Below are 288,358 nucleotides of genomic sequence, written 5' to 3' on the forward strand. Positions count from 1 at the left end.
TTTTTCAATTTTATGGCTTTTATCTTCTAAAGAGTATAGTACTTGTTGTCAGTAAGTAATTAACCTTAAAGTATAGGTGGTTTCACTCAAGAGAGATAAAACTGACCTTTTCTACTTTAAAGCCCTAAACACTATTCCAAATACAGAAAGAATCCACTCTTTCATGATTTCATCCCAAGTAAAAATATCATAAAAACTTTTAATTTTTTTAACTGAATCATTTATTCTGATTAAGTTATGTTTAGGAAAACAAAAAAAAGAAATGTAGAGTTAAAGATTCTCAATGTAAATGTTATCAAAGTAAGAAAATGATTAAATGATGCCTTTGACGAGCTAACGAGTTTTAAAAATCACTGCTATTACAAAGTCATCTGTAAAAAAGAAATATTTGGACATTTACGAGAGTTTTTGTAAAATGTTAGTAGAAAATAATCATGGAATTAATAGAAAATAATTGACAAGCTTTTTTCATTCTTACAGTTGTAGCCATGAGACAATTATCATCAATATATAAGGCAAAATGTATAAAATATTAGAAGAAATTTTATCATTTTTAGAATCAGATTTCTCAAACCCCAATTAAAACTGTGAATTCTCTTTCCCAGAATATATGTGTACATCCCCACATTTCCAGGGAAGAACCTCATTTATTGTTTTATTTCTGTGATTTCAATATAAGGAACATGTAATTTTAATAGTCAAGAAAACTTGAGTTCCAAGCTATATTTATTTATCATAGTAAATCAGTAACTACTTAATATTATCTGTACCATCTCTCAGCTGGAACGTTATAAATATGCTTTCCGATCAGACTGCATTTAGCATATCTGTCATTTTATGCCACTGTGGAGGCTTGACAGATAAATCGTTTTGTTTTTCTTCCCATTTTGCTTCTTCAAAATTACTCAAGTATATTTTATAAGTCAACCTATTTCAAAGGGCACTTGCTTTTAGGACTGGTATTAGATATTTTTTAATTGTAGAGATAATATAATGACTACTGATTTTAAATGATTTATAAAATATGGAACAATGTTTTGTCAGTGAAACTGCCTCTCACTATTATAGGTTATTTTGCCTTATCAATTTCAGGTCTGAACCCAGCAGGGGAATTCAACCAGAATCCTGAGCAAAGGGATAGGGATTGAGTCATTTTTATGTTTTTTTTAAGATTTCAAGATGAACAACTTGTGAGTGAGTTTGGTGATTGTTCACATGGCTGTTGACATAGTTGACTGGAAGGAGATGAGGCATTGGTGGGAGTTGCATGTGAAGACACACGTCTCCATCCATTTTGTTTTTCTGTTTATCTCAGAATTACCCTCAACTGGTTTTGGAAACAGAACTGATTGATCAAAGGTTGTCCATTGCAAACTACTTTCCATTTGATTTGGGCTGATATTTTTAATGCATGGATTAAGTCAAAGAAGGAAAATGCAGAGACAAGGGAGAACAGATTTCAAATACAAGCAAAGTTCACATGGTGGATGTGGTAGAAATATGAGACCACATTCAGGTAAGAGCCACAGGCATACTGAAGTAAGGTCATTGGGTTCTGATGGAATCCCACTGAACAAAGTATATTCATGTTATTACCATTTTATGTTTACTTGGATTCCTACTTGTTTTCCTTAAAAAGGAAGCTATGTCAATGAAGGTCTTAAATTATTTAAATTAGATCAGGTGAGTTATTATTTTACTACTATTTAACATGCCCTTAAATTTTTAAAAATCATACTCATGTTCATACAATTATCTATAGAAGAGTATTTATGTTCAAGACCTCAATATTAGTCCATTCTCAATTTACACAGTACGATAGGTTCTCTGGCTAATTTATTTTAGCTATGAATACAACATTTTGGCTTTTTTTCTGTTCTACATTGAAACTTGAACCCTACTCATAAAGCCAGTTTACTTTTTAATTCTTTAATTCTCATTTTTTTCTCTTGTAAAATGAACATTGATCCATACACTGACAAGAGTATGAATTGGTCCTGAGATGAGAAACATTTTGTTTGTTGATATTCTTTTATTTCAACAATTTAATTCAAATATCAGAATAATTATCCCTGGCTCATCTCTGCACTTTCCAGTTATTGTGATGCCTAGCATATTTTCCTGACCTTTTCCTACTGTTGGAATCTGTAAGGGCTTTGACCTAAGATAAATAAGATAAAAAGGTAACATACCAAGAGCCTCCATAGAATTCATTGCTACAGTATGTCAAAATAGGAAAAATACAGAATCATAGCACTGAGAAGTATGTTGGTTTAATAATATAAGCACAATGATATGTTCCTTGCTTTCATGAATTATTGATAAACATATATATATATATATATGTATTTAAAACTTTGTATCTGAATAGAAATAATCATAGTTATAAATCTTTAACTTTTATAATTCTAAGGAATGCCTTTTTGTTATGATAGAGAGGACTTCAAATAATGCTTTTTCATTTAATTGTGATTATTTTCAAGAGTAGAAAAAAATATATATATATACATTTTATAATTATGCCTATATCTTTGAGTATTCAATTTATTTTTATAATAAAAGGTAGATTTCTTAAACTAATATGTATTTTTCCTTAAATTATTTTAATCACCTGGATTCTATAGGTACGTGTGTGTGTGTGTGTGTGTGTGTGTGTGTGTGTGTGTGTGTGTGTTAGTGACAGTTGAATCCAAGGGCATTATATCGATAAACTACATCCCCAGCACTTTTTTTTTCTTTTTTTGCAGTACTGGGGATGGAATCCAGGGGTATTCTACCTCCGAGCTAGACCCTCAGCCCTATTTTTTATTTATTTTGAAATAGGGTCTCACTGGGTTGCAAAGGACCTCACTAAGTAGCTGAGCCTGGCCAAGAACCATGATCCTCCTGTCTCAGCCTCCTGAATGCTGGGATTACAAGTGTTTGACACCATGCCCAGCTCCTAGTACTTTTTAATTTGTGTTTTGCACCTGAGTCTCACTAACTTGCTGAGTTTTGCTAAATTGCTGATGCTGGTCTTGAACCTGTGATCCTACTGTCTCAGCCTCTCAAGTACTCGTATTACAGGTATAAGCCACCATGCCCAGCTTGTAGACACAAGTTTTGAAGGAAATATAGATGTACATAAACTTAAATGATGGCATTAATGACTTTTCTACTGTATTCTCTTAGAATGGGCTTTTTCGTCTTTTGTCCTTGATCTTTTAATTCATATATTATTAAACACCTGTAGAAGGCGTGTGCTTGTCTACCTCACACTCTTTTCATTAACTCATGGGTTTAAAATGGATATACTTTGGTTGGTTTTATTAGTTGAACTTCCCCTTGTCTTGATTACTGAGCCCTTATCCGTGCAATCTATATACAATTTAACTTTTTTATTTCACCATTGCCTCTCATACTGCCAAAACTACTTTTGTTTTTGCTTACTTTATGCCAGGATTGTCCCTTTTCTGAAATACTGGGTGTTTGGTGAGTTCCTCTATTTGTTTTTGACACATTAGCAAGCTTTCTTTACAGGACCACCCCTGTTTTTGATAATTCACCATCAGCATAGACAACTCATAAAATCCCTAACAAAACTTTGGCTCTTTTAGTTTGCATAATCCCTCATACTATCTCTCTTCAATGACCTATTCTCAAGGTTATCTTCCTTTTACTGATATAGTAAACATTTTTAACATCTACATTTTAAGTATCCAGAATTCTCATGACCAACTTCTCACCTTTCTGTTCAGTCCATGAAATTCTACCCTTGAAACTACAACAGAACGTCCCTATTAAAACACAGGCATGTTTTTAATGTTCTAACCTGCAGTTCATTGTCTTTTACCCCATCCTCGCGTATATAGCTGAGTTTATGACTACACTTATTTCCTGCAAAATATTTATCTCTTTTGAAAATATTTATACTGGATGACCCTACTTGTTCTGCTGCTATACAGAGATAGTGTTCTTGGCTTCAGAAAAATTACTGTGCTCCAAGTTCCACCTGTAACTTATGGCCATAAAATTCAAAAGGCATTTCAGTGCTATCTGGCAATTCTACTACGTTAGTAAGTAAACTTAGTTACTAGTAAATAATATTTCAAAATTTCACTCTATTTTTACAATACAAATAATTTCCATTCGCATATCACTGGCAAAGTTATCTCCAATTCCATTTAAAATGTAAAAATAGCCGGGCGTGGTGGCGCACGCTTGTAATCCCCGCGCTTGGGAGGCAGAGACAGGAGGATCGCGCAGGTTTGAAGCCAGCTGCTTGCGCTGTCTTAAGAGACCCTCTTTCCAAATAAAAATGTAAAAATAGGTCTGGGAGTGTAGCCCGGAGGTAGAAGGGCTTCCAGAAACCCCAGTACCACCAACAAATAAAAAAATAAAAATAAATAAAAATAAAATGTAAAATAAATATATAAATAAAAGTATTTCAGCATGGTCACAGAACACAAGATCAATACATAAATATCCGTTTATTTACATAAACTAGTAATAGCCAATAAATAATAAAATTAAAACAATTTTATAAAATTGATTGTAATGATGATGGCACAATTCTTTTTTTTTTTTTTTTTTTGAAACAGGGTCTCTTAAGCCAGCGAGGCTGGCTCTGAACCAGCGCGATCCTCCTGTCTCTGCCTCCCAACCGCAGGGATTACAAGCGTGCGCCACCATGCCCGGCATGATGGCACAATTTTATGAACAAACTAGAATTGACTGAACTGAATACTTTAGAAGGGTGAATTGTAAATTACATCTTAATAAACCCCTAATAAAAGAAAAATATAAAAATATGAAAACTATGCCTTAATATGTCAGTATTATCCAAATTGGTCTTCAAGTAAAATTCAAATCCCATAAAAAAATTGAGATGCTTCTCTGGAGAAACTGATAAGCTTATCTTAAAATTCAAACTAGAGATAAAAAAAAAAGCAAAACAATCTTGGAAAACAAGAAAGTTAGAGAATTATATTTTTTACTTTTTAAACTTCCATAATTTTAGTCATAAAGACAGTGTGGTACCAGCCTAGTGATGGATATATAGGTGAAATTTATGTACTATAATATTAGCATTAGAACAATGGAACAAAACTGAGAATCTAGAAGCAGAGTTTACCTTTACAGATAATTGATTGTCTGAAGGGAAGACTTTTATTTTTTATTTTTATTTTTTTCTCTGAGCATTGTATTTATTTATTTATTTTTTTTTCATATTTATTTTTAATTGGTGCACTGTATTCATACATCATAGTGGGATACATACTTTTGTAGACATACATGCACACATTGCCCAGTCAGCCCCCACCCGATCCCCACCCCGTTCTCTCCCTATCCCCCCCTCCTATGCTTGTCTTAGTAGTTGACATCTAGTATTATAGCAATTTATCCAAAATTAAAAATGATAATCTCACATAACAGTTTCATTTGTCTGATACCAAGCTTTTGATGACTTAAAGATAACATTTCAATATTTCTTTTTGCTTTCTTTCTTACCAGAGAATCTATTTTTTTCTATTTTTTAGGTGAAACTATCATATATTTATATATTTATTTTTCAGAAAAAAAATCTATCCTAATATGGAATATGGACTCTAGGTACCCACATCGATCTTGAAAAAGAACAAAGCTAGAAGACATATATTTTCTGATTTCAAACCATATAAAGCTACAATAATTGAAACAGTGTAGTACTATTCTAAAGTCAGATATATAAACTTTTAATTAGAAAAAGAAGACTTTTTCCATAAATTATGATAGGATAACTGGTAACATGAAAAATAAAATGAAATGGGACATCTACAGAGAGTATACATAAAAATAACTCAAAAATCAGTTAACAGCCTTAATGTTTGAGGTAAACCTATGAAATTAAAGGAAGAACATATAGGAGTAAATCTTTGTCACTTTTGGTTAAATAATGGCACATATATTTTTTTACCCAAAGCACACAAGCTAGAAAAAAAAAAAGATATGTCAGAATTCCCCAAATTGAAAATGTCTGTGTTTCAAGCTGGGTATAATGGTACACGCTTATAATCCCAGTACTTGGGAGACTGAGACAGGGGCGATCACAGGCTCAAAGCTATTCTCAGCAATTTAGAGAGACCCTCAGAAACCTAGTGAGATCCTGTTTTAAAACAAAAAATGGCTGAGTTTTATTAATGAAAATGCTACCTGCGACTATTTATACACATGTGAATATAGCATTGTTAATCTGGACACTTGGTATCGGGAGGGAGAAAAAGGGGATATAAGGGGGTACCAAGTATTGTGTGAATGTATGCCATTGTCAGTGTGATCTACATTATTATGTGAAACTATAATTCACCAATAAAAAAAGACTAGAATATTGTTTAGAGGTCAAATGAATGCTTAGATGCAGAATAATATACCAATTGTATCTTTATATATCTGTTACTAAATATACAGAGAAATAATCAGCTAATAATAGCCCACCAAGTCTGATTTTTGTTCATACTGTCTTTTATATTCTGCCTATCTTACTCTTAATATGAATCACATCTATTGGTTTGTGTGTGTGAGTGTGTGTGTGTGTGTGTGTGTGTGTGAGAGAGAGAGAGAGAGAGAGAGAGAGAGAGAGAGAGAGAGAGAGAGAGAGAGAGGGAGAGAGAGAGGCTGGGAATTGAAATAAGAGAAAAAAAGAGGAAAGAGGAAAGAGGAAGAAGAAGAAGAAGAAGAAGAAGAAGAAGAAGAAGAAGAAGAAGAAGAAGAAGAAGAAGAAGAAGAAGAAGAAGAAGAAGAAGAAGAAGAAGAAGAAGAGGAAGAAGAAGAAGAAGAAGAGGGGGAGGAGGAGGAGGGGGGGAGGAGGAGGAGGAGGAGGAGGAGAGGAGAGGAGAGGAGAGGAGAGGAGAGGAGAGGAGAGGAGAGGAGAGGAGAGAGAAAAAGAAAGAAAGAGAAGGGAAAGGAGAAAGAAGGAGAAGGAGAAGGAGAAGGAGAAGGAAGAGAAGGAGAAGGAGAAGGAGAAGGAGAAGGAGAAGGAGAAGGAGAAAGAAAATTACTGGGAATTAAAACCAGTGATATTCTACCTCCGATCTACATCCCCAACCCTTTTTATTTTTTATTTTGAAGTGGTATCTCCCTAAGTTATCTGCCCCAGCCTCCAACCTATGATCCTTCTGTCTCAACTTCTCAAGTACTAGACTTATTGGCAGAAGCCAGCACACCCAAATCTTGTCACTATTCTAAAGCAAGTACATCTACATGCATCAGGAATCACACTGTAATGACCAAAAAAATAATTTGCTTGATTAATTATGCTTTCTTCTCTTCTGCAACATTACTTTGTCCCACTTTAAAATATTATTCCCATTAGGTAAAAAAAATATGCTATCAAATTCTTCTACATAAAGTACCATACAATAAATTTACCAATCAATGAAAAAACAAAATTAGGTTGCATCCCTTTCTCTAAACAACCTTAATTATTTGCTCAGTTTCATAGAAAAGTTCCTTGAAAAGGCTACTTTTTACTGTGATTATTATTTTCTTAATGCCCTTCTACTAAGCAAATTCAAATAAGATTTTTTTCCTTAATTCCAGAAAAATGGTTCATGTTAATTCCTCTGACCTCTTCTTTCCCCAAACTTAACTATTTGTTCTTAGTTTTCATTTGAATTGAAATGAATCTCAGTATCATTTAAACCTATTTCTTTCCTCATAGAATCACACTATACTATAGCACCATGCATTCTTTCTTACTTGGTTGACTTCTCTTTTTTATTGTCTTTTAATCCTCTTTCTATTAACAATGTCTAATTGTTGGGGTTTCTACAAAATTCAGCCACTTTCATTCCAGACAGTATTTATTGCTCATTTTTCCTTTCCCAGACTACCCATTTATATTTATTAAATTTATAAATTTATAATTTATACTTATAGTTTTTTATACCTTTAAGCTAAAAAAAGTCAGTGATTTTAAGATGTACTTGTATGCAATCTCTAAGCAATGAATTTTGTCAAAATAAGTTGCTGCTTTCTCTCACTGAGACTGTGGTATATATATGAACGTGAACTGGATATATTCTCTATTATTATGCTGTAGGAATCTGGATGAATCTTAGATTGGTATAAATTATAGTATATTATAATCTCTAGTATATATGTATACATATATGCTAAAGATTAATTTGTCATACTAATTATATTAGGCATAGAAAAATAGTAGCATTATATTTGTAGTAAATGAAAAAAATTAGGTTAAATTGGAAATGAAATTATGGCTAGCTAACTTTTACTTTTACATTATTTTTAAGTTACAAATAAAAATATAAGTTCCACACATTAATGAGGTACTATGTAATGTTCAATACATGTATATTTTATATGTTATTTAAACCAGATTAAATACATTTATCTTTTCTAACATTTATGGTACAACCTTTCAAAATTCTTTTATTTTGTTTGTGTATTACATCTTTATTATCTTGTTATAACTCTTAAATATATATATATATATATATATATATATACATATATTTTTTGATTAATGGAGAATAAGCATGCCTTTAAGAAAGTCTCATATAAGCCATAGCTCACACATTATTTTACTAAACTGATAGCATAGTTATTAATATGAAATTACATATTTATATTTTTATTTGGAAACAGGGTCTCCTAAGCCAGCGCGCACAGCTGGCTTCGAACCTGCTCGATCCTCCTGTCTCTGCCTCCCAAGCACGGGGATTACAAGCGTGTGCCACCACGCCCAGCTGTATTTACTATTAATAACTAATCATTTAAAAGTTTAAAATGAACATATGGAATTCACAAATATATTTTGGATTTAATAAATCATTTAATAGAAGTCCAATACATTGTTGTTCACATAGTGGAGGAATTTATAATAAATAAATAGTTGTTTTAGGATAGATATGTTAGTGAACTCTGAGTTCAAATACTATTGAAAATTTGTTAATATTTTAGTTAAAGACTATTAAGAGTTTTTAATAATGGCATACATATTTTATTTTTACTATTCAGAAATTCATAGGTTATAAATAATAGGAAAATTGAACTTGATGAGATTTTGTATGATGTTAAAATTGAAACAAGTTGATTTGTAATAATTATTGCAGTGTAAAAAATTAGATGCCTGCCATGCTGAAATTCTAAGTATCAGACATCATATACAAAGAGTACATACTTGTATTTATATTATCAATAATAATAGACATTGAATTTTAAAAGTGATACGAAGAAATAGAATGGAACCAGATTATATTCAATATTTGGGGTAAAAAAAAAACTGTGCATGGAGAAAAAAAAGAAAGTATGGAAACCAAAAATTATGTGTTGAGCTCTACTGATAAATTAACTCCAGGGAGCTACATTTACTTATGATTTGTATTTAAATGATAAAAGATTAGAACTCAAATCAATATTGTAATTGAGTAAGACTGGAACTTGAGGAAAAAATTGGTTTATTTTATAAAAAGGAAGAATCAGAATTACTGAAGTTTAAAGATTATGAGAAATAGAAAAAATGAAATGACTTAGTGATTATATTAAATGTAAATTTTTCATTTATGGTGATAGACTATTGTCCAAAAGAGATTGCATAAAATTAAAACAAGAGCTAGAAGGTTATAATTTAAAATAAAGTTAAGTTTATATTATCTCAAATTTTAATAAATCTACATATGGCTAAATAAGATAAAATACAAAGTGAGAAATGGTTCACTGATGGAGTGAAGATTTAAGATATAATATGAACTAGTAAGTGAAATACAGAAGAGGAATTAGCCTGTTTTTGAAAAGAGCATTTTTTATTTTTAATACAGTTGAAAAAGTTATCAATGCTATAGAAAAAAAATGCATTGTCATAAAACCAAGATATTTTCCAAAGAAAAAAGTGATGGTCTTAGTATTTTATATGATGAAGGTTTGGAAAAAAATTTGTTTGAAAATTAGAGAAAAAAATAATCTCAAATGATATCACAGAACTGGCAAGAGGCAGGTAGGAGACAAGTCAATAGAACACCTTTCATTTTGTTTGCAAAATTATTTTAGAAAATGCAAAGCACGGGAATTGGGTAAGAGGTGATTGAGTGATGTTTGCATGTATGCCTCTACCTTCTTACACTCCATTAAGATGTATGACAACAATGCACCAATAAAAATTTTTAAAAAGGAAATGCAAAGAAGTCTAGATTGAAAAGGGAAGGTAGATAATTAGATTAATCCACTGTGGTATCTTTCTGCACAAACTATATTTTGTAATATGTAAAAAACTAGTGACAAAAGCCTACATGCTAATAGGGAAAATAAAGCATCACTATTTAAATAAGTAACATAAAATTTGAAAGAGATTGTATAAATTGACCCATTTTTCTGGCTAGAGTAGTAAGAAATTTACAGAGGAGGTAAACTATGTTGCCTTTAAAGACAGATTTACATTTGAATAAACTGGGTGTGATGGGGGACTCCTTGGGAAACTGAGGCAAGACGATTGCAGTTTACAGAGCAGCCTACCAAGATAGAGTCATTGGACAGCCTGAGGAGACCCTGTTACAAAAGAAAAAAACAATTTAAAGTGCTGGGGTGTAGTTCAGAGGTAGAACGCCCCTGGGTTTAACCCCCAGTTGTACATAAACACACACACACACACACACACACACACACACACACACACACACACACTTACTTGAATAAATAATCAAATGATTGATGAGAGACATGAAATAACACGAGTTTCTCTGACAGTGGTGTTTGGATAGACTTGATTAAGACAATACACCCCAGTGAGGCCAAGCATGAAGAACTATTCTTAATCCAGGTGGCGACAAAGGCAATTCTTTTCATTCATGTTTAATATTTTGTTTTAGCTGAAATGTTTTACCTTTTTAATTGCGAGAAGCTTCAGATTTACTTTTTGTTTTTGTGGTACCTGGATTGAACTCGGGAATTTTCTACTTCTGAACTGCACCCTGAGCCATTTTAATTTTTTTATTTTAAAACAAGATCTCACTAAGTTGTGTAGGGCCTCACTAAATTGCTGAGGCTGGCCTCAAACCTGAAATCCTCCTGTCTAGGTATTGGGATTACAGGAGTGCATCATCACGCTTGGCTAAAATTTTTCTTTAATAATAAAATTAATAAATAGCATATTGTTCTGCATTTTATTCACCTTTTAAGTCAACTAACTAGTTGACTAATTTCAAACTAAAATCGAGGACAGCCATCTTTATTAAATTAATAAAATAGTGCCTCAAAGTAAAAATCCAAAACCCAGTTTCATTTGTCTTTGAAGTTTCTCAGGACTCTTCTGGGGTGATTAATTTAAGAGAAAATAAACTTAGCTTTTAAAAAGAAAGGGAACTGAGCCATTTAATCTTCTTATATTGATAATTGCAAGCTATGATAATTCTTTACAGTCTGTGCACTTAGTACTTTCTCCTGACTAGGCTTAGACATCCTTGACTATTTCAGTGAAAATGAAGTTTATATTGTAATAAGTGTCTGGTTTGTGGCTGAGATCGCACTTTTATTTTACCTTTCAGCGTATATGATGTATCTTTCCTATTTCAATGATGAGATGGCCATTTTAGCCAAATCCACAGTTAGGCTACTCACATATTCATATTTTAGACCTCATGTATAGATTATGTTCAAAGTCAAATGCTTTAATATTAGTTGTTAAAAAGATTTTTTTCCGTTCGTGGATTTTAATGAATAAGAATAAAAAATCAAAGTTATTTTAAGGATTAGGCAAAGGATAGGATAAGTATTGTATTAGAAAACCTTACTTATTTGAATAAAAAATGTAGGCAGCAGCTCGGTATGAATAATATATATTTTAAAAAGAATATCAAGACATGTCTATGCTTTCAAATGCAAAAATGAAGAGAGCACATCTGGAAGTGAAATTATATCTATCTTTATTTACATTTTAATATCCACATTAAAGGGAGGTTTTTATTTTCAAAAATGTTATTGCGGTCACAAAAAAAAAAAAAAACAATTGCAAGAGACAGGAATAATAGAGCAAGCAAATAAGTAGACTTTAGGAAGTGAATTTTATTGCCACCCTTCAAGGACTTGAAGGACAACTTTTGTCATTTACCACAGACCTTATGGAGGAACAGGAAGCTTAAGTTCCTGCTTCTGCAGCTCTCCTTTTTTTACCTGTGATAGGACAACTGTCTATCTGTTATGCTAGCATCAAATTCAAGACCTGTTTCACTGAAAACTTGCATAATTCTTGCTCTGTATCTCTTTCATATAAGTAAAAAAGACAAGAAGAGCTAATATACTAAAACTTTGTGACAGAAATGTGTGAGTTTAAAATGTTGCTGTTCTTCCAGGGATGGTAGCACGTGCCTATAATCCCAGTACTTGGGAGGCTGAGACAGGAAAATTGCAGGTTCAAGGCCAGCCTCAGCAATTTAGCAAAATCTTATTTCAAAAAAAAGAAGAGGAGTGGGGGGTATGGCCCTGAGATTGAGTGAACCTGGATCCAACTCCCAGGATAAAAAACTGAAACAAACCCATATTGTTGTTCTTTCTTCAATAAGATATCAACACTTATCTTCAATAAGATACTAAAAAAGTCTAGTATCCAATGCTCTTAACATTCCCAGTGACTCAATAATAACTAGATCTGAAGACAATTTCAACACCTGCCAAATCAAGGTACCCTCATTATTGACACTTTTTGTAGATAATTTTTAGGATACCTAGATCCACATGAATATACTAAAATATATCCCAGAATGGTTACATCTAGGGGATTTATTTTTATCATATCATATTTTATCATATTTTATCATAAACTCATATGTTTTCACTTATTTATTTTCTCAAGCAAAAGTGATCTCTGTAATTTATGCAGTGTATCTTAAGAAAACATCTACTAAAGAGGGATTGATTTCTAATACTCAAAAACAAGTTAAATTTAGGTATAAACTAAAAATAAATGGGAATTTACTTATTTAAATGTTGATATTGAGGAATATCTATAGGTCTATTTAAATTGTCTTACTTTTTTTTTTTTTGGTGGTACTGGGGTTTCTGGAAACCCTTCTACCTCCGGGCAACACTCCCAGATGCATATATATATATATATATATATATATATATATATAATATATATTTATATTATATATTATATATTATATATTATATATTATATATTATATATTATATATATAATATATTATATATATTATATATATACTCCCAGATGCATATATATATGCATATATTATATATATATATATATATATATATTTTTTTTTTTTTTTTCTCTCCCTTTGGAAACAGGGTCTCTTAAGCCAGTGAGGCTGGCTTCAAATCTGCATGATCCTCCTGTCTCCACCTCCCAAGTGCGGGAATTACAAGCATGTGCCACCACACCCACCATAAATTTTCTTACATTCTTATACCACATTCTTAAGCTATATATTCACTAGAATACTAGACTACATTTCATGTAGAAGTTTTTGCAAGTCAGGTGAATAGAATACTTAAAAAAACATGTTCTTGAAGCCAGAGGTGGTGGCACATGCTTGTAATTGATGTATCTGGGGGGCTGAGACAGGAGGATTGGGGTTTGTAGATGGCCTCAACTACTTAGAGAGGCCTTTTGCAACTCAGTGAGATCCTATTTAAAAATAAAAAATAAAAAAACTGGGTGTGGTGGTGCACGCCTGTAATTCCAGTGCTTAAGAGGGTCAGAAAGGAGCACCCCACAGGTTCAAAACCAATCTTAGGTACTTACTGAGGCTCTCAGCAACTTAGAGAGACCCTGTTTCCAAAAAAAGTATAAAATAGGTTTGAGAGTATAGCCTGGAGGTAGAAAAGCCCCTGGGTTCCACTCCCAGTACCACCATAAATAAATAAATAAATAAATAAATAAATAAATAAATAAATAATAAAATAAATAAATAAAGAATACAAAATTGGACTGGGGTGCACATGGATGTAGATTGCCCCTGGGTTCCATCCCCAGTACTGAAAAAAAAAAACCTGTTCTTGTACACATGGAACAAATAATTTGGAAAAAAAATATCTTTCTGTCTCAGTCTTCCAAGTACTGAGATTATAGGCATGCACCACTATGCCTAACTAACATCCATGTTTTGATAACGGGTGTATTAGTTCTGAATTTTTCACCAAAAGATTAAATATAGAGTCAGAGGGATATATACTTAGTAGGCTTAGTGTGAATTAATTAAATCCCATGGATGAATGAGAAAAACTAAAAATGAAATGATTATTTCAATAAAATATAATTTACTTATTATTTCATCTATAATGTATAATAACTTAAGAGTGTGTTACTGAAATATACTTTATAATTTTTTGTAAAAATAAAATGTCAATTCTACCTTTGGCAGTACATAAAGTAAAATTGGAACATAGAAAAAATTAGCATGCTCCTGTCCAAGGATGATACACACATTCATGAAACATTCTTATTCTTATTATCATGAAACAAAGCTTTTTAGAAGAAACAAAGAAGGTCATTTTTCACTGATATAAGTTACAGTTCACAAGAGGAAATAATGATAGTCAACATTTATGCACCAAACATAGGTGCAGCTATCTTCATAAAACAAACTCTTTATGACATTAAGTCACACATAAATCCCAATACAATAATGCTGGGATAATTCAACACTCCTTCCACACCATTAGACTGATCTTCAAGATGAAAAGTCAGTAAGATTTTTCAGATCTAAAGAATACCATCAACCAAATGGACCTGTTTGACACATATAGAATATTCCAACCATCTACAGAAGAGTTCACATTATTCTCAGCTGCTCATGGAACCTTCTCCAAAACAGATCACAATCTGGGACACAAAATGAGCACTAGCAAATTAAAAAACTATGACATACTTCTCTGTGTCTTTTCAGACTAGAAATCAACTATAAGAAGACCCAGAGAAACCACATAAACACGTGGAGACTGAACACCACACTGCTAAATGAAGAATAAGTCATAGAGGACATAAGGAGTACAATTAAGAAATTTCTAGCAACAATCAAAAATAAAGATACAACATATTAAAACCTCTGGGACACTCTGAAGGCAATATTAAGAGGAAAATTCATTGTACTTGGAACTCACATAAGAATAAAAAATATCACCAAATAAATAACCTAATGACATACCTTAAAGCCCTTGAAAAACAAGAACAACCTAACACCAAAGCCAGTAAAAGATAGGAAATTATTAAAATCAGAGAAGAAATCAACAGAGAATAAAAAATTCAGAAAATCAACAAAACCAAAAACTGGCTTCTCAAAAAAAAATTAACAAAATAGATAAACCACTGGCCAATCTAACAAAAGAAAAATAGAATCAACTCAAATTACTAATATAAATGATGAAAAAGTATATATAACTACTGAAAGTGTAGAAATCCAGAGGATTATCAGAAATTACTTTGAAAAACTATACTCTAACAAGATGGAAAATCTGGAAGAAATTGACAACTTTCTTGATAAATACAACCTGCCTAAACTTAGTCAAGAAGATATAGAAATTTTAAACCAATCAGTACCAATCAAAGAAATTGAAACAGCAATATAGCGTCTATTATCAAAGAAAAGCCCAGGACCAGGTTTCCCAAGTGAATTTTATGAAAGCTTATAGAAGAGCTAATCCCAATTCCCCTCAATCTATTTCCTGAAATAGAAAAAAAAGGGACTCTTGCAAATACATTATATGATGCCAACATCATATTAACACCAAAACAAAATAAAGATAGCTCAAGGAAGAAAAACTACAGGCCTATATCTTTGATGAAGTTGAATGCAAAACTGCTAAAAAACAAACAAGAACAACAACAACAACAAAAAAACCCTAGCAACACACATTCAAAATCACATCAAGAAAATCATACACCATGACCAGGTAGAGTTCATCCTAGGGATGCAAGGCTGACTCAACATATGAAAATCAATTTATGTTACTCATCATATAAACAGAACCAAAGACAAAAATCAAATGATCATTTCAATAGATACTGAAAAAGCATTTGGCAAAATCCAACTTTCATTTATGCTAAAAGCATTTCAGAGAATCGGAATAGAAGGAACATATTTCAATATCATAAAGACAATCTACAATAGGTCCACAGCCAATGTCATATTAAATGGGGAAAATCTGTGAAAATTACCCCTAAGAACAGGAAAAATACAAGGATGGCCATTATCACCATTTCTTTCCAATATAGTACTTGAGATTCTAGTGAGAGCAATAAAGCAAGAAAAGGAAATCAAAGAAGTATAAATGGGAAAAGGAGAACTCAAACTTTCATTATTTGCAGTTGATAAGATACTATACTTACAAGACTCAACAAAACCTACCAAAACACTTATAGAACTCATCAAAAAATTCAGCAAAGTATCTGGATACAAAATCAATCTTAATAATTGGAGGCTTTTCTGTATAGCAACCATAAATCTAATGAAAAAGAAATAAAGAAAACTTTCACTCAGGATTTTCCACAAGAAAATAAAATAATTAGGAACAAACAAAATGAAGGGGGTAAAAGACCTCTACAAAGAAAATTATAACACATTGAAAAAAGAAATAAAAGAACTTAGAAGATAGATTTTCCATGTTCATGGATAGGCAGAATATATATCAAAATGTCCATACTTTCAAAAGTGATCTACAGATTCAATGCAATACTCATTAAACTACCAAGATCATTAAACTACCAAGATCATTACTGACAGACATAGAAAAATCAGTCCTTAAATTCATTTGGAACAACAAAATACCCAGAATAGGCAAAGTAGTTCTCAGCAACAAAAAACATGCAGGAAGAATTACAATTCCTGACTTTAAACTATACTACAAAGCCATAGTAATAAAAACAGCTTCATACTGGCACAAAAACAGATACATAGACCAATGAAGCAGAAAAAAATTTACATGCTTATAGCCAATTGATTTCTGACAAAGTGGCCAGAAACACACACTGAAAAAAAAGATACCCTGTTCAACAAATAGTGTTGGCAAAACTGGCTAATCATATGCAGAAAAATGGAAATAAATCCCATTTTTTTCAACCTGCATAAGAGTCAATTCAAGACGAGTCAAAAACTTGGAAATTAGACAAGAGACCTTGAGGCTCCTTGAGGAGGGCATAGGTCTAACACTGAAACACATAGGCACAGATAAAAAAAAAAAAAAAAAAAAAAAAAAAAAAACTTTCTCAACAAGACCCCAAAGGCACAAGAAACTAAAAGGCAAATCAATACATGCTGTTGCATTACACTAAAGAGTTTCTATACAGCAAAGGAAACTACCAAGAACCTCCACAAAGAACCAACAGAATAAGAAAAGGGTTTTTTTGGCAACTACTCCTCTGATAGAGGACTAATATCTAGAATATACAGTGAACTCAAGAAACACACCACTAAGAAAACAAATAACCCAATAAAAATGGGCAAGTGAACTAAATAGATACTTCACAAAGGAATAAATTCAAATGGCCAATAAATGCAAGAAAAATGCTCAATATCATTAGCAATCAGAGAGATGCAAGTCAAAACTACCCTGAGATTCCACCTAACTCCAACTAGAATGGCAATCATTCAAAACACAAACAATATAAAATGCTGGAGAGGATGTGGAGAAGCGGGAACTCTAAAACATTGTTGGTGGGATTGCAAATTTTAGTGCAACCACTTTGGAAAGGAGTATAGAGGATGCTCAGAAGAATGGGAATGAACTTAACATATGATTCAGCAATACCACTTTGGGGTATCTACCCAAAAGAAAGGAAGCCAAACTACCAAACCATTGCATGTGTATATATGTTCATAGCTGCACGATTCACCATAGCCAAACTATGGAACCAACCAATATGTCCATCAACATATGAATAAATTACAAAACTATGGGATATGTACACAATGGCATTTTACTCAGCCATGAAGAAACACACAATTTTTTCATTTATAGAGAAATGGATGGAATTGAAAGACATTATTCTAAGTGAGATTAGTCAGTCACAAAACAGTAAGAAATCAGATGCTCTCCCTAATATGCTAAAGATAGAGAGAAAATGGGTCATAGGAGGAATTCCAGATAATTAAGAAGATACTATACATGAGCAAATAAGGCAACCTAACTGTGGGGTGGAGGGGGGAAGTGGGAAATTCTCTAATAAACATGATGTACTTTAACAATGTACTAAGGCAAACATGAGAAGGAGAAAGGGGGAGGGAATGGAATGGGAACTGGGTAAAGACTAAATGGGTGATAGATGCATGTAAATCTCCACCATCTTGCATCCCATTAAGACGTATGAATATAATGCACTGATAAAATTAAATAAAATACAATGTAATAAATTTTACCAAAAAAATAAAAATTAAAAATAAAAATATAAAAAGTTCAATGGAGATATCACAACCAAATAATTTGTAACAATTATAATTTTTATAAAAATGTTTATTGTGTTGTAGTTCAAATATATCAACTGTGGATTTAGGTTCTTCCTTTATCACAGTTGAAAAAGATGTTAAATTTCAAGTTTACATAGATGTGTTAGTTGGATGACTTAAATTTTTCCTCATTTCTAATATAGCATACTAGGATTTAAAAATACATAGATTAAATACTTTCACACAGGAGAGATTCTGACCCCACAATGTTTTGAGGTGGCTTTTCAAATGCTTTTGCCTAAAATGAACACTGTTAGATAAAGCGTTAATGATTCAATAGATAATATCCACCTACCGGCTACACGTTCACCAAGCCTCCTGGTAGGTTTTCTAAGTGTAATGATGATTGTAATTTCCTCAGAAACCACGTACATGTGGTACTTAGTTTGGAAATTCCTTATCCAGGCAATCATGGGTAATTGGAGATCAGCATGCAATAAAGAGCCAGCCTAAATTCTAAAATAAAAACCAAATATACCTATGAAATTGGCCAAACACCTAAGACGAATCCATGTTACTGAATACCAACTCCAGAAGACTCGAAAAAAAAAAGTCTCAACAAATATGTGACCTTCCAGAAAAACACAAATTCATAAAACCCTATGGGAATTGTCTGTGAATCAAATAACCAATGGGGTTTCATTATTCTAAAACCTCTCCACTAAATGTGCTTATTTTTTTTCTCCTTAGTGTATTTCCTCTTAGTTCTGTGTTGCAAAAATCTCATACTGATTATTTGCTTTCACAGTGAAATATTGAACTGGAAACATTCTCGCAATCTACTCTTGCTCTCAATTGCTGTTGACATTTATCTACTTGGCATACATAATTGCCCTAATCTCCATCTAGACCTCCTAAATATCCTGCTGGACTAAACTGAATTTAAAATACAATGAATCCAAACACTGCTGCTATTCTTAACAGGATTACATTGATACCATTAGTATTGGACATACTATTTCTGATAGGCTATTTATTTCATTGGAGATATTTGACAGTTTTATTTTCTGACAAATAAAACTATGCCAATAAAAAGTAGGCACAATGATATATATTTGATAACAAAATATATTGATATATGTGCGCTTTAGTTTTTATTTATTTTCTATACTAATGCTCCAGTAACAGTTACATCTATGTTTTTTTTTTTTCTTTCCTTTTTTCGGCACTGAGGATTGAACCCAGGGACATTCTAACTCTCAGCAGCTACACTCCCAGTCATTTTTATTTATATTTTAGAACAAGGTCTTGCAAAGTTGCCTAGGCTAGTCTCGAATCATTGATTCTCCTGTCTCACTCTCCCAGGTTCTGGGATTGCAGGTATGTGTCAACATGCCTGGCCTAATATAATTTTTTATTGAATTAATGGTGGAAGAAATCCACAATGAATTGCAAATTCCTTGTGGGAATGTATTTAATAGTTTTTCCCTAGTGGATAATTTTGTGTTTCTAAATTCTTTTATGTGATCAATTTTCATTTATGCTTTATGTTGGTCATCATTTTCAATACCATTCTTAAATGCAGATCATAAACTTCTAACTATTTCAAGAACAGAGAATCTATGATTTCATATACAATCTAAAACATAATTAACAAGAAGATATTTTTAAAAATCAAAATACAAGCCCTGCATGGTGGTGCATGCTTGTAATCCCAGTTCTTGGGAGGCTGAGACAGGAGGATCACAGATTGGCAGCCAGCCTTAGCAATTTAGTGAGACCCTGTTTCAAAATTTAAAATAAAGCTGGGCATGGTAGCACACGTTTGCAATTCCGGAACTTGGGAGGCAGAGACAGGAGGATCATGCAGGTTCGAAGCCAGCCGTGCTGGCTTAAGAGACCCTGTTTCCAAATAAAAGTATAAAAAATAGGTCTGGGAGTGTAGCCCGGGGGTAGAACGTTTTCCAGAAACCCCAGTACCACCCCCCCAAAAAATTAAAAATATTTAAAATAAAATAGGACTGGGGGTATATCTCAAAGGTAAAATTCTCCTGGGTTTCATCCCCTAGACCAAAAAATAAAAATAAAAATAAAATGCATAAGTTAACCTTAGATAGCCAGAAATAGTTACATACAGCAGAGAATGCATGGTGACTTTGAATAGTCTGGTAACTGAACAGAGTGTTTTAGAGAAGAAAGTTCTTGAGAAGCTTTTCAGTTTTCTTTGGTACAAAGTGTGATTCTCTTTACAGAATCTACTAGTTAGACTGCCACCTGCTTTTGTATAATGCATATATATGGTTATATGAATTTTTGCTTTAGCTTACATTTTAACAATTAGAAAAATCAGTAAAATACTATTTTATGATTAAACAGAAATTATATAAAAATAATGTTAGTATCTGTAAATTAAATTTTACTGGAATATAGCAACACACATTTGTTTAAGCTTCCTCTCTGGCTACATATGTCGATGTTCTATAATGAGCATCTGTGAGAGAGTATATATGGTCTGCAATGTCTAAAGTGTTTACTACTTCTATATTTCCATAAAATGTTTATCAACTCCTAGGCTGGAATATAAGGAATACTTAAATAGAATCAATTTTGAAGAAGTTAAAGTTGGAATTCAAGAATATGACTGGGGATGTAGCTCAGTGTTAACGTGTCTGTTACTTGGCCTTTGATTCAATCCACAGCAAATGAGAGGGGGAAATAAAAGAAAAAGAAACAGAAGAGAAAAAAAGAGACAAGACACAGAAGAGAAGAGAAGAGAAGAGAAGAGAAGAGAAGAGAAGAGAAGAGAAGAGAAGAGAAGAGGATAAAGGCAGACAACGAAGAGTCATAAAACAAAAGAAAAAGAATAGGTCTATACTAGAAAAAGAATCTTAGGCTTAAATAAATATTTTAATTCTTTCCTTGCACATTCCAGTTCATCTACTTCATTTTATTTACCCTACTTTGTAAAAATTCTTCTGCTTCATCAGGTATCATAAAATTTTTACTTATAAATACACTTCACATATTCTATACCACACATATACTATAATCAAATTACAAAGCTTATTTCTGGTCAAGCCATTCAAAAATAAGCTGACTTTTTCAGGATCCCAATTAAAAATTATCAGAAATTATTGATTAAACCAAATTTACTAGGGAGTCCTTCTATAGGCCAAGAAACAAAAAAAAACCAACAAAAAATACACCTATGCTGAAGAATGTCTCCATAGCTACATCACCATGCATATGGAAGGTTACATCTCTAGATTAACATTATTCACTAAAAATTCCAATATATTAATATGATAATAAATTAATATTGTAAAAATAATTATATACCCCAAACACACACACACAACACATATACACACATATATAATGATTAAAAACAGGAAACTATTTTGCTTTTCCTTCATATTTTTCTCTTTTCTGAAATTAGACAATATTATGAATGGCCAACTATACCTGATCAAACTAGATCGACATCATATTAAAAATACAAGTACAGATAACACACAAAATAAATCCATGGCAGATATGGTGTGTAGCACTTATTGGTATTTTGTATAATTCAACTATTTTGAGACATTTCTCAACACTATCTTATCCAACATTTGTAATAACCTATGTCATAAATACTATTAGGGCATTATTGTTTAATATACTTTTATTAGTACATTATAGTCTCAAATCATAATGCAGTTCAGAGTGATAGGGACACACACATGCATGAAGTGGGTAGAGAGCTTTACGCCTGTCTCCTTCCACTCTCTTCCCTTCCCCAATCTCCATATGAGATTGGAAATATTAATTTCACATATGTACATAACTTCAGTTAACGTTTTTCCTTCGTTGATTCTTCCCCTCACCACAACCACTGGCATCCTCCCTCAAACTCCCTGCATACCCTGCTGGGGCTTCTCCTCTGTTATTTAAAGTCTCCCTTGTATCCCAATTACTCCTTAGGTTTCATATATGAGAGAAAACATATGGCCCTTCACTTTCTGTGACTGGGTTATATCCTTTAACATAATACTCTTCAACATAATGTTCTTTTATTGCAAATAATACAATTTTGTTCTTCATAGATGAGTAGAATTTCATCATGTGTATATATTGAATGGGGGAAAAACTGCAAGAATTTCCTCTAAAATCAGGAACGAGACGATGATGCCCACTATCACTTCTTTTCTGTATAGTTCTCGAGACTCTTGCCACAGCAATAAGAGAAGGAAACCAAAGAAATTCAAATAGGAAGAGAGGAATGAAAACTATCTTTATTTGCAGATGACATGATCCTTTACTTAGAAGATCCAAAGAACTCAATCAAAAGACTATTGGATCTGATTAACCAATTCAGCAAAGTTGCAGGATACAAACCTAAAGAAATCAGTTGTTTTTCTGAATGCTAAAATCAGATTTTATTTTAAATAAATGATTTGAAAATGTCTGGATAATATTTAAATTTATTTCTAATATTTATAATAGTCCAAACTTTTCCTAAAACACAGCCTACTTAAAGCTCAGAAAATTTAATATTGCATATTAGAAAAAGGTATACTTTAAGATAAAATATTTTTGAATCATGTTCTTTTAATCTCAGTTACTTATGATTCTAAATACTTTATTTCATCTTTGAATAGAACTTAGATTTCCTTCATATTTACACTTGCTTGAATGATTTTCTTCAATTAAAGAATTGCATGCTGCTTTCTCATTTTCATTACAGTGGATTTAATATCTCCCTTAACAAATTTCATCACAGCAATAGTTCAGGGTTTAGACATATTTTGGCACAAAAATATATGAGTTTGTTAAAGAAATCAACTGCTTTTTGGTGAAGTACAGTATAATTAACCATTCAGATGTAGATAGATCAAAAGATTGTTATAACTTAACTGGAGTGATGTTTACTCTTAGTAATTTAAGCATGTGTGTTTTAAGCACATAATATTATTGTGAAATTTTCCATACTATGGTTCAATATTGTTATTTTAAGTTTCTTTATCAGATAGTTTCTTGTGCAGGAAGTAGGAAGAGAAATAATTCCATAAGCAATTTAGATACTCAAATTCAGAAAGATGCTTACTTTAATGGAATAATGAAGCAAAACTTGCTGTATAATATATTGTTACATATATTGCTATAATATATTGTATAATATATTTTTATAATATATTGTAATGATTTTAGTATGCAAAATCTCCCCAAAGCTCATGTGTTGAGGTTTAGTCCCCAGCTGGTTGGACTCCTGGGAGATGGTAGAAACATTTGGAAGTAAGTCCTCGTTGGAGGTGGCCGATCAGCTTGGCTGTGTCATAGAAGAATATATCTTGTCCCTGGAAACTTTTTACACATTCTCTCTCTCTACTTTCTGGCCACCATGAGATAAACAGCTTCATCCCACCACACATTCCCTGACTTGATATTCTGTTTTATCAGGGCCCAGAAACAGTGCAGCCACAGGTGTTTGGCTCATAAGACCATGAGCCAAAATAAAATTTCTCTTTAACATGATTTTCCCAGTTTTTGTCACAGCAGCAAAAGCTGACTTACATATGTCATGGTATTCACACATAAAGTCTATCATATTAGTATTTAATAGACCATAGATAGTATGCGTGTATTATCATTTTGAAAACTATCTTCACTTCTTCTACTCTGTTACAAAAATACAAGTCCCCCAAAGATATAAAATTGATGAAGAATTTTTTGGTTATAGAGATTGAACAAGGGCACATTCTACCTCTGAGTGACAACCTGTCATTTATTTATTTATTTGCTTATTTATATATATATATATATATATATATATATATATATATATATTTATTTATTTACTTTGAAACAGGGTCTTGCTAAGTTTCTGAGGGTCTAAGTTGCAAAAGGCCTCACTAAGTTGCTGACATTGCCCATGAACCTGTGATACTTCTATCTCAGCCTCCCAAGTACTGAGATTACAGGTGTGGGACACTACACCAGCTAGATGAAGATTTATTTTGGAGCAAAGGCTAGAGCTATAGGAGAGAGAGAGAGAGAGAGAGAGAGAGAGAGAGAGAGAGAGAGAGAGAGAGAGAGAGAGCAAAGCTTTTAAACATTTTTGTCAGCAACTCACAATAAGAAATATATTTTGCATAGTGAGCCAGGCTACACACCATTGTCAATATGTATGCATATGTAAACCAATAAAAACAATTTTAAAAGGCATTATAAAATGTAATACTCTCTGAATTCTATTCTATTCTATGCAGTTCATTTCTAATGCCTATCGAGGCCCACCAGACTTTTTGCTACATAGTTTAAAAAAAAAAAAAAACTACTCAAAACCCATTGTTCTATAGCTTTGATACTGATACATCTCTGCTCCTAGCATGAATTAACTTTATCTTAGTTTAGTTTATCCTCCATGCTGAACACTCCATATTTTAAAAACACGAAAAGAAAGAAGCATATAAATTGTATTACTTGTAGAGAATATTTACAATCATACAGTGGTCTAGATCTTACTGACTCTGTCATTTGAAAGGCTTTTAGTCATGAGATATTTTATTTATTTTATTTGGGGGGTTATTGAGGATGGAACCCAGGGGCATTCTACCTCCAAGTTATACTCCAGGGCTATTTTTTATTTTGAAACAGGGTCTCAGTGAGTTGCAAAGTGCCTCCCTAAGTAGCTGAGTCTTTGCACAAACCATGATCCTCCTATCTCAGCCTCCCAAATACTGGGATTACAAGCATGGGCCACCACGCCCAATTTAGCCATTAGCTATTTTAAAAAGCTGGGCATGGTGGTACATGCTTGTACTCCCCACGCTTGTGAGGCTGAGACAGGAGGATCACACAGGTTCAAAGCCAGCCTTAGCTACTTAGTGAGGCTCTCAGCAACTTAGTGAGACCCTGTTTCCAAATTAAATATAAAATAGGCCTGGGAGTATAGCCCGGAGGTAGAAAGCCCCTGGGTTTCACCCCCAGTACCACAAAAAAAGAAAAAAGATATTTTAGAAACTTGAATCAACCTCCCTGAAATTCTGACAAGCTCTGTGGTATGTCTAACAAAAGGCTAGTGGCATTTTTCAGCTGTAAAATTTTAGACATAATTCACCCATAAACAATAAGATAAAACTCGAAAAAAAAGTCCCTTACTCCCATTCAACTTTGAAGAATCCGAACTTTAATAAGAAGTGAAATTTCACAGCCCAAAATGAGTGGGAGTAGACCGAGAAGGATATTGCTAATTTATTAGACCTGTCACTTACATTTCTACTCCTACTATGACATCGTTTTAAGTCTCAGGAAATCTTGAGGATGAAAGACGTTTGAAGCACTATCAAAGAAAAGTGAGCTCTTTGACACAGAATACAGGTATCCAAATTCAATATTTTCACAACTTTCACTTTGAATGCTCATCCATGATGTACCGCAGTTCATTAATTATGCTAGCATTTTGGAGAAAATAAGTTTAATTAGTGGACCATTTCTGACCCAGCTATTATTCATCCAGTTATTTCCAATCCGGAAAAGACATCCTCTGCAACAAATGAAACAATTTTATCATTAAGCATGATTCAAATAATTGAAAGGTCCACATTAAACTAAAAATTAAAAATTTCTATATTAACATTCAGGGAAGACATTTAAATGTATAAAATTTTGACTATTTAACTTCAATCACATCATATACTACTTATAACTTTGTTTAGCATATGTAGTTCTTCCTTTGCAGTAATATAGATGCATTTTATGTACAATTCTCTGAGTTTTATTTTTCTCAAAAAAGAATTAAATATACTCAGGCATTCTTTTTCTACTTGATAATTTTATATTGATACACTTATGAACCAGAAATTATTAAATTACTCATCTAATGATGAACGCTCATTTTATAAATATACTTTGGCTATGAAGCTATGAATGCTTACTTTATTAATTATCTTTATACAGATATACTTACATAGTTGCCTTCGTTTTATGGAATAGATTTTGAGGATTGGTATTGAGTATTATAAGTGTCTCATGCATTTAATTAAATATTACCAAACTGTTTTTTAAAAAGTCTTGAAAATTTATAAACCTAGAAACATTTTAGAATAATACTATTTACCTTAACATTTTTAACAAAAAGCATTGCCTGGTTTTATTAATTTTATAGATATAAGTTGATTTGTGATTGATATTTTGATTTACATTTCTATGAATGTTGACAACATGTGGTTTAATTTTATTTTAATCTTAAAAAACAGGTTGTAGAGAATTTTTCTGCACAATATATATACTTAGGCTCTGTTTTCATATAAAATTACATATTCTACTAATGATTTAGAAAATTTGAATTTAATGTAATCTCACGTATTGATCCTACTTTTAATTACTTGTTCCTTTGGGGTTTGTTGAGAAAGTTTTTACCTGTGCCTATGTATTGAAGTGTTGGTTTTATGCCTCTTGGAGGAGTAGCAAGTTCTCTGGTCTGACTTTGAAGCCTTTGATCCATCTTGAATTGACCCTTCTGCAGGGTAAGAAGTTGGGGTTTATTATTTTTCTGCATATGGTTAACCAGTTTTGCCAACACCATTTGTTGAAGAGACTTTTTTTTCAGTATATGTTTTTGTCCTCTTTGTTAAAAATTAATTGGCTGTAATTGTGTAGTATAGAGGATCCCCAGAAAAATGGGAAAAAACCTACTCTATGATCCAGCAATTCCACTTTTGGGTATCTATAAAAAAATGGAAACAAAACTACCAAACAAAAGCATGTATATTTTATGTTCACAAAAACACAAATCACAATTGCCAAACTATGGAATTAGACAAGATGTCCATCAACAGATGAATGAATTACAAAACTATGGGATATGTACAAAATGGAATTTTACTCAGCTATAAAGAACAAAATTACATCATTTCCAGAGAAATGAATGGCACTGGAGAAGATTATGCTAAGTGAGATTAGTCAGTCACAAAAAGTAAGAAATCAGATGCTCTCCCTAATATGCAGAAAGCAGAAAGAAAAAGAGTCATAGGAGGAACTCTAAACAAAGGAGAAACCATAGATGAGTAAATAAGGTTACCTGAGGGGGATGAGAAATCAGAAGAGGAAAATTCTATCTTGTATATGACCTACATTCACAAACAAATCAAAGTCAATCACTAACCCAGACATGAGAGGGAGGGAGGGGAAGGAAATGAGGTGGGATTTGGTGAAGGGCTAAATGAGTGATGTGTGCACGCATGCCTCTACCATCTTGTACCCCACTAAGAAGATATAAGAAGCTGGGCGTGGTGGCACACGCTTGTAATCCCTGCACTTGGGAGGCTGAGACAGGAGGGTCACACAGGTTCGAAGCCAGCCTCAGCTACTTAGTGAGGCTCTCAGCTACTTAGTGAGACCCTGTTTCCAAATAAAAATATAAAATAGGTCTGGGAGTATAACCTGGAGGTAGAAAAGCCCATAGATTCCACCTCCAGTACCACCAAAAAAAAAAAAAAGATATATGAAAACAATGTACCAAAAAATTAAAAGATTTTTGAGTTACTTATATACTAATACTATAGATTTTAGAAATGATATATTTCTCTATACTAAAATTTCTCTCTCACTTTTATTTTATATATAGTACATGTATTCAAAAAGTTCCAAAATTTATGTATAAAATGTATAATGATTTCCCTATAGCTTTGGGAATACCATCATGATGAAAATAACCTTTCAAACCTACATATTTTTAATCTATTTTCATTTTTAATATTACTGCATATAATATGAGGCAAGTATATAATTGTGCATTTAAAAAAAATATGGCCCACTTCTCAAATTTGCATATCATCCTTGCGCAGGGGCCATACAAATTTTCTCCATATCATTCCAATTTTAGCATATGTGCTGCCAAATCAAGCACTAATTATACCTTCTTAAAGGTTGGTATTATCTTTGCAGATACCGTGTATGCAAATGTTTACTTATGGTTAAGTAACTATTTTGCCAAATAACAAATTTTATTGTATAATGATCTTAATTTTGTGCTATATTTTGTTTCACTGATCAATGAGGCTATTTCAATGACCATGTTACAAACTTTGTAACTTCAGAGAATATTTTTCTATTCAAAGAGAAATATTTTTTTATCCTCATTGGTTTTTAGTGGTATTTTGAAGATTTTTAAAGGCAGTAAAAGTAGTGTGTATACTAAATTGGCAGATAAAAATCATTATAAATTTGTCCAAACTCATTGAATATACAACAGTGGCTGTAAACACTAATATAAACTATGAACTTTGGGTAATAATAATTAGCAACACAGATGAACAAATATACCACTGGGGTAAGAGATATTAATAATGGAGGATGCTGTACAGCTGTCAGGGCACGAAATACATGGAAACTCTATTTTTACTATTCAGTATTTCTGGGAGAGCAAAAGTGCTCTAAAAATCATATTTTAAGATTTTAAAGTGTTTTTCTTCTGTGATGTAGTTATGCTTCTCTCTCTCTTGCTTTATCTCAACTCTTACACCATACCCTATTGCCATATTTTTTTGATGTCCCAGTCCTTGTTCATTTTGTTTCCATTGTTGAAGATATAAGAAGACTGGTTGGCTTTTAGTAAGAAGAATTATTTCTTCCTCGACTATGATAAAATGGTACAAAGACTTGTCTCTGAAATTGCAGGTCATTGCTATGTGTAAATATATCGGCATATTTCAGAGCAATTATTCATCCTATTTTCTAGAGGAAGAGAAATGTCTTCTCTAGATTTTTAACAAGGGACCTTAATGTGGTTCTTTGGAGGGAAATTTAAAACATTGCCAAGTGGGAGTTTCTTTTTCTCATGCTAGTGTGAACTCAGCCTTAACAAGATTGTCAAAGCTGCCACTTAATTCTTCATACTAATCCACAGCTCCAGTGGCCTTTGCTCTAGCTGAGACTAACTCAGTTCTGACTTTCAGAGTGGTAATGTGTCTGCAATCTGTTTTGTAAAAGATCCAAGAAAAGCCATTAATTGTTAGTTTGCAATCTTTCCGTGTGTGTGTGTGTGTGTGTGTGTGTGTGTGTGTGTGTGTGCGCGCGCACGCGCGTGTATGTGTTTTACTGGAGATTGAACCAAGGGACTATACTATCAGACATTTTTTTTTGTTGTTGTTGTTTTTGAAACAGGATCTTGCTAGACTGCTGAGCAGCTCACCAAGTTTCTGAGGCTGGACTCTGCTCTGTGCCCTTCCTATCTTAGCCCCACAAGTACCGAGCTTGTAGGTGTGTGCCACCATGCCCAGCTCCGTGTTTCCCCTGGTGCAAGGTTGCAAGTGAAAGATTCTAAGCTCTCAATATATTGCAACGGAAATCATACATCTCCACTTCTGTAGAGTATGTAGAAAAGTAGTAATGATAATCATCCTCTTAGAAAAAGTGTCTTTTGAGAACTACAGCTTTTTTTCTCTTTCAGTTCTCCACTCTTAACTCCACTGAGAATTTATTTTATTTTATTTTATTTTTTGGTGGTTCTGGGGTTCCTGGAAGCCCTTCTACCTCCGGGCTACACTCCCAGACCTATTTTTACATTTTTATTTGGAAACAGGGTCTCCTAAGCCAGCACGTGCGGCTGGCTTCGAACCTGCGCGATCCTCCTGTCTCCGTCTCCCAAGCGCGGGGATTACAAGCGTGCGCCACCATGCCCGGCTCCACTGAGAATTGATACACAATGAATATTCAAAAGGTGCTGTATCACGCAGAACCTCGCTATGATGTATAATTGCGATGCGCTAATAAATTTTTTTCAATAATGGAAACTGAGCCCATGGGCATTCTAACCTCTGAGCTACACCTCCAGCCCTAGTTTTTATTCTTTATTATGAAACAATGTCTCACTAAGTTGTGGAGGGCCTCAATAAGTAGCTGAGGCTGGCCTCAAACATGGGATACTCCTGTCTCAGCTTCCCAAGTACTGGGATTACAGGAGTGTGCCACCATACCTGGCTTAAAATATCTTTTTAAATAAATTTATTTCAACTCTCTGTTCTTAAACCAAACAACAAAATATTTCCTACCTAAACTGAGGGTAGTGGCACACGCTTATAATCCCAGTACTTGGGAGGCTGAGATAGGAGGATCTCAGTTCTTAGCTGGCCTCAGCTCCTTAGTGAGGCCCTCCACAATTTAGTGATACCGTTTCAAAATAAAGAAGAAAGAGTGGAGCTGGAGGTGTAGCTCATAGGCAGAATGCCCCTGGGTTCAGTCTCCAGTGCCACACACACACACACACACACACACACACACACACACACACACTATATATATATATATATATATATATTCTTCTTAATAAACATTAAGTCACCTGTGAAACCATATAAGTATGAACTACAGGAAATAATATTTTTTGCCTAATTCCTCAAGGGAATTCACACAAAATATTCTGTGAGTTATCTGGGAACAGAAAAGCAGCCATGGTTTGGATAAATTAAGGTAATCCTAACATAGGAAGACTTACTTTTTTTTTTTTTTGGTGCTACTAGGGGTGGAACCCAGAGGCTTTCTACCTCCGGGCTATACTCCAAGACCTATTTTATATTTTATTTGGAAACCGGGTCTCACTAAGTTGCTCAGAGCCTCACTAAGTAGCTGAGGTTGGCTTTTAACCTGTGTGAGCCTCCTGTCTCAGCCTCCCAAGCGCGGGGATTACAACCTACTTTTGAATGATAGCTTCTACTCTTATTTAACTTTTTCCTAGGCTTCAAAAAATCATTTGGAATTATTGAAGTTCTATGTATGGAATATTTACATTTATTCTTATTTCGGTACCAGGTATTCATTCCAGTGGGGTTTCGACCTCCTAACTCCACCCCAGGCCCTTTAGTTACTAGAAACACACACACACACACACACACACACACACACACACACACACACACACGTTCCAGATTTTCTGACTGTTGCACTTCAATTTAAATTAATTTAATTAAAAACATATATAACCATAATATATGTGATTTTCAGTATACCTTTTCTTATTTACCAATCAGTTCCTTTTCATTATCTTTATACTCTTTGTGACTATTTGATTTATGTGTGTGTATATATGTGTGTGAATGTATATATATATACATACACAATTGTGTGTATATATAGATATATAATATATATAATATGTCAATATTGTTTGTATATATACATACATATCTTCACACAAATCAGTTGTTTGCACTGCTACAGTAACTCCTATCCCCCCAAAATTATCTTTAGTGAAAAAAAATGCAAAGTTATTGACGGCTTTGGTTTTCATAACATTTTTTCTTTTTAGTGTATGCCACTAAAGGAGATACTGACCTATCTACCTCAACAAGCACATTTTTTTTTCAAGGCAAAGGGAAAAATGTAGTCAAACATATTAATATTTGGAGTCGGAACCTAGTCTTTTGAACATGTTTTTTAATGTCCCTAGGGATTCCAATATGTTATGATAATAAGGCAGGTCTCCAAAGAACATTTACTTCAATGACATGAAAACATTTAAAAAAAGGAAAAGAGCCCCAAGTAGGTGTCAGAGATCAGAGGAAACTTGTAGCCAAAAAGTAAATAATTCAGTTAGTACTCCTTACTGAAGATTCTAATTTTCAACACTGTTGTCCTTGACCTGAGAGCATGTAGCTAAAAATGTATGAAAAGCTTTGCTCTAATGCCGACCAGCGCAGAATAATGCCTCTAAAGTAATTTCAAAGTGAAAAGAAAAAAGCAATAAGCACAGTGGTTGGTAGATTGGAGACTGTGGGGATAGACGCTCAGAGGAAAACCTTCTTATCCAAATGAAGAGAAATGAGGGCGCAGCGCTGCAGACAGGTTGGCCCTGGTGTCGCCAGCTCCATTTTGACTCAGCTTATTTTCCCCATCACTGAGAAGGGGCAGCTGTGCCATCAATCATAGTCAGATCATTTTTTCCTCTGTTAAACAGACAACCTGTCAGGTAGGTAACTAAATGTATGTTATGCTCCAACAATGTCACTTAGGAGCGGATTCGACACTCTGAGCATGACTTTCACAATAAGACATTTTATTATGAAGCCGGCAGCAGTCCCCAATAAGGCTCCGAGGGCAATTTCCCAACAGCCCGTTCAGGAAAGTCAACGTCGGCTGAAATTTTGCAGAAAGGAAAATGTTGCTGCAACAAAAAGTCAACCCTGATTGAAATAGTTTTCCTAGAAGCTCATTTATTTACCCAGAACACTTAGGAGAGGTTTCTTTGCATTGTTTAAGAATCTAGAATTCAACCTAAACTGAAAATATTCAATGAGAAAATTAAACCTGAAGTCGAATGGATTTTCAAATTCATATTAAAGCATAAGCTGTACCATAATGACAATTAGGAAAAAGGTTTTCACTAAAGAAGATTTTGCTGCCTGGAAATGTCTGGAGAAATGGTTATGTGAATTTATCACCAATTGTAGACATAGAATCTCTTCAGTGTTATAGGTTTTCATGAGGTAGTTCAAAGCCTTCAGATAGCCTTTCTCAAATGAATGGATGGTAGCCTATCTCTCCTGACTGTACTTTGCAGATTTTGGAAACTAAACTCTTCAAGAATTTCTTGATTTCTATAGGAACAAAGTGACCCTGAAGTACTGAATATTTCATCAAAATATAATTTTCTGTTTCGAAGAAAGATACTATGCAGAGGAGCTAAAAGTCTCTGAAGGAAAATATGTGATACATACAAGGCATCCACCAACTTTCAAAAATGATGGATTAACAGGCCTACCACATCAGCTAATTAAATAATAATAACAACCTAAGATATTCAATAACCAGGTGCTCCATCAACTGGTACGGCAAATGAATCTGACAGTGTTATTCAAATGCGTTATCCAAGCAGCAAATTTAAATCTATTTTAGATAAGGCTCATCTCGGTATCAATTTTTCCCTGTGTCCCTCTCTTTAACTCTTTCTTTCTAACACACACACACTCTCCCCCGATCCTGCACTCTTTATAAAGAGGAAAAAAGGAATGTGTAGACAAGGACATAATTAATGCACGCTCTAAAAGAATTTATAATTTTTCTACCTATATATCTATTTTATATCTACTTATTTATCATATATCTAATAGCATGTGTTTTCTATCTTCTATCATTTGATTTGCAGGTGATTTTTACCAACCACTGTTTTGATTAAAAATATACTGCTACTTTGGTTTATGTTTTTGTGCTTGATACAATAAGCTGGTTTTTGATTCATCTGCAATATGATCGGAATGTTTATGTGCCACCAAATTCTATCTTGGAATCCTCATTTCCCAGATGATTAGGAGGTGGCGGCCTTGGAAGGTGATTAGGTCATGAGGGCAGAAGCCCCATTAGTGTCCTTGCAGAAGAAGCCTAAGGGAGCTTCTTTCCTTCCTCCACGTGAGGACAGAGAGAGTGCCATTGACAAGAAAGTGAATCCTCACCAACCATGAATCTGCTGCCACCTGACCCTGGACTTCCCAGTCTTCAATTCATCAAGAAAAAACATGATTTATAAACTGCCCAGTTTATAGTATCTTATTGTAGCAGCTTGGCTAAACTAAGAGAAAAGCAGTGTGTCCTATAATCATGTACATATAATTATATACTACAAAGAAAAAGAGATCTTACCATTAAAACAAACTTCTATAAAATCAGAATACTTAAGCCTTTGTCTTTAATATTTACTTATTTAATTTATAACAACTGATTTACAGTTTCTTGTTATTTAATGAATTAAAGTCAAAGTCATGAGCCTCCTAATGACTTGTCAGTCAAAAATGGGACACATATATGACAGCAACCTCATATAGTTATACTAAGTGATGACATCATAGCCATCTTAGTTGGTATAAGTACTTTTTATGATGTTTATGACAAAACCACCTTCGGAAACAATTTTCAAAACATATTTCCATCCTTATGTGATACAAGACTGCATATTTGAACTTCTGATGCTAAAAAATTAAAATACTTGAGAGAAACAATATAATTCTATATAGATAAAAACATATATTAATATACCACAATATAATAATAATTATGTATGTATATGTATCACTATCCTTGAGTTTGTAATACAACTATTAAGGATAAAAATATTTGCAAGAATTTATATTAAGTCCATTTTAAGTTTATATACTTTTAATAATCATCTAGACCTTTATTTCCTTCTCTTTCCCTGTATTTCCCTTTATTTTTCCTTATATTTTGTTACAAATATAGAAAAATATTCATTGCCTAAGATATCTATTATTTACTATACTACTTAAAGCTTTTTGCACACTTGATTTTTTAATCAATTTATTTATTTATTTATTTATTTATTTATTTATTTATTTATTGGTGGTACTGTGGTTCCTAGAAACCCTTCTACCTCCGGGCTACACTCCCAGACCTATTTTATATTTTTATTTGTAAACAGGGTCTCTTAAGCCAGTGAGGTTGGCTTCGAACCTGCATAATCCTCCTGTCTCTGCCTTCCAAGCGCAGGGATTACAAGCGTGCGCCACTACGCCCAGCATGTATTTTTAATTTTTATTCTCATCTTTAAAGAGATGAGATAAAGCACTTTTAGTTTCAATTAAATAATGTCTTTGGAAGTGTCCCTGATTTTAAATATTATATGTGTATTCTTCTTTCTTATTCTCACATTAACCTCTTTGCAGAGAAAGTTTCCTGACTTCCCCAGGCAAATCTAAAGACTTCTCAGTGATTTTTCTGCCTCTTTTACATCCTTTCTACATTATAAAATTATGGTGTTATTTGCATCTCTAGCCAAGAGAGTGAAAATTTCTTGATGGCAAAGATGATGTCTAGTTTATCAGTGCTCTTTTATTAACCTCACACCTCATATGTAGCATACCTTTAATAAATGTTTGTTACTGAATGAATTACTGCAAAAGCCATTATGGGTTAGTATAATGACAAATGCAAGGAAATTTCATATTTTTCTATATTTCCATACGTACTGGTGTATGAAAATGCACAAGGCACAATTCGTAATGCAGAGAGCTGGTGCCGTGAAAAGCTAAATTGGTCATTTCCACAGAGTTTATGCAAGGAACATTATCCCTGTGCCACCACCATTATGCCACCACTAATGCTCAATATGACTTAGCATAAGAGAGGACCTGTTTTTTTACAAGGGCTCTCATTTCATGCAAGCTCAGAATACTGATGTGCAAAATTCTCATCTCAATTTATTTCTTTGTCTTGAGAAAACTTAGCAGTATGATTTGCATATTCTTTGAAAGTCACAAACTACAGAAAGAAAATAATAAGCAAATGGTGGCTTGATGAGTGTGGGATCATTACACACTTGAATGTGGAATTGTGTTAGGCTTGGCCGTGCTATTCTGATCTCCATAATAAAATTAGAAATGCCAATGTAATTGGCAGTATCCAACCATTGGTTGAAATTGCTTCTGACTTAGCTTATGTTTTCATGATCAGTGTGTAGATTTGTCTCTAAGCATTTATAGTTAATAAACCTTTCTTCTGATTATCTAATCTTTCTTTAGTTAAGAATAATCAGATTTTAATTCACCTGATAAACTTGTTAAGATCAATACAGTACATGCTCTACTCTCTCCAGGGATAGGTCACCCTGGAAGTTCAAAACCTGTCTTGCTTTTGTGACTTGTCTACTATCAAAAATTATTTCTCAGTGATAGAAATTTAAAGGAAAGTAATGCAGAAATAAAATAATCACATATAAGGCTATTCTAAACACACATACTTATATAATATTATCTCCTATTTGTTTTCTTCACATAAATAGAACAGAATAGAGAGCCTGTGATTAAACTCATGCATATATAGTGAACTTAGTATACCAAGAATATGTAATGGGGAAAGAATAGTCTCATAAATAGATAAGAAAAAAACAATATTCATATGCAAATAAAAGAAATCAATCAATCAGTCAGAACCCTACCTTATATCATACACAAAACCAGCAAATAAAACAAATTAACAAAATAAAAAGGGAATAAATATTTGCAAACTATATATCTGGACAGCTGTTAATTAAAAAAATTACAAAGGACTCTAACAGCTCAATAGCAAAACTGGCAAACAGAACTAGAAAGAATGAAAAATGTCAATGGACTTGAATAAACATTTCTCCAGAGAAAACATAAAAATACTCAAAATGTATATGGAAAAAATGCTCAAAATCATTAAGTATCAAGGAAATACACATTGAAACTATCCCCTCACACCAGTAAGGATAGCCATTATCTAAAGAGAAAAAGATAAATGTTGTTGAGGATGTTAAGAAGATATAACCCTGTGCAGTGTTAGTGAGAAAATACAGACATGTGGCCACTATTGAAAGCACAGTGGATTGCCTGACAGTATTGCAGGTGAACTACCACATGACCCAGCAATCCCACTTCTATGTATATATGATCAGGAATTGGAAGCAGAATCTTCAGTTGATACCTGCACTGTTGTGTTCATTGCAATACCATTTACAGTAATACAATAGTCAAAATATAGATGAAACTTTAAGTGTTCAAAAACAAATAAATAGACAAAGAAAATGTAGTATAAATTTTGATCAATATTCTAATGGATATAATCCAAAATAACTGGCCACACAATTTAGAAGAAGGAAGATTTATTTGCTCACAGTTTTCCATATCTCAGGGTTCATTCCAGGTTAGGATGGGTCTGTGGAGTGCAGGGCATGGCAGCAGGATGAAGAGAGATGGAGGGCCCAAGACTTTGCCCTCACATCATGGAGGCCAGAAGCAGAGGGAGAACTACTTTATATAATCCCTAAGGTCACACCCCCCAGGGACCACTCTAAACCAACCCCACTTCCAACATTGTTACCTTGCGTCTGTGAGATTAGGGGGGCATTTTATTTTATTTTTATTTATTTTTTATTTTCTTTGGTGGTACTGGGGTTTCTGGAAGCCCTTCTACCTCTGAGCTACATTCCCAGACCTATTTTATATATTTTTTTAAATTTGGAAACAGGGTCTCTTAAGCCAGTGAGGCTGGTTCCGAAACAGCGCAATCCTCCTGTCTCTGCCTCCCAAGCACAGGGATTACAAGCCTGCACCACCACGCCCGGCTAGGGGGCATTTTAAATCTAAAGAATACAGTATATGTATACTATGAGAATGTATAATGGAATGGCATTCTTATTAATTAATTAATTAATTAATTATTGGGGCTAAGGGGTGAACCCAGTGGAAATATGCCTCTGATCTATACCCCCAGTCCTATTTTATTTTTTTATTTTGAAACAGGGTCTCACTAAGTTGCAGAGGGCCTCATTAAGTTGCTGAGGCTGGCCACGAACCTGAGATACTTCTGTCACAGCCTCCGGAATGCTGGGATTACAAGCGTGAGCCACCACGCTCACCTGTATTCACCCTTTAAAAAGGAGAAAATTATTCCATGTTTTGTCAAAAGAGATGAAACTACAAGACATTATCCTAAGTGAAATAAGCTGGTCACAGGAGTACCAATGCTATATTATTTTATCTTACATAGAGATATAATTATTCACATTTATAAAAAAAAGAGAAAAGTAGAGAAATTTTCAGGGGTTATGAGGTGGGAGAAAGGGCAAATGATTGTTAAATATATACATTTATAGTTACTCTAGATGAAATAGTTCTAGAGGTGTTTTGTACATCTTAATGCCTACGGATAAAAATACAATACTGTGCACCTCAAAATTGTTAATAGGCTTGATACTGTGTTAGATATTATTCCCATACTCAGACACATAAATTTAAAAAAATAATAAAAAGTGGAGCTGGGGATGCGGCTTAGAGGTAGAATTCCCCTGGGTTCAACCCCTAGTACCACAGAAAACAGACAAAAAAGGAATTGTAACTTAGATTATTATAAAATGGGTGATATGGAATTGCTTTAGTGTAACTTGTATATAGGGAAAATATTTAATAAAAGACAATTTTAAGATCTATCTTTGTATTTAAAAATATCTAGATCTAATTGAATCATCAAGAATTGAGCATCTTTCTTGTATAGCCACACCATTCATTTCTATTATATGAAAAATATGATAATATTTAGAAGAATATTTAGAATGTCTTTGCAATGTTTTGTCATAGAAATTCCAGATTTCTAAGGTAGTACAAGTAAAATTTTACAGAAGATAAGGAAAAATAAGTTAAAAACATGATTAATACCCAGAGCCTGATGGGACTATTCTTTACTCCTATGCTGCTCATTCTTTGGTTCATTCCATATTTCCAGTTTTTATATATAAATTTTAAAAATATTATCAGTAGGCTGATTTACTTTTGTAATGTGCATTAAAAACATTTTTAAATCACAGAATATCTTTATGAATATACAACAAAAATATTTTAGTTACAAATGTGTATAATTTTATAATTAAGAAATTTTAATACTTGTATGAGATCTATCCTATTAGAAATTTTTAAAATGTGCAGTAAAAAATCATTGAAAACAGGTACAATGTTACCATGCTTAAATACAATTTTATGTCTTTAAATAGTAACATACAAATTCCCACTTTATTTTAGTACTGGGATTGAACCCATGGAGATTCTACCTCCAAGCTATAATCCTCAACATGTGGTTTTTTTTTAATAGGGTAAATAGGGTCTTTTTGAATTGCTGAGGGCCTAAGTTACTGAGGTTGGCCTCCAAGCTGTGATCCTCTTGCCTCAGCCTCCCAATTATTCAGATAACAGGTATGTGCCACTATGCACAGTTCTAATTCCCACTTCTTACAGCTTCTGAAAACCACTGGTCTATTCTTTGATTCAATTAATTTGACTACTTTAGGTATATTATATAAGCAGGAACATACAGTGTCTCTCCGTGACTAGTTTATTACACTGGGCATAATGACCTTACATTTCATCCATATTGTCACATGTCATATTTGTATTAATTGAAGTCATTTGGCATTTTTCTTTGGTTTCTTTTTTGATACTTTGTTGAAAGAATCCCAGTAAGGTACTGCCATAAAGATAGTCATAAAAATCAATCAATGAAACAGAAAACTAAAATCCAAGAAATTAATCCATGTATATGAAATCAAGTGCATTTTGACAAACACATCCACAGTACACAATGAGATAAGGATAATCTTATAAACAAGCAATATTGGAAAACTGGATTTATACATGGAAAAGAATGAAATTGGACTGTTATCTTACACTATACAGTAAAACCAACATTAAGTACAGTAACTATTTTAACATAAGATGTAAAATGATAAAATATAGGTACTAAGCCTTTTGTCATTACCACGGGGAAAATTTCTTTTTGGAGTCTGACATCAAAAACACCGAAAAGAAATACAAAAACAGAGAAATGGGATTACATCCAACTAAACATCTTCTGTACTGAAAAAAAAAAAAGCAATCAACAAATTAAAAAGCAACCTATGAAATGGGAGAAAATGTTGGCATCCTCTTCATGGCTCCAAATTACTCTTTAGTATATGCAGAATTTCAAATAAAAAGAGTAAAAATCATTACATAGCATGATACTTAACTAAAGCCAAAAGAAATAGTATATGCTAAAACTACCAGCCCCAGAAAAACTACATATATACACGTTCGCCCACTTGCTCATGCAGATGTAAGCAAGCACAAATATCTCTAGCTTTCAACGCTGATGTCATTAAAAGTCTGAAAAGTCATGTGTCCCCATAGTGAATCTGTAGAGATGCCTAGAAGCCTGAAGTCCTGGCTACAGGGCTACCTTGCCAAAAATTAACATCACCAGTTGAAGGAGAGGAGACTGCCTGTCCATCATTCCTTTCAGTTTGTTTTCATAAATTTTAAATGACTCTTTCTCAAAGAATCATTAAGTTTTGTTTGTCAATTATTCAAACTTATGTTAGAGAAAGCTGGTCTGCACCCAAATCTTTCTCTCCAAGTGTAGAATGTTGTGCTTAGCAGATGGGATAAAACACTTTACAAATAATTCCAAATTACACAGTGTTTGCATGGTACTTAACTGAGACATTTCACAAAAACACAATGCCGCATTTTTATCAGAACCTCCCATAGTCAAGCCATCTTATGAATAGCTATAGAGAAAACCAGTGTATTTATTTTGGGAAAATACAAGCTCTTATTAGAGAAATTTTCACTTTAATAGCAATGAAAACCTGTATTTTATGTTAGGGATATGAACATCAGTCATCAATATAATTTGATTATTTTGAGCGTTTTCCTAGAAGGGAAACATTCTTTTCTTACTTTTAATTTTTTTATGTTAACATTTAAGCAATCGAAACAGGGATTCAAGTATAGTGTGATACTGGCATGCCCCCATGACAGAATCCTTTAAAACTGTTTCAATTATTGTAGCTTTATAAGGTTTGAAATCAGAAAATGTACATCTTCTAGCTTTGTTCTTTTTTGAGATTGTTTTGGGTGTTTAGAGTTCATATTTCATGTTCGGATAGATTTTTTTCTGAAAATAAATAAATACATGTATGATAGTTTCACCTTTAAAAAAATATATCCTCTGGTAAGAAAGAAAGCATAAAGAAATATTGAAATGTTATCTCTAAGTCATCAAAAGCTTGGTATCAGACAAATGAATCTGTTATGTGAGATTATCACTGTTAATTTTGGATAAATTGATAGAATACTAGATGTCGACCACTAAGCCAAGCATGGGAAGGAGGAATGGGGAGGGAATGGGGTAGGGATTGGGTAGGGGCTAACTGGGCGATGTATGCATGTATGTCTACAAAAGGTTTTTTTCTTTATCCCATTATGATGTATGAATACAGTGCATCAATAAAAAAAATTAAAAAATGCCTTATGAGCCCTTCTTAAGTATTTTTTCCTTCTTAAGTATTTTTTCCTTATTGCATTTCATTAAAGACTGTTACTGGCTTTAATACTTATTTAGAATTTAAGCCATATAAAATGCATACATGAGACATCAGTCAAAAAAGCGCCAATATCATTTTACTGGTTAATATAAACTAAAATGTGCTTTACTCACTAAATGTCTTCAAAGCAAGACTCCTATTAAATTTTATATGTTTTCTTCATCTCCTAGAACAATCATTTTACTAGAATAGTTTTCATGAAAACATCCGAAGGAGGCGACTGGCCACAGAAAATGATAATGGCAACAATGATTTTAATTCATTAGTTATGCCTTTATGACTTAGTAATAAATAGCAGTAAGCACTAATTCTCCTCAAGGCATCTCCTATGCATGGCCTTGTTGAATTCTCCAAGCTCTATGCAGCTGTTCTTAATTATTAGTTAATAATTAAATAACTGCAGAAAATATTTTATCAGTTTTGAGAGATGGTGACAATTTAAACACACAATAAAAGACTGTAAAGCTGCAAAGAACTTAAGCAGCCTCCCCTCCTGATCCCTCATTCATATATTTCTGTGTGTGTGTGTGTGTGTGTGTGTGTGTGTGTGCGCGCGTGTGCGCGCGCACTCGCACATGCGCGCACATGTACGCATACTGCTGGGTGTTGAACCAGAAGACTTTACCCCTGAGTTACACTCCCAGCCATATTTTATTTTTTATTTCCATACAGGGTCTCACTAAGCTGCTGAGAGCCTCTCTAAGTTGTTGAAGCTGGCTCCAGACCTGTGATTCTCTTGTCTCAGTCTCCCAAGTACTGATTGAGGGCGTGTGCCACCACGCCCAGTTCATATAACTCTTTGGGACTCTTTTTCTTTTCTCTGATTTTTTTCTACAAAATAACATTTGTCTCTAGTTGCCAAAAAAAAAAAATACAGTTAATTCTTTTTTATTTTAATTTTATTTTTGTACTAGGTGATTAAATTCAGAAACGTTCTACATCTGAGTTAGATCCCCAAACATTTTTTAAATATTGAAATAATAATAATTTTTAAATAGAGTCTTGCTAAGAAAGTTGCTGAGGCTGGCTTTGAACCTGAAATCCTTCTATCTCAGCCTCTGAAGTAGGAGAATTACAGCTGTGCCCCACAGGGCCCAGTTTACAGTGAATTGTTACAGAAAATTTTCACATTATAGTCCAGTATGTAGGCAAACTCATACTTTAGCCACATACGTGCAAGGGTGAGGTCGGCTTGGCCTATTTCCGTGTTTTAGTGTGTGGTAGTGAGGATTAAGCCTAGGGGACGTTCGAGCCAGCCGTGGTGGCGCACGCTTGTAATCCCCGCGCTTGGGAGCCTGAGACAGGAGGCTAGCTCAGGTTCAAAGCCTGCCGCGCTGGCTTAACAGACCCTGTTTCCAAATAAAGAAAATAGGTCTGGGAGTGTAGTCCGGAGGTAGAAGGGTTTCCAGGAACCCCAGTACCACAACAAAACAAAAACTGGGGGATATTCTACCTTTGAGCTATAACTCCACCTCTATTTTATTTTTATTTTGAAATAGAGTCTCACCAAGTTGCCAAGACTTGCCTCAAACTTGTGATCCCCCTGCCCCAGCCTCCCAGGTACTAGGATACTTGGCCTATTATTATAATTGCACTACTGAGAGAAAATAGTGTATATACGTGCGCGCGTGTGTATGTGTGTGGGGGGGCATAGGGAATTAATAAAGCTATTAAGAGCCTGCTCTTGTTCATTTGTTAATATGATGGTGTTAAGTTAAAATGTCAAAAAAATGTTATAGTTGTAAAAAGAGAATAATGTATATAATTACAATGTTAGAGCTTTTAAAACATTTTATTTTTTATTGAGAAGTAACTTACATATAATAAAATGTTATAATCCGAGGTACTTGTTTTGATAAGGTTTAACAGCAGGATACACTCAATGCATCCACAGCCCAAGTAAAGATATTTTCAACATTTTCACCCCAAAATATTTTTTTTCTCCTTCCAGTCATTTCCCAGTTCCTGACTAAAGCATTTTCTTGGTTCTATTACTATAGACTCACCATTTTTAGACTTTATGTAAACAGAACCATACACATGTACTTCTGCCTCCACCTGGTATTGTTCAACATATTTTTGAGATTCATTACTGGTATTTTATTAATGAAGCATTCATTTGTTTTTATTGATGAGTAGTATTCCACTGTATGATATATGAATATTATATGGATTGTTTATTCATATATTGTTTGTGAACATTTGGGTTGTTTTCAGGATTTATCTATTATTAATAAAGTTACCATGGACATTCTTGTATTATTTCTTTTGTGAACATGGGTTTTTATCACAACCAGGACAGTTTGCATAATTCTCTAGCAATCTATGAGCAATGAGAAGAAGAGAAAGGTTTTTTATTCCTGTTAAATATAAGAAAGGTCTTGTGGATTAACTACAGTTATTTAGAAATAATAAAATATGGTCCAGTTATTTCTATATCCATTAAAAGGGTCAAATAGAGGATAAAAATGTATCTAAAAGTGTTGGGAGATATTTTTGCATTTGTGAAAATCAGGCTAATTATCTTCATCGTATCGTTTTAACTCTTAGATTCTAAAATGAGAGGAATATGTTATACTACATTTAGCCCATTTACTTGGTACTACCAACAGGCAATTACTCTAATACAAATCTTATATTTTATAGGCAGGTTAATTTAAACATAAAAGTAGTTAAAGACTGTAAGTCAAATGTTAACCACACTGAAGAAATATATGGTTTCTTCCTGGTGCTGGGGAAAACAAAGAGATAAATAAAGTATACATGATTTTGCCCCAAATGTTCAAATTCATTTTTCATAAGGAAATACAATATTCTGAATATCATGATACTCCAAACTGTAAATAATGCAGTCTAAATTTTTTAGTTTGTCAAACATTTAGCCTTGAAGAATTCCTTATATGCGGTTCACATTTTTTGCACACATGCATTCCTCAGGGACTCTCTTGTTCATCATTTCCAGTGTGCATATACAATACCAAGATCATATATTTTTTATCTTCCACTTGTGCTTCATGTTAAGGTAAGAATAAATGGTGTTACCAAATGACCCTCTGAACCATATAAATAAAAACGGAAATCTATAAAGGCGATGTACTATGATTTACTAAACTCGAAAGTTTTCCTTTTTTTTTTTCCTCTTGTACCACCAAATTGTACAGAGTGTTATTTAACAAAGTGACTTTGGTCTGTGTGACTGTCCTTTGAAAATGTTCTGGTAATGTGCCTTAGCAGCAGGGTTTTGCCACTGACTCTAACGACAGCAAAGAACTCTAAAAAGTGCAATTGTTCTGTGAGAGTCCTCCGTGGGAAGTAGAAATGAACAATGTGTTGAAATGTAAATTTCCTTCAGATTCTTACAAATCCTGCTCTACAGGGATTGCACTTTTCAAAGGAATCTTCTATATTTACTACTCCACTTGTTAAATTGTAACTCCCTGGGCCAAGATTTGTCAAATGATGAGAACTGTCACCACAGGGCTAATTCAGCGCGTTCCACCGGTGTTACATGGGACCCCTTTCAACCTTCCAGTAAAAGGCTGTTTCTAGAAAGTGGTGTTTAAGACCTGTAAAATTGAAGCTTTAAAAATATGTCTCATGTCTTTTTATCTTAAAAAAAAGTGTCATTCTTAGAGAAGATAGAAAGCAATGATCTATGACAATGTATGTTTTTCTTCTTTGACTCCATAACCAAATCCAATATCCTAAATAATAATATAATAAAAATAATAATAATAATAATAATAATAATAATAAGAATAAGAAGAAGAAGAAGAAGAAGAAGAAGAAGAAGAAGAAGGAGGAGGAGGAGGAGAAGGAGAAGGAGGAGGAGGAGGAGGAGGAGGAGGAAGAGAAGAAGAAGCCAAGCATGGTGATACATACCTGTAGTCCTAGTACTTGGAAGGCTGAGAGAGGAAAATCTCAGGTTCAAGGAGAGCTTCGGCAACTTAGAAAGTTTTCCGGTAACTTAAGCCCCTTTTCAAAACAAAATATAAAATAGGGCTGAGGGTGTTGCTCAGAGATAGAATGCTACAGGTTTAATTTCTAGTACCAAATAAATATATAAACATGTGAAGCAATTTAGAATTTAAAAATTATGTAAATGGCAAATTATATAGAATTTTTATTTTCTCATCATGAAAATGAAGCAGTGGTATCCATAGACTAGTAGTAAGATTTGTATGAGCCTGAGAAATATTCAATGCATCAGACACTGTAGACAAATTTATCCCTACTGGATATATTCACCATATGTTATGTATATTCATTGCAGATTAGATTAATGAACTTCCAGAAGTGTTTTTTAGAACCCTGAAGGCTCCATTGATTTGCATGAGAAGCTTCTATTAGATAAGAGGACAGGGAATACTTTGCCCATCCAGTAAGATTCCGTCTTATCAACCAGAACATCTGGTTGATCTGCTTTTATCTGATTTACTTATATCATTTTCAAACAAAAAAATATTTAATAGTGAATATATGCATATTTAGTATGCATATACAAACATACACACATACACCAATTGTATGTTTGCCACTGAGATCCCAACTACAATATAATTGAAGTAGCCTATCACTCTGGTAAGATATTATAAACAAAGTTCTACAAGTATAGGGGAAAATATCTATGTCAATACTTATATCTCTATCTGTGCATCTGGCTACAAAAGTAGTTTAAATTCAGCTTACTAATTACAGAGCTATCAATTTCTTTTCTGTTGCTTCTATAGTTATCTGAAATTTGTATCTGCTATACAGAATAAGATAGATCATGAAAACAGGTGTGATAGTGCATGCCTATAATTCTACTACCTGAGAGGTTGAAGCAGGAGGCTTACAAGTTCAAAGCCGGACTCAGTAACTCAGGGAGGCTCTCAGCAACTTAGCAACACTCTATTTCCAAATAAAAATAAAATAGGGTGAGGGTGTAGCTCAGAGGTAGAATGCCTCTAGGTTTAATCTCCAGCACCACAAAAAAGATAAATCATGAAACATTTTGAAATATCATTTTAGCTACTGTACTATGAGTAGAATACAAAATACCAATTGTAGGTGCATAAAAAAACTATTGACAAACTATCTCAGGAGAGAAATGTCAGTGGCTTGAATAGTGTGGTAGTATTGAGAATTCTAAACACTAAGGTTATATATATTTATTTTTGAATAAGAAATGACTATATTTCCAATCAATTAAATATGGCAGAGGGGAACATTACTGAGATTATAAAAACTTGGAAAACAAGGTTTATGCTTATTTGTTTGTTTTACAATGTTAGGGATCTAACGCAGGGTCTTAGTCATGCTAAGCAAACACACTATTATGGAGCTAAACTGTCAGTTCCCCAAAGAAAACAAGCTTAAAGGGAAAAGTTGGTCTATAATAAAATTTTCAGCTATAAATCTTAGTTATTAAGTTTAATAAGTTAGTTAGTGACTACATTTTTTTAATTCTAAATTTAGAGCCTTTAATGTTTTCCAAAATTACTATCCTGAGGTAGGAGTCCTATTGAGGTAAGATAAAGAAATAAAAGAAATATATAGAATGGAGAAATACAGAGAGAAGAAAAAAGTATAACTTTAATATGAAAGCCTGTGGCAACATTTCCCAATAACCTTACTCCAAAACCAGACTTATTATTCTCTTCCTTCCAACCATGGCAATTAGTCCCAAAGTTCTGAGCAATTTATAAGTCCTTAATAATTACCTTGAGCACTACTGAACTAATCTCAAAGAGTTATCTTTGAATCAGAGTGAGACAGGAGAGGATAAATAAAAGTGATAGGTAGAAAGGAGACAAACAGGGAAGAAAAGGAAGACTGTATCTTTGAGTCTAAGAGATCCATGATGGCCCTCACCTTGCACCCTGAAGGTCTGTTTTCCTTGAGAACTAAATCTGTAAAAGGGTCAGTAAATATTAGAACACTATACATCTAGTGAGTTGGTATATATAATATAACAATTATATATAGTACATATATATGTACTATATATAATTATATATAGTACATATATATAACAAATATATATATATATAATTAGCTCACAGAATGTATGTTAGACTGATAAGAGAAGTCTAGGCATAAGTTCTTACAAGGTCCAATAAATCGGGGGAAGCAAACTCACCCCTCACATGCTTACCATCTGCCCCCACCCCTCATGAGGGGCCCCTATAAAAGAAGAGCCCTGTACTCCTAAAGCGTCTCTCTTGCTCACTCTAGAGGTCGCCTACATTATCCCTTGAACATGTATTTCTTCCTTTCCTAAATAAACTTCTATATATGACTTTTTTTTTTTTTTTTTTTTTTTTGCGGGTGTGGGGATTCGGACTCTGAGCTACAACCCCTGCCCTATTTTTTATTCTTTATTTTGAAGCAGGGTCTCACTGATTTGCATAGGGCTTCACTAAGTAGCTGAGACTGCCCACGAACTGCAATCCTCCAGTCTCAGCCTCCCGAATGCTGGGATTACAAGCGTGTGCCACCACACCTGGCTTTTGTCTATGTCTCTTACTGGCACATGCTGAAATTCTTTTCCATCACAAAAGCCAAGTATTGCACAGAGACTGAGTTGAGGAATCAACTCTTCTCCCATGACAAGACAACAGAGACACAAGAAAGAATCCAGAAAGGTGGCCAACACCGTTCTGATAGCTCACTTATGAAATACCTTGAACTATTAATTATTCAACCTAGGATAGTTAAGCAGGATAAATATATATTGGTTAAAGACAGATCAAATAAAAAAGCAATCTCTAGGGCACCATTAGACATACATGAGTAGTTTAAATTAAAGATACCTATTGAGCCTGGCGTGGTGGCGCACGTTTGTAATCCCTGCGCTTGGGAGGCGAGACAGGAGGATCGTGCAGGTTCGAAGCCAGCCGTGCTGGCGTAAGAGAACCTGTTTCAAAAATATAAAATAGGTCTGGGAGTCTAGCCCGGAGGTAGAACGACTTCCAGGAACCCCAGTACCACCAAAAAAAAAAAAAAAAAACCTATTGAGAAGATAGCAAAAACAGCACCCAGAAGCTGAGAAAAAAGTATTGCAACTACTGGAATGATATCTTCCTCATGTACCCCTCCTACCCACCCCTCACCAAAGTCCCCTATAGAATAAGAGCCATAAATCCCCAAATAACTTTCTCTCACACTGGAGATGGTGCATATTCTCTCTTAAATGTGTGTCTTGCTTTCCTAAATAAATATTAGTTTATGTCCCTGGCTGATTTGTGCTAAAATCCTTTTCTGTCATGGAAGTCAAGGACACCACAGATCCTGAGTTGTGTTTGCCCCTCTCCTTCACTGTAAACTTCATAGAGCCAAATCTTCTCCAATGACAATATAATGCTACCTAGGCTCAGGTCAGCTGAGTTCACTCAGATGTGTGTGGTGTGCTTGGTGGTATTTTAAAACCAGCACCTTCTCTTCAGTAGTGGAGAAGGCGCAAGGTAAAAGGGATGTTTCACCATGAGAATAACAAGTAAAGAAAAGAGAAAAGCTAGTGGCAGCATGCAGAACAATATATATATTTTTCATAATTACATAAATTTTGGACTTAAGTAATTAAAATATGAGACTATTTTTAATAAAAATAGCATTATTTAAAGTTTGCATGTTCAGTATTCGAAAATATCTCCCTTGTTTAAAATATAGCTTTTGGGAAATAAACTAAATAAAAATTACATTACATGAAATCCTCAGAAGACTGAAATTTTATATGATAGTCTTATCTTTATCCCTAGCTATATTTAATTTAAAATATCTTGTATCTTTCTTAAGTAAGTCATGCATGCTCAGTACTCTCTATTGAGTACACACACATACACATACTGAAACCATTCCAAAAAAATTATATCTTCTTACAGATATTGCACAAATTCAAAAAGAAGATCACACTATTTTAAAAATAAAATAATTAATAGAGATAAAGACTTAAAATTATGACCATTTCTTAAAATAATAGATCAACTGCAGATCATTTGTTAGTAGATCAATTAAGTTGTAATATTTTCCTCTTCAATTTATAACCTCCCAACTAATTCTTCAAAGTGGGTGACTTTAAATAATTATCTATCTAATAATTCTCAGGCTGGTAATTTAGGCAGAACTCTACTAGACTATTCACCTACATTTTTGACCCAGGACCCACTCATATATTTATGCATTCAGCTGTGGGACATGAGCTAGACAACTCTGCTACTCAGAGCAGGCTGGTTGCTTGTTAAGAGCCTTTGACTTCTCCTTCTGGTCTTTAGTGCTCCAGTGTGCTAGTGCATACATTTTCTCATGACAGAGGCAAAAGTATTGTGCAAGACAAGTAACAATATAAATCGAAGAACCTGAATATCTTGAGATCTAGGCTAAACACTAGCACACCATTACACATGTAGAAAACTGCCAGCCAAATTAAGTTGCAAAATTATCCCATCGTTCGAATTTGACAGAGGCTACATACTTTTGTACAGGGTCTATGAATATAGTGACTTTTTTTTTCAGTCAGTACTGGCAATGGAACCTAGGGGCATTCTACCTCCAAGCTAAATAAAACCTTAGCCTTATTTTTATTATTTACTTGAAACAAGGTGTCACTAAGTTGTGGAGGGCCTCACTAAATAGCTAAGGCTGGTCATGAACCTCCATTCTCCTGTTTCAACCTCCCAAGTACTGGAATTACAAGTGTGCACCACCATGCCCAACTAACACAATGACTTTTTGATAGAAACTATAATGTAAGCATTTGAACAGAGTTTTCATAATATAAATTAGATCCTCTTTATGAAATTGTTTTTTTTCTTTTCTTTAAAGAAAATAAAACAAATATAAATTCTGTATCAGGCAGAACCTCCGGAGAACCAGTTAATAGAGAGGACATATGGACTGACTTACACATTCAGAAGCTGAGTTGTACCAAAATGGCATCTGTAAGATGAGAGTGGGCAAAAACATGGAATTGCCTTAGTCTAAGAAGCTGGAAGTCTCAAAATAAAGTGCCCAAGGATACAATATTATTCCAAGACTGAAGACTTGGAAGCTCCATGGAGAGTCATTTATGGAAGTATATGATCAAAGTCTGAAGACTCTGGAAGCTGAGGTTCACATGTATGATAGCAACAACAACAACAACAAAATGCACGTCTACAAGAAGAATTGAGCAAGTACATGCACGTGCTTTTCTGCTCTGTTCCTTGTATCTAGATCCCCTATTCCAAAAAATTAGTGCTGCCACTCAGGGTGGGATTTCCCATTTAATTTTCTGCCCACATGCCAATATGCTCAGCAAATAACTTCAACTACACATTCATAAGTATATTTTAACAGCATTCCAGGCATCTCTCACTCTAATGAGGTTGACAACCATGATTAGCCATCAGTACCTCTGTTATCTTTTATAATTGAGGAATATTTAGTAGCTGAAAATTATCTTACTAAAAGTATGCATATCTAAACCAGATCTTGGTTTTGAATCTCTACCTGTGCTTAGTTGGACATAGTAATTTGCCTTTGAGACAATTTTTATTTCTGCAAATTATAATATATTATAAAAGATTTTCAAAAGGTTTATACTGTGATGAATGATGTTTTAATTGTACTTTATTTAGGTATTCAACAAATTTGAGTCATTTTTATGCTATATTTAATTTTATTTACCTATAATGAGGTAATTTGGTACAGTCACATAACCCTGTAATTTCAGCCACTTTGGAGGCTAAGGCAGATAAAAAATACAAGGCCAGCCTGAGTAGCTTATCATGACACTGTCTCAAAATTCAAAATAAATAAATAGAGAAAAGAGGAGAGAAAATGGCAACTGTGAGATGCAGCACATCTCAGTAGCTGTAACAAACAAATATCAACTACCGAGAAGGTAGCCAGCCCCTTGCCAAGAAAAACAAAGCAGTGAAGATACAAATGATCAAAAACACACAAAATGAAACCACTGAGAAATAAAATCCATTAGTAAGACCATGATATTGTTAGCAAAGAGCCTGAGCATGTGACTGACCTGGTGTGGTTGCAGGTGCCATCTCCGGCCACTAACCTGAACCATGACTGCTGGCACTGCCACACCAAGAAGTACCAACAAGAAAAACTAAGGACTTGAGATAAAGTGAGTAGCAGCAGAACTTCAACATCTTAATTGACCAGCACCATGCTTCAGAAACAGAGGGGAATAAAAAATCCAAAAGCCTGTGCACTCACCAGAATTTGGCACCTGAGCAGTGAACTGTGCCCTCCAGAGACCTCCAGGACATTAAGCAAAGATTGAATCACAGAGAGGGGATTCATTGGAAAGGATTACCAGACAATAAACTAACCTCAGCCAATAGAAGGAAATAATCAACAAACAGACTACACAGCTAAATTCTTCTTCTTTTTTATTTTTTATTTTTTTGGTGTTTCTGGAGTTCCTGGAAGCCCTTCTACCTCCAGGCTACACTCTCAGACCTATTTTATATTTTTATTTGGAAATTGGGTCTCTTAAGCCAGCACAGCTGGCTTCAAACTTTTGTGATCCTCCTGTCTCTGCCTCCCAAGCATGGAGATTACAAGTGTGTGCCACCATGCCCGACACAGCTAAATCTTTATACAGGTTGTGGCAGATGAAATACCTGACCATAACAACTGGAAACCATCAACACCGCCAGAGCAACAAGCAGAAGAAAACTCAGAGAAACTCAGTATTAATTATCTATAGGTAGAACAACAGTAAAGTGATAGTAGACACAGTCTTCACTGTTAATATCAATCAGCATAGCAACTAAGCAAAGAAGAAACAACACTACATCAAACAGAATATAGAACACAAAATGACAGGAAACAAAAATCATATCTGAATAATAATATTAAATGTCAAAGAACTTAACTCACCAACTTATTTATTTATTTATTTATTTATTTATTTATTGGTGGTACTGGGGTTCCTGGAAGCCCTTCTACCTCCAGACTACACTCCCAGATCTATTTTTATATTTTTTTACTTGGAAACAGGGTCTCTGAAGCCAGTGAGGCTGGCTCCAAACCAGTGCAATCCTCCTATGTCCACCTCCCAAGTGCAGGGATTACAAGCATGTGCCACCACACCTGCCTTAACTCACCAATTTAAAGACACAAACTGAGGCTGGGCATGGTGGCACATGCTTGTAATCCCTGTACTTGGGAGGCAGAGACAGGAGGATCGCGCAGGTTTGAAGCCAACCATGTGCACTGGCTTAGGAGACCCCGTTTCCAAATAAAAAAATGTAAAAATAGGTCTGGGAGTGTAGACCGGAGGTAGAAGGGCTTCCAGGAACCCTAGTACCACCAAAAGAAGACATAGACTGGCAATGTCGATTAAAAAACAGTCCAAATATATGATGCTTGCAAGAAAATCACTTTACAACCAAAGATACTCATAGGATAAAAGTGAAAGAATGAAAGAAATATATATCATGTGAATGGAAACCAACAATGAGTAGGGGTAGCAACACTGATATTTAATAAAACAGACTTTAAGCTATAACACATCAGAAGAGACACAGCAGGTTACTTTATAATATTAAAGGGAATAATTCAGCAAGAAGATATAATGATAGTACTGCAACATACCACTCATGCCACTAGATTGATTTCCAAGGAAAAAGATGAGTAGAGACTCCTGAGAACTAAAAAATACTATGAACCAAATGGTCCTACTAGACATATACAGAATATTTCAACCAGTAACAGCAGTGTCTTACTTTCAAGACACTCCACTGTGTCCCTCTCTGACAGAGTGATTTACTATTGTTTCCTTTTTTTTTTCTACTTTTGTAATAATAAAAGTTGCTTAAGATTGAATATATGTATGTATATATATATATATATATATATATATATACATATACATACATATATATATATATATATACATATATATACACACGATCATGTCAATAGATGCTGACAAAGCACTTGACAAAATACCCATTCATGTTAAAAATACTGCAGAAAACTGGAACAAAAGAAATGTGTCTTAGCATCTTTAAAGTAATGTACAATGAACCCCAAGCCAACATCATATTGAATAGAAAAAACTTCAAGTATTTTCTGTAAAATCAGAAACAAGACAAGAATGCCACCTATCACTACTCATTTTCAATATAGTTTTTGAGACTCTTGCCAGAGCAATAAGACAAGAGAAGGACATCTAAAGAATTAAAGTAGAAAAAGAGGAATTTAAATTATCCTCATTTTCACACTACATGATTCTATATCTATAAGAATCAAAAATATCAATCAAAAGACTACTGGAACTTTTTAACCAATTCAGCAGAGTGGCAGGATATGAAATTAACCTACAAAAATTGGTAGCTTTTTTATATGCCAACAATGAATCCTGGAAGAAAGAAATAAAGAAAATGATGCAATTCACAATAACCTCAAAACTAAAAAAAAATACATAAGAATAAACCTAACCAAAGATGTAAAAGAACTCTACAATAGAATATGTAAACATTAAAAAAAAAATTGAAGAAGACCTTGGAAGTTGGAAAGATCTCCCTTGCTCATGGATAGGCAGAATAAATATCATAAAAATTGCCATTCTGCCAAAAATGATCAATGCAATTACTATCAATTTCAACAACATTCTTTACAGACCTGAAGAAGTCAGTCATGAATTTCATATGGAGAAACAAAAAATCCAGAATATGCAAAGCAATTTTCACCAATAAGAACCATGCAGGAGGCATCATAATTTCTGACTTTAAATTACAGAACAGAGCAACAGTAGTGAAAACAGCATGGTATTGGCACAAAAACAGGCACAGAGACCAATGGAATAGAATAGAAGATACAGAAACAAACCCACACACTTGTAGTCAATTGATCTTTGACAAAGGGGCCAAATTCATATGCTGGAGAAAAGACAGCTTTTTCAACAAATGGTACTGGGAGAACTGCCTATCCATTTGTAGAAAAATTAAAGTAAATTCTTACCTCTCATAATATACATGAATCAACTTGAGATATATCAAATATCTGGAAATCAGACCGGAGACTGAGAAGCTATTAGAGGAAGACATAGGTTTAACACTCCAACATTTAGGCACAGGTAGTAACTTCATCAACAAGACCTCCAAAGTGCAGAAAACTTAAACAAGAATTAACAAGTGGGATGGTATCAAACTAAAACATTTCTGCTCATCAAAGAAAATCAAGAAAAAAGAGAAGCCAGGTGTGGTGACACACATTTGTAATCCCAGCATTTGGGAGGCTGAGACCAGAGGATCAGGGTTTGCGGACAGCCTCAGCTACTTACTGAGGCCCTTCACAACTCAGTGAGACACTGTTTCAACAAATTTTTAAAAAGACTAAAAAATAAGGTAGCTCGGAGGTAGAATGCCCTTGGGTTCCATCCCCAGTACAGAAAAAAAAAAAAAAATCTAAAGAGAAAGCCTATAGAATGAAAGATCTTTACAAGCTACCACTCTGATAGAGGGCCAATATCTAAAATTTACAAAGAGCTCAAAAGACTTAACACTAGCAAAACAAATACCCAATCAAGAAACAGGCAACTGAATTGAAGAGACACTTCAAAAAAAAAGAGATACAAATGGCCAATAGATACATGGAAAAATGTTCAACATCATTAGCCATCAGAAAGATGCAAATCAAAACTATACTGAGATTCCATCTAACCCCAGAGTGGCAAACATAAAGAAGGCAAATAACAACTAATGTTGGTGAGGATGTGGAGAAATAGTAAATCTTATACACCGATGGTGGGAATGCAAACTTGTTTAATCCCTATGGAGAACACTGTGGAGATTCCTTAGAAAACTGGGAATAGATCCACCATATGATATGGCTATACCACTACTAAGTATTTTTCCAAAGGGATTGAAACCAGAGAACTACAGTAACACATGCATACCCATGTTAATAGAAGCACATTTCACAATAGTCAAAATATGGAACCAACCTAGGTGTCCAACAACAGATGAATGAATTACAAAATTATGGGAAATAGAAACAGTGGAATTCTACTCAGCAATAAAAACAAAATCATGTCATTTTTCAAGGCCGGTGCTGAGGCCTCCGAAGCCGGGATCGGAGCCTGCTGAGGGGTTAGGCCGGTGCCGGGACCAGCGGCCTGCATTGGAGCCTGCCGTGGGGCAAGGCCGGTGCTGGGACCTCCGAGGCCGGAATTGGAGTCTGCCAAGGGGTTAGGCTGGTGCCGGGACCAGCAGCCAGCATTGGAGCCTTCCATGAGGCAAGGCCGCTATTGAGGCCTCCGAGGCCAGGATCAGAGCCTGCCGAGGGGTTAGGCCGGTGCTGGGGCCTCCAAGGCCGGGGTAAGAGCCTGCTGAGGGGTTAGGCCGGTGCCAGGGCCACTGGCCGGCATCGGAGTCTTCCGCGAGGCAAGGCTGCTATTGAGGCCCCTGAGGCCAGGATCAGAGCCTGCTGAGGGGTTAGGCCGGTGCCGGGGCCACTGGCCGGCATTGGAATCTTCTGTGAGGCAAGGCTGCTACTGAGGCCTCTGAGGCCGGGATCGGAGCCTGCCGAAGGGTTAGGCCAGTGCTGGGGCCAGCGGCCGGCATCGGAGCCTTCTGTGAAGCAAGGCCACTACTAAGGCCTCTGAGGCCTGGATTGGAGCCTGCCGAGGGGTTAGGCCGATGCCAGGGCCATCGGCTAGCATCGGAGCCTGCCATGAGGAAGGCTGGTGCTGGGGCCTCCAAGGCCGGGATCGGAGCCAGCTGAGGGGTTAGGCCAGTGTCAGGACCAGCGAGACCAGAATAGGGGCCTCCTATGAGGCAAGGCCGCTGCTTGAGCCAGCGAGGTCTGGATCAGTCCACCGGGTAGCCAAGCCACAACTGGGGCAGTCAAGAGTGGGATCGGTATTTGCAACGCGGCATGCACAGAGAAATATCACAGAAAATTAAAACCAGATGCTTCCCCTAATCAGCAATAACTAGGAGGAAAGGGGCAACAGGAAGTGGTCGAGCTATAGAAAGGGCCCTATAGTGAAGCAATTAAGGTGACCAATCAGCGGGTATGGAATAAGGGAGGATGAAGCCTCTTTAAAAAGCAGGAGGTACATAAACATATGTATCAAAGTTAATCACCAAACAAGCATGGGATCGAGGGAGGGGGAGGGAATGGGATGGGGACTGGATGAGGGCTAATTGGATGATGTGTGCTTGTATATCCTCTCAAGTCTTGTATTCCAATGGGATGTATGATTACAATGCACCAATAAAAATAAATTTAAAAAATCATGTCATTTTTAAAGAAGACCTGGAGAACATTATAATAAATGAGATTAGCCAAGCACAGAATTAGAAGGGACATATGTTTTCTTTAATAAGCTCAAGTTAGGGAGTATTAGAGATACCAGAGGGACTCCAGACAATGGAGGGTAAACCTCAGAGAAGTCAGGAAGGAAGAGTAGAGGAGGAGAAAAGCTTCAGTTCATTAATCAGAAAACTACATGTGACTATTTGAAATGAATATAACATTGTTAACTTGGACACTCAGTATTGGGAGGGAGGAAAATGGGGAATTAGGGGAGGGGACAGCACCAAGTGAATACTTTGTGAATATCTGCCATTGTCGACATGATCCACATTATGATGTGAGACTATGGTGTACCAATAAAAATAAATAAATAAATAAATAAATAAATAAATAAATTGCTGTAGATATAGCACAGTGGTGGAATACTTGCTAAGCATGCATGAAGCTCTAGGTTCCAACCCTAGAACTAAAAATAAGTGATGGCAAGGAAGTATTTTTAGTCAGCAGAAACTAATCATATTGTAAAATTATAATATTAAAAACTCAGAAAATGCTATGCCATATTATGTCATAGTACACTGCTTGCTTTTTACTTTGTAAGTATGTAATTTATGTCTACTTGATCTAGTTTTAATAGATCTGGTTTTAATGAACTATTTTTTGCATTAGAAATATGTTTTCTCTAGGGACAATGAAAGTGAGACCTTTCAGGAATAAAGAATGATTCTTCAGACAGCACCCACTCAAAGTATCTACATTAAATTTTTTTTTTTGTGCCAGGCATGGTGGCCCTCACTTGTAATCCCAGTACATGAGAAGCTAAGACGGGGTACCACAGGTTCGAAAGTAGCCTCAGTTACTTAGTGAGGCCCTCTGCCTCTTAATGAGAACCTGTTTTAAAAATAAAGAATAAAAATAGTTCCGAGAGTGTAGCTTGATGTAGAATTTTCCTGGATTCAGTCCCTACTATTATACACTCATGAAATTATATTTTGCTAATATTAAATTATGTATCATTTTCTGTGGCAGGTTATTCAAGTAGCTGTTATCATCTTTCTTACTATCATGATCAAAATTATTATTTACTTAGTTTTTGTTTTGTGTCTGTGGTATGGGGATTGAACCCAGAGGCATTCTACCTCTGAAGCTATATTCCTCAGTATTTTCTTGTTTTGAAACAAGGTATCATCAAGTTGCTGAGGGCATCACTATGTTGTTGAGGGGACTGGGATTCTCCTGTCTCAGTCTCCTAAAAACTGGAATTATAGGTGTGTGCCACCACACTTGATTGTCTAATAATTTTTCTATGTCAGGCATTAATACTTCTAATATGCTTCCAATATATTCCCTACCTTCTGAAAGGTAAAACATTAAATAAAATTAAAAAGAAAAAATAAATAACTGTACTGAATTAGATAGCACTATAGTACATATTATTTTTGTACTATAGTACACATTATTTTTAAACTCAGGGGCATCCTATCTCATAGCTATACCATCAGTCCTGTTTTGTTTTTAATTCTTTATTTTAAAACAGAGTCTCACTAAGTTGCAGAAGACCTCACTAAATAGCTGAGGCTGGTTTTGAACCTGCAATCCTCCTCTTTCAGCCTCCCAAGTACTGGGATTACAAATTTGTGCTATGATTCCCAGCTGTACAAATGATTTTTAATGGATAAAATGTAAAAATGTTATCAAAATGAGTTTTCAGACAAAAATGTGCTTTTCAACAAATATACATCAGTGATATAAATTTTAATAGGTTCCCAGTATATTAGTAAGGTTTTTTTGAAATAATATATGTCAAAATCTCCAAACATAGTTGTATCCATTCATCTATGTATTGTTTATAATTGCTTATTGCTTTTGTGCCACAACAATACATTATACTTGTGATAATCAGGTACCAACGAACCTGAAATGATTACTATCTGGCATGTCAGAAAAAAAGAACAAATAGGTTTTGGATCTCTACTCTAGTGAAATGCTTGCTGTGATGGTAAATTTCTTGTGACACCTTGATCAGGCTGAGAGGTGTCAAAATAGTTGGCAAAACATTGTTTCTAGGTGTGTCTGAGTAGATGTTTGGGCATGATACTAATATCTGAATCAGTAGACTAATGAAGATTTAACTCACTGTCTCTAAGGAGAGTGGACAATATCCAATCTATACATGGCCTAAGAAGAAACAAAGGGCAAATTTGTTTTATTGGCATGAACTAGAATATTCATTTTTTCTGACATTTAAACATCAGTCTTCCCTAATTTCTTAGAACCCAAGCCAGGCCTTCTACCTCTACTTCCCTAATTTTCAGTGTTTTGGGTTTGAACAACAACTATACCACCAGTTTTCCTGGGCCTCTAGTCTGGCAGACTATGAACTTATTTGCTTTTATCAGATGAGGCAATCCTTTATAGTGGACCTTTTCTTATATGTATATGTATACCTTACTAATTCTGTTTGTTTGTTTTTTCTGGAGAACCCTGACTAATGCAAGTTTCAATTATACTTTCTGTCTTTGTATATGCATTGTGTATTCCCTTCCAAGAAGGAGATTGACATAATTTAAAAAAAAACTGATTTTGACTTTGAAGGTTGGCTACGAGCAGGGTATTAGAAGGAAGTGAGAAGACTGGTAGAGAAAGCTGGAAATGTGGAGAGATAATTATTTCTTGAGTTTAAAGGAAAGTGACTGCTTTTAGATAGTATTTCCATAGGTCTGTATCTCCATATCTGCTAAGACACTTCTAAATATTCTTTGAGAGTTTTTCAATGCAAATAAGCTGTATAAATATTTTTTTGTCCTTAGTTCTCTTGCATTTCTGGAATGCTCATTTCAAAATTAATCAAATTAAAGAGATGTTAGTCTGCAGAGATGAGTTTAAGAATTGATGGTGATTTTTCTTTATTTCCCTAGCTGTCCTATTTAGTTATGCTAGAATAGGTCTCTTCATATTTGGAATGAAATTCAGGCCAATCAGCTTTTAAAATATCACAGTTCTGTGCTGTGAGATAACAGCATTATGAAATATTTTATATTACCTTCTGTTTAGTATAACATTTGAATGTAGGGCTACTTCTATTCATATTTAAAAATTTTTACCTAACTTGATATGATCATATAATTATTGATCTTATTGTGAGATAGTAAAAAATGATTTAAAAAAGCCTTACTTGATGAGTGTGGGAGATGTTAGTGAGGCTTACTCTGTCTGCTATTTATTATTTTCTTCCTGAGGGTACTGATTTTTCTGTCTAGAAGCCTCTCAGGGGAGTGGCTTTCAAATGTTACTGCTCTGCTTTCATTTAGGGATTCCAATATAAGTGTTCTCCAAATGTCCAATATGGTTTAAACTTCTTCTTCAAAAAAGAATCACTGCTATGCTTGCATTAGGACCTGTCATATTTATTTGTAGTATTAAGGTAGGATAAGAGAAATAGAAGTTAGGTATAAAGAAAGGACAAGGAAAATGAAACTTGAATTTGGAAGCCTGTGCTAAAATTCCCCAAAGCTAGGCTAGTAGCCCCCTCAGCCAGGTGTATCAGTCCCAGACTCCTGAAAGAATGTGCAGATCTTTGCTCACTCACTTATGTTAATTACCCTAACCACTCTTAGCTTTCCTCAAAGGAGTATCTATTGATCAGGCAATAGAAGGCACACAAAAAGTCTGGAAAGATAACTGGGCCACCCAAACAGGAAACCCATTCATATGCAATAATTTCCATTGGTGCTATGAGCCATCTCACCTATGAATAGTTTAAGAAAAGAAATACGTATTGATTAGACAAGGAAGGATCCATCAGGACCTGAGAGATGACCCTACCAGTCCAAATGGAAGATGACCAGATTAAAGCCATCATCACCTACCTTTCCATACCCAACCCTCACCAGAATTCTGTTAAAAAAAATGAAAGAGCCATGAGCCAACCAGGAACATCTCTCACTCTAGAGATGGTCCACATTTTCCCTTAAATGTGTATTTCTTGCTTTCTGATTCAGTTAGCATTCTCACAGCTGTGACCAAAAATATAACTTAGAGGAAGAAAGATTTATTTCCTCACAGTTCTGGAGATTTCAGGGGTCCAGTCCCTGTTAGACTGGGTGAAGTCTGTGGAGCTCAGGGCACGGTGGGGAGCAGAGAGAACAGAGCATAAGGGCTCTGCCCTCACATCATGGAGGCCTGAAGTAGAGAGAAAACATGGGGGGGAGGGAGTCTAATAATCCCAAGGTCACACACCCAGGGATACCTCTTGAGCAACTAAGCCCCACCTGTGTAAATAAGCCTAGAGAAAATGTAAATCCAAATAATAATATTTTCCTAAAATAAATTTCTATGTCCACGACTGGATTGTGCTAAAATTCTTTTTCTGTCACATAAGGCAAGGACCCTAATGGTCCTAAGTGAGATTCCTGTTACAAGCAATAGGCTGCAACTTCCTAAGACCAATAAATAACATCATACGCAATTTTTTATTTCTACAATGTCATTAGACTTACTCAACACCCCAAGGTTATAGCATGCATGATATTATTAGGAAATTTTCTAAGTAGTTAAGCTAGTTTAGGCTCCTAGCTGGCTGTTTTGCCAAAGCCAAGTAGCTATGAATAAACAGCAAATGATATACTTCACACTGATACTTCTAACAATTCTAATATGTTTATTTGGCTAACAATTTATGTTGAACAAGGCTATTAGATAATATAATAAGTTCTATCATTCAAATATTTCAATTATTAGCATATAACAAGCTACAAACAAGAAAGGAGATGGGGATAATGAATCAAGTCCAGGAATGGAAGAGGAGATTCTGAAGTGGGTCCAAGCACCAAGACATCTGAAGAGTTTCACTGATCCTCATTCAATGAATTTCAGTGCCTAAGTGAAGTCACTGGATTGGAGTCGCATGCATTGTAGACCTCTGATATAAACTATAGCTAGGCACACTGTATACTAAAAAGGCTGTTCTTTTATAGGGTTTCAGTAAGTGTTGTCAAGGATCCTTGGTGGTCCTTATCTAAAATTACCAGGCACCTGTCAGTAACCACAAATCTATTGATGATGTAACTCCATCAGACAAAGAAATAAATTTATGGTCAGTAGGTTCATAATCAATTCAGCACAGGTATGATGGTCTGAGTCATATGCTGGCATATTCAAACATGGTGCTTTATGAGTTTCTGAAATTAATTCTGTTTCATGCTGTACACAATTGGAATGTCTTCTAAAGTTTCATGCTCTACACAATTTGCTTCTTTCCCATATTGGGAACTCCTTGGATGCTTCATGGAGTCTTCTCTTCCTCCAAGACAATATAATGAAATATAACAGACAAAGGGAAAGAAAGTATTGGTTGTGTTTTCAAGGTGTGTGTAAGATGCCCAGCAATTGTGATTTCCAAATTTTGTTGCAGACCTTATGGCTTACTGTAAAGGCAACAGCTGGCTCCTAGGCACTCCTGCCTCTCACTAGATCTCCTGCTTCAATTTTCTAAGTCCTAAGTGACTCTGCATAGGCCCACTCCAGTGGTTTTTCAGGAGACTGATTCTGTCTTGCAACTCTTAACAGGATAAGATATGTACAAAGGGCTCAAACCCTATACTGTTTTACAGGGAATTCTCCAAATTTCATTGCTTATGCCCTCCAAACTGGCAACCAATGGTCTGTGCCATATGCGAGCATACTAGAGCTGAACCTCAGGTGAAAGAGAAACACAGCTTCTGAATACAAGTAGTGAATCCTGCAGTGCAGTGCTCAGCTTGGACCCTCTGGCATGGCTGGTCCCTCCTTGTCATTCTGACATTTTCTTGAACTACGTATGCTTTTGAGTTTTGTTTTTTTTAGATGTCTGATCCATACCAATCTAAAGGCAAGGCCACCAATGAGAAGGCTGGCTCTTGTCAAATAATCTTCTAGCTGTACCCTCTGTGTTCTTTCTCAAACAAACTTTTTAAATTTTTACAACATGGATAGGCCGAGAACTTTTCAAATCTTTAGCGTCTGCTTACTTTCTGATTAGAATTCCATCTTTAAATAATTTCTCTTTTTATGCATTTCTTACAAGCAGCATAAAAATTAAGCAACTCTCTCCATACTTTGCTTGAAAATTTTCTCAGTTAAATATCCGATTTAATCATTGAAAGTTCTACCTTCCACAAAACACTAGAATATAAACATAATTAGTCGAAGGTCGTTACCACTTTATAACAAAACTGGCCTCGCCTTTAGTTTCTATTCCACCTACTGCCCAGTGGTACTAGTGTTTCAGAGCAGAAGAAGATAAAGGAAACTTTCTTGTTTTAAATTTCTATTTTCAGAGAGTTAAAGGGCAAGCAAAGCTTTTATAAGAGAAGAGATGGCAAAAGGACAAAGAAAAAAATATGCATATGTAGATTCAGATGGCCAGAGAATGTAGAGAGTCTCAGTCTTTTGGTGCCTGGGTGATGATGGCCATCATCCTCGCCAGGAAGAAATCATCAATTTTAGAGGCAGTCAGTCAAGTTTAGGTGGAGTTTGCTTCACTAGGGCAATGGGACACATTGCCAAGAGATCAAGGCAGACACCACAGGATGAGATACAGATTTACTAAGAAACGTTTGGGTGGAGAGGGAAGTTATGCTAGATAGTTAAAAAGAGGAGCAAGAAGCCTAAAATAAGATAAAGCTGAAGCACTGGAGTAAATAGGTTAAGCCTGTCCTTTTAAATGTAAACAGCTATGGTTAGAAAACTGGAGGAATATCAGAAGGTTAAGCCTCCTTCAGGGCATCTCCATTATGTGGGGAGGAGCAAAGGCAATCCAAACTCACTAAGGTGGACTAAGAACAGTACTAAGGTGCATCTTGAAAAGAGACAGTGAGCTCCCCAAATGTATATGCATTAGGGGGAGGGGCTTCCTGTCTGAATAAAACACACCCCATGGAAGACTCCACCCTTTTTTCTACTCTGAACAAGTGAACACTTCACATCCTTTCTCTGGACCATAACTCCTTTGTCTTATGGCATTTCTCACCCCAGGGAAGTAGCACTTCCTAGAACATACTGTCTTATTTTCTCTTTCTCTCAATCTGACTTTCACTGAAATATGATGTCCTTTATCACATCTTTTCTTTATTATTGAACTTTCACTTCCTTAATAAACCTCTTATGTTCTCTCCATTTTTACTTTCTGCATGAATTCTTTCTTTGCAAAAAAGCAAGGACTGATATTTGTAATGCCAGCCATATAATATTTATACTAAAGAAAAATCACCACCTAGTAACAGGTCCAGTGACATCAAGCTGAACAGACACTTTGCCACAAAGTCCAGGGGTGATGGGTTGACCAGGTGTATCTCTGTTGCTCAAGACCCTCTGATAGTGATATGAAATGTCTCCTTTTCCTGGCTTCTTGTACAGTGGATTTCAGTGAATGAAGTTCAAGGACTAATGAAGGAAATAGAAATATCTAAGTTTCTTTAAAGTCACGGAAAGCTAGAAAAGAGAAACAGCTCCCTCTGAAATGTGAGGAGAGGTCTCTGAAAAGGAATAACCACTGAAGTTCATAGGAGGTAAGTATCTCATTTTGTAGTTCCCCATCTGTTCTCTTGTGATTGGTCAGAATTGAATCTTGGCTGACCAATGACTTTTGCCCAATTTCAATCCTTAATTTCAATTATTTGAATTATTATCTCCTGGGACTGGTGGGCTCCAATCTCCTAGTTACATATGTAGCCTATAGAAGGGGCTACATTTTTGTTTTGATTTCCATAGTCCTTGTCTGGTAATTATTACCCTTATTTCTTATAAACCTTCCCTGTTTGTGTTCTTTTTTCAGGTGATATTTTTTTAATTTTTCTTGCTTCCAGGTCCTCTGCCCTGTCTCAGTACCTTCTCAGAAGCCTATTGCTTCTGAGATACAGGTATCTTTCTAGTGCATGCAGTGCCTCCATTAATTCATCAGAAAACCTCTCCTGTTTCTGTCCATATTTTTTTCCAGATGTGGCCACCTGGATGAACATTTTTCTCTCCATGTTTCTTTGGTCCACAGTAGTTTCTGCAGGGAGAGGGGTTTTATAAGTTAGGCTACAGACACAGAGATACAATCAGCATTAGCTTGCTTTTCTCCTTGTATGACCAGTATCTCATGTAGCATTTGTCCACACATATTTACAAAAAAATCCATAAAACTTTCCATAAGCACACTAACTTTCCCTAGTTCCCAGCATCCATGGGAAAAACTTGGTGTTTTTCAAGATACCTGCATCTGGACATTATAGCCCAGGCTTGTTCTCATCATTTCTTTTAATTGGTTGGGTTTTATAGAACAGAAAGAGGACATGTGTTTTAATGCCCACCACCACTTTTTGAAAGATAATACAGTTTTTAATTATATATTCCATGATTAGGGTTCATCAGAATGGCCTTTACAAACATCCATATTTTTTTTACCAAAATTACATTTATTAAATGATGGAGGTTTTCTTTGTAATTCTCCTTTATCTGTTCTACACCTTCAACAGAATCATACATATCAGTTCATTTGTGTAAATATAGGTTTTCTGTGGCATAAATCCAAAACTCATAGCTTACAGTCATTGAATGTTCCAAAACTTTATTCACATCCTCAGGTATCTGTTAAGGCAGCATCACAATTTCTCAGAACCCTTCTCCACTGACAGTATATAGGTTTGGATTTGAGCCAAATTAAATTTTTCTGTTCTTTCTCAAGTGATTAAATCTTATTAGCTTAGTTCTGATCAAAGAAGAAGTCTAAAATGCTTAACCCAGATTACTACTGACAACATTGTTTGTTCCAGTTTAACCCAGTGAGACTGAGGCAACTCATATGTGTATGTTAGTGGGTTGGGAATTGTGAGAGCACATTTCACTTTTCTTTGTTTGTTTTTTTTTTTTTTTCCAACGAGGAAGAAAATACATTTGGATATAATGCTTTTTTTTTTTCACATTATAAAGTAAAATGCAAAAAATCATCTGTACAAAGAGTTCCCACTGTGAGCTGGGTGGGCTGCCCACATTTGAAATCCTTATATTCAGGAGGCTGGAACAGAAAGATCAATGATTTAACACTAAGCTCAGTAACTTAGCAAGACCTCATTTCATAATTAAAAGGGCCAGGTGTATAGCTCAAAGGTAGAATGTTTCTGGGGCCAATCTCCATCCCCACGCCCCCAAAAAAAGGCTTCCACTCCAGTGACATAACTGATCTCTGAATCATTTAGTCTGAATTCAGTCTTCATTTCTACCCAATAAGATTAAAAAGTTTCTTTTCGAATCTTGGTGTATTTGAAAATTTTTAGTATGTCAGCTCTTGATTATTAATTAATATATTATGTTTTTAGGTACTATTTTAGGGAGAATATTTTCCCTTCACAGTTATAATACCCTAAGCTTTAGAATCTGTTAATATTACCTAATAAGGAATTTTTAAAAGTATATTTAAATTTAAGATTTCAAAATAATTTGTTTTATCTCATTCAGATGGAACTTAAATACAGTCAAAAGTGTCTCTTAGATTAGATAGAGGGAGAGTAACAGACAACCATGAAAATACAATTTAGAGACAAAGAGAGGTTGACATGATGTAGCTAGAAGCCAAACACTGCTAGAAGCCAACAGAAACTGAAAGAGGCAAGGGTTTAATATAGAGACTTCAGAGGGAAGATAGCTAGACATCTTGATTTGGGGCCAATGATTATATTATTATACTTCTGACCTCCAAAATATTGAGACAATAAATTTTTGTTGGTGCTGACCTGTTAAAAAATTTTGTGGTAATTTTTCATGGAAGCCACAGAAATCCAATGCCTTGAAAATAAGATATTTCTATTTTAATAGTGTCAAACCAGGTGTAGTGTCACATGCCTGTAATCCCAGTACTTGGGAGACAGAAACAGGAAGACTGCAGGTTCAAGACCAGCATTAGAAACTAAATGAGACCCTGTTTAAAATAAAAACATAAAATAGTGCTGGAGTGTAACTAGGAAGTAGGAATGTCCCTGGGTACAATCCACATAATAATAATAATAATAATAATAATAATAATAATAATAATATAGTCAATAATTAAATACAGGTCTAATGCCACAGGATATATATATATATATATATATATATAAGCAATATATTTGTTTTTTTACTCTCTTGTCTGTAGATAATTAGATGAAATATTTTTATGCATTTTTAGAAATTATACTTCTGACAAGGAGCTCTATCTAGTTCTGATTTATTTGATTTATTATTGGATAGGAAGAAAATATGTGTGGTTATATTTTTCATATTAGCCTCAGAGTAATTTGGCTTTATCAGTAAGACATTTTGATCCTATCCTATTGTTATTGTTTAGTGCTTTCATTATATTCTGTCCCAATTTTGTTTCTTAATGTTTAAATTATAGTTTCTACTTGCCTCCAAAGCTGAAGCTCTTTGAATCCTTAAGAGATCTAAAGAATACAGTGTTTGTTTACGTCTCAATATCAGCCTCTCCTGTACACCATTCCTGATACCTCTGCATGCACTTGACACACACTTTATATTCTGCAGCACAAGCATGAATTAGAATACATTTACATGGGAAATAGAGTCAAATTCAGCATCACTTCATTTCATTAAAATACATGCACAAAAACTAATATCTGATGAATTTTCATTAGAGTTTTCAGCATGCATTAATTATATTTTTATAAAAATTTTGGATGGACATCTAGCACTAAATTTAAAGAGTAAAAATTTTTTTGTAGATAGTGCCAAGTTATACATTACTCAAAAATATGGTGAAAACATAGTGAAAATCTTATTACTTTTGATTGGAGAAAATAAAATACCTAATTATTTCCCAAAACAAAAGTACTTATGGCTAAAATAAGGTATATATATGCATTTTACATTTCTTATATTTACTTTTTGCAGAATTTAAAACGTCCTTGTATTGTCTATTGATAATGATATTTTCATCTTTTGGATATAATTTCTAAGATATGGCATGCCATCATTCAAACCACACTGGTCTCTTTTGAGTTTCCAAACTTATTCCTGTAGGACCATTCTCTTTATCCTAAGTGAATAGTTAGGATAAAGAGAATGGTCCTACAGGAATAAGTTTATCCCTCTCAGCGATATTTTCATGTATTCAAATGTCATCATAAATCCCTCCTTTGAACACTCTGTTTTTAATATTCTTTACTGTGCACTATATACTTATTGCAGAATTTGTTTTCTTGTGACTGATTACATAGAATAGTATAGATTTCTTATGTTTGACATTTTGTCACATCAACTCCTCCACCCAGTTTTCTACTCTTCTGAACCATAATAAGAGAAAACAGTGGCTACTTGATCCACTCTTTTTAAAATTTTTATTGGTGCTTTGTAGTCATACATCTTAATGGAGTACAAGATGGTAGAGGCATACATGCACACATCACTCATTTAGCCCTTCCCCAATTCTCACTCCATTCCCTCCCTCCTTTCTCCTTCTCATGCTTGGCTAAGTGATTGATTTTGACATGTTTCTGAATGTTCACTCTTCTATCTTTACAACCTCAAACATAAGTAGGAAAAATGAAGGGTTCAACATTTTTGTTAGTAAAATAGCCAGTAAAATAATGGCTGTCTTTTAAAATGTGTTTATATTTAACAAATATTTGGAAATGAATGTATGAATAAGTACAAGATAATTACATTTTATTTACTTAACTGCCACAGACTTTAGACAATCTTTTTATCATGTATTACACATTGTTCTGAAATCTATTGGGTAACCCTGCCTAAGACCATGACCTACCATTCCTCTTCAATCAGAACATCAATATCAGTTTTATGTATATCTTTTGGCATATTTTCATAAGCTTAATATATATTATGCATTTATAGTACTATGTTTCTTGTTTTCAGTATTGCAGAATTAATATCCTAGTACATAGAACTCTTTCTCAAAGTGACTTTCCATTTAATAGTCTTAGAGTTTACCTGATCCTTTTTTTAAATGATTTTATCAGTTTATAGTCCTATAAGCTTGTGTTTTTATCTTTATATTACTGTTAGATTTTAATTTTGTCTACATAATAGATGTTAAATGTCAATGATTGCCCTTTGAAATTACATTTCCCTAATTGCTAAAAGAAAATACCTTTCTGTTTATGTTTAATTTGCATTACATTTTTCCCTGAATTAACCATATGCTTTGATTTTTTTTCTTATTTATAAGAAATTACTAATGGGTTAGATTTCTTTGTTGGTAGTAATCATTTGCAAACATCTGCTCCAAAATTATGTCATTCCTTTCAATTTCACTTATGCTAACTTTTGCTTTGCAAAATAATTTATAAACATATCCATACCTTTTTAAATTTGAATTCTTTATGATATCCCCAAGGAAACCTTATCTATTCCAGAATTAGAAAGATATTCTCATGTATTTTGTTCTAATTTTAACTTTTTGTATATACTTTCTAAAATCTACCTGTAATTTATAGTAAAAGTTTGTATCAAGTGGGAGGCTCACTTACATGTTTTTTTAAATGTGGAAACCAGTTACCTCAATATGATTGACTGATTTAATGTACAATCAGAACACAATAATTTGTAATGCTGTTTTGGAAATATTTTTTTTCTATGTGTAAATTTGTTTCAGGACAATTAATTTTGTTCTAAGAGTTAAAGTAGCTATCCTTGTGTTAGTACTAATTGACTTAAATGCTATAAGCTTATTGTATTCTTTTATACATTCAGTTTTATTGTCTTTTCTTCTACCTTAACATTTATCTTAGCTGTTTTGATTCACAGTTCTTTCATGTGACTTGGGAGGACTTTCCTTTTGTGTGTGTGATTATTTCTTTTTCCATTTCTTTCATTAATGTTTCATAATTTCTATTGTGAAGATGTTTCAGTTACTGATTAAATTTGCCCGTAGGTATTTTATTGTTTTTTGGGGGAGGGAAGATTATTATGAATCAGATTGCACAAATTATTTTAGTGTCATCAAATTCAGTATTGGTGAATAGAAACATCGCTAAGTTTTGTATTGATTTTGTATCTTGCCATTTTAGTAGAACCATTTATCAATTCTTTAGTCTTTTGTTGGAGTTTTTAGGTTTTACTATGTATAAAATTATATAACCTGTAAACAAGGGGAATTTGAATTCCTATTTTCTACTTGTGTTCCTTTTATTCCTTTCTTCTGCTTATGTGTAGTAGTTAAAATGTTTAGTACGATAGTGAATAAAAGTAATGAGAATAGAAATACTTGACTTGGTCCTTGTCTTAGAGTAACTATTTCTAGCTTTCTCCCATTCATTATGATGTGAAGTATGGGTACTACTGGCATAAAAAACAAGCAAATTGACCAAAGGAATACAATAAAAATATGATAAATAAATCCATATATATACAGTCAACTGATTATTGATGAAAGCATAAGCATAAAATGTATACATTAGAGAGATGACAGGTTTTTCAACAAATAGTTATTAAAAAACTTGATATCTACATGCAGAAGACTACAAGCATACTTTTGTTTCTCACTATAAATAAAAGTTAACCCAAGTTGATCAAAGACATAAATATAACTCTTTAAAACTTGAAATAAAATATAGGAAAAACACTTTGTGGCTTTGATGCAGGCAATAATTTTTATCAGGGTAAGACTTCAAAAGCTCAAAAAACAAAAGTAAAAATTTATAAATGAGATGACATCAAAATAAAAAGATTTGCAGAGCAAATTGAAGAATCAAAGAGTTAACAAGCCAATCAATAGGGTGAAAAAAAAGATTCACTAACTGAAAAAAAAGACAATAAAATATTATTTGTCAGGCATGATGGTGCAAGCTTATAATCCCAGCATTTGGGAGACTGAGACAGAAGGATCATGGCTTCATGACAGCCTAAGCTACTTACTGAGGCACTTTGCAACTCAGTGAGACCTACTTTTAAAATAAAAATAATAAATAATTTGGCTGGGGGTGTAGCTTGGAGGTAGAATATCCTGGGTTTCATCTCAAGTACCTCAAAAAAAAAGTAACCTAAATTAAAAATGGACAAATGAACTGAATATATACTTCTCAAAAGAAATACAAATGGCCAATAAATATATGATAAAAGGCTTACTATCACTATCCATAAGGTAAATGCAAATTAAAACTTCAATGAAATAGCATTTTACCCCAGCTGGAGAGGTCATCATAAAAGCAAAAACAATAACATATGCTACAGGGAATGTGAAAAAAGGAACTCTTATGTTTTTGTTGGTAATGTAAATTATTAGAGCCATTATAGAGAAGAGTTTAGAAGTACCTCAAAAACAAAAACAAAGCAAAAAATTTACAATAAAATTAGAACTATCAAATGATCCATCTATTCCACTCCTGATTATCTATCTCAAAATAAAATAATCAAGAAAGTTTTTATCTGTCTCAGAGTGTTGAAGGAACTGCAAAGCTTATAGTCTGACTTCCAAGGCTTTGATTCATCTAGAATTGACTCTTGTGCAGGGTGAGAAAGTGGCATTTACTTTTATCTTTCTGCATATGATAAACCGATTTTGCCAGCACCATTTATTGAAGAAGCTATCTTTTTTTCCAGTGTCTTTTTGGCCCCTTTGTAAAAAAAATTGGCCACAAGTGTGTAAATTTGTTTCTGAGTTTTCTATTCTGTTCCATTGGTTTATGCGTTTGCTTATGTGCCAATATCATGCTGTTTTTTATTACTATGGCTTTGAAGTGTAGTTTGAAGTCAGGCATTGTGATGCCTGATGCATGGTTCTTATTGCTGATAACTACTTTGGCTATTCTGGCCTTTTTGTTGTTCTAAATGAATTTAAGAACTGATTTTTCTGTCTTTGAAAAATGACTTTGGTAATTTAATGGGTATTGCATAAAATCAGTAGATCACTATTGGAAAAATATCCATTTTCATATTTAATTTGCTCATCCAAGAACATGAAAGATGTTTTCCTAAGGTCTTCTTCAATTTTTTTCAATGTTTTATAATTTGTTTTGTGAGTGTTTTTTGCCTCCTTGGTTAAGTTTATTCTTAGTATGTGGGATATCATGGATTTATTTTTTAGTAGATTTATGGTTGGCATACAGGAAAGCTTCTGATTTCTTTTTCTTTTATTTTTTTTGTGGCACCCAGGGGCATTCTACCTCCGAGCTAAACCCTGGCCCTATTTTTTATTCTTTATTTTGAAAGAGGGTCTCACTGAGTTGCAAAGGGCCTCACTAAGTAGAAGCTGAGGCTGTATTTGAACTGTGATCCTCATGTCTCAGCCTCCCAAATTCTGGGATTACAAGCGTGTGCCACCACGCCTGGCTGAAAGTTTCTGATTTTTTAAGATTGATTTTATATCCATTCACTTTGCTGAATTTGTTGATCAGTTCTCTAAGGATGATCAATATGTGGGATTGCATGAAACTGAAGAGCTTCTGTACAGCAAAGGAAACTATCAAGGACCTCAAAAGAGTCAACAGAATGGGGGAAAACTTTTGCCAGCTACTTTTCTACTAGAGAATTAATATCTAGAATGTACCGAGAACTCAAGAAACTCACCACTAAGAAAAAAAAATAATCCAATAAAAAATGGGCAAGTGAACTAAGTAGATACTTCACAAAATAAGAAATTCAAATGGCCAGTAAGTGTATGAAAATATGTTCAGCATCATAAACAATTAGAAAAATGCAAATAATAATGACCCTGAGATCTCTCCTAACTCCAATTAGAATGGCAATCATTAAAAACACAAACAACAACAAATTCTGGTGAGGGTGTGGAGAAGTGGGAACTCTAATACATTGTTGGTGAGCTTACAAATTAGTGCAACCACTTTGAAAAACAGTATGTAGGATCCTCAGAATAGGAATGAACCTACCATATGATCCAGAAATACCACTTTTGGGTACCTACCCAAGAGAATGAACCAAACTACCAAACTAATATATGTGTATCTCTGTTTATAGCCTCATAGTTCACAATTGCCAAACTATGGAACCAGCCAAGATGTCCATCAACAGATGAATGGATTACAAAACAATAGAATATGTACACAATGGAATTTTAGTCAGCCCTAAAGATCAAAATTAGGTCATTTACTGGGAAATGGATGGAACTGGAGGACATTTTGCTAGGTGAGATTAGTCCCTAAAAGTAAAAAAAATTGGATGCTCCCTGTTATATGCAAAAGCTATGAATAAAAATGGTCATAGGAGGAACTACAGATGAAGAAGGAAAAATCATAGATGAGCAAATAAGGCGATCTAACTCAGAAATATTGGAGAAAGGAAGAGGAAAATTCCCTAATGTGCATGATGTATATTAATAAGCATATTTAAGTCAATCACTAAGACAAACATGAGAAGAAGGGAGGGAAGAGGGAACTGGGGGAGGGCTAAATGAGTAATGTGTACATTTATGCTGCTAACATCTTGTACCACAATAAGATGTATGACAACAATGCACTTCCCCAAGAAAAGGAGATAAAATAATTGTACCAAAGTGATACTAGCATGCTTATGTCCATTGTCACAATATTCACCATAGTGAAGATAGGTGCTTATGAAATAATGAAATAATAAATAAAAGTAGCATATATACATAATGGATTATTAGTTGTCTATAAAAGAAAACAACAAAGACGTAACAAGTACTACATGTTTTCTCTCATATGTAGAATCTAAAGAAAGTCAACCTGAAAGCAGAAGAGTGATTACCAGGGACTGAACTGAGGATGGGGGGTGGGGATGGGTGTGAAAAATGGGTGATTACATTTGAAAAATGCACATTTTACGTGTATGGTAATATTTACTAAATACTAATTTTATCAACAAATAGTATGTGTCAAATAAAAAAACAAAAATGGCAGCCAGGCGTGGTGGCACACTCTTGTAATCCCAGCATTCGGAAGGCTGAGACCTGAGGATCGCTGTTCGCGGACTGAGACCTGAGGATCGCTGTTCGCGGACAGCCTCAGCTACTTAGAACCGGTTTCAAAATAAAGAATAATAAAAAAAAAAAAATAGGGCAGGAGGTGTAGCTCAGAGGTAGAATGCCCCTGGGTTCCATCCACAGACCTGCAAAAAAAAAATTAAATTAAAAAAATAAAAATGGAACATGTAGTGGTAAAAATAAACACAAAAATACAATTTTAGCAGAGTTAAAATGTTTATCTTAATGCTATTTTTGACATTGAGGACTTATCAATCAAAGCTACAAAGCTAATGCGGGACTTCCTGAGGTTTATCAATACTGGCTTACATAAATTATTTTCTTTTCAAGCCATAAAAGCCAGTGAAATATCTAAATAGTCATCAGTACCAACACAAATTTAAAAAAATATTTTATCTACGGTAGTAAATGTCTCTCATCTATGCTATGGCATATGTGTATCTCTGTGTATATAATAAATATGCTGTGGCATATTCATTATTTCAGGGCCTTATGCTTTCTTAAACACAGGTGTTTATTTTCTTTTACGATGGTGCATATTTACATTAAATATTCTGAGTGTGTGTGTTTGTGTGTGTGTGTGTGTGTGTGTGTGTGTGTGTGTGTGTATGGTACTATGGATTGAATCCAGGGACTTTCTAACTCTAAGCTATACCTCTAGACCTATGTTATTTTCCATTTTGAAGAAAAGTTTCACTGCGTTGCTGAGGCTCCCACTAAATTGCTGAGGCTATCCTGTGATCTTTCTGTCTCAGCCTATCAAATTCTGGGATTAAAGACATGTGCCACCACATCTGGCTGCTTAATTCTTATAAAATAAGAATTTCTATGTTATGTTGTTTTATATTTAGAAAAGAAAAAAGAGAAAAAGAAAAAAACTATTAAGTATAAAGTGATAGTAAATGAAAATGGTGATTATGAGCGGGGAGAAATGGGGAGGTACAAGTCAAATGATACAAAACACTTGACATGTAGGATAAACAAATCTAAAAATCCAAGGCATGACAAAAATATAGTTAATAACAGTGGACCGCATTTAGATTTATTGCTGGGTAGATTATAGCTGCTCTTGTTATGGGGGGAAATGGGTAAGTTAATGATAATTGAAATTTTTTTCACTATAACAATAATTTTACTATATATATGTGTATATATATGTTTATATATATACCTCATAACATCATGTTATATGACTTAAATATACACAACACATTTATTTTAAAATACACAAAATGTATTAATATACATCATTGATTTACATATGCACATAGGCATAGACACACATAATCTTAGGTATTTATGATTTAATTTTTTCATGTTTTTTTGCCCTCAAATTTTTATAGATTAAGTAGTGTTTTAACTAAATTGTAAAAATTATTTATCATAGACTTTTTACTTTTCAGTGATAAAAAATACAGAATAATTATATCTATTGTATTAATAACTTGCAAATTCCTATTTTTGTCTTGAAATACAAAAGCTAAATATTTTATGTAATCTTACATTCTGAACATAATTGATTCACCTCACAATATTTACATAGATACATTAAGAAAATATTCACTAATTCAACAAATATTTTTCAGTACTTCCTTTGTGTTGGGCTGTTTTATGTGTTTGAGATATGTTAATAAGAAAAATAAAAAAAGCTTTCTCTCCTGGAGTGTATATGTGAACATGGGATGGACAGTTAGAAAATAAGATCAGATAAATTATAGAAAATCAGAAAGTTTAAGTGAATGTTATACATTTAAAAAGAAAAAATAAAATCAAAAGAGGTGTTTTTTTTTATTTACCCAAGAAAAAATTATTTTTCCATCATTTGGAAGTGGTACTATTCAAGGTGTGCTCCACAAACTAAACCCAGTTCATGAATCACTTGATAGTAATTAGTAATCATTTTTTAATCCCACTATTAATGCTGTGTAGATCATTACAAAGGAAAGGCCTGAGGATCATAATCAGTCATTTAGAGTCTTTACTCTGACCCAGGTTTGGTTTATTCTACCTGGACCTGCTAATACATCTATTACTAGTTGGAAGGTTGGCTAGGTCTAGCTGATCTAGGGCAGCCTCAACTGAAACAGTCCCATGGTTCTCATGTTCCCCATCAGACTAGCCTGAGAAGTTCTCCACATTGCGGAAAACAAGGGGGAGGTCAAAGTGTGCAAGTGTTCCTTAAGCGTCTACTGGAGTTAATTTTACTATTATCCTATTGACCAAAGCTGTCGGAGATTCCTCTCCAGGACTTGGACTTGGGAGGGAGAGACCTAAATTAATGACCCCGACGATTGCCTCCTCTCATGCAACTGACAAAATGTATTGTCTTAAATTAAGTTCTCTTAAACTAAGGTTTTTATACCCTTCTCCAGTTAGGTTAATTATCAAATCCACATAGGAAAGAGTAAATACCAAAATACAATGAGGGATAAATTGCTAAGATACAATCATAAGCAAGACAAAAAGACCTCCTGAGACATTATAGGTCTTGTGATTAAGATCAGCCCCCTGCTCTCACTGGTCGGCCTTACAGGGCAAATTCTGGAGAGGACAGGAGTCACACCCAGAGTTTCTGGAGGATTCTACCTTTCCTAGAATCTCCTTTAACTCTTTCAGAACCTTTCATTCCTCAGGCTTCGTCCATGTCCTCTATCACAAAGCAAGTCACCTGGCCAATCCCCCATTTGGTAAAGAAAGAAAGTCTGCCAAAAGACATAAATCAGGTTGTGGTAATTTTGTTAGAAACTACACCTTTTTTACAGTAAAAATGTGGGGCATAAATCATCTGAACACAGGGTCATGGTCAGAATGCTGTAGCTCTTATGAAAGTTAATTCAGAGTAAATGAGATACTGATGTTATTAGTTTAATATTTAATTTTATTCCATACCTATTTATAAATATTTATTAGATGATATATTATACTACATGGCATGTGAATTAAAATATTTATTTTAGTAAGATGGCTTTCCTTAGAAGAAAACTAGAAAATGCTTTTGTAAAATTAAAATTTTTGTGTTGTAATAATCTCAGAAGTGAAGAAGTAATAGAAAATTAATTCCAGTGGGGTGGCCTTGGTAAGAAAGTATGAATCGAGAATGAACTTTAGCGAGGGAGGTGGTCTAGGGGAAGTGGGGGGAAGAGAGAGAATGAATAAAGAAATCACTGCTTTAGTATTATGTGAATATATGAGACTATCAGTGTCAACCTCAATATCCAGAATGGGGAAAGGAGGGAGTGGGGAAGGAGTGGCTGGGGTGAGTAATTTCTAGCTATTTTTGATAATAAATATTTCCTGACTCATGGGCTCATGAGAAGAAAAAGAAGAAGAAGAAGAAGAAGAAGAAGAAGAAGAAGAAGAAGAAGAAGAAGAAGAAGAAGAAGAAGAAGAAGAAGAGAAGGAGGAGGAGGAGGAGGAGGAGGAGGAGGAGGAGGAGGAGGAGGAGGAGGAGGAGGAGGAGGAGACGACGGAGGAGGAGGAGGAGGAAGAAGAGGAAGAAGACGAAGAAGAAGGAGAAGCAGGAGAAGAAGGGGAAGAAGAAGAGGAGGAGGAGGAGAAAGAGGAGGAGGAGGAGGAGGAGGAGGAGGAGGAGGAGGAGGAGGAGGAGGAGGAGGAGGAGGAGAATTAGGGTATCACAGCTTGAACTTCATCTTTCTAGTAAGTATATTTCTTAGGAAAATAAATTACATCTTGGTTCAGAGCAAGCATGTTCTGGAAAACATTTTGTAATATTCCTGTCTCTACAGTGATGATATGTGACAGTCTTACCAATGAAGTGGTAGTAGACATGTCCAGTGGGGGCTCAAGTAAGCTGTTATTTGTCAGTTTAAAAGGAACCAGGCAGGCATGGTGATGCCCAGTACTTGGGAGGCTGAGATAGGAGGATTGTGACCTCAGCAACTTAGCATAACTCTCAGCAACATAATGAGAGAATGCTTCAAAGTAATAAATGAAAGAGGCCTGAAGTGTTGCTCCCAGCTAGAATGTCCCTGGGTTCAATCACCAATACAAAAAATAAATCAATTTATGTTTGTACAAAACTCCTTGGTATTAAACTTAAAAACATGCACAACTTCTTTACTGAACTCTAGACAAGTTTGTTTAGAGAAATTAAATTATTTCTAATTAGATTGAAGTATGCCAAGTTAATGGATTGGTAAAATGAAATTGTCACAATTTCAATTCTGCCAAAAATGACCTATAAACTCAATGTAATATCTCCCAACAAGCTTTTCCTTGACATATATTACAAGTACATTCTAATATTTATAAGCTATAGAAAAACTTAGTATAGTGAATTGGAAAACATAAAAAATGTAATTATTTTTTAGTTTCACAGAAAGTTTCAATAATGTAAATACTGTATTATTGGTGAATTATTGAAAAAAGTAAATGAAAGAAAATAAACTGTGGGGCATAGTGGTACATACCTATAATCCCAGTACTTGGGAGGCTGAGAGATCCTGGAGGATCACAGGTTCAAGGCCAGTTTCAGCAATTTAGCAAGGCTCTTAGTAACTTAGTGAGGCCTTGTTTCAAAGAAAAATTAAAATAGAGTTTTGAGTTTAGCTCAGAGTTAGAATGCACCTGGGTTTAATACTATTCTCTGTCTCTGTCTCTCTCTGTCTCTGTCTCTCTCTTTCTCTCTCTCTCAACACACACACACACACACAAACAGAAAAGAAAAGAGAGAGAGAGAGAGAGAGAGAGAGAGAGAGAGAGAGCTAGTGCACGAGCAAAAGAGAATAGAATGTCCAAAATAAAAGTTTACATATCATTTTGGACAAAAATGCAAAAAGAGTCTTTGAAGTAAATGTGGCTAAAATAATTTGATGAGTATATGAAAAATGTACTATAACCTCTAAAATTAAAATTAATTAATTTTAATTAATTGAATATTATATTTCAGGTAGAAAATATAGGATAATATTTTTATGAAAAAAATACTGAATTATTAACCATAAAATTTTAATAATTTTAAATGATAAATTAAAATTTTCCTAAACCCCCCAATATTTTTATTGTGTGTATGTGTGTGTGCATGTGTGAGATAAAAGAAAGAGAGAGAGAGAGACACAGACAGACAGACAGACAGACAGACAGACACAAGGACATGGAAATGAAGAGAGACATATGTTACAATCATATATCTAGAATATATAATTAACCTTTCTAAATCAGTAGAATAGTAATGATTAAAATAATATGATACATGGCATATAAACACTTCAAACGGCCAACATAGAAATATGCTCAACCCCATTTGTCATCAGGGAAATGTGCAAACAAACCATAATGGCACACAATTATTTTCACAAAAAATGACAAAAATTAAATATCAAATATTAGTTAAAGACATAAAACAATTGAAATCTATACATTCCTTATGGAACTTAAGAGAGTATTTTATTACTTAAAAGCCACAATAATGAAAGATTTCATAGTGGCCATTATGGACCATTAAGCCCTTAGATCATTGTTTTAGATAATTGTATTCAGAATTGTCCAAGTTAAATTACTTATTAAATTTAGGTTAATATTCTAGAGTCATACTAGTTCTTAGTTGAAATAAATTTATTCATAAAAATTATGTCTCATTCTGGCACTTTAAAAATATAAAAAGTCCTTAGACTATACAATAGCCAAAATAAAATTCAAAATCTTCCCCTTAACCCTCACAGTGTAGGCGCGTGAATTCCCTCTTATTACCCTCATCTGCCCCCACTTGAACCTTCTTCATTCATTGTATTCTAGACACAGGGATCACCATTTTCTCTCGTACACTAACCATACCCCTTATTCCTGAATCTTTGAGCATCTGTTTTTCTCTGCTTATTTTTTGTCTTTTCCCAGCTCTCAGAAGACTCATCCTCTGATTTCATTGATCTTGCTCTTTAATTTTCACATTAAAAGAAGCATTTCTCCTGGGATAGGCAAAATTCTACTACTTGGGAGGGTGAGACAGGAAAATCAAAGTCTAGTCTAGCTCTAGTTGCTAGAGCTAGACTCTCAGCAACCCAGGAAGACCCTGTTTCAAAACAAAATATAAAAAGGGCTGAGGTTGTAGCTCACAGGTATAATACCCCTGGGTCCAATATCCACTACCACAAAAATAAGTAAATAAATAAATAAATAAATAAAAATAACACTTACTTTTTGCCATTTCATAGATCATACATGGTAATATACACTGCTAGCATATAAATTATTTTGTACTATTTGCTTCAATATAAGATGACCTTTGTGAGATATTTTAAGCTTTTCTCCCTTAATTACCAATAACTAGATGGTATTTTCCACACAGTAGTTAATCATGTGATTTTGAATAAAGAAGTGATGATTCTGAGTATGGCATCTGGGAAAGTTCGTCTTCTAAGACAAATGGTTAAGGTTTTGATATCATCAATATCTGTGTTTGTATTATTATTTTACCTTTGATTTAATGACAAGGTTTGTTTTGCTATGCAATCTACAACATGGCCAAAACAAATTATTATGAGGTGGCAGCTGCGCCATTTGTTATATTAACATTATCATGAATATGCACATATCTTACCAAAGTCCAAAGTCATACTTCACAGGTGTTTGCTACACAAAGATTAATTCTTTTTTATCACATATTTGGAATCTTATGATTACCTATATACTATGAAACATTTGAAGAATATTAAATACCAAAGGGCACATGTATATTTTTAGAATATTATTTAAGATAATTCTATTAAGAATGTCAAAGTTAGATTATTGATAAAATTTTAGGCTAATATTTTAGAGACATAACTTCTTAGTTAAAAAGTAATTATTAACAAGAATTACATTCTGCTTGCACAGTGAAATTTGTAATATTTCTAACTACAGAGTATTTTATATAACACTATAAATTTGGCATTTGTAACAATCAAATTCATAAAAATATTATTTATTATTATTATTATATATATATATATATTTTTTTGGTGGTGGTACTGGGGTTCCTGGAAACCCTTCTACCTCTGGGCTACACTCCCAGACCTTTTTTTATATTTTTATTTGGAAACAAGGTCTCTTAAGCCAGTGAGGCTGGCTTCGAACCTGCGCAATCCTCCTGTCTCCACCTCCCAAGCGCGGGGAATACAAGTGTGCAACACCATGCCTTGCATAAAAATCTTATTTTAAATAATATACCTTAACCAGGCATGGTGGCACATATTTGTAATTCCAGCATTTGGGAGGCAGAGACAGTAGGATCACTGTTCACAGACAGCCTTAGCTACTTAGTGAGTCCTTTTGCAACTCAGCGAGACCTTGTTTCGAAATTAAAAAATAGTGCTGGGGGTATAGTTCAAAGGTAGAATTCCCCTGGGTTCCACCCCCAGTGCAACAACAACAACAACAACAACAACAAATAAAGAATAGAAGTTGTTGCACTGCAAGAATCAACTTGAGATGAATCAAAGACTTGAAAATTAGACCAGAGACTGTGAAGCTATTAAGCTAGTAGATGAGGGCATAGGATCAACGCTCCAACATACAGGCACAGGCAGTAACTTTCACAACATAATCTCCAAAGTGCAGAAAACTAAAAAAAATTTAAAAAAAGAATTAACAAGTGGGATAGCATCAAACTAAAAAGTTTCTGCTCATGAAAGGAAATCATCAAGAACCTAAAGAGAAAGCTTGATGATGGTGATGGTTTTTATGAGCTTCTGTTTACCTTCAAACTCATAGTTTATTAAATACATATAGCTTTTAACATATCCTCCATACTTCAATAAACTGCTCAGTGGGAGGAAAGAAGAAAGGAAGGAAAAGAAAAGAAGAAAGAAAGGGAGGAAATCACAATTTCTGCCATAGAGAAAAGTTCTATTTCAACCCTACTCTTGTTCTCCAAAGCTTCTACCAGGAAATTCTATCATTTCTAAAAGCTAGATACTTGTACTCCGACCTCTGTCAGTAGAATGGATTGTCAGTCAAATAGCATACCTCTAATAAATCCTAGCATAGGTAAATCTTGGTGGAACCAGATTCCCAACAGGTGACATGAATAGTAAAACGGTTGGGGAACCATGTTGTCTGGATTCTGTGCTGAAAAGAGAGCTCATATGGTACTAGAAATTACTTCAAAGAGAAGCAAGAGTAATGGCGTGGTAGAAATCCATACTACTATGGCTGTAACATTTTCTCATTTTGGTATTTGTAGAAGGTCTTTACAATACTTCCATGTCAGAAAAAGGTCACATGCCCTTCTAATGAATTCTTATTAATAGTGAATTAATAAGGTTAATATTATTAATAGTTAATTCAAGTTTTTGATCATCACAGTTGGATAGTCACTCTGCTTGAAACAAATGGTGAAATGATAAATTTTACACTGTGGTTTTACTGAGAAAGTAATCCAAGTAGAGAAATCACAAATAAATGAATAAAGCAGAATTCAGCAGAAAGGGAACCTGTGCCTCAAAGTGATAGCCGTTGAAGACTCTACTGACCTTAGCGGAAACAGGGAAGCTTTAACCAACTTTGAGATTGTTCCCAATTGACCACGGAAGACCTGGCATTCATATCCATGCATTATCCAGTAATTGACAGCCACCTGCTTCCTAAAGATGGCACGCTTTTGTGGGAGGCAATTCCCAACATCAGAGGGCAATCTGCTGGGAGAGACACAGCTGTGAACCTTGGGCCAGCAGTGATCTGGGCCCCACCACCAGGATTTCTTACATTCATTAATAATGAATTTTGTTCAAATACATGTTTATAAACTCTTATGTCAAACATGGACAAACATTGCCCTAACATTTAAATGATCTAATCACACTACCTTTATTTACTGATCCATATTAATGCTAAGATTTTTGCCACCATGAGACTGGATGCAGAATCCCACCTAATGCCATGTTTCAATTTCAACACAATGATGTAGAATTAGTATGCAGAAAATATGTGGATGGCTAGTAGAGAGTATCTATCTGTGTAGCTGGACCAGACAACCCTAAAAGAGTAGCAATTCAATGTATGTTCTCTGGTGAACAATGAATCTGTTCTCCAGATGGATGCTGTAGTTGGTCTCCAGGTGCTTAAACATTTCACTAGCTTTAGGGCAGCACAACAGTGCAACATTCTAGCCATACATAGTGCACTTGAGGTTTACAGCCAGACCCTGCCTCATGACAGTCATTGTGCATGGAACCCAGGATAATCCTGGATACACCTCATCCTTTGGATTTTCTTTACTGAAGCACTGAGGAGGTTGTATCAATATTATAAAAGTAAATCTTTTTTTTTTTTTTTGGTGGTACTGGGTTCCTGGAAGCCCTTCTACCTCCAGGCTACACTCCCAGACCTTTTTATTTATTTATTTGCAAACAGGGTCTCTTAAGCCAGCGAGGCTGACTATGAACTTGTGTGATCCTCCTGTCTCCGCCTCCCAAGCACAGGGATTACAAATGTGTGCCACCACGCCCAGCTAAAAGTAAATCTTAGAGCTAACCAATATTCTCTCTTCTAGGCTCACACCATGACTTGATGTCAAATTACAAAACCTCATGGTATACCATTTAACTTTACTTTCAAAGAGAAAATTATATGAAATTGCTTGCCCATTTAAATATATTCTGTATTTAATAGGACTTGTTCAAAAGAAATTAATTACTAAGGTATCCTTCCTCTCAAAAACTTTGTTAGTTTCATACCACTCATAGAAGATATAAGTTCATTAAAGCCATAGTGGGTCAAGCATGGTGGCGCACAAATGGAATGCAGGTATTTAGGAGGCCAAGACAGGAGGACCACAGGTTTGAAGCCAACCGCAGCAACTTAGGGAGACCCTCACAACTTAGTGAAACCCTATTTCAAAATAAAAATAATAAAAGAGCTGAGGTATATAGCTCAATAGGCTCCTGTGGGTTCAATCCTTTAGAAATTTACCAATAATTTTAATATATTATCTTATCACTAAATTTGGATGCTATTAATCACTGCTTTGAAATGCTTGTTTAATGGACCCTAACTGATGTATGGGCAATAACAGTATTTAGAGAAAACTTTGCTAGAGGAAGGAAGCTGAGAATTACCCAGATGAAAAGCGAAGGCAGCTGCAGAGCTGTGTAGCGTCAGTAACTGGATTTAATAAAGTGCATTAGAAGTTATTAGGTATAAGAAACAGTGACCCAGTCACCTCCTCACCTCAAACAGTTCTACCTCTGTCCAAAAGCTTTCCAGGAAAGCATGCTTAAAGCTAATATTTATCTGAGTGAAAGGTAGCTTTATTTCCTGATGCTCAAGGAACTTTCTTAGTACTTTCAGAGATAAAGATTTAGATGACAGAGGGCCTACTACCAGAACAGACTTTGGATAAAGTATAGGCTTTTGAAGGTTGTCTCACTCAAGTAAAACATTTATATAAGGAAAAAATATTGTGCGTTTTATAAACGCAAAAATGTCGCGTTAGTGTACCATATTTTCTTCTTATTTAGTCATTAGAACGATGCTTTCAGTTAAAATTTTGCAAAATAAATCTGGTTTGTGAACATCTTAGAAAACCATCCTGCAGATAAAATCTAATAGGAAGATGGATCGATTCTTTTTAATAGTACTTCTTACATTCAATGAGAGTATTTATTAGGTTGTATAAATTTTATTAAAATAATCATTTAGAAACATATAATTTTAAAATTTTTAAATATTATGTTATACTTTCTTATAATTTGTTTACTTGATTCTAATGAAATACAACTAAAATAAAACTACTAATCATATTGGATACACACAGTCCCAGTACTTAAGAGGCTGAGACAGGAGAATTATAGATTTGAGGACAGCCTCAGCAATACAGGGACATATGCAGCAACCTACAGAGACCTTGTTTCCAAAAGATAAAATGAGGGTTGTAGGTCTAGCTCAGAGGTAGAATTTCAGTACCAAATAAAAGAAAAGAAGGAAAGAAAGAAAGAAAGAAAGAGAAAGAAAGAAAGAAGGAATAAAAAGAGAGTTCAGCAAGAGAAATCAGCTATATTTGCTGAAATATAAAATTAATCAACTAAAGTGTTTCCCTTTATTTGTAAACATATTTTTGTTTAAAATTGTGTTTAATTTTTATTTATAGAAATTCTTGCAATTAATTTTGACACAAACTACAAATAGAATGATTTTATAGTTTCTAAAGTGCTAGCATTAAGGAATCAGTAGAAATTGACTAATTGGGCATGGAGGTGCACTCCTGTAACCCAAGCACTAGGAGGCTGAGACAGGAGGATCATGGGTACAGTAGAGCTGGGGTTGTAGCTTGGAGGTAGATTGCCTTTGGGTTCTGCCTCCACTACCAAAAATGGGGGGGATTAAAAATTAAATTTGATCAGCTCTTTTATTCACTTTTGTTTGAAGGAAGATACTGAGTATTACCTCTGAGCTATTCCCCTACCCCTATTTTGATTTTTATTTAGAAACAGAATCTTGCTAAGTTGCTGAGAACATCACTAAGTTGCTGAAGGTGGCTTCGAACCTATAATCCTCTTTTCTTAACCTTCCAAGTATTAGGATTACAGGAGTGCATTACCATGCTCGGCTCATTTAACTTTTACTAATTATTTTTATCCATAAGTTAGATATTATTTTTCATTCTATAATTAAGTAGAAATAAAGTATGCTTTAGATCTATAAATATGAAAAATGTTTGCATTATGTATAAGAAGATGTACATAAAAACAAACTGTATATGTATCATCTAAGACATAAAGGCCTTTTTTTAAAAAAAAAAAAAAAACAAAACAAAACAAAAAAAAACCTTGCAGTACTGGGGATAAAACCCAGGGGCATCCTACCTCTGAGCTATCCCATTTCTGTTTTTTATTCTTTATTTTGAAATAGTCTTACTAAATTGTGGGGGGCATCACTAAATAGTTGGGGCTGGCCATGAACTTGCACTCCTCCTGTCTCAGCCTCCCAGGTACTGGGATTACAAGCATGCTCCACCATGTTCATCTGCTTATTTGTTTTATCTGACAATCTGTGCTTTTTACTTTATGTGTTCTGATACAAATTCACATATGCTAAAAAGCATACAAATATACAAATGATAATACAGTGACATCTGCACAAATAAAACTATTTGACTATATTTCAATCTATATGTTTACAAGGATCTAATTTAATCTTCCCATGGTGTTCTTCTAAATAAAATTTAGATTAAACTCATTTAGTATCTTGGCAATTTTCTTTGGTGACTTTTGTTAGAAGTAAAATTTCATTTGCAAGCATAAACATTTTTATATTTTCTTCCTAATCATGAAAGTGCTACATCTTTTTCATTTCAAAATTCTAGCAGGCACCTCTTCAAATATCAAGTATTAAATTAATTATAATATTATAATTGGTTCTTTTGTCTTTCCTTTTTTCTAAAGTGATTGTATAATAGCGCTTTATTTTAATTGGCATTTCTCCTGATTTCAAATAGACATGCTTTATCACAGTAAAGCATTAACCTTTATCCCTGGTTTATTAACACCATTTATTGAGAGATATGAACAGATTATATTTCTACAACATAATTACTGACTTTATAAAGTAGTTCAATTAACTATATTTAAGGCAGTGCAGGTGGTCTATAACAATCTAGGTATAATGACAATACTTTTTCAAAATATACTTAGGATAATTTGAAAGGCATGATTTTTAAAATGTATTACTGCTGCTCTGCATAGACATTTGTGTATTTGGAAACACTCAATGTGGTATATTTTTAGAATTTTTTTGTGGTACTGGATATTGAATTTAGGGGTGTTCTACCTCTGAGCTACACATCATTTATTTGTTTTGTTTTAAAGCAGGGGTGTTACTGATTTTCTGAAGGAATTGCTAAATGGTTAAGGCTGGCTTTGATCAAATGATCCTCCTGGATCCTTCTGTCTCAGCCTCCTAAGTATTAGGATTATAGACATGGACCACCATGCCTGGCTAGAATTTTATATTTAGTTTAACAATACTATTGCTCTCCCAGGCATTATTTCATTGCGGATTTGGACATACCAGGGTAACTACTCCCATGTTGAGTGACCAGATACAGTCCTCTCCCTTAACTCAGTTCTATTTGCTCTCCTGAATTTAAAAACCTCAGCGCCTCCTACTAATTCACAAAAATTATATGCTCAAGTCAAAAAGCCATCTGGAATTTTTTTCTTTTCTCTTGGCATCATTTGGCTGGATCCATCCTTTAAATAAATATGCCTCCAACTCATTGCTTTATTTTTAACCTTGATGCTACTCTGTCTCGATTTTTGTTCTTGGCTTATGTTATTTTCATCAGTTCCTATTTTTCATTATTATTTTGAACATATACTAGGACTCCCGAGGCTTAGTTTTGCTTATCTCATATCTGACCTCCAATCTTTGACCCAAATGAAATATGCACAAAAGAAATGATGAGATCCACACACGATGGAAATTTACTCAGCCCCAAAGGAAAGTAAAATTGTTATCTACATAAAAATGGATGGAACTAGAAAATGTTATGCTAAGTGAGATAAGCAAGTCACAAAAAATGAAGGAGGGTATGTTTTCCTTCCTATAAGGAAGCTAGGGAGAAGTTGGGAAATAAAGGGGATTCCAGAAAACGAAGGGTAAACCCCGGTGGAGTGATGGAGAGTGCTGGCAGATAGGGGAAGGGAGACATGATGAAGGAAATACTTCAATGGACAGGATGTACATATTCAAAATGAACAATGCCAATCTCAGTGTCCCTTATAAGGGGCGAGGAGGGACTTCGTAGCTCCGGGGAAGCTCAACACACACTGTGTGCATGCATGTCTCTATCACTCTGAACTTCATTATGATATATGATTAGAATGCAGCAATAAAAATTATAACAAAAGATATCTACATTTATGAAATCTGCAAAGTACACGACTCAGGTTCCTAGTAGGGCTTACCAAGTACCCATCTTCTCTCTCCACTATCAGCTCACATCTGCTCCACACATTTTGACTCCCACACTGGCAAATTAGACAAGTTTTCTGCACACACATAATTTCTTTTTGTTCCTGTGCTTTGCTTTCCAAAGAACTTTTAATCTCCACTGTGCTTTCTCAGAATCTTCGTCCTTCAAATCTAAGCTCAGGAGTTTCCTTTTCTAAGGAGAGTTTCTTTGGCTCCCTGCTCTACTCAGCCAAGCCCGTAGAAGTGACTCCTCTACTTTCACAGTGCTGCAGGCACACGCCTCCTTCTCATACTTGGAAGTCAGAGAGAAAATGGGAAACAAAGAGGACTGTAGATAAATGAGGAGAGGGACCAGTAGAATAATGGAAGGGGACTAGGGGAGGGAGGCAGGAAGCAGAAAAAGGAGGATTGAGGAAGGACAAGAATGTTACTTGTATATATGAATGTATTACTACCGGTCTCACTAATGTGTACAGGGAGGGAGGCGGCGGGAGCTGGATAGGATGGAGAAGAAAAATTGCCGACTGCTGTGTGCATGTATTAGCATCACTTTGAACCTGACTATGATGTATGATTACAATGCACCAATGAAAGTATAATCAAATAAATAAATAGTACATGTATGACTGTGTTGTTTTTTTATTCATTCCATAGTATATTCTAAGCTCACATGGAAAAGCCAGTGTAATATCTCTCTATATCTATATCTATCTATCTATCTATGCAGAATTGATTGAAGCAAAATCAGATGTCACAATTTCATAATAAGTTCAAATGAGCTTTCCCATGCTTTCTTTCTTCATTCTACTCCTTGCCTTCTGCTATACCACAGTATGTTAGTAACATCCCTAGGCCTTTCTCAATCCATAATATCTGACTGAATTTTTTTTATTTTATTTTTGAAAGATACTACCAATATGTCCAACTACACTATGTGTATAAAATCAAAGGAGACCACACATATATTTGATCCCCTAAAAAAGTAATAGTAAATATTTACCTTGTAATTATATATAGGTATAAATTTTGTCCAAGATCAAAATCATTTATAAAATAATATCTTACAGTTGTGTCTAAAATGACAGTAACTGACTGCTATTATATGCTGTTAAAATATATTAATGCATTGGTATTTAGAGAGTTAATGTGGTAGTAATATGGTATTTGGTGTCAAATATGGTATTTGTTTAATCAAATGAAGAAAATTCTTTCACTTATAACAACTATAGTAGTATATTATATTTCTGTACATAGCCAAATGCTTTCTTCTGTTAGAATATGTATAATAAATTCTTGAAATAATGATCATGAAAGAAAATTAGCTTCCTTTACTCAGATAATAATTTAAGACTACCTATTAATTTAAAAATATAGTTTTTCCTTTTTAAAACTGTATTTTTGAGGTTTATCCAAAAGAAACAAACTCAAATATCAATATAGAGATGTTTAAAACAGCTGTATTTGTAACATAAAAAACCAAGAGCATTGTGATGTCCTTCAATGCGCATGGTTAAAAAGAGAATAGCTGTATATTCTAACCGTGTAGTACTACTGAGAAAAATTATTTATTCCCAATTATATCTTCAATAATTATAATAAAGTATTTGGATATATTATGTGGTTGTGTGCTTATTTGTTTTGGTGGTGGTAATTGAACCCAGGAGTATTTTACTTCTATATTATACCCACAATTCTACTTTATTTCGAAATAAGAGTCTAGCTAACTTGCTAAGGTTCTTGCTAAGTTGCTGAGGCTTAACTAGAACCTCCTGTCTCAGCCTCCCAAATACAAAATTATAAGCGTACACCATCATGCCTGGCTATACTATGTTCTTTTAATTTTAAAGTCAGACACAGATAAAGCTATAATATGTGCTTTTAATCGTAAAGTCAGATACAGATAAATTAGAGGCACTAGTTTTAATCTTGTCATTTAATTTTAGATGTATTAAGAATATATAACAAACTATCCTAAATATCAATTACCAAATTTTAAAATAAAACAATGATAACCAGATAATAAACGATTTATCCCATTACATATTATTTTAAAGCTTAAGCATTAACTTATTTTAAAGTGTTTATAACTCTTTCAAAATCAATTGCAAGGGTAGCATTTCTTAGTATTCTTGCCTTCTCCTTGAAATGAAAGTACAGAATACCATGATATTAAATCAGTTATTGGTGTTCACTATAAAATTCTAACGAAATGATGTGACAAATCCTTATCAATTTTTTTTTTTTTTTTGGTGGTACTGGGGTTCCTGGAAACCCTTCTACCTCTGGGCTATACTCCCGGACCTATTTTATATTTTTATTTGGAAACAGGGTCTCTTAAGCCAGCGAGGCTGGCTTCCAACCTGCGCGATTGTCCTGTCTTCACCTCCTAAGCGCAGGGATTACAAGCATGCGCCACCATGCCTGGCAATTTTTTTAAAAGTTAAAAATATGTATGAAAAACATTGTGTTAGACGCTTTACTAGTCAGAAATAAGAGAACACTAAGAAATATGTCTTTTTTTTTCTTACCTCTGAGGACTGATACCTGGAATAGTAAGTGCTCAAATAACTATGAGAAGAAATAAATGTAACATTACCTGGTCTTAACAGTCTGCTAGTGAAATGACTAAACGGTGGTCCAAATTCCAACACAAATACATAAGGTAAGAAATAACTATTAAAATCTCTGACATGAGTTAAATAAGGTATTGCTCCAATTCAACCCAAATTGATATTCTATCACATTAATTGTTCTTTATTTTTTTCTTAAGCCATGGAGAATGATTAATTGTTCTTTAGAACTCATACTTGAAGTTAAACATTGTAATGAATTTCTACTCTCTTAGCTTAATTATCATACTGAATTACTTGAGAAGGAACTTTTCATGTTGAACGACTACGACTGGGTCAAGAAACTTTAAATTTCCTCATTTATTTCTGGTGTTCCTTTACATGAAAAATGTATTACTTGAGATACTTATACTTTCATTATTTTCCTACACATATTCACCCAATAATACCATATTTGTGATAATAATCACTGTTAGAATCCATTTAACAAGTATTTATGACATTTTAAACCTGATCAAATCTGCTAAATTATATACATTATATCTCTTGCTTTCACTTCTCTTGGTAGATTTTATCCTTATATTGCAAATGAGAAACTGGTAATTTTGAGTCAGAATGGTGCCTCTAACAAGGAACAGAGCTAAAGAAATCTAATCTTACATTATTTTCTCTTTTTATCCTACCACAACATATACTTGAGAAGATGAAGTGGTATGTGATTTATGTCTGTTAAATATTATTCATGATATTTTAGCCAATAAAAGTTTGTTATATTTAAAGTGGAGATAAGCAACATAAGAGTTTTAGGAAAATACATTTTCTACTCCATCAAATTTTATATTTATTAATTTTTTAAATTTTATTACCTCACCCATAATAGCAGATACAATTTTTAAGTGACAAAATATAGTGACATTGTGAGGAACTCTACTAATCAGTTTCTCAGATTATTAAAGTTAAAAGGTTGCTTTTTTGTATTTTGTTAACATTCCAATAGAATGTGTATTATATTGTGTGTGTGGTGTTAGGTATTAAAACCAGATGTATTTTACCTATGAATTATACCCCTAGCCTTTTTCTTCTTCTTTATCTTTTTTTTAAAATTTTGTTCTGTAACAGGGTCCTGCTAGGTTGCAGAGTCTTGCTAAGTTACTGAGGCTAGTTCTGAATCTGTGATCTTTCTGTCGCAGCCTCCCAAGTTTGGGGATTACAGGTATACATCACCACACCCACGAGAGTAGAGGGTCATAGGAGGAACTTTAGATGAAGAAGGGGAAACCATAGATAAGTAAATGAGGCATTCCAACTGAGGGGGATGGGAAGGGAGAAGAGGGAAATTTCCTAATGTACATGATATACATTCAAAAACATATCAAAGTCAATCATTAAGCCAAACATGAAAAGGAGGGAAGGGGGTGGGAATGAGGTAAGAATTGGGGAAGGGCTAAATGAATGATGTGTGAATGTACGTATGCCTTTACCATCTTGTACCCCCATTAAGATGGATGATTACAATTAACCAATAAAATTATTTTAAAAAGAAAATGAAACTATTAGTTAAAAGGAAAGTAGCTGAGCATGGTGGCTCATCTATGTAATCCCAGGATGTAGAGGACTGAGACAGGAGCATCACAGGTTCCAGGTCAGCCTCGGGAATGTAACGTAACTTTTAGTAATTCAGTGAGAACCTGTTCAAAAACAAAAATAACCGGGCATGGTGACACATATGTTGTTCTACATGTCTTTCAACTCTTGGTTTTATCAGATTTGAAACTCTAGGTACTCTAGGGATTATATTGCTGTATTTTATCGTGGATTAAATTAAACTTTCCTAATAACTACATCTTTTGTTTTCTGCATCTTTTCATTTTTTTTATTTTTATTTTTTGGTATAATGATAATTTTAAAAGCCCAATGAGTTATAGACTAGCAAGCACAAATATGTATTTTTACTAAGTTAAAGTGAAAACCATAAAATTCCACTCCATAAGAGAGGGCTTAGAAAAATATCACCTATAAAGTTTGACTTCTCAATAAATGTGTTCAAGGAAAGTGTAAGGGGAGTAGTAGGCAACTCTGATCGGTCCCTGTCTCTGAGGTGGGTTTAGTAAAAGCAGAGATTAACTGGAGATTGGGTCCCATCCTGAGAGCAGGGCAGTTTAGTGATTAGGTATCACCAGTAATAGATGGGACTGGCAAATGGCTCTAGGGTGTCATTGATAAAAGTGATAGTCATTAAAAAAGGGGTCATTATGGTATGTCACAGCTGTTGTATGACCTTCGGACAAATGGCACTTACAATTAATTTTGTAGCTGGCTTTATCTGAGCCTATTCTCCCATTGTGATTAATGGCAGAGCTACTTTTTCTCTTTTTCACTTTAAATTCATGCTCACTCTTAGTTCTACTCAGGATTTTACTGTTCATTATATATTCTAAATACTAGTTTGTGTTGTTTTATGCATTTAGACAATAATTTCCATTCTATAGGTTTTACTTTAATAATGCCTTGTATTAAACAGAGGTCTTTAATTTTAATAAAGTAAAACAAATTTGTCATATTTTTAAATCCAACTTTTTTTCAATTTACAATATTCATGCACACTCAAATACACAAATCACAAAACACCTCGCACTAGAATAATGGCTGGGATTGCAATGAATCTATATAATAATTCAGAGATATCACCAATTTAAAATTGATCAGTTTTCCAAACTTGATGCCTGTTTTACTTCTTTTGTTTGCCAATTTAAAATTTCTACTGGTAATGACTTGTCATTTTATCTAGAAGTTGTACATATATTTTAAGCTTATTTCTAGTTAACTATATTTAATTTATACCCTAGTTATATACTCCTTTGTATTTTTCTTTGCCTTGATAAAAAAATAGAGATATTCTACTAGAGATAGAGTCGTTCATGTGCATCTTTGTAAATATAAGAAACATTTCTAATATTAATCAAGAGTAATATTTTCATCTTCTATTTTATTTATTTATTCATTTATTTTATTATTATTATTATTATTATTATTATTATTATTATTATTATTATTATTTTTGGTGGCACTGGGGTTCCTGGAAGCCCTTCTACCTCTGGGCTACACTCCCAGACCTATTTTATATTTTTGAAACAGGGTCTCTTACGCCAGCGCAGCTGGCTTTGAACCTGCGCGATCCTCCTGTCTCCGCCTCCCAAGCACAGGGATTACAAGCGTGCGCCACCAGGCCTGGCTCCTCTTCTATTTTAATTTAAGAAAAATCTCTCCTGGTATAACAAAAATGCTAAAACTTAAATTATTGTATACATTTTCTAATAATTTCTAATATTCTAATTTTTATCAAATTAATTTTCTAATTTGATCAAATTTTTATGTAATTTTATCAAATAGCACTTTTTAACTAAGTTCTATTTTTTTAATTTTTTATTGCTGCATTGTAGTCATACATCTTAATGAAGTAAAAGATGGTGGAGGCATAAATGCACACATCACCCAGTTAGCCCTTATCCTATTCCCTTTTCATTCCCTCACCCTTCTTTCTCATGTTTGGCTCAGCGACTGACATTGATATGTTTGTTAAAGTGCATCATGTGCATTAGAAAATTCTCCTCTTCCCCCTTCCCATCCCCTAAGTTAAGTTGCCTTATTTGCTCCATAGTATCTCCTTCTTTATTAGAGTTCCTCCTATGACCCATTTTCTCCCTAGCTTCCTCATATTCAGAAGAACATCTGATTTCTATTTTGTGTGTGTGTGTGTGCCTGACTATTCTCACTTAGCATAATGTTCTCCAGTTCCATCCATTTTCTTGTAAGTGATGTAATTGTATTTTTCTTTATGGTTGAGTAAAATTCCATTGTGTACATATCTTACAGTTTTGTAATCCATTCATCTGTTGATTGACATCTTGGCTGGTTCCATAGTTTGGCAATAATAAATTGTGCAGCTATTGACATAGATATGCATGCATGAGTTTGGTAGTTTGGTTTCTTTTCTTTTGGGGAGATTCCCAGAGTGGTATTGCAGGATCATATGCTAAGTTTTTTTTTTTTCCCCCATAGGATCCTCCATACAGATTTCCAAAGTGGTTGCACTAATATGCAGTCCCACCAGTGATGTATTAGAGTTCTCACTTCTCCACATCCTAGCCAGCATTTGTTGTTTTTCTTTTGAATGATTGCCATTCTCGTTGGATTTAGGTGAAATCTCAGCATAGTTTTGATTTGCATTTCTCTGATTCCAATGATGTTGAGCATTTTTATGCATTTATTGGCCATTTGAATTTCTTCTTTTGTGAAGAGTCTAGTTCCCTTTCCCATTTTTTGATTGGGTTGTTTTTTTGTACTGAGTTTCTTGAGTTCTCTGTATAGTCTAGATATTTGTCCAACAGCAGACTCCATCATCACTTCGGCAGCTTGAACCACAGAGTCTCAGACCCGGGGAGTTATCACAGCTGTGTGAGTCCCTGTGGGCACTGTGCTGAGTGTTCTCTTGCGGGGATGGCAGCTTCACTTAGGATGTTGTTGAGTACCGCTCTGGATCTGGAGGGCTTGGAGAGCTTGGCCACCACTGCTGGAAGTTGTAGGTAGCCAGTATTTGCACGGGAGGAACTGATGTCTTAGAGTTCCAATGACCTGCAGCTGTTTACTTCAGACTTGTGGGGGGTTTTTTTGTTTTGTTTTGTTTTTTTCTGTTCACATCTAGAGTTGGGTGCAGTGAGGCGAGATGGTGCCACTGTGGTGCCCATGGCCACAAGCTGGATAGGTTTCTTTTCTGCTCTCTGATCAGTCTTCTAGCCTTTTTTCCTGCTGTCTTCTATTTATCATGTTCTTTTTATAGTTATGGTATTTTCTGGCTTTTGTAGAATGCTGTTTTTAAGGCAATGGGGATTGGGTGTCAGCAGGACAGGTATGTGCTGCTTCCCAAGGTTGCCATCTTCCCAGGAGTCCAACCCAGTACTTTTAATTATTGTTTCTTAAAATCATCTTAGATATTATAAACTGTCCCCTCTGCACATATGTAATCAATATTGGTGCAAACATTCAAATTCCTTTCTTCTAGCTTTTTGAAATATAGAATGTAATATATCTACCAGTACCCTACTATAAAGTGGCACAGAAATTCTTAGTCTTATGTAATTATAACCCAGTACCCATTGGTCAACCTCTTTTTTTACTCACCCCCCCCCATTCTTGCTAGCATCTGGTTACTGCCATACTACTTTCACTTTTTTATATTACAATTATGAATAAGAGCATTTGGTACTTGCCTTTCTGTGCCCGGTTCATTTCATTTAATATAAGTATCTCCATTTTCTTCCATGCTTTCATGAATGGCAGAATTTCATTATTTTCTATGATGGCGTAGCATGTTACCATCTATATGTTCCACAATGTATCATTTACTAGTTGCTAGATGCTTACATTCTTTCCATTTGGGGTTATTATGACTAATGCTACAATAGAAATGGAATAAGAGATGTCTCTTCAAAATACTAATTTTATTTCCTTTGTGTATATAACCAGTAGTGGGATTTCTGGATCATGTATTGTTCGAGTGTGTGTGTGTGTGTGTGTGTGTGTGCATGTATGTGTCACTGTATTAAAACTAAGGACATTGAACCTCTGAGCTATACCCACAGCCCTATTTTGTTTTTTATTTTAAAACAAGGTATTATTAGGTTGCTGAGAGCCTTACTAAGCTGCTGAGGCTGGCCATAAACCTAAGATTCTCCTGTCTCAGCCTCCCACCTACTGGGATTATGGGATTATAAACATGTGCCAGCATGCCAGACTCTGTTTTTAATTTTCAAGGAACCTCCATACTATTTTCCACATAGTTGCACAAATTTAAATTTCCACCAGTAGTGTGAAAGAGGTTCTCAAGTATATCTTTAAAAATCTATTTTGCTAGGTAAAACCAGCTGCTGTTATTTTTATCTAAAATAATAATGAGTTATCTTCACTGTACTTTGGACTTTTCTTTACACCACTAAATTATGTCTTCATCCACAGTCCCAGTACTTCACAACTGCATGTATCTTGCACAGATCACTATAGGTATTTGGGGAAAAACAATGCTCAGCACCAAGATCAATGCTAAATGCTCTATGTTGTGGAATTGTTTCATCTTTAAATATTCAACTATATATAAGTCTATTGTTATGTGAAAAATTGGAGTAAGCATTTTGTATGAGCTATCTTCCCCTCCCAAACAATTTCTCTTGAAACTTTGGCTACATTCTTTAATGTAGAATCATAAGATTATGTGTTCACTTTTTTATTGCAAACCAAAGAGGTGAGGAAGTGATGATCTTAAAAGAATCATATGAGAATTGACAATGCCATAGTCTCTTCACAATAGTTTTAAGTACTCTACATTTGCTTAAAGAATTCATATACATCAAAACAAAAGAAAAACAAGAGTATTCAAGGAACTCGGACCATTTTTATTCCTCACAATACTCTTAGAACTTATATCTCTAAATGGAATTTGCTTACTGGACTTTCCAAAGTCATATTCTGCTATGTCTAATACAGTGATCTTAAACGAGAATAGACAGGAAAAAAAGATCTTGGTTATTTTCTATGCTGTACTATCTTTCTTTTTATACCTTACTCCTTTGGGATATTTATTCCAAGCTTTTTTGAGGTATAAATGAGAAATAAAAATTAAATATCTGTAAAATGTACATTGTGATTTTTTTTACATATGCGTATATTTTTAAATAATTATTACCGAGGAATTACCATATCTTATTTCATATAATTATTATTTGTGTATATGTGGTAAAATTCTTAAAATGTTTTAGCAAGAATAAAATGCAATATTGTTAATTATAGTCACTATACTCCATCATAGACCTCTAGAACTTACTCATCTTGCAAAACGGAAGCCTTATATCCTTTGACAAGCATTCCCAACTTTACTCAACCCCTTACACCTTAACACATATAATTCAAGTTCTCTCTAATGAATTTGGAGTTTTTAGATCCCACATATAAGTTGATGGGGTGTGTCCATACAACGCCTAAGGAGATGCAGCCTTCCTCAGCCTGAGCGGCCTACAGCCTAAGGCAAAACTTTAAGTAAAGTGATTCAGCAGAAAAAGGGCAAAGATGGAGCCTGGAGGAAGCTAGGAAGGCGTGGTTTCCCCATTCATTATGTGTGGGGAGACTGAGCGGTTTTTCCCTTTCTACCTTTAAAGGAGCTTTCTGCACACATGAATGGCTCATGTACTGGCCTGGGATTGGCTGTAAACTACGTACTAGTGATCTTTATCCCAGATAGGCTAGGCTATTTCTCATAGGAATTCCCCTCGTGGCTTGGTACTATATATATGATTGTTTGGAGAGAAATAAATGAGATCTTGCTTGACTTGACTCCCGGCTCATGGGTTTGTGTTCGAGTCATCGGTACTCATCATCCTGAAAGCCCTGCCAGCTGTCGGGCTGGATCCCGACAATAAGTGAGTTCATGCTGCATTTGTCTTTCTGTGTCTGACTTATTTTTTTCTTAGAATAAAGTCATCTGCATTCATTGATGTTGTTTGAAAACAGCATGATTTATTTTTTTCAATATTCTGGTGTGTATGCATACTATATTTTCCCCCATTTATATATACCACAATTTTTATTTTTTATTTTTATTTTTTGGTGATAGTGGGGTTCCTGGAAACCCTTCTACCTCAGGGCTACACTTCCAGACCTATTTTATATTTTTATTTGGAAACAGAGTCTCTTAAACCAGCGAGGCTGGCTTCGAACCAGCGTCCTCCCCCGTCTCTGCCTCCCAAATACAGGGATTACAAACGTGTGCCACCATTCCCGGCTAAATATATATACCACATTTTAAAAATCCATTATTTTCACTGAATTTTTAACCATAATATTTTTTTTTATTTTTCTGTGTGGTTGAATTCACTTTGGTAATGATTGGTATTTTCCAGAAATAACTTTAAATTCTCTTCCTGAAATGACTACATGTATCCACAGTGCAGTCATTTCTGAATCAGTTTTACTTGTTCTTGGGATTAATTGGTGAAAAGGCCAAGTTTTTAAAATTTTAATATGCAATTATGTTACATATTATATTGAACATTTTTCACATTATTATTTTTATTAAATTATTGAAGTATTTATTGAAAGTAAAATATTGAAGTTTTTACTTATTAAAGTAGTTATTTTTAAAAATTTGGTGGAAATTTGGGACTTAAATCAAGGGCCTCACTAATATTAAGTAATCATTCCACCACTGAGCTATGTCCCATCCCTAATTATAGTTAATTTTGAGACTCTGTCTCATTACGTGTCCCAGGCTGACCTTGTACTTATAATCTTCCTGCTCAGTCCTGATCAGCTAAAATTATAGATGTGTACCACCATTTCCAGCACAAATCTATTAAAAATATTCTGCTGGAAATGGTGATTTATACCTGTGATTCCAGATATTCTAGAGTCTAAAGCTGGAGAATCAGAATCTTGAGACCAGCCTGAGCAATTTAGGGAAACTATCTCCCTAAATTAAAAATAAAATTTAAAAAGGGCTGATGATGTAACTCAGTAATATAGCAACCCAAGTTTCCATGCCAGTTCTGAAAAATATATCCAAGGTATCAGGTATATAAAATCACATCTATTATCTCTAGAAATTTATACCTTCATGAAAATTAATGTTTGTTTAAAAAGAAGGTAAGTATACAATTTTGTGAATGACAAAAGTATAGGATTTTGTACATCACATTTTCCAAAATGCTTAATTTTAATCAAAGTTTAAAAATAAAATTTAGACATCATATTATAAATGAAGTGTAATTTAGAATTGACAAGAGTTATTTTAAATAGAACTACTCATTCTTTATACTCCAAAGGCCAGGCCATCTAATTATAGCAATATTTTATTATTTCTGGCAAAAAAAAAAAAACAAGTAGTTAACATTTGTGTTCTAAAATCACTGACCTGGTTATTTTACATAACCAAGTCAATTAAGTCACTAATTTACTATTTTGTAAATAAAGTATAAATGATTAGAAGTATTTGTAGTCTTTTAGTGATATTTTATTTGCTGATATAGTGAAAAATATAAAATTCTTTACTAATAACTACAGATAATGATATTATGCTGTACATTATCTTAAAAGCTAGATGATTTTAAATGTTTTTACCGCAAAGAAATGTTAATGTTTAAAGTGACAGATATGTTTACTTTGATTTGAAAATCACATAATGTGTACATGTGTCAAAACATTATATAACACCTCATAAATATATAGTTTTACATGTCACTTTTAAAATATATAATAATTAATATATTAATATTATATTAATAATATTTAAATGTCCATACCTGACTTTTAACATGTAAAGTCCATTAACTCTATCTGTTGCACATATGGTTTCTATAAATATAAGCAAATTAAAAATAATAACACATTTTTAATTGTGAGACCCAAATATTAAAGGAACATTCTGCCCAAAGTTTTTAAGGACTTGCTTTATGAGGCACTTTAAAAGTTTCTATGTCTTTTAAAAGTGAACCAGCAATAATGTAATCATTTTCACATTTAAAGCCTACATAGGCTTTTTGCCTGTTCCTTTACTTCAGAAAGTCAAAGGTGCAGGAAGGGTGGCCCACACTTCCTGCTGTTGCTCTTCAGCCAATGGCAATTATTTTCATTCTGGGTTAATAGGGCACCAACATCTCAGTTTGTATTTTGACAACTGAAACTCTGCCATTTAAAGGTTAGAATCTGTTTTGAGAGGAAAACAGAGAAGCACTTCCATCTTACAAGACATTTTCTAACTTTCCAAAATAGCGTTATATCATAAAACCCTTCAGCTTATGGTAACACACTTCAATTATTTTATTTCATGATGAACACAGTAACCTATGCTTATTATCAAATCTAAATATTAGAGAAATAAGCAAAAGAGATTTGAATCTTAGGAAACTCAAAATATTAAACATGACATAAGTTCATCAAAGTCATTAGTAATCAGGAAAGAAATGGAAGTAAATACAGAAGCATAATTCCTGTTGAATTGTCAACAGTTCAAAAGCTGAAGAGCACTCAGTATTTCTAGTAATCAGTGTGATGTGTAAAATTATTCATGCACATCAAATAAGTAGAGATTTTTACAGATTAGTAGCAATAATGTACTTTGAACTAACAGTACCATTACTATAACTCTTGATAGTTGATATCCAGAAAAAATAATACAAAACAAAAAAGATAAAAATGTGTTAGTGAATTCTAATAAAGAATGTGTCACCAAGTATACATAATCATACAACTCAGAGAAGTTTAAAAGCAGCAAAAACTAATTATATGTAAATTTTTTCCAACCTGCAATTTTGGCATTTTTTTATACCTATGTTTTAATCCATACCTTATATGTATCATCTATTTATTGATCACTACATTTTTTACAGCTTCTGATATAAATTAGCAATATTTTCATGACTAGACATGTATACATGATTAACAACATATACAATCTCCCATATTGAATTTGACTTAGTAAAGTTATTTTCTTGATCAATGAATTACTCTGATAATAGTTGAAAAATAAATGGTCAAAAATTTTTATGTTTCCTGGAAGATCCAATAAAAATGATGACAACAACATTGCTCTCACTCAGTGTCTCAGTCAGTATTCTCACTACTGTGGCCCCCAAAATACTGAGGAAAACAACTTAGAGGAAGCAAGATTTATTTGCTCACAGTTCTGGATATTTCAGGGGTTCAGTCCATGTCAGAATAAGTGAAGTCTCCAGAGCTTACAGCATGGCACAGAAAGAAGAAAAGATTTCAGGGGTTCCCCTTAACATTACGGAGGCCAGAAGCACAGGTCAAGGAAAAATGAGGTTGGGCTATATCTAATCTTAATGCCATACAACCAGGAGTCCCTACTCAGCAACGAGGCCATGCCTCCAACATGACTGCCTTGTCTTCATGAGGTCTAGGTGGAGGTCTAGGCTTTTAAATCTAAGCCATAATACTCAGAAACAAATTAATCACCAGAGGAGCCCTGACCCAATCATTAGCAATTCCTTGATCCCAGTGTTCAGTCTCAATCAATATACCTAAGCCCTAATTTATTTTCATCAAGCTTTTAAATGATGGATTGTTTTTGTTTCCTCTAAATTATAAATCTCTTTTAGGAATTACTTATTGACTGATTACATTTGGAAAGATACATTCTCATCAAAACAAAATTTCTCTATTATTAAAATTATTACCATAAACATTTTTATACTTTTATTTTCAAATTTTTAAAATTGGTTCATTGTAGTCATAGATCTTAATGGGGTACAAGATGGTAGAGGCATAGGTGCACACATCACTCATTTAGCCCTTTCCCAATTCCTGCCCATTCCGTTCTTCCTCCTTCTTCATTTTTGGCCTACTTATTGACTTTGATATATTTATGAATATATATCATGTACATTAGAGAATTTGTTAGATCATCTTATTTGCTCATCTATGGTCTCTCATTCTTCATCTACAATTCCTCCTATGACCCTGTTTCTCCCTAGCTTTTCATATCAGAGAGCCTACAATGTGTGACTGACTAACCTCACTTAGCATAATGTTCTTAAGTTCCATCAATTTTCCCACAAATGTCATAATTTTGTTCTGAGTAAAATTCCATTGTGTACATATCCTGTAGTTTTGTAATCCATTCATTTGCTGATAGACATTTTGGTTGGTTTCATAGTTTGGCAATTGTGACTTGTGCTGCTGGGAACATAGATATGCATGCATTACTTTGGTAGCTTGGTTTCCATTCTTTTAGGTATTTGTATTGCTTGATAATTTGGTAGGTTCATTCCCATTCTTTTGAGGATTCTCCATATTGAATTGAATGATTGTAATTCTAGTTGGAGTTAGGAGAAATCTCAGGGTAGTTTTGATTTGCATCTCTCTGATTGGTAATGATGTTGAGTATATTTTTGTACATTTATTGGCCACTTGAATTTCTTCTTTTGTTAAGTGTCTATTTAGTTTACTTGCCTATTTTTGATTGGGTTATTTGTTTTCTTAGCAGTGTGTTTATAGTTCTCTGTATATTCTAGATATTTGTCCTCTATCAGAGAAATAATTGGCAAATTTTTTCTCCCATTCTGTTGGTTCTCTTTTGAGCTTCTTGAACATAAACATTCTATCATGACAGTGTGATAAAATTTTGGTCAAAGTTTTGTGCTTGAAGATGACATGCAAATGATGAGGTTCTGGAAGAATTATGACTTACGTTCTTTCTAGGGAGAACAGGTCAAGTCTCCCAAGCTGATCCAAAAATTTCTTGAGAGAGTAGAGAAAGAAGATTAACTTAGTATTTGATTCTGGTCTGAATGTAGGGTAGAGGTAATGGTTCCTATTTTTGGACAAGAGCTTGTATTTTTAAATCTTCCACAGCTGCCAAATGACAGGGACACACTTGGGGAGAGGGGTAAGGCTTAGATAATGCCAACAGTCAAACATAAAATATACATAGACAAGCTGGATATCCTGGTGAATTCCTATAATAGAGGCTACTTGGGAAGCTGAAGCTTAGGATCACAAGGAAAACAGAAATAATTTTAAAAATGACTCCCAATTTAAATAAAATGTCTTTATACATCATGTAAACAATTTAGGTTATACAACTTCATCTACATCTAGAATACTCTTCACATTATATGAAAAGTCTGTTCTAGAGGACCAGGATAAAACCTCTCTGGTCTATCTTAAATAGCTTCATAGTTTAAATGAAACTTGTTACACACACACATACACACATGCATGCACACACACATATATATATACACACATATGTATGTGTGTGTACATATATATACAAGATTACAAACCTTTAGGACTTGTTGAACTTTCTAAGACTGATGATACATGTAGATGATATTCTTAAAAATAAAAACATAATTTAAGAAACAGAAATATATATGACAATCATCAGGTACTGGTCTAAAGTCTGTGATGTTGGGAACTAGAAGTGTTACTAACCAAAAAACTTTTATTTATTTATTTTTTTGTAGTACTTTAATCATTCTACCTCTAGGTTACAACCAAATCCTATTTATTTATTTATTTATTTATTTATTCTCCATTTATTTGTTTATTATTTATGCATTATTTTAAAGAGGGTCTCCCTAAATTGCTGAGTCTAGCCTTGAACATTCTATGCTTCTGACTGAGGCTCAGAGTCCAGATATTACAGGCCTGCACCTCCAAACCTGGCTCCAATCAACTTTTACCTAGAGTGGTTCCATCAAAATCTTTTTGAAATTAAAAAAGAGGTCATGTTACCTTTATATTTTGCCCCTGTCTTTTCTTATTCACTTAGAACTATATTCATAAAGTATATTATTTTTAATTGTTCCTTGATTTTTTTAAATTTATTTCAGTTACTATTGGTGCTCACTCTCAAATTCTCACTCGATTCATCTTTTTGGTGAGAGAAAAGCCCAAGCTTTCCTTGGCTTCTTCACCATTAAGCCCCTTTTAAGTGATAACCGTTACCTTCTAACTAGGCTGCCTGGGTATAAATTGCACTTAGGGCCCACAACCAAATTTTGCCCCTCACATGTTAAAATGTGACAGTAATAAAGTGGCTCAGGAGAAAGTATAGAACTCAAGTGCAAGCCTTGTGAGCAGATGCGTGAAACACTGACTCCAGTGGCTTTTTCTTTATATCATTCTATCAATAACCTTTTGGCAGGGAGAAATATTTTTCCCTACAGCTAAAGAAACTAAAAAATAAAATGACCCAAAGTTCAACCATCTAACATTTAGATTTTGTTCATTTTGTCAGTTAATAATATGCTACTCTGGCCCAATCTAAATAACTTACCCAGTGATTTTCAGATAACCTTTAAGGAGCTGATCTCTGTATGCGGAGAAATAATAGCAAAAGGCCTAATTTATTTTGTTTCTTCTCTCCTATTCTAGTTTTGATAGAAATTGATTATAATAAAAAAAACAATTCTTTAAATTTGTAGAATTGAAAGGTTCTCTTGCAAATAGCCTCCAGGAATATGTTTTAGCCTGATAAAAGTTCTTTTTTTTTTTTTTTTGAGGGGCTGGGGATGGAACCCAGGGGCATTTGACCATGAGCTACATCCTTTGCCCTATGTTTTTATTATTTATTTTGAGACAGGGTCTTACTAAGTTGCAGAGGGCCTCAATAAATAGCTGAGCCTGTCCACGAACCACGATCCTCCGGTCTCTGGTCTCAGCCTCTCAAATGCTGGGATTGCAAGCATCTGCCACCACGCACGGCTCTGATAGAAGTTCTTAAACTCAGTCTATAAAAACTGAGTAGGCACACAGAAAAATGAAAGAGCTCAGGAGTTATGACCTTATAAAATACAGAAAATTTGGTATTTCTTGAAAATATTTTTGTGTGTGTAAAAATGTAGAGTTATTCCAGGTATGGCGATACACACTTATACTCTCACTACTTGGGATGCTAAGACAGGAAGATGACAAGTTCGCAGCCAGCCTCAGTAACTTAGGCCCTCTGGAACTTAGTGGGATACTGTTCCAAAATAAACAATACAATAGGGGTGATGGTATAACTTAATTTGGACTCTGTTTCCAAATTAAAAAAAAAATATATATATATATATATATAAAGGTCTGGGAGTGTAGACCAGAGGTAGGAAGGTTTTCAGGAACCCCAGTACTACAAAAGAAAAAAAAGTTTGTAATTCTGCTAAAACCTCAATGCACTAAAAGATCGCACTGACATCCCAGTACTTGGGAAGCTGAGATAGGAAGATCACAGATTTGTGACCAGCTATGAGGACTTAGTGAGGCCCTCCACAGCTTATTGAGACTTTGTTTCCAAATAAAATATAAAATAGGTCTGAGAGTGTAGCCCAGAAATAGAAGGCCCCTGGGTTCCATCCCCAGTACCACACACACACACACACACACATACCAAGAAGGAAGAAAGGAAGGAAGGAAGGAAGGAAGGAAGGAAGGAAGGAAGGAAGGAAGGAAGGAGAAAGGAAGGATATTAATGATAAATACATGAGTCTAGAAGTGTCAGGTGTTCATGATGTGTATGAATACCTTATTAATGGCTGTTCAACATTGTAAAAGGATTGCTTTGTTTTTTCACTGTATCTAAACTGCAAGGAGTTGATGTTAATGATAATACCTAAAACATTATACATATTACTTTTCATTGTTTAAAGCTGTATCTCACATATGGGTATTGGTGTTTTCAGATCAGTTGTTTTACATCTTAGTTTGTGCCGTGACTAATTTCAACATATTCAGTCTACAACACAGCTTTTCTCCAGCTTATACAGTTGGAAGAAAATTAAAATAAAATTTTATGGGTTCATTTTGTGTTTAAACAGATTTGAAGACTCAGTAGGAAGCATATTATTTTATTTCTCATATCTCATATCCTCCAGGTTTTTTATATTACATCCAAATTGTGATACCACTATGTAACCCAATTGCCTTTTTTTGCAGTAAAGTTCATGAACTGGGTATTAGTAAAGCATTTCTTTTCCAATGCTCACTCAAGAAGTCTCTGAAAAGTATTCTGAAAGTCTGCTTGGCAATAATATTTTATTGTCATTTTTAATGCCAAGCTCATGCACATTTTTCACTACATTGCTAAACTCTATATTCCAGTTCAGTCACAGGTTTGAACATTATATATTCCAGATTGCGATCCACACTGTGCTGCAAATAGCATTATGCTTAGTGCAGCTGTCATAATGGAAGGATTATAAAGTGCTGTGTGGATATAAAATGTAAACTTAAACTCTGCAAAATTCATGGAAATTAAGGACAAGCAAGGAGAAAATTAGCATTAAAAGTCTTGTTTTAAGATAGACTTTTTACATACATTTTAGATATATTATAGTACCATACACTTATAGAAATTCCATATACATTCATCAGCATATTACAGGCTTTATCATTCATTTACTGGATGTCAGCTACAGACAAGACACTCCTTGAACTCTGGGTATACTTACAGCCATGAATAAAGTTTTGAGGTCTCTCTATGCATGCTGATTATAAGCTAGTAGAAGAAGACAGACCTTAAATACATAAATTTATACACATATAAGATGTCAAATACTGATACATTTTATGAAGAATGGTAAGACTAAGCAAGAATGGTAGGTTAGAATAAAAGAAAACATTTTACATATAATGATCACAAAAACTTTTTTCATATGGGGAATTTTTTTTCTTTCTTTTTTTTGTTTTTCAAAGAAGAGACCTGTGTAGAAAGATTGTTCAGGTAGAAATTACAATGAGTGCTGAGGTGACGGGTCCAGCCCGTCAGCAGTGGGACTGAGAGGAAGGTGAGTGCCAACAGCCCAAACAGAAGCACACGAGCCAGGAGTTGAGTCAAGCAGGATCACGTTTATTTTTCTCAGGCAACCCAATTTGAAGCAAATAACCACAAGGGGCATTTCCAACAGGAAACTATTCTAACCTATCAAGCTAAAGGTCACTCTTGCATGTTCTAAGCACATAACTTGTAGCCAACATTATCCAATGCATGAGGGGTTCACGAGCACGGAAGCATTATATGAGCCAATAAGGCTCAACATTACCAAATTGGGCTAGCAGGGCGAGGAGAGTAGTTACGCTCTCCATATCCACTCGGCGCTACATGTTGCAGATTCATCGGAAGTTTTTGTGGTTTTGTCAGGTGGTTCTGCAGACCCCAACACGCTCGGCACTACATGTTGCTGATTCATCGGAAGTTTTGTCAGGCGGTTGAGGGTTGAGCAGACCCCAACACTGAGGCTGAGAAAATTACGTTCCTTAAGGACAAGTGTGGAAGCTCTCTGGTTAGAGCAGAGGGCATTAAGTCAGTATCTTGGAGAACTTTTTGGACAATCTAAAGGACACTGATATTTTTTGAAAGGTATTAAAATTCTATAACAATTGAGAAGATATTATTAGAAAGTTTCTGTATGTGTGTGTATATATATATATATATATATATATATATATATATATGTACTATCCACTCATATTAGTCTCTTACATTAGTAGAGAAGAGTTATGGCAATTATTAAACAGATAGTTGCACAATATTTTTAAAGTTTATGGTTTACACAGATTTCCTTAGTTTCTACTTAATGCCATTTTATTATAGGACTCCATCTGGCATCCCATATTCTGTTTAGTTGCTGTTTCTTTAAGCTTGAGTTGTTTCAATTTCTCAGACATTTTTGATGATGTGGAGAGTTTTGAGGCACATTGGCCAGGTCTTTCGTAAGATGAATACCTATTGAAATTAATAACATGCTTTTCTCATGATTACACTAAAGTTATCTGTTTGATTGAAGAAAGGCCACATGGGTGAAATGCTATTTTCATGATCAGAGAAGGGAATCATACAATAACCATGATTAATGACCATTGATGTTGGTCTTAATGTTCTGACTCAAATGCTATTTGTCAGTTTTCACAACTCTAAAGTTACTCTTTTCTCCTTTTTTTTCTACCTCCAAGCTACAATATCAGCCCTTTTTTATTTTTTTGTTTTGAAATCGGGTCTTGCTTGGTTGCTGAGAATCTAGCTAACTTTTACATTCAGAAGGAAGTAACTATGCACACACCATCCTTGAGAAGCAAGGATGGTTGCTGCCCCTCCTTGATAATGGAGAAGCAATATAAATCCTTTGAAATTCTTCTGCATGGAAGATTTAAATATTCTTCTTTACCTAGTTATTTATTTATTGAATTATTCGTTTGTGGTGTGTATATTAGTCATCTTTCTATCACTATAAAAATACCTGAGACAATCAACTTATAAGAAGGAAAGATTTATTTTGGCTCAAGGTTTTAAAAGTTACAGTCCACCAATAATCCATTGCTTTTGGTACTTTGGATAAACAGTCCATTGTAGTAGAACCACATTGCATTGGAAACTGCTTACCTTTTGATGACCAAGAAACAAAGAGTAGAGAGAAGAGGCCAAGCCCCAATACCTTCTTCAATGACATGCTCCCATGTGATAGAGTTCCCTTGAGGCTTCACCTCTTAAAGGCTCCACTATCTCCCAAGAGTGTCATGGATTAGAGACCATGCCTTTAACATAAGGGTCTTTGGAAGACATTTATCTATCTAAACCATAGGAATAAAAATGTTCTTGTGAATAAATATTTTGTCTTACAATCTAATACTATTTTAATAGAAATAATCATGGCATTAAATTAAATCACAAGATATAAAATAAAAATTCACATTGTTATTATTAAATAAATGATAGAAAAAGGACAAGTATTCCTTGTTGCAGGTAATGAATGTAGATAAATGAAGAAAATGGAGTTATCACTAGTACACAATAGCAATACTTGATGCAAATTAGATCATTGATAGATACTAAATTTAGTGGTAAAAGTTTTAAGGAGGATAAAGAACTTTGGATGGTTATCATCAAATCCTCTCATTCATAGTAGATATTAATTTTGGTGATGATTTTATCACATAACCACAGCTGTAAGTACCCCTCTCCATGCTATCCTTGAGGAAGAACTTAGTTACTTCTTTTCTTGAAAGTGATTTAACTTAGTAACTAACAATAAAAAAAAAAGTGGAAAAGGAATGGCAATATTTCACAGGGGAATCTCATCAGCCACCACCACTTTAACCAAGTAACCAAAGTTAATATCCCCAATAATGAATCATGGTAATATTGCTTATTTATTTTATGATATGCAAAAATGGATACTTTATCTCTGTAGTATTCTTTATAAAAATAAATAACAAATAACTCCAATATCTAATTTTTTCAGCTGAAGTCATTGGAATTCTTGTCTTTGTGTCAGTCATGTGCACATTTTTTTTTATGCCTCTTTTTTTGGACTACAGGACATTCTAGGCTTATCTGTGTGTGTGTGTGTGTGTGTGTGTGTGTGTGTGTGTGTGTGTGTGTGTGGTTTGGGGATAGAACCCAGAGGCATTTGACCTTCGAGCTATACCCTCTACCCAACTTTTTCAGTATTTATTTTGAAACAGGGTCTCACTGAGTTGCAGAGGGCCTCACTAAGTAGCTGAGGTTGTCCATGAACCGTGATCCTCCGATCTCAGCCTCCCAAATGCTGGGATTACAAGTGTGTGCCACCACACCCTGCTTGGCTTATCTTATATTGCTTCTACCCCAGCTCAAGTTCCAAACACTTCTCCAAAGAGTAATAGTCCCTCTTACTACAAAATGATACTTATGAACCAAGATTTAGGCATTCAATGTTTGCATTGCTAATGGTCTAAGCCTACATAGGGTCTCAATAGAACGCAAGACAGAAAATGTGTGCATAAGCACCAATCTATGCAATCTATGTAAAACACATACCTAAAATTATTTCTGAAGGTACCTATTTATAATAAACACATAGAAAATTTTATATATGCATGTATATTGCATGCATATACTTAATATGCATAAATATTAATATATATTATATACATATTTAATAAACCAAACTTTTATAATTATTTTATTATAACCTATATTGAAAAAGGGTAATATTAGTCTTCCAACTTTGTTCTTCTAAGAATTGTTTTAGCTAATCTAGTTCCTTTTTATTTTACATATATTTTTAAAATAAAGTTAAAAGTATCTATATGAATTCTTTATAAAATTTATTTGGAATTTGACTGAAATTATAACACATATTAATAATAATTAACATCTTTATGATACTGATTCTTCTAAAGCAATAATATAACATATTCCTCTACTTTCTTACATTCTATTATTGATTTCTTCAGTGATTTCAGTTTTCAGCATATTATTTCCTGTACTTATTTCAATGGATTCATACCTAAGAACTCTGAATTTTCTGGTGGTACTGTGAATTACATTTTTGATATATAGTTCTAATTATTTTTTACCAGTGTAAAATAATACAAATGACTTTTATATGGTGAACTTTTATTCTATAAGCTTGCTATATTTACTCATTAACTCTAGGAATTTTTGTTTGTTCTGCACAGGTTTAGGTCTCCCACTGAATATCACACTAAATAAAGTAAGTCAGTCATAGATTGACAAATATTGTATGATTTCATTTATATGAAGTATAAAGTAATCAAACTCATAAAAAAGAGAAAAGAAAGATGGGCGTGGTGTTGCACAATTGTAATCCCTGTGCTTGGGAGACAGAGACAGGAGGATCACACAGGTTTGAAGCCAGCCTCAGCTACTTAGTGAAGCTCTCAGCAACTTAATGAGACCTTGTTTCCAAATAAAATATAAAATAGGTTTGAGAGTATAGTCCAGAGGTAGAAAGCCCCTGGTTCTATCCCCAGTACCACAAAAAATATAAAATAAAATAAAATAAAAAGAAATGGTACATCAAGGATCTCAGAAGAAGAGAAAATGAGAAGTTGTCACTGAATGAGTATAAAATTTTAGTTATACAGTACAAATAAATTATAGAAATTTTCTAGTACAACATTGCATTTACAATCAGCAATATTGTATTTTATGTTTAAAAAATTGTAAAGAGGACAGATCTCTTGTTAAGAGTTGTTTCCATAAACACACATATGCACTTAAATTCATAAAGAGACCCAAGAAAATGATGTTGAGAGATGATAGGTATATTTATTATCCTGATTATGGCAATAATGTCATAGGTATATGTATATTTTCATACTCTTCAAACTATATGCCTACTTTATACACGTATTCCAGCTGGAATTATCACTGCTATAATCTAAAACATCTGACCACAACTTAAAAGAAGAAAGATTTATATTGCTCACAGTTCTGGAGATTTCAGTCATTCAGCCAATGTTATTTCAGGTTACATCTGTGAAGCTCACAGGATGGAGGAGGGAGGCAGAGAGACAGAAAACTGCTCTGTTCTAACATCACAAATGCTATCTGTAAATCTATCTTTTGTATCTATCTTTAATTATCTAAATAACTCCTAAAATCACTAAACAAAAAATATGAACTCACAAAAATAAAATAGAATTTTCAGAGTTATTTATGCAAAATAAAAGAAATATGAATATGTCATAGAGTTTATCTTCTAGGTAGAAATTTTTAATTGTGTCCACTTTCTACCCCAACCTATATCTACCTCTATCTTATACTTTTACATGTTTAAAGAAAACTACAGAGCTCGGGTTCTTAACAGAATTATGGTTACTTATCTGAAGTCACCTGGCACACACGCGCGCACACACACACACACACTCATGAAATTGAGACTTCTTGACAAAGGATGTGAGTAAAAATAACAGTGCAAGTTATAAGACAATTTCCAACAACAGAAGCTCCATATATTTTTTAATTAACTTCTTCCTAGAACCAAAAAACAGATAGCATGCTGAAGATGTACCTTCTATTATGTCCAAGAGAAATCTCTATGAAATAATAGACTGGCCAAAGAAAAACAGAACACAAAGCAGGTCCAAGATCTATGAAGAATCTGATGAGTAGAGAAACATTCCTTCCCTGGGCCAGTAATCTATATGGTGGAAGTTCTGGCAGAAATACTAGATGCCTACTTTGTCTGAATCACTGAACACCTTTGTTACATCATAACTTAACTAGTCACTGGAATTGGCATTTGGAATGAACTGAAAAATTTTGGCATATATTTTGCTGGTGTAACACATCACTTTCACTGAGATATCAGGGGAGGTATACAATATACTTATAAAGCCTACAGAGTGTCCACATATTGGTATTACTTTTCAACTCCTTCTTGTTTTAGCAAGGCAATATAGGCCAGATTAATAAACTTGAGCAGAGATAGAGAATATACCACTCTACTAAAGAGATTTTCTCTGACTGCAGCTGCAATCTAAATTGACTAAGAATTCACTAACTTGGATCCTTGCAGAGTTATAAAAGCTGACTACTTCTGTCCACTGAAAAAGTCAATAAGATTATGGAGCCTAAACATCAATATGCTCCGACATAAAATGCTAGCCAACCCAGCTGCCCAGATCAGATTATGTACATTGCCTGTTAACCCAGCCTGTTGTTTAAGATAGCCTTGAGGTAGCTGCCATTAAATGAGTATAGATGTCAATAAGTAAGAGAGTCATCCAGACCTCAGAACTAGTCCATATGTTAGATTGTGTTACAGTTTCTTTCACATGAAATTGAATAAAAGCAAATAAATAAGAAACACGCTGAGCTTTTGAGGAAATGGTATTGACCAAAAACTTTAGCTTCCAAGACCATGGTATTTAATTCTCACATGAATCTAAATTTAAAATCCTGTAGCAGTGGGAGGTGGACACTAAAATGCTATCACACAGAGGAAGGTACACACTTCTTTATTTAATTTAAACGTGGATACAGTGCACAAGAAAAATGCTGTCACTATAATAGATTAGAGCCATGTTGCTGTAACGTTATTTCAACATTGAGAAGGAGAGGGTTCATAATGTCTGTCTACGTTGATGTAAGTGACCCATGACTTCATGATCTGCCTTCATAATCTCTATCTAGGTTGATCTAGTAAGTGACCCATGACTTATTACAAGTCATCATAATATCTATCTAGGTTGGTTTTCTAAGTGACTTATGATCTCATTAGATGCCCCTTCCTCTGCTGTCACAGTTCTTATTTGTGGTTATCTTATATGTGAAGGAGGATTGTCAGTGTAAATATCTTTGCCTATTGATCTCTTAATTACCACACCATAGAGTCTTATATCCAGTGTTTTGATTAATACTGTATATGAGTAGAGTACATTAGGTATAGAGTAATAGCAAAGAAGATTATAAAGGAGTAAAGAATGTGTGAGGTCTATCTCACAAGGTCCCACTCAAGGGATAGTGAATGCATGCATACCTACTATATCAATTTCCCAAGGGCAGGGATAAATTAATTGTAAAGGGTTGAAGGCATAGAAGTGATTTTTTTAAAAAATCAGAAGTTTAGAATCAGTAGCAATCTTGCTATGATAGCTAAGCTGAGCTTCAGCAGTCACCACTACTATAGCTCTATTTAAAACACCACCCAAGCCGAGCATGGTGGCGCACACTTGTAATCCCCGCGCTTCGGAGGTGGAGACAGGAGGATTGCGCAGGTTCGAAGCCAGCCGTGCTGACTTAAGAGACCCTGTTTCCAAATAAAAAAGTATAAAAATAGGTCTGGGAGTGTAGCCTGGAGGTAGAAGGGCCTCCAGGAACCCCAGTACCACCAAAATAAATAAATAAATAAATAAATAAATAAATAAATAAATAAATAATAAATACCACCCAAACAACCTGATGATAAGACAGAGTTTATCATTTACCATAGTTCAATAGTGCAATAGTACTATTCCAATGAGATATAGCTGATTAAGGGAGAAAGCCAAATACTATACATACACATATATATACATTTGTGACTGAATCTTAATATAATGAACTATAATGCACCATCTTTCCATTACTCTCATCATCTTGCACATTAGATCCTGAAATAGTTGGAAAACTCAATGACCAGACACATATTTCTTTGTACGGAGAATTGTAGAATCTTTACTATATTCTAAAACAGAATGTGGATTCTATTTTGGCTGGTATAGCTCTGTATTACAGAAAATGCATGCATGAAAAAAACATCTTGATTCTAATTGTGTAAAAGTAGCATTCTCAATCCATTATTACTTTGTCCCTTTTAATCTTTTTGAACTTTTTTGTTTTGTTTTTTGGTGTGTGTATGTTATTGAGGGTGAAACCCAGGGACCTTCCACCTCCAAGCTATACCTCCAAACCTATTTTATCTTTTACTTGTGAACAAAGTCTCAATAAGTTGCTGAGAGCCTCACTAAGTTGCTGAGGCTGACTGTGAACCTGTTATCCTCTTGTCTCAGCCTCCCAAATACTGGGATTACAGGCAAGAGCCATCAGGCTTGGAGAACTTTTTTTTCCCCCTACGATACTGGATATTGAATCCAGAGGCATTCTATCTCCAAGCTACACCCTCAGCCATATTCTTTATTCTTTATTTTGAAACAGGGTCTCACTAAGATAGTGTGCCTTACTAAGTAACCGAAGCTGACTTTGAATATGCAATCTTCCTATCTCAGTCTCCTAAGAACTAGGATTACAAGGGTGCACCACTATGCCCAACCCACCCTTAGGCCCTTTTGATTTTTGTATTTTGAAACAGAGTCTAAGTTGCTGAGGATAACTTCAAACCTGCAATCCTCCTGTCTCAGCATCTCAAATATAGAAATTACAGACAAGTGCCAAAGTGGCTGGCTTAAATACTACTTAAAATTTTTAAAAAACCAAAGCATTAAAGCAAATTAAAATAAAATATCAGAAGATTCTATTTTGTAGCAAATATAGAATTCTGAATAATGTTTTCACATACCCCTCAAACTAATGAAAAAAACTGTAGGTGCTATATACATGGTATTGAACGACAATGACAAAAGCCTTGCACTCTGCAGAATAAAGATGGTCTTCCATGCAGTACAGGCAGAGGGCTGAGCTAGTGTAGTTGACGCACTTCAAGTTCCGGTGACCACTCTTCACCGAGTTTTCCAAAGACAGTGTCTGAACCACCTCATCAATCATCCACACCACTTACTTTCCTTTCTCTTACATGTCCAACTTATTTTGTGGGATCATTGTTAAAAAGCCTTTTATCTCACCTGTTTCAGTAAAAAAACCTTCTAGAACAGCCATTGGGATTTTTAATGAATATGTTACTTTCCATTAAGTCAGTCTATACCCCACCTGACACCTGGTTGAAGTGGCTGACTGCTCCTCTCACTGCTGAGAACTAAAATGCCAAGGTCAAGGTAAGTGCCAGGAGGCCTCACGGTGCATTGGTACTTCCTGTCACCCCCAGGCTCTATCACTCTAGAAGGTTGGCAGAGCGTTACTAGAGAATTCTGCTCCTATAGTTTCACAGAAATAGATTTTTATCATTAGCCAAGAGTGACTGGATTTTATAGAATAGAATCTCAATTATTGTGACTGCTAAAAGCTTTGGATTTTGTGCATTTTTATCAAGATGTGTTTACTTTGCCTTTTTAAAATAATTTCTTATTTTGTATTTCTCTGAAGAAGAAATTATTATAAAAATTGAAAAACCTTTCTACTGCATGTAAATAAATGTCCTAGAATTGGAAAAATGTCACATTCTATTTTTCAATACTTTTATTGGTGAATTATAATTATATATCATGGTGAGATTTAAAGTGATACAATCATACCTGCACATAATACTTGGTGTGTTTCCCTATGCATTTTTTAAAGATAAATTATCTAATTCACTTCCAATCAACTTTTTTTTTTGCAACTAGGGATTGAATCCAGAGACATTCTACCTTTGGGCTACACTCCAGCTCTTTCTATTTTTATTTTGAAACAGGATCATACTAAGTTGCTGATACTGGCTTTAAACTTGTGATCCTTGTGTCTCAGCATCCTAAGTACTAGGATTACAGACTTGTGCCACTGAACCCATACACTTCTAATGTTTAAAGCATAATTTTGGTTTCATCTCTTGACAAAATGCTATATATTTTAAAATTCAAAACTGATATCATATAAAAGGATATCATAGCCTTAAAGCACTATAGTCACTATGCATGTGAATGATTAATAATTATGACTGATAATTAATTGCTTATTGGTCATTTAGTAGCAGTATTTATTAGAAAAGATAATAATAAAATGCAAAATATTATAAGTTGACATTTTAATATTCTTAAATTATTTGAAAACTATCTTTGATTTTTTTATGAAGATTCTGACACATAAAATTCAAGTGCTAGTAAACATCTAAGATTTTAGAAATCTTGATATAGCAAATATAATAATATATAAATTGATAAGGTATATTATTTGAACATGCCATATGAAAGAAGTAGAGAATAGAATAAATTAAATAGAAATTAAGTTCAGTATGTAATAGAAAATAATATTTACCTTGGGATTCCTTTAAATAAAACATAGCATCCTGACATTCATTAAGTCAAAAAATAAGAATAAAATTGAACCTACAATTAAGGTGCCATGATTTCTAACAGAACACAGAATTATCAATGAAGTGTGTAATTTGAAATACTTATTGATCAGGGTGCCTATATCAAAACAAAATAATATATTTTATAGGCCTTCAAAAAGAAAATGCATAGGAATTAATGAAACAAAACAAAACAAAGCACCCTCTCCAAAACACAGCTGTGCAAATAGGTTGACCACAACTTACTTTAGAGAAAAAGTGGAAGTTTTGATACAAAGAGATTGATCCTACAGTTCCTCTTTGATGATGAATTGATTTTGATGAGAAAGACAAGGGAACGATATCATGAAAGTGGTAATGTCTGGAGAATGTTATTTATGAATGCCTATCCATCCCATTTTCAAATGGCATGTACACACAATTCCAGTACAGAATAGATGGATCAAAAACAAATAATTTATGAACTTCTGGGAAGATGGCCACTGAAAAAAGCAGCGTTTAGGAGTCCTGCTAACACTCAATCTCTATTGCCACAAAATCAGCGCTTTTCATAGCTAGAAAACTCTATCAGCAGAGAAATAAAAACTGTAAATACAAGAGACAGAGAAAAAAGACTACAAAACAACCAGAGACCAGAAAACAAACCTTCCCACTTTGAGGTGGCAGACACCACACCGGCACCATCTTGCCTCACAGCACCAGGCTCCAGAGAGGAAAGGTAAATAAGAAGCTAAAGTGAGCAGCTGCAGATCTTTTGGGTTAAATTCAGCAGTTCTTTCAGTGCAAAGATCATCTAAAATTCCCAGTGGCCAAGCTCATCACGCCCTCCAGGGACTCAGAATGGAGCTCAACAGCAGAAAAGAAATACGCCAGTCTCATGGCTGAGGGCTTGTTAGCAGCACGTTCTCCACTTCTGCAATAGCTCCAGATCAGTGTGCACAACAACGTAAGTGAAGTTGCAGCCACTAAAGAAGAAATGCCAGTAGTGCACCCCCAAAGACTTGCACAGCTTAGATAATCTCCCTGGGTCTGAGGTTTTACAGTCCAACCAGTGAAGGAAAATCAGTGGCATAGATACCACACCCTAGTCACAGCTCCTTGTGGGAAAATGCCCAGCCCAGCTCCCCCATCATCTCGTGAATCCTTGATTATCTCCCTGGGTATGAGACTTTGCAATACAACCCAGTAAAGGAGTATTGGCGGCTGAGATTACCACAAACTCAAGATCAAGAACACTCTAAGTAAAAGTGATGGTGACCCAGGGAACAACCCAGAGAAGGCACAAACTTCTGAAATAATGGAAAAGAGGAACAAAAATGGAGCAATGAATGCCCACAACTTCATAATACCAGAACTTGATAACACAGAAAATCAGAGATCTCCAGAAGATTAAATCAGGAATATAACTGTAGAAATAATACAGGACCTTTGAAAGAATTTAGAGAGAGTCTAAAAGAAATAAAGGATGCAATCATTGAAGTAAAGGCATCAATTTAAACTATAAACAATTGATTAGACCACATGGAGAATAGAATCTTGTTCCTAGAAAATGATCACTCCAAAAACGAACACATAATTTAAAACTTTGAAAAAAAAATCAGACAGCAGGAATTTGACATTGAAGAAATATGGGCCCATTTTAAGAGAGATAACCTAAGAATAATTGGAATAGAGGAGGGAAAAGAAGGTGAAACCAAACGGATAAATAATCTCTTCAAAGAAATAATAACAGAAAAATTTCCAAACATAGAGCAAGAGGCCAATACACATTTCCAGAAAACCTATAGCACTCTCTTTAGACAGGATCAGAGAAAAGGTTCCCCATGGCACATAATTGTCAAAATGACCAATGTAAAAGCCAAGGAAAGAATCTTGAAGGCAACAAAAACAAAAGGCCAAGTGACATTCAAAGGCGAACCAATTAGAATCACTCCAGACTTCCCAAACCAAGTCATAAAAGCCAGAAGGGCTTGAAGTAACATATTTCAAACTCTGAAAGAAAATAACTTCCAGCCAAAAATTTCCTACCCAGTAAACTATCAAATTAGATGGGGAAATAAGACAAACAGAAACTGGAGGAATTTATGTCTTCAAAACCAGCACTAGAGAAAATACTCAAATAGGTTAAGTACAATGAAGAAATAGGTAATAAACACCAGAACCAGAGAAACAATATTTTCCATCCAGCAGACAACTAAGCAAAAATGAATAAACAGTATTTAAAACAGAAATAAAGCTGGGTGTGGTGGTGCACACTTGTAATCCCTGAGCTTGGGAGCAGAGACAGGAGGATCACGTAGGTTCGAAGCCAGCCATGCTGGCTTAAGAGATCCTGTTTCCAAATAAAAATATAAAAAATAGGTGTCTGGGAGTGTATCCCAGAGGTAGAAGGGTTTCCAGGAACCCCAGTACCACCAAGAAAGAAAAAAAAAAACAGAAATAAAATCTTAACATTTTAGGAATTATAAATTATCTCTCAATAATCACACTGAATGTAAATGGCCTTAATTCCCCAATAAAAAGATATAAAGTGGCAAAATGGATTAAAAACCAGAATCCATCCATGTGCTGCTTACAAGAAACACACGTTACAAGTAAAGATAGGAACAAACTCAAGGTAAAGGGCTGGAGCAAGGTAATTCATACTAATGGAATTTAAAGACAAGCAGGAGTAGCAACTATGATATCAGACAAGTTAGACCTCAAAACCAAACTTATTAGAAGAAACAAAGAAGATCATAATTTACTGGTAAAAGGAATAATCCAGAAAGAGGAAATAACAATAATCAACATCTATGCCCCAAACATAGATACAGCCACTTTCATAAAACAAACTCTTTGTGACGTGATGTCACACATAAATCCCAATACAATAATACTGGGAGAGACTCCAACACACCTCTCACAACATTAGACCAATCTTCCAGACAAAAAGTCAGTAAAGATGCCTCAGAAATAAAGAACACCATTAATCAAATGGACCTGTTGGACACATATAGAATATTTCACCCAACTACAGCAGAGTTTACATTTTTCTTAGCTGTTCATGGAAACTTCTCCAAAGTAGATCACATCTGGGACATAAAATGAGAACTAACAAATTCAGAAAATGTTACATACTTCCCTGTGTTGTTTCAGACCATAATGGAATGAAACTAGAAATCAACTATAAGAAGACCAAGAGAAACAATATAAACATGTGAAGACTGAACACCACACTTCTGAATGAAGAATGGGTCATAGAAGACATAAGAGGTGAAATCAAGAAATTTCTAGAAACAAAAAAAAAATACATATACAACATATCAAAAGCTCTGGGACACTTTGAAGGCAGTATTAAGAGGAAAATTTATAGCACTGAGTGTTCACATAAGAAAAACAGAAAACCTTCAAATAAATAACCTAACGACACACCTCAAAGCCCTTGAAAAGCAGGAACAATCTAACACCAAAGCAAGTAGAATACAGGAAATTATCAAAATTAGAGCAGAAATTAACAAAGTAGAGAATAAAAAAACAATATAGAAAAATCAACAAAACAAAAAGCTGGTTTCTTGAAATAATTAACAAGATAGATAAACCACTAGCCAACTTAACTAAAAAAAAGATAATCAACCCAAATTATGAAGATAAGAGATGAAAAAGGAGACATTACTACTGAAAGTGTAGCAATCCAGAGGATTATCAAAAACTACTTTGAAAAACTATACTTCAACAAAATAGAAAATCTAGAGGAAATTGACTACTTTCTAGATAAATACAACCTTTCTAAACTGAGTCAAGAAGATATAGAAAATGTAAACCAAACAATACCAAAGAAATTGTAACAGTAATAAAAAGCTTACCATCAAAGAAAACCCCAGGACCAGATGGTTTTCCAAGTGAATTCTATAAAACCTTTATAGAAGACCTAACCCCAATACTCCTCAAACTATTTTATGAAGTAGAAAAAAAAAAAACAGCACTTTCCCCAAAACAATCTCTGAAACCAATACCAAAACCACATAATGACAGTTCAAGGAAGGAAAACTACAAACCTATATCTTTGACGAACTTGGATGCAAAAATACTAAACAAAATACTAGCAAAATTCATTCCAAACCATATAAGGAAAACCATACACCATGACCAGGTAGGATTCATGCTAGGAATGCAAGGTTCAACATACAAAAATCAATCCATGTAATTCATTATATAAACATAATCAAAGACAAATATAACATGATCATTTCAGTAGATACTGAAAAAGCATTTGTTAAAATCCAACATCCATTTATGATAAAAAGCACTATAGAGAATTGGAATAGAAGGAACATATATCAACATAAATGCAATCTACACTAAGTCCACCTCCAACATCATATTAAATGGGGAAAAACTTCAAGAATTCCCCCTAAAAACAAAAACAAGACAAAGATGTCCATTATCACCACTTCTCTTCAATATAGTACTTGGGACCCTAGCCAGAGCAATAAGGTAAGAAAAGGAAATCAAAGAAGTACAAATAGGAAAAGAAGAACTCAAACTTTCACTATTTGCAGATGACATGATACTATATTTAGAAAACCCAACAAACTCAACCAAAAGGCTTATAGAACTAATCAACAATTTCAGCAAAGTGCCTGGATACAAAATCAATCTTAAAAATCAGAAGCTTTTCTGTACACCAACCATAAATCCACTGAAAAAGAAATTCAGAAAACATTTCCACTCAGGATCACCCACAAAAAATAAAATACTTAGGAATAAACTTAACCAAGGAGGTAAAATATCTTTACAAAGAAAATTATAAAAATTTACAAAAAAATCAAAGAAGATCTTAGAAGATGGAAAGATCTTTCATATTCATGGATAGGCAGAATAAATATCATTAAAATGGCCATCCTTCCAAAAGTGATCCACAGATTTGACATAATGCCCATTAAACTACCAAGACCATTCCTCACAGACATAGAAAAATCAGTCCTTAAATTTATTTGGAATAACAAAAAGCCCAGAATAGCCAAAGTAGATCTCAGCAACAAAAACCATGCAGGAGGAATCAAAATACCTGACTTTAACCTATACTACAAAGCTATTGTAATAAAAACAGCATGGTACTGGCACATAAATAGATACATAGACCAATGGAGCAGAATAGAAGACCCAGAAACAAGTTCACACACTTTCAGCCAATTGATTTTTGACAAATGGGCCAAAAACATACACTGGAAAAAAGATAGCCTGTTCAACAAATGTGTTGGTAAAACTGGTTAACCATATGCAGAAAATTGGAAATTAATCTTACTTTCGCACCCTGCACAAGAGTCAATTCAGAATGATTCAAAGATTTGGAAATTAAACCAGAGACCTTGAAGCTCCTTGAAGAGGGCATAGGTCTAACAATGAAACACACAGGCACAGATAAACACTTTCTCAACAAGACTCCAAAGGCACAACAAATTAAAAGGCAAATCAATGCATGGGATTGCATGAAACTGAAGAGCTTCTGTTCAGGAAGGGAAACTGTCAAGAACATCAACCAAGAGCCAGAATGGGAGAAGATTTTTGCCACCTATACCTCTGATAGAGGACTAATATCTAGAATATACAGAGAACTCAAGAAACTCAGTACTAAAAAAAAGAAATGATCCAATCAAAAAATGGGCAAGTGAACTAGACACTTCACAAAAGAAGAAATTCAAATGGCCAATAAATGCATGAAAAATTGCTCAACATCATTGGCTATCAGGGATTCAAATCAAAACTACCCTGAGATTTCACCTAACTCCAACTAGAATGGAAATCATTCAAAACACAAACAACAACAAATGCTGGTGAGGATGTGAAGTAAGAACTCTAAAACATTGTTGGTGGGATTGAAAATCAGGGCAACCATTTTGGAAAACAGTATGGAGAATCCTCAAAAGAATGGGATCAAATCTACCATTTGATCCAGCAATACTACCTCTGGGTATTTACCCAAAAGAAAGGAAACCAAACTACCAAGCTAATGTGTGTGTATCTATGTTCATAGCTGCACAATTCACCATAGCCAAACTATGGAACCAGCCAAGATATCCAACAACACATGAACGGATTATAAAACTGTGAGATATGTACAAATGGAATTTTACTCAGCCATTAAAAAAAACTCAACTACATCGTTTTCAGAGAAATTGGTGGATCTTGAGGACATTATACTAAGCGAGATTAGTCAGTCACAAAAAATGAGAAATTGGATGCTTTCCCTAATATGTGAAAGTTAAGGAGAAATAGGTCATAGAAAGAACTTTTGATGAAAAAGGATAACCTATAGAGGAGCAAAGAAAACAACCTAAATGAGGGGATGGAAAGGGGGAAGAAGGAAATTCTCTAAAACACACAATGTACTTAAATATATCAAAGTCAACCACAAAGCCAAGCATGGGAAGGAGGGATGGGGAGGGAATGAGGTGGGAATTGGGTAGGGTCTAAATGGGTGATGTGTACATGTATGTCCACACAAGTGTTTTACACCAATATGATGTATGAATATAATGCAAAAAAATATTATGCTAAATGAGATCAGCCAATCACAGAAAGTGAAGGGTTGTATGTTTTCCCTCATTTGTAGAAAATAGGGAGAAATTGGGATATAAAGGGAATCTAGATAAAGGAGGACAAACCCCAGTGGAACAGTGGCAGGGTCTAGGGGGAAGAGGGAGAATAATTAAGGAAGGAAACACTCCATTGATGCTATGTACATAAAGGAGATTATCAATGCCGATCTCAATATAGGAGGAGGGAGCCGGGGAAGCTCACCAACTGCGCTGTGCATGTGCACTCTGGACTTCATTATGATGTGAGACACAATGCATTAATACAATATTTTTTCTTAAAAAGCAAAAAAAGAAGTCATCGTACCTTCTTAGAGAGAAGAGACTTCAAGTTTGTATCAGAAGTTATCACATTAGTGTTATGATTTGAAAGTAAATGTCCCTTGGGCCTCCAGCTGTGGAGGCAGCCTGCTTGGAGGTGGCTGCCTGGAGATGTGGCTGGGGCTGTACAGGTCCCCTGCCTCTCCCCTGGCTCTCTGTGCTGCCCGTCATCACCCTAGGGACCTGCAGCCCTAGCTCCTGCTCTGCAGCAGTGTGAATGCTCTCTATCTATGGACTGAAGTCTCCAGACATGTAAGCAAATAAAACTTCCTTCCTCTAAAAAAAAAAAAAAAAAAAAAAAAAAGAATTAAAAGAGTGGAATGTGTGCCCAGAATAGATCTATGCTTGTAATATAAAATAGGAGTGTGATTTATGTCTTATACGTGGTTATTTTCCTCCCACTACAGATTGAACACAGGAACATTCCACCCCTGATCTATACCCTCAGCCCTTTTCTTTTTCTATTTTGAAACAGGGTCTCACTAAGTTGCTGAGGATGGCCTTGAACCCATCATCTTCCAGTCTCAGCCTTCCAAGTTAGGGGATTACTGGCATGTGCCACTATGCCAGACTAAAAATATTTTTTTATCGCTTTGCTACAATATCTTCTATATAATATAATATATCTTCTATATAATATATCTTCTATATATAATATATCTTCTATATAATAATATCTATTCTATATATATCTTCTATATAATATAATAGTATCTATTATATTCTCTTAAATTTCTTAATATCCTAGTTCACATTTTATAAACTATGAAATATATGTTTACACATAATCTTATATTTATATATATATATATATATTCTGTTTCATATATATATATATATAATTCCTTTACTCTTTCAAAAGTCTCAATTTTACTTGCTCAATAGGAGATATACAATATGTGATTATATAATAGAATTTTCAGTCATGATTTTTTATGAATAATAGAAAATGAGGCCTTTATGTTAAAACAAACATATAGATAAATGTAGTCAACACTTTTCTCTGGTGTGCAGAAAAGAGGCAATAATTTTTAGACATACGGAAAATGGTTGCCTAGGGAAAAATCTTTTAAACTTGAGCAAAGCAGGAAGGACCCAAATAAATCTCTGATGCTCTAACTTAGCTGCTTCTGTGATATAGTAAGAAAGCCTGTCATAGGAATAAATTCAAATCCTGGTCGTATGTTCAGGACAACTGAAAATAAGGGTTTAGTGAATAGATTTAAACTTATTAATACCTTCATTGTAGGGCAGTAAAAATACTTCAGAAACCATTTTGTTTTTGTTTTTAATCTGATTATCTTATCTAATTTATATTTTAAATATTGAATATCTATTTATATAAATTAAAAATTCCAGTCCTATGTTAACATAATAGAAACCTGACAAGTTACATGACATATGATTCTTAAAACATATCATTTCGCTCAATAAAAGAAAATATTTGTTGTTGAAAGGAAGAACTTTAAGTGTTTTTTAACCTTCATAAATTTATAGTTAGTTCATATGTCTGAAACAAAAGTCAGTATAACAAGAGATACTTAAGCAATTTATTAATACATTCAATAGACATTAATAAAAAAAACTGTTAAGTAACAGTGGCACACATATTTGTAATTCAAGTTTTTCAGAGACTTGAGACAGGAAGACCTCAGGTTCGAGACCAGCAACTTAGGGAGACCCTCAGTAATAGCCTACTTGAAAACAAAAAATAAGAAAAAGGATTGGGGTTTTGAATTTGAATCAGAGGTATAGAATGGAATGCCCCTGGGTTAGATTCCCAGAGAGGGAGGAGGAGGGAGGGAGAGGAGGGAGGGAGGGAGGGAGGGAGGGAGGGAGAGAGAGAGAGAGAGAGAGAGAGAGAGAGAGAGAGAGAGAGAGAGAGAGAAACCTTAGTGTGGAATTCTAGCTTATGTAAGATCTTCAACAAAAAGCAATACATTTTAGAGAAGTAATAGACTTAGGAGGAAAGTAGTCCCAGCTTCAAAGGCGGGAAAATTTGAGGAAGGGATAAGAGATAAAGCCTGCTTCCTGATTCCCCTGGTGTCTGCATCTCTGAGCTGATAAAGCAAACACTGTAAGAGAGAATTTCTGGTCTGTCTGTAGGCAGCAAGGGGCTGGGGTGGCATATGGAGACCTTTTGTCTTTATAGATCTCTGTTCTGCTTTTAGGCAAACAGACAGGAAAAGCAGAGATCCCCTCTGCATTTTGATTGTCTTTAGCTCAAACATCATTTATAGCTTAGGGGGAAAAATTTGGTTCCCTTCATTGTGGAAATAAGAAATTCTAGGAAATAGTAAGAGGTTGCTTTTTAGTATTGTATTGCTCAAATAAAATGGGACTGTGTACTTTAGAGAGAACCATTCATTAAGTCATATATTAGGATAATCTTTATTTATTATTATTATTATTATTATTATTATTATTATTATTATTTTGGTGATACTGGGATTCCTGGAAACCCTTCTACCTCTGAGCTACACTCCCAGGCCTATTTTTATACATTTTTACTTGGAAACAGGTTCTGGTAAGCCAGCGCAGCTGTCTTCGAACCTGCGCGATCCTCCTGTCTCTGCCTCCCAAGCACGGGGATTACAAGTGTGCGCCACCACGCCCGGCAAATAATATTTTTTTTTAAATAACTGTGTTTTGTTTTCAAGTTAAGAAAGAGCAGCTCTTTTCAGGCTGTTATTATATGTAGGCAAAGTTAAATGGAAAACAATGCATTAATGTTCTATCGTTTAGAAACTGAAGAAAAGATAGTTTACAGTTAAATTGTAAGTCTGTTAGTGCATGCTGACTCACTTAAGCTTTTATTTTCTTAAGGATGTCCTTAAAACTTGTGTATCCATTAAAACTCTCATTTGTATCAAGTGTTTCAACAAATACAGTGAGTTTACTGAAAGTCTATTGCCTTCCTCCCTGTAAATATATTTAGTTTAAAGTATGCATATTTTAAATTAGGAGTACCCATAAGATATTTGTGTTAAATTTCATAAAATAAAGTGTTAATTCTTTTTTTGTGTGTATGGTACTGGGGTTCCTGGAAACCCTTCTACCTCTGGGCTACACTCCCAGACCTATTTTATATTTTTATGTAGAAACAGGGTCTCTTAAGCCAGTGCGGCTGTTTAAATGTATATGAAATGTCTCCTTGGTTTGTTCTCAGAATATTAACTCTTTAGGGTTTTTTTTTAACAAAAGAAGATCAAGCCAGATGAAATGACCTCTCCAAATCTTGTTCACTGCCCGATGCTGTGGCTCTTTGCCCGATTTCTGATTGTGCTCTGTCAAATCACTGTATTATCCTTTACTTTGGAATTTGCTTTGGACTCATGAATGTATGTGGGAAACATACATTCTCATGAGAACAACAGCTTCTTACAGATTCCCCGAGCCAGAAAAGAGGTACAAGAATAAATGTCCTCCTTTTATGATCCCCCTTTTCTTCTTCATTATTTATTTATTTATTGCTTGTTGTTTAATGTGATGCATGTTTCAATCTCTGAAGCACAAAAACCTTCCAGCCTTATAACCCATGGCTAGAACATTCTCAGCTGAACATATGTGGCTGCAAAGGAGGCTGGGAAAGTTATCAGGATAACAAAAGCGATAAACACCATGATTGGTGTTTAGAATAAGGAATAAGGCCTTGGACCACAGAGCTCCTATAACAAAGAAGGAAGAAGAAATAACGTATAGATGCAATAATCCTACGATCTTAGTACTTGGGAGGCTGGGAGAGGAGGATCATAGGTTCAAAGCCAGCATCAGCAACTTAGGGAGATCCTGCTTTAAAATAACAAAGGTGAGGCATAGTGTGGCTCTGAGCTAGAAAAGAAAAAATATATTGACCATACACACATACTTCTTTTGTTCACCTAATAGATATCTAAAAATTAATTTCTTGGTGTATTTGGGTCCTTTGTAACACATGTTAAAATCACACTGAAAATGTTTGACATCCTATCTAAATAATGTTTACATTGCTGTTAACATTACATTAGTAAATATAATAATTCACAGCCAGGTGTGGTGGCACACGCTTGTAATCACAGTCCTTGGGAGGCTGTGACTGGAGGATCACAGGTTTGCAGCTAGCCTCAGCTACTTAGGCCCTGTTTCAAAATAAAGAACAAAAATAGGGCTGGAGGTGTAGCTCAGAGGTAGAATACCCCAGCTTCAATCCCCAGAATCTCAATTTCTACTTGTAAAAAATAACTTTTCACAAGTTATTGTTCATGATTTCTTGAATTGATATTCTTAGTTACTCAGCTTTTGAGGAATGTTACATATATTGCATAGCAAATTTTAATTTAATTTAATTTATTTACTGTGGTACTGAGGATTAAACTCAGGGATATTCTCTTAGCTACACCTCCAGTCTTGTTTTATTTTTTGTTTTTGAACAGAATCTTGCTCAACTTATCTAGGACTGGGATTATAAGTATGCACCATCATGCCCAGCCCTTGCACAACAAATTTAATGAGTGAACCCTTTAGCAATAGCCAATTAAATTGAGAACATATACATAGCTAATACTAGCACAGTAGTCTAATTCAATGCTAGTTAAATTTATCTGTCTAATATGGCACAGAAACATGTACATTTAAATCTGCCACCTTGGAAAAAGTTTTATGTCAAAGTGTCAGCATTTATTAAACTGAGTAGAAAAACCAACTATGCCTATAGGAGTCTTAAAGAAATAACATCAGGTGCTTCTGATGTACATTAGAAAAGAGATAATTATTAGCATCATAAATTTATATGATGTGTTTCTAAGTAAGCATTTAATTATATCAGCTCAAGGACAATTTTAGGTTCCATATAATCTGTGGGTTATAGAGGCAATAAATAGATTGCCTCCATAGACAAAGTGACATTTTAACCAATGAAGAATTGGATGCTGAGCAGCATGACATTTCTCCCTCCTGTTAAGATCAAAGTGACAAGTCTGTACTTTCATCAGGATTTTCAGACTGTACACAGGTGATGATCTTTAACATCCATGCATTATTAACACCGAGAAGAGCCCATAAATACATTAAAATCATTGTCTGTTGTTAAATGTTGCTCTACCTGAATTCACTCTGAATCTCCTTAGGATCACTTAACATTCAATTATTGGAAAACATTTTACAGCAACGGATAACACAGTATTCTTCCAAGTGATGAAACATCTTTCATGATTGTATGTTTTCTCTTAAAAAAAATAGGCCCACACACTTGATAAATAGATTTGATAAAAACCTAACAATTAGAATGTGATTTGTATCTACATGCTAGCATTATATGGCTCTGTGAGCTTGGGGGTTTAATTATTCTCCATGAAAAACTTACTTTAAAAAATCGTTTAAGTGCTATGTGTATGTATGTCACTGTCAACATGATTTACATTATGATGTGAGACTATAATGTACCGATAAAAGCATAAAAAATGTGGTAAAATATATATACTGTAGAATTTACTGCTCAGTTAACTTTTGTGTGTGTGTGTGTGTGGTACTAGGGGTAGAACCCAGGGACTTTCTACCTCTGGACTATATTCCCAGACCTATTTTATATTTTATTTGGAAACAGGGTCTCACTAAGTTGCTGAGAATCTCACTAAGTAGCTGAGGCTGGCTTGGAACCTGCGCGATCCTCCTGTCTCAGCCTCCCAAACACGGGGATTACAAGCGTGCGCCACCATGCCCGGCTGCTTAGTTCATTTTTAAGCCCGCATACAATTCACTGACCTTAAGTTCTCTATGTTGTACCGCTGTCTTTACCATTTCTTAAAATTATTTTTGGAAAACAGAAACTCTGAACTCATCGATTCCTCTCTAACAACATTCTACTTGTGTGGTTGTTATTTTTGTGGACTTGACACTAGGCAGTGCATATAAACAGAATTATATAATCACGTCCTTTTCTGAATGGCTTATTTTACTTAACACAATGTCTTTAAGGGTCACCAAAGATGTGGCATGTGTTTGACTTTTGTCTCCTTTTAAGGATGACAATTATTTCATTGCATGTATATAGCATGCTTCATTTACCTGTTTTTCTACTGGTGCATGTGGAATTGCTTCAGCCCTTTGGCTATAATGAGTGATGCTTCTATGAACATGGGTGTACAACCATTTCCTCAAGTTACCATTTCCAATGTATTTAGGAATATACACAGAAATGGAATCGCTGGATCATATGGTAATTCAGATTATCATATTATGGAATCACGATACTGTTTGCCATAGAGGCTATACCGTATTACATTTTCAGTAATGATATACAAGGTTTTATTTTCTCCACATCTTTACCAACACTTGTCACTTTGCTTTTTTTTATAGTAGTCATCCTAACGAGTGTGAGAGAAACTCATTTTTAAAGTGCGAGTAATAGCTGGGTGTGTTAATCCGAGAATGTAAGAGGTTGAGATAGGAGGATCATTGGTTTGAGGCCAGCCTCAGCAACTTAGTGAGAGACCTTCAACATCTTAATAAGACCCTGTTTAAAAATAAAAGAGGAAAAAAATGTGGACTCACGGTGTAGCTTGAAGGTAGTATAGCCCTGGGTTCAACCCCCAGAACAGCACAACACAAAATTAAAAAAAATAAATTCTAAAAGTGGAATTAGTATCTCCATCACAGTATGATTTTACATAATAGTTTATTAATATCTAGTGTGGTTTATTTTCTAAATTCATTTCCATGTTTTCACAATACTTATCAGAACAATAGAGACCATGATCCCTCTAACTAAAGGGTATTCTGTGTCATAATTCCACACATTGTTTAATATTTACCCAGTCAGGCCATTTAGAGCAGTGGGTTTTAATAAATTAAAAAGATAGACATCTGAAATTATGTATATATTTTACAATGGTCATCCAGCTACCTTGTTTGATAACTACAACAGATGAAGGACTAGCAGCATTCTTCTCAGATATAAAGACCAGATCTTAGTCAGTAGAACATCTCATTGTCTCTTAAGCAGTAGAATTCTGTTGACCTACTATAATTATGTTTTAAATCTCTCATTTCAGCCGGGCGTGGTGGCGCACGCTTGTAATCCCCGCGCTTGGGAGGCTGAGACAGGAGGATCGCATAGGTTTGAAGGCAGCCTCATCTACTTAGTGAGGCTCTCAGCAACCTAGTGAGACCCTGTTTTCAAATAAAATTTAAAATAGGTCTGGGAGTATAGCCTGGAGGTAGAAAGCCTCTGGGTTCCACCCCCAGAACCACCAAAAAAAACCCAAAAATTCTTATTTCAATATTTTCCCCTCTTTCTTTCTTCCTCTTTTTTCCTTGTTTCTCCTCTTCCTTCTCCTCCTTTTGTTCTTTTATAAGCACTGGCCACTTCTATTTTCTATAGACTTTTTGTTCTATGGCTTTAAGTTACCTTTTAAAGCTTAATTGTTCATAATTGTCCTTTATGTATTGCCCCTCTAACTACTATCCCTTATGGCCTATTCCAGAGCACCTCTTTAAATTAAAATATTCCTATAAATTGACATAATCTATTATCATTTCCAAGTTCCAATTACCAAGAAGCCAATGATGATCCAGTTTTTGTGGCAACCTCACTGCCTAATTGACCCAATGGTTAGGGGGTATTGGTGGAAAGCATGGCCAGGAAGTACAAGTTCTATTGATTAGAAAATATATGTGTGGTTTTAACTTTTTAACTTTGATATATTACAAGTTTTTATTTATTTATTTGTGTGTTTGAGTGTGTGTGTGTGTGTGTGTGTGTGTGTGTGTGTGTTTGTATTGTTCTAGAATGGTGGATAGATGGATATCAGAGGCAACTTTTCTCCTAACTGCTGTTATGCCCTTGGTATTACCATGGTATAATAAACCATCTGTGTTTATTTTCCTAGGCTGCCATAACAAAGCACTGCAGATGAAGTGACTTAGAAATTTATTTACTCACAGTTACAGAGGCTAGAAATCAAGGATCAAGATGTTGGAAGGGTTAGTTTCACTCTTAGACCTAACTCTGTGGATTATACATAGCTGCCTTCGTAATGTCTTTGCATGTCTTTCTTCTATATGCACATATATATGTGTCTGAATTTTTTCTTATAAGAACACAAGTCATATTAGATTAGAGGTGAGACTAATGTCTTCATTTAACTTTAATTACCTCTTTAGATGTTCCATTTCTCAAATAGTCCTATCCTGTTGTATTGGTGGTTAGGAGTTCAACTTAGAAACTTTGAGAGCTACAGAATCAGAATCAGCATATATAATTATTAAAATAAAAATTTAAAGTAAATATAAAATAATTTCATTTGCTATATACATAAAAATAAGCATGTTCAACCAAATAAAATATAATGCTAAGGAAAGTTTGATGATCTTTCACAACTTTTCTTAACACACACACATACACACATAGTTGTATTGAAAAAAATAAATTTCTCTTAAATACTTAGTTTTGCTTTATACTCAAAACTGTTGTAGACGTTGACAAATATGAATAGCTTTATGTATACTAATAAAGTATAATTAACACTGAATTTAGAGACAATAATAATGAGATGTAAGTAATAGTAAAGACAGAAGAGTCTTCGAGGAATAGTGTGCTCTGATTCAATGACTGAATTTACAAACTTCCCTCAGGAGAAGGCTTACCCATGTGCTGTACCTTATGCATAAAAATAAAAAATTTGGAATGCAGCCTGCAGCACACTGGGATTTAGGTGGGTTTAGAGAATCTTCCATAATTAATGAAAAACAAACACAGGCATACGAGAGCATCATAAATATAGTCTTATGCAAATATTCTATGCCACCTAATTCATAAAGATTAGAGATAAGCATGGTTTCAAAAGGCTTCAATTGTAGCTACTTTTCTTCAATGCGAAGTAAAAATGCCCTTTGAATTTTTAATTTTATAAAATAATCTAAAGCAGAAGTAACCTAAAACAATGTGTCAATAGAATAGCAGTGAATTATTTCTTATGTGTACTAATGATAAAACTAAAGCAGAATCCACAGATATTTCTTAATCAAGTGCTTCTCCAGCCTCCTCAAATTATACTAATCCTTCTCTGACATTATAAATGTCCAGCTCACCTCTCTACTATGTAAACCTTTCACAGCAACTATCCTAGAGCCTGCCTAATTTCACTCCATGCTTTTTTTTTACAGTGTGAGGCATGAATTTTGCCTTCCTTTATACATTATTTTATTTTCCTTTGATGATGGCTTTTTATTTTTTATTTTTATTTATTTAATTTATTTTAATTTAATTTTATTTTTTTGCGAGTCTGGGGATGGAACCCAGAGACATTTGACCTCCGAGCTACACCCCCTGCCCTATTTTTTATTCTTTATTTTGAAACCAGGTCTCACTGAGTTGCAGAGGGCCTCACTAAGTAGCTGAGGCTGTCTGTGAACCACAATCCTCTGGTCTCAGCTTCCCGAGTGCTGGGATTACAAGCGTGCGCCACCATGACCGGCTGATGATGACTTTTTTAAGTTTGCCCATGCGTGATTCATATTTTGTGATAAATTGCAGTAGTTGTCCCAATTTATTCTGCTCTGAACTGAAACTCATCCTATCCTCTCATTACAAATGTAGTATATTTTCTTATCCCTTGTCTTTGTGGTAAGTCATGTGACTGTTTGGCTAAGATACAGAAGTGGCAGTATTCCATTTCTGATCCTAAGTTAAAGGAAGTCTCATGTTTTATTACTAAATTCCTTGTGTGCTTTCCACAAGCAAAAGATAATTTTCCATCTAGAATCATTTCCCCAAAAAGAGAATGAGTGAAATATAAAACCAGACTGTTATCAGATGCTGCACTCTGAAGCAGAGTTGCCTACATACTTCCAGTGAGAAATGACTGCTAGATAAACCCCATCCTTAGCCAACCAAATTGAGGTACTTGTATGCTGGTGTTTGTTTCTTTATGATGCCTCTAATTCTGCAATAGCTAACTGACATGGGTTGTTTTAGAGGCAGGATTGTGTCTTCTTGAAATTCATATGTTAAAGTCCTAATACCTAGAACCACAGCATATGGACATCTTTGTATGTAGCATCTTTAAAAATATGCTGAGCATAACATGAAGTTTTTGGGGTAGGCCATCATCTCATATGACTGTTGTCTTTATAAGGAAAGTTTATTAAGACACAGGTATTCACAAAAGGAAGACAATGTAAAAACACAGGAAGAAGACAACTATCTGAAAGTCAATGGGAAAGACCTCAGAACAAATCAAACCTGCCAAAATCTTGGTTTGGACTTCCAGCCTCAAGATCTGTGAGAAAATACATTTCTATTATTTAGTTTTGAGCTTTTATTGGTGCACTATATTCTCACATCATAATGTAAATCATATTGACAATGGGATACATACACACGCTCTTGAGACCCCCCTCCCCATTTCCCTTCTTCCCAATACAAAATACCCAGATTGATGTTGGTATATATTTTTCTATTATTTAAGTCACTCACTTTATGGTATTTTGTAAGCAAAAAAAGTATAGGTTGCATTATTTGTTTTTAACTTTATAGATATTTGAATCCTTACCACCTAGATCTCATGTGTAGACCCATTCAGGTTAAATTATGTGACTAATATCTAGATTCTCCAGTGTACTTTAGGTCTATATCTGAGGAAACTAATACTCCAACTTTACCAGTTAACTGAGATAGCCACTAGCCACATTTGGATACTTTAATATAAATTTAGAATAATTAACATTAAATTAAAGCATCAGTTACTCAATCACACTAGACCATTCCAGTTACTTACTAGTTAAATATTGCCAGTGCCTATTATTTGGACAGAATAAATTTATAGACATTTTTCTCTTCAGAAATGTATTGGGTAGGATTGAGCTATAATCAATAGGCATACAAATTAATTTAAATTATGACCTTAGATTTTATAACTTCAATTATAGAACAATTTAGGACATTTGTAGAAGATAATATAATCACATCTCTCTTTGAGCATCAGTAAGATGGAAGAAGAGGTTGCAGGCTGTTGTCCCGTTCTCACCCTCAAAGTTCTACTAATAGCTATTAGTAGATCAAAGACACCTTTGTTAAAGCCCCAGAACTTGTGAATGAGACCAAAATATTCACATGGACCACAACTGGAAAAAAATGTGTTAGAATGATAAAAATAATGGTATCACTTTGACACCATCACCTTTCTCCCAAGTTCACAAAGCACCACACAGAGAAGATTTTCCTGTGTTTCTACAGTGGCCCATAGTTTCTACAGTGAAAAATGAGAGGCCATAAGGGCAGACATCAGATTTCCCAGATGCCAGGACACTTTCCATGAGGCCCAAGTTGTCTCACTTTATGGGGAACTCAAGAGATGTAAAATATAATAGAGGAAATTTTTAAAAACTCAAAAGAAAGCTTTAATAGCCAAGCAGATTAAGGGGAAGAATGAATTGGTGTATTCTCATAGAGCATTTAAACTTATTTTGTCAGAATAGAAAAAAAAGTCTGTAGGAATTATGGTAAGCCTTCAAGGGAACTTTTAAGTATGATTTTTAGAAGAAGAAGGAAGAAGAGAAAGAAGAGAAAAATGCCAGAGAGTATAATTTTTAGCCCTAAATTCAGTATATATTATGCATGATGACTATTTATTGTTTGATAAACTCAGATCAATGTTCCCAGATTTGTAATCTACTGACTTCAGTGTGTGGTAGAATGTTATAATATCTATGTAGGTTCACAACTTTGAGGTCAGGATACTTATATAAATGAAGAAAGCCTTAGGTAAGTGAAATAATAACATGAAGAGACTACATGGAAGACAACTGAGAATCCCATAGGTCACACCAAATCCTTGTTTCCAGCTGAGATTGCTGGAGGAACTCTCAAATCTAGGAGCACTATATTATCAGCAATGTGATCATCCTGTCTTAGAAACAGACATGAATTACTTTTTATTCAAATCACTGTAGCTGACATACCAGATACATAAATAACTAAATTCTTTTAGAATCTTATTATATTTCATAGGAAGTATTTGTCTCCACAGTGTTTAATCTAATGTCTTAACCAAAGAAGCATGTGTATATAAGATATATAAGACAGTTGTTTGGACCCATTAAGCTTTGAGGAGGTATATATATATATATATATATATATATATATATATATATATATATATATATGTGTGTGTGTATGTATGTATTAGTTTGCTAATACTACCATGAGCAAATATCATAGATTTGAAAACTTAGACAACATACCAACAGATGTAGATAGAGTAAAAGTCAACACCTAGGTTAAGGGAATTGCCTTCTTTGCACAAGGCTCTGAGTTTGATCTCTAGAAACAACTAAAACAAAAAGACAAAAAACCTAGAAGTTGAGTGTTATTATTACAAAAATCTAAATGTGATTATACTCAGCCATATGAAGAATAAAATTATGTCATCTGTAGAAAAATGGATGGAACTGGAGAACATCCTGCTAAGGGAGACTAAGCCAGGCTCAGAAAATAAAAGGCCACACATTTTTTTCTTGCATGTGGAAGCCAGAGAGAAAAGGGGAAAGAAAACGGACATCATGAAAATAGAAGCAAGACCAATAGAATAGTAGAAATGGATTGGAAAGAAGAAGGGGAGAGAAAGAGAATGGACCAGGAAGGAAATTATAGCATGTGCATAATAAATAAATTACTCAGAATTTTACTATTATGTATAATTATAATGAACCATTCAAATATTTTTTAAATACATAAAACTGTTGGCATTGATCTAGATCAGTAGAGGCAAAGAGAAACCAGAAAAATCTAAAGAAACTATTAGAAAGTACAAAAAGATAATGATGAAGTTACTATTGGAGGCAGAAGACAAGATCTATGTTTGTATTTACAGAAAAATAAGCAAAACTCTCACTTTTAGTAACTTGGAAGAGTATGCACATATATAAATTTATAGATTTGCCTAAAATAATTGCAATGTAGATCAAAAAAATGCTTTATGTTTTTATTTTTTGTTTTGTTTTTAATTTGATTTACATGTGACAAAGGAAAGATTAAAAGAATGAGACTAAGGAAATAACCGATCACTTTCAAGCAGAATCTGAAGAAAATGTTTGCAAACCAGGATCTATTTTTGAAAAATAAAACTGTTCCTCAGTTTCAATTTCTTGAACTGTTTCTCAAAATAAAAAACCATCTCAACACAAAGTAAAGTTCAGAAAAGTGCCCCAAAATGTCATCCTCACTACTGAGTTCCTACAGGACATTTTGTCAAAGACTCAAAAAGATTGAAGATGGCAAGCACAGACTCTCTAAACTAGATAATAAAACCCATAAAAATTTAAACATGCTGACTTTCAGCCTTTATAATGAGAGCCTGCTTCAAGATGTGTGTGTGTGTGTGTGTGTGTGTGTGTGTGTGTGTGTGTATTTTGCCAATTGGAGAGAATTATAACTTAATACATAGGAAACCTACATATTTGTAAAGAAAAATATGTTAGTCTGGAACAAAAAATAATGGCACTTTGTATTAAAAAAGAGGTGTCTAGGTCTTCCATTTCCTGCATGCAGAAAGCAAAGTGAGAAAGCCATTCAGCTGCAAGCCTGGGGCAATTTGAAGAAAGAGGAATAAGTGTTACTCAGAGGGGAGAGGCAAGAATCATACAGGGCCATCCAAGAATCTCATAAAACAACTCAGAATAAAATTGGGCCCAATAATGGTTGGTTTCATGAATTCAGTTAGATTTGAGAACAACGATGGGCCAAGGGTTTCTATCTGATTCATCAACCACTCTTCACTATGAATGCAGATAGTGAATTTATACAACTCTTCTTACGTGGAGGGGGCGGGGGTACTAGAATCTGAAGCCAGGTGCTTTCTACCACTGTGTAAAACCGCCAGCCTTTTTATTTTTTATTTTGTTTTGTTTTATTTTGAGTCTTACTAGGTCGCTGAGGCTGACCACAAACCTGCGATAGTCCTGTTTCAGTCTTCCAAATCCTAGGCAAATGTAATGTACCACCACATCTGGCTAAGTATTCAATTCTTGCCTTGAATATGTTGGATATCTGTAGAAGAGTTATTCTTCTACTTAAACAATGTCTTATCAGATTAAAAATAACCACAAAACTTTCATCCATAACTGATTTAAAGGACAAAATCTCCAGAACTTCAACCTGAGCATAAATAAGAGGAGATTTGAAATGCCTTTCCTGAGTAGTGGAATCTATTTTGCATAGGACAGATTACAAATTAGATAGGCTAGCAAGTAGTATATTGTAAAAGATGATATTAGTGCCCCAAATGAATTATGTTTTCTACTATTTACAGACTTGTAGTACTTCAATTGTTCTTCTTCCTACCTAGACACTCCCATGATCTGCTTTAACTAAATGGTGGCATTTCTGGGCCAAGGACTTAGGAAATTCTGGCAGTTTCTGCCTTTGAATTTTTAGAAACAAGCAACTACATCTGTGCAGAGCCTGACCTGTGAGGAAGCCAAAGATGACCAAATGCAGAAAACTTGGAACACATGGCAGTGATGGAAATCTTAGTAGTCATAATACTCACCTGAATCCAGTACCTGTGTGTGTGTGTGTGTGTGTGTGTGTGTGTGTGTGTGTGTGTGTGCATGTATTATTGGGAACTAAATTCAATGGCATTTTACTTCTGAGCTACGCCCACCCCTTTTTATTTTTATTTTTTTCTTTTCCAAACAGAGTTTCTCTGGGTTGTTGAGAGTCTCACTGTGTTGCTGAGGCTGACCTAGAACCTAAGATCCTCCTCTCTCAGCCTCTCAAAAACTAGGATTATAGGCATGCATCACCATGCCCAGAAGAAGAGACATATCTTGAAAATAAGTCACCCAAATTCAGCTTATAAATTCTAGCTATTCAGTGGCCACACAAGCAATCTTAGCTGAGTACTACACATGGGAGATAGGAAATAATATTGGGAATTCAGCGCCAGCAGGCATTACTCAAAGCAAAGAAAATCTGCTCCTGATATGTTCTGCCAATGGCCCTGATCTGTAGGATAAGTAACACAGAAAAGTTTGTTGTAGAAATCCATTTGGTCCTAAGGTACAGTGTAGTATTGAAATAGATAATCAAAATATTCTAGTTATGTTTTAAGAATAGTAACTCATATAATTTTCCTATTTGTAAGGACCAAATTATCTGGGTGTGGTGGTGCATACCTGTAATCGCAGTACCTGGGAGACTAAGACAGGAGAATAACAGGTTCATGACCAGCCTTAGAAACTTAGCGAGACTCTTGTTTCAATGAATGAAAGAATGAATGAATGAATGAATGAATCAATCAATCAATCAATCACTAATAGGGCTGGGCATATAATTAAGTGATAGATACCCCTGGGCTCAATCCGCAGTAACACAGATAAACACACGCATATGCGCGCGCACACACACACACACACACATGCCAGATTAAGAAAACTGGTGAATAAAATTTTTCATGATGATAAATCTTTGTGTAGACCTTCTAATAAAGGGGAATCCACTATTTTAAATTGCCTTCTTACTTTTCAGGTATACTCTCACCTGAAATGATTCAGAATGTATTTATGTGATATTTTGTGTTTTAAATAACTCTCTATTGAAACTAATACATGCATCCACCAGCTTTTTTTTCTTTTCTTTTCTTTTCTTTTCTTTTTTCTTTTCTTTTCTTTTCTTTTTGTTGCTTTTCTCTTCGTTTCTCTCTCTCTCTCTCTCTCTCTCTCTCTCTCTCTCTCTCTCTCTAGTTTGAAACTGGGTCTCACTGAGTTGCAGAGGGTCTCAGTCAGTAGCTAAGGCTGTCTCCTCCTGCAATCCTCCTGTCTCAGTCTTCCAAATATTGGAATGACAAGCGTGTGCCACCACACCTGGTTCACCCATCGGCTTTTATTTTACTCTTTCTAGAATGTATACCAGTAGCCTTCTGGGTTAACTAAATTGAACTACTTGGCAAGTAGCATCCTCAGAAATGTCTATTCTACTATTGCAGAAAATTGTTCTCTTCAGCACCTTCTGAATGATTCTATTAAGGACACCTACAATTGTTTGCAGCATTGATTTTTTTCTTTATCTTTATATTCTTTTATTTGAAATTGCACTTTTCTTTTAGATGTAGAACTCCAATGATATAGAATTTAAAGCATGATGTTATTTCCTTTTCTATAAAATCAACATTTTGTAATTAGAAAACCATCAACTAGCTGGGCGTGGTGGCGCATGCTTGTAATCCCCGCACTTGGGAGGCAGAGACAGGAGGATAGCGCAGGTTCGAAGCCAGCCTCACTGGCTTAAGAGACCCTGTTTCAAAAAATAAAAAAAAAAATAAGTCTGGGAGTGTATCCCAGGGATATAAGGGCTTCCAGGAACCCCCAGAAAAGAGAAAGAAAGAGAGAAAGAAAGAAAGAAAGAGAAAGAAAGAAAACCATCAACTAGTCAGCATATATCAGCCTATCACACTGAGGACCAGAAATATACTTTAATAAGGCTTTAAGTATCTATGATTGGGAAGCATTTCTATTGATATCATAAAATCTTTTTCTCAAGATATACTTTGCTGGGCATGATAACACATGGCTATAATTCTAGTACTTGAGAGGGTGAGACAGGAGGATGACAAGTTTAAGGCCAGTCTCAGTATCTTAGTGAGACCTTCATAAGCTTAGCAAGACTACTTCAAAATAAAAAATAAAAAGGCCTGCAGAAATAGCTCAGAGGTACAATGCCCCTGGGTTCAATTCCTAGTAACAAAAACCAAAAAAAAAGTGTTACTTAAGGCATGTATATTCATAGTAATTCTCAGCAGTCACTCATATTACCAGTTGATGATAAACATAAATATATCAGCTATAATACTGCATTAAATATATAATATTTATATGTATTATAAAATGCCTAAGAATAATTCTAAAAAAACATAGATATTAGAAATAATTTAGCTTAAATTTTAGAAGTTTATAGTCTAGTAGAGAGTAAGAAAATGATAAAATGTATAAACAAATAATTTTAGTACAATATAAGATAGTTCCATTTATATGGATAATATATAAAGCTATATTTTTAGAGATTTAAACAAGATAAAGAGAAAAGAATAAGACAGATGTTTTATGTAAAAATAGGAGTATAATAAGCTGCTTTGTGTGAATTAAGTAGAAAATATAGATTTCATATTGAATAACATTTAAGAATTATAGTCATTGAATTAATGCATACGTAAAATGATTTAAAATTTATAATAGCCAAAACAATTCTCAGCAACAAGAACCATGCAGAGAACATCACAATTCCTGACTTCATTTATACTACAGAGCTATAGTAATGTGTGGTATTGGCACAAAAACAGGCACATAGACCAATGCAACAGAACAGAAGATACAGAAACAAATCCACACACTTGTAGTCAATTGATCTTCAACAAAGAGGCAAAATACCTATGCTGGAGAAAGGATAGTCCTTTCAAAAAATGATGCTAGGAAAATTGGCTATCCATTTAGAGAAAAATGGAACTAAATTCTTATCTCTGACCCTACATAGTAAATCAACTCAAGATGGACCAAATACCTGGAAGTTAGACCAGAGACTGTGAAGCTATTAAAGGAGGGCATAGGTTCACCTTCCTCAACAAGACTTCCAATGCTCAGAAAATTAAAACAAAAACTAATAAGTGGTATAGCATCAAACTAAAAAGTTTCTGTCTATCAAAGAAAATCAAGTCTAAAAAGAAAGTCTATGGAATGGGAGAAGATTTTTACCACTATCCTCTGATAGAGGACTAATACCTTGAATATACAAAGAACTGAAAGACTTTACTCTAGCAAAACAAGTAACCCAAACAAGAAATGGGCAACTGAATTGAATAGACACTTAACAAAAGAAGAAATACAAATGGACAATAGATACATGAAAAAAATGTTTATTATCATTAGCAATCAAGGAGATGCAAATCAAAACTACACTGAGATTTCATCTAGCTCCAATCACAATGGCAATCATAAAGAAGTCAAATAACAATAAATGTTGGTGAGGATGTGCATAAATAGGAACTCTTCTACACTGTTGGTGGGAGTGAAAACTAGTTTAGCTGATGTGGAGATCACTGTGGAGATTCCTTAGAAAACTGGGAATGAATCCACATGATCTGGCTATACCACTATTGCATGTCTTTCCAAAAGAGTTGAAACCAGAAAATGACAGTAATATATGTATATTAATAATCATAGCACCACAATTCACAATAGAAAAATTATGGAAACAACCTAGGTGTCCATCAACAGATGAATGAATTACAAAATTATGGAAAATACACACAATGGAATTATATTCAGCAAGAGCAATGAAGAATAAAATTACATCATTTGAAAAAAAATGGAAGGACCTGGAGAACATTATGTTAAATGAGATTATACAGTCACAGAAAGAAGAGGGTCATATGTTTTCTCTAATCTGTGCAAGAGAGAGAGTAATTGGGATACCAGAGGGTCTTCAGAAAATGGAGAAGCATGAGTGGAGGATAGAGGAGGAGAAAGACTGAGGTTCATTAATGGAAATACTACTATCAACTATGTGTATACATGTGAATAAGTCATTGTCAATCTAAATATTTGGAATTAAAAGAGAGGGAAATAGGGAGGCAGAGGGGTACCACGTGTTGTGTACATGTATGTCACTGTCAACATGATTAACATTGTGATGTGATACTATAATGAACCAATAAAAGCATTAAAATACTTTATAGTAGGAGCTTCAGGAACTTATTTTCTCTATTATGGTTTATTTCACTGAGCATCATATTCTTCAGTTCTGTTCATTTTGCTGCAAGTGAAGGGATTTTAATTTCTAATGCTAAATATTATTCCATGGTGTATACATACCATACTTAATCCATTCACCTATTAATGAGCACTTGATTCCACAACTTGGCTTCTGTGAATAGTGTTGTGCTGAACATGGAAGTTAAGATGTCTCTTTGACAAACTGATTTTTAATCTTTTGGATAAGTACCTGAAGATGGACTGTCTGGACCATATGATCATTTTGTTTTATATTTTTTGAAAAACCTTCATAGTTTTCCTTGGTTGTACTAATTTCCAATCCACCTAGAATGTACAAAGGTTCCATTTTATCTATAATTATTTTTAAAAGTTTTAAAATTTGTATTATAATGAAGTTCGGGTAACAGTTTTATGCTTCTCTAATTCTTCTTCAAAAATGCATTGTTGAAGAAGTCAACACAAAAATGTATCATCTATTCTAAAATTGTTGCATTGTTAATTTGATCATTTTTTCTTTTTGTTAGCAAAAAGCAATTCAATGATGAGAAAAATTGTCTTATTTTGTGGAATACTATTTAAAGAAACTTTGAAATTCAGTATACAGTACTGTTTAAACAGAAACTTGAAATTTGGCATATGTTTTCAGGTATGTTTCATTTGCTTTTTGAGGATGGTTGATTCTTTTAAAAAAGATAAGCATTAAAAAAAAATTGAACAATTGTTGGCTAAGAGCAAAGTTCTTGACAATTGGAGAGGTATTATCTGCCCCGTCTCTGGGGTACTATTATTAACAACTTAATTTAGTATGGTTCGTTTAATTATTGATATGTTTTTTTCTTAATTAAAATGTTTATATATAATCAGATTTATTTATTTCTCCCCTTTTAGTTTTAACCCAATGTTCTTCCTCTGTTTCATGAACCTATACAAGATGACACATTAAATCTATCATAGCTCCTTGGGTTCCCCTGGGCTATGACAGTTTTTCTGATTTTTCTTGTTGCTGATGGCTTTGACAGTTTTGAGGAATGCAAGACATGTATTTTGTAGACATTCCAGTAACTTATTATTGTTGATGTTAACTTTGATCACCATGTAGCGGAAGTGCTTGTCAGGTTTTTCCACTAGAGAGCTACTTTTTCTTTCCTTCTCTCCATACTGTACTGTTGAGAAGGAAGACTACGCATAGCACACACTTTAGTACAATACAATTATGCTCCACATTCCTGAGGGTAAAATTTCTATAGCTAATTGGGGATTCTTTTGTATCTTCTCTACTTATTTATATATTTAATCACTGAAGTTAGTTTGGATTCACAGACTCATTTATTTACTTATGGATTAATTTATTTTATGCTTTGCATTATAATCTAGTACTATATTATTTTTGCTGTTCTTTTGCTCAACCTTGTCATTAATTCCATTGGTTTTTGTGTCTTTTTTAATGTACACTAATCATTATGATTATTTTTATTACTTTCCTAATTTCTGGTACTGAGAGTTGTTCTATTCTTATTTTATATATTTTCAACCTAGCCCTAGAATCAGCACTTTTTAAAGGAATCTTATTTCTTTTTTCTGAAAAAGTTATAGAAGCTAAAAAATGAGCATTCGTATATTCATTGTTACTGTAGTTTTTATCTTGATACTGGAAATTGAAGCCAGTGGCATTCTCCTTCTGAGCTATACCTCCAAGTTTATTTACCTTTTTGATTTGAAACCAAGTCTTGATAAGATTCTGAGAGTCTCCCTAATTTGCTGAGGATGGCCCTCGAACCTCCAGTCCTCCTACACAGACCTCCCAAGTTCTGATTACAGGTATGCACCACCTTTTCCATCTTGTGCTGTTGTAGTATTTTTCTATTTAAACCTCCTTGGCTTACAGAGCGAGGTATTACATGTGTGTATAATAACCAAGGCATTTACACATGACAGTCAATATTTCTTTAAGAAACCACTAGTATCCGTATTAAATTAAACATGAGTTCATTTTATTGTCACCAACTAATCCATTACTCTATGGGTTATTTTAGCTCCTTCACTCTTTATCTATAAGCTTAATAGACATCTGATTTCTATCTTTTACCATACATTTCTATTCATTTCCAGTATACATGGCTAGCAGTATCACAATTGTTAACTCAAATTCTCATGGAAAACAGAACTATCAAATAAAACAGAATACTGCTGTACCTTTTTTTAATTCTTAAGTTTTGCAACTCCTCTGGTTTCCAAAGATACTTGGATCAGCATTTTTATACATCTGTAATATGCTTACCTTATCTTGTCATAGTCTGCATTCCTTCTTGGAAATGACTTCAAAATTTGCATACACTAAGACTCAACATTTGTACTATAATATTCTATACATTTAAAAAAAATTCAGAGTGTCTTGTGTCCACCATTAAAGTATTGTAAAAATAGCTTTGTGCCTTTATAACATTTTCCCACATTTTAATCTATTCAACCTCCTCTTTGCCATCAAACCTCTGGCCATCACTGATATTTTTACTATTGCTATAGTTTGTCTATTCTGGAATGTAATATCATGGAACTAATATAATCTGTAGCCTTTTCAAAGTGGAGTTTTTCATTTAGATTTCATTCGTTTAAGATTCATCCGTGCCTCTTTATGGTTTGAGGCTCATTAATTTTTATTGTAAAATAAAAATTCATTGTATGGATATACCATAATTTTTTCTGTTAAGCTATCAAAGGTCATCTTTGTTGTATCCAGATTTGGAGGTTATCCACAAAATTGCTATAAAATTATAGGCAGGTTTAGTATGGATATAATTCTTCAAATCAGTTTTTTAAACCCTTGAAAACATCAATACTGGTTTCTAGAGTAATACTATATTTCACAATGAATGAAACTGCCAAATTGTTGTCTAAAGTTGTCGCACCATTTTTCTATCTTACCAGCAATGAATGAGTGATCCTATAGTGCTGCGTGCTTGCCAACAATCAATATTATCTCTGTGTTTTTCTTTTAATTGTTCCTACAGATGTGCAATAGACTCCCACTTAAGCAAAATGTGCAATTTTCTAATAACACATGGCATTAAATATCACTTTACATACTTTGGGGAAGTGTCTATTTGCATCATTAACATTTAATTTTTAACTGCTTTATTTTCTGTGTTTATTCATCAATATTATTTTATTTAATTTTTGCTCTTATTGGTGTATTATAGTCTCACATCCTAATGTAGATCATGTTGACAATGATATACACGCACACAGTACTTGGTGCCCCCCGCTTCCCCATTTATCTCTCTTTTCCAATGCAAAGTACACAGATGGACATTGGTATATTCACAAGTATACAAGTATACAAGTAGTTGCTTGTATTGGTGAACCTCAGTCTTCCTCGTCACTGGCTCCACAGAAGCTTCTCCTCTATTATCTGGAGTCTAATGTGTATCCATATTACTCCCTATCCTAAACAGATTAGAGAAAATATATGACCCTTCACTTGCTGTGATTGGCTAATCTCACTTAACATAATGTTCTCCAGGTCCTTCCATTTTTTTTTTTTTTTGCAAATGACATAATTTTTTTCTTCTCTATTGCTGAGTAGAATCTCATTGTGTGTATTTTCCATTTTTTTTTTTTTTTTTTTTTTTTTTTTGCGGTACTAGGCATGGAACCCAGGGGCATTCTACCTTTGAGCTGCAACCCCAGCCCTATTTTTTTTTTTATTCTTTATTTTGAAACAGGGTCTCACTGAGTTGCAAAGGGCCTCACTAAGTAGCTAAGACTGTCTGCAAACCACAGTTCCCCATCTCAGCCTCCAGAATGCTGAGATTACAAGCTTGTGCCTCCATGCCCAGCTATTTTCCATAATTTTGTAATCCATTCATCTGTTGATGGACACCTAGGTTGTTTCCATAATTTGGCTATTGTGCGTCATGCTGCCGTGATCATGGGTATGCACATATTAAAGGAGTTCTCTGGTTTCAACCCCTTTGGAAAGATATCAAGTAGTGGTATAGCCAGATCATATGGTAGATCCATTCCTAGTTTTCTAAGGAATCTCCACATTGATCTTTATAGTGGCTAAATCAGTTTACACTCCCATCAACAGTGTAGAAGAGTTCCTATTTACCCACATTCTCACCAACATTTATTGTTCTTCTTTATAATTGCCATTGTGATTGGTGTTAGATGGAATGTCAGTCTAGTTCTGATTTGCATCTCCCTAATTGGTAATGATGCTGAACATTTTTTCATGTATCTATTGGCCATTTGTACTTTTTCCTTTGTGAAGTATTTATAATTGTTGATATTAAAGACTTCTTAGTATATTTAGAATGTAAGTTTTTTCCTGAATTTTGCTTTGTTTGATGCTGGGATTGAAACCAAAACCACTATATATTTGAGCTAAACTCCCATCTCTATTTTAATTTTTATTTGGAAACAGGATCTCACCAAGTGTTCAAGAGCCTCACTAAGTTGCTGAGGCTGAGTTTGAACTCCAATTCTCTCTCAGCCTAGCAAGTACTGTAATTACAAGTGTGCACCACCATGTCGGTCTTACAATTCTTTCTTGAGGTATTGGTTTGAAAAAAATTTGGAGTATGTACTTTTTGGTTTTGTTTTTCTTTTAATGATCTTTGTATGATTTTTTTTTTTTATGGTACTGAGGTTCCTGGAAACCCTTCTACCTCAGGGTTACACGCCCAGACCTATTTTTATATTTTCATTTGGAAACAGGGTCTCTTAAGCCAGCACAGCTGGTTCGAACCTGCATTATCCTCCTGTCTCTGCCTCCCAAGCGCTGGGATTACAAGCATGGGCCATCATGCCTGGCAGTATGAGAGGGATTTTTAACTTAGTAAAATCCAGCTTACCAATTTTATTTCTGTAATGTATCTTTCTCTTAGAGATATATTTAAAAATATATTCTAATATATGGCCACTTGTATTTTATTTGAACAATTTAAAAATTTGTACTTTATATTCAGTCTGACAACCAATTTCTGACAACCAATTTGGAGTTGATTTTAGTGAAAGCCATCAAGCTTTTTTCTCGGTGTTTTTGTTTCTTATATTTTGTTTTGTTGGCTTCTAGGTAGTTTTTTTTTTTTTTCTTCAATACACTTGTTGAAATGACTGTCATTTCTCAAATAAAATGCTTAAATTTCTTTATCAGATGTATCAGATGTCATCTGACTAAGTTTCTTTTCTTTTCTTTTCTTTTTGGTGGTACTGGGGTTCCTGGAAACCCTTCTATCTCCAGGCTACAATCCCAGACCTATTTTTAATATTTTTTTTATTAGGAAGCAGGGTCTCTTAAGCCAGCGTGGCTGGCTCCAAACCTGCATAATCCTCCTGTCTCCGTCTCCCAAGCACGGGAATTACAAGCATGTGCCACCACGCCTGGCATCTGACTATATTTCTAAGTGTCCATTTTCTGAACAATTTATTTAGTTGTTTTACATATTTGTCTTTTGACCATAACCATGCGGTCTTAGAGTTTTGTAGTAAGTTTTAAAATTGGGTAGGGTGTGTTCTTGAACTTTGTGTTTTTTAAATGTTATGTTGACTATACAGTTCTCTTTAACATCTCTTTGGAATTTAAATATGTATTTTCAAAACAAAATTTTATGAAATTTAGAGATTTAGATTTGTGCTGAATGTGTACATAAAGTTTGAAAGAACTGACAATTTCACAATATTATCTTTATTCATGAATAAAATAATTTTTCTTCTGTTTAGGTCTTATTTCTTTTGTGAGGGCTGTAAAAAATCAATTGGCTGTAAGTGTGTGGATTTGTCCTGAGTCATTTATTCTGCTCCTTGGCCTATCTGCCTGTTTTGTGCCAATACCATGTTGTTTTTATTATTATGGCTTTGTAGGCATTATTACCACTTTTTTTTTCAATATAGTATGTGAGAATCTAGCTAGAGAAATAAGGCAAGAAAAGGAAATCAAAACAGAACTATAACTTCTGCTATTTAAAGATGACTATACTAGAAGACCTGACAAACTCAACATAAAGGCTGATACAACTAATAAACAAACTCAGCAAAGTGTATGGATACAAAATCAATCTTTAAAAACAGAAGCTTTTTCTGTATACCAACCATAAATCCACTGAAACATAAATTTATAAAACACTTCCAGTGTAAGCCCTTAATATATATTAATAAAATTCATTCCGGAAAAGCCAAACCTTTTTCTATGTTCAACTACAGTGTTCAAGTTATCTCAGTTGTCACAAAACATTTAGTATTTGTTTTTCTGTACTTTTTTCTTTTATCCTTACTTTCTTTCTACTTGTTTGTTTTTTCTTTTATACCAGATAAGACAATGTACCTCCTTGTTTACATGTACCTCCTGTTACTTTAATCCTTATCCTGATTATATATTTCTATGCATGAGTTTTGTGTTTTTGCATTTATGCAATGTTATGGTTTGTAAGTATCTCCAAAAGGCCCATATGTTAAAGGTTTGGTTGCTTTGCCTGCCATGCCAAAGAGAGGTAGTGGGACCATTGAAGAGGTGGGGCCAAGCTGAAGAAAGTTAGGTCATTGGGGGTGCGTCCTTAAAGTGGATCCTGATATCTCAGCCCTTTCTTTCTCCTTCCTTCTCTGCTGTCATAAGGTGAACAGATGACCTCCATTTTGGCAGTAATGTACTGGCTGCCAAGCACCCAAAACATAGCCAAGTAGCTATGGGCTGATCAACTTTTGAAATCTTATCTAAAATATTTTTTCTCTTTTAAAGATGATTATCTCAGTTTTTCTCTTATTATACACATTTTCACATGCTTTTATTGGTGCAATGTAATCTCACATCATAACAAAGCTCAAAGTGATAGGGACATACATGCACACAGTACTTGGTGAGCTTTCTCCTGGATTCCATTCCACTCCTTCCCCTTCACCAGTACATGATATTGTATCTCAAATTTTCAACAGAAAGTTGACTAACACATATACTCTTGATTACTTTAGCAACTCAGTTTGTTGATAATCTGTACTCCTTCCGCTTTTCTAACTAAACTGCAAAAAGTGAGATCTTGGCTTTATATGTTGGTACATTATCCCCATCAAACTACAATATATTTCATAGTCACATTTTGCCACCTGGATATTGATGTATATACAGATGTGAGAACTTGAGACCCCTACAAAATAAGTAATTAGCTTTGGAAATGGGAGGTAGGGTGTAATCAAAAAGTTTGTACATCAGAGGCATGAGATGTGAGTGATTTTTACATTTTTAGCATGACTTGTGATCCAGTTTTGGAAGTTTAAACAGCTACAGAGTCTCAGCACAAGCCTGCCTGCACACCTGGGAAGCCTTAATTGAAGCTAATTGCTGATTGGAGAGTGGCAATTACTAATGACTCTCACCTGTACCAATTGGCCTATAGAAACATTTCAGTAAAGTTGAGTAGAAGGATCCAATTTAGTAGCCTCTTACAGTGAATCATAGAGCAGGCTAGCAAGTGTTTGAAGCTTTGGGATGAAAGAAGAGAGAATAGTAAAGGATCACGGTTATAGGACTGCATGTTAGCTGAGTCTATGGTTAGAGCTGCCAGCAGGAGAGACCTTTGTTTTAGTGTACAAACTGGTTCCAGTATGTGCTTATTAAAAGAAAATTACTCTCTCAACTTGAGAAAGCACACTTTAGAAAAGAAAGCTTTTTAAATGTGTTGAAGAAAATACCGTTTAAAAATAAGAAAGTTTGTGTTAGAGAAAATACAGAAAGTGAATAAAAACCTGATTTGAGACAGAATATACATATAATCTGTATATATGAGTATAGATGCGCATATTAGTTTAAACTATTTTGGTCACAGTTTCTTAACTTATACAAGCTTAAAATTAAACTTTCCCCTGTATTTATAACTAAATTTTCTATTTTTAATTGTCAAAAATTAAAAGACCAAGGTAACCAAAAGTGCAAAACTATATTATAATTATAATGAAATTATATGAAGTAATATTATTTTGGTAATTAGACTGACATATGATAATGATAAAATAATAAAAGAATGACATCCAATTGAAAATAAACCAAGAATCTAAAAAAACCTAAAAAGTGTATAATGTAAATATCTAAAAAGAGGCATATGCATGGAAAAGAAATAAGGATTTTTTAACTTTATAAATATGTATCAAAAATATAAAGATATATAAACAAATTAGATTTTTTGCTGAGACCATAATTTTAGAAAATCGTATAATAATGTTTTGCTTAAGTGTTAGATTTCATGAAAGCCTCAAATAAAATCTCATGAAATCAAGTAATTTTGCATTCCATTCATTTGTTGATGGACACCTAGGTTGGTTCCACAATTTGCCTATTAAATTGTGGATTGTGTTATGTACACAAAATGTGCTATGTACATGAATATGCATAAATTTATATGATATTCTGATTTTAGTTTCTTCGGAAAGATATCCAGGAGTGGTATAGCTGGATCATATGGTGGATACATTCTCAATTTCCTAAGAAGTCTCCACACTGGTCCCCATAGTGGCTGTACTAATTTGCAATCCTACCAACAGTGTAGAAGAGCTCCTATTTTCCCACATCCTCACCAGAATTAATTTTTGTTTGACTTCATGAAATTGCCATTCTGACTGGTGTTATATGAAATCTCAGTGTAGTCTTAGCTTTAATTTCTCTGATTGCTAATGATGTTGAACACTTTTTCACATACTTATTGGCCATTTGTATTTCTTCTTTTGTGAAGTGTCTATTTAGTTCAATTGGCGATTTCTTGATTAATTTATTGTTTTTTTAATGTGAATTTTAAAAGTACTTTGTCTATTCTAGATATTAGTCCTCTATCAGAGAAAGAGCTGGCAATGTTTGGATATACACATAATATCATTCTACTCAGCAATAAAGAACCAAATTATGTCATTTCCAGAAAAATGCATGGACCTGGAGAACATTATGTTAAGTGAGATTATTCAGTCACAAAAAGTGAAGGGTCATATGCTTTCTCAAATATGTTTTAGCTAGGCAGTAATCAGGATAACAGAAAGGCTCCGTATAATGGAGAAAAATACCGCAGTGGATCCAGGAAGGTAGTCTAAGGGAAGTGGAGGATGGTGGAGAGGGAAAATCATGAAGGAACCACTTCCATTGACATGTATATCCATGAGAATATCAATGTCAATCTCAATATCCTGTTTGGGGAAGGGAGGGATTGGAAGGGAGCCCGGAGAAAGCCTGTCAAGTGCTGTGTGCATCTATGTCCCTATCACTATGAGGTATACTATGATGTGAGACTATAATGCTCCAATAAATATATTTTTAAAATCATGAAGTCAAATGTAACTCGGCAAGGCAATTTACTTCTGTGCAGAAGGGTGTAAGCACACTGAATGGGAAGTCTGTTCAACCTTTAATCCCCCAACCCAAAGGCTACTATGTCATTCTCCATTGGCTGAAGTATGAGTTTTACAATATAATTCAATTGGCTAGTTTTCACTGAGAATATTTTACAAAAGGAGAAACAAGAAACCAGTACTTCTTGGGGTAGAATTTATAGACACATGTATGAAGGTTACAACATGAATGCTTAGGCTATGGTTAAAAAAAAAATTGGTTAAAAAATAGAAGCCTGACAGCTTCACTGTGGTCTTGTAATTTGATAGAAAATACTCTTTTTCTTTCTTACACTAAGAAAGAAGTTGATTTTATTTTGGTCTACTGGAATATCTCTAGTACAAACTGTGTACATATTCAATGAAAAACAGTACTTATTAGTCTGAGGATGATAGGACAAGATGATTGGATAATATTATAAATTATAAAAGATGTAGGATTTCACAGACAAATAACACTGTCATGACATGTGTGTAGTAATATACAGAAGAGAAATATTGAAAAAAGTGTGTTCCCAACAATATTAGATCATTCTTCATAAAATATTGTGCTGTAAAAAAACATTATGATGATTACTGTTTTAAAATTAAAGACAATTATTTAATATATCTCCCAAGTGTCTGGATAAATAGTCTACAGTTCTGGAGAAGTTTACCTTATGGTATATAGTTCTACTTAAACAGAGTAAGAGTTCTCTTTAAAAATTTAAAAGACACCAGAATTAGATGAAAATAATGAACATTCATGTTGATGAACATTTAGTTAAGAATAAATGCTGAAAGACAGAACTGAAATCTCTGCAGTATATATTGAAAATCATTTGACAAATTTGCAGAAAATGGATAACATGATTTTATTCTACTCACAAGTAACTAGAGAAGCAAAATGATAGTAATGATGGTCATTTTCGCTATTAATTTTCATCCTGCTAATAGTACTTCCTCCATCTAATTGTAATCCAGAGTTCATCATGTACTTCAGAGTTCTATTAAATTGGTTGGGCATAGGAAGAACTGAGTCCCTCTCCCGATATTTAATTTGACCCACAATACTCTGAAGATGATGTACAATAGAATGGAGGTTAAATTTTAGTAGAGAAATTGAGTCCCCTTAACAGCAGAATTTATCTCATTTTGTTTTGTTTACTGTTACTCATTTTTTTTAAATCACATGGCTTCAACCTTCTAAGCCTTTGCTCTTCTCTCTTCTTTAGTAATTTCTATTTTATTTCTACTTTTTTGCACTCTGTCCTCAGTTTTGCTTCTTCAATTATAATACTGCCTTCTGTTATGTAACTTAGCAAGGCCATCAATAAATTAGTGAAATCCTGCTTCAAAACAAAATAAAGCATGCCAGGCGAGGTGGCGCACACTTGTAATCCCCCCGTTTGGGAGGCGGAGACAGGAGGATCTCACAGATTTGAAGCCAGCTGCGCTGGCTTAAAAGACCCAGTTTCTAAATAAAAAAAAGAAGTATAAAATATGTCTGGGAACGTAGCCCGGAGGTAGAAGGGCTTCCAGGAACCCCAGTACCACAAATTAATTAATTAATTAATTAATTTTAAAAAATAAAATAAAACAAAACAAAGGACTGAGGGTATAGCGCAGAAGTAGACAGGTAGATAAGGAGGGAACTAAAGCAAATGACACAAAGTTACCCAACATTGAAAGACTTTTTCCTTTCTTTAACAATCTCTTCTCAAAAACAGAAAGACGGAATTATTTGTTAACTCAGTATGTTCATGGTACAAGGCCACCTATTTCAAAGATATCTTGAAATTCCATTAAATCAGTAAAATTAAGGAAGTTTAGATGTTTGCTTTCCATTTTTACATCCAGTATTCAAATTATTAAAAGTGTGGTTTAACTCATTCTAGCCTTTTGAGACCCAAATATATGAAATTTATGAAACAGAGTTAACCTATGAATGACTATAGGCAAACAAATGCAAAAAAGTGTTAGATTTGAAGAATAAAAAACAGTTATTTAGGTTTTAAAATTTTACATTTATAAAAATTAATATTTTACTTACTAAAGTAAAAATTAGATCTTATTAAAAAGTTAAGAACTTAACTCATCTTATTAATTTGTGAAAATATGACTTGGAATACAAACTAAGTTTTAAAAACATTTAAATAAATATAAAACTATTGATCTGAATCCTTACCTCTCGACATGCACAGGAATTAACTCGAGATGGATCAAAGACTTAGAAATTAGACCAGAGACTGTGAAGTTATTAGAGAAAGTCATAGGATCTACACTCCAACATATAGGTACAGGGAGTAACTTTCTCAATAAGACTTCCAAAGCGCAGGAAATTAAAGTAAGAATTAATAAGTGGGATCTCTTCAAACTAAAAAGTTTCTTCTCATCAAAGGAAACCATCAGGAACCTAAAGAGGAAGCCTACAGAATGGGAGAAGATCTTTACTAGCCACCACTCAAATAGGGGGCTGATATCCAGAGTATACAAAGAGCTCAAAAGACTCTACACTAGCAAAACAAACAACCCAATCAAGAAATGGGCAACTGAAATAAATAGACATTTCATAAAAGAAGAGATACAAATGGCCAATAGATACATGAAAAGATGTTCAATATCACTAGCCATCAGGGAGACGCAAATCAAAACTACGCTGAGATTCCATCTAACCCCAATCAGAGTGTCAAACATGAAGAAATCAAAGAACAACAATTGCTGGCGAGGATGTGGGGAAAGAGGAACTCTTTTACACTGTTGGTGGGAGTGCAAAGTAGTTCACCCACTATGGAGATCAGTATGGAGATTCCTTAGAAAACTAGGAATAGATCCACCATTTGGTCCATATATACCACTCCTGGGTATCTTTCCAAAAGGTTTGAAATCAGAGAACTACGTTAACATATGTATGCATACCCATGTTCATAGCAGCACAGTTTATAATAGCCAAAATATGGAACCAACCTAGATCTCTATCAACAGATGAATGGATTGCACAATTATGGGAATTACATACAATGGAATTCTATTTAGCTATAAAGAAAAATAAAATAATAGCATTTGCAAGAAGATGGAGGGAGCTGGAGAACATTATGTTAAGTGAGATTAGTCAAGAACAGAAAGAGAAAGAAGATATGTTTTCTCTAATATGTCCAAGCTAGGGACTAGTGGTAATACCAGAGGGATTCCAGATGATAGACAGGAAATCTCGTAAAGCTTGAATGGAAGGATAGGAGAGGAAGAAAACTGAGGTTGTTCAATGGAGGAGCTACATACAAATATGTGTAATAGCATAAATACAACATGATTAACCTGGACACTCTATTTGGGGAGGAATGGAGTGGAAGGGCATGAAGCACAATGTAAATGTACACCACTCTCAATATGTTCCACTTATAAAAATAAAAATTAAAAAAATATATAAAACTATTTTGTAATGTTATTAAATTAATATAGTAGATTATGTAAAGAATTTACTTTTCCTTTTTTTCTCAAATCATGACAAGATGATTAACAAAATATTTATATGTAATTAAGTAAAATACTTACAAATGGGTTAGTAAGATAAAATTGGACAAGGGTAACCTAAATGTTTGAATCATTCAATTTTGAAAAGAATCAAACCTATTTAGAATACAGAAAGAGCTAAAAGTTATCAACAGATGACAAACTCTTAAGAACAAAACCAGTAAGCTCTTAAAATCATTGTTTGACACATTAATGGAAAAAGGGAAGGCTTTCAGTCTCAATTATACAGTGAAAAACTATCTTTAAAAACAACCCCCCCCCCCCAAAAGACAACAGCAAAAGATATGTCAAGAAGCCCAAATACTGCTTTTTGGTAGAAAAATTCCTGAGAATTGCATGTGTGTGCCACCATACCTGGCTCATTTGTTACTTTTATGAAAAAAATACAATATATTATTTTAGTTGGTATACAAAATAACATGTGTTAGAGTTTATTTTAAAAAAATGAGTTCAACGTAGGTCAATACCTTGAATAAGGTAAAAGTCAGAATATTTGTTTTTTTATCAGAAAAAATATACAAACACACAGACATATGCATTTTGGTAAAGTGTTGCTCAAATAATTGTAATGTTTTAAAAATCAGGCTGGTTATCATTGAATTACAAAAATTATTTTCATATTGGATGCCGATCTTTTTCAGATACATGCTTTGCAAATATATTTTTCTTCTATTCTACTTCTTGTCTTTCTGTTGTTTTTTATTAACAATGAATGAAAGCAGTGCAGATGTGTTTGTTTAGCTTTGATGATGCCAAGTATTATTATTGGAATTCTAGGGTGAGGACCACAGCTCTGAGGGTACTAACAGATCAGGCTGGGTCAACAATTCCAATTCAAAGAGACATGCAGTGGTATGGAAGAGAAAAAGAGCCCCCTTAGTATGGCTTCTGAAAAGAACAGAGACAGGGCATCAATAGCCAAAGATCTGACTTTAAGGGGCTGGCAGGAATTTGGGGGTTTTACAAAGACTGTAAACAAAGGCTGGAGTTGTGGGTTTGAATGACTTTTGTTGGGGGATTGCATAGCCTGAACAGAGGCAGACTTGATTTCACCACGGGGGTAACCGGTCCCACTCAGGGTGCTCACTATGACTTAGAAGTAGTTTTATCCTTGTGTCATAAAGATGTTTATCAATTAGACCTGTTACTTTCTGGAATCCAAGCTAAATGCAGAAGAGAGTGGCTCAGAAAATTAGTTCAAGGGACTCATAGAATCAGAAAGACAAAATGGAGTTGGTTAAGTTAAAGAAAAAAAATATCTAAAATAGCCTACCTCAAAGCAAAGGTTTACAAAATTCATCTTCAAAAAAATTTTAGTTTAGCTTTTATATTTAGATCTTTTATCCATTTTAGTTTTTTTTTTTTAGTTTGGTTAATGATTAAAAGAAAGAATTATGGTTCACATTTTCTATATTTTTATATTATTTTCTAGTATTATTCATGCACATTTGGGGATTTAAATTTTGTTTTTATTGTTCATACTAGTCTGAGTGGATGTGATTCTCTTCAAGTTGGAAGATAGCCCAATACAAGTAGTTTATTGAGAAAAGTAAAGAGATGAGACAAGAGAAGAAGATAAAGCATTCAGGTCAGAAGCCTTTACTAAGAGGCTTTAACTTCATCCCGAAGAACAGAAAGCCAAAATAGAATTTTAAGACAAAAAGTGGCATAGTCACATTTACACTTTAAAACACATTCTTGGCTTCAATGAATAGGGACAATATATATGGTTTGCTACTATCTCATTTATGGTACTAAATATTTGCCCCATGATCTCAACCAAAAAATATAAAAGTATTGGAAGAGTAGTCAAAGAACTCAGGATTATAAATGTATCCTCTTATTCTGAGTATTAATCACGGTCCTGTTACTATGTTAAATACTCAGTAACTTAATTCCACATGCTTAACTTTCACATTTTCTGACAGATGAAGCTGAAGAGAGTAAATGAAGACTGCTTTACCAGAGAAAGCAAGAGATAACCTTTATGTATTTGTTATGGGTAAGATTTTACTTTAACAAAGGATAAAGTGCTGAATATAGAGCTTGTAAGGTAAAAACATGTGATTATAAATGTGTACAAGTAAAATAAATATGCATCGCGAGATTTTGGTATATGTACATGAACACAATTTAGAATCAGGGCCAGAAAGACAACGACATTGCTGAGCACAGTCGGAAATGTTCCCTTGTGTTTCTATAATGGATAATGTATATAGATCCCCAGAAGTAGTCAGTAACATGATAAGGAAGAAAAGACAGAGATAAAAGGAGAGAAAGATAGGAACCTTTGCAGAAGGTTGCTTACGTTTGTTTTTCTTAACCCAAAAGGGAAAACTAACTTTAAAAAAAAATGTGGTAGATCCCAATGTTTCCAATTTACATCCTGAGAATCATTGACACTTGTAAAAAGAAGAACCAATTATTTAATTTTCCACAAATGGATAAGTAGATGAAATATAGTACTGTTCAAATATAAAAATCACTAATTGTTATAGAACATTTTGAAGATGTTTTACATAGTGTAAGTTGATTATCATGAATTAGGATGTGTGCTCATCAGGCAAGGATAAGAGCTAAAATATTATTTGATCCATCAGAAGATTATAGGGAAAGCTTTGAAGACATTACATTAATCATATTCTCATATGATAATCACACTAAATTTGAGTCTATACTTTCTTATGTTTTTTAATTCATCAAGTTAACTCAGCAGTTTTAACAGAAATGCCAACTCTGTAGATTTCGAGTTTTCAAAACTGAATGTCATTACGACACAAAGAATATAGCTTCAAAAATTCATACTTAGAAAAGTTTGAAATGCTACTTGCATTGAAGAGTACATCAAAAAGAAAAGAACTGTATGTAGTTTATAAAATCAAAGGCTTATTTTTTTTCAGAATGACATATAATTCTAAAGCATCATCTTAATAACTTTATCTTAAATCTTGTCCATTTTTTCTTTTTTTCGTTGGAATTATTTTGTAGAATTTGTTAAGGGGACTTTATTTACTTCTCTATTGATTTTACATATCTCTTACAAATTTTTTCACTCACCAGTTTGTCTAATTTTTAAAGTTTAAGTCTATGTCATTTTGACTGGCCAACCATCTTCATAACAATATTTGTTGACCAAATTTCTGAATTTTCTGCAAAAGCTTCATTCATTTTCACTACTCCAAAATGATTCAGAAGAGAGTTCACACTTCCCAATGCACCAAACTCATTTTGCTTATTCAATTTGGAAAATTGTTTGTCAACTCTTAATTTCTGGGCAGACTACAATAAACATATCCCAAAGCTTCCTGTGCAAAATTTCAGATTTTTCCCTTTGCAATATCATCTTCTGTTGTTATCCATTCATTTTTACCAGTGGACTTATGGTGCCAAGGTTTGGTGTGAGCAGGGCAGAAGGGACTGGAGAGAGCCCAGGTGCCATTCTTTTCCATCTTCTGAACACAGAGTTACCTTAACAGTCTTTGATGATAAATGGAATTTAATAAGACTTCATAATTTTCAAGCTATGCATGATGATGTATGCCTGTAATCCCACTGGTTGGTAAACTGAAACAGGAGGCCTGAGACAAGCCTCAGCAACTTACTGAGACCCTGTTTCAAAATGAAAAATAAAATAGGGCTGGGGTATAACTCAGAGGTAAAATGTTTCTGGGTTCATTCCCCAGACCAAAAAAAAAAAAAAAATTAAACATTACAAATATATTGAAAGTACTAGAAAATCAAAATTTCAGAAATCCATCACTACCATTTCAAGAAGTTTAGCAAGAGCTTAGTAGTAGGTGCTCCTCTAGCACAGGAAGGCCACTGCAATTCTAAAGTCTCAGAGAGAAATTTCAGTGGTCATTTAAATAATGTGTGTGGATGGATCTCCATGGTGCTCCAGCACAGGGGTCTAGTGACAACTACCTCAAAAAATTAATCTTTTATCCACATTTTCCCACCTTTCTGACTTTGCATTAGTGCCTTTCACTGGCAAATCCCACCTTCTCCTTAGTTATAAAAATTCGAAAGGTGTGGATTAAAACAAATAAAAAGACAATGACTGAAAATTGACTATCTGGATATTAAGTTGCCTAACTGACTCTAAATAGTAAAAATTTGAGCTCAAGTATAATATGGTTGAAAATATCATGTAATATAAATAAATAACAAAACTCTCAATAGAATAATTAAATGATTAAATGATAAATATAATAGAAAGTTATTAGGCTTTAATATGTGAACTCAATGATTTATACATTAAGTTATGCATTTCCACTTGATATTCAAGCCATTCTAAAAAGCATTTTAGCCGACTCTCTTGTGCTAATCTTTCTTTTCTAAACTCCACCACACTGCCAGTCCCTGGCTTCCTTGTTCATGTTATTCTTCCACTTTAATTAGCCTTGCCTCCTAATCTCCAAATTTCAAAGTACCACAATTCCTTGTTCTTGGCTGGCTTGAGACTGGGGAAATCCTACTTCTGTGCTGATATGGAGGCTACTAAAGGCCACAGTGGGGAGGTGGGAGTTTTGCACCGCAAATATAAATTAGGTTCTTTCCAAACATGTCTATTTCTTTATCCTCAGTGCACAACCCCCAATCAGTATTTATCAAATATTTGCATCCCAAGCACTTTTAGTGACACTAAACATCCTTGGCACTTGAATAAAACAGTTGAAAGACAGTAAATAAGTGATCAAATAAAAAATGATCCTTGTGAATGCTCTACTGTAGACAATGCAGGTTCCTTCATTATCTTATGATTCTCCATTTATGAGTAAGAATTACTAAAGACTATTTGCTCACATGTGGATTTTATATTTTGTTTTTTTCTGGACTGGATATAGTGGAAAACAGTTCTCTGATAATTTCAGTCTGGCAGTCCACAAAATCCTACCATGTAGACCTGGAGAGCGGCCGATTGGTTGGAAGGGTAGCAGGCCCATTTTGATCTCCTTCCCCAATTGTGCTTATATACGAGAGAGTTCTGTATACAATTACATAATCAAACAACTACATTGTGTTTTGCTTATGCAAACATCAGTGGCTCCCAACAGGCCTTTTTAGTTGATTGAATATTTGGATACATCACTTGAGAAGTATAGTTAATTATCAATAAATGGTTACTCAGCTAGTCTTAGAGGAACTTGTTTATCTAACGGAGAGTTTAATTTTGCTGAATATAATTCACACATTTTATTTGCTTAAGAAAACACAGACCTACCAGTAAATGAAAAGAGAATGGGAAAGGAGAGATAATGTGATTAGAAGACAGACCCCAAATCATTTTATTTTCTGAATATGGTAAAAAATAAATCTCTAAAATGTTTGATGCATATTTTATTAATTGTAAATAAATGATGAAGATTTATAAAGCCAGTCAACCTGCCTTCTTTTTTTCTTCCTTCCTTCCTTCCATCTTCTTTCCACCCTTTCTCCCTCCCTTCTTCCCTCTTTCCTTCCTTCATGTTCTATAGTGGTCATTGGTGTAAGATTATTCTAGTGATAATGCTAACATTTATATAAATGCTTCTATTTGCTTAAACATTTTTTGGCTTTTTATGTTGTTCTCACTTCAGTTTGGTTTTATGAATTATTGTTATCACATTTGTTGTATTTAATTGTCACAACTATTTTTCCTATTTATTTTCTGAACTATTGCATGGAAACGCCCTAGTTAGATAAGGAACTTCTTCATAAGAACTTACAGAATTATGCCGTTAAGTCAGAAAAAGAAAAAAAAAACTCTGGAAATAAAAGTAGAATGTTATTTTAAGAAATATTCAACTCCTGGCATGAGAAAATATATAAAATCTTTCTCTTTCTCTGCCATACTTTTCCTTAAATACATGTGGAAGTGAAACTGAAAACATATAATAAATTGATGTATAAAATATAAAAAGTTTCTAGATTAGCCATACTTAATGCAGAGATCATTTTATAGTTTATAAGATACCCATTTACAATTAAACTCATGTATGATAAGCAAGAAAATATATGTAACAATTTTCCTCTTTACACATTTTATGGCAAGCATGTTAATATTTTCTCTGTCAAACAATTTTTGTTCCTGTGTCGTAATTTGCAAGACCCAAGACAGAAGGATGACTGAAAGTATTAGTGAAGTAAGGGGGCAGTATTTAATTTAATTGATGGCTAATGAATGTGATGTAGTATAGAGGAAATAAAAAGGTAAAAAGGAGACAGAAAGAAAGGAAAAGAAAAATATAACTTTAGTGTAAAACCTGGGGGTAAAGTTCCTCAAACATGTTTAATCCCCTAGCCAATCCTCTGTTCCAGGGCTGTCTTGACCAAATTCTTGGGAAACCTGTAGATCCTAGATTTAACCTTAGATAATCTATATTTGAAATCTGTAATTTAGGGGACTATCCGGCTTATATATTGATCAGATAGTGGAGAACCTAATCAGTCCGAGGATTCTAAGGATAAGCAGACCATCAGATCATCAAAAACTGCCTTGAGACCACCAGACTGGGATCCTCCTTACATACTTTCCTGTCCCTACCCTTTACCATGTTTCTTTTAAAAGAAGAGCTAAAAACACACCAAATGCCTCTCCTCTCGTGAGAGAGCCTGCATTTCTCATCTAATGCGTATGTTCTATTTTCCTAAATAAACCCTTGCTTATGTCTCTGACTGGTATGTGCTGAAATCCTTCTCCATCATGTAAGCCAAGGACCCTGCCAGTCATGCGGTGACTTTTCCTCTTTGGGAAGTTCTTGCATCTCTCTCACAGAATCAGCCTTCTGTAGCAAAGACACCACTGAGAAGTAGACATTGAAGCTGAAATCAAAAGTAGCCATTTAAGATATTCCAAACAAACTGGAGAGTCCTGGTTTCTTTAAGTAGAAATGTATTTGATGAGTTTGAATAAAGAGCCTATGGATTTGGGTATAGGCTGAGTTGGGAAAAAGAGTAGCAGGAAATAACATCAGAGTAATAAAAGGTAGAGACCATGTAGGGTGAACAGCTCTTCCAATTTGCCTGTTACTGTTCTTTTTTCAGTACTTAAAGACCTTTTCTGAGGAAAACTTTCAATCCCAGGAAAACCACAACATTTGGTTACTCAGGATTTTTTTTTAACTTCCATTAAGGATTTTAAGTAGATCAGTCTGTCAAGATAGCTAACTAGAGGACCAGGTTATCCCTCCTTCACAAAAATAAACGAGCAAAACAAAGGAGAAGAGCTACTATTTTGCAAGAGTATTTAGAAGAATGTGCTAAAATGGAGTGTGGACAAATATAAGAAATTGTGGAATATCAAGATCCTACATAGTCTGATAAAGATGGTACCAGTGTACCTGTTGCCCCATTGAAGACTTGAGCCAACCCCGCCAAGATGAGGATATTATAAGTGTGAGACCTCCAAGAGCCCGCATTGGCATCATGAATACCTGATATTTTTGTTGCTTGTAAATCCTGTGACCCTTGTAGGCACCTTCAGCCCCCCTGGGCAGCTATTGATAAATATGTGGTGCTTTCTGTCACCCACGCTGCTTCTGTACAGCATGATTCTGAGACCACACTCAACTATGTTCTGCTCTTGCTGTATAGCACAGCTGATCCGCAGTTCACCTTATCAGGTTGCTTAAGTGAGGTCACTTCTGCAGAGCTAAAAAGACTGGTAGGAAACACATCGCCCATCATGCTGACCAAGGCATCTTACCTTCAAAATGAATTATTTATTTTATTAAAATAAATAACTAAAAACATTGGCAGGGCATGGTGGTGCATGCCTGTAATCCCAGTACTTGGGAGGTTGAGAGAGAAGTATTGCAGGTTTGAGACTAGCCTCAGCAACATAGAAAGGCTCTCAGCAATGTAAAGCCATCTTGTTTCAAAATAAAACAACAAAAAAAAAGGGGGCTGGTGGTGGAGCTCAGAGTTTGAATGCTACTGCGTTCAATCTCCAGCAACATAAATAAGGTAAAATAAAATACAATAGTAAAAGTCTATTGGAAATTTAGTATAATACATTTTCTTCAGTATTATCTCTCTACTGTTAATTTTTTATAGAATAAAACCAGGTTATGAAAGCATTTAAAACATGCACACTGAAATGTTTTTGTTTATAGAATTAATACAATGCCATGTAATTTACTTTTTCTAAAATATCTCAGCTATGCCTTTGCCTGAATTCATCAAATTACATAATATGCAATTCAATCAGATGGGTATAGGATTTGCTCATTGATGTATAGATTGAAGAACACAAGGTTAATTTTTTTCTTACATATATTACAATAGATAATCAACATGACTGATGTACAAAAATAAGAAAATGGAACTGGAAAAGTTTACTTCTGAACAAAATGTTACTAAGAAGAAAGTGAGAAAAATTTTACTATCCTAGAAAAGGTCTTTGGCTTTATCAGGCACATTTACTAATACACACTAGAGTTGGTTAGAAAATGAAAAACACAACCATCAATAACGATTTCATTGAAAATTTATAAACTCTTTTCCACCAAAGCAAAAATAAAATGCAAACTATTGTAGTTTTAGATTAAGACAGACTATGTTTAAAAAAATTAAATATTATTGAGACAAATTAAGCAAGAAAAGTGGTTATCCGGGTGTTATGTGGAATAATAGAAAAGCCTGAACTGAGAAGTTTATACTTGGTCTGTACTTGAAATACAATGCCCTAGATGGAAGGAGAAAGAAAGGCAAGTATAAAGATCCTACAAGGTTGTCTGGCAACTCAAAATAGGAAAATATGATCAGGATACCCAGAAGAGACAGGGCACATAGATAACAGTCAACAGCAGTGAGGTCAAAGAAATAGAGCAAGGCCAGATCACTTTGGCTCTATTGTTAAGGGATTGGCTGCATTTATGGAGAATTTGCATGAAATCAGAATATTTTGAGAGGAGGAGAGGCAATATTTATCTTTATGTAAACAGAGTAATCTGCAAGTCATAACCCAGGTGAATGAGAGGGTCAAGAGCTGAGACTTCGATCAGGATGGTGGTATGGGAGATAAATAGATATAAAGGGTCATTCAAGAGATTTTGAAGGAATAACTAGCAAAGTTTTCCGATGAACTGCACTTGGTGCATTTGTGGTATACCAAGAAGAAAGTCCTGACTCAGACCACTAATAGAATCCTTCCTTCCTCTTTATTTTGTTTTGTTTTTGTTTTTTATTGATTTTGCTTTTGTTTCTTGTTTTGTTTTCTTAACTAAAAAAAGAGACGGATGCACAAGGAGCAGATCTGGGGGGTTTGGAGGAAAGCAAATCTCAGAACTGAGGAACAGAATATATTATATTTCATAAGTAATATTTTAAGAGGGCCTGATCATAATCAATAAAATTATGCATAAGATTTGTTTAATGAGCCACATGTTTGCAGTGACTTAATTTTAATGCTGCTTTAAATATATACAATTCAGCCAGGCGTGGTGGCGCACGCTTGTAATCCCCGCGCTTGGGAGGTGGAGACAGGAGGATCACGCAGGTTCGAAGCCAGCCGCGCTGGTTTAAGAGACCCTGTTTCAAAAATATAAAATAGGTTTGGGAGTGTAGCCCGGAGGTAGAAGGGCTTCCAGGAACCCCAGTACCACCAAAAAATAAATAAATAAATAAATATATACAATTCAGATTTTTATATCAAAGATTACACTTTTACAGTATGTAGTTTATCACTTGATGACATAAATATATTTTCCTGATACTTAGTGCAACACCTATGTTTTCTGTACTAGTTGCATACAAATTATCATAAACATAGAGGCTTATAACCATATCCATTAATTATACTGCAGTTTTCATAGATCAAGAGTCTAGACATGGAATAAAAGAATCCTCTGTCAGAATCTCATAGGACTGCAATAGAGACCTTAGCCACATAGTACTTCTCATATGCAGTCTCAACTTCCTGGCACGTTCAGTTTATTGGCAAGATGAACTCCTTGTGCTTGTGTTATGGTTTGGATTTAGAATGTCCACCTGATTTCATGTGTTTGACAAGGCAGCATTTTGAAAGCAGGGCTTGGTTTCTGGGAAGGGGCTTCTGGGAGCATGGCTAAGGACAACGTTTCTGGGGCAGGCTAGTGCAGGATTCTGTTCCTCCATTCTCTCTCTTCTGACCTCATGAGTTGACATCAGTTATCATTTCTGTTCTTTTCCATAAAGCTGAGAGGATGTCCAGATCACTCCTGTTTGGAAGCCAGTCTAAAATGGACTGAAATCTCCAAAATTGTGAGCAAAGAAGTCTTCCTTTCTCTAAATTATGATAGGTATTAAGATCACACCAGTAAGAATGATGACTGAAACAGGTTGTATAATACAGATCCCTCTTTTCTTTCTAACATTAAGTCAACAGGAAACCACTTTCAGCTCCTAAGGGGTGTTCAGTTTCTCATTGCCCTCACTGTTTTCCCAAAGAGGAGTTTCTGTCCTTTTTTTTTTTAATTTAATTTTATTTATTTTTTTTATTAATTTATTTTTTAAATTGGTGCATTGTAGTCATATATCAATCACATTGGAGTACAAGACTTGAGAGGATACACAAGCACACATCATCCAATTAGCCCTCCTTCAGCCCCCATCCCATTCCCTCCCCCTCCTTCCATCGCAGGCTTCCTTGGTGATTTACTTTGATACATTTGTTTATGTACCTCCTGCGTTTTAAAGAGGCTCCGTCCTCCAGTATTACATACCCTCTGATTGGTCACATTAGTTGCTTCACTATAGGGCCCTTTCTATAGCTCAACCTCTTCCTGTTGCCATTTTCCTCCTAGTTATTGCTGATTAAGAGAAGCGTCTGATTCGGAGTTTCTGTCCTTTAAGGTTGCTGTTTTCAAGCCAGCAGGAGTGCATTCAATGCTTCCTTTTTTTTTTTTTTTTTTTTTTTTTCTGAAGACATCTTTGTTAAAGCCAGATCCAAGATAATCCCCATTCGGATCAACTCAAAGTAAGTTAATTAGTAACCTAATCACAAAAGTGAGCCCCTCATCTTCCCAAGTTATACTCTCACTGGAGGGAAAGTAATCACATAGCACTTTTACATGACGGAATTGTAATCTCAGGGCCATCTTAAATCTTAAACTACATATTACATTTTTCTAAAATGTCTCTCTGTATCTCTCTCTTATACCCCCTCCCCCGTAGTATCCCCAGCCCTTGTTCTTTTTTTCTTTATTTGTTTTGAAACAGGATCTCACTAAATTGCTAAAAGTCTCATTAAAATGGCAAGGCTAGCCTTAAAACTGAGATCCTCCTTTCTCAACCTCCCAAGTACCTCAAATTATTAATGGGAATTTATAATAATGCTTCTGGTAACAACAATACATATACAAAGATATGGCTAATGATATATTTCTTAATTTTATTCAACCTATCTGCAATATTTCAGAAAAATTAACCAAACTTCATTAAGTATATTTAGTTATAATAAATTAATAAATTAGGTACTTAGAATTCAGAAAAAAATTTTGACCCTTTTTATAATTTTCAGCGCCAAATAACATTAAGTAGCATATAGGATATAAATACATCACTGGCTCAATCTTCTGTCTAAAAGAAAGTTAAAAGAAAGCAAAATTTCTGTATTGAAATTCAATATGCCCTTTTCATTTTCCTATAATCAGAGATTAATGAGTACATGAGAATTTGATAAATGTGTTATTGACACATAAAAAAGTACATGGAAAGAGTGAAAGACAGCCATAACCATGAAGTAGCAGATGTTTTCTTTTCATAGGATACTGCAAGCTTTCATTAGACACTCCTAATTACAGCCTGTGCATTGGTATTCTTGCAATTCAAACCATTAACCTTCATCTGAAGCATTAGTCTTTGCATAAGGTACACTGTCATTGTGATGCTCTTTTTCTGCGAAACTCTGTGCTTGCTTGCAGAATGAAAAGTCTATTAAATGGACTTGGGGTTTATTTGCTACTTCAACACATGTACACACACACACACACACACACACACACACACACACACAAATTCAATTCTCCCAACAGCTCATAAAAAGGCATAAGCTATTTAGCCATGTTCAAGGAGAAACAAAAATATTTTAATTACAGAATCAGTAATAATGTATTGTTGGAAATTAGTTTGGCTAAAAATAAAGAGAAATACAAAGGGAATTAGAGGAATAATTTAGCAGTTCCAAAAGGAATGATGGGCAATTATAATGTACAATTAAATTCAAGGCTATTTTTCACAAAAGGAAAGGGAAAACAGCATGCCGAAATAACAGATGCTTTGTTTAAAATGTAGTTTTGGTTTTCTTAATCACTACTTAAGATTCAGATTTTTCTTTTAGAGTTATAAGAGCAAATAATCACTAGTTCTACTTATTTCTATAACATAAGCTTAATAAGATGTAGAATATTGCATGTTGTACTTTATTTTCCCTAGATGAATCTAAATAACAGCTTTAGCAGAAAAATTGCTTTATTCATATCCTCTCTCAATTAACCCTTTAAATGCCATAGGGAAAACATGATGTCAATGAAACCAAAACATATTTATTTTATTCCTAGAAAAAAGTATGTGTGTACAACACATGTACACACACACACACACACACACACATTTCACACAGAAAAAATAGCTGTAATATATGTAAATGGCATAATAGGTTATGTTGCTTAAATACTATAACATATGTAAATGACACAGTATCTTTTATATTATAGAGCTGATACACTTCTTTTTTGCAAGATAAATGTATTTTTACTAAATTCCTATAAATGTATAAAAAATGAAATGCTTTTAAAAAAATTACCTTAAATATCATTTTCTAAATTCTCAGATAAGTAAGCATATTTCAAAACTAAAACCTAAATAGAATTTTAGAGCCAAATGGATCATCAGAAACCAGCTAGAACCATAGTTTCATTTGAAAATTTGGAAGCAATCACAATGTCTTCAGTAGGTGAAAGGATAAATATACTGTGAAACAAACAAACAGTAGAATATTTTTGGCACTAAGAAGAAATGAACTATTGAGCCATGAAAAGTCATGAAGGAACTTTAAAAGCATAGTTTTGAGTGAAATAAGACAATTTGGAAAAGCTACATACAGTATGACTCCCACCATATGACACTGTGGAAAAAACAAAACTATGTAAATAGTAATTTGTTAAAATAGTTATCAGAAAAGTTAAAAAAACCTACTGAATGTACCTATTTTTAGTAGAGATTTCAAAATGACGTACTGAGTCCAAAAGTTTAAATGTTAAATAGCTAACTTTCTTTAAAAAAAAACTGACTTCATGATAACTTTCTATAAAACTAGACTTGGATTACTGTGTGTGTGTGTGTGTGTGTGTGTGTGTGTGTGTGTGTGTGTTGCTAGGAATTGAATCTCTGGCCTCCTACATTCTTGAAAAGTTTTCTACTACTGAGCTACATCTCCTGCCCAACATCCATAATTTCAATTCATTTTGTCCCATTTCCTAACATGTAGGACACCTATAAAAACTTAAAATGAGTAACTAATATACCATTCCTGGTAGATTTGAAATAATATTTGAATATCATATTTATAGAAGTAAAAACTTAGGATTTAATGGGTTGAATGTATTTTTCAATGTAAATTTGCAATGGTAGTTTTTTTTAAATAAAAATTTATATGTATAGACTTTTATCTTAGTAAGAATATAGAAATGGAGATAATGATATTTTAGCAGTTTCTAAGGAGAAACTCTTAACCTATATTGGAGTAAGTAATTATTGTACACTTGTAATAAAATTGCTTCTATGTTATCTTTAATTTCTACATACTAAAAAGATATTTAAATTTAATGAGATTATATTTTTTAAAAGTTTAATAGTTTACTTGCTAAGTGAGATTAGTCAGTTACAGAAAGTAGAGGGTTAGATAATTTCTATCATATGTGGAATCTAGGGAGAAATTGGGACACAAGAGGGACTCCAGATAAAGAAGAAATCCCAGTGGCTTGCTGGAGGGAATATTGGGAGGAAATTGATGTAGGGAACTTAAGAAACCAAATAGTTCAAATAATACTGCAAACATATACAAAATTATCAATGCTAATTTTAATGTTAGGTACGAGGAAGAGGAAGACGGTGGATGGTGTCTGGGGGGAAGCTCATTAAGTGCTCACCAAGCATGTCAGTCCCTATCACTCCGAATCTCAGTATGCTGTGTGATGACAATGCACCAATAAAAGTATGTTATAAAAGTTTAATAGGTGAATAGCTGTCACGTGATTAAAGAATGCATAGTTTTAAAGAAGCTTGGAGTACAAAAATATTTGGTTTTATCCGTTAAAAAGCAAAGGATTTATATTAATTTCTTTTATTTTATGGCATTTAGTATACAACCCTAAACTTCTAATTAATAATTTTATTTAGAACTCATTCTTAAATTTATCATTTCTGGTGATATGTAATTGCTAATGATTTACTGGTTGCTTGCACTATGTAAGGCAAATGGTAATTGTAGTTTTAGATCTGGATCTCAACTTTAAAATACATAGTAAGCAAGCCGGGCATGGCGGCCCATGCTTGTAATCCCAGCATTGGGGAGGCTGAGACAGGAGGATTGCGGTTCATGGACAGCCTCAGCTACTACTTAGTGAGGCCCTTTGCAATTCAGTGAGACCCTCTTTTATTTATTTATTTATTTATTTATTTATTTTAATTTTTAATTTTTTTTTTTTTTTGTGTGTGTGTGTGTGGATGAAACCCTTCTACCTCCGGACTATGCTCTCAGAACTATTTTATATTTTACTTGGAAACAGAGACTGGCTTCAAATCTGCGCAATCTTTCTGTCTCCGCCTCCCGAGCTCCAGGATTACAAGCATGTGCCACCATGCCTGGCAAGAGAGCCTATTTTAAAATAAAGAATAAAAAACAGGGCTGGGTGTGTATCTTGGAGGTAGAATACCCCTGGGTTCCACCCCCAGTATCGCAAAAAAAAAAAAAATATTGTAACCAAAATAAATGTGGGGAAAATATATACCTTAAAGATATTGTGTTTATTTATTTATTTATTTATTTATTTATATTTTTATTTATTTTTGTGGTACTAGACATCAAACCTAGGATAATTCTACCTCTGAACTATATCCCCAGTCTTATTTTATTTTATTTTAATTTTGAAATGATCTCATTAAGTTACTAAGGGCTTCCTTAAATTGCTGAGGCTGGCTTTGAACTGGCAATCCTCCTGTCTCAGCTTTCCAAGTACTGGGATTACAAATTAATGCCACCATGCCTGGCTGAAATTTTATGATTTAAATTAAGTCAATAGAAGAGTTCAACTCAAAAGTTACTAGGAATGATTAAGTAACTAATATGAGATAGTTTACCTCAATGTTTGTACATACAACAATAAATTATATCTATGAAGTCTGATTATATGGAAAGTGATAATGATGGAATATTTAGTACTCTGGATCTTTGTGAACTCCTTTGTTAGTCTCTCAAACATGAAATTTACAGATTATATGTTAAAAGTCAAATGAATTTTTTTAAGCTAGTAGACTAAATTTAATTTAGGTTTTTTTAATCTGTTCTTTTCTGAAATCAAAGACTAAAGCTGTCAATAAATCCTGTCACCTTTAAAGCAATATGTTGATAAACACAAAATAACAATGCTTTAGTATAATTCTGACAAAAGTCTAATTTCTTCAGAATGATGGAATCTTCTCACCTTAATGAGTTAGGGACATTTCATGGATCTTGTATTTACTGTTTTGAGCAATGGTTGCATCTCTAAGCTGTAGTTTCAGCACTTGAGAGTCTGAGGCAAGAGGGTCATAGGTTCGAGACCAGTGTGTGATAACTTAATGAGAGCCTGACTCAAAATAAAATAGGGCTGGGAGTGTAGCTCAAAGATAGAATGTCCTTGGGTCATAAATCTCCAGTACAAAACCAAATCAATGCAACAACAACAACATATTGTACGAGTCTTCTCGTACAATTTACTTCAGTCTAGGTAGTAGCAGTGTTACTAACACTTGGATTCAATTCTTTAACATGTCTGCATTTACTTCAGTCTAGGTAGTAGCAGTGTTACTAACACTTGGATTCAATTCTTTAACATGTCTGCATACATGAATAAATATTGATAGTAAATATATAAATAAACATATGTCAGGCATGGTGGTGCAAGCTCGTAATCCCAGTACTTGGGAGGCTGAGACAGGAGAATCGCACAGGTTCAAAGCCAGCCTCAGCTATTTAGTGAGGCTCTCTTCTAGTGTACAAGTGGTGAAAATATGCAAATACCAAACAATGATGCTCACTTTTTAAGAAGGTTTTTATGAATTAATTTTAATGTTTGTCAAATTTTAACTTGTAATATGTTATTTATAAACATGGAACACCTTGTTTTTGTATGCCCATGTTTAAACACAAAGACCTAGTTTATTTCTGAGAAAAAAATTGCTTAATCGAGAAAAAAATTTACAAAAAAATTAATGTTTATGTATTTGAAATAATTCTAATGTCATAGCATAATTTCTGTTTACAGCACACAATCTGCAAGGGAGGACAGGGAGTAATAGCAATTAAGAAAAAGTAATAATTTAAAAATTATTCTTACTAAGAATTATTAACTAATATTTTTATTATTTAAATATATTCAAATATTTCTTACTCTAATTTTAATAATGATAATTAATAAAAATATTTCTTATACTATTTATCTTTCTGGACACAAGCAGTATATTTTTTAATGTTATTCCTGTTGGTGTTGAGTATAATACATTAACTTCCTAAATATTTTTCCTTTAGTTAAATTTAGCTCACAAACAAAAAATTTACATTACATGAAGCATGTAACTTTTAAATTTTTGTAAGAAAACTTCCATTATAGGAACAATACACAGAGCCTTTTAACATATTATCTAATTTTGCTAAAATGAGGATATAGATAATTAGATGACAATTTTAAAATAAATGTTTTTCAACTCTAGTATTTAAGATTTTCCCTTACTACAGATAAAAATGTCCCACCCAGAAAATTATAAAAATTAGGAAAATATGATATGTCATATGCTCTAGAAATTAGGAACAAAACAAAGATTACAATATTTATGTGTGTAATAGAAATGACATTTTCAAGCAAACAAAAGAGACTTAACATAAATATATAATATAACTCATGGTATATTTCTTCTGAAAGAGTATCTCCCTTTGAATAAATATTCCCATTTATTCACTCTATTTCTGGGATCACTTATGTGGCAAAACTTCTTAAAAGAATTATACTATCTCCAGCCCCTCTCAACTTTTCTCATTCTGTCTCTTGAGCAAATTCTTGATTCTAAAATCTTCAATAAAATTATTCTTATCAAAATTATTAATGAAATATACACTGCTAAAATTAATGGGTAATTCTTTGTCTTTACCATACTAACTTCTTTGCACCATAAAGTACCAGGTTTTATACCATTACTCAAGATGTGTATATTGAGTTCAGAGATGGAAGGCCAGAGTAATACCACATTGGATTTCCTAGACGTTTGTAAAATTCTAACACTGCTATTTCTTCTGTATTGAAAAGTCATTTAAACATGCTTTGTTAGTTCTTTCTGTTGTTCTTGGTCTGCCTTGGGCCCTCAGTCTAACATTCTTATTCACTGCTCTAAATATTCTTATTCTATGGATGATCTCATTCATACCAATTGCTTAAAAGGCCCTCTTCATGCTGTGTTTTCCATATATACATCATAAATCCTGAGCTTTGCTCTGAAATTAAAATCAACTTATGCTATCCATCTTCCTGGACTTAAGTATTTTTTTTCAATATACCTTTCATAGGAAATAGAGGTTTTTCAGTGACACACTAAAATACAAATAGTAGAAGTTCTACAATGCTGAAGTAATAAATATTGAAGCAGCTATAAAATCCTATGTAAATCTTGTTACTTTTAATTTACTGTGGAAATAACACTCAAAAAGAAATGAAAGCGAAGAAAAAGAGTTGGTAAAACACAGATGTGTCCTTTAATATAATGCAAAAATATTATAAATATAATGGTTTAAATTCCCAATTAACCTACTGCCTTATTTTTTTTTTAAATAGCACTCTGTTTCAGCCAATATTCTTACTGCTATAATTAAAAATACTTGATCAAGATCTCTGAGGAAAAAGAAGAATTATTTGCTCACAGTTCTGGTGTTTCAGGAGTTCATTCCATGTCAGGCCAGTAACAACTTCAGAGCTTAGGTCAGGTCAGCAGGAGGCAGAGACCAGAAGAAGCCCGGGACTCTGCTCTCATATCCTGGAGGCTGGAAGCAAGAGAGAGAGCTGAGAGAGAAAAGACCATAATTCCCAAGGTCACACACCCGGCAACTAAGCCCAATCTCCAACATGTCTGCCCAATCTCCAACATGGCTACTTTCTCTCCACAGGGTATGAAGGTCATTCTAAATTCAAACCATAATAAGCTACAATATTAAAATTGCTTCTAAAATATTCAAAAGTTCATTTTATTTATTATTTCTAGACGATATAGTTAAGGTTGATTATACACACACACACACATACACGCCAATAGTTTGAGGATAAGTCATCTATTTTATAAACTTTTGGTTTATTCAAATAGAAGAATATGATTTGTTAAGAATTTTTCTTTATTTTGTCTACAAAAAATTCTTCCATATCAATATTAATTTGCACAAGTACACTGAGATTCATTTATGAAAAATTTTAATGGTGCAATGACACAAGAATCTTCACTCTTCTACCTATATAAAGTACTCAGGATTCCTGTGAATTTTAGAAAAATCTTACTTATTACATTTAATTTTCCATATTAACTTGTTTTGAATTCTATTTCAATGAAGTTAGCTTTGTTATGTTTTATCTAAGTATTCATAGACAAAATTTGAATCAAATGCCTTTGTTCTTTTAAGAAATAGGTACTATGCTTGTTCTTCATATTTCAAATATATAGTATATTCTTATTAATATTGATAGAAATAGTCTTCAATTTCCCATGTTTTTTTATGAGCAAAATTCAATGTTTCTTCTTCTAAATCTAATTTTCTATATAGAACTTCCAAAAATAAACTGTATTACTTACAACATAGGTGCTATTAGTTGGGAATGAAAAAAAATGAAGTTATTCTAAACTACCATTTTAGTCCTTGCTCTTATTAAAACTACAAAACAAAAAATAAATAAAAAGATAAAAACACAACAAATTCTCTTTGTAAAAAAATAGTGAATAGAAAGTATCAAAGTTAACCTTTTTTTACCATTAGGTCTGAACTTTACTGTGTGATTTAACAAGAGCTTCCCTACAATAGTTTTATTTTTTCCTTGGAACAACATGTTGTTCTCTTAAGGCATTAAAATGTTGTATAATGATTTATCTTTCAGAAACCCCAGAAGGGAAAACTGAGCTGAAGTGCATTCAGAGCCTGGGAACTTGCTTTAGGCAGAGGAAAGTCAACTTCTTTGTATGAGTTCAATTTATTCTGCACTATACAGTTGTATTCCACTTTAGAGCATAAATACAAAATCACTGCAGGACCATGATGGAAAAAGTTAAGTTTTTCTGCATTACAATTGTGAAGATATAAAATATAGATAATTTCTAAAGGAGTAAAAGCAATTCTTTTGAATTCTATGAATAAAATAATGTATATAAAGCTTAGCTACACCCTCTCTAAATAAATGTACATGAACATAAGCTTTTGTAATTTGACAAAACAGCAATATTTCCACCAGAACAAAGATGTATCAAGAACTGACTTTTTTCAGTAATCAAGAACTTTTAATAAGGCTTTCTAAAAGTTCAAGGTTGTAACACTGTACTACTGTATTGAAATTAAGTATTATTGTCAAGTAATTAAAGCAAAACTCTGTTAAGTTTAATTCACTAACAGTATGTTTTATTTCTTCTTCCTTTCCCCTGTTAGAAATCTGTGTGTGTGAGTTGTGTGTGTGTGTGTGTGTGTGTGTGTGTGTGTGTGTACTTATTTGGTTTTATATACACCATATTTACTTGTTATAAGCTTGCACATTATTTACCTTTGAACAATATCTGGACTCAATAGAAAGGCATTTAAAACACCTTGGGGCTCTAGACTTGGACCTGGATTGAATAAGGGTATGAAATCTTTGGGGAAAAAAATCCAAATGAATGTAAACTTCTGCATGTGTGTGATCACTGAGTTAGGAAAACAGGAATATTTTAACAAGTGTATATAAGTAAATGTGTGTGAACTTGAGGATCTGTTGCCTTACCTCCCAATAATGGCAACTGGTGCATAGATACATCCTTATTTTTGCTCCAGTGTTTGGGTAAGGAGCCACCATGTTGATTTCAGGTGTTAAGGATGTTTTAGATCAAAGCCAGGTAAGTGTACAGCGTTTCAAGTCATACTGGTTTCTTTAGTCAGCATAGCGAAAGGACTCTTAAGGTGTTTTGTGGGAATTCTAATTCAGAGGGTTCTCTCCTCCCTACTAAACTTAATGCTGAGCATGCGCAAAATCTGGGGCTCATGCTACCACCATAACACAACAAGAGACTTTAAAATATAATCAAACCAAATGGAGAGAAGCTGAAGAGACATAGGACAAGAATATTATTTGAACACTGAATCAAGGTATACTAAAATCTATATGATATATTCATGAACTTTCAGTATCATAGGTCAATATATCTTTTTCCTTCCCCTGTACACTTCCCTTATTTTTCTTGAGCAATTTTGTTGTTGTTGAAGTTCCTGTCATTTGGATCTTGAAAAAGGCTTATGTGGTCACAAAACAATATGACAGCCTAGAATTATTTTATTCTTTGGAGAACTGCACCTTATGTTTTTCTGACCACTTGTTTCACATTTGGTTGCTATGCACATCTAAACATTGCTGATTTGTCTGGATATAATAGCTTTTACCTGTGATCTTTTAACTTATAACTAAGGAAAACAAGTCGTAATGGTAGGAAGAGCAGTCAATTTTAAGGTTTAAAAGCTACAATCAATACTGTTTTTCAATTTGAGTTTGAAGTCTACTCCCAATGAGATTAGGGTCCTTGCTATTATAAAATAAAATTTATGGGACTTCTGGGAAGATGGCAACCAAGAGAAGCAGCACATACCAGGCCTGCTGAACCCGATCTCCATTGCCTCAAAAATAGCATTCTACAAAGCCAGAAAATACTATCAGTAGAAGAATAAAAATGATAGCTACAAAGGACAGAGGGAAAAAAAGTTTAGAATACCAACCAGAAAGCAGTAAAGATACCCACCCGCCTTGCTGTGGTGGGTGCCGTGATGGTGCTATCTTGCCTCAGAGCAATCAAGGACCTGAAGTGTGTAGACCATCGGAGTTGTAAGCCATCAGTTCTTTTTGAGCAAATAACAGCTACAACCTCCAACAGTGACAGCCGAGCTCACCACACCCTCCAGAGATCCAGAGTGGAGTTCAACACCAGAAAAGAATCCTCCCCACCGTGCAGCCCAGGACTCCATAGTGGCGCCATCTTGCCTCACTGCACCTGAATACAGGGACAATCAGGAAAACATCCAAGGACCTGGAGTAAGCAGCTGCAGATAATCAAAATTATAAGTCATCAGTTCCTCCTGTGCAAGCACCAGCTACAACTTGCAGTAGTGGCAGCCAAGCCCACCATACCCTCCAGAGATTCAGACCAGTGTGCACTAAAACTGTAAATGAAGCCATGATCTGCATAGGAGAACACCCACTGCAGCACCCCCAGGAATTCGCACAGCCGTGATAAATTCCCTATGTTAAACACTTTATAATTCAACCCAGCAAAGGAGGGGATAGAGCCTACAGCTTGCAGCAGTGGCAGATGAGCTTACTATGCCCTTCAGATATCCAGAGCTATGCTCAATAACACCATGTGTAAAGTCACAGTTTCCACAGGAGAATGCCCTGCGCAGCAACCCCAAGGATATACAGAGCCATGATAAACTCCCTGAGCATGAGACTTTGTGATTCAACACAAAGAAAGTGGACATAGAATCTGCTTTGGACATAGCAGAGGCTCAGGCAGACTCAGGCTCTGATCAGTGGAAAGTGTGGAGGGAGACCTATGCTTTACACTAGACCCAACTAGTGGGAACTCTAATACATTGTTGGTGGGATTGCAAATTAGTGTGACCACTTTGGAAAACAGTATGGAGAATCCTCAGAAGAATGGGAATGAACTTACCATATGATCCAGCAATGCCACTTTGGGGTATATACCCCCCCACACACACACACAAAAGGAAACCAAACTACCAATCTAGTGAATGCATATCTTTGTTTATAGCTGCTCAATTCACCATTGCCAAACTATGACACTAGCCAAGATGTCCATCAACAGATGAATGCATTACAGGACTGTTGGATATATACACAGTAGAATTTTACTCAGCCATAAAGAAGAACACAATTACATCATTTACAGGGAAATGGATGGAACTAGAGGACATTATGTTAAATGAGATTAGTCAGTCACAAAAAATAAGAAATTGGATGCTCTCTCTAATATATGAAAGCTAGGGAGAAATAACTCATAGAAGGAACTCGAGATAAAGGAGATTCTATAGACAAGCAAATACGATAACTTGAGGAAATGGGACGAGGGAAGAGGGAAATTCTCTAATGCACATGGTGTACTTTAACAAACATATCAAAATCAATCACTAATCCAAGCATGAGAAAAAGGGAGAGGGAGGGAATGGGGCAGGAATTGGGTAAGGGCTAATTGGGTGATGTGTGCATGTATGTCTCTGCCATCTTGTATCCCATTAAGATGTATGAGTACAGTACAACAACAAAAATTAAAAAAACATAAAATAGATGTATGAATTTTATATAGCCTAATAGTGACAGACATATCTTTGTGATATTCTTATATGTAAGGTAATAAGACTATTTTTTGCTGAAGTTTTTTTTTATTATTGTGATACCCAAGAATGGCAAAATGATTAAAGTAGTTTGCCAAAGTATGTGTTATAGTCAAAAGGGTATGGAGTGTAAAAAATTAAAAAGAAGTGTTAGACCTGTAGCAGTCACCTAAACCACTTCCATTTTTTTTTATATTGATGCATTGTAGTCCTGCATCTTAATGGATTACAAGATGATAGAGGCATATGAGGAAGGGCCAAATGAGTAATAAGACTATTTTAAGTGCTCAAAGATAAGACAAAAAATTGAATATCAAAACTTACAGATACATTACAATAAAAACATGAAGTCCTCAAAGATGTATTGATCTTAGAATAAGTCAATTCACATCAGTATTTCAAATGTACTTTTAGACACCGGGCCCTCAAGTATGTAATTATCAACAACTTAAGTGTATAATCTCACATAAATGTGGATATCATTGCATGTGAGTCATGGACACACAATTGGTGACAGTCAAAGATAAAAGCAGTGAGAGACATACAATAAATTTATTTCTTAATTTCTTTCAGAATATTTTATTTAAATTTAAAATATGCAAACAGATTGGGAATTTTGGCAAGAAACTTTTCATTCCTAGTTTGTTTTCCTCTTTCTGTAGCATAATGGGAATAGAATTACCTGTTGGCTCTCTTACCTGAAAAGTTATGGTATGATAAAAGATGAAATCATATTTGCAGTAAGAAAATGTAATGCATCTACTGTTGCATTACGATGTTTACTCAGTTATTTACCTCACATTTCAAAGCCGTAAAACATAATAGGCATTGCTGTCAGTCAGTCAGGGAATAGAAAAGGCTCTCTTAATGCAGTGATTACCCAAGAAAGAGGACTAGCCAGAGTGTTTAATGGATAACCTGTCAGAAATGCTATTCTTGAAATATTTTGGATTCTCTAGTTAGGTGTTCGGTATATTTGATTTCATAAAGGTATAAAGATGTTATTAAAATTGTATGTAAAACACATGATGAGGATATATACAATCTCATGTTTTAATTCTCAACAGTGATCTGTAGGAAATCACATCAATCCCCATGCTCAGATGCTTTCATTATTTTGGAATATTGTTACCTGGAAAACTTTATCATTGAAACTGTGAATCTTTTCATTTAAAAATTATTTATTAAAATATACATTTTAAAAAGACGCACATATCTTTTTCACTTCCAAAATGTTAGAGTTTCAAGGCGGAAATCAGGAAAAGAAACTTTCTTGGCCACTTTTTGACTGGCTGACTGTAGGCAATTTATCTAACTTTTCTAAGCTTCATTTTCTGTATTTAGAAATATTAATGATAAAACCAATTTAATAAGTTTAAGATGATGAAAGAAATAACACAGCAGTGTTCTTGCTTTTTACCTGACACAGCAGTTGTGGAATCTCTGTATACAGAATGAGGGCAGGACTTCATAGAACCTACAGGTAAAACGATAAATCTTGGGTTGATATTTTTCAATAGAAAGATACTTTTATTCAAAATTCTGCATTGATGTCTTACATATCAATGATATGACATTCATTTGGTCTAACTTTAAAACTTTTTTACAGAGCCATGCGTGGGGGTGCACGCTTGTAATCCCCACGCTTGGCAGGCGGAGACAGGAGGATTGCGCAGGTTCAAAGCCAGACTCTCTGGCTTATGAGACTCTGTTTCCAAATAAAAATATAAAAACATAGGTCTGGGAGTGTAGCCCAGAGGTAGAAGAGTTTTTAGGAATCCCAGTACCAGAAAAAAAAATTTTTACAAATATTGATTAAAATTATATAATGGTTTCTCTGTATCTACAAGAGGATTGTCCAGGAACATCCTACTCATCCCTCAAATATTAAGATCTGTGGAAGTCCAAGCCTCTCCTATAAAATGATTATAACTTATACACATGTACTCCTATGCTTTAAATCATGTCTAGATAACTTATAATATCTACTACAACAAAAATGCTATATAAATAACTTTATATGGTATTGGGTAGAAAGTAAATAAGTATATATGTTCAAAACAGAGTCAGAATTTTTTTCCCCTAAGGTTTTCAATCCACAGTTGATTGATTCCAAAGAAGTTCTGAGGCGAGGTTGGACAGGCCTCTTCTTAGGTCATTCTGAATTCCCTTTCCTATTTGAAGGTGTTGGGTTAACAGTCGATGTCAATCACAAGGCCACCATTGTTGAGAAAAAAAGGAGTATCAGTGCATAAAGCATAAATATCAGGAGATATTGTTGGCAGAACTTAAAAAAGTCATATTTGCTTTAGAAATAAACCTTTGTTTTAAATTGTTTCAGGATTTACACTGACTTCCCCTATAATTGAATGATATATTTATGTTAATTTTCAGATATATTAAATGGTATCTCTTTTCTTATTTTTCTCTTTTCTCTCTTTTACTTTTTGTTCACATAAATATTATCATAGAAACAATTTATTGTAGCTGGGCATGGTAAAGCATGCTCATAATCCCAGTACCAATAAGGCTGACACAGAGGATTGCAGGGTGAAGACCAGCCTCAATAATTTGGCGAGGCCCTCTCAAATTTAATGCGACCTTATTTCAAAATAAAAAGTAAAATAAGGCTGAGAGTGTAGCTTAAAAGTAGAATACCCCTGGAAACATTTCTGAGTAACATACACACAAATTATGTATGTATATATATTTGTTTATATATTTGTAACACACACAAATTATGTATGTAAATATATTTGTTTATGTACATATATGAATAAGCAGACATAATATAGGCTTTTGGCTTATTAATTTTGTATATAGCTTCCAGGCTTTTCGATTTATGTAACAGAGATTTCTAATTGTCATATTGACCCTTACTTTCACAGTTTTACATTTAGATGATATCTCAAATACTTTTGCCTTATTTTTCTTGTAAAAACTAGACAATTTTGATGATATAACCAAATTATGATATGCTTACACATATAAAAAGAATTACCTGATTTATTTTGCTATCATGCTTGAAAGGCCTAAAAAGATGCCACTGAAACAAACCATTACACACACACACACACACACACACACACACACACACACACACCATTTACCTCACTCTTAATATTTGCTGGAAGATGGTGAGACTCTGCCAAACTTCTCTGAAGTCAAACTTATAATTATCACTCACAAAAGGTAAATTTATAGCACTTAAAGTCAGCAAGGCATTTTCAAACTTAAATACATCACTGTAGCACCTTGACATTGAGTATCATAGTCAACTACTTAAAAATACCGTGCACAATTTAAAGCAAGATGTGTCACCGGCACTTATATTGATTGAGGAAAATTTCACTAACTGGAAGTTGAAGTATTTCATCAGGCCCAGATTGCCCTTACCATGCAAGTTCAATAGACTCAGCTGGTTCTCTAATGATAATAGAGTGGCATTCCACCGCCGCCATTGTGATAAAAATAATAAAGGGAGAGTGCTACCCAGGTTTTAAAGCCCCTTTCTTAGAATAAGAAGGATTTTTATTAAGGAGAAAAATTGATCGTGAAGAATCATAGCACTTAAGATAAATACAGATCATAGAAAGAGTTGAGCAAAACATGCTTAAGAATCTTCTTAAATGAGAAGCAGAATTATTCTACAGTTATAGAATTTAATCAAGATTATAAAATATTTCAGTTTACAGAATGATTTAATCTCAGTATTGTGTCATTATTTAGCCTGTAAGGAGAAATGTACAGGCTAAGTAGATTTAAAAAAAATCATTGTTTTTAAAATGTAATTTCCAATGAATATTATTTTCATGTTTCTGATACAATAGCTCCAGTACTATTTATTGTGTTATTTATAGTACTTGAAGGTAGTCAAAGAGTGAGAAAAAAATAAAACATACACATAGAGTATTGTGCTTTATTTATTGCATTTCCTGTGTACCATCAAGTTTGGGGTATAAAGCATTTATAAATTTATTTTTAAAGTCAAATTACACAGATTTTCCAACTGGAGTAATTCATAAGATGCTTGTTTTAAATAGTGAATATTTAGATGATATAATTGTCATCTTGACAATTTCCAGGCAATACTAGTGGCTGCTTTTGTCTACTGATCACTGCTATTTCCTAAGGCTCTTGTCCTCTCTCAGCTTTCTGACATCCTTCTACCTTAACTCCCACTTCTATTAATCCCACCTCAATTCATTTCCTGATGATTAATTTCAGTAATTTTTTAAACTATGCTACATTAATTGCATCACGTGTTACAGCCTTTAAAGACTTCCTACTTGGGGCCTAAATTATCCCTAAACATTTTCTAAATATCACGTTTTACTTTCTATACCTCACAATCTACTACTTACTTTGTCTCTCGAGGTCCTCAGACAATACTTTTTTTTTGCCTCAAGAGCCTTTTACTTACATTTTCCTAAAGCCAATGTAACTAGCTCTTCTTCACCGCCTCCTCTTTTGTTACTTAGCCAGGAAAGTCTTCTTATGGCAGAGAATTTAAAATAACCTTTTAAACATTTTTTTTTATATTACACCTTATTTTTTCTTCAACTGACACAACCAGTAATTATCTTTAATTTTATTGCATTGTATATTTTTTAATTGCTGTACCCTTTCTGACTATAAACTCACTGATTAAAAGGCATGTACCTTTCTCCCTCACTGCTGGGTCTCTAACAACCAGCATCATGGCTTGTAAGATATAATAGATGCTCAAAAGCTACTTATTTAATTGACAAGTGGTTAGTAGTTTTATCCAATGTAGTAAGAATACTTGGTAAGAAAACAGTTTTTGATTTTTCACACTAAACAAAGATTCTCTAATTTTAGCATTATGTAGCTATAATTTTACTGTCATATTTAAAGATGAAAAATTTTATAATCTTTGTTGTTATTTTGATTGGAAGCCTCCTGCTTGGTTGATAGTGCTTTCTACATTCTGAAATACCCATGAGGACTTTTCATTTGCTTTGCTGCTTCTTGGATAAACAAAGATCTTATATCTTTTTAGGCAACTAGCCAAACTGAATGTAATACCTCTAACTCACTCTAAATCAATTTTTTTAAATTTCTCATATTCAAGCTCTTCTGTTAGTTTTTCCTTAGATGTTTATGATTTTACTGCTACTGCATGCATTAAATTACTGTTCTTGACTTTTGGTCTAATATCTGCATTAAGACCTGAGACTTTCTCTTTGTTAATATGATGCACATTATGTGAGACTATAATGCACCAATAAAATCACATTTTAAAATTAATTAATCTACCAGTTAGTTTTAAAAAACCTTAGTTCAAATCCAGGTTCTGCTACTAACTTGCTAGAAGAACTTGGGCAGGTTTCTTGCCCTTCCACCCAGAGTTCTCATTTGTAAAATCGGGATTGAAGATTTTCTATAAGATTGCACCAAGGACTAAATGAGTAATTTTATGAAAATGCTTTAAAAATATTTGACAGCAGTTTTGCAATTAATAGTAACTTTATTCTAACAACTGGATTTTTCCCCTAGTCTGTTTGCCCCTTCCCCATGTGGCCTGTCAAGGTTTCTTTCTACCTGATCTTCCCTGCAGAGTTGTTAGACTTTTTATATGGCATCTCAAGACTCATGAATTGGTAGCGGCCAATGACCAAGACACAGATTTTAAACAGAACCACTATTCTTGCATACAATGATTAACAAGCTAGGACAGATTAAAAACCAGGAGGAAATGTACATCAGGTGTATTAGGCATTTCCCTCTTTCCTCCTCCCATCTTTCTCAGGTCGCCTTCTTTACTCATCTAAACTTTTTTCTTCATTTAGGGTCTCTCCTATGATTCATTTTCTCCCTAGCGTCCACATATTAGATAAAATATTTGATTTTTTTTTACCTATTGTGATTGGCTTATTTCACTTAGCATAATGTCCTCCAGTTCCATTCACTTCCTTGCAAATGACACGATTTTGTTCTTCCTTATGGCTGAATAAAATTTCATTCTTTACACAGCTTACAGTTTTGTAACCATTTATCTGTTGATGAACTCTTGGCTAGTCCCATAGTTTGGCAATTGTAAATTGTGCAGCTATGAACATAAAGATGCATGCATTAGTCTGGTAATTTCTGTTCTTTTGGGTAGGTACCCAAAAGTGGTATTGCTGGATCATGTGGTACAATCTTTTCCATACTCCTGAGGATCCTCCATACTGTTTTCCAAACTGGTGAAACTAATTTGCAATGCCACCAACAATGTATTAGAGTTCCCACTTCTCCACATCCTTGCCAGCATTTGTTTTTGCTTCTGTTTTGAATGATTGTCATTCTAATTTGATTTAGGTGAAAATACAGTGTAGTTTTGATTTGCATCTTTCTTACTGCTAAGGATGTTGAACATTTTTTATATATTTATCGGCCACTTGTAAAAGTCAATCACTAAGTAGAACATAAGAAGGAGGAAGAGTGGATGAAATGGGGTGTAAGTTGGGGAAGGCTTAAATGAGTGATATGTGCAGCATGCATGCCTCTACCATCTTGTACCTCTATCTATTATTATAATTTACCAATTTAAAAATTGTTTGGAAGACAAAAAATAATATGTGCACAAAATTAAGAAGAAATTTTTAAAAATATGAATCCTGGAAACCATACTTATTTTAAACTAGGTATTACAAATTATAGTATTCAATTAAAATCACAGACATTAGTCCATGTAACTTTAAGTTATAATCCTGGATTTTCCATGGGTCCTCTGACACTTGATTTCTTATTTTTGGAAATGTTAGTAAAATAAAATTTTAACATTTTAAAGCTATTTTTGAATGAGAAAATCAGTCAATCAACATCGCATATGTCCCTTAAACCTACATAGTACAGATGGGCAGAGTTCTATATGCCTCAAACAGAAGAAAAGAGGATAGTCTGAACTTACTATAGATTCTGATATATATTTTGAATGAAAACTGGAAATAAATAATGTGAAACCAGACACATCATACCTTTTCTTAGTTAATCTTTCTAATAATATAATATCAGTGCTTTTGTTAAATTATCCTAAGTCTTGATCCAGATGGTAGGGAGACTTTTCAAAAATAGAAATTGAATCTGTAAAGATCTGTACTTTTTTAAAAAATTACATATGTATAAGATGCAAAGATAAATCCATAATGTTATTCTTTGATATTTCCCACAAGTTGCTTAAGCTGGCTATTTGTACATTAATTTTATTCAAGAAGATTTTAGCATTTATCTTTCCTATTTGTTCTTCCTCCAATTTGAAATTAATAGTGTGTACTTGTCATTCTTTGTTGTCAAAAATAATTTCATATAAAATTGTGTAGGCAAAAGTATTACAATGGAGAAATAACAGAGCAAAAAAGGAGCAAGGGAAAAAATACTTACTCTAGTTACACATCTCAAAGAAATAACCACACCTTTCTTTAACGGTAATATTGACAACATAGTTTGTTCATTAATTTGGCAATTTTTTAACCCTCTACTAAATCACCATTCAGGAGAAATAAAATGTAAATCACATATATGAGTCACATATGCTTTGTTAAATATTTTAAGGTCCTTCTGGCCAACAAGATTTTTTTAATAGTGAACTTAATCTTACATACTGTATTAAACACAGAGTATTATCATTTAAAAACATGCCATACAAAATTAATTAATGAAATATTTTACTTTTTGTCCTAAGACTTTAAAATCTGATATTCATTTTACACTCACATTTTACCTGCACTTGGTACATTTCTTTGGCCATATTGGAGAGGCAGCCATGGCTGTTGTAAAGTAACCATAAAAGAAACTGGTAGAAGAGGATCTAAACATGACAGCCCGGGCTTTGATCATGTACAGTCCCATAAATAAGCATAATGTGACTGGATTTTATTCTGAATATGACAAGAAAACTTTGACAGATATAGGACAAAGTATAGAATACTGACATAAATGACTACTCTGACTGCCATATATATTTGACTAGAAATAAAGAATTGCAAATAAAAAAGCAATGAAATAAGGAAGAAAATTCATACTGTAACAACAGATGAATGATCACTGTGTCTTCAAAGGACATCACATTTTAATTCCAGTTCCATTGTGAAAATTAAAATTTCCAGCTGATTATTCACAGTTAAAAATATACTCAGGTATACTTTCTCAAGTACCATGCTACCATCTTAAAAAAAAATACTTTCTATAAAAATGAAAATTTTTGTTCAATTAGAAAACAAAACTCTTGAAAATCAGTAGAAATGTATAATTATAGCTATAGATGTATGGATAATTCATACACCTATAATCAAACAACTGGTATAATTAATGTTTTAAGATGGGTGCTTATCTTTTTTTAAAGAATATAAATATGAATACATATATATCTGGAGACATTCTTCTCTAAAAAAATTAAAATATCCCAGTAGCAACTTTTTGACTCAATAAACTAACAAGCAATAGACTTTTCTGGGCATCTTGCCAACTAAGTATGATAATGCTGATTTGAAAGATGAAGCCCTCTTGTGGAAAGCCAGCTATATGCTCATTCATTTCCTGTAGGCTCATGAAGAGGGAAAACTACCCTAAACAAAGCTCTTGCTGCACTCATTAAATGCTGTGAAACCATTAGGGCAAATCATCATTCACACTGCTCCTCACTTTGTTTGCCTTTGTTTATGGATTCTATTTAGAGGCACTTGGAAAAAACATTTGCCAAAGTTTTAATCACTTATCAAATTCCGAGTAAGTGGAGTGCTTTCAAACACTAACAATCTATAAACAGTTATAAAATCAAACAAAATGATATAGAATCAAACTGACAACTGGATAAGCACTTCAGCTGCATTTGTTGGAATTATTCCCACCCTCAAATGCTTTCAGCTAAAAATAATAATAATAATAATGCTCTTTTTGTTTCTTTGAGCTACTGAGCTAGAAAGGTCAGTTATAAATTAAATATGATGTTTAAACCTTAAAATTATAACAAATATAGTTTTATAGAAAATATTGCACCTAAAAATATGTTTTGTTTACCAATTGCCAGAGTAAACATTAGTCTTAGAATAAAAATAAAAATCTGAACTTGTGTAATGAAAAAAAGACTATACACACTCACTGAAAATTAAATGTCTATTTATCCTATATATTACTTGTGTGTGTGTGGTATTGGGGATTGAAGTTTGTACAGGGGCATTTTACCTCTGAGCTACATCCCCCAGCCCTACTTTATTTTGAAACAGGTTCTCACTAAGTTGCAGAGGGACTCACTATGTAGCTGAGGCTGCCCTTGAACCTGCAATCCTCCTGTCTCAGCCTCCCAAGTGTTGGAATTACAAGTGTGTGCCACCATGCCCAACTTATTTATTCTATATTTTAAGTACTGAACTTATATTTAGGATTCTGATTACATATGTTTTATATAAGTACACGAGGATAAAAATAAAACAATCATATTTATTCATGAATGTGAAAGGAGAAATATTTTTCTAATGGAATTATTTTTCTATTTTAATTTGATGGGCTTTGTTAAAGATTATTTTAATCTATTTGGTGAGTATGTGCTTATAATCTATTTCATTTTTATAAGAATCATGAAAATTTTTATACTACTTATTTAATTTATTCTCCTATATTTGGGATTATTTGATCATGATCATCTTGATTAACTACAAAAGAAAATATAATAGTGATTTATGGGGAAGAGATAATTATTAATTATTAAAAAAGAGAATTTCATGGCAATTCTTTTTGAGGAATGAGAAAATTATAGATACCAATAATCTTTCTAGAAATACATAAACTCTCATAAAAATGGACATGTTTCAGGTAGGACTTGTTCCAGTTTCGATCTATATTATTATCACAACTTCATAAAGATTCAACATATAATTAAATATAATGTCATACTTTGGATGTGACACCAACATTTATCTGCTGGAAAGTTGAGTCCCAACACAACTGTGTTGAAAGCTGAAAGCTTTAGAAGGTAATCAGGTCATGGATTAATCTAGGCATGAGTCGATTATTAATGGATTAATGTGTTAGCACAGATACGGCTATTTTATAAAAACAAGCTCTTTCCATCAATCTTGTTCTGTCTCACCATGTGATCCCCTCCACCATATTATGATCTAAGAAGAAAGCCTGCACCAGAAGCAAGTACCATTGGTATGAACGTCCCAGCTTCCAGGACCATGAGTAAATGGTATTTTATTCCCTTTCTTTTTAATTGGTGCACTGCAGTCTCACATCATAATATGGATCATGTTGACAATGGCATATATTCACACAGTACTTGGTGCCCCCCCACCTGTGCCCCCTACTCAATATTGAGTATCCAGGTTAACAATGTTATATTCACATGTATATACGTAGTTACATGTAGCTTTTCCATTGATGAACCTCAGCCTTCTTCCTCCCCTACCCTTCCTTCCTGACTTTGCTGAGGTTTCCTGTCCATTATCTGGAGTCTTTCTGGTATCTCTAATTCTCCATAGCTTGAGCATATTAGAGAAAACCTATGTCTCTTCTCTTCCGGTGCTTGCCTGATCTCGCTTAACATAATGTTCTCCGGGTCTTTCCATCTTACAAATGACATGATTTTGTTCTTTTCTATTGCTGAGTAGAATTTCACTGTGTGTATTTCTCATAAATTTTCAATCCATTTATCTGTTAATGGAGACCTAGGTTGATTCCATATATTGGCTATTGCAAATTGTGCTGCTATGAGCATAGGTATGCATATGTTACTGTAGTTCTCTGACTTCAATGCCTTTTGGAAAGATACCCAGGAATGGTAGAGCTGGATTGTATGGTGGATCCATTCCCAGTTTTCAAAGAAATTTCAACACTGATCTTGATACCAGCTGAATTAGTTTGTACTCCCACCAACAGTGAAGAGGAGTTTCTATTTTCCCACATCCTCATGAGCATTTGCTGTAATTTGACTTCTTTATGCTTGCCTCTCTGATAGGGGTTAGATGGAATCTCAGTGTAGTTTTGATTTGCCTCTCCCAGATGGCTAATGATTTAGAACATTTTTTCATGTATCTAATGGCAATTTTTATCCCTTCTTTTGTGAAGTGTCTGTTTAATTCAGGTGCATATTTCTTTATTGGGTTGTTTTTGCTGCTGTAAAGTCTTGAGTTGTTTGTATATTCTGGATATTAGCCCTCTATCAGAGTGGTGTCTAGTAAAGATCTTCTTCCATTCTGTAGGCTTTATCTCTAGATTATTGATGGTTTCTTTTGATGAGCAGAAACTTTTAGTTTGATGCCATCCCCTCTGTTAATTTTTGTTTTAATTTTCTGCACTTTGCAGGTCTTATTGAGGAAGTTACTACCTGTGCCTATATGTTGAAAAGCAAACAAACATGCCTGAAATAACAAAACAAGCAACAAAAACTGATAATAATAACAAAAACAAATCAAAGTCAGAACCAACCAAAACGAAAAACCTAAAGACAGAAAAAAAAAAATACTGCAAATTTACACATATAGGGTCTACTTATTTTATTTATTTATTTAATTTTTGGTGGTACTGGGGTTCCTGGAAGCCCTTCTACCTCCAGGCTACACTCCCAGACCTATTTTATATTTTTGAAACAGGGTCTCTTACGCCAGCGCGGCTGGCTTTGAACCTGAGAGATCCTTCTGTCTCCGCCTCCCAAGCACTGGGATTACAAGCGTGCGCCACCACGCCTGGCTAGGGTCCACTTAATACCTGTTCACTGTATTGCGTTCTGGAGCATATTTCAATGTCTCTCATTTGCTCAGTAACATATTGTCAGTTTTTAAATCCACTTTTTGAGTATTTTCATACCTCTTAGCTCTTACCGATTTGCTCTCAGGCCAGGTCTCAGAGCAGTGTGTGTCAACTGTAAATGGGTTCTATGTAAGCATAGGGCCCTGTGCTTTTCAGCCATGGGCCTGCACCTTCCAACCCACACTGGCAGAGGGTGTCCAGTGTAATTTCGGAGTGATCCCCTGGGACCCTGTGTGGATACTGCACCCTTGGCACTATTGACCTTTCTTGTGTTATTGTAGGTTCTAACCTGACCACCTCAGGAATGGGTTGCCAAATCTTAGCTCACCAGGGTCCCTGCAGCTTCTCTGGGAGGTCATCCACTGAGAAAGGCGGTTATTTTACTGTCTGTCGTGAGGGCCTGGGTCTCTGCAGGGCACAGTGTGCTGCTCTGGGTGCTAGGTTCTGGTGAACTGATGGATCTTGGGATTTTTTTTAATTTAATTTTTTTTTTTTTTTTGTCTCTGAAGCAGGTTGCTGTTCGCTTAAGATGCAGAAGTTCTGCCACTGTTTACTTCTCCTCATGCCAATGGTTTTTTTCTTCAGATTTAGGTTCAGTCTGAAAACCTTTTAAACAAGCTCCCAGAAGTCTCTTTGTCTTCTTATAACACTTTCTTCCTTTCAGATTACTAAGTTCCTTCTATTCCTCACATTTTGGTGTTTAAACACATCAATTTTTTTATGCTGCTATCACCAAAACACACAATATCTAGATGAGTAAATAAGAACAAAAATAACACCAATAATTTCCAATGTGGGCAAAAATTAAAAAAATATATATAATAAACTTTTAAATACTAAAAAATGTAGGTAATTTGGCATATCTTGTGATAAAATCCAGTATAAAAAATGTAGCTAATTACACATATTTGTAATATTTTGTAAATTTTGAAAAAATCCACTATGCAGGTATTATCTGATGATAAATGTATTAGAAGTCAAAGTAAATATTTCTATTATCTGCAACAAAGATGCCAAATGTGAATATGAAAAAATATATTCCTAGAGGCTTAAAAATACTCTTTAAAATGACCTTTTTGATGAACACTCAATCTATATGTGCTTTTTGTAGATATAACTTACAAATTTTTCAGAATAATTTTTTTATTTTCTTTGCTAAAACTTTTTGAGAAATTGCTACTGAGCATGAAGTGCAAAATATTGACACATTATAAAATGATGTCTCTTGACTTTTTGAAAATACACAATAGCTAATTTCACTGTCTTAAATAGGTGCTTTAACCTCAGAAGTTTCAAAGTTAGGAGCCCGGTTTGCTAAAGGTCCCAAGGGTAAGGACCAGCCATGGGCAGCAACTGTGGACTGATACCACCACACAAAAATCTTATCTGCAATCACAAAATGCAAGCCTATGGCCTAATGAGCTGATTTGAGTTTTTCAGTATAAACCGATAGAAGAATTAAAAGAAAAAGGTTAGAAGGGTAATACTCTACTTCCCAATATGGGGCCAATAATAAAATTGTGGTAATAAAAATATTTATGCCTATTTTACTCTTGATTTTACTGTATTAATTAGGATTTCAAAGTAAGACACTTTAATTGTCCCAAAGAAACTCTTGATTTTAATGTTCTCCTAAATCTAGATTTTACTATCAATCAGGAATGTCCTCCCTTACTAAATCCACAAATTGTTCTTCTGTCTAATAAATACTCTGCTAGTGCTACATAGAAACCTTTCCACATTGCTTCATTTTTGCTTATGAAAGCTGCTACACTGAACTATCAAGTCTTACAATGTTTGTGAAGAGGAAAAAATGTGTTCATGTCCAGATTTACAGATATATGTAAATAAAAATCAGAATCTGATTGACCTTTAATATCAGATCAATCAGAACAATATCAGATCAGATTAGAAACAAAAGTAATATAAAAAATTGATGAGGAAAATTTAGAGTTGGTAGGTGACATTAGTAATTAGAATAAAGTCAATGATAAACTATTAGGCCACTATAGTCTCTGAGGATTTTGAATTATGCCTCAAGCTGGATAGTACAATTAGCTTCTGGTTGGATAATACACAACTATATTTTGCAATAAAATCTGACACTTACTATCTTATGCCCAGAATTGACACACCATTAGTAGCTTTGGGAAGTGAGAAAAAATCTATGCATTTATATAAGTAATTTTTGCATGGTATTTTCTTGAAAATTTTCCTAGATGAGGTCTGTATTTTAGATGTGATGTACATGTTCAATATTATATCTTTAACTCTGGGGTTCCATGTTCTATTTCACTTAGGATTAAAGAATTTTCTCTAAAATTTATTAATTAGTGTTATTTTCACTTAATATTATATAAACATTAAAAACAGTTTATAATAGTTCCCACAAAATTTACCAAAATCTTGTTGAAACCTAACTAAAGGTTAGACTATAAGATATACAATATAAACAAAGATCCTTCTTGTGAAAAATGATTTATTACAAGTAAGAAATTTACACAACCAGGAAACAACAGGTTATTTGGTAAATTTATAGTTGAATGCAGTTCCAACTTCTTGATTCTTCTTTGGTTGGCCTAAAACAGAAAATACATGTATCTTAAAACTAATAAAAAAAAAAAACTCCAGAAAACAAATGAATTGTGATTTTCAGTTTTGCAAATCCTTGCCTTTTAAAATATTTTCACTGGAATATTAATAAACTTGCTAGTGATTTGATTTGAAATGATTTTATTATGTGACTTAAAATGTTTTTTCAAAACTTGGATTTTTGGAAATATGTAACACCAATATATTCGACATTTTTTTCATGGAGAATCTTTGTGAAGTGTCTTGTAGATTGTTATCACACTAGAAAATAAAGTATTTCTAGGAAATATCAAATTTGAGTTTAGTCAATGAAATACATTTGAAAAAAGTCATGGTGATGAGTGATGAGATGTGCTTTTTTTTTGTATTTACTGAAATAAAGTGCTAAGCATTGTTTGAGGATATTACAAAAAGTAAACAATAGAGCAGGCATATGTGGACATAAAAATCCACTACACATGGTTTAATTATATGATATATATCCATACCATGTATGATTGCATTATCAAGGCCACTCTGCCATACAAAATGCCATAGACTGGGTAGCTTAAAAAGCTTGAATTTAATCTGGGTGTGGTGGCTTGTGCCTGTGATTACAATAGTTGGAAGGCTGACACAGGAGGATTGCCATCTTGAGGCCAGCCTCAACAACTTAGTGAGGCCCTTAGCAACTTAGTGAAATGGGTTTCAAAAATAAATAACAAAGTAGGGCCAGGGATATAGCTCAGAGATAGAATGCCAAAACAAAGAAACATCTTGAGTTTATGTTCAGAGTCCCAGTGGCTGTGAAGTCCACAGTCAAGTACTATCGGAATGCTCCCTTTCTGGTTGATAGGCTGAGACAGGAGGATACCAGATTTGAGGCCATTCTCAGCGGAACAAGGCCCTTTGTAATTTAGTGAAACTTGTTTTAATATAGAATATAAAAAAAGGTCTTGGGGTATAGCTCAGAGGTAAAATGACCCTGGGTTTAATCTCCAGTCCCACAATAAGTAAAATACTTCATTTTAATAAAACATAACAAAAGTTTTAAATGTCCCTCAAGTTAAATTTATTTTATTGTATGTGGGAGAGAATGTGAGCCCCAAGAGCCATCTTTATTCTACTAATTCAATGTTAGTCTGAAAGTATCCCTGTAAATAGACATGAAAGCCTAAACAGAACGAATTACATGCTGTTGCTCAGACAGTCTGAAACCAAAACAGTAGAGAAAAGTAACCCAGAGATGACAGGCTAACAATAAACAGCTGTGTGGTTGCAAAAAAAAAAAAAAAAAAAAAAAAAGATTTAAAATGGAAGAAAGAAATTTTAATAGTAAATTGATAAGTATACCTGAGTCACACACAAATTTAAAGAATTATTTAAAGCGGGAGGGATATCAATACTGTGGTTTAAAAAGTATAGACTAAAATGAACCTAATATAGAACACTAATACTGAACAATTAAAATTTCATAAAGCTAAATAGTCATATATTTTTATCTTATTCTAATAGAAAAAATTTAAAAGATATAGATTGTTGAAGCTCATTATAGAAAACTAGTAGGGACTCATTAAAAACTGCAAATAAAATATGGTATTTATATATGCAAACAAGTGTAAGAATAAGCATCAAAATAAGTGATTATATCTCTGGCTAAGAATGTGGAGGGGGACTTGGAGACCTAGAAAGACTTAAACATACAAACTCAGTTCTTAATTGATACTTAAATGTCAAATAGAAGTTACATTTGCAAAACTAATACTTTTAATTTATTTATATAGCTTGCTTTCACACAAAAATTGCAAGTTCTATAATTCTAAAGTATATTCCAGAGAGTATCTTGATGTATTTTTTCAGGTTTCTCTCATTTTGAAGCAGTCTCATCAATATAACCAGAAAAAAAATAAAGCATGCCAGGTGTGGTCGCGCATGCTTATAATCTCCACATTTGAGAGGTTGAGACAGGATGATCACAGTTCACAGGCAGCCTCAGCTACTACTTAGTAAGGCCCTTTGCAACTCAGTCAGACCCTGTTTCAAAAAAAAGACTAAAAAGTAGGGCTGGGGGTGTCACTCAGAAGTAGAAGGCCACTGGGTTCCATCCCCAGTACTGCAAAAAAAAAGTCATTATTTGCTGACAAATATATTAGAGATATACTTATGAATATAAATGTGTTTTTAAATTAAAGATGTTCTTACAAGCTAATAAAATGGCATTGAATTTAAATTTCTTTGAGAGGTTTATAGTATTTCTTCTAAAATTTTTGGTAAATACAATTTTTTTAAGAAATAGGTATGGAAAAGTAGCCTTATATAGAAAGAAATTTACTCCGCATTCAACCATATATGCATTGATCATTAACTCTTTAATTTTATATTCAGAAAGACATTTGAAGAGAAGAATAAATTATGTCTTTCCTACATATAAGAATTTATCATCTTGTTCAGGAGAGAACCAACAGAGAATGGTGTAAAAAGTACTAACATCGTAAATATGCTTGGACCTAAGGTCAGAGAATGGACATCTAAATTTGTCATGGCAACTCTTCCTGTATTACAACAAAAGGGCATTATCATACATGTGATAATTATATTTTATCTTTCCAATTTTTACAATCTAAATAATTACCTTTATATTTTACAGACAAAACATTAAATTCAAATAGCTTCTTGCCCTTTAACAATAAAAACTTAAAAATTGTGAAAATGCAATAGACATAGATCCATATGTGAGGGTCAATAACAATTTTTAAAATATACTTTAGAAAGCTATTTTTTATGTTACTTAAACAAACGATCTTCATAGCCGTCATGCTCAGTATTTAGAAAGTAAACTTGCTACATAAAAGTCAAGTGTTTAGATAAACCGTAAGTAAGTGTGTGATTGAAGAATACTGTCAGCTAAATTTGATAATTCCAATCATGTGTTTCGGCGACTTTCTCAATGCTGTAATTCAAAACACCTGAGCACCAAAATTAGCAGAAGAGAGATTTATTTGCTCACGGTTCTGAAGATTTTCGGGGGTCAGTCCATGTTAGACTGGGTAAAGTTTGCAGAGCTCAGGGCCTGGAGCAGGAAGAAGAGAGTGAAAGGGGCACAAGGGCTCTGCTCTTACATCATGGAGCCGGAAGCAGAGATAGAAAGCAAGGGAAGAAGAAGTCACATATGATTGGTGAGACCACACCCCCAGGGACCCCTCATCAGCCAACAAGCCCCGCCTCTAACATGGCTGCCTTGCCTTCTTGAGATCTAAATGCAAATCATAACATCATGTATTGACAAAGAAGTAGTGGTGTTTTTATAAAGAATACATTACAGTCTTTATAAAGAAAATGTGAGAGTATGTATAAAAAGATGGTAAGGCCTAGCATAAAAGGAATCTCCATTTTACATTATGGCTCATACGCATTTCACTTGGAATGCTCTCTGAATAAGTTCCTAAGTATTTTAGTAGGGTCGAATCATATCTGTGATTAGATGAAAGAGATGTTGCAAGATATTTAAAGGTATTATAAGAGCTGGTCTCAACATAACAAGATTTGGCTTTCACTAATGTTTTCTTTAGAGAACACACTCATGTGATTTATAGTCCAGCCACTACTACTACTTAGATTCAGAAAAATTTCACTCAAAATGTTCATTTGCCAAGTTGCTTAGAGAGAATGTACAACTTTGGCCATACTAGGCTCACTTTCTAACATGTACACTGGTGTTTGTTTTTTGGTTTGTTTGTTTTGAGGCACTGATGATTAAACCAAGGGATATTCACAACCCTAGCCTTGTTTTTTTTAATTTTTATTTTTTCTTTACTTTTCTTTTTTTTTTTTTTTTTTTTTTGCAGTACCAGGGGGCATTGTACCTCCAAGCTACACCCTCAGCCCTATTTTTTAGTCTTTTTTAAAATTTTTGAAACAGCTTCTCACTGACTTGCGAAGAACCTCGCAAAGTAAGTTTCTGAGGCTGTCTGAGAACCATGATGCTCCAGTCTCCACCTCCCGAATGCTGGGATTACAAGCATGTGCCACCACGAAACAGCATCTTGTTAGGTTGAAGCGAGTCTCACTGTTTGCTGAGCTGGTTCTCGAGCCTGTGATCCTACTTTTCAGCCTCCCAAATGCTAGAATTACAGGCATGAGCTATGAGATCCAGCTAAATCCCCCATTTTCTTTATGACTTTTCCTCTCTTTTATTTTTGAAATACTTTCTCTTAAAACTACATGATACATATTTACAGGTCACATACATGAGTGTCAGTTAAGCAAGAGGGATTCTAGAGATATTTTTATTTTAATATACTTTTACTGGTGTATTGTCTCACATCATAGTGTATTTCAGAACAATAGGGACAATCATGCACACTTTCCTCTTTGATCTTGAGTCAAAAGGGCAGTTCCTTTGATGGGATCAATTTATTACATCTTGACTCCAAATTCGTTCTTTTTGATGCTTTGTACAGATGAACCTGGATTTGTTAAATCTTTTTTCTTTGCCAGCTATCAAAGAAGCATTATCAGCAGGTGTTGGAGAAAATGTTTCTGGAATGGTCTCTAGGTTGACTGCTGTGGGGTGGATGCCTTTTCAGCCACTTGCTGCTGCAATATGAGCATCTTTTGGCTAATGATACCCACTGGACAGAAACTGGCACCACAAGTTCCTCAAACTACCTCTTTCATGCAGAGTATCTCCTGGGAGAGGCTACCCAGTACCATTGTTGATTTCCAAAAAGTTCTGATGATATAGCACAACATTCTTTCTGCCAACCAGTTAGATAACCTTAGCCTTTTCAGAAAGGCCTACATATCACCCCTGGGGAAGACTTCCTCTCTGTGAATGCTAGTGCTATACTAGGCCACAGCGATTCTTTCTATAGAATATGCCTATATTTTTTAAAGCTCTCATCTGGCTAGCCATTTTGTTGTTTGTCCAGTCCACTGAAGTTAATTGATATTTTTATTAAACTTTCTCTGTTCCAATTACTGGTTGTTTCTCTCTAATGATTAGACCTAAACAAACATAAGTTTTTTATTTATCATGGGACTTGGTATTGTTTGCCTTTATGTTAGGAAAATATTTTACTATGCTCTACTCTGTGTTAAACAAAAGTAGAAATATAAAAGCTAGATACACTTGTTTTTTTTTTTCACAAAGAAATGAGAGAGGATATTTTCTTGTGGAAATGAAGTATATTCTCAAGTGTTTAATAAAAAAGTAACTGTGGAGAAAAAGTAAGTATAAATTTTTATTATAACTCAATCTTATAAAGACATATAGTATAGGGGGTCATTAAAAACCTGGAGGGGAGCAGGACACTACTCAGGGATGTGTGAGCTCACATTCTGCCCCCACCCACATCAATGTTGAGATTGTGGTCTTATTGCATAAATAGAACTACGATATTTCTGTGAATATGTAGTTTTAAATGTAACAATAAAGGAAATTGCTGGTTTGGGTTTCTCTTGAATGTTGTATATAAGCATCTAGGGTTTCATTCCAGAGAAAATTGGAATTCATTGAATCTAACTAGACCCACCATACATTGGTTCCTGAAGGCATCCCCAATGAGTGGCTGTGAAGCTCAGAGTCTCAACATGTATTGCTCCTCTGTTTGCATTTCCCACCACTTAACTATTTTTGTAGACGACATTAAGTAGAAACTTGATCCAACACTGCAACATGGGCATATGTTTATGTGTGTGGGTTTCTTCCTACCATCAGTTACTCCATATGCAATACCGCAATACCATATTAAGAACCATAACAAGTTTATGAAAACAAAAAATTATAGGAAGCACAAAAACAAAAATGACATAACTTTTATCATTTTAATGCAAATTAATGAAAACATAACATGAAGAAGTAATATACAATAAAAAATTGCCTGAAACCAAATCATTATAATAATGTGGTATTTTAAAAAATAAATCTGTTGAGTAAAATATAAATTAAATGTTCTGAGTTAAAATAAACATTTTCAAAAGTAATTTAGCTAGAAAAAATTCTGCTTCATTTGGCAACATTATGGCTGAGAATTTATAGGATGATATGACTAAAAAACACTAAAATGTATGTGTCATCTTTTATTGCAAATGACAAGATGGCAGATATGCATAAACATTACCCAATTATCTACAGGCTTACTGAAAATACTCATTAGATTTTGCACATTTTTATACTTCACACTTTTTGGTGTCTGGCTAATATTCACTTGTTTTTGTTTTAAAACTTTAACTCTGTTTTGGATATTCAAGATGCCATTATGCATTCATTTCTAAACATAAAACTGAAATTACTATCTATTCATAATGAATTTATTTGTACAATTAAATTTCTTAGAGACATTACTTCTGGCTATATGTATGAAAAAATATTTTTATCATACATCCTGGGAACAACTAGAAAAAAATAAGAAAATTTAAAAAAAATTACTTAAAGGTCTGATGGGACTATTGGATATTTGAAAGACAGAAAGTCATATGAGGAAAGCCTGATCATTCAGTTGCTGAGATTGAAAATACCCTATAGCAAAGGAAAAAATGACAAGAAACAAGTCTCTAGAGAGGCTGAAATCAGGTTCAATCTATCTCAAATCATGATGCAAAGAATGCAATCTGCCTTCTAGACTGAGACAGGTGAGGGGGAAAAAGAGATAGAATCTAAGATATTTTTGTGTGATTTTTCTACAGAATATTCAGGCACAATATAAACTTTACACATCAGTAAAACCACCTATCATCTAAAAAAACACCGTAGAAATAAGTCAGAAGCAATCCATTTATGATTATCATGAGTAAGGGTCTAGCAAACATAATTGCTACAGGAAACTATATTTTATAAAAGAAAACTAAGTTTTTGGTTCTCACTTCTGCTTCTAATTAAAACAACAAAAAGCCGTTTGTTCTCATGGTGACAACAATACAATAAAGAAAAGCATCAGACAAAATAAAAATAATTCACCGTTATAAGCTGACTTGTGGGTTTTGGAAAATCCCCACGTTGAAGTCCTAATCCCCAGTACCTCAGAATGTTGAGTACCTTGTACCTTGAGTTTTAATCTTTCATGATGCAGTTAAGTCAAAATGAGATCATTGAGATAGCTCCCAAATCAACAGGACAGGTGTCTTTACAAAAACAAAGAAACAACAAAAAAATCTCCTTTTTTTCTGCAAGTATGAACGATGATGGACTTCATGAAAATGAAAAGAGAGAGGAAAGGCTCAGGGGAGGGTGGAGGAAAGGGAAAGAAGAAGGCTTGAAAAAGGAAACGGACTAAATAATGGTTTGTCCTTATCTGACGGTATCACTACCAATCTCACTAATGTGTACCAGGGTGGAGTTCAGAATGAGACACACCAAGAAATGTGTGTGTGTGTATATATATGAATATATCACTTTGACTCTCACCACAATTACATTGCACCCACAACATTTATAAAAAGAAAACAAAAGAAGATTAGGACACAGATACAGAAAGGTCTGGTGAAGACCGAAAAAGATGACTGCCATGTAAAAGCCAAAAAGATAAAAAATCTCCAAAGAAATTAACTTTGGAAATACTCTGAAAAGTTGGAGGGTGACTTTTCAGAATTGTGAGGATAAAGATGTGTGTGGTTCAAACCACCCAGTCCATGGAAGTCTGTAATGTAAGTCCTGGAAAATTAATAGAGTAACATGCATAGTAGACCTGATGGACTTCCTAGAGAACTGAACCCTGGTAAGTGAGCAGATGGTTGGGGGCTGTACCTGGGGGCAGAAGCCTAGTCTTTGTGCAAACAGGATGATGTAGGCAGAGAAACTCTGTGTAGTTGAAGGGAAATCAGCAGAACTTTGAATGACCCTGTGAATGCTCCAGTGTTTGGAGAACCAGCAGCAAAAATGATGACCAGACCCAGCGATTTTGCTCATACTTCTCCAATGTCACCAAGAAAGTATCTTTGGAGGAGAATTTGGTAAGCAGAGAGGTAGGTACAATCTTGTTCATGTTCACAGATGGTGTGCCGTAGTATTCCTAGAATGTACATGAATAGAGTTCTGGGAGAATGGTGGCATTTTATAATTTTTTTTTATCTGTGATGAAGATGAGTTTGTGTTTCCTTTGAGACATTCAGTAATTTGAAGTTTCTTTTTATGTAGGCTAGACATCTAAAAAAAATTAGGATTTTTTTTAGCAACCAGGATAATATTCTACTCTCTCAAACTAAAAAAAAAAAACAATTTGAATATTTTCTTAATTTTTAATTCATTTCCAAATATCTGAATACATCTATCTATGTAGTTGATCTACAGATGCATGCCTTAAAACACACTGGTTAGAAATGGTATAAATTATTAACATTATTTCTGTATTGTAAAATCATGGAATAGCTTTCTTAATGTTTTCAGTAACACCAACGGTTTAGATAAATTTATAACGAGAAAAGAAAAATCATACTTTAAAAAATATTTATTGGTGTTTCATAATCCACAGAGGAAAGTCAAACATCTTTAATATGGGGTTCCATTATGAGATACTTTATTCTATTTCCTGAGCCCTTTATTTCATTTGCATTTTCTTGCATTTATGTTCCTTATTTCCTTTGTCATAAGTATAAATTATCACTTAAAAGAGTGGGGGAAGGAATAGGTTGAGAATGGATAAGGGCTAATTGAGTGATGTGTGCATGCATCCTCTACCATCTTGTAGGAGTACAATGCACCAATAAGAATTTTTTTAAAAATAGAATGGTACACACTCTGTTATAACATCCATTCCTAATGACAGGATGTTTATTCCATATAGGTAAAAGTAAAGGAGAGACTCATATGGCAAATGAGTAAGAATGCTCACCCTGTTGGTCTGCTGGAGAGTATTTATCTATGTATCTTTTGGAAAAAGAACTTCCAGTTTTAGGTAGGTACTGTGGGAGGAAAATAGACTTTACTGGATGTGACGTTTTACTTTTTGGATATTGTGTCATGTACACATATTACCTGTTCTAAAGGAACAGGTACACTGTCTATATGACGACGAATGTCGAGTTGTCAATGGCAACAGTGATGTTTAGAAATGAGCTTGTAAAATTTAGCTTTAGAAACCTTAGACATGGAAAGCATTTTATAAACAAACTAATGAGGCAGGTACCGAAGAGGAGTATGCTGGCCATTGAAAAAATATATTGTTAGCATAGAATGCATACATTTGTGCTTATTTGTATTTGAATTTAAAGTGCTTTTTAATTGTTATCGGTGCATTGTAGTCATACATCTTAATGGGGTAGAAGATGGAAGATGCTTCCATTGCACATCAGTCATTTAGCCCTTCTCCAATTCCCACTTCATTCTCTCCCCTCCCTTCTCCTCCTGTTTAGCTTAGTCAGTGACTTTGATATGTTTTTGAATGTACATCCTGTACATGTACATTAGTGAATTTCCCTTTCTCACTCCCCGTTACCCTCAGCTGGGTCATCTTATTTGCTCACCAATGGCTTCTTCTTTGTCTAGAGTTCCTCCTAAGACCCTTTTTCTCCCAAGTTTCCACATAGCAGGGAAAGCATCTGATTTTCCACTTTTGTGACTGACTAATCTCACTTAGCATAATGTTCTCCAGTTCCATCTATTTCCCTGCAAATTACGTAATTGTGTTTTTCTTTATGGCTGAGTAAAATTTCATTGTGTACACATCCCATAGTTTTGTAGTCCATTCATGTGTTGATGTATTTAGTTGCTTGGTATGTTCTTGCTCTACCTCACAACTATAAAATCGCATGTGTATTGCCTGCAACCTGCTTCCTGTGGGTTCTCTTTCTAGTTTGCTTATCATTAGCCAATTGTATTCAACTCTCAGTTTGCATGTTCTCTCTTAAGTGTTCCTTAAGTTTCTATCTTTTTTAACCCCATCCAAATATTTAATATAGAATGTACCAAATACCACTGAATATATATCATAATATTACTAACTAGCATATTTCTTGATAGACTATAAGCACCTTTAAGTAGATACTGTATACAAACATATTATATCTGTACAGGCATAGGTGTATATGTATATGCCTGATATAAATAGAAATATTTAGAACAATCAACAAGTTATCAATTTATTTTTAGAAAAAATAATATGTAAAAGGAAGAAAACAAACATGGAATAAGGAAAAGGAGGAAAAGAAAAAAGGAGTAAAGAGAAGTGAAAACATAATAGAAAAATTCACTTTTTAAAAATACTCACTTTTACACTGGGCATGGTGGTGCACACTTGTAATCCCTGCTCTTGGGAGGAGAGACGGGAGGATCACTCAGGTTGGAAGCCAGCTGCGCTGGCTTAAGAGACCCTGTTTCCAAATAAAAAAGTATAAAATAGGTCTGGGAGTGTAGTCCAGAGATAGAAGGGTTTGCAGGAACCCCAGTACCACAAAAAATAAAAAGAAATACTCACTTTTTAGAAATGTATTTCAGTTCATTTTAACAACATCCCTTTTTAAAGTTAAGAGCTATAAAAAGCTGTTCTTATTGTTACAAATGATCTTACTATAGATTGATCTTGTTTAATAAGTTTTTCTTTAGTTGTATGTATATGTTTATAAACGTAAAATATTCTTTTTATTTTGAGTTAAAATAAATTTAAAACTTACTTCTCTAGATAAATATTTTTAAAGAATTAAGAAATTATTTTTTGTATACAAAATCATGGTCACTTTTACTACCATTATCTTTTATTCATATATATTAGAATCAGAATATTATATGTTAATTTTTATTTAATTAGATTTACTCATGAAAATAGATTCATTGTTCCTTATTGAACAATATTATCCCACATATATGCTAAACAAAACAATAAGTAAACATATAAGAATACAAATTTACAAGAAAACAAAACTTAAAGAAGACTATTTTAAGGTGCCGGGCGTGGCACGCTTGTAATCCCCACGCTTGGGAGGCGGAGACAGGAGGATCGTGCTGATTCAAAGCCAGCCGCGCTGGCTTAAGAGACCCTGTTTCCAAATAAAAATATAAAATAGGTCGGGGAGTGTAGCCTGGAGGTTTCCAGGAACCCCAGTACCACTAAATATTGTGTGTGTGTGTGTGTGTGTGTGTGTGTGTGTGTGTGTGTGTGTGTGTGTGTGTTTAAGGTGACACATGCCTATAATCCTAATACTTGGGAGGCTGAGATAGAAGGATTGCAGGTTTGAGGTCAGCCTCAGAAACTAGCAAGACTCTCAACAACTCAGTGAAACTTTGTTTCAAAATAAAAATAAAAAATAAAAAGACTAGGATATAGCTTAGAAGTAGACTACCCTTGGTTCAATTCCCTGAGTTCAAATTCCCAGAAAAAAAAAGAAAGAAAAGAAGGAAGAAATAAAGAAAAAAAGAAGAAATAATAGAAAACTATTTAAAAATATGTGTGCTAAAATCAATATTTATATTGATCAATCATAATATCAATCAACATATCTTAGCATAAACATCTACAATAAAAGGTCACAATATTGTTCATATTAAGACTTCTTAAATTTTTCTTTGTGCATCCTATGAGGTTCCTTATAATAATTCAGTACACTTCTACAATGTGTAATAATTCACACTAATAAAGCATTTTCATTTCTTCAATCATTAATCACTTTTATGGGCTGGTATTTTTGGTATTTTTCTTTTGTTGCCCCTTTAAAATATATTGTGGGTTGTTTTGACCAGTAGATTCTTGTTGTCATTTTGAAATACATCATGGGTTCACTCTCTATTGTTCTAGAGAAGAAATAGAAGCAATTCCCCCATCCACCTGGCTTGGTACCCCTTACTGGATTTCTCTGATCCTGCCTCTTGCCCTTCCTAGACTCCAGTCACTACTATTTCATTCCATGCTTCTACATGTTTGACTTATTGGTGTTTTACATGTTTCTTTATTTGAAATAAGAATGAGCATATCTTTATACCAAAGTAGAATCAGGTTTAGAGCAGAAAATCCACATCTCTTTATTATTATATTATTATAGTATTCAAGATAATTCCCCCTTAACACTTTATTCCAAGCCTTCTTATGATTCAAGAATTGTAATTATCTTTTTCATATTTGCACAGACTTTTTCTTACAGAAAAAACTACTACAGATAAAATCCATTTTAAAAAACATAATTTGCATTATGTAAAATGAATGCTAATTGCTTATTTCTAACATGACTTGCTAATTTAAAGAAAATAAACTGGATATTAATAATTGGGAAACTTTAAAATAGCTCTCTAAATTAGGATATAAGTATAGGTCATAGCAAAATAACAGAATTTTGTATATGTCAATTCTTCTGAAAAAAAATTAGGTCAAATTCATGGAGTTCAATTTAAGAAAAATATCAGACAGACAGAAAAACCTATTTTGAAGAAAACTGTGACATAATACTGACTGTTTACCACGTTTCATTGATCCAAAGTTGCCAAGTGCCAAGTGAGAGCCAAATATTAATTAAAACTGTGAGATGTACATCAGAAACTAGAATGACAGACCCTGTAAATAACCCAGGGAGGTGGCATCTTTTTAGCAACCCAATCCTGATTGTGAACATTAACAGAACAATCAGTCTTTTTATAAAATTTAATAAATAGATATATTTGACCTTGAACCTATGACCTTCCTTTTTCATTTTCTCAAGTATTTGGATTACAGTAGTTTAGTTTTAAAATTTTCCAATTTAAACTAGCATTTGTTTTTTTAAAGCTATTGTGAGAATTAAAATTAAAACATTCATGACAAAATCGATTATTTCTGTTACTTGTGTGGTCTATGAACTTTAGAACATGCTAATCTAAGTAGTATGCTTAAGAAAACCATCATGTAGCTGGGCATGTTGGCACATGCTTGTATTCCCAGTATTTTTGAGGCTGAGACAGGAGGATTGAGGATCGAGGTTCAAGGACAGCCTCAGTTACTATTTAGTGAGGCTCTTTGCAGCTCAGTGAGATCCTGTTTCAAAATAAATTAAAAAAAAAAATAGGGCTGGGGGTATAGCTCAGAGGTATAATGGCCCTAGGTTCCAGCTCCAGTACCACAAAAAAAAAAAAAGAAAGAAAAGAAAAAAAAGGAAAAAGAAAAAACCATCACTAACACTTCTAGACTCTGTAGAGATTAAAGAAATGCACATTTCTCATTTCAACTTAAATTATATTTACCATGTCTAACATTTCTTATGAAAACCTTAACATAGGTGAAGCCACAGGGTACATTTGCTTAACAAAGATTTTCATAGCAGACAAAGTTCATATTACTACATTTAAAGTCTTAAAGTTACTACATTTAAAGTCTGCCTATCTTCTTTAATGTTGTAGATGTCAGATAACATATTGGCTAACATCTCTGAAAACATTATTTTAATTGTATTTTTTAGTGTGATGAAAAATACTAGAAATAATTGTGAGCAAATTGTATTTGCCTGAGTGAAATAAACAATCTGCATGGATGGGCTTACATACAGCAGTTAATGGACTATTTATTTTCATCAGAACAAATAAGTTTCGCCAGTTCATATGGAATAAATTATTGACATGTTCTAGCAACCAAAAACAGATAAATGTTTAAATATAAAACTTCCAATCACACTTTTATTGGTGAATAAAATGCTGCCTATAATAAACCTACAAAGTCATTTTCAATCTCCTTAATAATCACAAGTACAATTTATAATATTACTTTTAGTTTTGCAATTAGTAGATTTTAAAAATGATAATACTCTTCTAAGAAATGTGTAGTGATATAATTACATATTACTGTTGAAAGTATTATATATTAAAGTAGTATTCTTATTTTTTTCACTTTTAGAAAGTAGTTTAATGGTATACATCAAGGTCCTTTTCCTCTTTAAATTTATCCCTGGCTGGCCGGGTGTGGTGGCTCACGCTTGTAATCCCCGCGCTTGGGAGGCAGAGACAGGAGGATCGCGCAGGTTCGAAGCCAGCCTTGCTGGCTTAGGAGACCCTGTTTCCAAAAATAAAATAGGTCTGGGAGTGTACCCCGGAGATAGACGGGCTTCCAGGAACCCCAGTACCACCAAAAATAAATAAATAAATAAATAAAAATTAAAAAATAAAAAATAAAAAATAATAATAAATAAAATAAAATAAAAAAATAAATTTGTCCCTGGCATAATTTTTTATTAAAATGGAGCATATAGAAAACTATGCAAAATAATGATTATCCAGCTTGATGATTTCCTGAAAAGTGAACATATGTATGTAACCATTACCCAAGAAGTAGAATAGGCAAAACTGCCAGTCATTATTCTCTAAAGTAATCAATATCTTTATTTCTAGTACCACAGAGAGTGCATAATGCTTTTCTGAAGTAGATGAAGTAATTATACTCATACCAATAAAGTGTTAAAGATTTAGCCACCATAACTTTACGAACACGACATTATCTAGCATCTTTTTTAAAAAGATGGCCATCCCATTTAATTATATTATATTTAATTAAAATGTAATTTTCATAGCATGAGAACTAATGATGCTGAGAACCTATTTATATAGTTTTTATTATGAGATTTTTATATACTAAATCTAATCATATATATAAACCAAAATTTTTATAGTTTATTTAATAAACTCAAAATATTCTGCCGGGCATGGTGGTGCATGCTTGTAATCCCCGTGCTTGGGAGGCAGATATCACGAAGGTTTGAAGCCAGACTTGCTGCCCTGTTTCCAAATAAAATATAAAAATAGGTCTGGGAGTATAGCCCGGAGGTAGAAGGGCTTCCAGGAACCCCAGTACCACCAAAATAAATAAATAAATAAATAATAATTTAAAATTATATCATTCACACACACATATATATATATATAATTATATATATGTATATAATTCACACACATATATAGTTATATATGTATATATAGCTTATATATAGCACATATATATAATATATAACAAAGAACCCTATATTTATTATGTTTCTTATAGGGTATTTTTTATAATCAGTTATACAATGCAAAGCAAGATTTATTTCTCTAAGATTCTTCAGTATTTTTAAAATTTACGTTATACAGGTAGATTCTCAATACAACAAAATGTTCTCAGTACCAGTGATATGGTTCCTTAATTTCTCACGAGTATATAAATGAGATCACTACTATAACCAAGATAAAAAAATATTTTTATCAGCCTCATAATGTTTCTTTTGCCCTGTTCTAATTAATTCTCATTTATAGAACAATAAAGCTACTTTTAATAAAGATTTGGATTGAAATGCTAAAGCAAGGGTACTGGGAAGGAGAGTAAAATAGGAAGACCCAAGTGAGGAAAGGGACTGGGGATGAGGATTAAAGCCATTGCCAATAGGGCTGAGAACCCATATGAAAGGAGAAATGAGTGAGAATGGCTTTCTCTGTTCCTATAGAGCTCATTGATTAACTTGACAACTAAGGTTTCTGGCAAGTAACTGAGGAGGAGGCCTGACTGGAACAATTTGAGGTGAAATGAGAGAATAAAGAATGAGAACCACTGAGTAGAATGTCATAATACTTTTAGGAGTGCTATGACTAATAAAAACATAAAAAAATGGAACCAGTAGCCAGGTGCATCACAGGTTCAAAGCCAGCCTCAGCAGCTTAGTGAGACCCTGTTTCAATTCCAAGTACCACACATACACACATAAAATTCCAGGGCTTTGATCCATCTTGAACTGACTCTCGTGCAGGGCGAGGAAGTGAGGTTTATTTCCACTTTCTGCATATGGATAACCAGTTGTACCAACACCATTTGTTGAAGAGGGTATCTTTTTTCCAGTGCATGCTTCTGGCCCCCTTGTCAATAATTAATTGGCTATAAATGTGTGAATTTTTTTCTGGATATTCAATTCTGCTCAGTTGAGCTATGTGTCGGCTTTTGTGCCAAAACTATGCTGTTTTTATTACTATAGCTCTGTGGTATAGTTTGAAGTAACATATGTGATGGCTCCTGCATGGTTATTTTTGATGACAACTATTTTTTCCTTATTTGGGTTTTTTGTTGTTGTTGTTGTTCGAAATAGCCCAATCAAAAACAAAACAAAACAAAACAAAACAAACCACAGGCAAGTGAACTATTTAAACAGATGTCACAGAAAAGAAATACAAATGACAAATGAGCATTTATAAAATAAATTTCAACATCAATCAGAGATAGGCAAATCAAACTACCCTGAGATTTTTCACCCAACTCCAACTAGAATGGCAATCATTAAAAAACACAAGCCGGGTGTGGTGGCGCACGCTTGTAATCCCCGCACTTGCGAGGCAGAGACAGGAGGATCGTGCAGGTTTGAAGCCAGCCTCACTGGCTTAAGAGACCCTGTTTCCAAATAAAAAATTTGGTCTGGGAGTGTAGCCTGGAGATAGAAGGGTTTCCAGGAACCCCAGTACCACAAACAAAACAAAACAAAAACACACAGATAACAACAAATACTGGGAAGGATGTAGAAAAATAGGAACTCTAATACACTGTTGGTGGAATTGAAAATTAGTGCAACCACTTTGGAAAGCAGTGTGAAGGATCCTCAGAAGAATGGGAATGAGCCTACCATATGACTGAATAATACCTCTCCTGGGTATCTACCCAAAAGAATGGAAACAAGACTACCAAACTAATGCATACATAGATATGTTTATAGCTACAAAACTCATTATTGCCGAACTATGGAACCAGGTGAGATGTCCATCAACAGATGAATGGATTACAAAACTATGAGATATGTACAGAATGGAATTTTTTTTAGCCATAAAGAAGAACAAACATTTAATTTTCAGGGAAATGGATGAAACTGGAGAACATTATGGATTAGCCAGTCACAAAAAGTGAAGAATCAGATGTTTTTTCCTAATATTTCAAAGCTAGGACGAAAGGAGCAAAGAAAGACTTTAGGCAAAGGAGGAGAAATCTTAGATCAATGAAGAAGTTAACCTAACTGAGAGAGATGGGGGGGGGAAACACTTCAATGAACATGATGCACATACACAAACTTATCAAAGTCAATCACTGATAAGTGAAGGAAGAAGGGAGGGGGGATAGAAAATAGGGAAGAAATAGGATAGAAAATAGGGTAGAAAATAGGGAAGGTCAGATGAGTGCTGTGCGCATGTACACCTCCACCGTCCTGAACATGTACACCTCCACCATCGTGAACTTCATCAAGATGTATGATTATGATACAAAAAATTAAAAATTACAAAAGAATACAATAAAATAAAAACATTCAATATATTGGTTATTCATAATACTTTACAAGTAATGGAGACAGTAATTCATCTTGAAGGACTCAGTTCCTGCTACTCTTTGCATTCTGCTGCTGTTGCCATGATGGACTTTTGCTATTTCTGTGATGCAGGTCACCTTTACCAATGCTGACCTTTGCCTGGCTCTTTGCTTGGGAAGTTTATCTATCTATCTATCTATCTATCTATCTGTCTGTCTGTCTGTCTGTCTGTCTGTCTGTCTATCTATCTGTCTGTCTGTCTGTCTGTCTGTCTATCTATCTAATCATCTATCATCTATCTGTCTTTTATCTATTATCTTTCTATGTATCTTCTTCCTAAATTTCTTCAAATTTGCTTCAGTGTCAGCTTCACAATTTGGCTTTTCCTGTCTATTCTTTTGAAATGTCATGTCTTTCTCCCCCTATATCATCTTCTAACCTGCTTTAATTTTTGTTTTCTAAGTAACAATTACCTTACAGTATAACACAGAATTGGTTTATATTATTTATTCATTTGCTTATTTATGGTACTGGGAATTGAATACAGGAGTGTTCTACATTTATCTATACCCCAACTGTTTTCATTTTTATTTATCTTGAAACAGAGTTTTGCTAAGCTACTGAACATCTCACTAAATTCTTGAGGTTGATCTCAGACCTGCAACCCTCCTGTCTCAGACACTCAAGTAGTAGAATTACAGACTTGAGAATAATTAGTTTATTAATGGTATTTAATCTCTAGTCGATGTCTTTTCCACTAGAAGATATCAAATATATCTTTTTTTAATTGTTGCTGTTGTTCACATAAGACAGTCTAGCTGAGTAGATGCTCAAAAATATTTTCTAAATAAATAAATGAATTAAAGTAAAAAAAAAGGCCTTCAATAGACTAGAAGAAACCATAGTGTTTATCAGACAGTAATAAAATAATTGTCCTTTGTTTTACAGTTCACATAAGGGTAGAAGAAACCATAGTATTTATCAGACAGTAATAAAATAATTGTCCTTTGTCTCTTCTAGAACAGTAATGGAAGGAAGCATATTCCAAAACAGTAACACAGAGGCAAGAAGTTAAAGTAATGAATCAATTTTCTGTATTGAGGAAATACTTTTTACCAATTGGTAGGCAAAATTTAATTCATAAAGAAACAAACAAAAAACAGAACAAAAGCTTTTTTAAAGAAAGACTAAGTATACAGATTTTCTAATAGGATTTGAATAGAGATTCACTCAGATGAGGTGATTCTATGTAAATAAATGTAGTGCAAAGTATGTTGATGAGATTAAGAGCAGGACTGAAGCTGGGCATAGTGGCACAAGCCAGTTCTTGGGAGGCTGAATAGGAGGAGGATCGCAATTTTGAAGCCCGCCTCAACAACTTAACAAATATTTCAGTAACTTTGAAAGACCCTGTTTGTAAATAAAAAACTTAAATAGGATTGGGGTATAGCTCAGTGGTAGAATGCCCAAGTTCAATCTTCAGCCCACCATAAAAAACCATGGCTGACATGATTTAAAAATTAGTATGAGTCAGACAAAAATATTAGAGAAAAATGCTATATTCAAAAAATAAAGAAGTCTATTAAGACAAAGAACAAAGAAAACTCCAAAGAGCACATGTCAACAAAGTAACAGATAATTGCACATTAACATCATGATGTTCAAAAACAGACATTTAAGCTGCATATGCAAATGACATATTTTCACATGCCAATGGATATTCAGTTCGTAATTATCCATTTTCATGGATAAGTATCTCTTTAAGTATGCAAATAAGTGATTTGCATGCATAATATGGGCACTCATTTTGAATATTGGACTTGTTAGAAGATTGCTAATGGTTGCAGTAACAGTTTACTTCCTAAGCACTGCAAACATCAAAAATTCAATTTGTGTAGTAAAATTTTCATAAGAAAGAAAATTTCAAAGTTTCTTCAAATCACAAATACAATCTTTTGATGTAAATCTTCTTTGGAAGGACAAATTGATATACCATTGGAAATTTTGACTATTATAAATCAAAAGAGGTCAAATAAGACAAAGATAGGACAGAGTAAAATACAAAATGTCAATTATTTTATAATTATACAAGTTATTAGCAATTTTATAAGCATAGCTATATAATAAGTACTTTTGAGTACCTACAATGTATGAGAAATTCTGATAAACATTGAGAACAATTCTACAACTAAGCAGTTTTGGCTTCTAAAGTGTTTCTAAATGAAGCTAAATTATGTTGTCAAGCAGATATAGCTGAAAACCACAAAAATAGAGTCATAATGAAGTCGTCCAGATAAAAAAAGAGATTGAATGTGATTAGGGAGATCAATAAGAACTGTATTTAAATTACATTTTAAAGTTCCAAACTCTTTGCAGTATATTTTTAAAAACTCTAAGATGACTTTTATAAATTAAAGTTTATACCATACAAATATTTTATAAAAAGTTCTATTCATAGAAATTAACAAAATGATGTCAAACCAATAAAATATGTAGACAAATGAACATCCCTTTAGCTAACAGTATATAAAAAGCTTAAGAAAGATATAGAAGTAGATTATCTAATTTTAAAAGCATGCTTTTGAAAAATGTAAGTTCTACTTTTTTAGTGATATGAAAATCATCATAAGAGAATCTTAATCTAATTATGGATTTTTAAGGCTACTTTCAGCCTCTCACCAGTATATGTTCTTTAATGATTCTTAAAATATAAAAACCTAGCTGGGCATGATTCTGCATGCCTGTAATACCAGTACTTGAGAGGCTGAGACAGGAGGATTGAAGGTTCAAAGCCCATCTCAGAAAATAGAAAGAACTTCAGGAACTTAGCAATAACTATTTGTAGATAAAGAAAATGCATGCCTTGGAGTGTATTTCAGAGGTAGAATATTCCTGGGTTTAATTCTCAAATTTTCAGTAACACACACACACACACACACACACACACACACACACACACACACACGATATAAAGTTCTAAATTATATTTTTAATCATAACAAAGAACATTGATCATAAAAGATAGAATAAAATATTTGTTCTGAGTCTATTTACTTTCTTTTGGAAATTTTCAATAACAGGTGGCATATATTTTATAAACTATATCTAAAATTGAAATAAATGTTGAATATTTAATTGATGAATTATCTGAAATAGAAATCAAGAAGGCAAATCACTTGTAATAACTACAGAAAAATAAAATACTTTGGAGAAAACTTACCAAAGAGGTGAAATATCTCTACAGTGAAAACCATAAAACATTAATGGAATAAATTGAAAAGAACTCACCAAAAATGAAAAGGCATCCCATGTTTATGAATTGGGATAATCAATATTGTTTAAATGTTCATAGTACCAAAGCAATGTACAGATATAAAACAAACACTACCAAAATTTTAATAGCATTCTTTATAGAGTTGGAAAACCAATCCCCAAATTTTTATAGAACCACAAAAATTTTTGATGCTCAAATCAAAGCAACGATGTTTAAAAAGAAAAAAGAATGAAAATGAAGCATTATACTACCTGACTTCAAAATAAAGTAGAATGCTATGGTAATCAATAGCATCATATTGACATAAATATAGAAAGAAAAATGAAACTGAATAGAGAGCCTAGTATTAAACCCATGCATCTATAGTCCACTGATTTTTTTTTTATAAAGTCGCTAAAACATGCATTGAGAAAGGATAGTCTTTTAAAAAAAATTCTAGGAAAATTGGGTTATTCATATGCAGAAGAATAGAACTATACCCCTACCTCTCATTGCAAAAATCACCTTAAAATGAATTAATTACATAAACTTAAAACTATGAAACTTCTAAAAGAAAATATAGAAGAAATGCTTCAAGATTTTGAAGAGAACAAGAGTTTTGGAGACAAGACCCCTAGAACATGGGAAAAAACAGCAAACATAGACAGATGGTGTTATATCAGTCTAAAAGTTTCTGCAAAATTGAAAAAAACAAACAACACTAAAATAACAGCATACTCTCTATGTTTGGGTAGAAGAAGGACTTGAAAGTGTCAAAGGGGTGAAATGCTTATTTAAAATTGATAACAGAAAAGACCACAGAAACAACAGTAAAGATCCCAAACTTAAGAGAAGGATACAAATACCTAGGTGTAAGAAAGGCAAAGCTCATCAGTCAGATTCAACTTAACCTGTTTGAAGATAAGTATACTGAGAATTTATCACCATAATCTATTTTCTAGACCTATATATCTCCTCAAAAAGTTCCTACATGTTCTTAGTTATTATTTGTCTTTTAGTAGAGGTATTGGAACTTTGTGGTACTGTTTTGCGTGTGACTTCATCTTCAAATTTTTATGTATTGAAGGCCTGGCCCCCAGTTTGGTGATCTGGGAGTGTGGGTGTTTAGGAAGTTTGGCTTGGTGGGAGGGCCTTGGGTTTTTTGTCTTGTCATGTAATGTCTCCTCCCACATGAACATCCAACACTGTCATTTGTCATGAGTTGATGTAGTTAAGTGGGCCTCTCTCCAGAGTTAGCACCATGTCTTACATCTCTCAGTATCTGTAACTGTGAGCTTAATAAAATGCTTTTATTTATAAAATTAGCATGATTCCATTTTTATTATTGTAGTAGCAAAAACATACTAATATAATCTACTTTTTAAAGAAAAATTTTAAAAGTTCTTAACAGTAAATTTTTAGAATTGATTCACTTCACTTGATTTTTAAGCACTGAAAATACTAACAATCCTATAATTATTTCAACAGATTAAGGATAATTGCACACTGTCTTATTTATCTTATTTATATTCTTTTCTCTCTTGGCCTCAGAAACAAACTATTTTTTTTTCATTCTAAGAAGAAGAAGAAAAAATAGTAAGACCAGGAAAATCAAAATATGCAATTTGGAAAAGTGAGAAATGCAGATGGAGGAAAAATTCGATGTTTCAGTTTTCATGTCATCCATGCAATCTGTTACATGGCACATGTATGCAATTTCTTTTGTGTTCTGTCATTAAAGTTGATCTATAAAAGCCAAGAATTAAGAGTGGCTTTCATGAGATAATTTGAGAGCATGACAAGAGACACGAAACACATCCTTCATGTATAGTACCCATGCCTGAAATTTCCCTAGAGAGGCTGATTTTTTTTCTCATGCACTATAAATTCTTTGAAAATACTAATATATTAAGATAAGAACTTTACAATGCCAAGTTTAGAGAAACTTTGAACTAAAAATAAATAAACAAAATAATATTGAATGCTACTATTCTCCCCCCACCCTGGATGAATAAAGCAGCAATCAGACAGAGTGTGATTTTTGTTACCCTGGATAATAAAATAAACCCTTTATTTTTTGATAATATTTTGGTAGATTTGGAAGCATATATACACTTACACATTCATTAGTATTTTGTCTACATACCATGTTATACAAAACTCTATACATTTAATGCTATCTCTTGTGCAATATAGCAGGATAAGAAATTGACATCACATTTTCAAACATCTATTTTCTATGTTTGGCTATTTTATTTTTATTAATATTATTGTGCTATGCTAAACATATATGGTTATAAATGCATAATTCTATCTAGACATACAATATATATGAGCAGTTTTATGTATGTACTTATGTATGTGTGTGTATATACAAATATATACACAAACACATATATATTATACTTAATATATATTTTATACTTTAATAAACCTTTTATTTTTGTTGTTTCTGTTTATTTTTGTTTTTTCTGAACTGTCTTAAATATATCATGTTGTTAACTATTTCAATATAATAGTCCTTAATATAATTTCAATGTAACAAAATCAATGTTTTAATAATGAATATATTAATAAACATTTAGTAAGCATTCATTGCTAGCTTTTCAATTTTCAACCAAAATTTAAAAACATAGCAAATTACTAATGTTTTCTCAGACTTTTTTCCAACACAAATCTTATTTTAATAAATATTTGCATAATTTCAAAAAATATACTGTGGTAATGTCGTATAGATTAATAAAGTTCCACATGTTTTCCTAAAGAGATAGCTTCTATTTTAATGTTCAAATTGACAAATGAGCAGGCACATTACAAATAAATAACTTGGTATCGATGAAAAGCAATTTTAAAATGCAAATTTTATGCATATTTGAACATAAAATGTCGTATTGAATATTGTTGAGCTTTTTAAGTTTATATGCACTAACGCCATGAATTAAAAATATATTCTACAAAGAATTTTGGAATAGGCTTTCTGGTTTCATCATTTAAGTACTGTATAATTTATGTTTATTTTATGTAATTACAGACTGTGGTTGATGCCTCATAATTCAAAGCATATTTATGATAGCTATATCTATCTCATTTACCAAGTCATGTAAAACATGAGACATTCCACCAGATCAGACTTTGCCAAAGACTATTCTAAAGTTAACAAGTTTATTTTTCTTATACTTTTCAGTTCCTTCAAGACCATATTCTGTTTAAATTGTTCTTGGTTTCTGCAGTCATCATTTCATATAACCTATTCTTGGTTCATATTGCTTTCTTCCAGCAAAGCTCTCACTTCTGAAATTAGCAATCCATCTCCTACAGTCACTTTCATGGTTCACACGATTCATGATACCCAAAGGCCTGCTTATGATTTCAAACCATAATTCCAAGAGTAAGGGTCATTAATGATACTTAAATTGTGAACAACAAAACCCTTCTAAAATGATATCTTATGTAGAATAAAATTTGGTAATATGTAGAATCACTTTGGACCCTATCCAAAAGGCACTAGCTGTGGAAGCACTGTATTAAAAATATCTCGTTACAAGACAACTTTACTTTTAACTTGTTTTTTTTAATACAGAATTAACATTGTACTTTTGAAGCTATATGTATTGCTTAGTTCATATTGCTTTAGGATTACAATTTCAACAAATAAAGATGAAAAGGTAAACTAAAAAATAAAGACAAAATGACACCACCACCACAACAAAAATCTAACAGCCACTGAACTTCCATTCCAGAAGAGATGAAATAGACTCATTTTTTTCTACTCTACCTCAGTGATTACAGTTATATGTCAAGAAAATAATGCAGACAAAGGAAAATTCTGAATGAATGGCAAAAATAGCACACATACTTGGAACCCCTAAACTGAGTAAATTGAATAGAGATAGATGTGCCTCAATTTTAATTCAACATAAGAACACAACCTAGGCCTGGGATTTCCTGATCTCCAAAGTAGCAATAGAATCCGATCAAGGTGGACTAATCAAGATGTATACAATGAGAATCCTGCTTGCTGACACAGGATAAAGAGAATTGGACAGAAACTCTGCAGACTTTTTAGAGGTAGCTGAAGCACTGTTTATCGAGCCTACCAAGAAACACCCAGAAACTGCTGGCATTGGCCATAAGGATGATGCCACAACATCCAGGAAGCATCTCAACCACCAAGAACAGCATCACCTAGTGTCACTATGTGGTCATGTAGCCCTTGCAAAAATGGCACTCCCAAAAAGTCCTCTGGCCTGTGAATTTCTTAACTGACCTTCTCTGGTCATGCCTCCTGGGGAAAATCTTTTTCTACCCTGAGACATCTGAATCAGGAGACACTGGTAGTTCTGGCACTGGTAGTTCCAGCACCAGATAAACCAATCTGATATAAACAACAATGCAAAGCCACAGAAAATTAAATTGCATTTTGAACCATAGCCCGTAAAAGTAGACTACAACATGAGTGCTAAACCAAAGAACATAGTTCTCTGGAAAAACAAGAGATAAATAGTAAATAGCACTCAAAGCCTTTTTCATAAAAGAAAAGATCTAAGCAACAGAAACATGATCTAATCAACATAATTATGTCAATTTCAATTAACAATAACAAAACATGCTTTTCCTTTTTATCAGTATCCAACATTCACAAAGACAGAATTTCTCTTAGGCTGAAAAAAAAAAAAGGATTCAACAAGTTTAAAATAATTTAAAATTCTGCAGAGCATGTTCTCTAACCATGTCTTGCTCAACATTCACACTGGTATCAATCACCCAATATACCCGACCACACAACTTAGAGGAAGGATGATTTATTTGTTCTCAGTTTTGAGAGATATCAGGGTTCATCATATCTCAAGCCAAGTATGTGTAGCTTAGAGGATGACACAGGAAGGGAGAGTAGGAGAGAAGAAGAATCTGTTCTTACATCAGAGAGGCCAGAAGCTAGAGAGAGAGAGAGAGAGAGAGAGAGAGAGAGAGAGAGAGAGAGAGAGAGAGAGAGACAGAGAGAGACAGAGAGACAGAGACAGAGACAGAGACAGAGACAGAGCAAGAGAAGAGAGACAGAGAGAAAACAAGGAGAAGAAAGACCTTATATCCTTAAAGTCAAACTCTCAGTGATCCCACTTTAGCAACTGTGCCCCAACTCCAGCATGGTTTCTTTGAGTGCTGGAATTCATTTAGAATCTAAACCATAACAAACCATAATCAAATAAAACTAGAAACCAGTAACAGAAGAACAACAGAAAGATTTTTAAGTGGCTAAAAATTAACCATACTTTTAAGAAATTGAGCTGTGAAAGAGAAAATCTCAAAGAGACTAAAAATAATATCTAATGCTGAAATACAGTGAAAATTCAACATACTACTCCTGGCAGAACATAGTTAAAGCAGTATCAGGGGTGATACTGTTCTACTAATGGTTTACAGCAGTGCCTCTTATCCACAAAGAATACATTTCAAGTTGCCAAATTTATGCCCCAAATTTCTGATAATAGTTAAATCTATAATTCTATAGTATTTTAAACCTTATAAGCCTTATAAGCATATAATATAAACTTAAAAACCTAAAATTTTCCATCTTGACTAAGCATTTATGAGTCTATGGCTGAAACTTTTGCAGTTTGAAGTGCAACAGCCAAATCAGCATGGATTTCTTTTTTCTGAATTTCACAGATGGATATGTTCTTACTATAGATCTTAGCAACATCCGCATATGATGTTTTTACTTACTAAGTCAAGAACTTATATCTTTTCACTGGTAGAAAGCACAATTTCTCTTTAGCATATCTGAACTGCCAACATCATTACTCTTGCACATTGGAAACATCATTAAGTGAAACAAAAACTACTTGAATGCAGGCACTATGAGAGCAGACAGTCTATCTGATAACCCAGGCACCACATAAGTGACTGAGTAGATAGTACATACAGAATGAATATGTGATACCAGAGGATATTCATGTACTGGAAAGACAGGGTGGGATGGCACAAGATTTCATCCTATGACTCAGAACTATGTGGAATTTAAAACCTATATTTAAAAATTTTCCATTAAAATTTGTTTTTATTTTTTTCTGGTACTGGGATGGAACCCAGGGGCATTCTACCTCTGATTTAAACTCTCCAGTTCTATTTTTTATTCTTTATTTTGAAACAGGGTATCACTAGGTTGCAAAGGGCCTCATCAAGTAGCTAAGGAGGACAACCAAGATCCTGCTGTCTCAGTCTCTCAAATGCTGGGATTACAAGAAGCATGGACACCACACCCAGCTTCCATTAAAGATTTCTTTCTTTCTTTCTTTTCTTTTCTTTTTTTTTTTTTCTTTTTTTTTTTTTTTTTTTTTTTGGTGGTGCTGGGGATGGAACCCTTCTACCTCCGGGCTACAGTCCCAGACCAATTTTATATTTTATTTGGAAACAGGGTCTCTTAAACCAGCAAGGCTGGATTTGAACTTGCGTGACCCTCCTGTCTCCACCTCCCAAGCGTGGGGATTACAAGTGTGTGCCACCACGCCTGGCTAAAGGTTTCTAAATGGTAGTTGAAAGCAAGGTAGCAGATAGAGGAGGTGAGGGGATAGTGTGCTTTCTGAGTTCCCCACCACTGGATAATTAATAAAACTATCTGAAATAATGTAGATATTTAAGATACATTTGAGTAAATGGATTTGTAAAATTTTCTCTATAGAAACCGATTTGTAAAATTTTAGAGGACATTAACTTGACATTTTTTATCATTTGTTGATATAGAAATCAGATGTAATTCTTTGCAAATGATCTTATTTTTATCAGATTGTGTTTAATTAAATTGTGGGTTAGTGTCATTTAAGAAATTTGCCTAGCTATAGATCATATAGATGTATTTGTTATTTTATCTCCATGAGTTTTTGAGTGTAATATTTTATACGGAGGCTGAGAATACATTTGACCTTATGTGGCTCTTTTTCTTGCTTTATTGTAGTGGACAAAAATTTCAATACTATATTCAAACAATTTTGGATGGGTTCAGTATTAGACTGCTTGCCTAGCATGGGTTTGATTTTCAGCACTCCAAAAATAGAGTTATGGGTGAGAACATATTTTTCCATTCCCAAACTTCCCCAAATATTGGAGGAAAACATTCAGTTCTACATCATTAATATAATGTTATAATTTAAGCTATACTTTCTTGTCTTGTTTTTTATTTTTGGCAGTTTGTCTTTATCAAATAAAGGTATTTTCCTCTATTTCTAACTTACTCTGAGTTTTGTTATCAATAGGTATTGTATTTTTCAAATAATTTTTATGATTCAATTGTTATGATTTTATTCATTATTTTGATTTATTTCAAAACAAGATGGATTTTCATATCTGGGATAAATCCTATTTGAGCATGTATTACAATTATTTTTAAGTATTGATGGATTCAACTTACAAACATTTTGTTGAAAATTTACACATCTACATGAATGAGAGATATTGTTCTATAGTTTCTGGCATCATGGTAACACTGGCCTTATAAAATAGCTGAGAAGAATTACTTGAATTTATATTTTCCTGGAGAAATTGTGTAAATTTTATTTTAATTCTTTAAATATTTGGTGGAATTATTCAATGGAAAAAATGGTCTTATAGATTTATTTTTCAGAACATTCTGAATTATGAATTATATTTATTTAATATTAATATTACTACTCAGATTATGTTGGTTGAGTTTGGTAGTTTATAGCACTTGAGGAAGTGATTTATGTTATCTGAGTTGCTCACAGTTTTTGTCATTTCATGACTATTACATTTGCAATGATACAGCCTGTCTTATTTCTAAACCTGGACAATTCTGCCTCTTCTACTTACTTTTTTTTTGTCCTATAAATTTAACTTTTTTTTTATCAGTCCTAATAGGTTTACTATTTTTTGGCTGGTAAAATTCATTACTCTTAGATATGTTTGGGTCCCCTCCACTAATTTATAGATTTCTAGGTCTAATTCTTTCCTTTTTATCTTTTTTTCCTTCATTTTCTTATTTATTTACTTATTTATTTCCTTTTTTTGTTGTTGTTTTATGTAAGGAGTACTGGGAAACCTGGAGTATTCTACCTCTGAGCTACACTCCTGGCCTTATTTTACTTTTTTTAAAAAAATGTGAAACACTAGCTAGCTAAGTTGCTAATGGTGTCTCTAAATTCCTAAGAATGGGTTGAAATCTGTGATTCTCCTGTTTCAGCTACCCTAGTACTGGGATTAGAGGCATGTATCACTATGTCCTGATATACTTTAAATGTTTTTTTTCCTCAATCTGAAATTTATTTTAATAAATTATATAGGAATATAAGTTGAAATTTCTCATAATACTAGCAATTTTGTTGAAAAATAAGCATTTTTTTTCCTTGAGTTGTCTCTTCTACACTAAGTTGTTTGTTCTATTTGAGTATATATTTAAGCAAATGATTCTTCACAGTTAACTATTTATTCTCAAATAAACACTATAATATTTAACTCTAACTCGTGTGTGTGTGTGTGTGTGTGTGTGTGCACGCACACTACTGGGAATTGAACTTAGTGGTGTCCTACCTCTAAGCTACATCCCAAGCCCTATTTTACTAAGTTATGGAGGGCCTCACTAAGTTGCTAAGGCTGGCCAAGAATCCGCCTAGCTTAGATTCTCAAGTATTGGTGTTGTTCGTGTGTGCCACCATGACTTTCTATGTTTTAATGATTTCTAGGTCTAATTCCTTCCTTTTTATGTTTTTTTTCTACATTTTCTTATTCTCAACTGTTCAAACTTTGCAAAATATATTTTTCAATGGGGCATGGCTGGACACGCTTGTAATCCCAGCATTCAGGAGGCTGGGACGGGAGGGTCATGGTTTGCAGATGGCCTCAGCTACTTAGTGAGGCCCTTTGCAACTCAGTGAGATCCTGTTTTAAAGGAAAGAATATAAAGAATAAAAAACATGTGCCCCTGGGTTCCATCCCCAGTATCAATATATATATATATATATATATATATATATATATATATATATATAATTTCACTTTTTCTTTTGATGACAGTCTTTTTCCTCAAATTAAGTCTATATAGCATTTAAAAGTATAAAGTAGATGAAAGAAGGTTAAAAAAGCCTGAAGCCCTGAGCACCAAAAATGCACTATGTCATATCTGAGGAACATTAGGGCTCTTGAGACACATTCATATCTGTCATCCTAGCTTGTTGTAAATATATTTACAATAAATTCTCCAAAAATTTAATTTGAAATCCTAAATAGTTATACTTGCATTAAATTTATAAATTAACTTCAATTAACTTAAATAACTTAATAAATGCAAACATACTTAATAAATTTTTCTATCAACTGATTGCTGGTCAATTCAATACTGTCCTTCCCTTGTCCAGCTTGTGATTTTACAATTATCCTTAGACCACCCCCAGTGTTTTGTTAGTAGAGCAAGATGGAGAGATCCTGACAGAGACGAAAGCACTTTCTCACTGTTTCTTTTGCTCCTATGGTGTGCTATGGTGTACTGGAATCATCAGAGAATGGAGACTTCGGGATTTTTTGCTTCCAGTATAACCAAGTTGGTTCCTTGTCCCACCACCATCTGCCAACCATCTTCACAGAGAATGTTTTCTGGCTTGCAGATCTCCCATCTTCTGCTTCACTCTCTGATACCCAGTCAGTGCTGCCTTCTTGTTGGTCTTGGCCTCCATCTACTGAGACATCTCACCTACTTACAGTGCTATGATTGAGGATTTCTGACAGCTTTGGTCTGCCAGCATCCTCCTAAGACTCTGTGCTTTTTGGCCTACCCATAATTCTTTGTTAATCAAGTCAGGTAGCATCACAGTGGGAGTTTTTCTGATTAATAGATCAAGCTACAGTTCCCTACCCTCCAAGTTTATGCCAGTGGCACACTGATGAGGAGCTTTAATTTTCTTGGTTGCTGTCCGCAGTTGCCAGCTTACCAGACTCAGCCCATTACCAGCCAACCTGCGCTGACCTGAGCAACCCAGCACCTTTCCTAGCACCCAGTGGGCTTTTACACGCTCCAACAATTGCCAAATTACAGCTTTGGGGAGGGGGCCTACCTTTCAATTATTATACTCTCTTTAACCTTATTATAGAAATCTTTAGATTAGTTTTTATATTTATCTTATTAGCTAAGTCTCTTTTATCATAAATATTTTATTATACTAACCTTCTTTAAATTACTGTGTGCTTTCTTATATCCTAATGAGACACTGACTGTTAAAACAATTTATTTTCCCATCATTTTCTTCTTGTCCTTTTCTAAAGGATACATCATTCCCTTTACAGTTTTTCAAAATTTAATGTACTTTAATTCCTTGAGAATTTTTTTATTCAATATATTTAGTTAGGTAGCATTGCTTTATTTATTTTTTTTTATTCTTTTTTTTTTTAATTAATTTATTTTTTAAATTGGTGCATTGTAGTCATATATCAATCACATTGGAGTACAAGAGTTGAGAGGATATACAAGCACACATCATCCAATTAGCCCTCCTCCAGCCCCCGTCCCATTCCCTCCCCCTCCCTCCATCCCACACTTCTTTGGTGATTTACTTTGATACATTTGTTTATGTACCTCCTGCATTTTAAAGAGGCTCCGTCCTCCAGTATTACATACCCTCTGATTGGTCACATTAGTTGCTTCACTATAGGGCCCTTTCTATAGCTCAACCTCTTCCTGTTGCCCTTTTCCTCCTAGTTATTGCTGATTAAGAGAAGCGTCTGATTTATATTTTCTGCGATATTTCTCTGTGCATGCTGCGTTGCAAGTACCAATCCCACTCTTGATGGTCCCAGTAGTGGCCTGGCTACTCAGTGGACTGATCCAGACCTCGCTGGCTCACGCAGCGGCCTTGCCTCATGGGAGGACCCAGTTCTGGTCTCGCTGGCCCCTGAACCGGTCAAACCCCTAAGCTGGCTTTGGTCCCGACCTTGGAGGCCGCAGGAGTGAACTTGCCTCACGCCAGGCTCCGATGCTGGCCATTGGCCCCTGCACTGGTCTAACCCCTTGGCAGGATTCCAATCCCGGCCTCGGAGGCCCCAACACTGGTAATGCCTCACGGCAGGCTCCGATGCCGGCCTCACTGGCCCCAGCACCGGCCTAACCCCTTGACAGGCTCTTTTCCTGGCCTCAGAGGCCCCAGTACCGGTCTTGCCTCATGGCAGGCTCCGATGCCGGCCTCGCTGGCACCAGCACCGGCCTAACCCCTCGGCAGCATCTTATCCTGGCCTCGGAGGCCCCAGTACCGGCCTTGCCTCACGGCAGGCTCCGATGCCGGCCTCGCTGGCCCCAGCACCGGCCTAACCCCTCGGCATGCTCCGATCCCGGCCTCGGAGGCCCCAGCACTGGTCATGCCTCACGGCAGGCTCCGCTGCCGGCCTCGTTGGCCCCAGCACCGGCCTAACCTCTCGGCAAGTTCTTATCCTGGCCTCGGAGGCCCCAGTACCGGCCTTGCCTCACGGCAGGCTCCGATGCCGGCCTCACTGGCCCCAGCAGTGGCCTAACCCCTCGGCAGGATCTTATCCTGGCCTCGAGGCCCCAGTACCGGCCTTGCCTCAAGGCAGGCTCCGATGCCGGCCTCGCTGACCCCAGCACCGGCCTAACCCCTCGGCAGGCTCTTATCCTGGCCTAGAGGCCCCAGTACCGGCCTTGCCTCAAGGCAGGCTCCGATGCCGGCCTCACTGGCCCCAGCACTGGCCTAACCCCTCGGCAGGCTCTTATCCTGGCCTCGGGGGCCCCAGTACCGGCCTTGCCTCACGGCAGGCTCCGATGCCGGCCTCGCTGGCCCCAGCAGCGGCCTAACCCCTCGGCAGGCTCCGATCCCAGCCTCGGAGGCCCCAGCACTGGTCATGCCTCAAGGCAGGCTCCGATGCCGGCCTCGCTGGCCCCAGCAGCGGCCTAACCCCTCGGCAGGCTCCGATCCCGGCCTCGGAGGCCCCAGCACCGGTCATGCCTCAAGGCAGCCTACGATGCCGGCCTCGCTGGCCCCAGCACCGGCCTAACCCCTCGGCATGCTCCGATCCCGGCCTCGGAGGCCCCAGCACTGGTCATGCCTCACGGCAGGCTCCGCTGCCGGCCTCGTTGGCCCCAGCACCGGCCTAACCTCTCGGCAAGCTCTTATCCTGGCCTCGGAGGCCCCAGTACCGGCCTTGCCTCACGGCAGGCTCCGATGCCGGCCTCACTGGCCCCAGCAGCGGCCTAACCCCTCGGCAGGATCTTATCCTGGCCTCGAGGCCCCAGTACCGGCCTTGCCTCAAGGCAGGCTCCGATGCCGGCCTCGCTGACCCCAGCACCGGCCTAACCCCTCGGCAGGCTCTTAACCTGGCCTAGAGGCCCCAGTACCGGCCTTGCCTCAAGGCAGGCTCCGATGCCGGCCTCACTGGCCCCAGCACTGGCCTAACCCCTCGGCAGGCTCTTATCCTGGCCTCGGGGGCCCCAGTACCGGCCTTGCCTCACGGCAGGCTCCGATGCCGGCCTCGCTGGCCCCAGCAGCGGCCTAACCCCTCGGCAGGCTCCGATCCCAGCCTCGGAGGCCCCAGCACTGGTCATGCCTCAAGGCAGGCTCCGATGCCGGCCTCGCTGGCCCCAGCACCGTTCTAGCCCCTTGGCAGGCTCTTATCCTGGCCTCGGAGGCCCCAGTACTGGCCTTGCCTCACGGCAGGCTCCGATGCCGGCCTCGCTGGCCCCAGCACCGGCCTAACCCCTCGGCAGGCTCTTATCCTGGCCTCGAGGCCCCAGTACCGGCCTTGCCTCACGGCAGGCTCCGATGCCGGCCTCGCTGGCCCCAGCACCGGCCTAACCCCTCGGCATGCTCCGATCCCGGCCTCGGAGGCCCCAGCACTGGTCATGCCTCACGGCAGGCTCCGCTGCCGGCCTCGTTGGCCCCAGCACCGGCCTAACCCCTCGGCAGCATCTTATCCTGGCCTCGGAGGCCCCAGTACTGGCCTTGCCTCACGGCAGGCTCCGATGCCGGCCTCGCTGGCCCCAGCACCGGCCTAACCCCTCGGCATGCTCCGATCCCGGCCTCGGAGGCCCCAGCACTGGTCATGCCTCACGGCAGGCTCCGCTGCCGGCATCGTTGGCCCCAGCACCAGCCTAACCCCTCGGCAAGCTCTTATCCTGGCCTCGGAGGCCCCAGTACCGGCCTTGCCTCACGGCAAGCTCCGATGCCGGCCTCGCTGGCCCCAGCACCGGCCTAACCCCTCGGCAGGCTCTTGTCCTGGCCTCGGAGGCCCCAGTACCGGCCTTGCCTCACGGCAGGCTCCGATGCCGGCCTCGCTGGCCCCAGCACCGGCCTAACCCCTCGGCAGGATCCGATCCCGGCCTCGGAGGCCCCAGCACTGGTCATGCCTCAAGGCAGGCTCCGATGCCGGCCTCGCTGGCCCCAGCACCGGCCTAACCCCTTGGCAGGCTCTTATCCTGGCCTCGGAGGCCCCAGTACTGGCCTTGCCTCATGGCAGGCTCCGATGCCGGCCTCGCTGGCCCCAGCACCGGCCTAACCCCTCGGCATGCTCCGATCCCGGCCTCGGAGGCCCCAGCACTGGTCATGCCTCACGGCAGGCTCCGCTGCCGGCCTCGTTGGCCCCAGCACCGGCCTAACCCCTCGGCAAGCTCTTATCCTGGCCTCGGAGGCCCCAGTACCGGCCTTGCCTCACGGCAGGCTCCGATGCCGGCCTCGCTGGCCCCAGCACCGGCCTAACCCCTCGGCAGGCTCTTATCCTGGCCTCGGGGGCCCCAGTACCGGCCTGGCCTCACGGCAGGCTCCGATGCCGGCCTCACTGGCCCCAGCACTGGCCTAACCCCTCGGCAGGCTCTTATCCTGGCCTCGGGGGCCCCAGTACCGGCCTTGCCTCACGGCAGGCTCCGATGCCGACCTCGCTGGCCCCAGCAGCGGCCTAACCCCTCGGCAGGCTCCGATCCCAGCCTCGGAGGCCCCAGCACTGGTCATGCCTCAAGGCAGGCTCCGATGCCGGCCTCGCTGGCCCCAGCACCGTCCTAGCCCCTTGGCAGGCTCTTATCCTGGCCTCGGAGGCCCCAGTACCAGCCTTGCCTCACGGCAGGCTCCGATGCCGGCCTCGCTGGCCCCAGCACCGGCCTAACCCCTCGGCATGCTCCGATCCCGGCCTCGGAGGCCCCAGCACTGGTCATGCCTCACGGCAGGCTCCGCTGCCGGCCTCGTTGGCCCCAATACCGGCCTAACCCCTCGGCAAGCTCTTATCCTGGCCTCGGAGGCCCCAGTACCGGCCTTGCCTCACAGCAGGCTCCGATGCCGGCCTCGCTGGCCCCAGCACCGGCCTAACCCCTCGGCATGCTCCGATCCCGGCCTCGGAGGCCCCAGCACTGGTCATGCCTCACGGCAGGCTCCGCTGCCGGCCTCGTTGGCCCCAGCACCGGCCTAACCCCTCGGCAAGCTCTTATCCTGGCCTCGGAGGCCCCAGTACCGGCCTTGCCTCACGGCAGGCTCCGATGCCGGCCTCACTTGCCCCAGCAGCGGCCTAACCCCTCGGCAGGCTCCGATCCCGGCCTCAGAGGCCCCAGTACCGGCCTTGCCTCAAGGCAGGCTCCGATGCCGGCCTCGCTGGCCCCAGCAGCGGCCTAACCCCTCGGCAGGCTCCAATCTCGGCCTCGGAGGCCCCAGCACTGGTCATGCCTCAAGGCAGGCTCCGCTGCCGGCCTCGTTGGCCCCAGCACCGGCCTAACCCCTCGGCAGGCTCTTGTCCTGGCCTCGGAGGCCCCAGTACCGGCCTTGCCTCAAGGCAGGCTCCGATGCCGGCCTCGCTGGCCCCAGCACCGGCCTAACCCCTCAGCAGGCTCCGGTCCCATCCTCGGGGGCCCCAACACTGGCCTTGCCTCACAGCAGGCTCCGATGCCGGCCTCGCTGACCCCAGCACCGGCCTAACCCCTCAGCAAGTTCCGGACCCGACCTCGGAGGCCCTAGCACAAGCCTTGCATCATGGCAGGCTCCAATGCCGGCCTCGCTGGCCCCAGCATCGGTCTAACCCCTCTGCAGGTTCCAATCCCGGCCACGGAGGCCTCAGTAGTGGCCCTGCCTCACAGCAAGCTCCGATGTCGGCCACTGGCCCCGGCGCCCGCCTAACCCCTCAGCAGGTTCCGATCACTGTCTCTGTGGTTAGTATTTCAAAGGTTCCAGTTGTAATGTATCAGATCTCTGCCTCCCCCGAATATTGGCCACTGGCATTGCCACTGCCTCCACCGTTTCAAATCCTTCCCAGGCTCTTTTTCCACTCTGAATGTTGTCCAGTGTTCCTAAGCATGCATGATGGTAGCATTCGACATTTGGTGTAATTTCTCCAAAAAAATAAAGTTGGTAAGATCCGGTTTCTGCTTCTCCTGAATACAAGTCTCTACCACCATCGCGAAGAACTCTTTCAACACCACATTTCTCCTTGGTTTCCGCTAAACTCTCTCCTTATATGTGATGTCTGAGATTCTTAACAATATAGAGAAATAGCAGTCCTCTTTCACGGCGAATTTTTCCATAAGTTCCAGTGCATTTAGATAAGTTTTGTCTGCATCTCCAGTGTCCTGGCATCCATAACGGCTTTCTTACCACCTCTCCGATATTTTTCTTTATCTTTTTCTGTTCTGGGCCCGGTTTCTCCAGGGGTCTGGCGTGCTACTCGCAGTTCGGCCGGGACCCAGAGTCCCGCGATCTGGGCCCCAGCTGGGGTGCCCTGTGCTCGACCCCCGCCCAGAACCCAGCGTCTTACTTGGCCTGGTTTCTCCAGGGATCTGGCGTGCTACTCGCAGTTCGGCCTGGGGCCCAGAGTCCCGCGACCCGGGCCCCATCTGGCGTGCCCAGCCCGCGACCCCTGCCCAGAACCCAGCGTCTTACTGGGTCTGGTTTCTCCAGGGGTCTGGCGTGCTAGGCGCAGTTCGGCCGGGGCCCAGAGTCCCGCGACCCGGACCCCATCTGGCGTGCCCAGCCCGCGACCCCCGCCCAGAACCCAGCGTCTTACTGGGTCTGGTTTCTCCAGGGGTCTGGCATGCTACGCGCAGTTCGGCAGGGGCCCAGAGTACTGCGACCCGGGCCCCATTAGGCCTGCCCCGCCCGCGACCCCCGCCCAGAACCCAGTGTCTTACTGGGCCTGGTTTCTCCAGGGGTCTGGCGTGCTACGCGCAGTTCGGCCCGGGGCCCAGGGTCCCGCGACCCAGGCCCCGGCTTTTGTGCGCCGCGCGCGACCCCTGCCCAGAACCCAGCGTCTTACTTGGCCTGGTTTCTCCAGGGGTCTGGCGTGCTATGCGCAGTTCGGTCTGGGGCCCAGAGTCCCGCGACCCGGGCCCCATCTGGCGTGCCCAGCCCGCGACCCCCGCCCAGAGCATTGCTTTATTTTAAAAATACAGTGCTAAATTGGTCCTTATGCTAGATGAGGCAATTTCCACTATATACTTTTTGCATTTTATAGATGCATAAGAATATATTACTTTGTTTTTGCTATACTTAATTTATACTGTGGCATTTAACTAAATTTTTATATCAGTTTTCATTTATTTTAAGATATTCTTTTGACAATTTCATTCTTTAAATAATTATCATTTTTTCTTTTGCATCATACTTGTTTATATGAAATAATTTCTGACTGTATGAGATAAATAATTTCTCCCTCTATATAAATAAAGACTGACTGAGGGTTTTAGTCTTAGCAATATTTATCTTTGACAATCACAGGGTACTTTATAATAAAGAAGAAATTCTTGTGTAGTGCAAGACTTTTCTGGCAATATACTTCTATTTCTCACTTCCTATTCCTTGTGCTTTTATTACAATAAATTTTATTTCTATATGTATTATTAAAATTTCAGAATGTATTATTATGTTTTGTTCTCTTTTAAATCAAAACATAAGAAAAATCTAGTATACTCATATCTTCAAATTTTCTTTTCTTTGGATACATAAAAATGTCCATCTAATATCATCTTTATTTTGCCTTATGGATCTTTTCAACATTTCTTATAGTGTATGCCTTTTAACAATATATTCATATTTTGCTTGCCTATTTTCTCAGAATAAATGTCATCTCTTCTTTATTTCAAAAGTTAGTTTTTCTTGATTGAAAATTCTAGGTTGATAATTATAATTTCAGCACTTTAGAAACTGTCCAATTGTCTTCTGGCTTATCCAATGAGTTGCTTTCTACTGCTGTGTAACAAATTAGTGTAGATTTAGTAATTTTAAAAAACACATTAATTTTCTATAATCAGAAGTCTGGGCAAAGCTTAGCTGGGTCCCCAGCTTAGGGTCTAAGAAGGCTGAAGCCAATGTGTCAGCCAGTGCTTGGTTATTATGTGGAGAATCACTTAGGACAGCATTTGCCGTCTTCCCTTTATTTGTGGGTAGAATTAATATTTATACAGTTGTAAGATTTGAAGAAGATTGTTATCAAAGATAATAAAAGATTACTAGCAAGAGTGTATTTTGTTTGTATTTTAATTTTGCTCAGTGCTCTTTATATTGTGTCTATAGTAATGGACCAAAGACAGAAAAATATATTCTATCTCTACTTAGTGGTAGCAGATGTCTGATTTTTAGTGGTGCAGTATTTAATGGGCAAAATATTTTCTTGTCTCTTTCCTGGAGTCGAACACATTTTCTTCTACCCCTGACTTAGCCACCTGTGTCTAAAAGCTTTCCTCTTTATCCTTCAGCAGCTTAGGTCTTTTGTTTCATTTGGCAGGAAGATTCTGGGGGTGCTGGAAATGTCTGTGTTTCTACCCTAGTGGTTCTCATCCGGACATAGGAACCACATCTGTGACCTCTGGTCACTTGATCGGCTTTAAACCTTTCTTGTAAACTCCCAGTGAAAACCTATGGAGAAGCACTGATGAGTCAGTACAAATTCTACTTCTATTATGGTCTGTCAGTTATTATATACTAATATACTAACCCTTACTAAATCTTTAGCAATTTAGTATATTTTCAACTATTGTTTTCCTTGATTTTTTAAAATATATTTCTAAACTAAAACACAAATTTAAGTTAATTTAAATATCCTATCTAACTGATGCCATTACCACTCACAATAAAATTATTCTATGTAAATTTCATGAATAATGACTTAATTTAAATGGCATAAAGTCAAAAATCAAATTGCAATCTAATTATTTAAACCGTTTTGATGTACATTCACAAACATATCAGAGTCAATCACTAAGTCAAACATGAAAAGAAGGGAGAGGGGAGGAAAAGGGGTGGGAATTGGGAAAGGGCTAATTGAGTGATGTGTGGATGTGTTCCTCTACCATTCATTATGATGTATGACTACAACGCACCATTTAAAAATAATGATTTGGTGTAGATATTATCTTGAGCAAACTGTGTGCTCAATTTGAGAAAAATTTAATTAGTTTGTTTGTGATATTTTAAAGAATACAGCACTATCCAAATACAAACAAAAATTCTGATCATTCAACATTGTTTAATAAAAAAAACCTAGGAGTTTCAAAATAAATTCTAAAAACAAACAAAGAAAAATGGGGAGAATATATAGATGAAAAGACCCATAATGATTAAAAGCCAATAAGAATGGGTAAATTTTTGAATATGCATGGAAAATAGCAACTGTTAAACGTTTATATATTTTAAAAATTAGATTTTGAACATTGCCTGTGTTTTTCAAGTTAAATTTATTAAGAAGTGTTTTCTTTGTTTTAAGTTGGTATTTTGGCAATATCATAAATAAAACATAGTGTAGTAGGTAGAATACATCATCTGAAATTATCTTTAGAATAATGAGTTAGATAGACATATCGATTGAACAGGTTTTATCATTGATAATTATTGCTGAATCTGGATAATTACTGCATGGATGTTTACTATGTTACTCTGTATCTTTTATATATATTTGAATGCATTTAATAAAGATGTTTAAGAAAAATTTTAACAACATGGCTCTTCCTTTTATAAAGAACTTTTTACTTACCTTAAAATATTTACTTAGAATTGATTGTTTATATGGAACTGTGATTCTCTTAATATTTTTATTCGTGCACTGTAGTCACACATCTTAATAGAGTACAAGATAATAGAGGCATACATGCACACCTCAGTCATTTAGCCTTTTTTCAATTCCCCCCTTTCTCCCCACTCTTCTCATGTTCAGCTTATTCTCATGTTCAGCTTATTTCATGTCCATTCTTCCCATGTTCAGCTTAGTGACTGATTGATATGTATATTAATGTATATCATACACATTAGGAAATTTTCCTCTCCCCCCTCTTATCCCCTTTAGTTAGGTCTCCTTATTTGCTTATCTGTTGTTTTTCCTTTTTTGTCTGGAGTTCCTCCTAAGACCCTTTTCTCCCTAACTTCTGCATATTAGGGAGAGCATTTAATTTTTTACTTTTTGTGACTGACTAATCTTACTTAGCAAAAGAACTTAAGATAGAATCTTCTCCGAGAATAATAATATAAAACATTATCAAAGCCAGGCATAGTGGTGCATGCTTGTAATCCCAGGACATGGAAGGCTGAGACAGGAAGTTCTTAGATTCAAAGCCAACCTCAGCAATTTAATGAGGTTCTCAGCAACCTAGTAAGACCGTGTTCCCAAATAATAAATAAAAATGGGCAGGGGTGTAGCTTGGAGGTAGAATACTTCTGGTTCCAATCCTCAGTACCAACAAAAAAATAAAAATTAAAATTAAAAGATGGATGTCAAATGTTTGTTATTATAAAATATTCAGTGATGAGGTATCATCATTCTTCTCCATTTTATTATAATACAAACATATTTTATTTGAAAAAATGCTTACATAGTTTTCACTTGGAAACAATTCTTACTTAACTATATTGAGCAAAGACTAAAACACAAACACCCTTCTTGAGTGACATGTATTTGGAAACAGGTAGAAAAATACTACTTTTTATTACATTACTTTCCTTTAAGACCATGGTAATGGTGAGTTGTCCTATCATATCTATATCACATGTGTATTTTGAGTTCATACACAGACTTGCCAACATATTAGTGAAAGGTTGCAATATTACGTTTACATTACCGTTGTTGGCAGGCAGGACTGAAGAAGAGTAATTTAAATTTTTTTTACATCTTATTTAGAAGAAAACTATCAGTATTCCCTCAATAACAGGTTACAATAGAAAGATACTGCCTGGAAGTCATCCCTTTCACTTTGGCCCATTTTTAGTGCTTGTGATTTACATAGCTGTTTGACTCATTTGCGTACAGTTCTATCCTGCCACAAAGTATTAAAGCATAAGATATCTGTTATTCCTTCAACATCTGAACTTTTCAAAGTTTATTCTTCCCTCATTTTAAAATGATAATATAATGATATCCTCAATAATGTAATATCCTCAATAATATAATGATATAATGATATCCTCAATAATTAATAATATAATAATTAATTAATAAATAATATAATAATATAATATAATAATTATATATAATATAATATATTAATGCTATATTAATAAATAACATAATAAATATAATATAATACTATATAATAATTATATATAAATAATATAATAATATAATAATTAATAATATGATAATATAATGATATCCTCAATAAAGTAATATCCTCAATAATATAATAATATAATGATAACCTCAATAATTCTTTTTCATGTAATTTTAATTTTTCAACAATATTTAGTTAAAAGATTATTATTTCCTCCACCAAATGTTTGTGGAAACCTTGTCAAATATAACTTGACAATATATGGAAGAATTTAGCTCTAGGCTTTTATTTAGCTCCAATAGTTTATATATCTGCCTTTAGAACAGTACTACACTGTTTCAATTATTGTAGCTTTATATGGTTTGAAATCAGAAAATATACATCTTCTAACTTTGTTCTTTTTCGAGATCGTTTTGGGTATCTAGAGTCCATATTCCATATTAGGATAGATTTTTTTCTGAAAAATAAATATATAAATATATGATAGTTTCACCTAAAAAAAAGAAAAAATATTCTCTGGTAAGAAAGAAAGCAAAAAGAAATATTGAAATGTTATCTTTATGTTATCAAAAGCTTGGTATCAGACAAATGAAACTGTTATGTGAGATTATCATTTTTAATTTTGGATTAATTGCTATAATGCTAGATGTCAACCACTAAGCCAAGCATGGGAAGGAGAGATGGGGAGGGAATGGGGTGGGGCTTGGGTGGGGGTTGACTGGCGATGTGTGCATATATGTCTACAAAAGTTTTCTTTGTATCCCACTATGATGTATGAATACAGTGCACCAATACAAAATTAAAAAAATAAAAACAAAACCAAAAAAATAATGTGTTGCAAGGCTTAACTTGAATGAAAAAGCTTCTTAATATATTTAAGATATAGTTTTCTTATTTATAAGATGGAAGCCGTAAGAGCACCTGCTTAAAGTAGACTCTTATGTGCACCCAGAAAATATTCAATGATAATTCAAAACTGGGTATAGTTGCACTTGTTTGTCATCCCATTACTAGAAAGGCTGAGACAGAGGACCATAGCTTCTAGGTCACTGTGCATTAACTTGAACCCTAGATAAATATTTATGAAAAAAACACAAAAATGTGAACCATGGCAGAACAAAATCCAATACTCAGAACTAGAGAACCATAGCAGAGAGCCCGAGTCCATGACTGACCTGGTGTGGCAGTCAACAACATCTAGGGCTGCCAGCTGGAACTCTGACTGCCAGCTCCACAGCCCCAAGAAATTCCAGCAAGTAAACCAAGGACTTGAAATGTAGAAAGTGTTGGCAGAGCTCCAGCCAACATGCTTCATGACCAGCCCCATGCTTCAGGGATCCAAAATATCCCAAAGCCCATACACCCACCAGAAGCTGCTCACTGTGTCCTCCAGAGACCCGGGTTGGCAGAACAGTAACTTAACCACATTTCTTAGCCAATGACAACCCAGAGAAAGCACATGGACCTTGGTGAGGTAAGATCTAGAGGCCCACCCCTGAGGTGGTTGGGTTAAAACCTACAGAGACCAAGGAAAGGCCCACAGTTCCCAGTGCACTGGGCACAGATCCACCACAGGATCATAGGGGAACACTTCAAGATTATGCTGGACACCCTCTGCCATCATGAGTAGGGAGGTGCAGATACAGAGGAAGACGGCAACAGACCCCAGGCCTGGAAAGTGAAGATCTAAGGGCCTGAAAGCATAGAGCACAGGGACAGAGAGTCCAGAGCCCAGTGAGGAGAGTGCAGAGCCCAGGACCAGAAGGAGCAGAGCTGGAAAGAGCAGAGCTGAGGGCCTGAAAGTGCAGAGCCCAGGGCCAGAGTGTGCAGAGCCCAGGGCCGAAGAATTTGAAGCCAAGGGCCAGTGAGCACAGAGCTCAGGGCTGGGGAGTATGGAGCCCAGAGCCATAATATAGTCCAGGCCTGAGAAGCTCAGTGCTGAGACCTGGAAAGCATACAGCCAAATGCCAGAGAGCACTTAACCATGGGCCATAGAGCACAGAGTCCAGGGCTGGGGATTGCAGAGCCCAGGGCAGAAAAACATAAAACCCTGCACTTACACAAAGCTCATTTACAGTGATACATGCTGCCTTGACACCTGAGCACAGAGGGATCAGAGACAAGAGAGGAGTGCAAACACTTGTAAAGTGGGTCCAAAATCTGAAAATAGGTTATAGAGTAAGAGAGAGAGAGATTGGAACATACTCCAGAATCTACTACAGTGAGCAGACATTATACAGTCTCTAGTTTTTTTTTTGTTTTTTTTTTTTTGTTGTTGTTGTATTTTTGGCTTTGATTCACTCTTAAATTTGTTGGTTCTTGTTTTTTTTTTTTTTTTTTTGCATGTTTGTTTGCTCCTTCCCCCATTTTTATAGGCTTCCAACATCTATCCTATCTAATCGCTTCTCTCAAAATTTTTTTCTAACTTTATATTCTTGTTTTATATTCAAGCTATTTTATATCTCCATACTAAAATACTCTATACTAACTACAATAGTCCTACTATATCACTATTTCTAATCTCAACCAGACACTATATTATTATACTTAAATTCTTATTCAACTTAATCAGATTCTCTACCCTACTCCTGTACCCATCACCCCAGCTCCTCCCCCTTCACCTAACTCTCACGACTGAAAACAACACTACTTCCCTATGCATGAACCTTCTGTCACCTCTAAATCCCTAGGGTTATGATTGGATCACAGAGGTAAACCACAGAAAAAAAATCAGAAAATAAAAATAAACTAACCACAGGTCATAGAAGAAAACACTAAACAGACCACACAAATCAAGGTTTAAAAAATCCATAGGTCACAATCTAGTCTGCTCACAAAACTCAGCTGACTCTTTATAAAAGTAGTGGCAGACAGAATACCTGACCTTATCTACGGCCATACTATCCTGAACGCGCCCAATCTCTTCTGATCTCGGAAGCTAAGCAGGGTCAGGCCTGGTTAGTACGTGGATGGGAGAATACCTGACCTTAAGACTGGAAATCCATCAGTGTCACCATAACAGCAAGCAGAAGGTATCACAAAGCATCTCAGGTTTGATGATCTACAGAGGTAGATATTGGAGGGGGAAACTTATCAAAGCCAGAAAGGAGGGGTAAGGAAGAAAGAAGCCTCAGGTTTATTAATGGAAAAGCTATATCTGAATATGTGTATGCATGTGAATATAACATAGCTAACCTGGACACTCTGTATTGGGTGGGAGGAAAAAGGGGGAAGCAGAGGGGGAAGGGCACCAAGTACTGTGTGAATATCTGCCATTGTCAACATGATCAACATGATGTGAGACTATAGTGCGCCAATAAAAAATAAATAAATAATTTCTTTGGATTTAGGGAGAAAAAATTAAATAGGGCTAGTAGTATAGATCAGAGGTACAATTTTATTGAATTAATCCCTATTACCTCAATAACTATATAAATACACTTTAAAATAATGATTTAAGTAGGATTATAGCAAATTATGCTGGTATTGACATCATCTAACCTTCAAAATCAACATCATTAAAAATACATGCCCATATAGTAATAGTATTAGTACTGTGTTATGTTTTTGCTTAAGCCATTAAGGTAATTATATTTTAATAGAATATATCAATTGACTTCAATGTTAGTAAGAATAATTTTAATAAATATAATTTAAAAATAAATGATTTTAGTGAACTGAAATCAGTGTAAAATGTGAACTGTATAATCAAGACATACTAATGTATACTTCATGAAACAGATCAATATACCCTATGTAGATCACAGCAGAAATTCTACTTCTTTGATAAATTAGTTATGTGATTTATGGTTAATAAAAAATATTAAGTTATTATTTTATTCAAAATCTTATTAAGTTTATATATTTTTTAAAACAATGGTTTAGAAATTTTTTCTGCTGTTATAGAAATGCTTGATATAAAGTAAACTAACAATGGATTACATAAATAATTGACAAAATAATTAAACTTAAAACTATTGTTCTTTTAAATGATAATTTTAAAAATTTAACTATGACAATTTTCCTTCATAAATCAGATACTGAAATATAGTTTTAAAAATAATGATCTTGAATTTTAATATGTATGATGGTATTTTTTACTTTATTTGTATAGTTTATGAAGCAAGTAAAAATCACAGATGGCATTAAAATCTGTTCTCTCTGGGAAAACCAAATATTCCAAACATGAACTGATAAACTAATGGACATAAGCTATATGGTTTTAAACTTGTTCATATGAAATAGGACAAAAATAATTTATAAATAAAATTAAAATTACAGAAATAAAAATCTTTTATTTTATAATAATATGATAAGGCCTTCACACACAATAAGGATTGAATCAAGAATAATGAAATATTATTATGAACAATCAAATATTATTATGGCCTGATCACTTTTAAAAAGTAGTTATTGTGAAGCAATTCTCAGTCCACGGGGTCTCATACAGCTTTGAAGTTACTATAGAAAAAAAGAACGTATAACTGAGACATAGAAAAGAAATTTACAACTCATCATAGAGTGATTAAGTTTTATATTAATCCAGCTTCATTCACCCCCTTCCTTCAAACATCATAATGTTCTGAACTGTAGACAATTGGATGTAATCTTTTAGTAGTTCACTTTGATGAAATTAATCTAATGTTAACCTTTTATTGCCTTAAAAATGTCCATTAAACTACCCAATCTTTTCTAAGGTTACTTAAATAGATCATATGAAAAAAGACTTTTTTTTTACATTCTTTTAAGCAAATGTTCTTTGTAAGTCCAGTTTAGGCATGTATAAATATCCCATGTCTTTTTTCAAAATATATTGAACAATTTTTTCTGTCTCAAACAATGTATTTTAAGAAGTTATATTACAATTATCTTTAAAATTTTAAATAGATAAGTACAAATTAAAATAAGTATTTTATTCTCAATCATATTAACAGATGAATTTTGCTGCAGAAGGTGTTTATACTGATTAGGGCTACTATTGTTATAACTTTATACTGGCTTTTATATGATTATTTATTTATTTATTTATTTATTTATTTATTTATTTATTTATTTATTTTTGGCGGTACTGGGGTTCCTGGAAGCCCTATCTCCGGGCTACACTCCCAGAACTATTTTATATTTTTTTAAAATTTGGAAACAGGGTCTCTTAAGCCAGCAAGGCTGGCTCTGAACCAGCGCAATCCTCCTTTCTCCGCCTCCCAAGCGCGGGGATTACAAGCGTGGGCCACTACGCCTGGCTTTATATGATTTTTAAAATAAAAACTAGATACACATTTATTGGATGCAAAAGATAATATTTTGTAAATTTCTCTATTTTACAATCTTCAATATAACTGCAAGGTTTTAATTATATCATGAATACTCATTAATTTACATTTCAAATGTTTAATAATTAAATTTATTTACAATTTCTTTTAAAATAACTGGATTAAAAAAATAATTTATTTCATAAATATATATGTGTTTCTGTTTTTCTTCCTACCTTACAAATGGAGATTTTATTTGAAATAAGGCAAAACAAACAGTTTTGTCAAGAAATTTTAACTGCTATAAAACACATATGTCACTGGATTGTGACTAACTCCTACCTAGAAATAATTTTACTTTAGGTTGTTAAATTGTTATAGAAGCATCCAACATTAAAACCATAAGTTAGCTGGGCATGGTGGCGCAGGTTTGTAATCCCCGCGCTTGGGAGGCAGAGACAGGAGGATTGCACAGGTTTGAAGCCAGCCGCTGGCTTAAGAGACCGTTTCCAAACAAAAATATAAAAAATAGGTCTGGGAGTGTAGCCTGGAGGTAGAAGGGCTTCCAGAAACCTTAGTACCACCAAAATAAATAAATAAATAAATAAATAAATAAATAAATAAATAAATAAATAAATTATAAATTCTAGGTATGGAGTTAATAAGATGAAAATAAACTATGAAAGGTAAATCATAGGAATTTTTATTTTGTCTTCCCTAAAATTATAATTACATACAACAAGTTTCAACAGTTCTTAATAAAGATTTTTTAGTTAAAAAATGTAAATGGATACCTTTTAACATGTTTTAATTAGTAGTTTGTTTTTGAGCAGTTTTAGGAATACAGAGGATTCTGAAGAAAATATATAGAGTTTTGTACAACCTTCTTCCATTTCCAGGTCATGAATATCTTGCATTGGTTTGATACATTTACTACCTTTACTGATATGTTTTACTTTTTACAAATGATGATTTATATTGCCATGTTAAAATTAAATAAAGTCCAAAATTAACATAGTGCATACATTTTGTGTTGTATGTTTATGACTTAACAACTATATAATGATAGATTCTTACCATTGCACATAAAATAGTTTCACTAACCTAAAATTCCCCAGTGCTTCAGATATTTATTATTTTTTCGAATGCATATATTCTTTATAACGCAAAATGCTTGTTTGCCAAACTTGTTGAGAAAGAAAAGAAAAGAAGCTTTCAGGAGGATATTTACTTTATTCAACATTGTAGACCAAGTGTTCATGACAATCTTTCAACTAAAAATGACTTTTATTTTTGTAAGAAAAAGGCTTTTAAAGAAACTAAATGACGGAAAGCAAAGTATACTATACTCAGGACAAAAACGAAATGGAGGAAGGATCCCAGAAAATTCAGTTTAACTTGAACAAAAAGATTTAGCAAGAAGAGCAATTGTTAGAAGAAATGGAGCTTAAGCTTTTACTGACTCCAGGGATAGAGTGCAGAGGAGAGGTGCGTAAATGTCAGGAAGATATTTAGTACAACACTGGATTAAGAATAAAACCATGCACTACATTTCTAGAAAAATTGTGTCTGTATTTGGTAACTAAAAAAGTAAGGGGAAAATTGCTTCCTGAAGATTAACAATCAAAAGGATTCTGGAGGAAGAAAGCAGATCAAATAATGTATATTTACATATATAATTATTACTACCAGTCTCCCTATCATGTACAGGGAGAGAGGAAGGGGTTAGCAGGGTGGGGTGCAGCGGGAAAAACAACATGGTTATTGTGTGACTATATAAAAATGCATCACTTTGAATCTCACTAGTGCCAAAACGTAGAGGATCAGGAAATAGGAAGTTTTGAAAGAGGCCATGTAAGCCAGGTGTGGTGGCAAACACTTGTAATCCCAGTACTTGGGAGGCTGAGACAGGAGGATCACGTGTTAGTGGCCAGCATCAGCCACTTAGTGAGGTCCTCCACAACTTAGTGAGACCTTGTTTAAAAATAAAGAATAAAATATAAGGCTGGGGTTGTAGCTTGGAGGTAGAATGCCCCTGGGTTCAATCCCCAGTGCTGAAAAAAAAAAAAAAAGGAGGCCATCTGTATAAGGAAAAAAAATTAATAAGGTACAAGGTATAAATGACTCAGCAAAGATCATTGAAACTAAAACAAAATTTCAGCTCTATGAGATGCATTCTGAGGACAACCTGTGTAAACACGGAAGGCGGAGGCATGAGACAAATGATGACAGAGATGAAGGACCACCTGTATAAGAAATAAAGATTTAAATTAAGGATTGAAGCTGGGTCTCCAAAGACCCAGGTCTGACCAATCACAAGAGAGCAGATAGAGAACAACAAGAAAATATAAAAAGTCATATTCCTAGAACTTCAGTAAGTATACTCTTTGAGGAACCCCTCTCCTTGTGTGGAGGGAGCTATTTTTGCTTTATTGTCTTACTTTGGCTTACAAATAAATTTCTTATTTCTTTTTAATTTTTTTTATTGGTTTATTGTAGTCATACATCTTAATGGAGTACAAGATGATAGAGACATACCTACACTTATCATCCAATTAGCCCTTACCCAATTTCAACCTTATTTCCTCCTCCTTCCTCATTCTCATGTTTGGCTAAGTGATTGACTTTGATGTATTTGTGAATGTCCATCATGAACATTAGGAAATTTTCCTCTTCCCTGCTCCCATTCCGCTCAGTTGGGTCACCTTGTTTGCTTAACTATAGTTTCTCCTTCTTTTTCTAGAGTTACTCCTATAATCCATTTTCTCCCTCGCTTCCACATATTAGGGAGAGCATTCATTTTCTTATTTTTGTGACTGACTAATCTCACTTAGCATAATGTTCTCTAGTTTCATCCATTTTTCTATAAATGCTGTAATTGTGTTCTTCTTTACGGCCGAGTAAAATTCCATTGTGTACATATCCCATAATTTTGTAATATATTCATCTGTTGATGGACATTTTGGCTGGTTCCATTGTTTGGCAATAGTGAATTTTGCTGCTATGAACAAAGAAATACATGCTTTAGTTTGATAGTTTGGTTTCCATTCTTCTGGGTAGATACTCAGAAGTGCTATTGCTGGATCATATGGTAGGCTTGTTTCCATTATTCTGAAAATCCTCCATATTGCTTTCCAAAGTGGTTGTATTAATTTGCAATCCCACCAACAATGTACTGAAGTTCCCATTTTCTCATACCCTCATCAGTATTTGTTGTGTTTTTAATGATTACTAATTTAATTGGTATTAAGTGAAATGTCATGGTAGTTTTGATTTGCATCTGATTGCTAATGATTTTGATCCATCCTAATTGACTCTTGTGCAGGGTGAAAAAGTGGGGTTTATTTTTACTTTTTGCATATGGTTAACCAGTTTGCCAACACCATTTGCTGAGTGTATGTTTTTGGCCCCTTTGTAAAAAATCAATTGGCTGTAAGTGTGTGAATTTTTTTCTGAGTCTTCTGTTCTATTTGTCTATGTCTATTTTGTGCCAGTACCATACATAAAGGCAAGATACAATAGGCTCACAGTCAACATTGTATTAAATGGGGAAAAACTGAGAATTCCCCCTAAGAAAAGAACAAGACAATGATGTCCATTGTCACCACCTCTTTTTAATATATACTTGAGACTCTAGCCAGAGCAGTTCTATAAGAAAAGGAAATCAAAAGAGTAAAAATAAAAAAAGAACTAAAACTTTTCCTATTTGCAGATGACATGATACTATATTTAGAAGACCCAAGAAACTCAACTTAAAGGCTTATAGAACTGATCAACAAATTTCGCAAAGTGTCTGAATATAAAATCAATCTTAAACTGTCAGAAGATTTTCTTTATGCCAACCATCAATCCACTGAGAAAAAAATTCAGAAAACACTTCCACTCAGAATATTTCACACAAAAATAAATACTTAGAAATAAACTTGAATAAGGAGGTAAAAAAAAAACTCTACAAAAATTATAAATTATTAAAAAAGAAATAGAAGACTTTAGAAGATGGAAAGATCTTCCATGTTATTGGATAGGCAGAAAAAAAAAATCATCAAAATAGCCATATTTTTAAAAATGATCTCCAGATTCATTACAATACTCTTTAAATGATGAAGGTCATTCCTCACCAAAATAGAAAAATTTGTCCTTAAGTTTATTTGGAACAACAAAAAACCCAGAATAGCAAAAGTAGTGCTTAGCAACAAGAACCATGCAGGAGACATCATATTACTTGACTTTAAATTATACTACAAAGCCCTAGTAATAAACTTTTTATTTCTATACTCTATTAGTTCTTAAACTACATTCATTAAAATCTGAAATGAATGATATGTGCATGTATGTCTCTACCATCTTGTACCCCATACTTTCTACCATGAGGATACAAGGATGGCCTTCTGCAAACCAAAAAGTTGTTCTTCACCGAGAACTCAACCATATTGGTACCCAGTCTTGGACTTTCAGTATGAAGAACTCTAAAAAATAATTTTGGTTTAAGCCACACACATTCTTATTTAGTTATAACAGCCTTAACTGAATAGACAACTGGAAATCATTTGGTATTTACCAATTTTATTATCATAAAAGCACAAAATATCTGAATCAAAATTTCTAATTATTCAGTTATAAAATTTAGATCTTTCATCAGAGAAGGCTAGCATAGCTGGCAATTCTCTCCTCTAAACAGTAATAAGAAGACAATGTACTATTCTTATGTAAATGTATCCTCTTTGGGTAGATAATGGAAGGCCCTTAAATAAACTACCCTTGGGAATATACATTAAATGGGTCCTGGGAAAGCAAATTTCTATTTTTTTCTTTTTAATCTGGTGTGATTAGAGGTAGGAAAAAAGTGGTTTTGGTGGGGATCATAAATAATACTGATAAGATTAAAACTTATTTTGAGAAATACAAATTTTTAGACAATTAAAAACATTATTATAAAAATATCATACAAAAAGTTATAGAAAAAAAGAATATTTATATATCACATATTGAAAAGATAAATTAAGTTATAATTTGAGAGTTAACAATATCATTAAAAAGATAAGACCCTAAAATGCTAACAATTTCAGGGAAGAAAATACAATACAAAACAACAACAAAATAACATTTCTATTGAGTTCTAAAAGTTATGGCCAGAAAAAAATGTTTTAGCTATATTTGTATAAAAAAAATTGATTCTTAAAGAATGAAAAACTATGTTTTGAATTAGTAATAAGGTTCAAGTATAATACTTTTCTCTTTATTATTATCTGACTGGTAAAAGTAGGAGATATCCAATACCAGTTGAAACAGCCTTAATGTTCCTGCAGAGTGTCATGAAGAGCAAAGAAATAGAAGTGAGACACTCAGTTGACATCATTCTAGCAATGAATAGTTGGTAAAAATGCTACAGTTTAAGGACATAAATCAAACCAATGAAAAGATTACTATTTTTTCTTTTAAGTGTCCCTGGCAGGGAAAAAAAGCTGAAATCTCATATATGAAAAACTTAAAATCGCTACTTGTAAGTAACTTACACTTTCTTATAAATAGGAAAAGTAGCTGAGAAGAAAAAAGAATTATCAATAAGTTGCAAAGTAGTATAATAAAATAGATTCAGAAATTAAAATAATAATATAATGATATTAATAAACTTAATCAATAAATAATATAATAAAATAATGTACATGGATATATTAACTTATACTGATTAATATATTAATATTTGTTTGGAAAGAAAATCAGATCTTATAATTTAAGAAGCAATTTTTATAAATATTCAGTGAAATAAAGTGCTGTTGGATTCCAGAAAAGAAAATAAAGCCAATTAAACTACAAAATAAAATAAAACTTTTACAAATTGAATTGTATTTTTTTAAAGATTTGAAAAATCAGGTAAGAAATTATTTCCTAAATACAGAAAAAAATGTGGAGAAGGATTTGCAGACAATTTGTTCTTTAATTTTGAAAAGGGGGTTTCTTGAGAGAAAACCCGGCGAGTTCTTGTCTATGGTGAGCGAAGAATGACACCCGCAGACCTCAGGAAGGGGAGTAAAAGGTTTATTGGAAGCAGCAGGGAATGGGGCAAGGGTGGCTGAACACCCCCAAAGGGGCTGGAACTCTGGGTCCAGCAGCTGCCTTCAGGACAATACTTGAGAGTAGCCCAAGCCGAATTGCCTTCAGGTGCAGGCTGCTTTCTTCCGGAGTCCACGCGATCTGCCAGAAGGGAATAGAGAAAAGTGGCTGAACACCCCATAGGGGCAGTTGGAACTCCAGGGTCCAGTAGCTGCCTTCAGGGTCACTACCCGAGTGTCGCCCGAGCCAAGTGCCTATCAGTTGCAAACTACTTTCTCCCAGAGTCCACACGATCTGCCAGAAAAGAGGTACAGGTCACCCCTAGGGGCCTGGCCAGCCATTATGTCCAGCAGAGGCCTTCAGGTCACTACTTGAGAGTCGCCCGAGCCACGTGCCCTCAGATGCACTCTGCCTTCTCTCAGGGCCAACACGACCTGCGAGAGAGAGAACAACTCCCCAAAAGGGGAGAGGGTCCCGAGCGGGAAGTCCCCGTTTTTGCCATCTGACTGGCCGATGCCTGGCCGCTTGCAAGTCCGTTTGTGGTTAGGGTGACTTTTGGGATTCCAAGGAGAATTTGCATAGGGCATTTGCAAGTCCTTTGAAGGATCTCCTTTCAGGAATGCCAGACTTGCTTGGTGGGTTTGTTGATTAGGAAATTCAGGATGACTTTGTGAAGCTCTGGCCTTCTTATCTCCTGAGCCTTTGGAATTTCAGGCATTTGTCGCCCCTCAGGAAACTCAGGAAATTAACTTTTTCTACCAAGGCCTTTTCCCTATCTGCCTATTTCCTTTCTATCTCCTCAATTTGACTAAGTGAAAGTTTTTATAAGTAGGTTGCAAAACTTATCTCATAAAATGCAAAACTTATCTCATAAAATGCAAATTAATAGAATTACTCCACTTAAATTTTGGGGGGGGTTATTTTTAATGACTTAGTAGTACCTTTTTATGTGGTAAATATTAACAATTATTATATAATTATTTTATAAAAACATATATACTTTTGATGTCTCTATGAATTTTGAATTTTATAAATGTTGAGATTAAATATTCCAAATTTTCCTAAGAAACTAACAATGCATATATACATTCTAGATAAATGGCATATTGAAAACTTTCTAAAATCTTGGTCTTTGTAATTTAAAGAATTAAATTAGAATGTAACTCAAACATGTTTTACTATGCTACCATTATTTACTAAAACATTACATCTTTTCTCTGGTTCAGAAAGAACCATGATTCCTGGCTTTTACTGTCCTTTACATACCAAAAGTCTTCATAAAATTTTATAGAATTTTCTTTTCTGGAAAAAATAAAGGTAAGGTTAAGCTAGGGAGTGAACTAACAGTGTTCCAGCTATGATTTAAATTATTAGTAGTAAAATCTCAGAAGAGGATAAATCAGGTCTTATTCATGACTAGTGTTATAGAGAATTAAAAAAAAAAAAAAGACCTCCATATCTGGGTGGGTTCTTTCTAAAGTAAGAAGACATTAGCTTCAGACATGTCAAGGATCTGTAAGTCTCCTTTTAGGGCTATATCTTGGTTCCTGAGATTTTCTTTCTTTCTTTTTTGAGAATTAGTCCTTAATCATGCGGAGTAATATTAAAAACTTTGAAGAACTGAAACATGAAGACTTCAAATATCCTTCAGACAAAACAAAGAAAAAAAAAATAAAACCTTACCAGAAAACAATAATTAAAATAATCCATCTATGGCAATAGTCTGATAATACATCATTGCCATCATCATAATTATAAAATGGTAAATATATAAAAATTCAGGAACAAAAGTTTATTGAAAATAAACAGGAAGAACAACTCTTAAAGTTAACTAACATCTATTCCAATCAAGTATTTATCAAACATAGGAACATAAGTAGTAAAAACGTAGTTAAATTCTGCCAAGCATGGTGGCACATGCTTGTATTCCTAGCATTTAGGAGGCTCAAACAGGAAGATTGCCATTCATAGGCAGCCTCAGCTACTTTGTGAGGCTCTTTGCAACTCAGTGAGACCCTGCTTCAAAACAAAGAATAAAAAATAGGACTGGGGTTGTAGCTTGGAGGTAGAATACCCCTGGATTCCATCCCCAGTACTGCCAAAATGTAGTTAAAGCTTAAGTAAAAATTATTTTTAGTATGGTAATTGTGGAACACATAAATCTTTCTGTATGAATGTATTACAATATGAGATCAGTTATAATAGATTGTTATTTTGACCAAACTGCAACAGAAATAATGCAAAATGATAGTGATATTATTGGGGCTCAAAAAATAATACTCTAAAGTATAACCTTTTGATATGCTGGGTACTTTGAACTCAAGGAGATTGCAAGTCCTCAGATGTCACCTCAGAAACAAAGTTCTCCCCTGTCCTTCTATCTCATCCTCTTTATTTTTTTTCTCAAATAAGTCAAGAAAGGCATTAATGTCTCTTCCCCATGTAGTGGTGAGAGGTAAGAGAAACTAAATTGCTTGAGCCAGCTGGCAAAAGTACAGTTCCGAAGAGAGAAGTGAAGATTAAAGAATTCAAGCATGGGTGGACCACCAGTCTCTACTCTTCTCTTGTGGTTATTTATAGTTTCTAGTTTCAGGTTACACAGGAATACAAGAAAGAGAAGTCCAAATACATACATCACAGGCAAGTCAAACAATACCCTGGTACAACACAAACCTAATCTTATCTAGCAGACAGAACAATAGTATCAATTGTTCTGAGAGAATCTTAATTTCATGACAACATTCTTCCTTGACTCTGGGCCAAGGAAAGGCAGAAGTACTCTTTTAGTAAAGATAAGGGGAAGACCTTAATGGTTCCCCACAATGGCCAAGGACATCGTGTAGTACGTAATGGCTCCCCACACTAAATCACCTCTGCTGGATTGCAAGCCAGAAAGCCTATAAAGTTTGCCCTTTTCTCTTAAAGACCCACATTCCAGGAGGAGCCTGCCTCATATCCAGGAGGAAAGGATACTCCAGAAAGAAGCCAAGAACCATCTGGACAAGTCTAACTTCTTGCTCCTTAGACCAGGACCAATATTATGTCATGCCCTTTCTTCAATCATATTTCCACATGTCTTCTTATTCTTTACTGAACCTGAGCATAAAAATAGTTTTCTCTGTGTATGTGCTCTTTATTTGTGAAGGTTCCAATATCATATATAACTTTAAATAATTATTTTATGTTTTTTTTTTTTTTTTTTTTTGTACTGGGGATTTAATCCAGGGACATTCTACCTTCAAGCTACACACCCAGCCCTATTTTTTATTTTTTTATTTTTTGGTGGTACTGGGGTTCCTGGAAGCCCTTATATCTCTGGGCTACACTCCCAGACCTAATATATATATATATATATATATATATATATATATATATATATATATATATATTTTTTTTTTTTTTTTTTTTTTTTTTTTTTTTTTTAAACAGGGTCTCTTAAGCCAACGAATCTGGCTCAGAACCAGCACGATCCTCCTAACTCAGCCTCCCAAGTGCGGGGATTACAAGTGTGGTTTGAGTTCAGACCAACTCAGTCTAAGCTGCAAAGGGCCTCACTAAGTAGCTGATGCTGGTTGTGAACCTGTGATCCTCCTGATTCAGCCTCTCAGGTACTGGGATTAGAAGTGTGTCATCAGCCCAGCTTTTTTTATGCTTTTGTTAACCTTTTTTTTAATTTTTTTCAGAGAAGTATTAGGTATAACTTGATGCATGAGGGAATGTACCATACTTCTTATGCCATTATATTATTTAGTTATATTCAGAAAGATATGAAAAAGGATGTTTAGAAACAAATGATCTTAATATAAAAAATTAAACAAATATACACATATATGTGTATATATATATGTTATATGAGAATAAATCTAGTTGGTATATCTGCAGCACTATACATATTTGAATATATGTGAACTAATGTGAATAAATCAGAGAAATCTTATAAAGTGATTTAAATAAGCTGCAAAGTAAAAAGTTATTTTATTTCATTTAGGTAATATATAAAATAAAAAGATGTACAGATTAAGAACACATGCATATGTAATACAAGGAGTGCATAAGAATAATAGAACCAGATTCAGAATAGTGGCTACTTATGCAAATGAATGAATAAAATATAGAAAATATATGCAGAGGCTCTAGTAATATTGGAAAGTAAGTACTTCTGTGCTTAATGTTGGTAAGATGCATTTTAAAGTTTTCTTTAAAAATGGAAAAATAATAGCAAAATATAAAGAAGAAAATATTTGCATATGTTATCATAAAACCAACTTTAGAACTATGCTTGTATTTTCTATAATAGTGATGTATATATTTATTAACTCAATTATGGCAGAGTAATTTTTTAGGATAACTATTCCATGGGTCATATTTTTGGAAATTCTAAGCAAATTACTTATTCCAGGAAAGTTTTATGAATTAAAAAAAAATAGGTCAAGAGTAGTAGCATAGTCTACAGAGAATAGAGGTCATTTATTATAGGAAAAAAGGATGGTCCTCAAAGACAATAGCTCCTGAGGGTATCACTGTACTAAAACATGTACAAAGCTTTACATAAAACTTACCAAGAAATTATCATGCCATAAGTCATTTTCTTATATGTTTCCAAGGGGACACTATAAAAGAAGTATTGGGAAGCAATACTGATGTTTAAAATAAGGTTCTTAAGTCATTACACCCGAGGAGAATAATAGGGCAACCATTTGTTTTCTTTGTAATTCTGGAAAAGTTAATTATATCATTAGGCTTTAAATTTCTGATCCATAAACTGTTGTCAATGAAAGCTTCTAAATGATAATTAAAAATTTTATATTTGATAAGTCACAGAAAACAGTACATCTGAAGACATATAATAAATTGCTTAATACATGTTCGTTTAACATAATTGTTCTAAGATGTTTTTATATTTTATTTTTTAATTACATATGAAATAAAATTTATTTAAATCTTTTGTTTTACGAAAATTAAAAAACATGTCTTGAAATTATCTCAGATTAGTAATTTCCTATGAAAATGTCATCCAATAATCTACATGTTCATTCATATTCTGTAAAATAATATTTTAGAAATATATTTAAAATGTCATATTTCTGGTCTAATAAGTAGAATAGAAAATAGTAAAAAGGAAGGAACTAAAGAGCTACTTTTAAAACATTAAAATAATAAATACCCAAGAGTGATCTGCCAAACAGACATGCCCTAAACCTCCATCATATTTAAACAGGAATAAATAACTTGGGTTTTTACATTTTATAGGCAAATAGTCACATTTATTTTGATAAAGAATATAGTATTAACCCAGGTGTGGTGGTATATGTTTGTAGTCCTTCAGGAGGTGGAGACAAGAGGATTGTGGTTCACTGCCAGCTTCAGTTACTTAGTGAGAGGCCCTTTGCAACTCAGTGAGTCCCTGTTTCAACAACAACAACCAAAAAAATATATATATATAATATATATATATGGCTTGGGGTATAGCTCAGAGGTACAATGCCCCTGAATTTCATCCCCAGTACTGCAAAATAAATAAATAAATGAATAAATAAACAAATAAAGCATTAATGATTACATTGAAATGTGCTATATAAATAAAATTTTAATATTCTTTTATTGGTGCATTATGATCATACATTGTAGTGAGGTTCAAAGTGATACAAATATATATGACATAGCACTTGATGTTGTTTTTTTGAGATCTCATCTTGCTTGATCACTTCCTTTTCTATATATATTATTAAGACTGATAGTGATACCACCAATTGGATATAGTATTATTTAAACTGCTTCCTTCATCAAGCCTCCTTTTCTCTTCCCCAACTCCAATCTCCAATCCACTTTACACTATTTTCTTTACTGGTCTTCTATCTCATTTATATGAATTTGCTTTAGTTTTCTACTTTTTCTCTTCCCTCCACACAAGAGAAAACATTTGACCACTGACTGAGATTAGCTGATCTCACTTAGCATAAAATTTTTAGTTTTATTCATATTCCTGCAAATGACATAATTTTGTTCTTCTCTATGGCTAAATGAAATTCCATTGTGCATTTTCTTTACCCATTCTTTGTTGACAGACACCTGGAAATGTAAATTGGTTTCATAATTGGGCTACTATGTATTGTGCTGGTATAAATTAGTTAAGTATATGTCACTAAGATATTCTTACTTTCTTTTGGAAAAATACCAAGAAGTGGTATAGCTGTGTCATATAGTGGTACCTTTCCTAGATTTTTTGAGTACTCTCCATACTGATTGTATTAATGTACCATCCCATCAACATTGTATAAGAATTCCTATTTCCCCTCATCTTCACCAGCATTTGTTTGTATTCTTGATGATAGTCATTATAACTGAAGATAGATGGAATATCAGTACAGTTTTAATTTGCATTTCACTGCTTGTTAATCATGTTGAATACTTTTTATACATTTATTGGTCATTGTATTTCTTCATAAGTATCTTGTCAGTTCCTTTTACCATTTTTGATTGGAATATTTTCTTTGGTGTTAAAATTTTTATGTTTTTTAAATTCTTTTATTGGTGCATCGTAGTCATACATCTTGATGGAGTACAAGATGGTAGAAGCATACATGCACACATTGCTCATTTAGCCTTTCTCCAATCCCACCCCATTCCCTCCTCCTTCCTTCTCCTCGGGCTTGGCTTAGTGATTGACTGATATGTTTGTAAATGTATATCATGTGCTTTAGAAAATTTCCCTCTTTTCTCTCCCATTCCCTCAATTAGGTCACCTTATTTGCTCATCTATGACTTCTCCTTCTTCATCTAGAGTTTCTCCTATGACCCATTGTTTTTACCTAGATTTTGCATATTAGGGAGAGCATCCGATTTCTTATTTTTTGTGACTGACTAATCTCACTTAGCATAATGTTCTCCAGTTCCATCCATTTCCCTGTAAATAACGTAATTTTGTTCTTCTTTATGGCTGAGTAAAATTTTATTGTCTTTATATCCCATAGTTTTGTAATCCATTCATTTGTTGATGAACATCTTGGCTGGTTTCATAGTTTGGCAATTGTGCAATTCTGTGGCTCTGAACATAGATATGCATGTTTTCATTTGGTAGTTCGGTTTCTATTTTTTTGGTTAGATATCCAGAAGTGGTATTTCTGGATCATATGGGAAGTTCATTCCCACTATTCTGAGGATCCTTCATACAAAAGGAATCACAGTACTTGGCTTTAAATTATAAGACAAAGCCATAGTTATTAAAATAGCATGGTACTGCCACAAAAACAGATATATAGAGAGCAATGGAGCAGAACACACATATAGCTAATTGATTTTTTTGCAAAGGGCCCCAAATCATCCCTCTTTGTAAATGGCCTGATACTATACTTAGAAGATTCAACAAACTTAACCAAAGGCTTATAAAACTGATCAACAAATTCAGCAAGGTTTCTGGACATAAAATTAATCCTAAAAAATCAGTAAAATACTTCAACTCAGGTATTCTACAAATAATAAACTGCTTAGGAGTAAACCTAACCAAGGAGGTAAAGACCTCTACAAAAAAAAAATTCCAAAATATTAAAAAAATAAATTGAAGAAGACCTAAGGAGATGAAAAGATCTTCTATGTTCTTGGATAGGCAGAATAAATATTATCAAAATGGCCATTCTTCTAAAAGTAATTTATAGATTCAAGGCAATGCCCATTACATTGCCAAGGTCATTCCACACAGACAAAAAAAAAAAAAAAAATCAGTCCTTAAATTAATTCATTTGGAACAATGAACCAGAATAGCCAAAGTGGTTCTTAGCAGCCAGAACAATGCATGAGGCATCACAATGCCTGGCTTCAAACTATATCACAAGCCCATACTAATAAAAACATCATTTTATTGCCACAAAAACAGACACATAGACCAATGACGCAGGGTAGAGCACTCAGAAAAAAAAATCGCACACTTACAGCCAATTGATTTTTGACCAAAGGGCCAGAAACATGCATGGAAAAAATATGATTTTTCAACAAATGGTGTAAAAGGCTGAGTAAACCGGCGTGGTGGCACACGCTTGTAATCCCATCATTCAGGAGGCTGAGACTGGAGGATCGCAGTTCACCGACAGCCTCAGCTATTTAGTGAGGCCCTCTGCAACTTAAGGAGATCCTGTTTGGAAATAAAGAGTACCCTGTTTCCAAATAAAAATATAAAATAGGTCTTGGAGTGTAGCCCGGAGGTAGAAGGGTTTCTAGGAACCCCAGTACCACCAAAACATAAATAAATAAATAAATTTAATAAAATAAAATTAAGAAAGAATAAAAAAATAAGGCTTGGGGTGTAACTTGGAGGTCTAATGCCCTTGGGTTCCATCCCCAGAACCGAAAAACACAAACAAAAACAAACAAACAAACGAACAAACACTGAGTAAAGAGGATTGCAAGTTTAAGACCAACATCAGCAACACTGCAAGACTCTCGGCAACCTAGGAAGACTCTGTTCCAAAACTAAAAATAAAAAGGGCTAGGGATGTATCTCAGAGGTAGAATGTATATGGATTCAATCTCTAGTACTGAAAAAAATATCCTAAAAGATGTAGAAAAGGAGAGTAAAAATTTAAAGGACAGAATGCAATGATGTTGATAAAACCAAAAGCTAATCATTTGATTAAAATTAAATCGATAAGCCGGGCGTGGTGGCGCAGGCTTGTAATCCCCGCGGTTGGGAGGCTGAGACAGGAGGATCACACGGGTTCGAAGCCAGACTCGGCTACTTAGTGAGGCTGTCAGCAACTTAGTGAGACCCTGTTTCCAAATAAAATATAAAATAGGTCTGGGAGAATAGCCTGGAGGTAGAAAGCCTCTGGGTTCCACCCCCGGTACCACCAAAATAAATAAATAAATAAATAAATAAATAATAAATAAATAATAAATAAATAAATCGATAAACCTCTAGACACTGTAACAACAGGAACAAAAACATAACAAAGTTTACCAATATCAGAAATAAAGGCAATAGATTCATGAAAATTAAAGCAATAGTAAGAAAATGTGATGAACAATTATGCCTGCAAATTCAATAGAATAAGTAAAAATAACCAATTCAGTAAAAGTTAAAAACTACCAAAATCCTACTAAATGATCAGAATATAATCTGAATAGCCACACTTGAATTAAATAAATTGAACAAATAATCAGCAATACCGCAAATTAAAAACAAGTTTCTCAGAGAGTTTTATTGGTGAATCAAAAATTATTCATAAAAGAGTAATGCCATTTCTTCACAATCTGCCTCAGAAAGTAAAACTAGAGAATGATTCTTAAAATTTTATGAGGCTGTTGTTACACTAATTCTAAAACCAGATAGATACAAGAAAAGGAACTGCAGACTTCTTATGACCTTATATATTTAAAAACATTAGTGCAAAATTAACAAACAGATCCTGCAAACATAAAAGTATTAAATATCACAAATGCAATTATTCCAAGAATGTAACACTCCTTAAACATAAAAATATTCAATTAGAAAATTGAGATCATATTAATAGATAAAAATTTTTGAAAATATAATAATGATTAAAACACTCTCAATAAATTAAAAATAAGTGGGATTTCCCTTAATCTAATCTAAGACAGTAAGAAATGTGACAATTAACATCATTCTTATTGATGAAATAATTTCTTTCTAAGTATGTGAATAAAGTTATCCTTTCTTTTTCTTTCTTTCTTTTTTTTTTTTGTGGGTCTTGGGATGGAACCCAGAGGCATTGGACCTCCGAGCTACACCCCCTGCCCAATTTATTATTCTTTATTTTGCAACAGGATCTCAGTAAATTGCAGAGGGCCTCACTAAGTAGCTGAGGCTGTCCGCAAACCAGGATCCTCCAGTCTCAGCCTCCCAAAAGCTGGGATTACAAGTGTGCGCCACCACGCCCGGCTCTTTCTTTTTCTTTATTACATTCAAAGTCCTAGCTACTGAAATAAGAACAGAAGTAAAAACTTTGATGGTTAACTAGAAAAAAAGCAAAGTCTTAACAAGTGGATGATATAAAGCATTGTATCATTTTATGTAAGTAAGAAGCTATAAAGTTTAGAAAAAAACTAGAAATCTATTTGACCTTGTCTTTGATAATTTTTGTAGATGAATCAATTACATAATTCATGAAAGAAAATATTTGTGAGAGAAGAAACATTCAAAAAGTCATTACAATCATACTAACAACTGTAATAAAGAAGGCAAAACAAAACAAAGCACAATCTATCAGAATCTTTCAAGACAAAATTGGTTGGAATGGTGCATGGCTACAATACTAGTACTGAGGAGGCTGAGATAGGAGGATCAAAGATTGAAGATCAGCATGTAGTAATTTAGTGAAACTCTGTTTCAAAATAAAAAGTCGGGGAGTATATAGCTCAGTGGTAGAATGCTCCTGGGTTCAACTCCCAGTAACAAAGCCACAAAAATTTTTCAATATAATATCAATAATTTCTTATATAAACCTTCCATAATTTATTTACCTTTTCACTTATATATTTATAATTATTCAATTATGTTTGTGCTTCTTGTAAATTACATAATACATGTAACACTACATACTGACCTTTTGATATTGGTATATCACATCAACCAAATTAAACTTTTTGTTTTGTAATTGTGACAATCTTTAGTTTTTTTTTTTTTAACTACTTTTGCTCTCTAATTTGCATATGATACATTTTCTACTTTTGAGATTTATTTTGATCAGATACAATGACCTTAATAGTAAAATATTAATGAAAATGACGAGTGCCATTTCTGGCTAAAATATTAAAAGCCACTGCACAATTAAGGCCTTCCTATTCCTCCCCTGTAAGAACAACTGGTCACATATCAAATTATGCCTGGTCCAAAGTACAGAGTGGTGAAGTCAAGTTTAGAACAGAATTTCTAGCTGTTCATCTCAGGTAGTGTACATAAGATATTTATTAGTTTTTGAGACCAACAAGACTTTGAATTTTGTGTTATTACATCATATTTACGTATATAGTGACAGAAAATGTCTTTTCATTGCAGTATGGTAAATAGAAGACACCCATTTTGAAGTATTTTTTGATTCATTTAGATACCTTATTTTTTTTTACTTTGTGAATATCTGAAATAAAGAGTATGATAAATCCAAATTTGTCTACTAAAATTTTTGTGGATTTACAATGGTATTAGTAGCATATGAGCATATCTTTTATCCATAGATAACCTAAAATTTATTTTGTTTATGGATTATATTTTATGTGAATCATATTAAAAATGGCATCCTTTCAGACTGTGCTTGGAGCCCTCTCCCTCCCCCCTTCCCCTCCCTCCCCTGTCCCAAAAATGAGTGTCCAGGTTGACCATGCTACATGCATACTTTTACATACTTGAATGTAGCTCCTCCATTAATCAACATCAACCTTCTTCTTCTCCTACTCTAACATTTCAGCTTTGCTGAGGTTTCCCCTCCATTATCTGGAGTCCCTCTGGTATTCCTAATAGTCCCTAGTTTGGGCATATTAGAGAAAACATATGTTCTTTCTCTTTCTGTGCTTGGCTGATCTCACTTAACGTAATGTTCTCCAGGTCTTTCCATCTTCTTGAGAATAACATGATTTTATTCTTCTTTATTGATGAATAGAATTCCATTGTGTGTATTTCCCATAATTTTGCAATCCATTCATCTGTTGATGGAGACCTAGGTTGACTGCATATTTTGGTTATTACAAATTGTGCTGCTATGAACATGGGTATGCATATGTTACTGTTGTTCTCTGATTTCAACACCTTTGGACATATCCCCAGGAGTGGTATAGCCAGATCATATGGTGGATCCATTACCATTTTTCTAAGGAATCTCCACACTGATCTCCATAGCGGCTGAACTAGTTTGCACTCCCACCAAAAGTGTAAGAGTTCCTTTTCCCCCACATCCTTGCCAGCTTTTATTATTATTTGATTTCTTTATGCTTGCCACTCTGATTGGGATTGTATGAAATCTCAGTGTAGTTTTGATTTGCATCACCCTGATGGCTAATAATGTTGAACATCTTTTCATGTATCTATTGGCCATTTGTATCTCTGGACTCCAGAGACAAAAACAAGGACCTGAAGCGAGCAGCTGTTTATAGATGTTGACAGTGATGCAGATGTTGCCCTTCTGCTCAACTCTTCCAGTACGTCATTCCTTCTTCACTGAAACTTCAGTGCCCTTACAATGGGTGTTGTAATGTGGTCTTTGCCTTATTATCGCTCCAGTCTCAACTGCCAATTGGTCTTCACTGGGATCACTCCCCTCTGCATACAGTATGCTCTTATTTTGATTTTTGGTATGAAGAACTCTCATCTCAGCCTTCTTCTCTTCTTCCTTTAGGAGACTTCTTAAAAGTCACCACATTAACATTATTTTCATGTTATTCTATATATGTTAATAGTGGCCATTTTTATTTATTTTGTCTCTATTCTGGAAAAATTATCTCTATTACATTATTATTTACCATGTTTTTTTTAACTATGTATCTTCTGAGTTCTTTTTTTTTATTTTAATTTTCACAATTTTCATTTCTAAAATGTCTAGATTAGAGCCAGGCATGGTGGCACACGCTTGTAATCCCAGCATTCAGGAGGCTGAGACAGGAGGATCAAGGCTAGCGGACAGCCTCAGCTACTTAGTGAGGCCCTCTGAAACTCAGTGAGACCCGGTTTCAAAATAAAGAATAAAATATAGGACAGGGGGTGTAGCTCGGAGGTCAAATAAATAAAAATAAAATGTCTAGATTATATAAATTTCATATCAACTTCTATTGCTTCATCTCTGCCAGTTTTAAATTTTTGTTAATGTCTATTTTTAGTGAATAGATACCATGCCCTCATGCCTCTTTTGAACATCCTCAGTATATTTAAGTATGTGTGTGTGTGTGTGTGTGTGTGTGTGTGTGTGTGTGTGTGTGTGTTTATACTAAAAATTGAATCCAGGGACATTCTACCTTTAAGCTCCACCCAATCAATTTTTAGTTTTTATTTTGAAGCAGGTTTTACTAAGTTGCTGAGGCTGACATCAAACCTGCAATCCTCCTGTCTCAGCCTCCCAAGATTACAGGCATGCACCATCCCACCTGGTTTAATATATGTAAATATTTATCTAAGTGCTATATAAAATTAATGTTATTTAGTAGACCAGTAATGGATTTTGTTGATTTTCTTAGAAATAAATTTATTTTTGAGTTTGGATAGATGGATTACTAATTTAGATTTGTGAATAGAATTTTATTTTTACTTCTCTACCACTTACCTCGTATCATACCTGTTTCTCATTAGTGCTGCCCAACTCTTTATTTTCTGAATTCAGGAGCCTGCCTGCCAACCTAGACTTAGAGAAATTTGAAGAAGGATTTTGTAGATCATAAATGCCTTGAGGCAAAGACAACGTTTTAAGCAGTTTAGATTCCCTAAGTCGAACTTCGTGCTTAGGCTGAAGAAGGTGTCCAATAAAAGTTGAAAAGAAATGCATGTTGAAGTCTTGCTCTTTCTTTTCTTTGTTGAAGTATCCTGTGAACAGTCTATGTATCATGTAAGTTATGGGCTACTTAATGGGACACTGGATACCTGAGCCTCTTGATTATTCACATTATCTTCTTGACTGCAACAGTCAGAACTAAATTTAACTTGCGTAGCATAAAAATAATAGCATGACATTGAATGAGGCTTTAGCATACACATAAAATTAATACTTGCCAAATAACATAGGAAAAGAAAAAAGCCATTTTCTTCCTTTTAATTTTTCTAGTTAAAAAAAAATCTCCAGCCGTTCTTTTGATGATTTTCAATGTCACATGCCAATAGGGATTTTCTAGAGAGAAGAAGAAAATATATATAATTATGAAGTTTCATATTCAATTTAAATTTTGGCCAGGTCCTATAATATTTATTATTTTTGTCTGAATTGCCCTGTAGCTATGAAAATGGGTTTCTCATTTGAAGGCAGCTAGTAGTCAGGAACTGATTTTATGATTGAATGCATTAGGAAATTCAGCATCATTAATATAATTATGGAAATGTGGTTTTTAGCCTTGGGATATTTTGTTTTTTCAAAGATGATAGTGTCTCCAGGAGACTAACAATATAAAGTATAGAGTTAAGTGTAAGTTGGAAATACTTGTGAAGCATGGGCAGATGAAGATCTTGGAACATTGGTATTAAGAATTGTTCATTGACAATAATTTTTTCAATCTTATTAATATTTTTTTCTAAATTATAAAACATAAAATGTTATGCCAATAATTTTTTTAAAGAAAATAGTCAAGGTTAAGGTAAATGAACTGTTTAAGCAATAAACATGATGAGGGAGGGGGAAGAAATAGGGTGGAAATTGGAAAAGGGCTAAATGTATGCCGCTACCATCATGAACCTATTAAGACCTATTATAATTTCAGCATAGTTTATGAATTGAGAGATATTATTATATAATACTAGGGAAGGGAAGAATTAAACTTATAGCCTAAAATTATGTATAAGTATATTTATACTTATATAAAGAAAGTCAAATCACATAAAACAAAATCGGAAATAATCTTCCAAAAGTCAATAACTATGACCTAGTTTGAAAATGAGAAATGAAAATAATATAAAAAAATTAATAGCAATGTGATGTATAAAAATGAATGGCTACTCTTTATTTTAAACTAGAAAAGTATAGGAAGCCACAATCAGCTTCATCAATCAAATAAGTAAAACTAAATTTTATCTATAACCAGTTTCTACAATTTTAATTCATAAATAAATTTTAAATTATTATATCATTACTACTTCTATATGTCTAGGTACTATTATTTCTAATCTTGGGTAGTAACATAGCTTGCTAATCAGAATTGTTTTGTAGAGTAAGGAAAAAGGGCTTCTAAATAATATCAATAAAATTTATAAGAGAAAAATTATAAAAAGATTAAAATGTTAAAATATTCTTGTAAGTCAAAGTCATTTACTTTGAATCATCAAAATAGTACAGTTCTGATGCACTTTCCTTGTACTACTGAAAAATTTTGGGACCTGCACAAAAAGTTTAGTAAAGCATGGCATTGTGGTGCATGTTTATAATACCAGTACTTTGGAAGCTGAGACAGGAGGATCATAGGTTGGAAGCCAGCCTCAACAATCTCATGAGGCCCGCAGCAACTTAGCATGTCCCTAGTCCATAATAAAATATAAAAATAGGTCTGGGGGTGTAGCCTGGAGACAGAAGGCACCTGCTGGATTACATCATCCATATCATACACACACACACACACAACACACACACACACACACACACACACACACACATACACACACTAGTTGAAATGTGGTAGACAATAAACTGGTGATAACATGAGTGATCTGAAGTATATACTTGATGTGTCAGTAGACAAAACAATTCTGGGTAAACAACGTGCAGATAACAATAACTATTTCTAGGTATATTTCAAAATTAGCAGAGATCATATATTAAAACACTTAACAAATAATATTAACTCTAATAATTATATGTTACTACATTTTAATGCTGATTATATATATATTCAGTCGGGGGTATAAGGCCCCCATCAGAAATTTAGATAGCTATTATTCATGTGCCTATTCTATCAACATAAAAGTGAGTTTTATTTTTAAAGTGCCAGTACTGAAGATACAAGATATGCCCTGCTTTCTGGTAGCAAAAACAAACAAAGAACTAACTAAAACATGAACATAAAACATAAATAGCCAGGCCATGCTTTGCATGCCTGTAGTCATCATACTTGGGAGGGTGAGATAGTAGGATTCAGGTTTTTAGCCAGTCTCAGGAATTTAGGGAGGTCCTTTGCAACTTAGTGAGACACTATTTCCAAACAAACAAATAAACAAATAAATAAATACAGATAGTCTAGAAGTGTAGCTCAGAAGCAGAAAACCCCTGGGTTTAATCTCAGTATCACATGCATAAAAGAAGGATATAAATAAATAGGAATGGTGGTCTAATGATGCAATAATATATAGTAAAAATTAAAAGTTAAAGACTGTTTATGCCCATCAATTTGTATCCCAAATTTTTATGAAGCTAAAAGATCTTAGTTATTATTTTACATAATTTTTATAATTAAAAAAAATTGTACATATAATTTATTCCAAGCATTTTGTTTTTTACTTTAATCTCCAACACCTTAAGCTTTCACTATTGTGCATGACATACAAGATGTTCCAATGTTAGTTATTTCTAGTTAACTTTATATCCTATAAGAACAATTACTAGTCTTCTCCAAATGTTTAGTTTTTTAGCATAACATTTTTACTGACTTGTGCAGGTGCATTTTTATTTTATTGAGTGTTTCAAATTATTTTAATTCTTTTTTAAGGTATAAGTCTAAATATTTTCACATACTTACGTTCCAGGAAGAAAAGAGAAAAATTATTTGTATTTAGAATTCAGAACTGCAAAAATAAACACTTTAAGAATAATTGATGAAAAAATTACAAGAAATAAATTAAAAAGTTCTACTTAATGTCTAAAAAAAAAAGTTTTTCTATTCACAGAGCCCAAAGATTTTGTTGTAAAAATTTAGCTTTTTATCATAACTGACTTCTATTTTTTCAAGTTGATATCTTGTCTTTTATACCTATATTGAAGAGTCCCTTAAAATAAAATTGTTGACCATTGTGTTACAAAAAGACCTAAAAGCCAATTTTCATTCGAATCTGAGTCTGTACTAGGTTCTCTGTAACATGCTTCAGGTTTATGTCATGCTCCTGCTTTATAATGAATTTAACTGTGAAAATGTTTAGAAAATTTAGTAATTTGTATTGTTAGTCATCATTATTTTGGCCAGTACTAAATTCACTTAAAGGATAAATCCCGAACATATATTTCTGTTATCAAAGTAACTAGGTTAGGCCAGGCATGGTACCTCACAACTCCCAGTTCTTGGGAGTTTGAGGCAAGAGAATTATAGGTTTCATATCAGCCTCAGGAATGTAGTGAGACTCTCAGAAACCTAGTTAGACACTGTTTCAAAACAAAATCATAATGTTATGGTTGTAACGGTGGTGTGGGCTCTTTTCCTTTATTCAACCAGAATATGTTGAATAGGAAAATTAAAACTAATAGACAGTTTGGTGCAGCTTTAACAATTTTTTATTACAAAATCAGTGGGAAATACAAAGGGAAGAGAAGAAAAAGCAGTATGCCTGGCAGGCACACCGGAGAGCCTGAAAATAGAACTCTACTCTTCTCTCCCTCCCAGGCCGGTAAATACACATTTTGTATTGGTACGCTCTCATCAGCATTTTAAAGGCAACAGGATAGTAATTTATTTTTTTGCCAGGTGGTGCCTCTTTGTTTCCAGACAGTGCACTTTCTAAATGCAGAGCTCAATAATCTACCTTATTTCCACCTCTGTTGCATTGGGCCATACTGGTTGCTCACCAACCATGGATGTTTTGAAACAGCGCATGGAGTTTACCTTTCCTACACCCAAGCTGGATCACAAAGAAGAGGAACTAAGCAGAGGCACTGATTGCCTCTATGTTTTTTAAGACCAAAGGCTTCAATTGTCTCTAGGCCTCTAAGGCTAAAGGCCTTCATCTCCTTTACATTCTTACTATAGGTTAATCATTAGAACAACGGGCAGAGAGAGAGGGAGCTCTGCAGTGTAACAGCTGCTACCCCTTTCTGGATGAGTGCTGCACAGCACCCACACTTTGACTGCTTTTTACATTTTGAAAATTAACACCAGGGCAATTTTCCAATACTGGCACAATGAGAAAAGACTAAAGGTGTAACTCAATGTAGAGTGCCTTGGGGTTCAATACTTGGCCTCTCTCTCTCTCTCTCTTGCAGTACTGGGGATGGAACCCAGGGGCATTCTACCTCCAAGCAACACCCCAGCCCTATTTTTTAATCTTTATTTTGAAACAGGGTCTCACTGAGTTTCAAAGGGCCTCACTAAGTAGCTGAGGCTGGCTGCAAACCTGCACAATCCTTCTGTCTCAGCCTCCCAAATGCTGGGATTACAAGTGTGCCCCATCATGCCTGGCTTCCCTCCTCTCTCTCTCTCTCTCTCTCTCTCTCTCTCTCTCTCTCTCTCTCTCTCTCTCTCTCACACACACACACACACACACACACACACACACACACACAGCGAGGCTGGTCTGTATCTTAAACCCCAAGGTGGTATCTATTTATGTCTTTATAAAAGCAATCAAATTTGAAAAATAATATCCTTCTGGGGAAAGCAATTATTCTTACTACTCCCATAAATCCCATTATTTTAAAATTTAATGTAAATACCAATTAAATAGGTAATAGTAAGATACATGACAGTATTATAAAGAGCAAAAACCATAACATCTAGCCTAATAGATTGTTAGTAAATATCCCTATGTGTTTCAGAGATGTTTCTTCTCAGCTTAGCATTTGGTGATATTTTTTAAGCTCGGGCTTCTAAGGCTATAATTATCAATTTATTTATATGTAAAGAAGAGATAATAATCTCCATATTGCATTTTTGTGCTTTTATTGGTACCTTACAGTCTCAATCATAATGTGAATCATGTTGACACTGACACACATGCACACAGTATTTGGTACGCACCCCAACTCCCCATTTCTCTCCCTTCCAATGCTGACATTGGCATATATTCACATGTACGTACGTAGTCGATGGTAGTATTTCCATTAATGAACCCCAGTCTTCCTCTTCCTCAATGCTTGTATCTCTTCCCTCCTCATAGTTACTTACGGTCTATTGATAACATAAAGCAATTAAGAGAACTCACAATGACAACATAGGGAAAGAAAGAAATGTTTGGGCAGAAAGGTCCTAGCTAGTGTAAATTAAAAAAGTGAAATATCTGTTTATGATGTGGCCAAATATTTTTTTAATGTTGCTCTGAGTTACGATTCATTGGCTCAGAACAAATGAGAACGAACATTTGGAGAGCAATATGCCGGTTACTTCCTGTGAATTATCCTCTTTATTAACCCCCCCCCAATAAAAGATGGATTAGTTTCAAAAAGAACTGACCTAGTATGTAAGCAAAAAATTATAAATAACATAGCTATACAGAAAGAATTATTGGGCTATGTCCTACTGTATAAATTGAAGTGGGGAAATTATTTTTCTTTCTTTTCCTAACCATTTAAGCAGTTATAATTTGTATATGTAATAAGGAATCTAGAGAGAGGGTTGTTGGGGATGTTTTGAAAAAAACTTTAGGGATTCATATTTCTTTTACCTTCATGTTCCAATCTTCTTAGCATATGGATGTAGTCCCTTTACTTACAAAATTATATATTTGCTCTGAAATCTAGACAGAAAAATAGGAAGAACTGAAACAGACCAAAGGACATATGTAGTGGGGTTTATGTTCTTTAACATATTTTCTATTCTGTTGTTCGTACTTGAACTTTGCAGTCTAGAAATGTCTCTGATTGCTGCCCTACTTGATAGGATCACTGGAAACCTGAATTCTTTGATATGTGAGTGTTATTACCCGAAACAAATATAGATCCGTTAAGAGAAAATATTATGAAAGATAACTGGTGACCAATCCATGCCTAAACTTCTAAGCTTCATTTTTTTCTGTGTATAATAATAGGGCTGAAACAGTAAGATATCTAAAGATTTATTCATCTCTGAAAGCCCTCCATATAAAAATATGTCTTTAAATGAATAGTTCATCTATGAAAGAATGGTGGAGGGGAAGTAGGGATGTAAACTTTGAATGACTACAATTGAAGCCACTGGCTTTACGACTATTTACAGAAACATTTAGATTTCTATTAAATATTCAATCTCTTAAATCTAGTTATTTACAATAGCTTTGTCATTTTATAAAAAAAAAAACAAATTTTATGCTACATCCCTTGATTACGACCTTCAAAGTTTTTAGCAGGCATAAGCTAGTAAAATTTCCCCCCAAATTATTTTGTACCATCAGTAACTTAGCCCACTGACTTTGCTAAATTATTATTACCCTTTATCCCTTAAACCTCTTTCTTGCTTTTCAGAGCCTGGCAGTATAATTTTTTGATTACCTCCACTTTTATACTTGTTTTTTACTTTATTACTTGTAGCCACCTGAAAAAAACACCAAATCTGAATTGACTTTAGTGGATATGTCCTCTGAACCTTTGTTTTTCCTAAACCCAAACTGTAGATAAACTTTAGAATTTTATTAGCATATATCCCAGGTCAGCTGTCCTTAAATAATTATTTCAAAATTTTTCTTCTCTAATTAAATATCCAATTGTTTCTTCTCACTGTCAACTGATTACCTAGTTCCTTATTTCTCTGAAAAAAGGGACTTAACCCAATCCACAAACCTGCGTCTCTTCTTCTATTGCATTCATACCTGCAAGAGTTATTCTAAAAATCTAAGAGAGTTCAGTAATGGCACACTCACAGTGCTGCAGTTATTCTCCAATGCACATTTATTTCTTGCAGACTTGAGGGTCTAGAGGGGTGAACAGCGACTTTAAGACCTCACACCTCATCATCTCTCTCTCATTCTGCTCCAGGCATATGAACCTTCTTTGTTGTTTCTGAGAATAAGCCAAGTTAACTGTAGCTTTGGAATGTTCACCTTTATGGTCCCTTGCACCTGGAACATTTTTTTTTTTTTTACACACATCTTTACATTGAAATTTCCTTTTCTCATCATTGAGGTTTCTTCTGAAATGACATCTTTTTTAAGAGGCTGTCCTGGGCCATGAAAGCACCCTTTGCTTGGCATTTTCAGTCCATTTTATTCCATCATTATTCTTCAAAGAGATATCACTACCTGAAACAGAATTTTTTTATTTTCTTTTTCTCATCAGACTGGAAGCTCCAATGGTGTAGAAACTTTTTCATTTAAATGCATAGATGGCACTTAATTAAAGATTTATCACGTGAGCAGGAAACAGAATGAACAATGACCAAGATGACAGATCAAACGAGTAGCATGGACTAGCCTAAGTGCTGTCCCTGTTTCAATTCACTCAGATTCTCAGCGTGTGTGTGTGTGTGTGTGTGTGTGTGTGTGTGTGTGTAGTATTGGGGAGTGAACCCAGAGGAATTCTACCCCTGAGCTACATTCTCATACCCCCAGCCATTTTAACTTTGTTGTTTTTGAAACAGACTCTAAATTTCTGAGACTCTCCGTGAACCTGCAATCCTCCTATCTCAGCTTTCCAAATGCTGGTATGTGCCACTATGTCTGGCTTCATTACTAATTTTGAGATGAATAATTAGTTATATTATTTTATGTCTAAGAAATTAAGGCTCAGAAAATCTGAATACTTGATTTTTCTCACATATAACAATTTGATAACCTGATACCTAGAAAAAAAATCTTTATAAGTGTGTGTGCGGGCGGGGGGAGGTGCTGGAGATTGAACCCCAGAAGCATTCTATCTCTGAGTACATCCCTAGTACTGTTTTATTTTTTATTTTAAAACAAGGTCTCACTAAGTTGCTAGGTCTTCCCTAAATAGCTGAGGCTGGCTTTGGATCTGTTATCTTCTTGATTCACCTCCTAAGAACTGGGATTATAAGTATGTCCCATCATACAGGGCTTTCTTAGTAAGCTTTTGATTATAAAAACTAAATCCCTATAAACTGGCTCAGTGAGGCAAAGATGAGAAACACGGATACCCAAATCTTCAATGTAAGACTCTGAGAACTCCAAGTAAAGAGAGAATGGCTGATCTTAAACCTTGGAGAAGGGTCTTAACAGGAAAAAGCAACTACAGCAACATGTAATGGAAATTCACCTCTCACCATTGATAGTCTAAAACCTCATTGTAAAGTTAAACAAATTTATTTTTCTCATAATAAAATTTCTAACCTTTTTCCAATTTTAAGGTAAATTTGCACATTATATATTTATATGAGTGGTGATCTGAAGGAATGAGACATGGGTCTTGAAAAGTTTGGGAAGGGAAGTTGAGACCAACCTTAATTTTTCTCATCCTGTCACTCCGAGGCCTTAGGCCAATGAGACAAACTTCGCATCATAGTCTAGGGGGGCAGATTTATTTGATTCTCAAAGCAGCAGATTTCTGAGGTGGACTTATGAAGCCAAGTGCATAAAATGACATGGAAGCACATGTAGAAATCTTATCTTTCTAATAACTATAATTGCAGGTGGCTCATTTAAGGGGCCATCATGGCTAAATTTTGCTACATAAGGAAAAGCCCTACCAAAACCAGTCAGCCTGGTCTTGAGTTAACTCTACTTAACAGAAGTGTGAGAGGCTGGTTATTTTTTAAAATTTAAAAAGCTTATTAAGTTTATCATCATATTTAATTTTTCCAAGCTAACATTTTAACTTGTTTGGATTTCTATGCATATTTGGATTCCCTAATTTTTTTATTTGAAGAAAAGATTGAGTTTGATTGTTAGAATTTTGGTAGGACAACAACACATATGTAAGAGATAATTTCTGTTAAAAATAACAGATTTGGGATGATGTTTTTTTAAGCAATGTCAAGGTGTTAATTTTAGAGACAAATTTAGTAATATTTGTTGCCAAAGTACTCCATGAATATTGATTGTACATAGCCTAATTATTTTTTATCAGAATACAAAAACATAATAATATATTGCAAGTAAGTTATGAGCATATTTTAAACATTTTCCTGAGTAGTCCAAAACAGTATTTCTTAACATATAGACATAATACCTTTTATTGTTTTATTCTTCAGTTACTTAAGTTTTAGTTTGGAGTACCAAACTAAATGGATAAAATAATATCAATGTTGTTATAAGCATAGAGAAATATCACAGAAAATAAAAACCAGATGCTTCCCCTAAATAGCAAAAACTAGGAGGAAAGGGGTAACAGGAAGAAGTCGAGTTGTAGAAAGGGCCCTATAGAGAAGCAATTAAAGTGACCAACCAGAGGGAATGGGATAGAGGAGGATGGAACCTCTTTAAAACTCAGGAGGTATGTAAATAAATGTATCAAAGATAATCCGCAATCTAGCATGGGGTCAAGGGAGGGGAAGGGAATGGGATGGGGATTGGATGAGGGCTAATTGGAAGATGTCTGCTTGTATATCCTCTCAAGTCTTGTATTCCAAAGTGATGTATGATTATAATGCACCAATAAAAATATTAAAAAATTAAATTAAAAAAGATAAGGAAAAAGAGAAAATGACTAGAATTAGCTTATATTAAGTTTCTTTTGTGTACCATAAAATAAAAATATAATTTATTCTTTTTTGTAGTCCTGGCGATTAAACCCAGGGCCATTCTACTTTTTTTTTTTTTTTCTCGTGATACTGGGGTTCCTGGAAGCCCTTCTACCTTCAGGCTACACTCCCAGACCTATTTTATATTTTTTTATTTGGAATCAGGGTCTCTTAAACCAGCAAGGCTGGCTCCGAACCAGCGCGATCCTCCTGTCTCTGCCTCCCAAGTGCGGGGATTACAAGTGTGCACCACCATGCCCGGCAGTCATTCTACTTCTGAGACACACTCCAGCCCTATTTTTTACTCTTATTTTGAAACAGGGTCTCACTAAGTTGTGTAAGGTCTCACTAAGTAGCTGAGGTTGGCTACAAACCTGAAATCCTCCTGTCTCAGCCTCCTAAGTATTGGAATTACAAGCATACACCACCACATCCAGCTAAAAATATTATTTATTCTAATTTTAGAATAGCTTTATCATTTATACTTTCATAACTAAACAAAAACAAACGTTACGGTGATTACGTAAAGGTAAAATGTCACTGAGCTGAAACTACCAAGTTAACATTTTTAACTTGATGGATTTGTGTCCATTTCTATATTCTGACATTTTACAAAATTATGTGGACATTACTCTGGTTGATGTTAAAAAGAAGTGTTCCCAAAAATGTTATAGATTGGAAGAAAAAGTCTGTAAAAAACCATAGCAAATTAAAAAATTAAACAAATAAAAAGAAACTTATTTGTCCTAGATTAGAGATATCCAAATTTTATTAGCCCAGTAATCTCACAAACATTCATTTTGTAAAAACTTATATTTTACAAACTTCATAAACCGGGCATGGTAATCCCTGCGCTTGGGAGGTGGAGACAAGAGGACCGCGCTGGTTTGAAGCCAGCCTTGCTGGCTTAAAAGACCCTGTTTCTAAAAATATATATAAAAATAGGTCTTGGAGTGTAACCCGGAGGTAGAAGGGTTTCCAGGAACCCCAGTACCACCAAAAAAAAAAAAACTTCATAATTGCAGATGAATGAAAACACCTCTTCTGTTCCATACTTTTATTACATTGAAACCACCTGTTGATTGGATTTCAAAATTATATCTGCTATTTAGTGTTCACTTAATGAGCTAGTACTTGTTAATTTTTTATAGGTGTGTCTCTGCTTTTATTTTATTTTTTAATTTTTGTATGTATTTTATTGGTGCATTATAGTCTTACATCATAATGTAGATCATGTTGACAATGACACACATTCACTCAGTACTTGGTGCCTTTTCTACACTCCTGTCTCCCCATTTCCCTCCCTCCCAATACCAAGTTTCCAGGTTAACAATGTTATATTCATAGGTATAAACATAGTCAGAGGTAGCGTTTCCATTAATGAAACTCAGTCTTCCTCCTCCCCTATCCTTCCTCCCTGGCTCTATTGAGGTTCTCCATTCTGGACTCCCTCTGGTATCCCAGATACTCCCTAGCTTGAGTATATTAGAAAAAATGTATGCCCCTTTCTTTCTGTGTTTGGCTAATCTTACTTAACATAATGTTCTCCAGGTCTTTCCATCTTTTTACGAACGACATAATTTTGTTCTTTATTGCTGAGTAGAATTCTATTGAGAGTATTTCTCATAATTTTGTAATCCATTTACTGTTGATGGACAGCTAAGGTTGGATCCATAATTTGGCTCTTGTGAATTGTGCTGCTATGAACATGGGTATGCATATATTGCTGTTGTCCTCTGATTTCACCTAGTTTGGAAAGATACTCAGTAGTATATATGGTGGATCCAATATTAGACTATATTTATTACTATAACAAAATATCTGAAGCTGGGTGATTTTGTTAAAAAAAATGGGCCCATTTATCCAACAATTTTGAAAACCATTTGCTCTTTGGAGGGGTGGAAGAGAACAGTCTCTATCCAAATTATAACACTTTCCTAGAAATTACAAAACTTAAATGTATATAGAAAAATCAAGTAAAATTGAAATTAATGAAATAAAACAGGAAATCATATCATTCAGCAGCTTTTAGGTTATTTCAAAATGCCCCTAGTATAAACCTAGGTATGTCTACAGATGTGTTTTCAATTAAAAGTTGAAGATCATGTGGCCCCATCAGTCTGGTCTCTGAAAATAGTCATGGCAGATGGCATCATAGCAAAAGCTTTTTTGGCAACAAGACATCATACTGAATGCAAAAGAGTGGCACAGGGGTCAGATTCAGGCTTTTATAACAATTTGCTCCCATGAGAGCAGCTCGGGGTTTCATGAGAACTACCTTAACCCAGCTGGGCGTGGTGGCGCACGCCTGTAATCTCAGCATTTGGGAGGCTGAGACAGGAGAATCACACAGGTTTGAAGCCAGCCTCAGCTACTTAGTGAGACCCTTTTCCAAATAAAATATAAAAGAAGTCTGGGACTATAGCCCAGAGGTAGAAAGCTTCTGGGTTCCACCCCCAGTACCAACATAGGAAAAACAAACAAATAAACAAACAAACAAACAAACAAACAAACTACCTTAATCTTTCTGAGACACCTTCCACAGTGATCCCCTTCTAGGTTCTACCTCCTAAAGGTCCCCCATGTCTATGCTATCACACTCAGGACCAACCTTCTAATCCCTGAACATTTTGGGGAAAAAAACACATTCAAATATAGCAAATGTATTTTCACAAATTCTATTATCACCACAAGCAGACGTCCCTTACCCTATGTAGATGAAAACTTGTGATCCAGAGAGTTTTACTATCTTACTTAAGTTGGCACAAATTATGACTGATATCTTGAACGTAACTCTTTTATATTCTAAATAAGATTCTCAGAATTCAGCCTACCTGTACTAGTCACTAAATGTTTTCCTTTTCTTGTAGCTCATCAATATTTTCAGTGACTTTTATTTTCAAATTTTTTGTTTCCTGAATAATAATTCCAATCATTCTAATAGTGAGTTTATAATTGTTGGAGAAAAGAGTCTTAAATAGAATTGGATATTGAATGGGACTCACTTATGCAGTTCTTTGACCACATGGATTAAGTACAAAAGTAGAGAGACAGGTTTGAATAAAAATATTTGTTTAGACATTTTTTAGGGTGTTTTAATTGTGTTGTAAATTTCTCTTTGATTATTTTTAAGATAAATTACCTCAATAATGTAACCTTACATAAGTTTAAAAAATTAAAAAATAATAAGCCTATTTTCTGAATCTGATGTTTACATGTAGCTAAGAAAAGAATGGGCTAAATTGATTTAAAATAAGAAAATAATCACTTTGATTATAAAAACAAGCATCTTAGCTAATCAGCAAGAAACTTAGAAAATCTCATTCACTCTACCATTTTGCGCAAGACGAGAGACTGAGGTTTGTTTAAATCACCATATGTCCACATCCATAGAGAGGGCTCAACTGTCAAAACAGAAAGTAGTCTTGACTGGTGGGACCAGGTTAGCTCCTGGTAGGTTCAGAACTTTCAATCAAGATATAGTATTTGTGAAGAAAAATTAAAACATAATCATGTGTTATATATACTAGAAATTGTGTCTTAAATGAATATTTTCTTCAATTTGCTGAAAAAATTGGAAATGGCATAGGGGAAAAAAGTCATGTAGAAAGGGTAGCCTATGAGAAAAAGAAATCTGGATAAGACTGAAGGATTAAAATTAAAGCAAAGACACAAGAGTAAAATAAAAGTAGGAAGCAATATAGAGCAAAATTAGCCTATGGAAATTTTAATTACTGATGTTAAGGACACACTTGAGAGACTCTTCAAGAGTGTTCAGGAATAAACTGAAGAGCTGAAAATTATGAAAGAAGAGATGAAGGAACAAAGAGCCATCTGGAAATTACAGGTGTTTCAAAGGAGTAATTGAGATGAAAAATAAAATCAAACTCAAAGGTGAGGAAAATTTTGCTGAGCTGAAAATAGCACCAGGTATGCAAATTTAAGTGAAATTAAAATTAAAGTAAGAAGGCAAGCAGAACCAGACACATTCTGGGCACTTCTGTTATTTGAAATACAGCCAGCTTAATAACTTGAAGACCCACCTGTTACAAAAAGGCCAAGAAAAACTTAATAAGATATCACAAACACCATGTAGACTCAGAGTTGAATTTGATTGACTAAATAATCCATCACAACAACGACTAAAAAAAAAAGGGAAGCAGGGGATACTGTTTCAACTACATTAAAAGCTCACTCTGGGAAGTGCCCACAGGATGCATATAGGGCAAAGATCCAAATAAAATTTCTAACATAAAAATTTTATTGAGATGTAACACACATAGATAAAGGTGTACTAATCTGTTAATTTTCTCAAGGTGGGATAAATCAAATAACTACTGGCCAGATCAAAAGGAGAATTTTTTCAAAGATGAGGACAAGCTAGTCCCCAACCAAGTCACTGCAAATCACAAAGGAAATTTGGGTTATATTATCATTGACCATTTTATTTATTTAACACTTTTGAATGCTAAACAAATAAAACCAAAGAGTATATATTCTGTTGTGCTTGACTTTAATTTTTTCTCACTTGTACGTTTGGGGAATCCATCTCAGTTATCACATGCATTTTATTGTATAAATATATAATAAATTATCTTTGATTACTGATGATGCTTGGTTTTGGTCTAGGTTTTTAATTTTAAAATATGATCTTATAAGCATTTCTTTTACAAATTTTCTCATAGGAATATGTATGCATTTTCACTGTGTACAGAAATAGAAAAAAAAAGAGAGCATGGATATTTTAAGTCTTGCAATTACTTACATAAAGTTTGTCAAAGTGGTGACAAATGTTCAAATTTCCCATAAGTCCTCCAATATTTAGAACTAACATTTTTCCACCTACTGGTTGCACAAGGCATTGATTTGTATTTCCATGATGAAATAATAACTAGTAATTGAAATCAAGCATGGTTGTATGTTCAATAGCCCAATTAATTATTCAATAGAATTATTAAACACACAGCAATATATACATATATTTTGTCAACTTGATCATAAAACAAGTGGCAATACATGAATATATCTCTGGGACTCTTTATTTGTTAAAATAGTTTGAACTAGTTGCAATAGTTTCAATTAAGTGTTTTGCTCATTTATTAATTTATTTTCTGAAATTTAAATTGAATTTTTGGAATTTAAAATTAAATATATTCTAAATATTGACATTTTGATTGATTTTCAACCTCTTAAATTTACTTATATTTATTAAATTTTAAATATGCTCCTTACACAGAAGTATTATTCTGTGGTATATTTTCAATTTTACTGACAAAGTCTTTGTTTAATATACATTTCTGATGATGTAGACAAGTGCTACTCTAACTTTAATTATGGTACATTATCTTATCTACCTAGAAATTTTTTAGATTATAATAATATGGAATTCAAGATACTTTGTATATTTCAAATCAATGGTCAACTGACTATCTGTAAAACCTGATTCTTTTCTCACAAAATTGTACTGTCACCTAGGACATGGAACACGTGACCATAAATAAATGCAATAAACACTTCATATTACACCAAATATTCATTCTACTATTGTTCCACCAATACTTTTTATTTAACTTTGTAATAATGCTTTTAATTGTCATTTAGTAGAATAATTCTCTAACTTGATTTTTCTGTCATATATATGTATATATATATATATATATGCTCTTCATTTGCATTTGTATTTTCATATTTTTTTTAGAATAAATGAACAATTTTCACCTATCATTCTTGACTATTTGATTTAGCTTGTATTTGATTCAATCTACAGATAATTGGGTATATGATGACATTTTACAACAGATTATTCTTGTCTACAACTATAATTTTATTTAATATCAGTTACATTTTATAATTTTCTACATAGGTGTTATATGTTATTGTTAAACTTAATTTCATTTATCTAATAATTTTACACTATTATAAAATAGGCTATACATGCAAATTTTAACAAATGTGAAAAATGCTTATTTCTATAATATAAGTATATAATTAATTTTTTCATTGAGGTGATATGTTCAGAAACTTAAGTTCATTTTACTGATTTTAATAGTATTTTCAAAGTCACTTAAAAGAAAGTAACCAGTATGTAATAAAAATATTCTCGGAGCCCAGAAGAGCTGAGGCCCGGGTCGCAGGACTCTGGGCCCCAGGCCGAACCGTGTGGAGCACGCCAGACACCTGGAGAAACTGAGGCCCGGTCGCAAGGCCCTAGGCCCCAAGGCAGGGGTCAGGCAGAGCATGCCGGACCCCTGAAAGAGCCGGGGCCCAGGTCACAGGACTCTGGGCCCCAGGCAGAGTCTTGCGGAGCATTCTGGACCCTTGGGGAAACCGGGCCTGGGTCACAGCGCTACTGAGTGCCTGATCCCACAACCTCCTGAAACCACACATACTGTCTTCTCTTATTAAAAAAAAAAAAAGAGGAAAAGAAAAAGAAAAAGAGAAAGAAAAAAGAAAAATATCGGAGAGGGATCAAGAAGGCCGTGGTGGATGCCAGGATACTGGAGATGCAGACAAAAATTATCCAAATGAACTGGAACTTTTGGAAAAATTCCCCGCAAAGGAGGACTGCTTCTTCTCTACATTCTTAAGAATCTTGGACATCACCTGTAAGGAGAGAGACTTTAGCGGAGACCTAGGAGAAAGGCAGTGTTGGAAGCAGTCTCCGCAATGGCGGTGGAGACATGTATTCAGGAGAAGCAGATATCGGATCCTATCAACCTTATTTTTTGGAGAAATTACACCAACCAAACGTCAAATGCTACCATCGCGCATGCTTAGGAACACTGGACAACATTCAGAGTGGAAAAAGAGCTTGGGAAAGATTTGAAATGGTGGAGGCAGTGGCAATGGCAGTGGCCAGTACGCAGGGGAGGCAGAGATCTGATGCATTATACCTGGAACCTTTGAAGTAATAACCCCAGAGGCAGAATGCTACCACCACGCACCCTCGAGAACATGGGACAAATGGCTGCATGAAGAGTGTGCTCGGATTGGAGCCTGTCAAGGGGTGAGGCCGGCAACGGACACAGCAAAGCTGGGATTGGAGCCTGACGTGAGGCAAGGCCGGTGCTGGAGACTCCGAGACCAGGATCGCAGCCTGCCAAGGGGTTAGGCTGGTGCCGGGGCTAACGGCTGGCATCAGAGTCTGCCGTGAGGCAAGGCCACTACCGGGGCCTCCGAGGCTGGGATCATAGCCTGCCGAGGGGTTAGGCTGATGCCTGGGCCAGCAGCCAGCATCAGAGCCTGCCGTGAGGCAAGGCCTGTGCTGGGGCCTCTGAGGCCAGGATCGGAGCCTGCTGAGGGGTTATGTTGGTGCCAGGGCCAAAGGCCGGCATCAGAGCCAGCCGTGAAGCAAGGCCACTACTGGGGCCTCCAAGGCTGGGATCGAAGCCAGCCGAGGGGTTAGGCCCATGTGGGGACCAGCAAGGCCAGCATCGTGGCCTCTCATGAGGCAAGGCCGCTGCTTGAGCCAGCTAGTTCTGGATCAGTCCACCGGGTAGCCAGCCCACTACTGGGGCCGTCACGAGTGGGATCGGTACTTGCAACGCGACATACACAGAGAAATATCGCAGAAAATAAAAACCAGTTGCTTCCCCTAATCAGCAATAACTAGAAGGAAAGGGGCAACAGGAAGAGGTTGAGTTATAGAAGGGGCCCTATAGTGAAGCAATTAAGGTGACCAATCAGAGGGTATGGAATAGGGGAGGATGGAGCCTCTTTAAAACACAGGAGGTACATAAACAAATGTATCAAAGTTAATCACCAAACAAGCATGGGATCGAGGGAGGGGGAGGAAATGGGATGGGGACTGGATGAGGGCTAATTGGATGATGTGTGCTTGTATATCCTCTCAAGTCTTGTATTCCAATGTGATATGTGATTACAATGCACCAATAAAAATAAATTAAAAATAAAATAAAATAAAATAATATCATATTTTGTTTTACTTCAGCAGTTATATAAAAATATTCTCAATTATTTTCCACAAAATAATGTAAATAAAATAATGTAAATAAATAATTTTATTACAAAATAATGTAATAAAAAAATCTGAAGAAGCTCCGAAAGCTCACATAAAAAATAGCATGTATAATAAAGTAGAAAGTACACTGGAGATGGATCAAAGACCTGGAAATAAGACCAGAGAAGATGAAACTATTAGAGGAAGACATAGGTTCAACACTCTAACATATAGGCACAGGTAGTAACTTCAGCAAGACCTCCAAAGTGCAGGAAATTAAAATAAGAATTAACAAGTGGGATGGCATCAAGCCAAAAAGTTTCTGCTTATCATAGAAAACCATCAAGAATCTAAAGAGAAAGCCTACAAATGGGAGAAGATCTTTACTAGCTACCACCCTGATAGAAGGCTAAAATCCAGAATATACAAAGAGAACAAAAGACTCTACATTAGCAAAACAAACAACCCGATTAAGAAGTGGGCAACTGAATTGAATCGACACTTCACACATAAAAAAGATGCAAATGGCCAATAGATACTGTTGCCGACTAATCTCAGTTGGGTCGTTATTGTCAGCTCCCGGTCAAATCCTCAGAAAGATGGGGCAAAAGGCAGGTGGAGTTCTGCAGAAGGCTATCTGCAGCAATTCTTTCCCCTCTATGAATTCCCTAAGTTTTTAGGTACGGCGCTTGGGAAAGAATTTGAGGTGGACAAAGGCTTCTTGAGCCAATGACAATTTATTACAGGAACCCAGAGAAATTTATACCCTTCACCAGTGAGATTAATAATAGGAGAAAAAAAAAAGAAAGGGAAGGGGGGCAATCACAGCAAAACAATAGTAAATTACATATAAACAAAGTAAATGACTAGTCCAGCATTTAGGAGATAAGCTCCGGATCTTTCTTCCGCTATTGCAGCAGGGCAGGTCCAAAGGTAAATTCCAAAGGCAATACAGGCACGCCCAAGGCCCAGGGCTTGGAGAATACGCCTTCTCATGGAATCTTCTTTTGCTTTCTTTTTTGAAGTTTCCATCTATATCCATATGACAAGCATGGGGAGATGTGGCGGTCCAGGGAGATGCGATGGGAGCCTCTCAGATCTCATCCGCTTTGCCTTCTGAAGTCTGAAAGCTTACAAAAACTCACAACACAGCTTGGCAAATAAGACACCACAAATAACACTGTGAAGTTCTTGGATTTAGTTGTCAGATGTATTTCCTTGACTGCTGAACACTCTTTTTTAGACAAAAGCCTATTAAAGGCCTATTGGTCTCTAATAATCCATTTCCTTATCACAAACCCTCTGCAACCTGCTTCTAACTTTCTAATTCCTTTCTTTCCCAGTCGGGACGTTCTTATGATAAGCTCTTCTTCATGAAAAAGTGCTTTCTTACTCTTACGGTATTTCCTTTCCTTCATACATATATATTTAGAATATCTGTCCTTTATTTTGTCATTTTCATTTCTAGCCATGCGGCATTCTCCCTGTTTCGGGGAACGCTCACACTGGGCGTGAAGGTCAACAATCTTTCTCCTTGGCTCTATTGTATTTTGGCAACTAAGTTGTTCATCAGTTAAATTGCTTTGAAGTCACACCCAAAATTTTATCTTCTCTGTCTCTAGGCAGGATCTCAAGGGTAAACAAAGTTTCCTTAAACTGAGCTATCGGTTACCTTACCGGAGTTAATAGCTTAACCTAAGTTAGTGATAGTGAGGGTCAGAGACCCTTTGTAATTGCTGCAGTTGGAATGCTTATCACAGCATCTGAGTTCTGGCCAGTTTTTTCCTTACTATTGAGCAAAGCCAAGGACGTTTATTTCCACGGACTCAATTTCTGATCTCACATCATCAGAGCAATTCGTGTAGAGAGTTAAAAGAATACCAAGAGAATAATAGTTATGAAGGATATCTAAAGTGGGGGATATTTTTTGCCAGAGACGATACCTCTTTCTCGGGGCATTCTGCCGATAACTATGTGGAGTGGGGTCTTCAACACATAGATGCCGAGGCAGCAGGATGTCTTGGCAAGATACATGCAAAATATTTTCAACATCATTAGCAATCAGGGAGATATAAATCATTACTACATTCACATTTCATCTAACCTCAATCAGAGTTCCAAGCATAAAGAAATCCAATAACAACAAATGCTGGTGAACATGTGGGGAAATATAAACTCTTTTACACTGTTGGTGGGAGTGCAAACTAGTTCAGCCATTATGGAGATCAGTGTAGATATTCCTTAGAAAACTTGAAATAAATTCACCAAGTGATCTAGATATACCACTCCTAGGTATCTTTCCAAAGGTTTTGAAATCAGAAAACCATAGTAACTTATGCATACCCATGTTCATGGAAGCACAATTTTCAATAGCCAAAATACGAAACCAACCTAGGTCTCCATCAACAGATGAATAAACTGCAATATAATGGGATATATAAACAATATAATTCTACTCAGCAAGAAAGAAGAACAAAATCATGTCATTCACAAAAAGATGGAAAGATCTGAACATATGTTAAGTGAGATCAGCCAAGGACAGAAAGAGAAGGGCCATATGTTTTCTCTAACATACCCAAGCTAGGAAGTATTAGGGATACCAGAAGGGACTCCAGATAATGGAGGGGAAACCTCAGCAAACCCAAAAAGAAGGGGTAGGGGAGGAAGAAGGCTGAGTTTTGTTAATGGAAAAGCTACATTCAAATATCTGCATACATGTGAATATAACATAGTTAACATGGACACTCAGTATTGGGAGGAAGGAAAAAGGGGAAGCGGGGTAGGGAGGAAGAGGACCGAGTACTGTGTGAAAATAAACCATTGTCAACATGATCCATATTATGATGTGAGACTATAGTGCTCCAATAAAAAAAGAAATATGGTCTATATCTACAAAGTAAGTATAAAAGTAGAAAGAATAAATTTTGTTATTTGCTATGTTATTTAGAAAATATAATGGTTACAAGTAGACTCCAAGATAAACTAATTAACTCATTGGTTTCACAACATAATCATACTGTGAAATGTGTTTGTGATCTGCTTGATTTCACATAAAATAATAATTTAACCTTCAGTATAAACAACTTCATATCTAAGCAGATTGAGAAAGAGAAAGATTAAATAATGTACCCAAGATCACATTTCTTACAAGTTGTAAATCTGGAATTTGTATTTTTTCAGTCTGTGTCTAAAATATTATCTCTTAAATATAAACTTAGCTGCCAGAAATAAGACAAAATATTTATTCAAAGGAGTTCAAAATATTGTGAATAGATTTTATATCCAACAAAACTATACATAGGGGCATATATGCAAATCTACAAAAGTTAATTTAGGGGAAAAAGTATGATGCTTTTTCAAAAACACTAATATAGCCGGGCGTGGTGGCGCATGCTTGTAAATCCCCGCGTTTGGGAGGCGGAGACAGGAGGATCTCGCAGGTTTGAAGCCAGCCTCTCTGGCTTAAGAGACCCTGTTTCCAAATAAAAAAGTATAAAATAGGTCTGGGAGTGTAGCCTGGAGGTAGAAGGGTTTCCAGGAACCCCAGTACAAGCAAAAAATAATAATAATAGAAAAACAATGAATATATGTGTATAGGAAGGAAGGTGAAACAACAAAACAAAATGAATGTTGCTATTTTTATTACATTTCAGTCAAATGGAAGCCTACACATTCATTTTATACTTTTAAAATTTATTCAAAAAATGCAGAAGACAATGTGGTGTTATAATTTCTTCTAATAAAGTGACAAAAGTTGAGTAGGAAGAAATACTATGTTTTGTAGTACTGAGGATTGAACCCAGGACATTCTACTTCAGAGCTACACCTCCAGTCTTATTTTTTATTTTTAATTTTCAAACAGGGTCTCACTGAGTTGCAGAGAGCCTCTCTAAGTAGCTGAGGCTGGCCTGGAACCTGTGATCCTACTGTCCCTGCCTTCCAAGTACTGGGATTATAAGTGTGCACCACCATGACCAGTTTAGAAATAAATACTTTTTTTGTGTTTGGTACTGGGGGTGGAACCCAGGGGCTTTCTACCTCTGGGCTATACTCCCAGACCTATTTTATATTTTATTTGGAAACAGGGTCTCACTAAGTTGTTGAGAGCTTCACTAAGTAGCTGAGTCTGGCTTCAAACCTGTGCGATCCTCCTGTCTCAGCCTCCCAAGCGCTGGGATTACAAGCGTGCATCACAAGACCTGTCAGAAGTACTTCTAAACCACAGTTTATGAGGTCATATACTAAAACTAGACAAAAACATTACAAGGAAAGAAATTACATTCCCGTAGAGCTACAAAACCTCAAAATGGCTGAAGTACTCTTGGTACCAAGTCCCTGATTTTAAATGTATTTTAAAGCTGTGGTTATCAAAACAATATGATACTGGGATGAAAACAGATACATTGCTAAAATTACAGTATAATTGGTTTGCCTCTGAATGTCACTTGGCCCTTTGTTTTTGTTGCCTTTAAGATTCTCTGCTTGGCTTCCACATTGGACATTTTGACAATTATGTGGCGTGGGGATCCTCTTCTCCGATCCTGTCTAAAAGGAGTTCTATAAGTTTCCTGGACCTGTGTATCGACCTCTTGCTCTATGTTTGGAAAATTTTCTGCTATGACTTCCTTGAAGAGATTGTTGATCCCTTTGGTTTCACCTTCTTTTCCCTCCTCTATTCCAATTATTCTTAGGTTAGCTCTCTTAAAATGGGCCCATATTTCTTCAATGTCAGATTCCTGCTGTCGGATATTTTTTTTTATCAACGTTAATATTGGATAAATTGCTATAATACTAGATGTCAACCACTAAGCCAAGCATGGGAAGGAGGGATGGGGAGGAATGGGGTGGGGATTGGGAGGGGGCTGACTGGGCGATGTGTGCATGTATGTCTACAAAAGTTTTTTGTATCCCACTATGATGTATGAATACAGTACACCAATAAAAAATTAAAAAAAATAAAGATACAGTATAGACATATGCAAAAGACTTAAGTATTTGTGATCAAGTTTTTAACCAATATGACAAGAACATACAATGCAGAAGGTCAGTCTCTTTAACAAATAATTTTGAGAAAACAGGATAGCTACATACAGAAAGATGAAAACAGACTCTACCCAATTCCATAAAACAAACAAATGAGCTCAAAATGGATTATAGAGTTAAAGAGAAGACTTGAAATTATGAAACTATTAGAAGAAAATAAAAGAGGAAAACATAATGGACCAATAAAAATAACTCAAAAATTAGAAGATAGCATAACAAAATATTGATGATCAGTCCTGCAGAATTAATGTCAATTAATGTTTTGTAATATTAAATAATATCAAAGTAATACATAATTAAATTTTTAGAAATATGATATAGTATTATATAATAGAAATTATATAATTTTAGGCATATATATATATTTAGGCAGTGGTATAATTTAAAATTTTATTTTAAGCCATTAAAATTTGAAAACACTTATGATAATATTATATAAATGATATTGTACTCATATTTTCAGAAAAAACACAATTCAACTTTGGGTGTTAATAAAATGATTAATAATTTGATAACAATAAAATGATAATAATAATAATAGTTATTATTATTATTATTATTATTATTATTATTATTATTATTCTAGGGATGCAACCCAGGGCCATTCTACCTCCAAGTTATACCCCCAGCCCTATTTTTTATTCTTTATTTTGAAAAAGGGTCTCACTGAGTTGCAATGGGCCTCACTAAGTAGCTGAGACTGGCTGTGGACAGCAGTCCTCCTGTGTCAGCCTCCTGAGTGCTGGATTACAAGCATGGGCCACCATGCCTGGCTCAATTTAAATTATTTTAATGAATTAATTAGAAATACCAGCTAGCTCTTTCCAGCCAGCGCCGAGCGATGGGCATCTCTCGGGAAAACTGGCACAAGCGCCGCAAGACTGGGGGCAAGAGAAAGCCCTACCACAAGAAGCTGAAGTATGAGCTGGGATGCCCGGCTGCCAATACTAAGATCGGCCCCCGCCGCATACACACAGTCAGAGTACAAGGAGGGAACAAGAAGTACCGAGCCCTGAGAATGGATGTGGGCAACTTCTCCTGGGGCTCTGAGTGTTGTACCCGCAAAACAAGGATCATCGATGTTGTCTTCAATGCGTCCAATAACGAGCTGGTCCGCACCAAGACGCTGGTGAAGAACTGTGTCGTGCTCATTGATAGCACTCCGTACAGACAGTGGTACGAGTCCCACTCTGCATTGCCCCTGGGACGCAAGAAGGGGGCCAAGCTGACTCCTGAGGAGGAAGAGATTTTAAACAAAAAAACGATCAAAGAAAATTCAAAAGAAGTATGATGAAAGGAAAAAGAATGCCAAAATCAGCAGTCTCCTGGAGGAACAGTTCCAGCAGGGCAAGCTGCTTGCCTGCATCACATCAAGGCCAGGACAGTGTGGGCGAACGGATGGCTACGTCCTGGAGGGCAAGGAGCTGGAGTTCTACCTGAGGAAAATCAAGGCCCGGAAAGGCAAATAGTCCTCCCTCCTTCCTTAGCTCATGTAATAAAGGTGTTTATTGTTCTATGTGTCCCATGTTCTTCTCATCTGAACACTTGTTTCTGGTTTCCTCTAATCCCTCTCTACCTTCTGCTCTTTTGACCCTGATTCACCCCAGTGTAGAATCCCGACTGGCCCCAACTTGGTCTCGGTGAAGTCTTCCTCTTATGCTGGTTGTCTTATTGTAATAGAGGCAGTATTTCTTAAAGGGTTTCAGTGGGAATGGGTTTGTGGCATGTGCAGGCCAGGTGTAAATGTGTTAGTTTTCCTAGCCCTCAGACTCTTGACAGTATTGGGCTGATACCGAAATTGTAATTTTTAATTTCAGAATCTAGTGTTTCTTTAAAACTTTGTGTATGTGTAAAAAAAAAAAGAAAGAAAGAAAGAAATACCACCTAAGTGTTTATCAAGTTATATAGAAAATGTAGGAAACAGTACGAAAAATGCAAAATAAATAAATAAACCAAAAATAGAAGTAGTGTGAACCCGATTATATAAGTTTTGGCTTCGATTTTCCTGAGAACAAAAAAAGTATTTTTGTTTCAGAAAAATAGTATCTTTTATCTAAATTAGGTATTCAAAAACTTCTCTATGGTCAAGGACAAAAGATTAAACCCCAAGGCCTGTCATTCTTGAGAATTAAGTTTTTTGGTTTGTTGTTTTCTATTTGCACTAGACATGGTGCATTGGACACATCAGTGATGAAGTCCAGACTTCTTTTTAAGAATAAACTAATATTTATTAAACTTACATCTTCCATGACCATTCACAGTTTATTCACATTAAGCTCTCTCCTCAGTTTTTTATATAATAATGTATACTTCCGTTGGTTCAAATTTTAAATTTTAATCATGTTTCACTGTATTATAATGTTTGTTTGCAGTTTTTAGTGTATATCAGTAATATTACAATATTACAAGAAGACAATAACACCCTTCTTGCCCTCCTTGCTGTAATTCTGATGATTTATTTTCTTTGTCATTTTTAATGTGGAGACAAAGAAAGAACATTATTTGCAGCATATATTTTTGTCCTAATTTGTAAGAACATATTTAATGTTTTTAAATAATTAACTTCACTTCAAATAACTTTCTCACATTAATATGTAGTTTCCAACATCTCATTTAAGTATTTTTTGGGTTATAGGAAGTTTGAAGTTCTTATTACTTAATTTGTATCTTTTTATAACAGATTCTATCTAACATCTCAGTGCTGTTATTTAGTGGCTACTATGTAAAATTGTCAAAAGTGTATTAAAATCTCAGAAAGCCTTTTGCGTGTTTAGTCATGTCTTTTTGAAAATATATCGTTCTTATAGATTTCAGAAAAATTTACTCTAAACACTCTCAGATTCCAGGTGCTCATCAGTGCTATATATCTCAGAGGGGAAAATAGGTGAGATTATTTTAATCGCCAGGAGCAATCATCGAATAATTTGGTATATGCTGACAGAATGCAATAGCACATTTGCAAAATCATGCCTTCTCACCTGAGTCGTTTCATCGTTGCTTTGCCAAGTTTATTTTCTTCTCTTAGGTTTTTTTTTCTTCATTAAACATTTTTAAAACTTAATGGAGGGATAATGATATCTATTTCAGATATACTCAAAATAATGACTTCAATCACTTTCTCTTGCCTCTGCTTTTCCTCAATTTATTATTTTTAGCTCAGTGTAGAGTAATGTAAAGAAGTTCAAGAACAGATCCTGAAATAGTATCTTTTCACATCAAGTTTGCCAGCTGTGACAGTGGAGATATTTCCCCTGAAAGGACCCTTCTATCTGGCTGCCAAAGAGGCCTTTTGGGCCTTTCTGTTTAGACAAACATGATCTTAACTTCTCCAGACATTCATCATGTCTGGAGAAAGTGCCAGCTGCTAGAAATGCTGTCACAAATCATAGAGAGTTCACTACTATGGGGTTGAACTCTATTGTTGCCCCTTTTGGCACTTTTTGATTGCAGATGCTTATCTTGACCAATGGTATTCTTCAAAGACATGCTGTGACCCATTGCCCATTTCTATGTCTAATCTTCTAACATTAGACATAGATTATTTGTGCTTTTTTTCATAATAGAAATAGGAAATGGGAAAACTTACTGTACTAATAAAGCATAATACATGGTCTCTCTCAGAAGTGCTTCCAATGAGCCCTGACTCTTTCTCCGATGTACTTTATCCCAAAGAAAACTTGGGATACCTTTTTTGGGGGGAGGAGGGTGAAAGGTACCGGGAGTCAAACCCAAAGACACTCTACCTCTGAGCTATACTTTCAGTCCTTTTTATATTTTGTTTAGAAACAGTGTCTCACTAGGTTACTGAAAGTCTCCATACATTGCTAATGCTGTCCTTCAACCTACAAACCTCCTGTGTCAGCCTCTCAAGTACTGGGATTAGAGGTGAGCACCACCATGTTTGGCTGGATATTTATATATGTGACACAATATTTTACATATATATTTACACACAGATATGTGACACATAAATATATGAGATAATATCTGAGGATGTTTGTTGCTTTTTAGTGAGGATGGTACACAGTATTCGTTTCTCTCTCGTAAGTTTTGTCCTGGTATTATTGGAAGAAGAAATATTATGAATATTCTTTGTATTTATGAAAGCACAATCACCGGGAACTTAGTTTGATTCTACACCGTGGAATGAAACTCACTGAGAACAAGGAAATACAGATTTACTTTTTTTTTTTTGCAATGCTGGGGATGGAATCCAGGAGCATTACCTCTGAGCTATATCCCCAGCCCTGTATTTTATTCTTTATTTTGAAACAGGTTCTCACTGAGTTGCAAAGGGCCTCACTAAGTAGATGAGGCTGTCCACGAACTGCAATCCTCCTGTCTCAGCCTCCAAATGCTGGGATTACAAGTGTGCACCACCACACCTGGCTTAGATTTACTTTTTTTTTTTTTTTTTTTTTTTGGTGGTACTGAGGGTGGAACCCAGGGTCTTTTTACCTCCGGGCTATACTTCCAGACCTATTTTTATACTTTATTTGGAAACAGGGTCTCACTAAGTTGCTGAGAGCCTCAGTAAGTAGCTGAGGCTGGCTTCAAACCTGTGTGATCCTCCTGTCTCAGCCTCCCAAGTGCTGGGATTACAAGCATGCACCACCATGTCTGGCTTAGATTTACTTTTAACATACTAATTACAATTTGTTTCAACACTGATATAAATTGTCAAATGACTAAATCAAGCTCAGTAATACATACAATCACCTCACATGTTTATTATTTTTTTGTGTGTAGTGAGAATATTAAAGATCTACTCTTTGGGTATATACCCAGAAGTGGGATTGCTAAAGCATATACTCATTGTGTTTTTGAGAAACTAAACATTTTCCATAATGACTATACTAAATTATATTCCTAAGAGTATACCAAGTTTTCCTTTCCTCAAAATCCTGCCCAACACATTATTTCTTGTCTTTTTGACAAGATTAGGCTTATTCAGGGTAGTATGGCTATAGACTTTTCTCTTTGATCTTAGATAACTATTCCAATGGGTATGAAGTATAGATCTTTTACCTCATTGAGTAGACAGCAATGTTATATAATGCATTATAAGACTGTACTGATGGGCGTGATGGCACATGCTTGTAATCCCCGTGCTTGGGAGGCAGAGACAGGAGGGCGCAGGTTCGAAGCCAGCCTCTCTGGCTTAAGAGACCTCCTTTCCAAATTTAAAAAAAAAAAAAAAAAATATATATATATATATATATATATGTGTGTGTGTGTGTGTGTGTGTGTGTGTGTGTGTGTGTGTGTATGTTGTGTGTGTGTGTGTGTGTGTGTGTGTCTGGGAGTGTGTGTCTGGGAGTGTAACCCGGAGGTAGAAGGGATTCCAGGAACCCCAGTAGCACCAAAAAAGAAAGTCCTGTACAGAAAGTCATTTTTCACTAAATGTATAAAATATTTACAGGTGAATTTATTTATCAAAACTTTAAAAATGTTAATATGAAAATTTTAAAGTTTCTAGCTTCCTGTTAGTGATGTAATTGCATTTTCAAATCTTATCATGGGAGGAATAAGACAGTTTTCACCAAGTAAGAAGAAATTATGACTTTAGAACAAGAGTGTGCAAAATAACTGGGTGGACACATTTCTGGGAAAGTTGGCTCGAGATACTTTGAATTAAAATATTATGACCTTAAGTTCCAGATTCTGTATTCTTGTTGGTTGTATTTTAAAAAGCAAAAACAATTTTATCTAGAAAATAAAGGCCATTTTTTTCTCACTGAATAGTTTGGGTAGAATATGAACTGAATATGAGGATGGTTTAAAATGTTATTTCTCATTCAAGTAAAGAAAAATTAATCTGGTAGAAAATGTAGTAGTAAATTTATCAGGCTCCTCAAGAGCCTATCTTTCATAGGTTATATAATTCATAAACTATATAAAATTTTATTTAGATTAATGCTTATACTCTAGCTCACACACGTTATACCTCACACAAAAACACATCTAGCCTCATATATGTACAATGTACATTCTTCATAAATGGCTAAGTATATCTTTTGATAATGTTTTGCTCAGTATAGATAATTAGAAAATTTATTCTTCTTAACATGGCATCTTCTGAAAATATCCATCTCAAACTTTCTCTGAACTCATTAAAACATAATGTCAAAAACAAACATAATACACAGTTTATTCTGAAAGATGCAGAGAGATGGCATCACATTATTCCTTGTGAATACAGTATATCTTTGCATTCAGTCAAATGATGTGTCATTTTTTGCAGCTTCTAATTATATAACTAACTTATATCCTGATATTATAGTCAACACAAATAATTAGACAATTTGTTATATGATAATTGTTTAATTTAGTAATTGTTTTTTTGTTTGTTTGTTTGTTGGTGGTACTGGGATTTCTGGAAGCCCTTCTTCCTCCGTGCTACACTCCCAGACCTATTTTTAGACTTTTTTTATTTGGAAACAGGGTCTCTTAAGCCAGCGCAGCTGACTTCGAACCTGAGCGATCCTCCTGTCTCTGCCTCCCAAGCGCGGGGATTACAAGATAGCGCCATCACGCCCGGCTACTAATTTTTTATTAAAATATTAATTTTAATTTTTCCTAGTTTGGGAAAATCAAGGGGTTAGAATTTTTAGCTGTTTTACTGTTGACAATATAGTCATGTGTTTTTTTATGCAATATTAAAGGGTATGTGAAAATCTCTGAAAATATTTTTCTATTTTGAGCTTAAGTACAGAAATAAAAGACCCAATATATGAAATAAACAAGCATTGATGTTGATATTTGCATATGCCTAAAAACTTATAGTTGGATCTAGTGTGATGTTAACAAGTCTCATCCAAAAAATATAAATAACTGATGGAGCAAAATTGATAAGATTTTTATATAGGAATAAAGGATACAACTAAAAGCATTGACTTGAAATCAAGAAAAATTCAATGTGATAAACCTTTCAAACACATTAAATGAAATCATATGACAGGAAGATGAGACATTAAAGACTAATAATTCAGAATGAAGAACATACATGATAAGTACATGATAATTTCAGGGGAATACACATAAAAATATTTGTCTTTTATAATTCTCAAAAAGAACAGAATCCTAAAAATATATTTTAAGGCATTTAAATGTAGAAGTCTGTATTATAGAAGGATTCAAGCATTGGGTTGTGGTGTGGGTTTTATATGGGGGGAGCAGGCACAAAATTTTGGTGAACACTTGTTTCATCAGGGCAACACCATAAACATGAGAGAAATTTCAGTAAAAGCCAAACATTTGCATTTTAAAAATATTCTGTAGATTCCATAAAAATAGATGCTTCTCTATATTGTCCTACCTACTGCCTTTCTTTATTCAAAATAAAGTAAACATAAAATCTACTGCTGAAATTCTCCTGCTGTTTACAATAAAACAATGTAGTTTTCTAATTTGATTTTTACTACTTCAGTTATTAACATTAAAAACCCTTACAACCTCAACTCCATTATTTAATTTGAATTCTCTTTTGTAATTGTATTGTCAATAATCTTCATAATTTAAAAAATAAAGCTTCTCTTTTTTTCTTTGTCTGCACTTATATTAAATAAAGCCATAAACAGTCTCCTATAAGCAACTTCCAATATTGGCTTCTTTAATCTGGTTGCTGGAGCGAGATGGATAGAATTTGAATTGTTTTCACCATCTACTGACTTTGTTTGTGTTATCCTGTCTCAAGCTTCATTTTATTTTCAAGTGTAAAGCTTAGCTATTAAGAACTATATCAGAGTGGTGGTCTATGGATTAAGGGAGATTGTGTATTGATAGGTAAATACTGCAATTTAGAGTAAACTAATACTTACACATTTAAGTGGTGAAGTTGATCAGGCAGAATTATCACTTAGAGTAAACTAGACACTGGGAAGAGTCATAATTCAATTGAAGAAAAATGTCAAGCTGGAAATTTTTTCTACTCTTGCACAATGTAATTAAAAAAAAGTAATCGATGAATCAATATGTCACTTCTATTTTTAGTTGTTTTTGTTCAACATTTCATTGCAAACAACTCCCCTAATAAGTAATAAATCCTCATATTGAAAAAAGAAAAGATTTAAAAATTGTAATCAAATATTTTATGTAATTACATATTATTTATTTTAATTTTTATTATATAATCTTTATTTAGTTATGCATTGCTAAAAGATTTCCTGACAAATTTATAAGAGAGAACATTTTTAAAGAAAAATTTTACATTTATTTCACTATTTTAGTTAGGCAATACAAGGATGGTATCATAAAACAATGTTTCATACTGGATTTCATTGATCTTATAAGTGAAAGATGAGAAAAAAATGTTTGAGAAATAGAATTTTTTTTCCTAGAAATCATCCGTTGCATGTATGACTTTAAAGTGCTATTATAATTTATTGTTTGTGATAATTAATTTTTAAGTTCTTCACTCACTCATCTACATGAATATGGTTAAATCAAAACAGTTATTAATTTCTCAAACATTTCTGGATTTAAACTAACATGTCTTTA

At 34.6% G+C, this 288,358-nt stretch overlaps 1 pseudogene across 1 annotated transcript; it reads left to right on the forward strand.

The window, feature by feature from the left end:
* The first annotated feature begins 280,700 nt into the window (after nucleotides 1-280,700).
* On the forward strand, nucleotides 280,701-281,328 carry LOC308265499 (small ribosomal subunit protein eS8-like; annotated as a pseudogene). The gene has a single exon. The product of its transcript is annotated as a small ribosomal subunit protein eS8-like (transcript).
* The last annotated feature ends 7,030 nt before the right edge of the window (nucleotides 281,329-288,358 follow it).

The sequence above is a fragment of the Muscardinus avellanarius genome (assembly GCF_963383645.1).
Source record: "Muscardinus avellanarius genome assembly, chromosome: 7".
Classification (NCBI taxonomy): Eukaryota; Metazoa; Chordata; class Mammalia; order Rodentia; family Gliridae; genus Muscardinus; species Muscardinus avellanarius.